Raw genomic sequence first — 223,652 nt, forward strand, 5'->3', positions numbered from 1 at the left:
AACTCCTGGACTCAAGTGATCCTCTCACCTCAGCCTCCTGAATAACCGGCGTCTTGATGACTTAGAGAGCTCAGCTAGGTGGGAGGAGATGTAGTCTTAGTTACAGGCTTGATTTGGACTTGGCAGTTCATGATGATTGGAGAGAAAAAATAATTTCATGCCAGGAGAACAGGAAACCATTGTGATTACAAGAGCAAGCCAGCATGACCTGCTAACTTTTTTAACTTTTTGCAAAGACTAGGTCTCACTATGTTGCCGAGGCTGGTCTCAAACCCCTGGCCTCAAGCAATCCTCCTGTCTCAGTTTCCCAAAACTCTAGGATTATAGGTGAGCCACGGTACCTGGCCTCATTTTTTTTTTTTTAATGTGCCAGAAACTTTTCCCCAACCTATCTTCCTCCCTCATCACCAGCAGGGGTCTGCAAAATCTGGTCCCCAGACACTACCGCAGAGGTGAGAATCAAAGAAGAAAGCTAAGAGAGATGAGAAAGCACATTAATTTTCAGGTTATATACGAAGAGTTTAGAAACCGCCTGAATATTTATAAACTGAAAGTGCATTAATTTTCAAGGGTATACAGCAAGACTTTGGGAACTGACTGAATGTTTATAAAGTATATTGCTAACATGAACTTTAGGCTAATTTATATTTTTAAATCTTGCATGAATAATATATAAAACACAGAGTGTCCTAGTCACTTTGGATTCCTGGTGTCTAGAAACTATGAAAACCCTTTCCCAATGGCAGGATGTTATAAATGTGTTTATCTTTGAGACAAGTGTCAGAAGCCTGATTGATGTGTCCTATAACTAAATTATGCAGTACTAAATATGTTGCAAGAAGTCTCAGAGTTTGTTCCCTTGCTTAGTGATAAGGTCGATTCTAATTGGGGATAGCTAAAGATTTTATCTTCAGTCTTTCCACTCCCCTTCCTGCCTCGCCCACCATCCCTACCCTCTACCCTCCTTTCAGTGCCTCTTCCATGCTAGCTCCAATACCCTCATCATGAGTCAGGAATTTCTTCTCTGAGGAATAACTGGCAAGTTTTTCTCATTTTTAAAACTACACCTATTAAACCAGCTAAATCTTCATCAGAAAAATCTCAGATAATAGATAGAAGTCAATCATGCTAAGAGTTTGCTGTTAAGATCAGTTTTCTGTTAAGAACAGGCCTCCAAATTTCCACTTTATAACTCTCAGATCATATAGAATTCCAAGGTTGTTTTTTTTTGTTTGTTTGTTTTTTGAAATGGAGTCTCACTCTGCCGTCCAGGCTGGAGTGCAGTGGTGCAATGTCAGCTCACTGCAACCTCTCCCTCCTGGGTTCAAGTGATTCTCATGCCTCAGCCTCCCAAGTAGCTGGGATTACAGGGATGCACCACCATGCTTGGCTAATTTTGTATTTTTAGTATAGACGGGGTTTCACTATGTTGGCCAGGCAGGTCTCGAACTCCTGACCTAAAGTGATCCAGCCGCCTAGGCCTCCCAAAGTGCTGGGATTACAGGCATGAGCCACCGTACCCAGCCAGAATTCCAAGGTTTTCACAGCGATTCTCAGGGCTTCAAATTCAGAGACTTAAGAGTGTGGATGAGAAGAAGCACCTGAACAATTTCAAACACCAAATGTCCCTTCGTTAAAGACTGTCTAAGCAGTCTTTTTCTCTCTCCCCTAGAAGGGTGGGCTTCTATTTTGAGTTTGATATTATATTGAATTCATTTTAATGAGGTTCAAACAGCCTTCATTAATACAGAGCCCAATGTGTTTTTCCATTTAATTCTATATTTCTCTCCTGATTGATTTCCTGCCTTGCAGCCATGGCTATCTGTGACAAAGGGACTCTGACTCTTTGAGCTTAGTATCTGATAATTGTGATTACATAATGCACTAAAGAGTAGCTAACCGTAGCATTTAAGCCAATAATAAAATATACTGTTGTCCTTCTAAAGATTTTGCTTTCCAAGATTGCAAAATACAAATACTTGATTAATGTTTCTGTTGTAAAAGATGATCAGAAAATAGGGATTTGGAAGCGTCTTCCTTTGTGAGCTCTCCACATGTGGGACATTTGGAACTTTATACCAGCAGATGCCCTGAGAGGGCTTTTCTCTAAAAATAAATGTCTCTTGAATTCAAGTCTACTGATTTATTTGATTTCAACTTACCTTCTCCAAAAAAAAGACCCTACATTTATTCACATGGCTCTTTCTAGAAAATATTTCATTCAGCTGGCACAGTGGCTCACACCTGCAATCCTAGCACTTTGGGAGACTGAGGTGGGTGGATCACTTGAGGTCAGAAGTTAGAGACCAGCCTGGCCAACACGGCAAAACCCCTTCTCCACTAAAAATACAAAATTTAGCCTGGCGTCGTGGCGCATGCCTGTAGTCCCAGCTACTTGGGAGGTTGAGGCAGGAGAATCGCTTGAACCCTGGAGGCGGAGGTTGCAGTGAGCCCATAGCACCACTGCACTCCAGCCTGGGCTTGAGCAACTTTGTCTCTAAACAAACAACAAAAATTATGATTGACTTCATGCTTAAATGCTAAAATATACTTTCCTAAGTCCATCGAGATACTTTAAAAATTGTGTCTCAGATATATTTTATTTTGGAAAAGCAATTTTTTTAAAATTTTGTCAATAAAGGAGACTATGAAAAATGAATTATTTACCCTAGGAAAATAAGCAACTTAAATTCATATCCTAGGTGATATTGGCAGGGTAATAAAAGTGGTAGGTAGAGTACCATATCAAAATTTTTTAACTTACTTCGGCAAATCATTTACTTAAGGGGTCTCCTCTGTCGCCCAGGCTGGAGTGCAGTGGCGCCATCTAGGCGCACTTGCAACCTCCACCTCCCGGGTGCAAGTGATTCTCCTGCCTCAGCCTCCGGAGAGCTGGGATTACAGGCACGCGCCACCACGCCCGTCTAAATTTTTTTTGTATTTTTAGTAAAGACGGGGTTTCACCGTGTTGGCCAGCGTGGTCCCCATCTTCTGACCTTGTGATCCACCCATCTCGGCCTCCCTAAGTGCTAGGATTACAGGCGTGAGCCACCGCGCCCAGCCACAAATCATTTAAAAAATATTTCTGAGAAAAAAAATTAAAGCTGTAGATAGTGTTTTTTAAAAATGCTGTAACCATTTATATTTACCCTTTGGCTACTGTTTTTTTGTTTGTTTTGTTTGTTTTTTGAGATGGAGTCTCGATCTGTTGCCCAGAGCCTCCAGGGTTCACGCCATTCTCCTGCCTCAGCCTCCCGTGTAGCTGGGACTACAGACGCCCGCCACCATGCCCGGCTAATTTTTTGTATTTTTAGTAGAGAAGGGGTTTCACCGTGTTAGCCAGGATGGTCTCCATCTCCTGACCTCGTGATCCGCCCGCCTGGGCCTCCGAAAGTGCTGGGATTACAGGCGTGAGCCACCACGCCCGACCCCTTTTGGCTACTTTTAAATCTAATTTCTAATCCCATAATTGAGTTCACAGTGGTTTAAACAGATATCAAACATATTTTAGGTATTAGAACTCATGATATTGTCCTGAGAAAGTAATGGAGGCCAACTTAAATTCCCTTGGGATTAATTAAAGGAGTCAGAAATGATTAAGACTGCCATGGGGATATTTGCCGTATTTTTAAAAATCAAATACATGTAGCTAGTAGGCCCTGCAAAACATGTAGAGGCTTAGAGAAATGAAAGGCAACCAAGGCCCCAGTGTAGGGATCTCAAGGGTAAATAGGTGGACTTTCCTGTCTCAATGCTATGTAATATCACCTAAGCACCTGCTGGGTCCAAGCATTCCAGTTTCACTGGGCTGGTGTGGTGCAGAAAAGAGACCCCTCCCATTGAATGCAAGACACAGATAGTTATAGGAAAATTCTTCTTTAGCGTTCACTTGTGTCTCTCATTTCAGAGCAAAAACGGGGAGTTATTTCTACAATTTGCAGAAATCTCTCCCTTTTACTGTATAATCATGCAAATACCATGAGGACAGTTAGGCTGTAGTAAAGTAATAGAGACTTTTGATGATGGTTTTACCCCCTTAAAATTTTTATAAACAGGAATTAGAGGGTTTAATAAAGGACACATTCATTAGTGAGATAAACTGTGAAAGTAGGAGTTCAATTTCAGGCTCGGCTTCTTGCCAGATGTTTGACCTTAAGTAAAGCATTTAATATTTCTAAACCTCAGTTCTCTTGTCTGTAAAATACAGATCCTATTAAGACCTTCCTTATTGGAGTATTGTGAATGTTAATGAAATTAGCTGGGGTAAATACATTAAAAAGTCTCATTCACAGTGACAGTTCCAAAATTGTTAGCTATTATTATTTTTATTATGGTAAAAATTTGGAAGAAGAAACACTTATTTTGGGGGGATATGCCTGGGAATAAAGAGTCAAGAACAACAAACAATATCTTTATAATCCATTAAAAGCTATGCCAATGTTTGCAAGGTTTCCTTCAGCAGGAGAAAATTAATACACTTAAAAAATAAAATCCAAAAAGTTCTTTTAGAGAATAGATGATTTAGATTAATTCTGTTTGTTTTCAAAATAAATAAGAACCATGGTAATGAACCTCAAAGGTGTATTGTCTTAGAGTTTCTGGCTTTAATATTGTAACTGATGACATTAAAGGCAATTAATCCATTAATTAAAAATCTGCATTTATGCAAAGGAGAGGGGAAATAAACTACTTCAACTTTAGCTTCTGACATGTTTACACTTGAAATCAAAGCTTTTGTTAAGTTAAACTAGAAAGAGCTGTTTAACATAAGAAAGAGTTAACACTCGCTTAGGGGTGCCCTTTTTTTTAAGTTTGTTGGAAAATACTTGACAAATCTGTCTGTAAAAGCAACTGCAAAAATATTGTCACTGCCCTTTTGACAGTCTGAAAAAATCATGGTTGTCAAAATAATGAGCAAACTACGTTTTATAACTATCAAGAGAAAAATATCAGTTTTCTACTTTATAAAGTTGTTTTTTAGCATATCCTAGTGTGTGATGACTGACTTACCATACAGATAGGTTAATAATGTCAATACGTAGGATATCTTCCTAAAAGAATCTAACACAATCCCACCTTCCATTTAGCTTGCAGAAATACATCGGCCTACTGAGTAAGCAACCAGACATTGCGACTGACTTAAAGAACATCTTTATATCCATGGAAATGAACATTTTTTAAACATCTGTAAGCCCTGGTTTCTTGGTAAAGACAGTAATAGTAGTAAGTTTGAGTGGCCAGCTGTTTTCCATATGTTACTCAGAAACTTTTACACAAGTACTTACTTCCTGGTAGTGTTGAGTGAGTGCTAGACCTACATTACCTTCCTTAAAATGAGAAAGGAAAGTATGTCAAGGGACTGTATTCTGCTGCTGAAGAGCTATGTACTTAGCAAGTAGTTTACTCAGAAGTAAGAGCCTACAGCAAACTGATTTCAAAAGTTACTTAATCTTTTTAGACAGGCTGAACATGTCGTTCCAGAAGCAGCACGTGTAAATTCTCCCAAGACAAGCAACCCACTAACACTGGAAACTTTTGTTGAAGACCTATCATTTAAATGCATTATGCTAAATTCTAGAGAGAAGGGAAGCAAAGATGATAAGATACAGTTTCTGCTCCCAAAGAGTTTTAAGGTTTTAAAGTAAATTGCCTTTGAGGCCTAAAAGAAAGAAACTTCCCTCTCCTCTTTTTCTTGCACTAACAGTTTTTCGTTTGTGTTTTTTAACAGTATTTCTTTTGCCCTTTGTATCCATCTTTCTATTATCTTCTGCTGTGTTGGTTCAATGATTATGATTTTGCTGCTAAAGTTTTTATTTCTTCAACTCGTCTGAGACTTAGCTTTACATTAAAAAATTTCAAATAAATGTCAGAAAAGCAGTGTTACTTTTTAAAACTCAATCCTGGTTGAGGAGCAATGTGCCATTGTTAATTTCCCAAACATTAGGTAAATAAGGGAGGCGTGTTCCTGCCCTATATTCTAATTGTCTGGCAAGAAAAATTTTCAGTTCAGGATGAGATGTTTGTCTCTTCCAAAATCTATATAGCATTAATCTCATTGAGATACCCCAAAATCTCAAATCTGAAATATTGAAAAAAATACATAAAAGTAAAAAAGGGAAGGGATGTATCCCCTGGGATCTACTCTACTTTTTACAATAAGATGTGGCTATAAGAAAAAAAAAATCACATTATCTAATAATTATTAAGTAAAGCTCAGTTGTGTTTATTATTACATCTGCCTAACAATTCTCATGCCTTTTAAGCACTCTGATGGCTTAAAGAAGAAATACTACATAAAGACATAAAAAAGAAGAAATACTGCGTATCTATAGGTATTTTGTGCATCTAAATTCACACTGACTTCTCAAATTATATAGCGCCAAGAAAACAGAACTACTCCAGTTTAAGAGAGTCTTTGCCATTCTGAATATTGTTTCTAATAAAAGTACATGCTATTATTGAGAGAAAGCTATAAGAGCTAATGGATTAAATCTTGGGGTATATTCCCAATTCCACCAATGACTGAGATCTTACCCTTATGCCTTCCTGGGCTTCACTTTGCTCCTCTCTAAAATAAAGGAATTTAATTTTGTCTATTATTCCTTCCAAAAGCAGAATTCTACTGCATTTCTGAGACATGTGTGATACTTATGGCTGCATTCAGTTTTCCACTTTCATTCATACTACTCACCTTAATCAGGGAATGTATTAATTACAAATTAAAGATAATTATTTGACTCATTTGGTTTAGGGTATATACATGTCAAATACCCTCAACCCTCCCTCCAGGTATATCAAACAAAACCTCGAGCTCCTACTGCTGAAATTCACATTTTCCTCTTACTTGATATCAACATGTTCTATTTTTATGTCTCATAAATTTAATTATCTGCTAAAATGAAGACTGAAGCCCAATGCCCCAAACACTAATTTCCACAAATATGGATTCAGAATAGGTTTCTAAAAATTTCAGTATCCTATTTGTCACAATACTATTGAATCTATTATCTTTCATTAAATTATTCCGTGTGTGGGTCACTGTTTTGTCCTAAGTGATTTACCACCCAAACTTGCCCTCCTAAAATTATTTACAGTGCAGCTACACAACCCTTTTCAGCATGCTTTAGGCTTGTACTTCCTGGAGGGAACTTCACTTCAGTGACAAAACTATTCATCTGCGATGAACACTACCACTAGCTCCAGTGCCACCTCCCATGTAGCTATGCAGTCACTGCAAACATGAGCAAGCCTAATGCTGCGGCATCGCATGTGAATTCATTTAACAAGCAGTAATTTCCCTTTTCTCTCTGAGAATGACTTGGTTCAATGTAAATAAAGGCCGTAAAGTTTAGTTGGAAGAGAATAAGAGAATATTGGAAGTTGTGTAGCCTGGAGTAATTGAGATATGTAGGATGTTCCAAGTTACAAGATTTATTGTGTATCTACAGACACTTTATGATACAAATGGCAATGAGCTAATAGTTATACGTGCTTCTGGTGTCATAGAACTTTAGATGTCATTTGTCATTTATTTAAAGGACAAAACTGAAGGAAGTTAGGTTAGGTTTAGGAATCATCAAAAGAAAAGAAAGTGTCAGTATAAGGATCATCACAGGTTCCTATATCCTATAAGTTATAATATACATTGGAGATCAGAACTTTTTCTTTTCTATTTCTAATATTTAGATTACAGATGAGCTCAGAAGCTAACCTCAGAAACTATTTTAAGAATAAAACATTCCATCATTGCAATTGCGGGAATCTTATTTGCAATCATTATTTGCATGTTGGAAAAATGGTGGTAGCAGAGGTGATACAAAAAGGAGAAATCTAATGCTACCATTTTGACTTACTTTTACCAAGATTAAACATGGCCATCACAAAAGATTGGCTTCCTAAACTGTGGACATCTTCCCAGTTCTTATAAGTAAGGGATGGTTTACCTCAAAATAACACTGAATTAAAAGTGACTTGTGTCCAAAGAGCTAAAGTCAGCACAAATTATAACAGCCCATGGCTTGCTGAGTTCTCACAATTTCAAGCATTTGCCTAAGGCCTTCCCCACTCACTTCTTCTGTACACACACTAGCTGACTTCGGGGGAATCCAGCAGTATTGCCGGCCCCCACTGGCACAGTGGCACAGAGCAGCCTGCGACCACGAAGATGCCGGCAGATCCCCGTCACCTCCCTCCCCACCAAGTGTGTGGAGGGGCCAGCTCTCTCCGCCTCCCTGATCATTTGTTTACTGTGCTCAAGTTGGGATTCTTGGCCAATAGGCAGCTCAAGGGGGAAAGAAACACGGTGTCTTAAGTGCATTAAATCTTCATATTAGCCCCCTGGCTTGGTAAACCTTTATGTTGGCTTTGTTCTCTTTTTTTCAAGCATGACAAACAAGTGGTTTTTCTTTTTCACTTTAATGATTCTTTAAACAAAAAGGGGTAGTTTAGGGCTTTCTCCGAGGCTGATAGGTGTTTCTGTTTAATGAGGTTTTTATTATACTGTATTGGCTTCCCTGAAAAGAAATTACGAGCAGCAAACAGCTGATAATAGAAAAAGGCTGGAAGAAACAATAACCAAGAGGGGGGAAAAATTAGTGTGGCAGCAGATGCACGCGTTGTAGCTGGGGGATTAAATGCCACTTCCATTCTCCCTTGGCCACCATTGTGCAAGTAATAAAGTGAATGTGGACACTTATGTGCCAGTTATGTGTGTGCAAAAGATATGGGTATAGATATAGATTCAGCTAAACTGCCATCTGTGGAGGAAGAAGGCTGGTGAGCTCAGTCTAGACAAAGATGAGTGAAGCTCAGAGTGCGGGGTTTACAAGGGCTGGTCGGTTACCATGGAAACTAATTGGAGCTAATAAGTAAAGGGACATTTTAACTGTGGGAACAGAATAGGAGGGGCTATTTTTCAATATCACCGTTACCTACAATTAATCTTTCATTTTAGGAGTGTCTTTACTTAATTCTTATGATGAAGCGCTTCACTCTGTGCACAACCTCGCCCTGCTCAATGTACTTGAAAATTCGGCATATCATCTTTTAGAATGTGCTGTATTTTAGGTTTAGATCTTTCAAGACAGAATCAATTTCACTTTTTTTTTCTTAAAAAATAAACTGTTTGCAGATGGCAAGGAGAAAGGAAGGGAGGTAATGGAAAATTCTTAACTTCTAAACTGACACTCCGCTGAGCACTAAAGCAGGCTACAGAGAGAAGGGGAGCTGGGACCTTATCCTGCAGCACCAGCTTCAGGTTTTTGTTTGAGTTGATTTTCCCTAACAAAAGCATTTCAGAGCAACAACGAAAAATGTGCCTTTGTGGACTCACTCTTACAATACTTTCCAAAGGTAGCGTTTACAGCTACTGCAGAAGCAAGTATTAAGATCATAGCAAACAACCACATCTATTGCATCCTTGTATTTTTTATTTTAAAGCAAGTATTAAATCGTGTAAATAGCTGAAGTTATCAATAAAAGAGAAGCAGTGACTGAGTTTTAATGAAAAGATCTACAATTAATAATAGAATAAAATGTCCGTGTTAAAAAGCACTTTAAACAATAATGTAGGTCAGAACCAGGCCCATTTGGGAATGCCTTATAGACAGTGTGTTACAAGCACAGGGTTGATAAAGCTTCTTGATTCCACATCTGTACAGTTTCTTAGGTTTTACTTTTGTAACTCAATTTACAGTTTAAGAGAATGTGAACTACCTTAATAATGTCTCTGGGGTCTTCAAAATCTATGCAGTTGAGGTAATCCAGATTTCCAGACATAGGTCTGGTTGGATTAAACCCCCTCCTGCCAAAATAGGAAAAAAAAATACCTTCCAATAATTGGCACTATTAAAAATTTTATGATGCCCAAGGGAAGTTAGAGCCCTGTTGTGCCACTTGCCATTGTTGAAAATGTTTGTGTTGATTATGTATCTGGACTTAGCTGATCAGGAGTAGTTTAGTGAATACACAATATATTGTGAAACAGACACCTCATAATCACTTCTGAGAAGCAATTGAGCAAATGAATCAGGACTCCAACTTCTGATTCTTTTTCTTCCCTCCTTCTTCTTTATAACTCAATTATAAGAAAAAAATGCACTGCAGAAAAATTAGTTTTCTAATTTTGTACTTCAGAAAATTGCACCCGGAATAATTTTTAAGTATCTTAATATAATACCACACACAAAAATTCTGGAAAAACACAAGCTAGTCAAATCCATGTTGCTAGAAACTGAAATAATTCTCCTTGTGATACTAGCATGCCCATATTAGATAACTATTTATAGTCTAAATTTTAAGGCATTAGGCAAGTTTAAGAGTTTTTTTGTTTTTTTTAAAACAATCCCCCTCCCATTTCAAAGAAATACAAAAGGTGCAATACTTAAAATGTTGGCTTCCCACAGACACTGTCAGGAAGTTGGTAGTATTTAAAATTCCTATTTTCTCTTTCAGTTTATCAAAATTCCTTAGATATCTGATGGAAGTTTTGAAATTGTGAGATTTGTGGCAATTAATTGATTTCCAGATATCTTCTTAAAGTACTGTGACAAGTATAGCCATTTTCTGGTTCAGACTGCTGTCAAAGTACTTAGTTTCATTAAACAGTTCAGAAAACCAAAAAAAAAAAAAAAAAAATGCACCTAAGAAGAAGGTATTGAAATGACCAAAAATTGAAAACATTTCAAAGCAAAATTGTTAATGAGCTGTTTGAGCTATATGGACATTATAAGTGCAATTAACTAGAAGCCAATAAAAATAATCAATGACAGAGTGCAGCCCTCTGGTACCAAAGTGCTTTTACAAAGAGATGTCTATGAAAGCAGCAAGTGATTTAAAAAGCCACCTTTATCTATGGGAGCGCGTGCTATTTTACATGAGTAGAAACGAAAATGATTTTCATTGACTATTTCTGAAGTTCAGCCTGTGGCAAACAGTGAAGAGCTGTGTGTGGGAATAGAGAAGTTTCTGCTCTTAGCTGCGCCCCCACCCCCTCCTTGCCAGGAATGTTGGAGGCAGCCACGATCTAATCAAAGGAAGGTAGGAGTTTAGATTTCAAAATGTAGATGTCACATTTCAGTGCCAACTACTCCTACATTAACCCTTTATCAGCAAGTCAAGATGAACCTTTTATCTCCTATGGAAGGGAAAACGTCTTGCTGAGATGGCCCTTCCATAGACCGGCAGTAAAAATGTTTAGGGTTTCTGTGCATCCCACTGAGGGTCCCCATCATCCCAGGGGGAGCACGAGGAGTTGTGAAAAGTAACGCACAACTGGTCATCAGAATAATTCATTCCCTCCACCTTCTCTGTAGCACCTCCCACTTCTCCTCTTTTTATAGCAGTCCTTTCTCTCTGAAAATCTCAGGTTACTTGACTGGGAGTTCTCAGACCTCCAGTTTCAGCCCTGCCCTCAGCCTCCAATCCGTAAGAGACACCCAGCCCCAGCAATTGGATTGGGCAGCCCGTCTTGACACACCACTGTGCTGAGTGCTTGAGGACGTGTTTCAACAGATGGTTGGGGTTAGTGTGTGTCATCACATTCGAGTGGGGATTAAGAGAAGGAAGGCTGCCTTGCTGGAGCTGTGTGGTCTTCTCCAAGTGAGAGTCGCAGGCAATAGAACTACTTTGCTTTTGGAGGAAAAGGAGGAATTCATTTTCAGCAGACACAAGAAAAGCAGGTTTTTTTTTCAGGTAAAGTAAAAGACATTGAATGCTTCTCTCCTCCTCTCTCTTTTAGCATAGTTTTGAATGGAATGCTAGCACGGCACACTTGTCAAAGCCAGTTGTTGCTGTCCTATCAATGCTGCTATTGTACGGCTGACAGATGACAGTGAGCATAGCTTGATGCTTGGCTGTCTTTGTAGAACTAACACTCCTCATGCCTTGCTTTTGAAGGTGTAGCTAAGAAAATATCTTTGGGAGCCGCGTTTGTACCTTTTCATATCCCCCTTGTATACTCAAAACAGGAGCTATAACTTGCTTGTAGAGGATAGATAAGGCTGAGAAAGGATTTGTTTTAGCTTTCAAAATTAAAATTCACTTTCAAACTGTTGCATTTGACTGCTCAATTTATAAAGATTCTTTGAAGGGTCTATTACTGAGTTGCTGGCAGAGGTGGAAGTGCTTTCTTCACCGATTTGTGCAAGGTAGATTATGTCTGATTTATGACAGAGCAAAGGGTGTTTTAAAATATTTTTGGAGATTGACTCTAAAGTTTGGAAACTCCTGAAGAGAAGGGGCTACCCTCTGAACAGCCGCTAGGTCGGCTTTAAAACAAAAATGCTTAGAGCTGGAAGAAAAGCAGAGAAGGAAGAAGGAGGAAAATGCTCTTTAACATAGCCCTCTTGCAGCTGCAGGGAAAGCAGATGGAGGTAATTGATTTGCAGATCTGTTTGTGAAAGTTTTACAAGTCATGGAAAACTAAAGTAGCATCTCTGTAATGGATCATTAAGAGTCACTACATTTATAGGTTTTAGACCGGCTAAGTGAAGTGTTAATTAAACGTAAATAGATTTTCAGGTTTGGTTATAAACAGACAGAAAGGATTTAATTATAAACTAGTCATTGGAAATTAATAGTCATCTGGTGCCTGAGCAACATAAAATGAGTTGTCATCATATATGTGAGTAGCCGTGACGGCTCTACCAAAAGCACCCACCAAAATTGAATTGAACTATTTATAAATATAAGAAGGGGGTTTATATGCTATGTTTAATTCGTAGTATAAAAAAAAGGCCTTTCAATTCAGGCTCTATTTTCATAGGGATCAAAACATAAAATTTTTTATTTTCCAAATTTTCTAGCAAGATAGGTGAGCCAATGAGACTTCTGCTACCCTAATATACTTGCCCTCCGATAGCAACATTCATATACCTGTGGTATACAGAGATTCTGGCTCCTACTGGACTTTCACATTTGGCAGAGAAACCCAGCATTATCCTCACCCTTTGCAGGTGAGAGATTCTATGAATAATATTGTATATAAGCTGTTCTGAAATAAGAGCTGTTTGGTAGGTTGAATAACAGGATTTATGGCTAGTGCTTTGTGATTTTAATATTTGATTGCATAAAGATGCCTGTAAAATTATGTTTCAAGTTGCATTATACATATTTTTGCAACCATGCGGTTAATTTTTTTAAAATCCTTTTTTAAAAAAAGTTAACATTAAAACAATATTTTAATATGGTCTTTAATTTTTATTCAAAATGTTCTCCAGTTATACTCTCAAACTTCTTCTTCAATGAGAAATTATCCTCATAAATACCCAGGCAGTTATTCTGACTGAGTATTATCTGATTCCCAATATTACATAACCAAAATAGATCCAAGTTCATAAGCTGAAGTCTTTTGGAATTCCAGTCATTCCATTTTGGCTTTACAATGGAAATGAGGTTTTAAAAAATAAAGGCAGAAAGGCAAGCTAATATCTCGTGTTGTATCAGGATTAGAACTACATGGACAGCATATAGCATGCATGGTGCTAACTACCAATACCATTTTTCACTACTGCAGAAATATTTCACAAGAAAGTCAAGTGCCTCCTCACAGATCGGATTTTCCTCCCTGAGATGTGGCATGATGGCATCTAACAGAGGCAAGGTGCTATTTAGCAACAGGTGCCCCACCAGCATACATCCCTGATGTTGCAGATCGATCACAGGGCTGCCTGGACAGGACTTTGACAATATGGGACAATTCCCCTGAAAAAACAATTGTACACAGGATTAGGCAGGATGGAAACAAGAAAGGAAGTGTGGAGAGATAATAAATTCACACCTTGAAACGGCAGCCGTGTTTTTGTCCCCCTAACAGGGTAATGTGAAGTTACTTTGTGAACTGAAAGGGCTTGCTTGAAACACAGTGTCCACAGGGCAATCCCAGCTTCTTGTCAAAATCAAAATCTACTGTCCCAGGTGGTAAACATGCAGAGACATATTTATGGCGACCTCTACATACCTCAGTTTGACATTTGGTTTCTTCCTGACAGCACTTGTGCTGGTAATACACATGAAGTTCCCATCAGCATTCTACCAGCTGTGAAAGTGTTTGAGCACACAGGATATCCCTTCCAGAGAAGCGAAAAATAATGGAGGTTGAGGAGATCTGAAATGTGCCCTCGGTATGCACTAAGGTGACAGATCTTAGAGGTGAAAAGTGATCTGAAAGCTTGATTTGTGAAAGTGACAAAATTCATTTTTATGGTGGTGTGCAATACCAAAATACATTAGTCCAGGTATTCACTGAATCCATGGTAGGTTATGAGTAGGAATCTCCATCAGGAAACTAGAAGGGTTCTACTCTGTTTTCCTTCTAAGAAAATGTAAGTGACTTCATGCAGATTGTTGTAGCCATTTCCATCATAATAGTAGAGACAAGTGGCAAATGGGACATTTCCTATTTCCTTCCCTAATTATGTATCCATATTGGAAGGGTTAGAGGTTTGTTTCTTCTGTGTTTTATATTGAAAATGGGTTTATTCTTTAAAAATCCTAGGACCGGGCACAGTGGCTCACGCCTGTAATCCCAACATTTTGGGAGGCCGAGGCGGGTGGATCACCTGAGATCAGGAGTTCAAGTCCAGCCTGGCCAACATGGTAAAACCCCATCTCTACTAAAAATACAAAAATTAGCCAGGCACGGTGGTGGACACCTGTAATCCCAGCTACTTGGGAGCCTGAGGCAGGAGAATTGTTTGAACCCGAAAGGCGGAGGTTGCAGTGAGCCGAGATCGCATCATTGCACTCCAGCCTGGGCGACAAGAGTGAAACTCCGTCTAAAAAACAAAAAAAAACCATAAAGCAAGATTTCTGATACTAAGTTATATATAGTATTGAGATTTCCCCAACCATCGCCACATAGATGAGGCCAACCAAAGGGTCAGCTCAGGACATCTGGTTTTTTTTTCCCCTGTGCAATATTTTTGTGTGGAGAACATGAAGTAAATTTAAGGGGATTAAAAATTTTAAAACCAGACTCTAAATAGATGGTCGCTTTTATCATTATTGACTTTGGGGAGAAGGAGGCTCGTGTATGAAACTAAGTCTATGATCATGTGGTAAATTCACCTTTTATTTAGGTTAGAACCATGAAAATTTTTGAAAGGAGATATCTTATTGAAAAAATTTGTCCTGAAATATGTTTCCTATTTAAATTCTTTTTAATCTATCTTAATATCCTGAGGAGGTGGGGAATTCGCCTGTTAGCCTTTTTTTTCCTCTCTCATATTTCCCTCTCCCCTATAGCCAGTCTGTCATCAAATTCTGTGAGTCCTTCCTTTAAAATGTCTCCCACATGTGGCCCATAGCTACCATCCCAGTGCAATGATCATCTCACGTGTGGGCCATTGCAACAGCCTCCTAAATGGTCCACTTGCCTCCATTTCCCTCTTCTGTCTACTACTGCAGACTCAGCTTCCTAAAATGTCACTTTCATCAAAGCTCTTCTAGTCTGAAAGTTACCACATAAACCGTTACTACCCATAAAATGAATTTCAGTCCTATTCTAATGTGCTGGCCTTCTGTTATTTGGCCCGAACTTTCCAACCATTTCTCCCCGCCACATCCCCACAACCTCAGAAGTCTACCCTTCCTTCCAGCTAAAGTGGGCAGCACAGCATCTCCACTTTCTAGCCTTTTCTTTCAGCCCTAACCACTCTAGTTTTCTATCTTGTCTTTAAAATGAGTTTGTCATCATGTGCACGGTTCCTTCTAAGTCTACATTCATAAGCCTGTGTGTAAAATGCCCCACTCAGTTCATCCTTATCACCTCTATATATTCATCCTTCAAAGTTTCAGCTTAAGTTCCACCTCCTTTGAGAAGCCTCTCTGACCGCTACCTCTTCCAGCAATGCTTTTCTTCCCTTCATGTTGACCACTGGTTATCTATGGATTGCACTTAAAACAATTGCTTTATTTTTTATTCTGCTCTATAGTTTGCTTGTTTATTCCTTGACTTCTCAGGTGGAGTGACAGGGACTGGCCTGGTCCACTTTAATGACCCACAGAAGACCCTAATAAGTGTGCTTACTAAACTCACCAGGACATTCGAACACTCAAGACAATTTCCTCTCTAGAGTTACCCCAATTTAGAGCCATTCACCGGCTCCAGTAGCTTCCTCCCCACCCAGGACAGGAAACGAAAAAAAAAAAAAATGAAACTCAGTGGGTTTTATTTGGGGGAAACTTAAGGAAAATGCCCCTAAGGCAGAAAGTGAAATAATTGCCCCAGATTAAGCTTAAGTATTATACGAAAAATCCCTATGAAGTTCAGCTTTAACTGTAGTAGAAATTACATGTATTGGCTGCTGCTCTATCATAAAATCCCAAATATGGCTTTGGAGCAGGAGAGTACAGGCTCTGGGTTCAAACAGACCTGTGTTCTAATCCAGGGACCACCTCTCTAGCTGTGTGGCCTTGGACAGCGAACTGACCCATTCTGAGATTCAGCTCCTTCCTCTGTAAAATACAGATAGGAGTACTTATCTTGGGAACATTGTAAAGAAAACACATAAATCACCTAGCTCAGTGCATATCCAGTATTGTATGTTCAATAAATGGAAGTGAGAGAGGGTTGATTGGTGCATATGTAGATCCAGACCTAGGATGCAGGAATGACAATCATTCAGCTATGTCAGACATTAATCCTATGTATTTATGATGTGCCTTCCTTTAGCATTTTCTTCTGCCACCAAAGGCAGGGGAATAAGGAAAGGAGGGAGAGAGCAAGGGAGAGAAAGTGAGAGAGAGAAGGATGGAGGTGCTCTTGGCATTTAGGGATTTGGAGCAACTGAGCTAATGGCTCTGTAGGGACAGTAGTGACAGTTAAATACACGTTGAGGGAGAAATGAAGCATGAAGCCCTGGGTCCTGCACCAAGGATAATAAAGAGCAGGTCCTGGGCCACCGTGCTGTGCTGTTGGGGAACAAAGGACCCCATCCCTGTACCCTAGCAGGGATTTGGATTCACTAAGGGTCATGTGCTTCCCTTCTTTCCTCCTGGCTCACCATCTAGAAAGAAATATTAATAAAAACTTGGCAAAACATTGTAGAGAGTCAGATCGAGCTTCCAGAAGTAATTGATAAAGCAAGATACCATTTAGACTTCACCTTCAAACCAAATTTAACAAAAAAGCTGAAAGCAATCAGCTTGAACCCCTTACCATTCCCAAACTCTGCACCCATCATCAAACATTGAACCTTCTATTTCTGCCTTTTCCCTGGAAGGGCAGCTGACTGTGAAATTCTCTAACAAGGCACTGAATGCCACTTAGCAAATATGTCCTTAGACATTGGATATTCAGTTCTAGCTTTCTGATCATCTGGTCTGCACCTGCCCTCAGCCAGGGAGAGGAAAGAAACTGGAACTGCCTGGGATGATGGGTAAGGCAGTATTTCTGGATATCCCTCCCTCTCCCTAGCAAACATATCTATCAAATTTTCAAAGAGAGGCATTAACAATCACATTTGACACCATCATCACCTGTAGCCGCTAAGCTAGTCTTCGTTGCCCTCTAAATATGTGGTCCATGTACTCCTGCACAGCAGTGTATTAAACTTTTTAAATTTTAATTTAATTTAATTTTTTGAGACAATGTCTCACTCTCTCATCCAGGCTGGAGGGCAATTGCAAGATCATAGCTTACAGCAGCCTCCATCTTCTGGGCTCAAGTGATCCTCTTGCCTCAGTCTCATGAGTAGCTAGGACTGCCAGCATGCACCACCATATCCAGCTATTTTTTATTTTTAATTTTTTAGAGACTGGGTCTCACTATGGTGCCCAGGCTGGTCTCAAACTCCTAGCCTCAAGTGGTCCCCCCAGTTCAGCCTCCCAAAGTGCTGGTATTACAGGTGTGAGCAACCACACCAGCCCTAAGCCACTTTTAATTAAAAAAAAAAATGTAGCTCTTCGCTTTACCTTCAAAGGTTAAATTTTTCTTGTGCTGTTTTATTTTTGTTTTTGTTTACTACACAGGTACAAACCTGTAGGAAACTATGTCTACATTTTCTAAAATATGAATCTAAGGGACTTGGACATGCTACTGTTTAACTGCTGTGGGTGAGATTAATACTAAATCTCTGTGCAGAATAAATGAACAGACACATTGTGTTTCTCAATCAAAAGTTTTAATTGTAAAAGGTAGACTCTCTCAAAATAAATCTATAAATTTTGGGTCATACTAATCAAATTCTAAAATAAAGTTAGAAGGCTTGTGATGGGAGTGGAGTTTGGGAACTGGCAAGAGTCCACATGGCTCTTGTTGAATATAAACTAAAAAACATTCTAAAGCTGGATGGACAATCAATTCATGAGCAAGCCTAGACATTTTCATAAAACAGTATCCTTGTAAGATGGGGATTTGTCTTATTACATATCCAATCACATTATACCATAACAATTGAATTGTCTGTTCTTAAGCAATGGACTCTGATGTAGATTTCATCTACTGTCATGTAGTTTTCCTCTCGCTCTTCTTTGTTTTGCTCTATTCTTTTGTTGGCATTGACCAAATCTTCAGCTGAGCAACAAACTGCTGTAGCCAGATGCTAGTTCTGTTGCTAGAATTAATGGAAACTCTGAACTATTTTTTTTATTTTGTCCTGTGATCTTTCCAATCAGTAAATAGGGTTACTAATACATGCAACTTTTTCCACTTCATAGTATGCAAATAATTTCTGAGACAGGTTTGTTTCAAGAACTCAGGAAAATCTCCTTGTATTCCTTTGATGACAGAGGCTCAAAGATTATTCAGTCTAAGTGTCTTCCCATTTTCCTGAACAACACTGGCACATTCAGCCCATTCTTAAAAACCAAAATGGAAATCTGAAATACAAAGAGTTCTGTTTATTGTCCAGTTTTTTTGGTATGATGTTACAGGCATAATCTGCTATATTAATTTAAAGTAAAACTAAAGGTTACACAATTAAAAGATATTAGCTATACCAGAATTATGGTGGGAAAAGACTAATTGCATTCCAATGTACATTTATTGATCAGTTACTTTAGAAGTGTGCACCTCTAGATATTATCTTCAAACTCCTATCACAAATATGCCTTTGCTTCCCAATCACCTTTCTGTCATATAACATGTGTTCTGAATAGACTTCTTGCCAATTTAAAGTTTCACCCTTAACCTTCACCTGCCAATAATTAATCTTCTCCTGAACAGAATGTCCCTGTAAACAGATGTGCTTTACCGTGCATCCAGAAATTCTTGAAACCAGCTTTTAACTTTCATCTTATAAAAAGTGCATCCCACAAAAGACAGGCCCCCTACAAATCATATTCTCTTTTTTTCTTCTAAGAACTTTATGCTGGTAAAAGAAAAGAAAGTTTTCTGAATATAACAGATAAATGAAAGCACAGGACATGTAATATTTTTTACTTGGGATGCCTAGAGGCTTTACATGTGTTATCACATTCTTTTTCATATGTGATATTTAGATTTAGTAAAGGAGATTTATGATATGGACCCAGTATCAAACAGATTAAATCTTTTTATTTTACTTTGACTCAGTTTCCTTCTCTGTAAAATGGAGTTAAGTTTATCACAAAAGGTTGTTATAAAGATTAAATGAGATAATAAAATAAGATGCTTAACACAGAATATAGAACAGAGAAACTGCACAAACACAAAACACAAAAGCTACATTTTTGTTCCAAGATGGCAAAAGAAATGGCTTGAGCTGAGGCTTGGTGATAAAGTATGTCCTTTTCAAATAAAAATAGCTGTTTTTAATCTAATGATCTGTATGACACAATTTGGAAATATAATGAAGGTGGCCACTTGGCAAAGAAGAGAAAGAGGAAGAGAGAGGGAAAGAGGATAGAGGCAAAGAAGAGAAAAAAAGGAATGGAAGAGGAGGGGAAACATTGTGATCCTCTCTTGCCTCTGCTCTGTGCCTTGCTATAATAAGCATTTCATGTCGTAGCTAAGTCAGGCCAGATTCTAGAGAGTCCTAACACATCAGGTAGAGAGGCTGGACTTGATAGCTAAACAGATGCCGTAGGAAGTTCAAGCAGTAGGTTTTTAAGAATGAGGAGAGATTAAGGAAAAATGAGAGTGACAGTGAGTGAGCAGAGACAGAGAGAAAGAGAGAAGGGAATAACAAGACAATTGATCCCCAGAGTTCAAATAAATTAAAAAAAAAATGTTGTCTATTCCCATCGACGCAGTGGGAATAAGGAAAGGATGGGTGTAAGAAACATGGTGAAGAAATAAATAACAATAATACAACTTGGTGATTAGTCAAATAGAGGACAAAAGAGAGAAAAATACTGAGGTATCAAGCCCAGGACACAGGGAAATGGTGGCTCAATCTAAAGCTACTGAAAATGGAATTTCATTCGGCAACACAATACATTCCCAAAGTGACAATGGTCATTACGGAACAAATGTTTGTCTGTTATCTGTGAACAGACTACACTCAATAGAACTTTATAATGCAAACATATGTAAATATATGTGTATATCAATGTTTAATAATATATGTGCTGCTGAAGCAAGCACTCAATGTTTAATAATATAATTTAAATAGATACAATCTAATTTTCTGATCATTGGTGGGCATTAGACAGAATATACAACTGTGATTTTCATAAGGCATATGCTGCCTTAGATTAAAAAAAAAAAATTTCTCAGATTAAGAAAATGGTTGGCCAAGTAACAATCTAGCATTTCTATAACTTTGGGGAAGTTACAGATATTCGAGTCAAAATACTCAACTACATCTGCATAACACCTATAATTCTCTTCTTTTGACTAAGAGACTGTTAGTGGAGAGGAACATGAAATTTAAAAAGTCTAGAGGCAAGAAGAGATGAAATATCTAAGTTGCCTATGCTCACAAACCTTCATATTCTACCTTGGAGGAGGCTGATTGACATCCTTTCACAGAATGTACCAATGACTTATTCACAAATGAAATACACATTCCCTTCTTCACTACAAAGACAAATCATCCTTAATTTTATGATTTGGGAATGGTTTCCCCATTCCCCTGCTTTTCTTTCTATCCCCTTTTGTCCTTTTTTGTTTTATTTGTTTCAACCATTTCCTCTTCAAAATAAGAGGGCCATTCTCTAGTCAAGTCTTCCTACTAAATCAATGGGCAGTTTTCAGGACTAAGTATAGATTTCTTAGAAGTAGAAGGTTGTGTTTGCCTTTTCAAACTCGTGCATTATATGTTGGAGGCAGCATGACTGAAAGAATACAGAGCTTGAGTCAGCAAAATCTGGAACTGAAATGTAGCCCTGTTACTGAAAATTTGTGGGAATAGCATCGACCATGGAGACTTGACAGCATTTTCGTTCCTCAAAAGAGACTTGGGTCCCATTCAAGTTTTTAATGAAGACTTTGGCCTGTTCTATGTTACCCAACTGGGTTTTCTGAACCATATTCCCTAGTTCCCGTGGAAGAAACGCCAGCCTAAGTATCAGCACCTGTAATCTATTTCTCACTCAGGGTTGCCAGACATGAGGGATTAATTGACATGAGCCGGTTTATATTTGGAAGCCATTAATGGCTAGCAACTGAATTGTTGAGACATCCAGTGCAACGAATCAGAGAGAAAAGAATAATACACAAGTGCCATAGTTAGATCAATAAACATCATCTTCAGCAAGCACAAACGTTGGGTTTAGCTGCCAAACTTAAAACTAGTTCTCTTCATCTAGTACCCACTTAGGTCAATGGGCCAGGGTCCTGGTATAGAGATTAGGGACTGAAACATGAGTTGATATTTCCAAACTTCTTAATTTTGGATTGTCTAAGTTCAGATTTCAATTCAAGATTCTACTCCTACATGTTATGCTTTTAGATCTGTCTTGGAGGTACAAAGACTTCTGGAATTAGAGAAGTTTGGTCCTTCTAAGAAGAGAAAAATGAATAAGTAGAGAAGTCAGAAAAAAGAATACAATGCAGTCAAAACATGTTCTGTCATACAGAGTCACTTTACCTTTTTGATGTAAAAACCAGGACAGAAAACAGAGGGAAAAATAAGCTATATGAAAAACTTCATGTATAGCAATTGTTATTCTCATTAGCCATTCTTCTACAAAAATAGCTGTCTATTCATCTAACATTCTGGTGAACTACTACAGTAGTCTCAGAAGTGAAATTAAAAGTGTTCCTACAATTGCTTCTACCACTGTCATAACCCCTTTGGAAGCTTAGAATACTCCACTTAACTTCCTCATCTGCTTCAGGCAAATCATATTTCTTGTTGGGCAAATAAAATTAAAATGTATATTTTATTATTTCCCTGGTAACTTTTCAAGTCTGAAAAAACAATTAAGCACACTATTAGCAATGAAATAAAATTTGCTGAATAATGACAGCAGTGTTGGAGCCAGGAAAAAGAGGCAGGGTGGTACAGTGGAAAGATATTAGAAATCTGGATTCTAGAACTTGGCTACTATTAATAGTGTGATTTTGAGCAAATTAGTTAACCTTTCAGGAGCATGCCATCATCTCTTTGCCTGCATTCTGCCATTCCCTTCACCTAGATGGCATTATTCTCCTTCTTTACTGGCAAACTCTGCTCTTCCTTTAAGACAAGCTTAAATAAATAAAGCATTCTCCTTTGTTTTTTTTTTTGAGAAGGTGTCTCGCTCTGTCACTCAGGCAGGGTGCAGTGGTGTGATCATGGCTCATTGCAGTGTTGACCTCCTGGGCTTAATTGATCCTCCCACCTCAGCCTCCCAAGTAGCTGGGACCTCCAGCACACACCAGCCTGGCTAAATTTTTCCTATTTTCTATAGAGATGGGGTCTCCCTATGTTGCCCAACTGGTCTCAAACCCCTGGGCTAAAGCAATCCCCTGCCTCAGCATTCCAAAGTGCTAGGATTACAGGTGCAAGCCACTGTACCCAGCCTAAGCATTCTCCTTGAAACTAAAAAGAATGGTTGGAGGAAAGAGGAAGGACTTCAATCCAGTTCTGCATCACCTCGTGCATCTGAAATAAGCTCTGTACCTTATCTCTTTCTTATCTCCACTCATCTTACCTACTGCCATTAAACTCATCTTATTTCTACACTGTTTCATCGTATCACTCCACTACTCTAAAACACCTGTCTCCCAATTTTCTGCAGCATCCAGTCTAAATAAATGACCAGCAATTAAGAACCTCCATGATCTTTTCCACTATGACCATCCCACTCCCCCTATACACTTTCTGCTCTTTCCTAAAGTGGTTCAACATGTCCTGAATTTACATCTTTACTTCTGCTACAAGGCACGTGCTCACACTGTTTTCTGGGCTAGGACTGCCTCCCATCATGGTTCTGCATGTCCAAATTCCACCCATCCTTGAAAAGAAGACTCAAGCCTCATTACCTCCATGGAACTTTCTTTTCCTAACTCTTCCAACCATCAATAATCTCTCTCTCATCTGTGCTCTTTTTCCACTTAAAATCTTGTCATATAATTTTAGCTCTTAATTATGTACAATTTTGCATTTATTCTTATTCTCATCATTTTTTTAAATTGCCTTCTCTCTCTTATATTTTGAGAAACAGTAAGACAAGTTGAGTTTTGAGCCTCTGCATCTATCAAGCATAGCTTCAAGGTGGTAGAGCCAGTACATCCTAAAGGCCTTCATTACACATTCACAGTTAGAATGATCAAGGACTACTGGGATAGAACATTATATTTTAGTCATTGAGAATTTTAGGAAACTAATCAGCAGCACATTCACAACTACCCCGGGCATTCTTTTGACGATGTGGAAGGCACTATCTCATGCACTGATTCTCTGGCTCAGATTTTTTGTTTCCATCTTCTGCCCACATCACTCTCCAGGGCTGCATTTGCGCCAGCTGGATTCCATCCAGAAACAGATTCAAATAGACAATAGGCCAACTAGAATTCCCATCTTCCTTGATTAGATGTGAAATTGTATGGCTGGGTGTCACTCACATGCCAGCCACTCAGGATTCTATGTTATCAATTAATTTCTCTTGAGAGCTGAACTGAGGAGATTGTGACAATTCTGTTTTCAAGGACCTGTAAAATAACAGCTAGACCAGATTTTTATGGATAGTGCTAGATATATAGGCCTGTCCACTATCTGCCGCATAGCATAAATTAAAACACCCTGTTAATTTCATAGTAAATCGTATTGGGTGTTTTTTTTTTTCTGCAGTATGAATGGATTGTAAAAATTTTGTCTAGGAATGGCATTCTCATTTGTAGGACAATTAGCAACTGAGGTAAAAGGTTTAAATTACTTAGAAGAAAGAAGAACTTATTGCACACTGTCAAAACTACTGAATCTTATTTGTTGTTGTTGCTTCAATAACTTAGAATTTGCAGTGGATTTTCCAGGAAAGGATATCATAGAAACACAGAATGTTGGAGGCGTACCTCCAACAATCTAAGCTAAATCTAAGCAGAATGTTGGAGGCATACCTTAGAGATCATCTAAGCAGAATCTCTCAGTTTACATCTGAGGAAACACAGGACTGGGTTTGTTGGGAGACCTGCCTAAAATCACAAAACTCATTCTTACAAGGCAGAGTTCTAAACCCAGGCTTTATCTTTTTAAAAAGTACGAGTCGGTAAATTCTACCGGGACGAAAATGAGTTCATGAGTCTACTTTACATTGGGACCCAACAAGGAAAAGAGATGAGTCCAGCTCCCTTTTCGACCATGGACTTTCTTGCTGAGGGCTACCGTGAGTAATCAGGCAGTGTAAATGATGATTGGGACTGGAACAAATACAAGAAAAAGCTTTTTTTTTTTTTCAGATGTACTCCTTATGGAAAATCTGTTCTAATTGAGATCACCAAGCACCGTTGCTATGGATGATCTGTGCAAACATGCAGCTTTATCATAGAGAAACTTCTTTGTAAAAGCATTTTTTAACATACACTTAAAGAACACACTATCCACTGTTGATGATGACAATATTAACCATCACGACTTCAAAACAATTTTCACTTGCACTAAACCACTGGAACTTGTAATATTTGAGTAAGGAAAGCAGCGTGTCATTTCTGTACACCAGAAAACTGAAGCTGAGGGACAGCATGCCATTTGCCTGCGTCTAAACACCTGAGTGAGGTAATTAGTGTTAGAACTCATGTCTTCTGGATCCCACTTCACTGCCTAATACTTCAAATGATTTCAAATATACCATATTTGGTCAATATTAGGGATACCTATTGCATTACAACAGTTGAACTGTCCCCTTAGTAATGTCACCTTACTGGGAAATAAACATTTGAATAGTTCCTCAAGTACTGGAACTTTCCCAAGAGAAGTATATGAGCAATATTCTTCATAGCTTAATAAATTACATGATTGTATATACAATTATGCATCTATATAATTTGCATTTGAAGCTGATTTATTTGTAAAAGAAGTAGCAGTATTCATTATTAGATTATAAATGTATTTCCTAGTCATAACTTCCATTTGTTATTTTGTACTATAAGGAATAACAATTTAATAACTCAAAATAAAAAGATTAATTTAGAATATCCTAAGTATGATTCTGACTTTTTAAAAAAGTTTTGTTTTTCACTGCATGTTCTCACTCATAGGTGGGAATTGAACAATGAGAACACATGGACACAGGAAGGGGAACATCACACTCTGGGGACTGTTGTGGGATGGGGGAGGGGGGAGGGATAGCATTGGGAGATATACCTAATGCTAAATGACGAGTTAATGGGTGCAGCACACCAGCATGGCACACGTATACATATGTAACTAACCTGCACATTGTGCACATGTACCCTAAAACTTAAAGTATAATAATAATAAAATAAAAATAAAAATAAAAGTTTTGTTTTTAAGACATGTTCTAGATTTCCTTTTTGGTGTCGTAAGTATCTCAAGAAAGCCATTATGATTTCCAGAGCAATGAAAGAAATACGTCATAGGAAAAAGAGCATTTTCGTTCATATTTTTAGGTTATTGGTCACATTTCAATCCACTGGAAAATGTGATTGCAAATCTGGTTAGACTTATAAAAATATCAGGCTTACCAGTATTACAACTTCTTATGAAAGTGTGAATTCTGTTGAGAATGTGAAGATAAAGTGGCAGAATAATTATCTTTTTTTATATCTAAACTTTATAATAGTGAATGCTGTTGAAAAAGGGATTCTATGAAAGTTATTTTTTGATCCATAAGAATACTTTGTTCATACTATTTTCCTTTTCTTAAATTTCCAATTTTTATTTTAAGTTTAGGGATACATGAGCAGGTTGTGCAGGTTTGTTCCATAGGTAAACGTGTGCCATGGTGGTTTGCTGCACAGATCACCCCATCACCCAGGTATTAAGCCAAGCTTCCATTAGCTATTCTTCCTGATGCTTTTCCTCCTCCCAACCACTCACCCTATGACAGGCCCCAGTGTGTGTTGCTCCCCGCCATTGTGTCCATGTGTTCTCATCATTCAGCTCCCACTTATAAGTGAGAACATGCGGTATTTGGTTTTCTCTTCCTGAGTTAGTTTGCTAAGGATAATGGCCTCCAGCTCCATCCACGTCCCTGCGAAGGACATGATCTCTTTCTTTTTTATATTCATACTATTTTCAGCTAAGCCTATACATTAGACACTTCTATAAAACAGTGCTTCCCTATTTCCTATTTATATCTCAGTTGTTGTTTTTAATGAAAATAAAGTATGCCATTTTCACTACTCAAAGAAAAGACCAGAAGAAATAAAGCTGAGCTCTTACTAAACTCTTAACGGCTGTATTCTTGATCTTCCATTGAGTAGCAACTGCTCTTTACTTTCTGTCACCTTGCCTCAAACATGCTCATAACCTCCACCAAAAAGACCACATAAAATAGCAAACTGTTGAAATGAGAAAGAGCACCAAGAAAAGATGTAAGTCCTTGCAGGAGGAATGCAACTCAAAAAGGATGACACAGAGGGTGAGGGCATCAGACTCTTTTGCTCTCACCACTGAGAAAAATTTGGCACTATAACCGGCTAGATAATGGGCTCTCTTCATTTGCACTCTACTACCATTTGTAAATCCTCTGAAGTTTTAAGTAATTTGATTTTCCCCATAGTTTATGAAATATACAACCTTTAGTTTTATATAACAATTTATACTTTTCAACATGCCTTTAAACATTTCATTTGGTTTTGACAACCTTATGGATCATGCCACATAACTAAGTACTTGTGCCCATTTTAAAGAAATAGAAACAGAGGCACATCTTTGGTGACACATACTGAAATATTAATGTATAGTGGTATAAGATCATGATGTGTGCAGTTTACTGTCAATAGTTCAAGGGAGGAATATATATATATATAATTTTATAAAATCTCTGTATATATATAGAGGGGCAGGGGGAGGGAATGAAATTGATAAGGCAAGACATTGGGGCAAGTTGTTAACCATAAATGAATATGGGTAACTGGTATGTAAGTGTTCTTTCTACTATTCTTCCAACTTTTCCATAAGTTTGAAATTATTTTCAAACACAAATTTTTAAAAATTAATTAAGGAAAATTAAGTAATTTGTATAAATAAACAGCTGATTAGAGGCAAAGTGAACAACTAGGATCCAGGTCTTCTAACTATAATCTATTTCTGTAAACTGAAAGTAATTTCCACTTAAATTATAGTTAGCCCTTCATATCCACAGTTCCACATCAGTGGATTAAACCAACCTTGGATAGAAAAACTATTCAGGGGAAAAAAATACAACAATAAAAAAATACAAATTTTAGAATACAGTATATTATATTTACATAGCACTTACACTGGGTATTATAAGTAATCTAGAGAGGATTCAAAGTATATCGGAAGATGTGTGTAGATTATATGCAAATATTATGTCATTATATATCAGGGACTTGAGCATCCCTGATTTTGGTATCTACAGTGGGGCTCTGGAATCAATTCTCCAAGGAGACCAAGGGAGCGAGGGAGACTGTATTTATAATCACAATCATACGTTTTGCCAGTCAGTCATCAATAATCAGTACCATAGCTCACGAGAAACTCATAATGATTTATTAATAACCTTTATTTATATATCATACTACTTATTGCAAACTGTTTTCACTGACCTTATTTTATTTGGTCTTCATAATGCTTCCAATGAAGTGGATTGGACAGGCATTGTGGGACCCATTTTACAGACTAAGAAACAGGCTGTGAAGGTTACTTATACCATTAATGTTCACAGCTACTAAATGGCAGAATTTAGAAGGATGCCAAGAGAGAATACTGGAAAGAGCACTGGTTCTGGAATTTAGGATTTAAATTCCAATATGCCTTCTTAGCATTCTAGTGCCTTTTTATACTCCTACTGACCATACCTAAAACTTCTAGGGCTCATATTATGTTTTGCAATAGAAAAGCAACGTTCTTGCCGGCACAGTGGCTCACGCCTCACCTGTAGTCCCAGTTAATCGAGAGGCTGAGGCAGGAGGATCACGTGAACCTTAGAGTTCCAGGCTGCAATGAGCTATGATTGTGTCCACTGCAACCCAGCCTGGGCAGCAGAGCAAGACCCTGTCCCTAACAAAGCAGAAAACAAAAGCATTCTCTTAAAGAACGAAACAAAATGACTGAGAAAGATGTCTGTTTTACTTACTAATGTTACATGTAATGGTAACAGCTAAGATTTATTAAATACATGCTTACCATGTACAAGTAAGTGCTATACATACGTTATCTAATTTAATTTATGCAACATCTCTATGACATAGAATTATCTTGGTCCCAGTCTTACAAGCAAGGAAATAGGCTCTGAGAGTTTGACTGACTTGGCCAAGTTTACAGACTTGCAGGGGCCAAGGTTGGATATGGACACAGAAATCTGACTCCATACCCGCTACCATTAACTAGTCCTCATTCCACATTTTCCTTTTTTTCCTTTAAGCTCAGTTGACTTTTTAACGAATGTCTTTTCCTCATATTTAGTAATTTTTAAATTCTGAAATTAAGATAATCCTTTCTAGAAACATAGTTTATATGGAAAAATATTTGCATGAAAAAATAGACCCTCCTTCTTATTTGCAACCTCTTGAAAGCAGGCACCACATCTTATCTGCATCAACAGCAGCTCCTGGCACACATGGAACGTTCAATAAATGTTTGTTAAATGAATGAATAATGTTCAGAGTTCTCTATTAAAAAGTTCTTACATGATCTAAATGCTTAAAGACAAGACCTAAAAATTAAGTTGGCTCAATTCACCAAATCTCAACTTTATAGTAAAGCATACAGTTTTGGTCCCAGAAAAACAAATAAATGAAAGCAGAAAACAAATTTCACTTTTAAGAAATTTTTAATTCTGCCCTTGGAAAGTTGAACTGCTCTGTGGATGTTTGAACAAATGTGGCCTTTAACTATCTGGATAATCTTTTTTAGATTATAATCTATAGTCTGCATGACAAAAAGTGATGCCCAGGCTCACTAATGTCTGCATTTCATGATTTTCCTTTTGCTATAACCAGATAGGATTAAAAAAAGGAGAAACAGTCAAGCAAGGACCATGGTCTCAGGAAAGGAGGAGAACCACCTCCAGGATATACAGCTTGCTTTCTTCTTCTTCTTCTTCTTCTTCTTCTTCTTCTTCTTCTTCTTCTTCTTCTTCTTCTTCCTCTTCCTCTTCTTCTTCTTCTTTTCTTCCTCCTCCTCCTCCTCGATCTGGAACTCCTGAGCTCAAGCTACTGTCCTGCCTCAGCCTCCTGAGTATCTGGGACTACAGGTGCATGTCACAGCACCCGGCTACAGCCAGCTTTCCAAGGTGCCCATCACAGCTGCCCTCTGAGCAATGACTCAGGAAGGGACCAGTTGGAGGGAAGATGGGAGCTCAGGAAAAGTGTCAGGATACACCTTGCAACCTCCTTCTTCTAACCCGTGCTTTCAGCCCTTCCTTTTGTGGTTTCTTCCCACTCCAAAATTTCCCGTAATATTTATTTGCATAAATTTTCCCCAAAATAAGAATGACTAGGCATACTGAGAGGACCACATTTACCTACCGCCCTTCCCACTTTAGTAATGGCATCATTGTTCTACCCTGTGCATTCCAGTATAGCACACAGATATCTTAAGTGCAGAACTTAACTTTATTGCAACATAAGGGAATTTCGGGGTAAAAACTGCATTCGTGAAATCAATCACACATGGGGCTCAGGTTACTCAGCCTGGCATGGTTCAAAGCCTTATAGCAATTCCTCGTAGGCGCTGCCTGTTATCACTCCCTTGGCTGTCTGTCACCCTTGCCTCAGGCTCCAGCCTTAGCCTCAGCTTCTTCTTCCTAATGCACCTGCCAGCCCCAGACATGGGTACTTTCCAGATTCTGCAGAATGAGGCTTTTTCCTGTCTAAGTCTCAGCACATTCTTATCAGCATCTCACACAGACTGCAACCTCTGCAGTCGGCTTGTGTCCAGGGTCCTAGTCCCCATCACTGCTTCCTCTTTATACTCTCCGCCCGATGCCTGCTCCTGTGCGTTCCCACACTCCTGCCCTCTGGCATGTACAGTTTCACATTTGTAATCCATGCCTGTACGTACTTACAAGAAGAGGAGGTGAAAAACTGGATTTGGCACATATTGAATTTCTTGGACCGTGTTCATTTTTTTCTGTGTCTGGAATCCACTGTTTTCTAGCAAAAACTTTCTTAAGATTTCAAACACCAACCCTAACACTCTGAGTTTACCTGCTTGAATGACTGCCTGTCCCTCGGGCTGAAGTCACAACATTCAGGTTATTATTAATGATTGTCAATCACCATCTTTTTGGGTCCCTGTTGTTTTGCCTTCATATAATTTAATACTTCTATTTAAACACAGAAACTTGGGCAACTCTCAGAGTCACTCCTCAGCTAATGCTCCCTGGAAAGGGCATATGCTTTTTGCTCACTCAAGGCAGACAATACTGAACAAGTGCTTAAGAACGTTCATGCCATAAAAGACTCTCAGAAAAGGAAGGAGAAACTGAACGATACCGAGTCCTTACACATGCAGGACACGGCTATTTCCTTTCAGATTTTGTAATTCCTATACTGGTCATTCTAGTTCTAAGTAAAGAAACCAGGCTTTTTTTTAAAAAAAAAATCACAAACCTGTAGAGCTAGGATTTGGACCCAAGTCAGTTTGTCTCCAAAAATTCATGCGTTTTCTCAAAAGAAAGTTCTATATAAATGCTAAGCAGAAAAACCCAGTCATTAATTACATGGAGGCAGTTTACATTTTCCTGCAATTTACACCTTTTTTTTTTCCAGACTAATTAAATTTCCTACGCTGGTAAAGTGCTTCTTCCCACAGTTTACTAGAGTTTTTGGTAAAGAGCTAAAAGAAGGTTTGCTGTGAAGCTGGCGAGGAAGAGAAGACTGAGATTCCAATAAAAACTTGTTAACTGGCGTGCAACACCGTGCTTATTGAGAGTAGAACAACTCTCCTACAGAATACACAGCCGAGTCTATACATTGCTTGTTAAGTACTGGCCCAAGTGCTCATGTCTCAGACTTGTCCCTTGGACTCATGCCCAAACCAGCCCTGAGAGGGTTGGAATAACTCCCCCGCCTCTGCAGAAAACACGACTGGTTATTTAGAATCTAGGGCATCACAATGAACATGCCTCAGTATTTTCATAAGGTATTACTACTGTTGTTCTGAAAAAGCAAGGCATGCGCGCACTTACTTAATATGTTCTTTGTTGATTTACACGTCCTTGATTTTTAAATCACTTCCAGAAATTCTTAGTAAATGGGAAAAGAATTTCTCAAATAAATATGTTATCTTTTCCTCCAACAGAATGCCAGATCACTTCTTGAAAGATCGTTTCCAGATTCTTCTTCAGTTCAAACTGATTTTCACAAACTTGAATCTGCACGCCATAATTAGGAAGCTACTGTAGGTCAATTTATTCGGTTAATTTGCATCAGTCTAAATAATTTTTCCTGACAGATTACTTCTGTTCTAAGTACCAAGTACTTTTTAATCCTAGTCAGGTTATTGCTAAGGATAAATGATTTCACATTTCTCATAAAGATGCCTGTCATTAAGAATATTAACACAAATTCCTTCCCCTTGAATAGAAATGAGCTGTCATTTTAGCAATGTTGCTGTGTCAGCCTTTCTATTGTCAAACACAACAAATGATGGGAAAATCAATTTACTCTTTAGAATTAGTCAAGTGAGGAATCCTTTGAAGTGGGGGTGCAGAGTTTTGCCTGAATTCTATAATCACGTAACAGCGAGTACTGTATGTATGTTGGTAAAATGTTGTGAAATTTAATGAGGACTATTTGTTGCCATAAGACCTTCCAGACAGAATCTATCTCTGAAAAAGAATTCCCCACTCCTAAAATAGAGGTCTGATGAGCAACAGATGTGGTTTAAATGAACCCTTGTTCAACTGAACCAAGAATATATTGTGATCTGTATGAGGCACAATTCAGAAGAGAGGGGAGGTGGCTACAGCACAGCCTCAGTGTTGAGTTTGGTTGTGGGGTTTAAACATATTTATTTATTGCATAAAGTTTCTCTCATAAGGCACAATGCAAATGAGCTTTTAATTAATACAATCTAATGTTCAGAGGATGGTCTTCATGCTGTTTATAAAACAATTTACATTTTTATTTTGTAGTCTAAGAACGTGTGTCGAAAAGCATGTCAGTGAGTAGCCATAACCTTCAGAGTGATCTATGTCCTGGCAATGATTTGTAAGTTCCACAACTCAGTTTCTCCACCCATAAAGAGAAGATTAGATCGTTGTTCAAGAATGACAACTATTTAATATTTGGAAATGATTAAATAATGAAGTGCCTGGATTCTATAGAAATGCCGAGGAGAAAAGAAGATTAATTTCAAACCGAAGTCTAGTGCAAACATGACCTTCCTATTGTAAATCTCATGAATAGGAAAAGAAATAACATCTAAAGCTTTGTTTCTAGGGCTGAGACTCTGGAAATATATTAATTTTAGGTTGTTTCTGATGGCAAAAAAAAAAAAGATCTGTTTATTACAATCTCTTGCCTGTGGAGATGAGAAAAAATTCTTCCTGCTACCTTTTACTGAAATAATGCAGTTAGCAAAGATTTAAATGACAAGAGTAGAAGGGTCATCTTTTTGTCCCTTTGCCTCTAGGCAGGACTACAGTTAAGCCATCTCAGGAAAGAGAAGAGTGCTATTGCTCCCAAAACTCTCCAGGTGAGAATGATAAAAATTAAAAACAGCAAGTGAGAAAACTCAGGGGCCCTGAAATTAATAAAGGTCAGTTCCAGCTCACATCGTTTCAGTTAAAATTTATTTCTATTTGGAAATAGCCTAACAGCAAAACTCCAACGGATGGGCTGTTTGGCACTAGTTCTCGGTGAAAATTCCATTTAGTATTACTACTACTGTCTGATCTTTTTCTATTCAGCCTCCTCTTCACCCTGTTGGTGAGGGAGGGAGGCCATCCTAGGGATCTGGGGATGGCCAAATACACAGCACCCAACAGTGGACAGATGAAAGCCACAGCAGCTTAAAAGTCACATAAACTCACAGCCCAGGGAAGGAGGATCAGGAAAGGAGGATAACACATACCATGCAGGGCACACAGGGGTTGCACCGGGAACAGAGCGGACAAGCAGAGGCTGCAGGAGGCAGTAGTAACAAGAGAATGTGGTGCCCTGAGGCTCCCCGGGGAAGGTGTAATTGGCTTGTTTGAATAATTGTGTGGGCTGGTAAGGAAGCAAAACCCATAAGGTTGAAGACCTGGTGGAGTGAGGCTGGCCCAGCTGACAGAGTAATAAGCCAGGTGGGCATCCTTTCTTGCTGGAGGGGACATATCTATGAAAGCAGGGGAGCTCACAGTTAGGCCTTGGGGGGTCCTGATGAGGCTCAAAGATAATAAATACCAAGGTAACACGTGAGATTTTAGGCGTTACAAGCCGATCCATACAAACTATACCGACTTATATGAGACTCATGTTCCCTTGACCATGCCTGATCTCTCTAAGGTCTTTTCCACACCTATTTTGTCTCACAGGAAAAGAGTCACTTTTGACTAGATTGATAAAATGGGAGTTTAAGCAATTTTTCTAGCAGGAGGACTCTCAGGCCAAGACCATGTAATTAGCTAAATGACTCATGCAGAAGTATCCTACACTCCTCCCTTTGGTTTGAATGAAAAGAGTAGGAGAGCCCTAAATCATCCAGACAAATTACATCTTTAACTCTTTACTTAATTTTAGTCTGTCACAAGGTAAATGTTGACAAACTTTAGACTTATAGCCAGAGGGCTAAAAAAACAAAATAAGTCTAGCTTGCCATTGTGGCTGTTTTCTGCCTTCCATTTTTCTTTCTTTCTCTTTTTTTTTTTTTTTTTTTTGAGATGGAGTCTTGCTCTGTCGCCCAGGCTGGAGTGCAGAGGGGCGATCTTGGCTCACTGCAAGCTCCACCTCCCGGGTTCAGGCCATTCTCCTACCTCAGCCTCCCAAGTAGCTGGGACTACAGGTGCCTGCCACCATGCCCAGCTAATTTTTTGTATTTTCAGTAGAGACCGGGTTTCACCGTGTTAGCCAGGATGGTCTCCATTTCCTGACCTTGTGATCAGGAGCATGAGCCACTGCGCCCGGCCCCCGCCTTCCGTTTTTCAAGAATACTGTCGGGACACACACACAGGTCAGGGAAATGTAGATTCTCTCATTTCCCCTGTTTTTTAACAAATGTCCTTTATATAGACAAAACTTGAGATGTTCAGGCTCTGTCTGAAACTACTGGCCTCTTGCATCCTTTAGATAAAGGACATTTGAAGTTAATGCTGGGCCTATCGTCCTTAGTTATACCACGTTGGACAAGGCATTTTATCTTCTGGATCCCAAGTTCCATACTTTTCTTTTCTTCTTTTTTGTTGAGATGGGGTCTCACTGTGTTGCCCAGGCTGGAATGCAGTGGCACAATCTGGGCTCACTGCAACCTCTGCCTCCTGGGCTCAAGTGATCCTCCCACCTCAGCCTCCCAAGTAGCTGGGACTACAGGTATGCGCCACCACACTTGGCTAATTTTTTTATTTTTTGCAGAGACGGGGTTTCATCATGTTGCCCATGCTAGTCTCGAACTTCTGGCTCAAGCAATCCACCCGCCTTGGCCTCCAAAGCACTGGCATTATAGGCGTGAGCCACCATGCATGGCTATACTCTTTAATGAGGAAGTTAAACAAGAGTTTAAAAAAATTTTTTTTAGCAACAAAACCATTGTCTCAAAGTCTAAAGTCACTCTATAAAACAGATGGAGATAATATTTCTCCATTTGAATCCAACTGAGTAAAGTCCAAGCCAGATTGCCTGGCTTCCCTCACATTCGTCCACTTCCCACACACTGCCAAGGTTCCTGAAGTACCCCTTGAAAGCCTAAAGCTTGTTGGAACCCAGTTTGAAAACCACCAGATGAGATAATATCTCAGGTTTCCTCCAGCTTTCAGTAGAATAGAAAAATCATTGACTACGGAGTCAGACCTAGATTCAAATCCTAGTTCTGTCACTTTCTAAGCTGCATGACCAGACTCAATTTACCCATCTGTAAAGCGAAAACAAAAATAGTTCTGCTAGGTTAAAAAGACATGTAAAGCATCTAGGCCAGTTCCTGAAACCCAGGAGGGATTCGTAAATAGTAGCTATAATAAAGGTTACGGTCCTCACCTGAGCATAACAAAATGAGAGATGATCCTACACTTGAACTACAAATTTGCAGTAAGATCGCTGTCATTCCTGAAGCCGAATCCTCAGGAACTTGAGGCCAAAATTCTTTAAAACCTGAATTGGTTTTGATTGTTCCAAATTAGTAGAGGGGGGAAAATTCTTCTAATTCACTGAACAATCTGTATGCATGGAGAGCATGTACTGCATAGACACACCCCAAGTCTCTTAAATGACACCACGGTCGATCCAACTAGCACAGGTGGAATTTGAAGCATGTTACTTTTACCAAAAAATAACAGGGGAAATGTCATTGAGAACACTTTAATACAAAGCCACAAGAAATTCAGTATCTGACAGCTCATGTTCTATATTTCACCCCATATCATAAAACAATTCACCAGAGAGCAGTTGTTCATTTGCTGAGCTGCTGTTGTGATAGCACATATTATTTCAATAATGGAGGAGTTCCTCCATAAAATCAGTCCCAGAAGCCAGTGATGTCTGAAAAATCTCACCTTTGGAGAATTTTCCTGGCATTCTGTAAAGGAAGTTCCACTTACAGGTCCTCTAATGTGCAGCAGCAAAGGATCAACAGATGCCAACATTCTTGTTTGCCTCGTGAACTTAAGCCCTAAAGTAAGCTGACTTGAGTGAAGTTTAGAGGCTCCCCTTCAAGTTTCAGAAAAGCTTTCTTTTTTAACTTATGCAAATTTACACACCCTCATGAACCTATTGCATATATCCGACAACCGTCCATATTTTAGTACCATGTGGTGGCTCTCACCTATGCCCATATAGCTGGCGACAATGCAGGTAAGATCTGGTCAGCTGTCAGTTTCATTCAGTGAATACTCACTGAGCACCTGCTTTATGCAGGGCCCTGTCCTGGGCCACCAGGGAGAACAACGCAAGGTTCCAAACCTAAGGAGACAGACAACGCATGCGGAATGACAACAGAGAAACAGAGTCACACGGAGAAAAGAGGGGAAATTTGGGAAGGCTTTTGTGGGGGAGGCGGGATTTGAACTGAGCCTTGAAGGAAGTGGGTGTGAGGATGGGGGTATGAGTAAAGATGGGAAACGGAGAATTGAAAGGCCGTCTTTAGAGAATGATTCACATTATAATGTGCTGGGGAGTAGGTGAGGCGGGAGGGCGGGATGGGAAGTGGGAAATTAGTGTGGAGACAGAAATTGTGGGCTTTGAGTGCCAGGATGAGGAATTTCTTTGCGTGTTGGGAAGCAGTGGCAGGCGCAGGACAGGATAATAATAATTTAAAGAAAATATGAGTAGCAAGTTGTGGGAGCGGGGAGGGAAGCTTGGTGCTCAGAATAATCAGAACTTTCTCAGTGGACCCAGGCTCAGTGGAAAGAGCGCTCTGGTTCCGTTTATTGCTCCCACAGAGAAGAGAGGAGAGACCCAGAGAGGTTTAAAATTAGAGGGGTCGACAGGGCACAGGGAACTCCTGGCCAACCATCCTTAGGAAAACAAGAGACCAGGAATAAAGAGAACCAGCAGAAGCACCTGGTCTGAGTCTAAGAAACATCAGTGTTTACTAAGCACTTGGTCTCTGGAACGCCTGGCTTTCCAAATACCACATCTTCCCATCCACTCCATCCTGCCACAGGCAGCTACTGTGTCGGGTGCTCAGGGAGCCGGAACCACATGCCTGGAAACCCTGAGCCCCTGCCCGCCGCCGTCCAAGCCGGCCGGCTGCAGCGCAGTTTGTTTGCCGAGGTTTGCATGCACATATTCAGTTGCCCTTTTTTTTTCCCCCAGTCCTTTCAGCCGTGTCCCGAAATTCACCCCTAGTGTAACTTCTGCCTCTGCTCCTCCTCTTCTTGGAACTGCCTTTTGTTTGTCTGGCAGCGTTGGTTCTATGGGGGTGTGTGATGATAATAATACGCGGGCTTATATAACCGTCTTCATCTTGCGAGCACTTCGCAGACCGTCGCTAATGAATCTTGGGGCCGGTGTCGGGCCGGGGCGGCTTGATCGGCAACTAGGAAACCCCAGGCGCAGAGGCCAGGAGCGAGGGCAGCGAGGATCAGAGGCCAGGCCTTCCCGGCTGCCGGCGCTCCTCGGAGGTCAGGGCAGATGAGGAACATGACTCTCCCCCTTCTGAGGAGGAAGGAAGTCCCGCTGCCACCTTATCTCTGCTCCTCTGCCTCCTCCCTGTTCCCAGAGCTTTTTCTCTAGAGAAGATTTTGAAGGCGGCTTTTGTAAGTATCGTGCTCTGCTTTTACTTTAAAAAGAAAGAAGACAAACTTTCCTTCCTGTCCCTGTCCTTTTAGTATTATTTATTCATTATTCATCATATTATTATTCATTATATTCTCAGATGATGGAAAGTATGTTTCTGGCCAAAGTCTTCCACCCAAATTTGGTCCCTTGTAATGATAATAAGAGGGGAAAGAGGTTTCTGTTGATAATTAATTCACTTAACAAAATAGTACCCAGGCGAGGTGCTGAAATTGGCCACTTTCACAGCATTCTGGTGATGTCTGGCTGTTGATACACACCACACACACACAACACTACACACACACACACACACACACACACACACCCCTTTTTGCCCTTAAGCGGAGCCCTAGTCACCTGGCTTGTTAGACAAGGAGAAATGATGCCACTTTGGTCTTCAGTTTCTCTGCCTTGAGTACTCACAATTTCAATCAGTTGTAATTGTTGAAAGTTTCTTTTCACACTACGAAATAAATCCCATCTTTCAGTGCAGGCTTGAAACTTGCACTGGCTTGGGTAAACTGTAGAAAACACTGTAGCTATAGTGGACATGTGAATTTTTATTAAATTTTTCACTGCATAACCGAAGGTTCTAATATTAAAGAAACATGGACACTAACTTTTTAAGCACAGGCAAAACTCAAAGCCCTGTTATCAAACTGTGTGTCTTAAAGAGTGCTGAATTAACAGAGTACTCTTCTCAGAGATTATGCTCACTGCTTTGAGAAACTGCTTTTCAACAAGAGGTGAATTTAAAACTCTAGAATAACATGAAGAAAGATACAACTTCTGAATACTTAGCAACTCTGACTTGCTATTTGAACAAGCCAAAAAACAAAGGGTCTATTTTGGGCAATTGTACAATTTGCATTTATAAAACCATGATTATAACTTGGTATGCTATGAGATACAGATATTTATTGTTTTAATAAGATTTCAGGTAAGGAAACTAAGAACTATAAATTGGTAATAATGTAGAAAAGCAAGGCCTCTCACTTTTAATGCTGTAAGTGCGGTGATTCATTCATAAGGCTTTATCATCTTTACCTCTAGATGAATAGATGTGAAAACCATGTATAGTATGTATGTATATGTTAGTGTGTATATGTGTATTTATCTTAAATTCTTACATTTGTTGTATCTATCTAGTGCTCAGTATGTTATATGATAGTATAACATCCAAAATGGATCAAGTGGAGAAATTTATTTCACATCAACTTTCAGATTGCAATATTTATTCAGTATTTATTAACACACATGGGAAATATTATAAAATTATGTCTTTTTTTAGATTCTCTTTAAATGATATTTTCCCTTAGAATTCTCTGTGGCTCCCATGAAATTCTAAGGTATAATTAAAGTCAAAAATAAGATTGGATTCTAGTTGCTTTTACCCCTAAATTTAAAAGTGATATTTCAACACTAAATTCTATACTTTACCTAATTTGATTACAAAGATGAACCACATAATCTCAGCATTAGCCTCAAAGGCAAACTCAATCATAATAGAAAGAACACAAGCTTTGATGAGATCTGGATTTGAGGCTTAGTTTGGTCAAACTGAATTAACTGAGCATTGTGACACACACCTGTAGTCTTAGCTACTCCGGGGACTGAGGCAAGAGGATCGCTTGAGCCTAGAAGGTGGAGGCTAGAGTGAGTTGCGTTTGTGCCACTGAACCTCAGCCTGGGTGACAAAGTGAGATCCTATCTCAAAGGAAAAAAAAAAAAAGAGAGAGAGACTATTGTAGTGTTCCAGTGAGAACTGCTGGGGGCACTGAGCAGTGTAGGTGGACAATAGGGCGCAGATTCCAGAAATATTTAGAAGGTAGAACATTCTTGACTCAGGGCTGGATGAAGGGAATGGAGGAAAAGGAAACTTTTATAATATTAGTTTTGGGCCTGGGCTACTGGGTAGTTGTAATAGAATACCATAGAACAAGACGAGGTACTGGTTTATAGAAGAAAATTGAGTTAGTTGGAGTAATATCAGGTTGAGATATCACTAAGAGGTTAGACTGCAAAGCTGAGTAAAATTAAAAAGCAATTTTTTTAAGTATAAAATTATCATCTGGATGTGGTGGCATGTGTCTGTAGTCCCAGCTACTCAGGAGGCTGAAGCAGGAGGATCTCATGAGCCCAGAGGTTCAAGGCTATGGTGCACTATAATCGAGCTTGTGAATAGATACTGCACTCCAGCCTGGGCAACATAGTGAGACCCTGGCTCTTTAAAAAAAAAATGCTAGATTTTTGTCTTTGAAATTTTGAGGAGATACATAAAGACTGAGCTCTCCCTACTATGTTCTAATGCCCCCCAAGAAATGGTCACTATCTGGACTCAATGAAATCAGAGCTTTAATCTTGTGTCCCTGCTGCCAAATGAATTTTTTTCTCATTAACTTTTCAATAGGAAGCCCATGTCTAGGGCAGTCTTGCCTGTAGCTATGTGTACCCTCAAAGAGAGTAATTTTTTCTTCTTCAGAGACTTCAGAAATGAGCAGAGACTAAAGATCTATGAGCTAGTAGAATACTTATTCATAAAAAGCACATATGCATGAAGAAGTAATACTTATCAAAAACAAACCCTTTCCTTAACAGGGATTTTTCACTTCTCTTGAACAAGGAACTCACTCAGAGACTAACACAAAGGAAGTAATTTCTTCCTGGTCATTATTTAGTCTACAATAAGTTCATCCTTCTTCAGTGTGACCAGTAAATTCTTCCCATACTCTTGAAGAGAGCATAATTGGAATGGAGAGGTGGGTAACATTTGCAAATTTTTTAAAGATGACAACTGGAAGAATTTTAACATTTTGAATGAACAGAAATCAATCTGATTAGCAGGCAGGAAGCTGTGACTTTTTAAATCTTGAGGTCTGATTACTTGATAACCCTGGTTTTCTTATACCCTTTCACCCTTTCTGTGCTCAGCACTTAATCTTCTAGGCAAAGCCTCTATCGGATTTCCTGGATTTCAGAGCTGTTACCCTACCTGAGCACTTCAGAGCAAATGCCATTTCTTATAAAAGGGGCTTAGCCCCAGACTTTATGGCTAGTCTTGCAAAGTGGTATAATATTTCTTTCTGGTACGTGAACTGTATCAACACATTTAAAAACAGATTTAAAAAGCTATTTCCACCTCTAAATATAAAGAGCCTTACCACTTATTAGAAAGATAGCATTTGATAACAATCTGAATTTCTTCCACTTCTGATGGCTCACTTAATTCACCAAACTTTGGAAATCATCTTTGACTTTTGAAATGGTGAAAAACATTTCTATTTTTGCTAAAATGCTTTTGCCATAAAAAAAGAAGTGTCCCAAAAAGGAACCGTTAACATCTCAGCTATGCAAAATAATCACCAAATATATACTTTTGAATAAGATGACTGCATCATGGGAAAGTTCATTATTTAAGGAAGGAACAAGATATATTTGGGGAAATTCCCATTAGCACAATTGAAGTATGAAGAATATACTGAGCTTCCATATATGGTGCTGGTCATTCCACATTTAGGTTACTCAAGCCATTTAAACTTGGCTTCATAAGCAAGTGCTACACCCTCACAATCTTTTTAGGTTAGCCGACATAATGATTTACTCCCAACTGGGTGCTGCCTGAGCCACTGTGCTTTGCCTCTGCAGTGTTTGAAGAGTGGATAGTTCGCAGCTGTGAAGTTCCCCAGACACCTGAGTCCAAACTGTTGCTGGATTTTGCTTCTTTCTGTGCTCCATGGAAAGCTGGAAGCTCCTCAACTTTCTCTTGGGTTTGGCTTCCTGTTCACATGTTTTCTGGCCCCATGTCAATTGTGTATGAAGTAATAGTCCCACATGCGTGCACCATCCACGATGGCAAGATTTGTGTGGTTCAGCATGAGTTTTCTAATGAGCACACTTTGGACCTTCCAACAACCCTTTAGGAAAAGCAGTTTGGAACCAGTTATTACTTTCCAAGGTGACAGAAGCTAAAACAGAATGTTCTTTTCTCTTTTTTTTTTTTTTTTTTTTTTGAGACAGAGTCTTGATCTGTCACCCAGGCTGGAGTGCCGTGGTACAATCTCAGCTCATTGCAACCTCTGTCTCCTGGATTCAAGCAATTCTCCTGCCTCAGCCTCCTGAGTAGCTGGGATTACAGGCACCTGCCACCACGCCTGGCTAATTTTTGTATTTTTAGTAGAGACGGGGTTTCACCATGTTGGTCAGGCTGATCTCAAACTCCTGATCTCATGATCCACCCACCTCACCCTCCCAAAGTGCTGGGATTACAGGCATGAGCCACCAGGCCCGGCCCAGAATGTTCTTAAGCAACAAGACTAAAGCCACTTTTAAGAGACAATTAAAGGACAACTGCATAGGAAAAATGAACATTTACCTTACACATCTGTCTAAATGTGTGTATGTGTAAAGTATATAAAAATGCCTCCAATTCACAGTTTAAAAATATCAGTTACTGTTTCAGCATTTTGCTACTGATGAATGGTGCTAGTGTTTTCCACTAAGGACTGTTATTTTAATGACATTTCTCTGCAGCAAAATTTGATGAGTTTACAAAGTTTCAGAGCCAGGAAATGCAGCTTGATTTCTGAACAACGGAGACAACCAAGAGAGTTAAGTTCAATCATCTAGTTGCTTTATAGCATGGATTCCTAAGTGCTAACTGCAGTAACACACTGACACAGAGAGCAAAGCCAAACCAAACTCTTAAAGTACAGCTGTTAAACTATCAAGCTTAACTTCCCGATATATTCTCAACAGGTGAAATTCTGGCACACACCCACACTTATTTGAAGATGGTAATGTCAAATTAATCACCATACGTCCAACATTTTATAGAATTTTAGAGTAAGAAGAGATATTGGAGGTCTTCCAGTTTTACCTTATCCTTTCATTATAGGAAGGAACAGAAAAACTGAGACTCATGAGTGCTCTCTCTGTCTGTCTCTCTCTCTCTACACACACACACACACACACACACACACACACACACACACACATCAGAGTTGTACTGAGTCATGACTTACAGAAAACATCCTAAGTCTGACTTAAGCAAAAGAAAGGGACGCAATGATCCACAGCTAGGCCACTGGTTTCCTGGTCCTTTCAAGTTTGTGTGGCCAGCTTCAGCACTGTGGGCTGACAATTTGTTATTGCTTGAGAAAACATTCAGAGTCTTGGAGTCTATATTTTTAACCAAAACTTGAATAAACCCTAAAACAAACCAAGGATCCATCGGTGACTCAGATCCTGACTGTCCTTTACAGTGAGGCTCAGCCACCTTCCAATAATTACTGGGGCCACACTGTGATCCCATAAGATGGAGACAAAGCCCAAGACACAACCCTCACTCTGAGGGATCCTGAAACCTGACCAGAGAGATGAGACCATCCTGCATGCAGGCCATAGAGACGGTAGTCGAGACTGTATAACTAAGTGCCACACAATGTGGCACAGGTTTTAAACGTTATGAGTTCTAGTGACAGGGATTAATGAAAATCGAGGCTGTCAGAAAATGAGATTTTAGCTGATCCCAGAGGGGAGATTAGAGTTTTAATATCTGGAGGAGAGAAAAGTGGACTTTTCCAGATAAAGAACAGGAGTGAAAGCAGAGAGAGGACTGTTTATGGGTGGGACCCCAAAGAAGCTGGCCTCAGGAAACATTTCTCCACCCACGCAATGGACCATGGAGCTCCAGTACAGACTTAAAATTATTTATTTTGAGACAGAGTCTTACTTTATTACCCAGTTTGGAGTGCAGTGGCACAATCTTGGCTCACTGCAGCCTTGACTTCCTGGGCTGAAGCCATCCTCCCACCTAAGCCTCCCTAGGAGCTGGGATCACAGGCATGTGCAACCATGCCCAGCTAATTTTTTTATTTTTAGTAGAGACAGGGTTTCACAATGTTGCCCAGGCTGGTCTCGAACTCCTGACCTCAAGCAATCTGCCTGCCTCGGCCTCCCAAACTGCTGGGATTACAGGCATGAGCCACTGCAACGGGTCCCAGACTTACATTATTATCTATTAAAATGTTACTGAAATATGTACCCAAAAAGCTATGTATAAGTTGCTTTATGTTTGTATAGCTATAAATACACATTAGCATAATTCTATTTATACTATTAAAATTTCAAAATAAGTCTCTAAGGATAAACGAAACCCATACACCAATAATACTCTAATTCATATTAATCCTCTTTGCCAGATGATGCTGTTTTGCTGAAACTAAAGAATAAATTCGTTTTAACTAAGTATTCATTAATGAAACTGGAAAAAATTTTAACAAAAGGAATTTCTATTGCATATTAAGAATTACACCTGTTTATAAGGAACTGTTACAAGATGGCACCTATAGAGAAGAAAGGATCCAGGCAATCAGTCCTCTGGGATGGAGATTTTGGAGCTGAGAACTGTGAGGGCCAAGTCATCCTATCGCCCTTCTCTATTCTGGGGAACAAATAAACCTTCATACAACACAGCAGGAAGTATTTGACTCTGACGTGCATACACATATCAGCAGGAACTTAGGCTGCCTCTGTTCTTTCTTCAATAGCCCATAACAATTAAATTATCACATGATTATACCACACATTATTATTATTTATTTTTTTAAAGACAGATTCTAGCTCTGTTTCCTAGACTGGAGAGCAGTGGTGTGATCATAGTTCACTGCAGCCTCAGACACCTGGGCTCAAGTAATCCTACCGCCTCAGCCTCCCAAGTAGCTGGTATTACAGGTGCACACCACCACACCCAGCTAGTTTTTGAATTTTTTGGTTGAGATGAGGGTCCCACTGTGTTGCCCAGGCTGGTCTTGAACTCCTGGCCTCAAGCAATCCTCCCATCTCAGCCTCCCAAAGTGCTGGGATTACAGGCATGAGCCACCTCACCTGGCCTACACATTATCATTTTAATGATGAGAAATCAAAGTCTACATTTATAAAATTTAAGAAAATTCTGGTCTCATTTCATGAAAATGTCTTTTGATTGCAAATATGCAAAGAAGGCTGTATCTTTATTACTGGTCTAAAAAAAATCAATCCAAGTAATAATGATTGCCGATGTTTATTGAACCCTTATTTTGTGCTAGGTAGTCTTGCAAGTTTTTCACATGAATGTTTTCATGTAATCCTCACATCAACCCTATGGGGTAGATACCATTTTAAATTCCCATTTGTCAGAGGAGAATACTGAGGCATAGAGAAATTAAGTAATGTGCTCAAGGCCACATAGCCAGTGAATGCCATAGCCTGGTATTCCAGCATCTCATTCCAGACTCAGCTGCCCGGTAGCATATTCAGAACAGTCTCAGAAAAGGTATTCTTTGACATCAGACTGTGCCAGCCTAACCACAGCCAGATACTTTCGACATCACATTCAGATGTAAACTTTCACTGTAGGAGATCATGAGGTGCACATACAATTATAAGCACAAACATGTATATGTCCTCTCAGAACATATTTTACAAGTGGGCATCTGCCTGATGCTTCTAATAATTTGTGATATCAGCACCATGGAGACAGGATGGAAAAGTTCTTCCAGAACTCCCCAACCCCCAGGAGGAGAAGCACAGTGAAGCGAGTGATCTAGAGGCCTAATGGGTGAGGTGGGCCACATTGCAGAGGGTGGCATAAAACTAGCGGCGGCGGAGTTTCACTGCTGTTTGGAGTGGAAAGGGGGGTGATGAGAGTCGTGTGGGAGGGAAGTGAATCCTGCAGCACCAGGCCAGCTCCAAGGAGGCACTGCTGCAGCAATCTTGTGGTAGGAGTGATCCATCCAGAGCAAAGCAAAGGACCTGGGGCTTAACCTGACTCGCCAAGGCCAGCTCAGGATAAAAAGAGATTCCAGGCCTATGGAGGGAAAAAATCTGCACCCATTACCTCTGAGATCCCCCCATATGTATACCAAGGTACAACTGTAGTCACCAGTGGAAAAGTATGAAGACTTTAAATGAAATGCTTTATTAAACATTAAAATATTTACATGGGCATGATCAATATTTTTTAAATGTAAAGGAAATTCTGAGTTGTTAAATAAGAGGTCTCATTTCCTTATTCTATCTTATATTATGTTCTCTTTTATATCATATGCACATTTACATACAGTGTGTATATGTCAGAATGTTCATGGCAGCAAGATTGCTTCATTTGATACTTAAAACATTAAAATGGGTATTTCCTCATATTCAAAGTGTTCAAATTTATTTTAATCACTTATATTTTTCAGCTGTCAAAAATGTGGAATATAAACAAATTTTACCACTTGGAAACGCTTACTTTGCTACTCATCAAATAATAGCTTGCTGCAACTTTAAAAGATTCCATGATTCAGCGCGTTTTCCTTTAAAATAGGTCTCCCAACCTGAAATTAGACAGCACTCAACCTTTAAACTTGGAGCACTTTGTAAACTTTTAAAAGGAAACTCTTCTTTAATGGTTCTATGAAATCCAGTCAAAGAATGATATGAAATGAATCTAATGGAAAGTCTTTTCCTTGTTGGAGAAGCAGTCAAAATAGAAACTTCTACAAAAGGACCGAATCACCCACAATGCTTCAAAGACTCTTGCGAGTGATTGTAAGAAAATCGGTCTGGATGAAATTTAGAGAATATTGTTCCTAATGATCACCCCCTTTGAGGCTGTGAAAGGGCAACATCTGAAAGATGAGAGGAATTGCTGATAAAATGTAACTGATGGCAATTTTGCTCTTTTCCATCGTAGGTGCTGACGGCCACCCACCATCATCTAAAGAAGATAAACTTGGCAAATGACATGCAGGTTCTTCAAGGCAGAATAATTGCAGAAAATCTTCAAAGGTATTCATCAAATTTTTATCTGTAGCTTAAACCAAGGACCACCTGGGCACTCTATGTCACTTGAAGAGGGGAACATTTCACGGTTGGGGAATTGTTAAGAACTGGCAGAAACTGAAAAGTCAATGGTCCTCTACCTTCCCATCACATTCTCATTCTTGTTGACTGAGAGAGCTAAAAGGGGCCTTCCACGTGGTAGAGCCATGTCACGAAATCAGTCCTAAGAAATGTCAGAAGAACCATCTGAAAAATGGGAATCTAAACAATCATATGACTATTGACATATTATGAGCTGCTCAGGAAGGAAGCTCAGGGGAATTAGGGGGCAGTGTGGTAGGCCCGCCATGCACAGCCATCCACAACATACTCCACAGTGTCAGGAGTGAAAGCTGTACAGATATCTGATTTATTCACAGCTCATCTTCACAGTTTCTTTCCTTGGCCAGATAAACATTAGTGCCAAGAGCTTTCATGGAGCCAGGGAGAGTTGTGGCAACCCATCTCAGCAATTTCACCTTGGTGGCAAAAACATTTCTAGGGTTTGGATTCATATGAGGGTACAACCCCATGAGGCTTTTTCAAATGTCAACTTTGAGAGTTGCTCCCCTTCACCCCTAAAAACTAATGCAATGAAAATGTTCAGTTCCTCTCTATTTCATTAGTCACTCTTCAGAATCATTGCTATTTGCTTGATTTTTTTTTTCTTTTCTTTTTCTTTTTTTTTTTTTGAGAGGAAGTCTCGCTCTGTTACGCAGGCTGGAGTGCAGTGGTGTGATCTTGGCTCACTGCAACCTCTGCCTCCTGGGTTCAAGCAATTCTCCTGCCTCAGCCTCCCAATTAGCTGGGATTACAGGCGCCTGCCACCACGCCCAGCTAATTTTTGTATTTTAGCAGAGATGGGGTTTCACCATGTTGGCCAGGCTGGTCTTGAACTCCTGACCTCAAGTGATCCGCCTACCTCAGCCTCCTAAATGGCCGGGATTATAGGCGTGAGCCACCACGACCAGCCTGCTTGATTTTTATTCTAAGCCTTCCGTTGGCCCAAGGTGGCTTGGAATAAGTCCTGTAATCACCAAAACTTTCATGAACCTCACCTAAAAAGCAACGTCTTCAAGTCTGGCCCGAATTTCAGGTTTGCCTTTTGAGGGTTGTTTTATCCAGCTTCTCTTTCTAATACTTATGGAATTAAACATTTTTGCCTTCATTCTACAAGTATTACGTGAAGAAAGTGAATGGTTCAAAGTGTATAAAACAGGTTAGTTCTTTGACATAAAGTTATAAGCATCAGCAGTTTTTCTAGAATTCTTGGAGCTTTGTCTGAAGATGGCATGGGGTATTAACCCCCATGGCTGATTACAGCACTGTATCAGATGCTTGTCATAAACGAGCTGAATCCACAGTAAGAGAAGATAAGTTGAAAGTTAGGTCTCCTTACTTCAAAGCTCTAACGTAAGAAGGAAATATTCTAAAACAGTAACTTCAAAAGATAAATGTTTAATAATTCAATGAACAAGTTCATTGAATAACTAATAAGTTCAGTGAACAGAACTGGAACTTCTCAAGAGTTATTTATCTCTTGAATCAGCTTGTGAACAATTTTCTTTGTGAAACTCTAGCCTGATGCATCAATTTTTATGTTGGAAAAAACAAGGTTGGCCTTCAGTGCCATACCATTCAAAATTAACCGTAGAAGAGACTGGAAAACCCCTGATACTACAAGAGCACGCTTCATCTTCTGAACAGGTCCCTGAGGACCTGATTTCTCAAAGTATCTTTCTTAGTTTCTCTTATGCTATGAAGAAGCCACTTTTCTTTCTTTCCTTTTTTTTTTATTTTCAAAACGAACAGAGTCTTCCTTTGTTGCCAGGCTGGAATGCAGTGGCACGATCTTAGCTCACTGCAACCTCCGACCCCTGAGTTCAAGCAATTCTCCTGCCTCAACCTCCCAAGTAGCTGGAACTACAGACACGTGCCACCACGCCTGGTTAATTTTTGTATTTTTAGTAGAGACAGGGATTCACCATGTTGGCCAGGATGGTCTCGATCTCTTGACCTCGTGATCTGCCAGCCTCAGCCTCCCAAAGTGCTGGGATTACAGGCGTGAGCCACTGCGCCCATGAAAAGGCCACTTTTCTACAATGCCATGTTGTTTGTTATCTAGCTGGTAATCTTTCATGTTGCACTTTTCTCCCCCTAATGTGTGATTTCACCACTGTGTTATGTCTTTTTCACTTCTCAGCACATCTTTATTATGGGAAAATACAAGTAAGTGTCTATGCTGGGCACAGTGGCTCACGCCTATAGTCCCAGCACTTTGGGAGGCCGAGGTGGGTGAATCAGCTGAGGTCAATGGATCACCTGAGGTCAGGAGTTTGAGACCAGCCTGGCCAATATGGTGAAACCCCATCTCTACTAAAAATACAAAAAATTAGCCGGGCGTGGTGGTGCGCGCCTGTAATCCCAGCTTATCAAGAGGCTAAGGCAGGAGAATTGTTTGAACCTGGGAGGCAGAGGTTGCAGTGAGCCAAGATTGTGCCATTGTACTCCAGCCTGGGCAACAGAGCAAGACTCTGTCTCTGAATAAATAAATAAATAAAATAAGTGTCTAATGTTGGATCATTTAGATTCACTTGCTCAAATTTAACATACAGAACATTTTTCTTGAAAATCTATGGATTCTGTATGAGACCTGGCTTCGATCTACTTTTTTTTAATCTTGGGGCTGGAAAATACAAATTTAATGTTTGGCTTCAGAGATCTCTGCCCCTTTTCAACCAACTCCAGGATTTGAGCTGAATTAGATAAGCAGACGAGTCACCTCCCACCACTACCTCTGTATTTATATATCCACAATCCTCCTTCTAGTCAATTTTATGGAAAGAAATGGATGTTTTTGGGTATGTGCTTGGACAATCATGTTTATAAAATAGGGACCACTTTACTGGACCTTAGAGTTTCAAAATGCTGCCCTGTGCATTTTTGATTGCCTCTCTGCTCATATCATTTGGGTATAAAGTTCTTTCATTTAATATTCAGAACTGCTTACCTGTAGCTCATTGAACTTGGCATCACCTCTAAATTACATAGCCCAAGAGAAAGTTCAAGGAGATACTATAAGCAAATCTCAGAAGCTGCCCAAGCATTTCCTGTCTTTCAGATTGCCAGATTGTCCCTTGTTCCAAGGAGAGATAGGTTGGATTCACATATGAGAAGACACCAAAAGGACAATTAAATTTCACAGCTTGGGGGAGATTTTGAGGGTTCTCATCAAAAATGTTTACACCTATGGAACAGATTGCTTTTGTGTATGTGTGTGAAGCCTGGTTTTCAGCTTAAAATACACCTGCCAAAATATGAACGGCCTTTATTGTACCTTCTGGACACTAATATTGCACTGTTGGACAAGGTTTGGTGCGCACAGATGGGATAACTTAGAACAGCAACTATGTTGTTTTTGAGAAAATTAAGATTTTTCCTAGCCTTGTTAATACCTATTTGAGATGGAAAATTTTATAATAAGGATGGCTTAGCTGTGCCTGGCACTTTATTTTTAATATTATTTTAATTATTAAGTTAAATTTAGTATATTAATCTAAATGTAGGTGGTCTTTAAAATTGCCTGTAGACTGTAACAGTAAACTAAACCTTTTCAAGGAATCAATATCAGATGTGGACCCTAAAACTTATCCTTGTCTTGCTTTAAGTGCATATTGGATACCAAGACAATGATAATTTGTCTTGCTGCAGAATATAGAGACCTATATTTGGGGGTGCTAAAAAGTAGACTCTTTTCCTTTGTGATTACCCTTACATATTTTGAAACATTTCTCATTGAAGAGGACAATTTATTACACAGAATATCAACTCATTTAAAATTAGGTATTTGTTGTAAAAACCATATAACAGTCGCTTAAGAGTTTTTTTTTTTTTTTAAATCACACACTTAACCCAAATCAGTTGGTCTTTTCTGTATAAGTACATACTAAGTAGAATCATAGAAAATTGCTTCTATTTAACTATTGTTGGCCTACAAAAGCAGTGATTTCATAGGGTATTATCTAATATTTTATAAAATTGGAAACATGGAGAATGTACAATGTTTATTGTTTTGTTTTCACCTACCTTTGTGTCAAAACGGTTCATACAATTTCTGCATTGTCTTTTTAGTTATTTTAAATTTGTGCATTGTGTTCCATTACATGGATGTAGGACATATAAGTTGCTCATGCTTTTTCTCTATAAGAGAGATAACACTAAACATACACACACACACACACACACACACACACGCAATCAATACCTCCCTTCACGTAGCCATTCTGTTTAGTTGCATTTTAATGATGGTTTTTAAATTGTCTTCTCCTGCACCGTCCTCTTATCCGTTTGAGACTAATCATTTTCACATGTGAGACTTCAATACAAATCTAAGTGATAAGCAAATGTTAGTATGTACAAGCACACAGATTTGCACCCATATATGTACATAGCTAAATGGATCTGCTTAGACCACAGTCCTCAAAGCCAGTGAGCTTATGTTTAAAGAAAATGCCAAACTCCAATTGGATGAGAAACATTGTGCCCATCAGGCTGTGCCATCTTTTGCAGGCTCCTCTCTCCTCCCATCTGACTGAGACCTGTCCCAGCAGATGGCTCTGTCAGTATGCTTCGGCTACCAGTAAAATTATGCTTTGCCTGATAATGGTGAGGAAGCAAACTCCAGAGATGTTGACCAACCCAAGGAAAACTCTTTGCTCTTGCCATAATGATACATTCAGGCAGGAAGTTAAGAGAAAAATAGCTCTTCCCCTGGCAAGGAAAGGAGTTTAATTATGATGAGGGTGGGGACTGGGGGACATTCACAAGTGGATATTAAGGAAAAAGAATGGGATGATGTCATTCTTTACTGAGGCAGTCACTGAAATGAAATCAGGTCACACAACAATGGTCTTGTTCTATGCTCAAAAGCGCAAGTTGGTATGAGACATTACTTTGCGGTGATGCTCTCAGGAAGGGCCTAAGGGGCTGTGCTCACATGAAACTATTTCCCCAAACACCTTGAAGACAGGTCAAGAAGTGCAGAATCATTCCATCCAGTGCTGAAATGGCCCACACTGGACCAACATTTGTTTCAGATCACCATGCCACAGTTTAGGATAGAAAAAGTGTCTGGATTCTTACAACACCATGAATTCAAAGAGGCAGAATATAGCGGTTCAATCTGGTATCAGGCCAGATGTTTTAAATTGGTTCCTTTTTTGCAGGATAATTTTAAATGGCATACTGAAATTAACATGGAACATATTCCTCAGTGGAAGGTTTCAGGAAGTCACTTCCCAAGAAGAAATACTGCCTTGTATCATGGTAGAGAATTTGTAGGGCTGATTAATTCCACTTACAGAGGAAGCATTTGATCTATGTTGATCTTGAGTCCTTAGTTCCAATGGCAAATATTCAATTTTAGGTTCCTTTTCTCAATGGTGTCCTAATTTGACCGCATTTATCTGCTTAGATTTCACAAGAGTGCATCATAATTATAAATGAAGATTAGACTTTCTAAGAAGCCATTCCTGGAATAATTAGGTGGTGGGGTCAAATCCTGTTATTAAGATTCTGTCATTATTGCATTAAATAGGGCTTAAAACAAATAAGCCATTGGCTGAGGCCTTTTTTGAGGATATTTTTACTGCAGGAATATTTATAATACGAGAATTGAAATACTATAGGCTTTTTACATTGGTATCTGCAGTTTAGAGAATTTGCAAAAAAAAAAATTTTTAGTAAGCCACTGGTCTTCAGGTGTACGAACATATTGAGATATGAGGTCCTTCTCTCTCTTGCAGATTACATGAAAATGTAAAAAAAAATGGATTACAGTGGAAATTCGTATTTGTTTTATGATTTTGCTCTCAAATTATTTAAGAACCTTGTGTCATAATCTGGCATGTAGGGGAAGCTGAGATGTGTATGGGACAAATATATTTGAAGACTGCTTTGGATCGTGGCCATCAGAATGAAAAGAGGCACATTTTGAAGGAGTCCTTTTTTGGCAGACACTAAAGTAAACCTCAGGGATTCCTGCTACCCTTATTTTTAAAAAGAAGGTAATTCAGCTGTGGGGTTTTTGAGAGAAGATAATTATTTTTTTTTAATTTTTTTTTGAGACGGAGTTTTGCTCTTGTTGCCCAGGCTGAAGTGCAATGGCACGATGTCAGCTCACATCAACCTCTGCCTCCTGGGTTCAAGCGATTCTCCTGCCTCAGCCTCCCGAATAGCTGGGATTATAGGCATGCGCCACCACGCCCAGCTAATTTTGTATTTTTAGTAGAGACGGGGTTTCTCCATGTTTATCAAGCTGGTCTCGAACTCCCAACCTCAGGTGATCCACCCACCTTGGCCTTCCAAAATGCTAAGGTTACAGGCATGAGCCACCAGGCCCGGCCAGGTAATTATTTAAAAATAAAAAGTAACTAAAATATTTCCAAACAAATTGTCAGCACCATCAGAAGTTCTCAAGTTTCCAAGAAAGTGCTTAATATTCTTTTCTGTTTGTTTATTAGTAGCCTTTAAAGAAATCTAAGTTCATTATCTGCAGTCAGTTGACACTAGCACTGAAAATACAGATGGAATTTTAAGCAAATTCATTATTTACAAAGCAAATAAGTGAGTCCTGGTATCTGACAATGGGATTCACCATAAAATTAATTTTAAAATTACTAGGTTTTAAATTTTCACCCAAAAATGATTTGATGCATTTTTGCATTAAAAACTGTATTTATTACACGAAGTATAAATACCCCAGGAGATTAAATCCATCCTGCCATATTCATGGGAGCCTGATCTAGCCCGAGGTATGATGCCCAGCAGGACACAGTGGCCATAGGAGAAAGGTTAGCAGCCATTCAGAGCAGTCGGTGCCATGCTGGAGGCGTTATAGGTATTGTGAGTATCTCTCTTCATGGTAAGTAGCCATAATATAATGACTCATAGGATTCTTCTCTCCAAAGAACACTGTGCTGAGAGTCAAGATATCGGCTCTGGTTTTAGTCATCTAATTTACTCTATAATTTCCTACAAAATTAGAATGTACTTGTCCCATTTCCCTCACTAGGATGTGGTAAAGACCAAGAACATAAAAGCACTTGTAGGGGGAGTAGACATATGAAGCCACTCAAACACAACCGATTGTTATTGTTGTAATATTTAAAGGATAAGGCATTACATGGTGATCATTAGTTCCCATCATAACTGTGCTATTCCCATCACCTTATTTCTCTCTCATTATCCTTTTAGTTTTATGTCTCTGTCTGCCAGTAAACTAATCCCAATGTGTATTTTTTAATGGTTGGCAAAAATTCAAAAATGTTCTTGAAAAGAAGGAAGGCCATAGAATTGCCAGGATTATAACTATGTATTCAGTGCATTAAAAATAAAAAATAAAATAACAAAACAAAATAGAATGAAAAATCTTTACTGGCTTAAGCCTTCAAAATAAAAGTGAAAAATATAGCACATACTGTATTAGATACTTGTTGTTGGAATTCAGCTAAGGGTTGACTTCAAATCATCTTTAGGATTAGAAAAAATTTCTATAATTAACTCACCTGGGACATGTGCTGCTGCTTTTAATATTTGTTGATAGGCTCCTGTTGGGCACTAAAGTGACTGAAAAATTGTCATCATCTGGATTCCCCAAACAGCAGCCAGAGACAAAAAATGACATCCCTCTGCTCACTGTCCATACGTGTCATGAGGCTGCCCTTCTCACAGGGAAATATTCAATTTTCTTTTTGCCTTTTCTACCCCCAAGCATTGACTTATGGAGGATTTTTTTCAAATGTCATATACAGTATCAGCTTAGTAGTTTGTAAGTGCTGAAATGTCCCTCCTGGGTAAAAGGGGAGGAATGTAGTTTACATTTCTCATTTGAAAGTCCATTTAGGTTAAAGAGCTTTCTGGTTGTGAAAATATTAAGACAGAGTTTGTATGACATGACTTGTGCATACATGTTTGAACGACTGTTCTAGTGATAGCCAACCTCTAAATGTGACAGACAATAATTCTGACTATAAAAACATTGATTTTTTTTCTCTGTAACTCATGTAGACAGTAATACCATGTATGCACCTAGTTATAACTAGCTGAGCCATTGGCTTTTGTGGATATCTGAAAATATATGCAGTGATATATGTCAGGGTAATGCAAGAAAGAGCCCTTCCTACCTTAGGAAGCCTTTGGGAGGCGTTCAAGAGTTATCACCCACAAAAGTGAACTTGTCTTCTCAAAATGGGAAGCACTTTCTTGTTGTCCTAATTTAGAAAGACCCATGAGAGAAGTATGGTATAATGGTTAGGAGCACAGATTTGGGAGCCGGACTGCCAGGGTTTGAATTTCCACTCTGCCATTTGCTAACTGTAACTTAATTTCTTTATGCTTCAGTATCCTTATTGGAAAAATAGGGGCCATTAATGCCATCAACTTCATTATGCTGTTCTGAAGATTAGATGATTTCAAATGTATAAAGGGCCTATACAATGCTTAACAATTAGTAAAGTGCTTTATGCACAGTAACTATTTTTATTTATAGAAATTCAAAAATCCAGTAATTCACAAAGTAGAAAATAATGTTTTTGTGTTGGGTTTTTTGGTGGGTTTTTTTTTTGTTTTTGTTTGTTTTTGTTTTTTTTTTTTGAGACAAAGTCTCACTCTGTCACCCAGGCTGCAGTGCAGTCGTGTGATCTTGGCTCACTGCAACCTCCGCCTCCTGGGTTCAAGTGATTCTCCTGCCTCAGCCTCCCAAGTAGCTGGGATTACAGGTGGGCACCACCATGCCTGGCTAATTTTTATATTTTTAGTAGAGATGGGGTTTTGCCATATTGGCCAGGCTGGTCTCGAACTCCTGACCTCAAGTGATCCACCCACCTCAGACTCCCAAAGTGCTGGGATTACAGGCGTGAACCACCATGCCCAGCCTGATAATAATGTTAGTCCATATCATCATTATACACACACACACACACACACACACACACATATTGTCAATGTATCAGGTATTCTGTAGAAACCTGTCTCAGGACTCTGCACCCACCCTCTGGAAACCAGTACTAGACAGGAGCAGGACCTATGCATGTGCCTCACACATAATAGTAATAACAATACCTTAATCTTACATGTTTAAAATGTACATTTGCACACTTGTGACACTTATTGAGAAAACCAAATTAAGCAATGAATGGGAAACTACTTTGGGAATATATTATCAGCATCTGTACAGATGGAAAACCTTTTTTAAACCAGTTTTTAATTTTCTAATTTTTGATTTCTCTTTGGATTTGTTTACCCTTTGGTTCAGATTTTTTTTCTCCCATTCAATCATGATTTGACAAATACTAATAAATAACAACTAATAATCACGAAAATCCAATAAAAAGATCCTCCTGATGGAGACTTTTAAGATTCAATGGGCCCAGATTCTGAGCCCCAACCGGCTGGATATTTTTACTCTGGTCTAGCATCTCCCCTAGTACAACATCACAGAGCTGCATGCTGAGCTCCACGAAAGAGTAAAATAGATCTGCCTCATCAAAACATCTGTTGAGACTTAATTTTTTAGAGCCATTTTTGGTTCACAGTAAGATTGAGAAGAAAGTACGGAGATTTCCCATATACCCCTGTCCTCACACATGCACGGCCCCTCCATTCTCAACATCCACCACTAGGGTGGTGCATTTGTTACAATTGAGGAACCTACACTGACACATCATTGTCACCCAGAGTCCACAATTTACATTAGCGTTCACTCTTAGTGTTGTTTTTTCTATGGGTTTGGACAAATTTATAATAACATATATTATCAGAACATTTTTTACTCTGGTTTGCAAGTTATATACATTCGATGACTTTTTTACAGCTACAACTATAATTACCCACGCTATTTAAATGATCTAATTTTAAAGCTCCAGGTTAAACACTGTACAGAATAGCATCCTGCCCTTCTATTTTGCCATTATTAAGATTCCCTCATTGAAAGATGAAAATAAAATTCCTAGAGAATGATGACAAAAGCATCACGAAGAGAAGTTTCCTAAGTATTACGGAGATGTTTCACACAGCATAGAGCACTAATTCTGCTTGTGTTTTATATTTTTGAAAACGACACTTTATATTTAAAATTCAAAATTCAAGTCACATATCAAATGTTGCCATAGGATCTCAAAGTAACAAACATAGTGTTCGGTTTCCCTACTTCTCTTTCTTTGTCATTAAGTATGTGACAGTGCCAAGGGCTGGCAAGTCCCTGCTCCACCAAAGGGAGAGTAGAAAAAGTGCCTCATGAGCGAGTATTGTAGACCCCATCAGCCCACCAACATCTACCAAGTGAAAGTTAAAGGTGATCATCAGCATGGCCTGAAATGAACAACAGGGCCATGGCTTCTTATATGTACAGAATCCAGTTCAAATCTTTTCAAAGCCAGCCAAGGACCATCGGTATGAGGAAAGAAATATGGTATTGTAAAAAGACAATGGAGAGACTCCACCACTTACCAGCTTGTGAATCTGGGCAAGCCGCATGTTCTTTTGGGTCCCAGATTGCCTTTCAGTAAAATGTGGATAACAGCATTTACCTCATAATATCGTTGTGAGGGACTCAAAGAGAAGCTGTGTGCAGAACGTCAAGCCTAGAGCTGGTTGGAGAGCGTATAACCGAGAAGCATTCATTTTTCTCCTCACCTTGTCTTAGCACGAGTGTTCTTTCCTCCTTCACCTCCCCACTCTTAACATGGCCCTAACATGTCTCATCTTGGCTAGGATCCCCAGGTTCCCTACACAACACCCCAGACTGCTCTTGCTTCCTCAGACATACCCTTCATGGGCAGAGCCTTGCAACTGACATAGGCCAGAATACCCTTGTGCCACACTTATGAAAAGCTAAAATGTGATAACCTTTGTAAAATATTCCTTGATTTCCTTAACTTATTATTATTAACATCCAGAATTTATTTCTCCTTTTGACCTCTTATGGACTTTATACCTTAATTATGATTCATATTTGGTACCCTACTGTCATTTATATATCTGCGTTTCACATTAGATTCTGTGTGTTTTGAGACTGTCTATTTATTATTAGATCTGTATAATAAATAGATCTGTCTATTTATTATTAGATTAAGCACAGTACTTGCAGGTAGTTAAGTACACAATAAATGTTCATTGTTAATTTAAAAAACAAAGTTGCAACTTAAATTTTAAAACACTGAGCTTTGTGAACTGCCAAAAAGAGGCATCCATGCTTTGACTTGGGCCAGTCCCCTTGTGGTAAATTTTTAAGATCACCTACATAATTTTTCTTCTATTTGCTTATGTGTTTGAATATCTAAAAGACTCCTGTGGAAATAGAGCCAGAAATAAATATTGAGAAGAGCCTCTGGGCTGGCATCTGTCTTAGAGAGTTTAGTGAGAAATACAGCTACATAAAGAGCTGTTGTGAAAGGCAAGAACTCCGTGGAATAATGAATGAATAATCCCCAAAGCTCTTTGCCATACACCAATGTCTCTTAAAAGTAGCATGTTACAAAGTATTACTGTGAAAGACCATCAACCTTTGGTCATAGGAACACTACATAGATAACTTTAAGCCTAATGGTACAATCATTCATGGCTAGGAAATAATAAGATATAGGCATCAGAGAAGCCACATTTGTGATCAGGTGCCTGAAATGAGGTGATTTAATTTGAACAAAGCCCTTGTGAATCCCAGGGGGTGAAAAGGCCGCAGCCACCACCTGTTGTTTCATCAGCTGAACTGGATTGAAGGACAGCCTGCCCATGCCCTTGGTGTGGCCAGGGTTTCCAATTGGACTTCCATCGTTTCAGCCATATTACAGAAAAGGAAAGAAAAGATTCCAACAGATGCTAATAGTTGAGAGACAAATAGTAACACACACTCTTAATAAGTTTTCTGTGAAAAGGCTCTAAAATGTATTTTTGTTGTTGTCTAAAAAGATAATGAAAAGGTAACAGTATAAGGGAAAGTTTCAGGAGGCCTGAGCTTTGTCCCAGCTGCATAACTGACTGGTTGTGTAACCTTGGTCAAGTCACTTAATCTTTCTGGGCCTCCATTTCTCATCTGTAACATGGAGGTGCTCACTTTCAGCACTGAGATTGCTGACTGAACTCTAAGATTATGCTTTTACTGTATTCTACCCCAGATTGTATCACCTTGTATTAGTCCATTCTCACATTGCTATAAAGAACTACCTGAGACTGGGTAATTTATAAAGAAAAGAGGTTTAATTGACTGACAGTTCTGCAGACTATACAGGAAGCATGGATGGGGAAGGGCTCAGGAAACTTACAATCATGGCAGAAGGTGAAGGGAAAGCTGTCCTACATGGCTGGAGCAGGAGAAAGGGAGAGAGAAGGGGGAAGTGCTACACACTTTTACACAACCAGATCTCATGGGAACTCACTCATGGAACAGCAAGGGGGAAATTCACCCCCGTGATTTAATCACCTCCCACCAGGTTACACCTCCAACACTCAGGATCACAATTCAATATGAGATTTGGGTGGGAGTACAGAGTCAAGCCACATCATTCTTCCTCTGGCCACTCTCAAATCTCATGTCCTTGTCACATTTTAAAATATAATCATTCCTTCCCAATAGCCCCCCAAAGTGGGGGAGTGGGAGGAGGCTGTTCCAGCATTAACCAAAAGTCTAAGTCCAAAGTCTCATCTGAGACAAGGCAAGTCCCTTCTGCCTATGATCCTGTAAAATCAAAAACAAGTTAGTTACTTCCAAGATACAGCCAGGGTACAGGTATTGGGTAAATGCTTATGTTCCAAAAGGGAGAAATCAGCCACAACAAAAGGGTTACAAGCCCTATGCAAGTCTGAAACCCAGGAGTGCAGTCACTAAATCTCAAAGGTCCAAAATAATCTCCTTTGATTTTATATCTCATATCCAGGCCACACGGCTGCAAGCAGTGGGCTCCCAAGGCTTTGGGAAGTTCTGCCTCTGTGGTTCTGCAGGGTACAACCTCCTGGGCTGCTTTCACAGGCTAGCATTGAGTGCCTGTGGCTTTTGTAGGTGCAGAGTGCATGTGTTGGTGGATCTACCATTCTGGGGTCTGGAGGACAGTAGCCATCTTCTCACAGCTCCACTAGGCAATGCCCCTGTGGAAACTCTGTGTGGGGACTCCAATCCCACATTTCCCCTCCATACTTCCGTAGCAGAGGCTCTCCACAGGGCTCCACTCCTGCAGCAGACTTCTGCCTGGACATCCAGGCATGTCCATTCATCCTCTGTAATCTAGGTGGAAGCTCCCATACCTCAACCCTTGTCTTCTGCACACCTGAAGGCCCAACACCATGTGGAAGCCACCAAGGCTTGGGTCTTGCATCCTCTGAAGCAATGGTCCAAGCTTTATCTTGGCCCCTGTTAGCCATGGCTGGAGTTGGAGCAGCTAGGATGTGGGGTGCCATGTCCCAGGGCTGCATAGAACAGTGGGGCCCTGGGTCTGGCCCACAAAAGCATTTTTTCCTCCTAGGCCTCCAGGCCTGTGATTGGAGGGGCTGCCACAAAGGTCTCTGAAATGCCCTGGAGGCATTTTCCCCATCGTCTTGGCTATTAACATTCAGCTCCTCCTTACTTATTCTGCAGTCTTGAATTCCTCCCCAGAAAATGGGTTTTTCTTTTCTACCACATGGTCATACTGCAAATTTTCCAAACTTTTGTGCTGTGCTTCCCTTTTAAATATAAGTTCTAGTTTTGGGTTATTTCTTCATTTATGCAAATGAATATATGCTTTTAGAAGCAGTCAGGCCATATCTTGAACACTTTGCTGCTTAGAAATTTATTCTGCCAGATATCCTAAATCATCTCTCTCAAGTTCAAAGTTTCACAGATTTCTAGAGCAAGGGTGCAATGCCACCAGTCTCTTTGCTAAAGCATAGCAAGAGTGGCCTTTACTCCAGTTCTGAATAAGTTCCTCATCTCCATTTGAGACCATCTCAGCCTGGATTTAACTATCCATATCACTATCAGCATTTTGGTCACAACCATTCAACAAGTCTCCAGGAAGTTCCAAACTTTCACTAATTTTCCTGTCTTCTTCTGATCCCTCCAAAACTATCTTAACCTCTGCCCATTACCCAGTTCCAAAGTCATTTCCACATGTTCAGGTATCTTTAAAGCCATGCCCCACTTCTCTGATACCAATTTTCTTTATTAGTTCATTCTCACATTGCTATAAAGAACTACCTGAGACTGAGTAGTTTATAAATAAAAGAGATTTAATTGGCTCACAACTCTGCAGGCTGTACAGGAAGCATGGTTGGGGGAGGCCTCAGGAGACTTACAATCATGGCAGAATGGCAGAAGGTGAAGGGGAAGCTGGCATGTCCTACACTGCTGAAGCAGGAGGAAGGGAGAGTAAAGGGAGAAGTGCTACACACTTAAAAAAAAAAAAAAAAAACAGACCTTGTGGGAACTTACTCACTATTATGAGAACAACAAGAGGGAAATCCACCCCCATGATCAAATTACCTCCTACCAGGCCCCACCTCTAACATTCAGGATCACAATTCAACATAAGATTTGGGTGGGGTCAAAGAGTCAAACCATATCATACCTCTTGGATGAGAATTGTACCTTTCATTTAAGTTTTGTCAGGAAAATGATGCAATGAGAATAAAAAATGAAACCACAAATAATTTTTACTTTATGTTTTCTTATTCAAGCTGACCCTAGATTTATTTCTCAACAACTGAGATAGAATCTTTGTTGATACAGGTGTTTCTAAATAGAGGCAAATCCTTTGTTACAAATAGGCAATGTTAAAGATGATAATTTGTAAATAAACTACCAGAGGTTCTATATTATAATATTACCTAGTAATATTATCATTGATATTATATGTTTTACAGATACATTAAAAAACAAATACCTTAACAAGCTTCCTAAAAACCTAAGCATAAAGTTTAAAGTTTTGGTGGGAAAAGACATTTCTTGTGATAGTCTACAATACCAAAAACATCTTCTCACCTGTGCTTATCTCTCCTTTACCCTGCTGTCTTAGTCCATTTTCTGCTTCCATAATAGGATACCATAGATTAAGTAATTTATAAATAAAAAGGGTTTACTTGACTCATGATTCTGGAGGCTGGGAAGTCCAAGAGCATGGTGCCAGCATCTGGTGAAGGTCTTGTGCTGCATCATCCCATGGCAGAAGGGTGGAAGGGCAAGCAAGTGTGCAAGACATAGAAAGAATGGGGCAAAACTTCTTGCTTTAATAGGAGCCCACTCTCATGATAGCCAACACATTCCCACAATAATGGCAATTATCTGTTCATGAGGGCAGAACTCTCATGACCTAATCACCTCTTAAAGGTCCCACTTTGTAATACCATCACAATGGCAACTAAATTTCAATGTGAGCTTTGAATTTAAGCCATAGCACCTGCTTTCTCAGCTTTTGTAAGAAGAATAAAGAGTCCTTCTTTCCTTTTAAGCTAATTCTGATGACATATTCCTGCTTGAAATTCTAATAAGACATAAATTTAGGAACCAGGAAGTAAGGGTTTTAGGGGAGATTAAAAGACTTGAGGTAGGGAAAAGATATAAGGTTTTATCATTTAAAAGGCAGGTAAATGGGTGGGGGCAAAATGAACATTAATAGCATTGATGGAAGAGGCCCAGTAAGAGTTGAGGTTATCAGGTCCTGGGGACTTCAAACAGTAACTATGGGGTGAGTTAATTTTAAGATATGAATAGAAAATAAGAGAAAAAGTATCTAGTAAAAAAGAAATCACTAGACAGCAAAGAGGAAATAGAAAACAGTTTCTCTATATTTTCATTTTTGTTTTCCTTGCGCATTTCTGCATCTTCCCTTTTCATTACCACAGACCACAATCATGCTAACACTGATGAAAGAGGAAGGTGGGAAACTGATAAATCCTCCAAGTGATTGGCAGAAGGAAGAAAAATAATAAATGCACAAATAAAGAAAGTTATATATTTTACGTTTATCATAGGCATATGGTTTGTATATTTTTGTTATAGAATTAATCACATTGCATTTATTAGGCTTTCAGTTAGTTGAACTTTTTGGATCTGTGAATTTATATTTTTTAACATATCTGCAAACTTTTAAGTCATTATTTCTTGAAATATTTTTCCATTACCACCGCCATCTTCTAGTACTCAAGTTACACTGTATGTCAGACTAGTTGATATTGAAATTGTTCCACTGAGACAGAATTCACTTTTTTATTAGCCTTTCATTTCCAATATTGTACTTTTCAGCTCTAGAAATTGTATTTGGTTCTTCTGAATAGTTTCCATTTATCTCTTCATTATGTTCACCTTTTCGTTAATATGCTCGAGCATATTTGTAATAGCAACTTCAATGTTCTCATCTGCCAATTCCATCATCTCTGAGCCTTTTTCTCTTGACTAATTTTTCTCCTGGTTAGGCATCACATTTTCTGGCATTTTCACATGTCTAGTAATACTTGATTGGCTGCTGGAAATTGCAAATATTACATTGTTGAATGCCTAGATTTTGTTTTCTTATTTTAAAGAATATTGGGTTTTGTTCTGGCAGGCAGTTAATTCACATGAGGATTAGTTGGGCCAGATCTTTTAAAACTTGTTTTTAAGTTGTGCTAGGTCAGATCTAGAATGACCTACCTCTCAGACTCATTGAGTCCTACTCTTAAGGCTTGACCTTTCTAAGGTTTCTGCTTATGTGTGTTCACATAAATGCCTCATGTGTGATCAATGAGTTCTTCCCACTATAGTTAGTCAGAACTTGAGGGCCGACTGGCTGTGTGAAATGTAAGTGATTCAAGGTACAGCCCCCAGTAATTGTTCTTTGGCCATCTTTGTAGTCTTACTCTACATATCTGTAGCTTAAATATTCAGCAAAGGACTTGAGGGGACCCCATACAGATTTCTGGAACTCTTTCTCTTTATGTCTCTCTTCTCTCAAGCTCTGCCCCACAAATTTCACCTCACTTCCCCAAACACACTCTATCCTCATCTCTGCTTAGATTCTCCTCTCTGTGCCATAGTCTAGAAAGTGTCTCTAGTGGAGCATACATTACTTGTGTCCCTTCTCTTGGGGATCACAGCCTGTTCAGTGTCTGAGAGTTGCTTCATATGTCATTTGTCCAGTTTTCTGGCTGTTTATGGCAGGAGGACCAGTCTGGTACCAGTTATACTATCATAACTGGAAAAATAAGTCCCACCACATTTGTATTCAAACTTTGTTTCTATTTCTTTTCTCCTCGCAAGGCAGTGAGACCCTTCAAGGCAGTGACAGGGCCTCATTCATCTCTGCATTCTCAGTATCTAACATATGAAGCATAGCATATATCAGGCATAATAAATATTGTTGAATAAAAGAATAATTGACCATTGTTAAACCAATCCATAATACTTATGGTATCTATATTTAAGTAATTTACATGAATATCTAAGTGCTTCTGTAACATGTGGGGTTTTTTTAAGCAACTGAGGATACTCTATTAAATTACTGAATATATGTAAGCTAGAGACCAATGCTAGAGTCAGGTTAGTTCTATGCTAACCTTACGTAACATTCCTTGTAGCTGTAAGATGCCAGTGTCCAGAAGCAAACATCATATGTGTTCAGGTATCTCTAGGACAATAATGACACGTTATTCTAGAATAAAAAGTAGCAGGGCTGTTTTCAGCATTCAGTCTATGAAGTTGACAAATAGAGTGTCTACCTTCAGAGATTTCTGCCTCTATGCAAGCAAAAGGGTTAAAAACTTTCAGACTATAGTTTCATTTATGTTAGTCTTCTAAAGGACTACGGTGGCTTTTAATTTAAATAGCAAGATGCATTGAGTTGGTCTTTTAAAAGTCTATGCAGCTATCTTCTAATAATTAAAAAGTAGACTCACAAAATAAGAATTACAGTCAGACTGCTATAAACTACAGAAATTGGGAAGGAAAGAAGTCTTGCATTTTCACATTAAAGGTTTCTTTCTGAAATCTTAATACAACATCTGTACAAGAGGTTTCGTATAAGAAATATCTGCATCTGGAAGAATGAAGTCTTAAAAATCTATGACGCTTAAAATCTGCGGATATGGGCACATCTATAATTAGAATACCTGCACTTCACTGTTTAAAGAGTCCCTAAAATTCCAGTTACACACACACACACACACACACATCACTGTGTCTATTTCATAGGTCAACACAGGGTTCACACAATATTGTTATTATCAATCACACAGTCTTTTAATACTTAATCTCATTTGATCCACAGGATTCTTAAAATTCCCTTTTGTTCCTTTTTGACTATATTTCTGTTTTTTTTTTTCCAATGAAAAGAAGACTTTTTTAGGTTAAGAACTCAGCTATGAATGAGATGTCAACTCTGTTGGTTCATTCTTCTAGTTACCTTCAGCAAGTCACCTTTTCATCTTTGTTCTTTGATTACACAACCTACCAGGTAGAAATAATAATTTGATCTCCACATGAGAGTTAAGAACTCCTGAAATTTTAATATAGGATAACAAAAAACTGGTGCATTATGAAGAGAAATTTTTCAAAGTAATGTTTGTACTTGTTTAAAACTAAGCAAAATGACATTTAAAGAATAATGATTTAAGTTCATGGTCCCAAAACGATTGAAAACTAAAGGTTTTATTTCACTGTGTTTTTTTCCAACATTTCCCCCTTTGGTTTACATTTGCCAGTTAAGAATTTAAAGTGAGGCTTTGCCAAAGCCTTAGGTTCCACCTGGTTTGGGGTTGAAACCACATGAAGCCACTGAATTTTGCATAGTTTCCATTTGAAATGATTTATCAGCTTGGGTTCTCTTTCAGTGAGAGCCAGGTTTACATGAAACTTGGCCAAGCATTAAATGAACCTGCTCTGAGTTTTGGTTTTATATCAGACCCTAAAATGAGGCCACTCAACCTAATTCTGTCTTTCAAAAAGCTCTCCTTATAATGTCCCCAGAGTATACATAGTAGTTACTAGAGACCAAGGCACAGCAACACTTTCTTTCAGTATAAAATGGGGGAAAATTTCTCAGCTGCTTGGAACCTATTCTAATTTGAAAACCAGACAGATTTAATAGAGGCTCTAGTGTCAAGCATAACACTTTAGGGAAAAATTTCCTTAGAAGTCTCAACAAAAGGGTTTTCAGGTAAATAGCTCAGAAAGACCAGGTTAATTCATTTTTTTCCTTTATTTTTTCCTTTACTTATGCATTCATTAATTTAATAAATATTTGTTGGGCACCTACTACATGCAATGCCAAGCCCTGTTCTAGGCATGGGATACATTACTGCACAAAATAATTAAAGATCCCAACTTTTGTAGGTCTTCCATTCTAATAGCAGGAGACAGACAATAAGACTAACCACAATATACGTAGTATATTAGAAAGCAGTAAGTACTATGAAACAAAAGTGGAGCGAAATTAGAGATCAGGGTGGGTTGCAGTGTTAAAGAGGATTTACAAGGAAAGACTCATTGAGGTGGTAAGATTTGAACAAAGACTTGAAGGAGTGAGGAAGTAGCAACCAGATCTTGACGAAGAACGTTCTAGACAGAGAGAACAGCTAGAGCAAAAGCCCCAAGAGGAAAGTGTACCTATATATTACAGGAACCACAAGGGACTATTATGTCAGAAATGGAACGAGCAAATGGGAGAGTGGTAGGAAATGAAGTCAGGCAAGTCACAATAGGCTAACACATTACCTGGAGGCCATGGGAAGGATTTTGGCTATTTCTCCAGATGAAAAGGAAGCCACGGCAGGATTTTGTACAAAGGAAACATACATTCCAACTTACAAGAATGTATAAGTTCAAAAGGCTCTATCTATCATGTTGTGGGTAGATGATAGATGGGCCAAGGTAAAAAAAAAAAAAAAAAAAAGAAACAGTAAGAGGCCATTGAAAAAGATGAGTGCTTTAGATTTGGTGATAGCAATAGAAGTAGCAAAAGTAGTCAGATGCTAGCTATTTTTTTGAAGATAGAGCCAACAGTATTGCCTAATCAATTGGATATTAAAAAGAGAGAAAGAAAGGAAGACAGAGAGAGAGACAGGGAGAGAGAGAGATGGATCATGGACGATTTTTTTTTTTTTGAGACAGCATCTTGCTCTGTTGCCCAGGCTGGAGTGCAGTGGAATGATCTCAGCTCACTGCAACCTCCACCTCCTGGGTTCAAACAATTCTCCTGCCTCAGCCTCCTGAGTAGCTGGGACTACAGGTGCCCACCACCACACCCGGCTACTTTTTGTATTTTTAGTAGAGACGGGGTTTCACCATGTTGACCAGGCTGAACTCCTGACCTCAAGTGATCCACCCGCCTCAGCCTCCCAAAGTACTGGAATTACAGGCATGAGCCACCGTGCTCAGCCAAAGACGAATTCAAGATGCTGGCCCAAGCAACTGAAAGGACAGAGCTGCCATCAACAGAGATTAGAAAGGCTGCAGTTGAAAGAGTTTCGGGGAGATAGATAAAGAGTTCAGTTTCGGAAGTTGAGTTTGAGATGTCTGTTAGACCTTCCAGTGGAAATATCATTAATTAGGCAGTTAGCTTGATGAGAGCCTGTATTTGGAAATAAAGTTTTGCATTTGTAAGTCATTAGCATAATGTCAACAAGTATGTGAGTATAGACAGGGAAAAGCACTAAAGTCTAACCGCCGAAGTACTCCAGCATTCAAAAGTCAAAGAGAAGAGGAGAGAAGAGCTCCAGCAAAGTAGGATGAAGACAAACGGGTGGAGGAGTTTTGGGTGCCTTGGAAGCCGAATGAAGACAGTGTTTCAAGGAGGAGAATGTTATCAACTGCATGTGGCAGTATGATGCGGATTGAAAACCGATCATTGGATTTATCTACTGGAGGTCATCGGTGACATGTATAAAAGCAACAATGGTGAAGTAGAGAGAGAGAAAGCCTGATTATTTAGGCAAAGATAAAGTGGAGGAAGAAAAAAACAAGAAATATGACAACTCTTTCAGGGAGTTTGCTGCAAATGGAGCAGAGAGAAGGACAGTAGCTGATAAGAGAAGCACAGTAAAATATGTGTTTAAATAATGGAAGACATAACCGCCTGTTTATATGGTAACACGAGTGATATAATTTTGAGGAGAAGCATGATCATCTGGGTAAAAAAGAAGAGTATTGCTGGAGCTGTGGTTTTGAATAGATGAGAAGAGGTAGAATCTGGCCCACGGGTAGAAGAATCAGCTTCAGACAGAGAGAATATGCAGAACCTATCTACTCCAATAGAAGAACATACGTGTAGTGGAGTAGATGCTGGCGGGTGAACAGGTTGAGGAGTTGGGGAGACCTGTGGAAGTTCTCCTCCAGTTGCTTCTATTTCCCCAGTGAAGTATAAACCAAGGTTATGAGTGAAGGTCAGGGAAGAGTGTGAGGAGGGATGAGGTGGTGTGAAACAGACATTTGAGAGAATGGAAGAGTCGTGGGATTAGGGTAATAAAGTATGATTGCGAGGCAGTATTAGGGCCTCTTTGAAGTTCATGGCACTGAACATAACATAAGACGATTCAGGGGACTTCTATGTTCTTCTCCAGGCACGTAGAGTTGCACAGGTGCAGATACCGAGCAGCCAGAGAGCTGGATTTAACTCAAGTTTGGGGAAACCAAGCAAGGATGGCGAAGTGAGAGAGGGGGAAGGAGGTTGAGAATGTTTACAAAGGACTGATGATAATGACTGTCGGTGGAATTATAATTCACTACCCTCCCCCGATAAGGAGGGGAATTAAGACATCAAGGGCCGGTGAAGGAGTGGGAGGATCAAGGATTGAAGAGCCCTGCCATGTCAAAGGATTGTTAGGGTTGGCATACTAAGAGCAATGATCAGAGAGTGGGATGCATGGAACCAAGATGATGGAGCGGGCAGTTACCAGTACTCATAAGGGCTAGGGTTGATTAGATTGGCCAGGGAGTGGCTTGGGGAGAGGAGGGGTGATCCAGAAAGGAAGAGGCAATTGTGCTCATGAGCTCACATCCAAGAGCTTTGAAATCTTCAAAAATTCAGACACGAAGAAATGACAGTGAAGCAGGAACTAAAATCATTTAGAAATTAGGAACAATGTCCTAGGGTCAGTCAATAACTAGGGAAGTAGTAGGCTATGTAATATGATAAGATTAGAGATAAGAAAGCTAAGAGATTTGAGGTGGACAATAGAGAGGATGGAGGGAGGGAGAAAGGGACAGAGAAAGAAAAGCAGGCTGGCAGTCTTTAAGAAAGATTTTGGCATGACACTGATGCAACGGTACGTTCATCCATTCTTGCCTTGCTATAAAGAAATACCTGAGGCTGGGTAAGTAAAGAGGTTCAATTGGCTTACATTTCCTCAAGCTGTACAGGAAGCATGGTGCTGGCATATACTTCTGGTGAGGCTTACAGTCATGGCGGAAAGCAAAGAGGGAGCAAGCAGTTCACATGGTGAGAGAGGAAGCAAGAGAGTGAGCGGTGAGGTGCCATGCTCTTTTCAATGACCAGATCTTGCATGAACTCAAAGCAAGAACTCACTCATTCCCATGAGGATGGCACCAAGTATTCATGAGGGATCTGCCCCCATGATCTAATCCCCTCCACCACGCCCCACCTCCAACACAGAATCACATTTCAACATGAGACTTGGAGGGAGCAAAAATCCAAACAACATCAAATGGATACACTCACATTTGCATTGAATCTCCTAGAGTTATGTTATTCAAGGATAGTATAGTTATAGACAAACCTGAATAAATCATTGCATTTTGCATAAAGTTACAGTTTGCCAAAATGAGATTCTTCCTCCATCAGAAACTATCAAGGGGCCAATAACATGCTGCTTCTTTTTTTTTATAGTGAAATAAACAAGAAAATCCTTAGAAAGGTGCCAAATGATACTGCAGAAAAAGGAATCCAATTTACACGTAGATGGTCTAGGCTTACTTTATGACAATAATAAAGCAAGTATTTTCTCTAGGAAAGAGAGCTTAAATCTCTGAAGGGCAGTGGATAGCTTTATAACGTGTAATACTGGCTTTATTACCCTTCTATGGTTTTGCATCTTCTCTTTACTTTGACAAAAGATCATTCAGAAGTGAACTTACTTCAATGATACCTACACAGACTTTATGCCCACAAAAGTAATTCATAGTATTTATCCTGGTGACAGGTCAGAGGAGATGATCAAATTTTTTTATTTTCCCTAGTTAAGCTATATTTCATTCTTGATGCCAGAGAAGTTTTTTTTTAATTTCCTGGGAATCAGGAATGGCACTTTTGGCAGGTTCTGCACCAATCTGAGCTCACAGATGCCCAGAAATTGCTCAATGGTACTAAGTCTCGTAAGTAATTCCAATTTTGTAGTGAAATAAATTCTATTTTCTTTTGGAATAAAATAGAGAAACAGGGCCAGGTAGAATTTCCCTGGAGTAAGTTTCCTTTTCGTGTTTATGAATTATGTCTTTGCCCATGGTGAGCAGTGGCAAGGATGACAGCAGGTGGCTCATTTTACAAATCAGTAAACCAGAGGAAACCTTGGTTTGCAAGGAAGTTGAGTGGGGAGAAAGAATATTCAAAAGGAAAAGAATATTAAGTAGAGGATTTCAAGGAATTAAGTTCTTGCTCGTTCTTTACTACAAATAGCAATATAATAAAAATTGCAATAAACCTCCCAGGCACCTAACTCTATGCAGAGTGGATTTCGTGGACTTCATCTGAAATGACAAATCTCAATAATTAATTCAACAAATTTCAATGCATGCCTTACATGTGCAGGATATTGTCTAGGCACTGAGACTTTAATGGTGGGATGTGGCCGACAGGTTCCACTCTCAGGGAGCTTACATTCTCAGATGACCACAATCTGCCCCCGTGTGAGCCGAAGTTGTGACTGCAAGTGACAGGCACTGAAATTCCTGTTGTGATCATCGGAGACTGCATCTTTAGAGGTTGTTGGAGGAGGGATGAAGCGTCTTTAGCACTTGGAACAAATTTCTTGAAGCTCTTTGGTGTAGTAACACCCTAGCTCTATTCTTTGGATAGGTTTTACACAAATTTGAGAATATAATATATTCTCTGAAAATGATTAGAAGTTAATAATGAAAATGTGCAGGATCCTAAGCAGAATTGTAAAGTTTGGAAATATAAATTGCTCATAACCAAATACCTGGCTTCTGCAAGACCGTGCCAGCTTAAGGACATTTTGTACCATAGAAGTATATCTCAGGAACCTTCTCACTGACCAGCATCTTGAGTTCAACGAAATCCCTCTCCTATCCAGTCACAGAGCTCTTCTTCAGTTTCCTGTAAAGATAAAGGACTTCTCCCAAGGCCGTTAGCTGTGTTTTGATGCAAAAGAGAATTTAAATTTAAATTCTTTTTATTTAAATAAAGATCAGTCTATTCTTAAATTTTCTTTTATTAGTCTATCTGTTCAAATGACTGACTTTTTATTTTATTAGTCAATTTTTAAAAAATCTTCCATTTCAAAATATTTGTCTCCTAAAGCTTATAGAAAAAGGCAGGCCAGGCATAGTAGCTCATGCCTATAATCCCAGCACTTTGGGAGCCCAAGGTAGGAGGATTGCTTAAGCCCAAGAATTCGAGACCAGCCTAGGCAACATAGTGAGACAGTATCGCTACCAAAAAAAAAAAAGAAGAAAGAAAGAAAGAAAAGAAAAATTAGTCAGGCATAGTGGCATGTGCCTGTAGTCCCAGCTACTTGGGAGGCTGAGATGGGAGGATCGCTTGAGCCCAGGAGGTTGAGGCTGCAAAGAGCTTTGTTTACACTATTGTACTCTGGCATGGAAGACAGAGTGAGACCCTGTGTCAAGAAAGGAAGGAAGGAAGGAAGGAAGGAAGGAAGGAAGGAAGGAAGGAAGGAAGGAAAGAAAGAAGGAGGAAGGGAAGGGAAGGGAAGAAAGGAAGGAAGAGGCTACTTGAGTTTCACTCGGGTTACAGGATTGGCTTCAAGAGAAAGATAGCAAAAATAATAATAGACTCTTGTGTCTGAAAGAGAGAATTAATCCAAAAGTACTTTAAACACTCTAGAAATGCAAATAATAAAATGTCGGTGTGAACAGTTCTTGTTTGGCTTTGGCTGGTATCTTTTTCTTAAGCACTCCCTTCCGGTTTGCTGATAGCTCTCTATCTGCTTTGCCTAGGATAACATCCAAGGCAGGCAGAGTATACAAGGACTCTTCAGGACAGATAATTGCATGTGCAAAAGTAGCTTGGATTCAGAGCTTCATTTTAACGGTTCATAACCATATTATCAATCTGTAAACCGCATACAAACAAAAAATGTCAAGAGAAAATAACAGGAAAAAAATAATACTAGCAGACAGATTCTTCCCTACAAAGTCTTGTAGTAGAAACCAAAATAATACAAAAACCTGACAATAGCCATGTCATTGGGGGCAAGCGGAAAGACAAGGTAAATGACCAGTAGAGCCAGAGGAAAGAACTAGAGGTCAGGAAGCACAAAGGGCTCTGCAGAGAGGACGAAAGACTTCATTCCAGATGCTCAAAGACAGAGGATGGTGGTGTCAGTGGGGGATTCCTGGGCAGCTTAGGGACTAATCAAGCACAGGGCTTTGGTTTACTTAAAATACCAGTTATGCAAAAAACAGAATTGCAGGTGTCTCCACAGGATGTATTTCTACACAGGTTCCTAAGTAAATATAGAGGACAGATAGATAGAGTGAACAAAAAATAAACAACCCTTATCCATACAGACTTAAAGGCTTAAAAATGAATGAGATTTTCATTGTGTGGTTTCTACCCATTTAGTGTGGGCAAGTGTGTATGTGTGTGTGTGTTTCTTTTTCTTTAGAATTGCAGGGAAAATGCATGATGAAAAATGATGTTTAAATAACCAAATTCCTATGTGTTTCACTGGCTGAGAGCAGAGAGACAAGGATGGAGGAAATGAGAAGGAGGGAATCTGTGAAGAGTTTGATTAAAAATTGTCCTCTTCCCTCCTCCAATATAATGCATCAAACTAAAAGACCAGTTTGGACAGGATAAAGTTCAGGTTAAAAATGTGCTATATGCAGCCCATTTCTTTCTTTCCCAGGAACTCTTTTATGTCCAACTGCACAGTCTCTATCTTCCTCTAATCCTTTTCAGTCTCCTTGCCCTTTGCCCCCACAGGACCTTTGGCACATTGCCTCTTGACCTCAAAAAATGAGGAGTTCAGAGTTTCAGGGAGATTTTGATGAAACCACCTGCTGTTCTTCTCTACCATTTTCCCCACCACTGAATTCAAATAGAACGGTAGAGGGTATAAGTATGCTAATATTCTGAACCACACCAAATCCCCAACTCAGCAATTCCTGTGAGATAGGACAGTTGTAGGGATGGGTTTGAGTTAATAATTCTCCCACGACTACCCAAATAGGAATGGGAATGGAAGAGCTTGTAGACAGACGTGGATTCCAATCTCTCTCATATGGAAAAAGTGCAAAAATCCAAATTCTCAAAAGATTAGTTGATTTAGTATTGTGCTTTGTAGTCGAGACACCTCTTGATTTTCTCTTACAAAACTTGGTTTTCTTTAATTATGTACTGGTAAACTCTGACCAGAAAACTGGAATATTTGGTTATCTAAAATTTCGCTTTTATAAATCCAACTTTTGGACATACAACTCTTAGAAGAAAGGGTCATACCAGTGTGTCCTGAGATAGGGCATCATTTAGCTTGGGGAATGAAATAAGACAAGCACAGCATGGCATTTAAGCCATCAGTCCTGATGAGACATATTCACAGTTGGTCAAAGCAGGGAAGAAAGCAGGCAAGATGGCTGAGGAACCACAGTGGGTTTGTTGTTGTTGTTGTTTTTTCAGGTAGTAGTTCCCTGTCTGTTTTAGGTTTCAAATTTAATTTGGAAAATGTTTTAGTTGACTAAATAAAAGACACATGAATTCACAGATCACAGAAAAAGAAGGAACTATAGCAGAGTTAAAATGTTTGGGTTGTGAAAATAAATTAGTAATGAAAAAGGAAATTCTTATTAGGAACTTTCTATGTACCAGCTCTTCTCCTAAGTGTATGAATATACAAAATTATTTAAACCTCAAAAAGTCTGTGAGGTTGATACTCTTACTCCAGCTTTACTAATAAAGAAACTGAGATCCAGAAAGTTTAACCTGTGCCAGGTGTCACAGCTAGCAAAGGGGCAGAGCTCCCATCAGACCCCAAAGCCTGTGTTTATTGTAAAACCATTATGCTAGGTGCCAAAACAATGCTTGGATATATGAAAGGGAAAAGAGGTGAGGTTCTTCTAAAAAAGCCATTAGGAAATTCCTTTGAACTATCACTGATGTAGCTCCTAAATTTCAGAACCCCTCTACTCTCTATTCTCATGAATCATCAACGGTTAGCACTATGCCTCTAACTACGAAACTGAATCGCACCTTCAATTGTTTATGAAATTGCTCTTTTTTAGAAACTTATTGTATTAATTATCTATTGTTGCATTTTAAGAAAACAAAATGTAAGAGACTTAATAATAAACATCAATGCTCTTACACAGTTTCTGTGAATCAGGAATGTGGGAGCGGCTTGGCTGGATGGTTCCAGTTCAAAATCTTTTATGAGGTTGCAGCCTAAGATACACAGCAGGCCCTACATTCTTCTAAGGGACTCACTAGAGTAGGAGGATCCTCTCCCAAGATGGCTCACTCACAAGGCTGGCAGGTTGGTGCTGGCTGCTAATTGGAGGCCTCAATTCCTTGCCATGTGGACCTCTCCATGGGGCTGCTTGAGTGTCCTCACCGCATGCATGGAAACTGAGAGCAGGTGATCTGAGAGAACAAGGCAGAAGCTGCAAAGTTTATTAGGATCTAGCCTCAGAAATCACATTCTGTCATTCTGTAATCCCATTGGTTACCCAGGTCAGCCATATTCAGTGTGGGAGGGAGCTGCACAAAGGTTTGGGTACCAGGAGGCGAGAATCACTGGAGACTGTGTTGGAGGCTGACTACCACACTTACTGTCAGTTTATTAATGATCCTATTTGGTGACTCGGTCTCATTTTTCTGCTTTAGGGCAAGACCAACAGAGAGATGAAATAAATGCAGTAAATGCATTCAGTTATAATTGCAGTGGACAATCTGCCCTTGCATCTTCCCAGGAGAGCTAGAGCTTGAGGAGTCTTGCTGGACTCTCAACTCCGGTCATTCTATTGCCCTACTGCTTGCATCAAATGTAGGATTTGTCACTAAACATCAGGCTCACCAGGATAGTCAAACATCAGGCTCTTTGAGCAAAAAGAAAAAGTAATGTTTAGGGCTACCCTACATATTCATTCAGTTATCTGAAAAATATTTTTTAGATGCCTACTGATGGATAGAGCCATTGTCTATGTGGAATCTTAGGCGTAGTGTACCATTAGGAGGGCTCAGTCTGCTATTTGTAGAGATTCTTTGCTGAAATGAACTTTAGAGATAGTTAAATATAGTCACCACTCCTTATTACAAATAAAAACATTGAAGTCCTCAGAAAACTAAAACTTGCTTTTGTTACTTGGTTATGCCTGTTCTGCTTTGACTTCTCTCATCGATGAAATCACCATCAAAACCACTGCCTAAAACGGGTTTTAGAGGTTCTCTCTGGATTTCATTGCTTTTCCTCTACCGTAGTAACCAGATGAACTATTTGAATGAATTGTACCTCTTTCCAGAGTTCAGTCCAAGAGTCATAAGTTGTTTATGGACATCACTCTGGTCCTTCTGTCTTAGAAAGAGGAAAATCTAACTAAACCTCAATGCTAGCGTTGACCTATAACTAAGTAACCACTTTCTATCTGGTTAGCCAACATGTCAAGTTAGACAACTGTCCTTTCCAGAGGGATTGAAGCTGTTGGTGTCCTGCACAAGTAGATGCTGAGAAGGGGTAGAATGGAACAAGGTAAACAGGTACTTATTGAGGACCTACTGTGCTCCAGACAGAATGCTAGCACTTTCACACCCGGGCCAACCCTTTAATTTCCAAAACGATGGCATGAGGTAGGAAGCATGATGATTATCCCATTTTACAACAGAGAAAGCTGAGAAGGTAATTTGTCCAAGAATGGTCGGGGATCAAGAGACATATTTGGGATGTAAATCCAGATCTGCCTGAGCCTGTATTCTGACCCACTAAGCTGCCCAAACACCACTCTGAACTGACTTCTCAATGAACACGCCTAGCTCATGCCTGTGCTCTGTCTCCTCTCATTGTCCCTTGTTGCTTTGGAACACTGAGGTTTAAAAACTCTTTTAGCTTTATGTTTGCATATATGTGTATATGTGTAAATGAACAGTTTTCAAGTACATTGTTATCTCCTTAATAACAGTATCCCTTTTAAATTTCCCCTTCCCCACCCATAGGGTGGAGTACTATGCTCTGCCCACAATGAGCTCTGAAGATAGTTTTTGTTCTTGTGACAGATTTTCAACCAAGCCACCACCCACCTCAACTCACTAAGTGTTCTCTTCTGCTGGTGGAGAAAAAATAAATCATTTCGAATTTTTTAATATCATGTTATTTCCCTCCAAACATGTATATATTGTGCTTCTGCAAAAAGTCTTTCTTAACCAGTCAATACATTTGTCTGCTTTAGAGTTGTGATTACAGTAATTAATGTGGAAGCTGAAAAGTCAGATTTATTATGACTGAGAGAAGTCTCTGTGGATAACCTGTGTCTTCACTTAATTTCACCATAGAAGTATTTTTTATTCTGGAAATATTTTTTAAATGTAAGCACATTATAATCGATGCTGCTTCTTTGTCTTTCTCCGGAATTTCCAAGACGGCCTTTTCCTCTTTGTTTCTGCTTGTAGTGGCTCCACAGCTCAGTATCAACACGGGAAAGAGAGGCGGCTCTAAGCTGATTACATACGCGGCCACCCCTCTAAGGGCGAAACTGCATTGCTGTCAGTCTTAGGAATTCACAACCTTAACAGCAGCCATGGCTCTTCAGCAGAAGCCCTGAGGCTCAGTTGCCAGCTGATGACCTTTGATGGGATAATTTCTAGCTTTGCTAAGACTGCAAGAGGAACAAGTGAGGGGTTAGGAAGCAAGAGTTATTCATGAAGCCACTGTGTCTTTATTCAAGAACGTTGAGAAACAAACCTTCATGGCTATTCTTCGTTAAATAAAGTAGCATACCCATTTAAATTTCAAAATTGTTCAAGTCACTCATAAATCCTCAAACTTTATCTTTTTCATTTAAAAATCCTTTTTTGCCTGACGGTCTTGTAAGGAAACAAGTCATTCTATGTCTTAAAATGATTGTTTCAAGCCAAAATAGGCACATGAGAACATTTTAAACTTCATTGAACCTCGAAAGAATTTTCAATATTTGAGGAGAGAACCCTTCAATTCTTTTTTTTTTAAAGGAACTGGACAACAATATGAATGTAATAGATCCATTAGCATTGTGAGAAACAGGTCACTAACCCCCCTTTTTATTCCCACAACACCACCAAATACTTTGCTGGTTTTAATAACTGTTAGAAAGGTCTGCTCAAACACAGAAAGGAGCTAGTGTTTTCACAAGGCTCTGAAAGAAGAGGATGCATTGCAAGATCTTTAAATTCATTGTACAGCAAGAGAATGAAAAAAGAATGTAAGAGGAAAGTGGACAACTACCTGTTTGACCTATACATATAATAGATTTGTTACTAATTAGAATCAATTTGTTTTTTGTTGTTGTTTTTACCATCTTGAACTTTATTAAGTTTATGATTGCGCAATAGATCTCTAGAACTCTTTTATCTTGCAAAACTGGAACTCCACATTCATTGAACAGCAACTCCGCCCTTTCCCTCCCATCCTTCTCTTCCTCCTGGAGTCCCTGGCAACCACCAATTTTACTTTCTTTCCTATGAATTTGACTATTCTAGATATCTCATATAAGTGAAATCATACAGTAAAATTATTAGAACCAATTTGGATACAAATAAGATTTAGATGTACAAATTGACTAATCTGGATGTACTAATATCAAGACAAACAAATGAAAACCAAGTATGGCCACATGATCAAGAACACTTGCTTGGCTCTTATTGCCTCTAATAGTTTTCTGTATGCTCACTTTTGTGCAAAAGCTGTTTAAAATCCAGCTTACCGATACCTGTTATCCCAGCAAGGACAGGGTTGTGTTGGGCAGTGGAAAATGGTAAAACCTAACTCTGAAGGCCCTTGGACCATTTGTTCCAAAAGCAAACAAGTTGGAAAGAATGTGGGTTTTTTATATTTTATTTTAACTTCCAGGGTACATGTGCAGGACGTGCAGGTTTGTTACACAGGTACACATGTGCCATGGTGGTTTACTGCACCTATCCTCAATAACTTAGGTATTAAGCCCTGCAATGCATTAACTATTTATCCTGATGTTCTCCCTCCCCCTGTCCCCCTCCCCCAGTGGGCCCTGGTGTGTGTTGTTCCCCTTCCTGTGTCCACGTGTTCTCATTGTTCAGCTCCCACTTATAAGTGAGAACATGTGGTATTTGGTTTTCTGTTCCTGCATTAGTTTGCTGAGGATAATGGCTTCCAGCTCCATCCGTGTCCCTGCAAAGGACATGATCTCATTCCGTTTTATGGCTGCATAGTATTCCATGGTGTATATGTACCATATTTTCTTTATCCAGTCTATCATTGATGGGCATTTGGGTCGATTCCATGTTTTTGCTATTGTAAATAGTGCTGCAATAAACATACTCGTGTATGTATCTATTGTAGATAGAATGATTTATATTCCTTTGGGTATATACCCCATAATGGGATTGTTGGATCAAATGGTATTTCTGGTTCTAGAACTCTGAGGAATCAAAATTTGGTTATTTTTTTACCTCCCATCTGTCTTTATTGTAATATTAAAATCAAAGACTTGTAGAGAATAGCCTAAAATCCCTTAAACAAAGTTAAAAGGCAAATAATAGTCTAGAAAAAAAATTTGCAATGTTCAGTGCTAAAGTCAACTATTTTTCCTGGCTTAAGGGAGTTTTATTCTTAGCAGTTATGATAATGACAAAAAACATGATATGGAATGGGAATGAGAAGGAAGCTGTCAATGGTTTGGGAAAATATTTTGCTAATGACTTCATTGAGAGTAACATAATGGAAGTCCATCCTGGGGGCTGAGTACTGTACATTCTGCATTACTGAACCCTGAAGTTTGCTTACCGAAAATACTTGCAGGAAGTAGCTACTAATTAAATAGGCATTCTCCAAGAATTGGATGCAAATTGAAAAATTCAGAAAGCATTTACAAATAATTTGTTTAAATGTCTTTAATATAATACATCTTTATAGTCAAATAGTTCTTTAAGAAATTCTTTAATTAAGATCACTACATTGTGCATGGTGGATATTTTTCTGGGTGAGTTAGTATTAACTCCGTCTTTAAGAGAATTATTTATATATCATAAGAAACAAGAATCTTATAGTGCACTTGAAGAGGCCAACTCTGAAGAATTAGGCTACATTTTTAGAAACATCACCAATCACTGAAGTTTTAGAATATATAAGAACAAGTATTCCTTCCAGGAAGGTAGGAATATTACATTTCTTCTACTTACATGTTTTATTACCAATTCATACTTAACATTGGTGAAGTAAGCATGATCTTTCATGTATCACAGACTTCATTTCCTTGACAAATGAATTAATTATAATACTTTATTCCACCACTTTTTTTGAGACAAGATAGCAGTATTTGAAGGCAATTTGAGAAGTTGGCAAGCTTACAAATTTATGAGCTTATGAAATTTATGTGTTACATTGATACAATTGACGTCATACATATTTTATAAGAACTGCCCTGAACATAGACGTCATCATTCATAATGAATTAATACTTAAAGGAAATTTAAAAAAATAATTCAGCTAAGAGAGTACTGTTTTGATATGAAATAATATAAGACTTTATAAGGATTGTTGTTTAAAAACAAGCAAGTTGTTTTTAAAATTAGAATTTTGAATGATATATCAATTAGAATGCTTTGGGTTGAAATAGAAACTTCAGCCTAAACTGTCCTAGGCAAGCAACAAGACAATGTCTGGGCTCACAAATGATAATTCCAGAGAATAAGGAAAGCATGCTGCAGTTGGGGCTGTACTGGAGCTCCATTAAGGTCACCTGTTCTGTTTCCTTCCCTATCTCGCTTGGCTTTGCCTGCTGTGGAGAGCTCCATATTTAGGCATGTTTAGGCCCTTGTGTTTACAATGTGGCTGCTCCAGCTCCAGCTTCACATCTTCACAGCCTGAAGTCAATAGACAACAGAGCACTGACTTCCTCCACTGCTCAAACAACAAAACCTCTGAAGTGAGTCTCACTGGCCCTGAGTGACCTGGCGTTGGGCATTGATCAGCCTTTAAAACAATCACTCTTGCTGAAGGGAAGAGAAGAGAGATGCACTCCAGACAGTGTGCGCTATGGGAGAGAGGAGGAGATGCAACTATTCCTGGAAGTACAAGGGATAGCAAAGAGGAAAAAATTATTTCCTCAAAACAAAATCAGGGACAGTTACAAGAATAGGGTGCAGCTCCCGGAAAGGAAAAAGGCAAATAGGGCCTCTAGCGTTAGGATGTAAGGAGTAAAGCTCTAACCTTTTTTCTGGATTAATATAAAATCTTAGATAAGATGAGGGTGCCAACTAAGGAGAGCCAGTGGGGAGCAGGTATTAGAAAATGTATGCCACCTACCAAGGAACAACACAACCACCCTCATCCAAAGCAAAGCCATAAGAGGCCGGGTGAGATGGCTCACGCCTGTAATCCCAGCACTTTGGGAAGCCGAGGCGGGCAGATCACCAGGTCAGGAGTTTGAGACCAGCCTGTCCAACATAGCGAAATCCCATCTCTACTAAAAATACAAAAAAATTAGCCGGGCCTGTAATCCCAGCTACTCAGGAGACTGAGGCAGGAGAATTGTTTGAACCCAGGAGGCAGAGGTTGCAGTGAGCCAAGATTGTACCATTGCACTCCAGCCCCGGCAAAAATACGAGACTCCGACTAAAAAAAAAAAAAGCCATAAAATCCCTGCAAGCAATCACCAGCACCTCACTCTTTTTCATGGTGAATGTCACTTAGATAGTAGAAACTTCGATCAATTTAATTTGATCATGTACTCTTTATAGTATTTATGCTCAGGTGTTTTGCGCAGATCATTTCACTAGTCTTCATGGTATTGCTGATTAACAATACCACCCATTGTCTGTTTGGTGTCAGTGAAGGCTTGTGTACCTGCTTACATGTGTAAATTCACCTGGCAGCTCCTAAGAAGGGCTTGTCTAGTTCTTATTCAAACAATGTGTAAAGGATCAGAAAGTAAATGTTGTTCCCTTTCATCAAACATGCCACAGAAATTAATTTTGTTTATATTTTGTGTAAACTCCATGATCCTGAGTATCATTAGCAAGTTAAATTAAAAATAGCTGATGTCTTACCACTACTACTATATATCAGAAGACATTTGGGCTTTCTTTGCAGCCTGTTGTTTGTGTTTATTAACATCTTTGATTGGCAAGACATTCTGCTTCTAGGTACATTTGGTTGGAGGGATGGTCAGAGTATAATCTATTAGCCACATTTCCCAGGCTAAAGTGGGCTGCATTTTAAAATAATCACTTAACAAACATAAAATTACTAAGGATGGAGCCCCGAAGCACAGACACCTAAGAATATTTTCCTTTTTCTAGGAATCCTTGGTATGTTGATTCACTAATTTCTACTCACTTAGAGCAATGTGGTAGACATAGCTGCTATTTTTTAGGCCAGTGTGTCGAACTCACACTCTCATAAGCAAGACATGGAGTGGTAACTGCCAGGAAGTCTGGTGAGATCATCGAAAGCCATGTTCCTGCTCTTTATGGCCCTCCCAGGGAGGAAGGGTGGTGTCCTGCAGAAGGACCCAGGCGCTCGACTACCTGAGTTAAATGCCAGTCCCCTACCTACTAGTTGTAACCTTGGAAAAGCTATTCAACCTCTGTACTATGATGACTTCAGCTAAAATGGGGGAATGAGTCCTACTTCCTCCGTTTTGTAGGCAGTTAATGCATGGTTCCTGGCTTATACTCTGTGCCCAGCAAACGTAAGCTTCTATCATTAGCACCTCTGACTCACTGCACAGCATTAGGAGCCTCTGTGCCCTGGGGAGAGAGTGAAACCCTCCAGCTGGGCTTTCAGAACACTCTATTTGTCTCTGCTGGTGGAAGGAGATTAGCTAGCAAAGGGATTTCTGGGCATCCCTGACAGCATCTGGTACACAGTAGGGCCTCTTAGAGGTTTGTTGAATGAATGCCAGGACCCTGGCTGAAAGGTGCTTCTCATCCCCAAGGTATCAGGCACTTTAAGAATAGTTTCATACATTTCTTTTTAATAACCTCAACCCTGTCTTCTATGAAACAGAGTTCGATTGCCAGAAACTGTCATTAAATATGCATGACTCTGTTAAGAGATTTTTTTTGAACAGCTTTTGGTTTCCAAGAGTATACCATATTAAATAGATATAAAAATTCTTAATTCTACCCTCAGCATGAGTGTGGGCATCTTAGGGGTACCCCAAGAATGTGAATCATTCAAGGGGATTCGTCCTCATGACTAAGCCATCTTCTGACACTAAAGTTCAGGTGTTTACCATTTTTACCACAAAGGGGGAAACAGCCTGCAGAAACAGTTACTATCCTGCCATACGTCAGGGGACACTGAGGCTAATGTCTGAACGTTTGGAATGAGAGTGTGTGACATGCAGTGCTTTGCACAATACAGGATGACGGCAACTTTTGACTTTCAACTTCGCGCTTTCTTCACTCATTTTCAAATTCCTCAGAGACTGTCTTTTCAGGGCCCTTTTAACTGTGTGTTTGGAACTGAAACAGAAGAAAAAGAGAAAACAGAAAAAGAAAAATAGAATAGAAAATTGAGAAAAAAGTAATTTTCTCAAGTTGTATAACATTTCAAATACTTTTTTTTGTTTGTTTGTTTGGTTGGTTTTGTTTTGTTTTTTTAGACGGAGTCTCGCTCTTTCACCCAGGCTGGAGTGCAGTGGCGCTATCTTGGCTCACTGCAGGCTCCGACCCCCGGGGTTCACGCCATTCCCCTGCCTCAGCCTCCCGCGTAGCTGGGACTACAGGCACCAGCCACCTCGCCCTACTAATTTTTTGTATTTTTAGTAGAGACGGGGTTTCACTGTGTTAGCCAGGCTGTCAAATACTTTTATACTTTTTTCTATGTATACTTTTTTTTTCAAGGAAAAAGCTACTCAGCCTGCTTTTTGTTTTGTTTGCTTATTGGTTTTTACATTTCTGTTGCCTTTTTTTTTTTTTTTTTTTTTGTGAGCCATTAAGGTCTTGCTCAGACACATGCTTCTCATCCCGTCCTTCTATGCAATGCCATGAACATTAAATCCTTCAGCAGCCGCGTTCATTTGCCTGCAGTCAGTGACTATCAATTTGGCTTGAGATTTCTAGGTTAAGTGCAGTAATGCACTAAGGCCGGGCCCCTTTCTGGAGATATCAGCCTTCAGGAGTCTGCCCCAGGTAGTCCAGAAGGTGAGCAGTAATGCACTAAGGCCGGGCCCCTTTCTGGAGATATTAGCCTTCAGGAGTCTGCCCCAGGTAGTCCAGAAGTTGAGTTGGTCTGAAAGCACCTGTCTGGAAGGCGAGGGGGAGTACTTGCTAATGGTATGGAGAGGTGCTTGGAAACAAAGTGCGGGGCAAAAATTAGACCATGAGAGAAAGTAGAAAGTCCTGTCATGTCAAACCTTCCAACACTAGTCTTTTTTCTTTTTGCAAAGTTTAGCTTATTTTCTTTTTTCTTTTTTTGAGACGGAGTCTCCCTCTGTCACCCAGGCTGAAGTGCAATGGTGCAATCTTGGCTCACTACAACCTCCGCCTCCCAGGTTCAAGCAATTCTCCTACCTCAGCCTCCCGAGTAGCTGGGATTACAGGTGCCTGCCACCATGCCTGGCTAATTTTTGTATTTTTACTGGAGATGGGGTTTCACCATGTTGGCCAAGCTGGTCTCGAACTGCTGACCTTGTGATCTGCCCGCCTCGGCCTCCCAAAGTGCTGGGATTGCAGGCGTAAGCTACCGTGCCCAGCCTAACTCATTTTCAAAACAAAGTGATATATGCCAGGATTGAACCCTGTAGCTGGATCCCTTCTAGTGTCCAGGGCTGTCTTTGAAAGGACAGCAGAGGTCCATCTGCCAGTGAATTCTTCCCACTGCTCAGACACTCGCCCTTGTCATTCGACCTGCTGATAGGCTAAGGGGGCTGCCTTTGAGTGGAAATACCTTAGCCATTGTTCTTGGAAAGAACAACTTAAAAGCTGAGAAATGGCTTTTAGACTGATTGGGAATAAAGTTGGACTTCCACAACTTTTTACTTTTTTTTAGTCTACCAAATAAAAATGATCTTTTTGAGAAACCAGGGCTCTGTGAAAAAGGAAAGTCTTTTAAAGATGAAAGATCTCATGTTATTTGAAAAAGGCATTTAGATGTCCTAATATTTCTCAGATTATACTATGATGTGCAAATATGAAAAGATCTTGTGCTTGGCAATTGCTAACTAGATATGTAGATATGACTGCAAACACCAAGGGATGAGGTAGCCAGTTCATTTTATTAAATATTTTACATTTGAGTTGAAGAAATACCCATAGAAGAGAACATTACCATCTAGACATCCATTCTTCTATTCCAAAGTCAATGACTAAGCCCCTATGATGTACCAAATTCCAGGTGGCCTCTAGAGGGAAAATAACTGTCCGATATGCGCAGGGCATTCCTAGAGTCTCGGGGAGGGACAGGGAATTTCTACGGAAGAGAAGTAAGTGTGTTCATGGCAGTGGGAGTTGAAGGGAGGCTTCACTGAGGTCTGAACTTTCTTAGGGTATAAAAATGGTGTAACCATTTTGGTGGAAGTGGAGTTGGTTGGGCAGACAGCTGCAGGTTCATGAGCCCACAGGTGTTTTTAATAACAGGGCTGTTGTGGGGAACAGGGAAAAGACATGGTTAGGCCAGCATCTAAGAAGATTGGTCTGGTACCTGGGTGAATTTAAGGGTAATTTCAGGATTAACAGACAGAAGGCAAAAAGACCATGAGAAGCCATTACTGTGATCTGGAAAAGTAATTATAAAGGCATGAACTGTGGTAGTGATGAAAGCAATGGAGAAAAGGAGACAGAATCGAGAAGTATTTTGATGATAAAATCAGCAGGATAGGGGATTAATCAGATCTCATGAGTGGAGAAAGTACTGGGATAAATGGAAAGAGAGGATACATATGGCCACCAGATTCATCTCTCTATTCATAAAACGATGGTTGTGCCACTGAATGAGATAAAGACACTAATAAGACCCTAAGTCACTTTTCCTTCTAACACAATGACACGGATTATTTTCTACAAATAGAGAACAAAATACTAGAGTATCTAATATTTGTAAGGCACTTTTGCATTTATAAAATGTTTCACTCATTGTAAGTCATTTGGTATAATTACAATGCTGAAAGACAGGCAGAGCTATTATATTTTATGGACGAGAAATTATGTTTCACAGAGGACATCTACTTCTCAAAGTCACACAGCTAGTACGTGGGAGAGCAGAAACTCAGATTCAGAACTCCCTTCCAAATCCATCCCTCCTTCCCTGTAGCAAGGCCAGTTCTCTTGGTGAGGAGCCATCTCCCTCCCAGGACAGAGACAAGCTGTTTCTGCCTTGGTGACAGCGTTTCCTGCCTTCTTGCCCGGGTTTCTGTAACTAGCACTGTGCATTGGTGACCATGGTCAGGAGTGGATGTTCTTGCTGTAGGATCATATTTTAGGGCTCCACTTGAGATACATATGTGTTATACCTTCTTTTTCCTCTTGCCACATAAAATCCACAAATGGAAGGCCGATGAAAAGTCCCTGGAGCAAATGTACTCTTTGTAATTTTCACAAGACCTGTCAAATTCTAGATGACTGCAGGCATTTCATTAAATGAAGTCAGTAGGGACTTACTAATGCCTCTGTTAACTTCACTCTAAACTAACCCAAATTAACCTGGATCTCAAAAATCTGGGGTTTCAATAAGAATTTCTAATCTTGAAAGCTTATAGCCTTTCCTATATGGCACAGCTGAAAGATTCCTGAAAACAGAAATTTAGGAAAAGGGAAAGAAACAAGCAGAACATAAGTGTGGGTTTGGGAGAAGCATGATGGAGAATGGTGGAGCAGGAAGGTGGTGGGATTTACAGGGAAGAAAGGATAATGTCTCCAGGCCTATATATTAATTTCCCACTAAATTCAATCAGATGTCACAGATGGCATCCACATTACACAGAAATATGAGGGTAAAGCAAATTGATATGGAATGGCCCTGCTTGTGAGACTGGAGGACACCCCAACTAGTCTTAACCTAGGCAAAGGCAACATGGCACTTCCCCTGAGAAGTATGATGGCAGGTAAGCCTGCCAGTGTCGCTGAAGGAACATGAAAGAGCATCTAACTCCATCTGTGGCACAGCTAAAAGATTCAGAAAAACCGAGGCAGTGGAAATAGTGAAATGCATTCTCACATTTCATCCCATTGGGTTTACCCTAGCGTATGATTTGAGGATGAGGGACTGTAACAAATGCATCGTATGTGAAAGAGAAGGAAGAGAAAGTAGAAACGAAAGGCGTCTGCTTCTAACAGTGACATTTCTAAAGCAAGCACAGTAATCTCTGAACGTGTATTTGAAAGTACAGATGTCTTGTTCAAATAGGGTACCACAGAAACACAGAACCCTAAAATGCTCACAGGTAGAAGAGCTCAGGAAGAATGTCTTTGTTTTCAAATATTTGTTAGGGACAGGAAGCCATTAAATAAGATATGTGGGTATTGTGAGTGTATGACATGTGGGTAAATAATGATGTTTGTTTTCTAGAGTGGTTACTACAAAACTTAACTTCTTAATTGAAAAAAGGAATAAAGATGGAAATGGTTTAAGCTCAGAACTGTGAAGGCACCAATTTGTAGATCACTGAAAATATCTGATCTTCCATTCTTTCTCAACACTTCATCCAAGCCATTGATGGGAAGGAACTGGAGAGGGAGTGGAAGAGGAATATGAGGAAGGTGTGTCCTTACTTAAACTTGAGGCTTACTGACCTGGAATTATACATTTTCTTTACAGCGCTGTCATTCATTTAAAGGTCTGGAGGATAGGCATGTCCCCTAACACCTTCTTCCCAGAGAGCTGGTGACATACAGTTATATTCCATTCTTCTTCCCATACCTTCCTCATTGACATAACTTCTGGAGGTCACTACTGTAAGACCTTGAGAGTTCTGCATACGCTGAAGAATATTGGGGAGGGCTTCACAGTGTTTAAATATGTGGTTATGATGGGAGCAGAAGACGTTTCTTCACAACATATGCAACTTACTCATCTGAGAAAATTCCTTAACCCAAGACAGAACTGGCTTCAGTGAAAATATTCACAGAACATGAAGGAAACTGCTTTGCATGAAGTGCAATGTGTGTCCCCAGTGTGGTCATGATGGAGTATTCTGTGGTGTAGCAGAAAGGTACGAGATATGGCTTCCTTCTCCACTTTGAGAAACAGTGATTTGGGCTTAGCCATTTCACCTCTCCGAATCTGTTTTGACCCTCGAGAAATGGGGATACCAACAGTGCTGCGGAGAGTTACTGGAGGATCCAAATTAGAACAAGTATGTGAAACCTTTGTACAGTGTAAGTTTGATACAAATGATATTATCAATTACTTGAGGCCTCAGCATGCTCAATTTTAAAATAAGTTGAATACGATGACTTCTGAAGTCCATTCGCGATTCCTGAAAACAGAAATTTAGGAAAAGGGAAAGAAATGAGCAGAATGTAAGTGTGGGTTTGGGAGAAGCATGATAGAAAATGACGGAGCAGGAGTGAAGAGGAAGGTGGTGAAATTAACAGGGAAGAGAGGATAATGTCTGCAGGTCTATATATTAATTTCCCATGAAATTCAATCAAATGTCATAGATGGCATCCACATTACACAGAAAAATGGGGGTAAAGCAAATTAATATGAAATGGCCCCGCTTATGAGACCAGAGGACACCCCAACTAGTCTTAACCTAGGCAAAAACAACATGGGACTTACTATGACACGCATGACAAACTTCTATGAGTCTGTGGTTCTGTGAGATAGAGATTTAGCAACCATCCAATTAATGCTTCTTATTGATCAAATCAGACTATTTGTTTTTTTAATTACTCTAAAAACACCACTGGATACATTCCATACTTGCAAATGTATAAATTAAGCCCCTGGTTTTGTTTTTGTTGTTGTTGTTGTTGTTGTTTATTTCTTTTAAATTCCAGGGTACACGTGCAAGATATGCAGGTTTGTTACATAGGTAAACCTGTGCCATGGTGGTTTGCTGCACCTATCATCCATCACCGAGGCATTAAACCCAGCATGCATTGGCTATTTTCCCTAATGCTCTCCCCAACCCCCACCCTCCCCTCACAGACCTTAGTGTGTGCTGTTTCCCTCCCTGTATCCATGTGTTCTCATTGCTCAGCTCCCACTTATAAGTGAGAACATGCAGTGTTTTGTTTTCCGTTCCTGCATTAGTTTGCTGAGGATAATGGTTTCCAGCTTCATCCATGTCCCTGCAAAGGACATGATCTTGTTCTTTTTTATGGCTGCATAGTATTCCACAATGTATATGTACCACATTTCCTTTATCCAGTCTATCATTGATGGGCATTTGGGTTGATTCCATGTCTTTAGAAGCCCCTGATTTTTTTAATCATCTGTGTTCAATACCTTTACATCTTTTTTTTGACAAATAGCTACATCATTTAGGAATCCTTATAGCCCAATTGATTCTCTAGACTGTAGCATCCTAGCATCACTCTGTGTTGGCAGTGGGCCACAAATGGATGACAGATGTGTCAAGATGTGAACTACAGGTGTACCAAGATATCTACCTGCTCAGCCTCAGGATGGCTGGGCAGTCCTGGGATGGCCAGAGCCCCTTGGACTGTGAGTGGCCTCATCTGCTTATCCCAGTGTGCTGTATATAATCAATGTTAGTATTTTCCATGACAGGAAACACTCTGAGGATCATAGTCTAAACTAATCAAGTTTATCAAATTATATTCATTTCATGGTAGTTATGCATAAATCAAATTGGCTAAGGTATTTCGATTACACATTCATGTTTCTCTTTCTAAACTTTGCTAGTTTATTAATAACTTTAGAGTTTAGTAATTACTATAAAATCAGTTTCACAAGTCTAAGAATAGTGTGTTGTAATGTATTAATTTGAGTTTTTGGAATCCTAATTTGAGGTATAACTGAGACATTTATACAAAACAAATGTTTTTTTTGGTTTTTTTTGGTTTTTTTTTTTGAGATGGAGTCTTGTTCTGTCACCCAGGTTGGAGTACAGTGCCACGATCTCGGCTCACTACAACCTCCACCTCCCGGGTTCAGGCGATTCTCCTACCTCAGCCTCCTGAGTAGCTGGGATTACAGGCATGCGCCACCACACCGGCTAATTTTTGTATTTTTAGTAGAGATGGAGTTTCACCATGTTGGTCAGGCTGGTCTCAAACTCCTGATCTCCTGATCCTCCTGCCTCAGCCTCCAAAAGTGCTGGGATTATAGGGGTGAGCCACCACACCTGGCCCAACAAATCACTTTTTAAAATTCCTTTAAAGCATAGAAACCTTGTTTCTTTAAAAAAATCCTTGCTATTCAGTGAAGGCAGAATTCCTATTTTCAACTGAAAATAAAAGTCCTATTTGCATGAGTGAGAAAGGAAATGGGGAAAATGCCTGCAGATGAAGACAGATAATCAAGTTTTTCTTATGAATAGACATGTGCCAACATTCCTGTGGAGTTGTTTTTAGTATCATCTTTGTATCCAACTTACAATTTTACATTTAGGTAAGAAAATATAGAATATTTTTAGCAATATTTTCTGAAAATACTGAAATTCTTCTTTTGGATATAAAATATGAAAATCCATCATTTGGGGGTTGCCACTTAACCTCTTTCAGGAAAACTCAGGTAGAGTCCAGGTAGATTGCATGTGTGAAGATTCTAGGCTTTTCATTGTTGTTGTTTTTTAAAGAAGCTAAAGAGCAATTCATGGCATAATAAAATATACTTGAATCCTAAAAAATTATAAAAAGATAAAGGAATTCTTTTTTTTTTTTCATTTCTATGGCTCATGAGAGATTCCTAATATTCTTTATTTGACCCAGAAACCTTAAACTGCCTAAAATATTAGTTAAGTAAAGTTTGGAGTATAATGTCTGTTAAGAGAATTTCTTGTTCCCACTTACCTCTATCAATTTCATAGCACTTACCATATTGTTATTGTTTGTCCTATTTCAAATATAAAGCAAACTCTTCTGGTCTGACGTTAAAGGCCGTGTTGTCCTAACATTTTAAATCTAGAATGGTTGTAGAATGAGAAAAAACAGTAGGGTTAGTTAGGAGATATAATTGGGTATTTGACTACACATAGCAAAAACCAAAATAGGGCCTTATTGACTAAAGGTTTTATTCTCTCAAGTAAGGAAAATTCAGAGTCAGGGCATGAAGACTGGGACATTAGCCACTAGGGACCTGAGCTTCTTTTCTCTCTTTACTACATGATGGAGCATTCCATCTGTGAGAACTTCTCATGGTCCAAGATGGCTGCAGAAACGCCAGTCATGACATGTGACAAATGGACACTCACACTCTTTTATTTCTTTTGTCTTTGGTTTTTTGGGTTTTTTTGTTTTGTTTTGTTTTTTGGTTTGTTTGTTTTTGTTTTTTCTTTGAGACAGAGTTTCGCTCTTTTCGCCCAGGCTGGAGTGCAATGGCACAATCTTGGCTCACTGCAACCTCCACCTTCCAGGTTCAAGCAATTCTCCTGCCGCAGTCCACGCCCAGTTGATGTTTTCTTTTGTTTTGTTTTGTTATGTTTTGTTTGGTCTTTTTAGTAGAGACAGGGTTTCATCATGTTGGCCAGGCTGGTCTCCAACTCCTGACCTCAGGTGATCCGCCCACCTCGGCCTCCCAAAGTGCTGAGATTACAGGCGTGAGCCACCATGTCCAGCCTCCACACTGTTTTATAGAACTGTCCCACACAATCCTTTCATTACATGTCACTGGAAAGAAATCAACCTTGTGGGCACATAGAGTTGCTAGGGCAACTAAGAAATATCACCTATAGTTGGCCACTGCAAATAAAATTGGGATCTTGTTGTAAATAAAGAAGACAATGAATGATGAGGTAGGCAATTAGCAATTTGCATCACATCATTTAGGACTCTACAACAGCAAAAAAATGAAAATGTAATTGTTTTCAAGAAATGGTAACAGAAATGAGATGAGTTCACAGTATGGAGAAAATAGACTGTTGCTATCAGACAAAATAAAGTTGTGCCTTATCATTATTGTATGGAAAACTATTTTGTCCTCTACATTTATCCCCGTGGTCAGGCAAAGCTATGATTCAAGCTGGGGTGAATTTCCAGGAATGCAGCACATTCTGCTGCCCTCTCCCCGTGAGTCCTACCTAGAAAATTACAAGCTTTCCAGCTGCTGTCCACAGGAAAGATGCTAAATTCCCATAAAGCAGTCCTTTTCTATTTAAAATTTTGTGTTTCATGTCAAGCACAAATGCATTTTCAGTAGTATAATCAATCTAACTTCCTAATCTGTTTTTGTAAAAAGACTTTAAAATGTTAAAATCAACGTATCTTCAAGGCTTTCCTTAAATTATTAATCCTTGAGTGATTTAATCTGAGCTATTTTGTAGACATATTTTTACCAAAATCTTGTTCTTCACATACTCTTTTAAAACATAAGAGTCTATTAAGAGTACTCTGAGCAACATCATAATGTTGCTAAAATTATTAGGAAGCAGCATTAACACTTTAACTCACTATATTCTCATTACTCGGGAAGTCATTACCTCTTTGTATTTTTATTGGTTGGTGGGTTTGTGCAGAAAGAATAAGTAAACCTGAAACCAATATTCTAGTTGTGTGAGTTTTGTGAAAAGTAGCAATGAAAAGGTTTGAAACCAGTGCAAACACAGCTTTTCTTTGCTTGTCTGTACATTATATTAGCTTATATATTTTTGCCATCTATATCCATGAATGATCAAGTTGACAATTATAAAACAACAAGATAAAAATGGAAAATAATTGATTTATCATGGAAAATAGCTACCAGCCTTGGAGTCAGAAGACCTGAGTATAATTTCAGGTTATGCTTTCTCAAGCTACTGTGGCAGGAGGAGGTGGGGTGGGGTGGGGGAGGAATAATAACACCTGCTCTAATTTCCCATATAAGTTGTTGTGAAAAGCAAATTTGATGATTTATACCAAAATATTTTCCTGAACTGTGATTCCTTGTGAACACAGAAGGAATTATTTTATCCATGAAAGAGCAAATATCTTCCCCTGGGATTTGAGATATAAGAAACCACCAAAGCATAGGAAAAATCTGGTTCATAGTTCAATTATTATCAATGTAAGGTCAGGCTTTCAGAAGATAACTAAATATATGTTAGAGGAAAATGCTAGCTAGGAAATAGTTGTGCACTAACCAAGTTGGAAACGTTTGACTTTCATCTACCTTGACTGGCGAATATGGCTCTGTGGGGTTTGTTTTCATTTGAAAAACATGAGCGCTGCAAACCACTGTGTTGTTCAGGGTAATATCAACTCACAGAGAGTATCACACACACCCCGGGAAGCCCTGGGGCCTTTCAAAGTATGCCGTCTGCTCTAGCTTTAGAGTGAAGGGAGTTGCCAACACATTTTGAAAGTGTATTGTACGTAGCATAGCATATGACTTTCCATTCAAAGGCAGGACTCTTTTCTCATTATTTCAGTAGTGCCTGATGAAGTGCCTTATACAGGTGCTCAACAAAGGGTTGCTGAATCAAAATGTTTCTCGAAGTTAGAATAAATGGAATTGAACAAATTGCAGGTAGTGTTAATGCTTAGTCAAATATCTGGAAAAAAATCTGTTAAATATGGAAAATGGCAAAGCAGGAGTGCTTGGAACTTAATCCAGCTCAATCTTCTCTAAGTTCATTTATCTAACACCCTCAACCAGCCAGCAAAAACAGGGAAACACAAGCAAAAGCAAGCGGAATTCTAATAAACCGATGATGCCCCCCTACACAAGCATTTGCTACCATGCCCATACACAAAGGACTTGAGAGAGACCCTCACGTCTTCATTCTTATTTTAAACATGGATCTAATGAGGTCTAACAAGCCACCTCCTGGTGTCTCCCTCACGTATTATTATGGAAGGGAGAAGGTGGGAGAATACTCTCCCTAGCACGTTAGAAGACAAGTGTAAACATGCCAATGATAACTAGAAATGATCATTGATAGCAAAGGAGGTAAAAACAATACTATGAAAAGCATCCATAAGGAATTTCAAACAGTGTTGGTCTGGTGTCATTTATGTATTGGGCAAACTGCTTTCCACATCCCAGTATCACTTAGAAAAAGTCAAAATCATAGCCTAGAGCACTTTGCATATTAACTTTTTTTTTTTTTTTTGACGGAGTCTCACTCTGTTGCTCAAGCTAGAGTGTGCAGTGGCATGATCTCGGCTCACTGCATCCTCTGCCTCCCAGGTTCAAGCAATCCTCCCACCTCAGCCTCCCGAGTAGCTAGGATTACAGGCATGCACCACCATGCCTCGCTGATTTTTTTTTTTTTTTTTTTTTTTTTTTTTTGTATTTTTAGTAGAGACAGGGTTCACCATGTTGGCCAGGCTGGTCTCAAACTCCTGACCTCAAGTTATCCACCCACCTCGGCCTCCCAAAGTGCTGGGATTACAGGCATGAGCCACCGTGCCCAGACTTGGATGTTAATATTGAGGACCCAGAGCCAAAACAAAACAAAACAGTGACATCATCTGCAGTACTCTTTAAAGACCAGGAAATGTATAATTAATTTTTGAAAGTGCATATGTTAGATTTTGTCACAATCCCCAATGATTGTCACCACCTCCCCACACACATACACACACACAAACCAGAGAAGTGAAGGGAACCAACATCCCCACCCAGGGCTCCCAGGAGAGCGGAACTTATACCCACCCCACCCTGGGTTCAACCCTATGGCTTGCTTTAGCCAATGGCAGGTCAGCAGGTGTGCCAGATGCCCTGTGTAAGCAGATGTTTTGAACAGCACTCGCAGTTTCCATCAGCAATCCTGCTCCTGCCATGACAATGCCATGCCTCAGCCCAAGTCCTGGAGTGAGAAGAGCCACAGCTTGGAGCAGCATGGAGCCACTGCCCCCTCCATGAAACAGCAGGAAATAACCCTTTTTTTTGTTGTGAGCTTTAAAGATTTCCTTGTGCAAATTCCATGTGCTTTAAAATATTTTATTTTTATTTGCTTGTTTTAAGTTGGAACTTTTAAATAGTTCAAGTAAGGCAGCATGGAAATTCATGTATCTAGAGACCCTCTTTTCCCCTACTGTGATAGATAATTGAGGTGTTACTGTGAATAGCCTCAGTTAAAATTGCACTTGAGATGGTGAGAAAACAGCCACAAGCAGCCAAATGCAGTGTGTTAACTAGATTGTGCCTCCTGCACCCCACAAGCCAGGATGCCTGGCCTCGTCTCCTTGAAGTTAGGGAGACAAGTCCTGCTGGGGATGGGTTGGGAGGGGGATCTCAGAGGATGGAATTTTCATGGACTGGGGATATTGAAGATGATGTCACTCATTAAGGTGTGGGTTAAGGACAGCTTTCTGTTTCTGGAAAAGCAAGCACCCCAGTACTAACTCGGAGCCTGAGAATGACTGACTGCATGACTACGCACAAATTATTTCACCTTCTGCCTTGTCACCAAGGATTAATTAATCATTGCAAGTTGTCTCGCGACTCCACAATGCTAAATACAAATAGAGGAGACCCTCGAATTCATGGAGCTGTGACTCGTGGTCTTGAATATTCATTTTTAACCATGCCAGTGCACTCTCTCACCCAGCAACAACTCTTTGTTTTACTGAGTTCTGAGGGTTCCCCTTCTGTTTGGAAGGTGAAAGTGGGGCTGTACATGGTGTGTGGCTGCAATACTGATGGCCTGTTTTGTTCTCCTGGGGAGATACTGTAAGGCACAGTGGCAGATTCACCTGAAGCTCATTTTTGCCCCCCAAAATTTCTCCCCAATAATTTTGCCAGTTTGAAATTCTCTAGGCATACAAGATCTTTTAGAGTGTAAATGCACTTCAAGAGAAAATACAAAAACAGAACACTTATGAAGGAAGACTTTGGTGTGGGGTCGTCCCCATTGTGCCCTTATTGTGTAATCTTGAACAGATCCCTGAACTTCCCTGAATCTCAGTTTTCTCATTTAAAAAAAAAAAAAATGAGTGAAAATAGTTCCTACTTCATTGGTGTGTGGCTATGATAAAGTGAACTAATGACTATGAAATGTTTAATATTGGCACATGATCAATGGATATTAGCAAAAATTCTTGCTTCTTGATTAAGAGTTGAGTGTCATCCACGTCTTGGAAATTGTGGGAATTTGGAAACTCAGGAGAACAAAAAGAAAAAGGTGGAATGGTGAGGGACTTTTGGCAGTCAGGGGGCAGAATGGGGCTGTAGGATCTGAGGAATGAAGGAGGAGCTGGCGATAAAATGAGGGGGCGAGGGGAAAAGGGAACAAAAAGAGAGAACGAAAGAAGACCAGACATGAACCCTTTCGGTTGTGCCCAGATCCCGGCACTAGTCCATGTGGTGCTGGAAGTTACTCCCTGAAGTCAGGCAACTGGAAAACTAGGGCTCCAAAACTGTTTTCCCTTCTCAACTGGGTATCAGACCACGTGTCCCAATTTGGGGTTGCTGCGATAAGAATTGAGGTAGATAAAGTCATTTGGAAAGTTGCAAACATGACCTTGGCCCATTTTCAGCCCACTGCAACTGGTCCCCGTGATTCCTGCCCCACTTTTCCAGCTCACTTTGTGTGGCCTCATCCCTTTCGCTACTCTTCCACAGTGTGGGACGAAGGATTCAGCTCAGCATTCCCAGAGGCACCTAATGTCATGGTGTCTTTACTATCATGGTGGTTTGATACATTTTTTGGATCATATTGTTTAATCGATTCGAAGTTTGTTTCCTACTGCAACTATATTCACCTGCCACTGTCTCAAAGAGGAGGCTATAGGTGATGAAAGGCCCACAGGGGGCGATTGGCAGATACGGCTGAACAGAATTGGTAAACTGAGTCAGGGCTTTATGAAAACAAAAGCCAAGTAACTCACTCTGCCTCCTTAATCTCTGGTGATAATTTACCTTAAGATGGAAATTTCAGCCTGGGAGTGTTGAACCTATCTTTAAGCTTAGCAGTTGTTTAATGAATGTAACAAACTCCAGCATTGCTCTGGCCCCTGTCAGAGTCCGTTACTTCACATATGTCAAGAATTTGAGCAACCTTATTCCTTCAGACATGGAAAGAGAGTACGTAGAAGGAGATGTTAGCTGGTCATTTGAAAGCCACTCAAAATAACACTTCTGGATACTTGTTGAAGGAGGTGAAGGCTCTCCCATGGAAAACTCCTTCAGTTGTCGATGCCTAGGATAGACTGTATGTTGGCATGTTTGCCTTCTTGGCAACTCTGGGAAGGGTGATCGTAAACAGTCCTGTCAGCTACAAAATAATTGGCGATTATTTTGTAGATAGGAAATAATCCTATCTTGTAAATGCTTAGCTGTTTCAGCCCATGTGAAGGTCTGAGGAGTCAGCCTTCATGGAAGAGACTTGCAACACCTGCTTGTCTGGGCTTCACTTTTCCTTTCGTTAGTGCTAGTGGGTTGATCGCTGTACTCTAGACCAGTACTGTCAGCATCAGCATCACCTAGGAACTTGCTAGAAATGCAATTTTAAGGCCGGGTGCGGTGGCTCATGCCTGTAATCCCAGCACTTTGAGAGGCCAAGGCGGGTGGATCACCTGAGGCCAGGAGTTCGAGACCAGCCTGGCCAACATGCTGAAACCTCGTCTCTCCTAAAAATACAAAAATTAACTGGACATGGTGGTGCGCACCTGTAATCCCAGCTACTCAGGAGGCTGAGGCAGGAGAATCACTTGAACCCAAAAGGTGGAGGTTGCAGTGAGCTGAGATCACCGCCACTGCACTCCAGCCTGGGCAACAAGAGTGAAACTATGTCTCAAAAAAAAAAGCAATTTTATAGGTCTCATCCCAGAATCAAAAATGCTGGAGTAATTAACAAGACCTCTAGATGATTCTGATGAACCCCTACTCCACGTGATGAATTAAGTACTTGAGCCTAGGGCCTTTATTTAAGGGTTGTCCTTCTCTGGCGTAGCTCTTTTAAAGTGTCCAGTATTCTGAAGTTAGGAGCCAAGTGTGGTAAAGATGTTTCTTTTGGGAAGAAAAGCTTCCTCAAAATCTAATTGCTAGAAGGAAGTCAGTAAGTTGTCAAGGAATTTTTTTAAAATCAGTACTTAGATTATGACTCTAGCCTGGATCTTCATCTTTCTTGCCTGGCTTTTTTCTCCAATAAAACTAATTAGCAATTTAACTATGCAAATTTTGGAAGATTTCTGATTTGGATTTAGTCCAAATATGAAAGTAGTGGTACATAAGGACATTTTTCTTAGTGAATTTGGAAACCATTGATTTACAGTAGTCCAGTAGTCAAAATCCCTTTGAGCCAGATGGGCATTAAATATGCTGGCTTGCTATTTGTGTAACTACAGTTTTATAGGATTTATTGATCCAATACTTAACCAACCAATGGCCACATTAAAAACAATCCCTTCCAACTCTCTCCCATAATTACCAGTAAACCACCACATAGGTATGTTTTGTAAGAGATGATTTAGGAGTTAGATAGAAACAATCTTGAATTATTTAAATCATTTGTTATGTAAAAAAATGTAGAATTATTTTGTGGGGCTCAGAAGAATAGAGCATGACTAAGCATCTAGAAGAGAGGGGAAGGCAGATTTTTGTTCAGTAAAAGGGAGAATTTCCTAATCTTAAATCTCACCCTAAACTAAACAGGTGGCCTAGTGAGTCCCTTGTTACCTACACAGGGACACTATTCACTGAAGAGTGAGAGGTTTTATTCATTAAAGGTTGATGGAGGTGAACTTTTAAGATCCCTTTCAGACTCAGAGATTCCACAAGGTGTTTTCCAGAATACCCCCTTCACATTAGCTCTCCAAAGTCAGGCTTGCTAACCTCCTTTCTCATATATGATCTCTTCCCTGAAGCCATATTCCAAGGAGAAAAAGCAGAAAGCAGATGGCCTGCATGCCAGAGCATCATTTTTGATGATTTCACAAAAACAGTTTATGATCATTTACATTTTTCCTTTCGTGTGTACTTCAAGGATATGCTGTATGCAAGAGATCTTGATATGGAGGACCAGACGCATGTCAAATCCAAGCCTTTGTGTTTTCAACCCTGATTGAAACTAAATACAATTATGAAACAGAAACAAAGATCAGAGAGAACCAGCAAATTAACAAAACATCTAGAAGTCCACCAGGACTGGAGGCCTCAGTAAACTTTAGGAGCCCTGGTAAACTTTGCAGGCAGCCAGACTTAGTAGACTTCTATTAATGATGGCAACTACTAATATTTTGAAATTGACAAATGTTGTTCTATGACACATTTCATATTTCACCATAGCGAGCCAAGGGAATGTTAGGCTTCAGATTCACAACTTTATAAAGCATTTTCCAAATAAACCAAGCTCCTCACTATTGTTGGAAATAGTTGCTGTGTTTGGCTAATCTACCCATCATTGAAAACTGTTTTAGTTTCCCCTCAATTTTTATGCAAATTTTATATATACCCTAATCAAGAGAACATGAGTGCAGTCTTTATTTTTGTTTTTCCTTAATTAATAAACATCATCTATCTTCCTTTCTATGCAGGATGTTTTAGTAAGCTTGCAAATATTATTAAAGATTGCTTTTCTTTTTGAAGACTGAGATATTAAAATCAGCCCAACCCTGTTGCACTGTAATCTCTAATATCACATCAGGTTTTAATAAACCTCCTTTTTGCAGCACACATGTGCTTGAGACTTCATGGAAACCAAGTCAGTAGAGAGAAGGGATTACTTTAGATGACTTTAAAATATGCATTGTTTGAAATGGCCTCTGGTGACCAGCTTTCAGGAATGGCTGGCTTTACTTGTGGGGCCCATCATCCAGTTTAATTATATCAGCTCCTTTGTGTGACAAGTGCTGTTCTTGCGTATGCTGAGAAATGAAGGTTTAAAATAAAGTAGAGTAATGAGTGAGAAAATAAATTCTGGAAGTGGAACACCGCTGGGTGTTTGTACGGAAGAATTCTAAGGACTGGTCCACCTATAAACATCTATTTATAGAGATACTCCACAGTGACAGTAAGTGTAAATTTGCCTTAAATGTCCCTGGACCTAGATCATAGTATGTGCCTTTTCAGGAAGATTTATTTTACATATAAGATAAGTAACAGTTTAGGATGCTAATGTGGCTCTTAAAATTTTCATTCTATAAATTCTTATGCATAAAACTTCATAAAGGTTACTTTTTTGTAACATTAGAATAAAATGCTAAGTTTTCATTAAAGTATTTCCCAACTTCTGTCCAGCCAGTAAACTAACACAGATGTCATAGAGTTTCAAGACACTACAGATTCATTATTTGAATCTATAAATGTTAGGAAAATTATGGTTTTAGAAATCTCCTGTTGTATCTCTTGAGTTGTTAGTCTTTCTAAAAAAAAAAAAAAGAAAAGAAAGAAAGAAAGAAATTGGTGAGTCGCGGTGGCTCACACCTGTAATCCTAGCACTTTGGGAGGCCGAGGCAGGAGGATCATGAGGTCAGTAGATCGAGACCATCCTGGCTAACATGGTGAAACCCTGTCTTTACTGAAAATACAGAAAATTAGCCAGGTGTGGTGGCGGGCGCCTGTGGTCCCAGCTACTAGGGAGGCTGAGGTAGGAGAATGGCGTGAACCTGGGAGGTGGAGCTTGCGGTAAGCCGAGACTGCGCCACTGCACTCCAGCCTGGGCGACAGGGCGAGATTCCGTCTCAAAAAAAAAAAAAAAAAAAAAACCACAAAACTTCATACATAAACTAATCTGCATTTTAAAGTTTCCTTGAAAATGTCTCCAAGCAAAGGCATTGGCTTTAATAGGATATTTGATTTTTTTAATGTTCTCCTGTAAGTAATACATTTTGAAAAAAAATACAGCTAATCTCCATAATTTGCCTTGAGCTAGGAACTAGAATTGTCTTTTGAAATGCGAATGCCTCCTTCACACTGTTTCCCAGAGCTTTCTTTCCTGGTCCTCTCTCTGCCTCTGCAGGAGGCCAAGGGATGGAGGAAGGAACTTGTTTCCCCACTCTGCTGTGTTTATACCTGCAAAGAAGTTAGAGAACATTATATTGGCAGTGAACTTGATGGCATAGGAAGTAGGCCAGTGGGCTGGGCGTGGTGGCTCACGCCTGTAATCCCAGCACTATGGGAGGCCAGAACAGGCAGATCACTTGAGGTCAGGAGTTCGAGACCAGCCTGCCAATATGGTGAAAGCCCGTCTCTACTAAAAATATAAAAATTAGCCGGGTGTGGTGGTGCATACCTGTAATCCCAGCTACTTGGGAGGTTGAGAAAAGAGAATCACTTGAACCTGGGAGGCAGAAGTTGCAGTGAGCCAAGATCTTGCCACTGCATTCCAGCCTAGGCAACAGGCAAGACTCCATCTCAAAAAAAAAAAGTATGCCAATGGGGTTCTCTTGACTGCAGCTTCATTTATATAGTAAAGTCAGGTGTTCCTCTTCCTACATACGACTGCAAGATAGTATTTCGAGAAATGATTTTCAGATGGTATATTTATGTTTCGAAACCATTTCTCGTAGTACAAGATAGTGTTTCCAGAAATGCCTTCAAAACATAAATATACCATCTAATTGTCTTTTTAAAAATATTTACTTCAACTTAAATGTATCTCAAGAATTGTGGAACTTTAAAAATTTTTGCATTGCGCCAGATTATGTACATCAGGAAAACAGACTAAAACGAAACATGTATAAAAAATCCCCGAATCTGTCGAAAGTATATTTTTAGTATCTAAGAATGATTGAACTTTATACTGTGAGAAAGATTATGTTTCTTCGTTACTTGAGATATGTGTCTGTGTGTGGGTACATATATTTATACACATATCTTAAGTATGTGTGTGGGCATATGCACGTGTATGTGTGTGTGTGTGTGTGTGGTATGTGCGTGTAGAGAAAGAGAAAGACATGGGGTACTAGTGAAATGTAATGTTTGTGGCATAGACATTAGTGCTCAGCAAACACTTTGGTCCACTAAATTTTCCAGTGCCCTTGCCGTTGAGTGGGGCCACATGACTAGTCTCATCCAATGAAATGTTAGAAGTGAACTGGGTCACTTCCAGGTTGAAGCCCTGAAAAGCTCCTGCACAATTCTTGAGTTTATTCTTCCCTTGCTTCTTGGTCTAGTTATTGCAGCAACAGGACAACACTGCCCCCATCAGTGTGCATCCATGCATGGCTGGGCAGAGCAGAGTTCTCTGCCATTCTATATGTGACTTGCAGTATGAGTGACAAATATGCTTTTATCATATTTGGAATTTCTTTGTTATTGCAACAAACTACTTCTGCTGACTAATGCAATATCTCAAGGTACTTCAGTACAAATAAGCCATAGATATATAAAACCAAAGGCAAATTTAATGAAATTTAATGTAATAAACCATATATTTTAAGACCTAGCTAAGATGCCCAAGACCACATTTTAGTTCTTTTTAACAATATTGCTGCCCTTCCCCCAAACCCACTTTATGTTTTTTCATCAACTTTTATTTTAAGTCCAGGGGTACATGTGCAGGATGTGTAGGTTTGTTACACAGGTAAACGTGTGTCATGGTGGCTTGCTGCACATGTCATCCCATTATCTAGGTATTAAGCCCAGCATCCATTAGCTATTCTTCCTGATGCTCTCCCTCCCCCAACCCTAAAGACCCCCCAACAGGCCCCAGCGTGTGCTGTTCCCCCACATGGGTCCATGTGTTCTCATCATTCACCTCCCACTTATAAGTGAGAACATGTGCTGTTTGGTTTTCTGTTCCTCCATTAGTTTGCTGAGGATAATGGCTTCCAAGTTCATCCATGTCCCTGCAAAGGACATGATCTTGTTCCTTTTTATCGCTGCATAGTATTTCATGCAAATCCACTTTACCTGAAGTTTCCAATGCCTCTTCTTTTGGAAATCCAGTTGTCTCTTTGTTCTCATTCTCTTGGATCTCACTGCCACCATTGAAACCATTGATCATTTGGACCACAATTGGTCACCAATGACCATTATTAGTCCCTTTAGACACTTTGTAACATATGCTTCAGGAATACTGAGTTCTTCTGGTGGTTTTCATAATATCTAGATCACTTTGTTTTCCTTTGTCTTGTTAATTTCATCTGAAAGAAGCTGGACAAATTTTAATTTGGACTTTATGCATTCTCTAAAATGCCCTTCGGAAGCGTGTTTTTATATGGTTTTAGTACCTGCTTTTATGAGGCAGAGTCTCAAAGGCACATTTCTCACTTCATCCTTCTCACTCTTCAACTCTCACTTCATCCTTCCCACTCTTCAACTCCATCTATTTTCTTCCTCCCTGAGAAGACAGAGAGAAAACCTAGAAAACTTAAGTTTATTTATTTCTATGTTTTGTAATGCAATAGATTATTGAAAAAATTCAATATATATATGAATTAAGCCAAAAAGTAAAATCTGTCCCTCTCCCTCACCATACACCAGGGATAACCAACACTCACCACTGTGTGAATAGATGAGCTTTGAAGATTCCTTCCAATTTCAAGATTCACAGTGTTGTGTGGCAGGAGGAGAGGAGAAAGGAAGATCTCATCATTTAGCCAAATATTTCCCCACAGGTGTTCCAGGTCATAGGCATACACTTTTCAGCTGTCATTGTTTGTTGGAAGAGGATTTATTATTGGAGGAGAATAAAAGTGTTACTACACCAGGAGGGGATGATTGTCTATCTTCTTTGCTTGGAGTTGTAATAAATTAGACCAGGAAACAGGCTTTCTGGAGATTAACAGTAGGTGAACTTGCCAGCTGTGGGGTTGTTAAAAGAAGAAATTAGCTTCTTCGTGGATTCATGTATCTTATAAAGAAGATAGCACATCCTGAAGGCTTACTCTAAAGAAAAGAAGTAATCTCTGGGAGACTCAAAAGCCAAAATTAAGGGGAAAGGGCCATGTTAACTGATCCTAAGAAATGTATGTAGACAGCAATGTAGGATGGGAAGATGAGATGTGGGTACCAGCTTCTTGCTGGTGTAATTCTACTTCGCTTGCCTCTGACAATAATCTAAGTGTGTTCTGGCTAAATTCAGCTTCGCATAACTGCATAATCTCCCCTGCCCCTGCTGTTTCAACTGGTTATGGTGTCCCTTTTTTCTCTGGCCTAACTATAAAGTGCCATTGCTTTGTACTAGAAATAATTCTTTTGCCCCATCCAAGAGAGGTTTATTTCTGTGGCGAGTGGGTTGTTCTGACCCTGTCCCTTGCATACTTCAGATGCGTGGGCATTCATTTGTAAAATTTTGTGTTATCCTTGGGTAATAAAAAACACAGAATTTTATCACTCATCAACAACTTTTATCTGAGACCAGGCATTTAGAACTGAGGACAGTTTCAAGGCTTTAAGGAAAAAAAGTAAATGAGAAGCTTGTGACTAGGGCCAGACCTACAGCCTTAAATGTGAGAGTCTGGGCTTAACTATAGAACAAGGCACACTATAAGCCAGCAATTCTCAAACCCTTTGGTTGTCTCAGTATCCCTTTATATAATTAAACTTTATTGAAGACCCTTGCCCCAACAGTTTTTATGTGGATTATAATTATTAATACTTAGAAGTGAAAACTGAGAAAATTTTCAAATATTTGATTCTTTTGAAAATAATAAATCTATTATATGTTAACCTAAATGATATATTTTATTAAAAAAAACTATACTTTCCAAACAAAAAAATTGTGAATAAATTATGAATTCATTTTACATTTTTGCAAATCTCTTTATCTGAAAAGAAGGAAGTCGAATTCTTATTTCTGCTTCTACATTCAATCTGTTGAAATACACTGTTCTGGCTGAAGTACAGTAATAAAATCCAGAATCACATGAATAAGTAGTTGGAAAGTAGAAGCATTTTAATAGCTTTTTCAGATACTTATAGATATTTTCTGATACTACAACAAAACTTGGCAAGTGATAATTCATTAAAGGTTAGTCGTATTAAGAAATCTGAAGCCATATCAATGAACTTTTCATTCTGTTACAATAGAATCCATTGGTCATCTTGTACTTCAAATGAATTTTTTATTCATGTAAGATTTTGTAGCACTGTGATTATTTGGGAATTTGGTTCACTGAACTATGCGAATATTCTAAATATTGACTCATTTCATTTTACAATATCAAAAAATAACATTTGTTAACATCACTACCATTGTCATCAGAAAAAGTTTTACTTATTGGGAGTCTGCCAAGTGTAGTATACAAGTTTTCCAGAATTCTAATTTTAACTTGAAAGGTAGATTTCTATCATTGGTAACAAACACTGTCAATTGTTTCCCTTGAAATGATAGGCTTATTTCATTCATTATTTGAGAAAATGTCTGCCAAATATCCAAGTCTAAAAAATTCTTTTAAGTAAAAGTAGTGTTTCATTTTTTTTTGTTTTGTTTTGTTTAAAGCCACTTTAGCTTGCAGCTCAGCCACCTTCATGCTTTTCCTCAAGACAGCCATCATACTCCCCCAGCCACCAAGGGACTTTGTGTGAACCTCTTATCTCAGAAAACACAACAGTGAAAAGAAAAGATGTGTACTCAAGGTCAAGGTTTAATAAAATTAGTGGTTTTACTGCTTCATCTTAAGTGAAGCTGGTTTTTTTGTTGTTGTTTTTGTTTGTTTGTTTTTACTATATGTGAAGCTTTTATCATTCATGCTAAGACAAAAGCGGAAAGCAGTTCTACCTACTATTGCTCTTATGCCATCTGTAGAAATGTCAGCACAGTGAAGAAAGCAAATAATGTGTCAGTATTCTTATCAAAATAGTTCTGACCTCATGAACCTCCCAAAAGGGTCACAGGGTCCTCCAAACGTCGCAAACTATACTTTGGACATTGCTGCTGTGGACAAAAGCAAGGTGCTTTTGATATATTGGCCACCATCCCCTCTAGAGACCTAGCACCAAGCTGCCCAGCCAAAGGGGGGATTGGGGAAGACAGAGGTCCCCTTAAACCTTTGGGAGCAACAGGGCTTCAGTTTAGATTGGGGTATTGTGGAACAAACATATGTGACCTAAACTTCCTATCCAGTTGGCTGGACATCTTTCCAGTCTTTTTTTTTTTTTTTCTTTTACATGTGACTTGAAACATTTAATGCCACTTTTATAGTTTGGCTTGACCGCCCTAAGCCACCCTAAACAAAGTCTTGTAAACTTTCCACACCAATTGACCATAACTACAACTGCTGTTTTCATTTTATGGCTTGGAGTAAAAGCAACTTATATCCTGGTCTTGACTGGTGAAGAATAGAACACTGTTCTTCAAACTCACTCTGTATGTGTGAGAAAAACCTTTCTACATTTCTTTCATTTTCTACTCTTTCTCAAGACAAATTGTTAGTCTCTAAGGACTCTTGTTGTCCCCCACAAAGTATCCAATTCAAACATTGCATCCTTGTCTCTTCTGTCAAGCTCCGCATTTTGTCTGTCAGGACTTTTTTCCCTTCTTTACTTCTTTTCCTTCTAGAGCTGGAAACCAGGCAGTTAAGAGGATGACAGGCTTTAAAAGGTCATTTTTGAATAAAGAATTGTCTGTGTGCAGTGTTTCTAGAGTGGCATGTTTTGTGTGTTTTAGTGAAGGAAGGTGAGATAGAGAGAGGACTCGTGCTGGCCAGACTAGTCAAAAAATTCAATTTTCTTGACCACTTAATGTATATCCTTGTGGGTATGAATTCCCTGAATTGAATGTTGGTGGTGGTAGGAAGAAGCTGACCAAAAGTTCCAAAGTTCTAGTGAGACAGGAGGAATAAACTTTAAAGATCTGTTGCCCAGCAAGGTGACCACAGTTAATAACAATGAATTAATTGTATGTTTCAAAAATGCTAACAGAATAGATTCTTAAATGTTATCACTACAAAAAAAATGATAAGCATGTGAGGAGATAGACATGTTAATTAGCTTGATATAATCATTCCACAATGTACACATATATCAAAACATCAAATTGAACCCTGTAAATATATACAATTATCATTTGTCAATAAAAATAAAAATTTTAATTAAAAAAATAAGATAAACTGTGGCAGAAAAAAATGTAGATCTTTTCTGCACCTTTCATTCACCAGAAAGGAAGTTCACTTCATAGGAAAAAACCACTCTCTCTTTTCCATATTAGGAAATGATTTTTGATGTAGTTTATACAAAGGTATCATTAAAGCTAATTTGCTTTTTCCTAAAGGAAGAAGTAAAGTAAATAAGATAAAGAAAAGAATAACCAGCAATGTTGATTGGGTTCCAGCAAAGGTTATCAGCATCTGAATTGTCAAGAACTTTCAGCTTCTTGTATTGCTGATTATTTAAACTCAAATGCCACTGTTTGTCTAACGCAGTGAGCCTGTAACTGTTCCTACCTGGTTGCTACCATCAGCAGGGGTTCATTTACGGTATAGTGGATGCACAAAGGCCCTCTTCACAAACTCTCCCTTCACATACCTCTGCAGGCCTTGAGAGGTGAGCAAAGTTTTTGCTACTTAAGGAACCAACCTCTAAGAAATTTCTGTATTTAACTATTTAGCCTGACCCATGCTTTGTGAGAACAAGCCATTGTTCATCATTTTATTACTTTAGTTTTCCTGTCCCTTCATGCCTGTATCAGGTTTCTCACGATTTAAAACAAATGCACAGAAACCAAACAGTCAGTGCAGAATAATTGCAGGCTTTCAGTGTTCAGCATGCACAGCAATCACTGTGGAATCACCCTGAGTTATTAAGAAGAAAGCACCAAATCTTACATTAGTGACTTCTACAGGGCTGCGTTATCAATTGGAGCTGTCTTGTTTGTTGCAGATAATGTAGTCAGGACTGCCTGGCTGCAGACACTAGAGTTTTGTTTAAAAACCGATTTCTTCTTGTCTCTTTCTCTCTCTTGCAGTATAATTACAGGCTGCGGAGTGAAAAGCATTAGAACTGTTTACAAAACAGCTCATAAAGTTTAAAATAATGGGGATACGTGTGTGTGTTTGTGTAAAACAAAATAATGTGTATGGTAGGGGTAAACAATATCCAGTCTTTCTTCTTTCACTACCCCCTGTCACCCTCCAGAATTAAGGGCATGAAGTTGAGAGATGGAGCCCTTTCCTCCTGCTATGCGATGCTTACACTTAATTAGTTATGCCTACTTATCCAATGCCAGTTTATTGTTGCAGATCAAAATACAGATTCTCAGGTGTATGGGGACTGAGTGGCTGATGAAACAGACTGCTATCTAATTAATTTTAGGGCAGTCTAAATTCCCATAAAGATGTTCCCTCATGACATATGAGAGAAAGATTTTATTTTTTTAATGAGCCCTTTGCTATCTTTCCAAGAGAAAAGCTTTCAGCAGGTTAGTGTTCCAAAGTGAGAGGGGCATTTTTCCAACCCTTTCAAAAGCCTCCTTCTGTGCAGCTTCGCAAAGATTTTGCAGCTCGCCCTTCTGGATTTTATTTATTTATTTTTTAATGCGGAAGGGTAGCCGCTGACCCCAGCCTCGGGGCCAATCAATCATTTTGCTTTGCAGGTTTAAGATCTGTGACAAAGCGAAACCCCTGTGCTATCTGTGCCTTACCAGTCTCACCAACAATAAGCCTGGTGACTGACAATCGAGAGGGGGCTCTGTCCACATAGGTGCCGGCACAAGCTGAGGACATGAGTGGGACAGAGGAACCAGCCTTGCACGGAGGAAGCACCTTTTCCTTCTGGTGATTGATTGATGGGGGACAGTGAGGAGGTTTTCAGAGGCTGGAAAAAATTGTCCCAGTCACTTACTATGAAGTCTTTGTCAGCAGAAAAGACTCTCCGGGGTAGAGAATGATATAATGCAGATGACAAATGACAGGTGTGTGTTTCGTTCTGCTTGCTAGGTACTCAGTATCACACGCAGGTGAGTCAGCGCTCCCCAACACGCCCCTTGCGCCATCTGCTCCCCACATGCAAACACTCGTTCCCAATGCTCTGTGGTTTCCCTGGCACTGCTGGCTCTTCCTAATCGATCGTCAGCTCCGTTGGGGATGTGTAAAGTACTGTCAGAGTGTGAGCAGGGTGATACCTTACCACCCTTTTATGGAGCTGATTATGAAATGAAGATAGCATTTGAATCATTTGTTAGCAGTTCTGAAAGTTGTTTCCTTCTGTTCCTCCCTTTTGGAGCACAGAAGAAAAAATATATGTAATATATACACATATAATATGCTGTTGCAAGAGACTACTTCAGATCGAAAATCTGTTTTTAAAATCATTGACTGATATTTCCTTTGTATTTTTTTCTCCCCCTTCCAGGACCCTATCTGCAGATGTTCTGAATACCTCTGAGAATAGAGATTGATTATTCAACCAGGATACCTAATTCAAGGTATTAGCTCTCGTCAGAAAGCTTTTACATTTGAGCTCTGTGTTGGAAATTCTATTTTGGCAATGAATTGAAATAGGAAAAGTTGGAATGAGAATAAAGGACAAAAGTGAATTTGCAAAATAATCAAGTGCTTAAAAAACTACCCAGCACTTGTGAGGGTTTGCTATTTCTGACTCATGTGCAACCCTGTCTCTGCCAGCTTATGTGCCAATACTGACTTATTTGTAGCCCTTTCTCTGCAACTGTGCTTGGAGTTTGGATTTCATTTTAGTCTCACCATCTCCGTTTTTCTCTGACTGCCCAGAACTCCAGAAATCAGGAGACGGAGACATTTTGTCAGTTTTGCAACATTGGACCAAATACAATGAAGTATTCTTGCTGTGCTCTGGTTTTGGCTGTCCTGGGCACAGAATTGCTGGGAAGCCTCTGTTCGACTGTCAGATCCCCGAGGTTCAGAGGACGGATACAGCAGGAACGAAAAAACATCCGACCCAACATTATTCTTGTGCTTACCGATGATCAAGATGTGGAGCTGGGTGAGACACTGGACTCTTCACTTGTTAGTCTCTTTTGTTCAGATGATTTATTGAGTCTCAGGATTATCAGTAGACATTCTGAGGCTTTGCACTTAATTATTGCACATTAACCAACACCCTAGTTTATGCAATGAACTTGTATTGATCATAAGGCATTTGGTTTGTGTTTCAGCATTACTTTTCTGATGTTATGCTTTTGAAATGGTCAGGGAAGGGGCCTGGGGGAGTAGGACAATGGAGAAAGAGGGTCAGCACTGAAGACTGTAGAAGGAAAGGATTGAAAGCCTTCAGTTAAGACATTGTAAAAATATTTGGGCAAAGTTGTTTCAAAGAGTATGAGGATGTGACTGTAATTTTATGCAATGGATATGAATATAGACTGATACTAAAGGAACTTTCAGTGGTTATTAGTATTAGAGTGGATTACTTATTCACAGTTTGTTATAGTAATTCTTAGGTAATTCAAAGTTGCAGTGTTCTATATGTCTTTTGGTGGAGAATCCACTTACTACTACCTTAGATATGATGCTTTTTTATTTAGCTTGCCTAGGCTAAGTGTAGAGCACCCAGAAAGCCTGCCAAAATCTAGTGATTCTAACTTACCTTCTATATCATCTGATTGGGTTTCTTACCTTCTCGCCGTCTTCAATGGCCCAGCCCTAGGGTCTTGTTCATAAGCCAAGGGCCAATTCTTCTAGTCCACCTAGTGCAAGGCAGATAGAAAGCTTGCCCCTAGAAGTTGTCACTACCACTCCTCATTTCCTTTCCTGAACCCAAATTCCTTGCTCTCAGGCATCACCCAGCTGTGCTTAGCCATCACATTCAACCTGACTGGTAGTTGAATCTTCTAGCAGAGCATGCTGGGCTTCTTTACCGAGCTCCTGCGGCTCAGGTTCTTGAGGATAAAACTCTTCACGCTGGCACTTGGTCTCCATGGAAGGGGACTTCGGTTTCCCACTTGAAACCAGACGGTGGGATCCCAGTAAAGTTAATTCCTTGGGTTCAGCTGGAAGCAAATGCGCTAAAAAGCCAGCAGATGTCATTATTGCTGACGTTGGTTTGAGGAGTCAACCCAACTTTTTTTTTTTTTTAACAAGGGTATTGATTTTCAGGCGACAGGCCAAAATGAAAGGTGTCACACGTACATGAGTGTGTATTTAGCACATATGATGTTAGTATGTATGTAAGTGGTGGTTTAAATGTTTTCATTCACTTACAGAGCAAGTAATTTTAGCTTTTTTAGAGCCTTGTGGGTCCATTTCAAGTTAGTTTAGTGCCTAAACTAATAGCACAGTTAATAGCACAGTCTCTGCATGAGGATTGCAATGTTAAACATATCCTTTCCCTCTGCTTGACCTCACACCTGAACTCACCTTCCTTAACATCTCACCCATCCATCGCTTTTGCTACAGCTGAGATCTCTGGATCCTCTCATCTTTCCCAGTTTTTCCCTCATCGGTTTGTCACCTGGCCTGCCTGCCTCCTCTAGTCTTGGCCTCTCTTGCCCACCCTTCACTTAATTGCCAGAGTTATCTTTCAAATATCTCTCTGATCAGATCACTTTTCTGCTTAAGTCCCTTCTGTGGTTTCCCTTTGCCATGAGATTATGCCCTTCTCCTCTGTGGGCAAATGAGTTCTGAGCCTTGCGGCCCCTGCCTGTCCCCAAGGCTGTTTCCCTTTCCTCCACTTTCACTCTGTGCTTCATAAACACAATTGCCATCTCCCCAAAGGTGTCTGGTGGCTTCACCCCCCTCGCCTCTATCCATGCCTTTGCACATCTCGTCCCCTCTGCCTTTTCCTCTTTCTCCACCTGGAGAAACCCTACCTGTTCTTCATAACCCAGTTCATGTCATGTGCTTGGTGTTCCCAAACCAAAACCACCCTCCCCTCCAGCAGCATTGATGGAACTTTCCTTTGCACCCCGAGAACACGACTCCAGCATGGTGCTCATTCTACCATAGCCTTCCATGCCTGTCCCTTCCACTTGACCAAGATCAACCAGAGAGCAAGGGTGTGTTTTATGTTGCACTCCTCATGCACTCCTAGTGCCTGGGAATATAGTGGGCACTAAACTAACTTGAAACAGACCCATAAGGCTCTAAACAAGCTAAAATTCCCAGAAATAAATATAAATATCCATCATCATCTACCTCTTCAATATACAGCACTGTCTTTAAAATATATTAAGAAATTGCTCATAACTTTCTTTTTTAACAGAATTCAAATTTTCAGCCTTGTCTTATAGTTCATTTATTCATCCAGTAAATATTTTCTGAGCAGTTACCAAGTATTGCCTTCTGTTGGAGGCATGTGAATATCATGGTGAAGGGTTATAGACCAGGCTCAGCCAACCCAGATATTTCCTACATATTTGCCTTTAACTCCTTCCTTGATTTTCTAGCCAGATAACATGCTAAGAACTAGCTCATTGGCTGGGTGTGGTCATTCTCGCCTATAATCCCAGCACTTCGGGAGGCTGAGGCAGGCGGATCACCTGAGGTCAGGAGTTCAAGACCAGCCTGGCCAACATAGTGAAACCCCGTCTGTACTAACAGTACAAAAATTAGCCAGGCATGGTGGCGGGCACCTGTAATCCCAGCTACTCCGGAGGCTGAGGCAGGAGAATTGCTTGACCCGTGAGGCAGAGGTTGCAGTGAGCCGAGATCACACCATTGCACTCCAGCCTGGGCTACAGAGCGAGACTCCATTTCAAAACAAAAAAAGAACTGGCTTGTTTAACTCTCACAGTAACTCTAGGAAGTAGTTAATATTCTCTCTTTAATTTAGGTATGAGAAAAATGAGGCTCAGAGAAGTCATGTAGCTTGTGGTGAGCAAGTAAATTGTGAAACCCAGACCTGTATTAGATCTGAGTCTCCACAGCTACGTATTTAACCACTATCCCTTCCATTAATCAGCCATCTACAAATAATTATTAAGCACCTCCTAAAAACAATCGGCAAATGCATAATATTTTAGGTTCTGGGAGAGAGGGAACAGAAGCAAAAGATAGGCCACTGGCAAAAACCAAATGACTAGGAACTACAGTGAACTGTGGGTTGGAGGTCCAGAAAAGACCTCCTTTCTTGGCAGAAAAGTCATGCTCTTGGTAGTGGTTCCCGCTTGATGGAGACTTTTCCTCATTTTTCTGTAATGTGCTCATAATCCTTCTAGAACATTATTGCTCTAGATTTTGGGTGTTGGTTGTTTTGTTTTTGTTTTTTTACCATCTTAACCATTTTTAAGTGTACAATTCAGTACTGTTAAGTACATTTACATTGGTGTGTAACCCATCTCCAGAACTCTTTTCATCTTTCAAAAGTAAAACCCTATACCCATTAAACAGCAACTCCCGTTTCTCTCTCCCTCAATCCTGGCAACTATCATTCTACTTTCTGTCTCTGTGGATTTGACTACTCTAGGTATCTTATATGGGTGAAATCATACAGCATTTATCTTTTTATGACTGGCTTATTTTACTTACCCTCATGTCCTCAAGGCTCATCCATGTTGTAACATGTGTCAGAGTGTCCTTCCTTTTTAATGCTGAATAACTTTTCATTGCATATACGTACCACATTTTTTTAACCCATTCATCCACTGTTGGAAATTTGACCTCCTTTTCCCTATTGTGGATAATGCTGCTGTGAACATGGGTGTACAAGACCTTGCTTTTAGTTATTTTGGAGCTATACCCAGAAGTGGAATTGCTGGATCATATGATACTTTTATTTTTATTATTTTGAGGAACCACCTTACTGTTCTCCATAGCAACTCACCATGTTATGTTCCCTCCAACTGAGCACAACTGTCATAATTTTTCCACATCCATGCCCACACTTGTTATTTTCTGGTTTTGTTTTTAATAGTAGCCATCCTAATGGGCATGAAGTGGTATCTCATTGTCACTTTGATATGGTTAGGTTTTGTTTTGTTTTTTACTCCAGTGCAATTTTCTTTGCCAAGTGCTTTAATAAATCTTCACCTAATGCAAACCTTTTTGCACCTGTAATGCTGTAGGCAATTTTGGCTACTGTGCCTCCAAAAAGAAAGTAACAGACTTAGTAAAGACTTAGAAAAACAATTATGAAAATTCTAATAGGATACTTTTCTCACTGGGAAAGCATAAAACAATCCTATCTGTTTATCTAGAAAGATGAAGGCTGAGAAGGGCTATAATCAAAGTTTATAAAATCGAGCCAGGGAGGAAAGTACTAGTTCATAATGAGCAGGAGCCCTTCCCTTCACTTTCAGGACAAATAAACTATTACTCTGTAAAGGGAGTAAGACACATAAGGAATTCATTAATAAAAGTACTAGAACCTTGCATATGGATAACACTTTATCTTTTTCCAAAGAACGTTTTGTTCACATTATTGTGAATGAATATTGCCATCTCACATGAGTTGGGTGGGTAGGACAAAGATCATCATCCCAGGAGGAAACAGCCTGTGGAAAGATGAAATGGCTTAACTATGGTCCCCTTACTTCTGAATTTGCTTTTCCCACAACTTAAGAAGTTGTTCACGTTGTGCCTATACCCGTAAGTACTTCAGAGTTTTAGGCTAGAATAATGAGTGGAAGATTTACAATTTTTTAAGCTAAGTAAACACGCAAGGAAGTGATCAACATAAAGTTCAGGATAATGGCTACCACTGGGGAAAAAGTGATGACCGAGAGCATCAGTACATTCACATTCTATTTCAAAATTGAAAAAATATATATCTGAAAGAATATAATCATGTTAAGTTTTGTTAAAGCTAGGAGATGCGTTATTTATTCTGTTACACCCTACACTTGAAATATTTTATAAATCAGAAGGAAGAAAATAAAAAATGTTTGAGGGACTCCTAACTTTCTGAGCCTAGCATCAAAGAAATTGGGCTCTAAATCTTTCCCAAATGGCCTTTGGTGCTACTCTGAGAAACAAAATACTGAGCAGATTAGACCATTGATCTGACTTAACATGGCATTTCTTACATTCCTAGGAAATTGACCTGACAGGAACATCTCAGTAACATTGACCCGATGTTTCTCTTAGATCATATGTATAGGGAAGCTATGAGTACATGGAGATATTTTGTTTCTTTAAAGCAAAAGCCAGAACACAAGATATTCAGACCAGAGCCAGCCCACAGATGTATGTTGTTTGATGAGCATACTTTTCAGAATTAAGGCAATATTTTAAAATCATATTTTAAAATATATATAACATACAAAAAAATCAGATTCTGACATTTCTTGAAAATTCAAAAAATGAAGGCTTGTATTCCCATGAAGCAGTCATCACTTGGATGTTTGAAGGGGAGCTGCAGCTGCTCTCGGACATTGGGATCCCCCACTACTGTGTTGTCCCTCAATACTTATGCCAAGGTGCAGGTGCCATTTATCATTGACCATACTGCTGTTTTTCTTATAGTCAGGAAAAGCTCTATAAACCATGTCTCTATCAAAGGTAAAACAATAAAAAGACACAAAAACCCTCTGACTTTTCTTATACCTGGCTGCCTTCACTTGCCTACCTTATCTGTGTAGCCCTGTAGGCATGTTAACTTCCATTCCTGTAAGTAGCTTTTAATGGCCTTGTGCTCTTTTGGAGGGGCCAGGAGGAAATAATGAGTCTTAGTGATCTGGAAACATTCCAGACTAATTTATTATCTTCTCTTTTTTCCCTTCTTCTCCCAACTACCTTTTCCCCCTTTGGTTTTAGGTAAAAAACATCTTTTTTTTTTCTTGCCAATTCCATAGTTTGGGTAGAAAAAAAAAATACCATTTAATTTTGTTATTTTTTATATGCTTATGCTTTTAGAATTAGAATATTCAATAGATCATACAGGCATTTTAATAAAGGAAATGTCACTGTTTCATGTTTCATACTTTACTTTGAAAATAACTGTTGGCATGTGAAAATGGCAGGGAAGTACCTAATACAAACGACTTAAATATTTAAAGCATTAGCCTTACTTCATCATAAAAGAATGACATCGACAAACACCCCTCCACAATCAGTAAGAGCTGGGTTTGCTTGTTGTTGTCAATCTTCAAACCATGAATGCTCTAATCCACATGGAAGTGTCTCTCTAGGAAGCCAGGTGTATATGAATCCCACATGTCTGGGATTTCCATAAGTGATAATGACAATATTTACTGTTGAATTTCTGGTTCTGCAAGTTTTTCTGGACATGACAAACAGGTTTGATGAAATTTTTAATGTTTAGTAATACAAAATACTGTATACTCAAATGCTAAGATATATGTTTCGGGAAAGGTAAAGCTTTGTTTTGAAGTTTAAACATGTCAATGAAGTAATTCAGGATCTCCATGTGATTTTAGCAAAGTCATCCAAATTAGGGGGACATTTTCTCCGATCCTTTTTCATACAAATGATTTTTGTATGAAATCATTCTGTATGAAATGATTTTGGGAATCAAGTAGTTGGAGTATATAAAGTGATTTAAATTCCTCACTATGGTTCTGTCTAGCCACAACCTATCACATACTCCATCCAAAGCACTATTCCTGGAGCTTGATTTTTAACTGTGCCAAAATTGCCAACATGGTGGATCTTGATGGATTCCTGAAGGGTGGCACTTCTCCCACTCCCAGCCACCGCTGACCTCTTCAGCATCCTGGTCCACAGCCGATGTCTGTCACAGCATCCGCCTGCAGGAGCAATGGAAGATGTTCTCAGTCCCAGCCTGGAACTGGGGCACTGGGACAGTGTGTCTTGGCAGTCCTGTGGCCTGGACCTTCCCTCTCATCAAGCCAGCCCAGTCAGCAGTGCATGCACACCAGCTACACAGACATAATCACGGTTGCTTCAGAGCATTTGTGTCTGGCTCCCACTTCATGGGACAACTTAAAATAACAATGAAGTTGGGCTTTTTGCTTGGGGTGAGGAGTCAGTGTGTGTAGAAAAGGGAAGAATTGATATTTGTATTTGAAAACCAATATCAACATTTTAAGTCTTACAGCATAGAAAAGGTAGTTGACCTCTGTTCTCTCCTCCAGCTTTTGGACTTCAGATGTAGATTACAGAGAAGAAGATGGAGGAGGCAGGAGAAAATTTAATGTGATGGGGTTGAGGTGAGCACCTAGGGCAACCACAGCCACGTCGGCACACTCCTTGCAGGAAGTACTTGATGGCATCCTGCCGTTTGCTCAGCAACAACCTTGTAAACTAGTCGGAGTGGGGAGCGCTATTAGAAGCTCCATTTTACAGATGAGAAACGCAAACCAAAAAAGGATAAATGACTTGCTCAGGCTAAGCTGTGGCAAAATCCAAATGTTTTCCCACATGTTCAAGTCTAGGGCTCTTTCCCTTCTCATCTTTATCATCCTCACCCCTGCCTTGTGAATCTGATTATGAGGGTTCAGCTTTACAATTCATATCATTCCTATGAAATAATTGTTGTAATAACTGAGAATCAGCACCGTTTGCATTTCAGGCACCCAAGGCCTGAAACCTACAGAAGTGAAGAGCTTCAGCTTAAAACAAAACTGAGCCCTTCCACTTATCGGACAGACATTGTCCTGTCCACTGCTCTCAACAGCTGTGAATAAATAACTATGAGTTTTATTACAGAATCATTTTTAGTAAGGTTTGCCAATAAAAAAATCAATGGCACAATCACAGTGGGAATATATACAGGGTAAGGCAGTGTTATTGACTGACATTAATCATTGCACAGCCATTAAAAGGTGCTCGATGCTTTCCTTACTGGTACACACTAACACAGTGGAGTGAAGAGATTCAGATTCCTGCACACCGTCATCTGTCTCTACCCAGAGAATCCATAGAGATCAGAGGCAACAATTAACGCCACCATGGCAGTCAGCAGCTAAAGACAGACAGATCCACAGCCCACTCATGCCTCATCTGTGCCTGAGCCACTGAGACCATTTCAGCCTTGAGGGGAGGGTAGGAGACAGGTGTTAATGTCAGTCAGTATCTCTTCTAAGAGGCGAGAAGAATCAAAAGATGAGACTGCAGAAAGAGAGACCTATCGCGACTGCAAGCAGACGTCAATTCTGTTTCTCATCTTGAAAATGTCAATGTCACAGCCAGCATTCAGCCTAGATAGAGCTCAAGAGCATGGTCTCTGGGAAGACTGCCTGCATTTACTTCTGGGTTCTGCTACTGAGGGTCTGTGTGGCCCTAGGCACAGCATGATTTAGCCTTCTGCACCTCCATTTCATTATCTGTGATATAGGAATAATAGCCACTAGCACCCACCACAAAGGATTATTGTCTGGATCAAATTAATTGCTCATGTGAAGCACTTAGAAGAGAACCTGGCTGAGAGTAAGTAGAAAATCAATGTTTCTTTTTCCTGTCTACAATATACCTTATAGTCTTGGCAGTGATCTAAGCCACCTAGATCACTCAAAATGAGGCACCCACTACAGTCTCTTCCAGCTCTAGGCTTCCCTGATTCTGTGTCCAACCTAGAATACTTCTCCAGGTGAGATTCACTGAGAGGCAGCTTCAGCTTCACCCAGGTTTCGTTAGAAACACAAATTCTCAGGCCCCATCCTGGACTTACTAAGCCAGTATCTTGGGGTGGGTACAGGATTCTAGGGCTTATTATGCCCTTCAGGTGATTTTTTAAAGTTGGACAAGCATTGTCTCAGAATCTCTTTACTGAGAACCTTCAAGCCAGATTCCCACTTTTTGTTTTGTTTTTATGAGACAGAGTCTCGCTTTGTCCCCCAGGCTGAAGTGCAGTGGCGCGATCTTGGCTCACTGCAACCTCTGCCTCCTGGGTTCAAGCAATTCTCCTGCCTCAGCTTCCCAAGTAGCTGGGTCTACAGGCACATGCCATCATGCTGGCTAATTTTTGTATTTTCAGTAGGGACAGGGTTTTACCATGTCGGCCAGACTGGTCTTGAATTCCACGCCTCAGGTGATTTGCCCACCTTGGCCTCCCAAAGTGCCGGGATTACAGGCGTGAGCCACTGAGCCCGGCCCGAGATTCCCACTTTCAAGGACCCCAGTGGTGGAGCTGTACTCTTAACAGTGCCTATGGGGATCCAGTGTTGTCTTGGTTCCTTTTGACGTGTGGACTGGTGGGAGCCAGGGCATCTGGAGGGATTGCTTGGGAGCCCTACACAATCAGCTCAGTTAGTTAAGAAAAGGATGATACTGAGAATGAGAGGAGAATCCTAGCTGGGGCACTTCTAGCAGTGATGAATTGGGATAAGTTTTAGCCCCTGTTTTTATATTATTTTGACTTTAAATCAGATTTCTACCTCTGTCCCATATTTGTAGTCTAAATGAGTCTGTAAACTAGAGATTACAGTGCTGTGATTCAGAACCTTGGATGATGGCCTCAGCTGCATTTTTCTTTTATTTGAATTCTGCTAAGGCTCATAAAGGAAACTGGGAGCTTGTTCTTTGAAATAGACTACTGGACAATGAAAAGCCATCAACGGGGTTTGCTGTTTTCCCCAAATTCAAGATACTCAGTAACTAACTACTGCAGAGATCTAAAGAGGAGCAATGAGACATGGTAGACATCTTCAGTGTCACCTTTCACCCTCTTTCCACTTCTACATCTCCGTTCATCCACTTATCTACAGGATATTCCCCCTGTGTGATCAACCAACACAAATATAAAATGCAACATTTCTAAAATGGGGTTTTAAAATCTCCCATAAGACATATTCCTTTTTAGTTACTTCTTCACCATCAGTGAAACTATTGGTTTCCAGTTTTCTTCTCATGGTGAAAACTTCAAGGTGTTAGCCAACTCCCAGCCTTCTCATGCATCACCACATCACTTGGGTCTGCTTCTTAGGGTCGCTCTGTGTCAGAGGCATAGTCGTCCGAGTTCTTCTTTCCTCAGGGCTAGACGGCTTCAGCGACCTCATCTGTACCCTTCGTGGACCAGCAGCGGCGTGCCCTCCTCAATCCACATACCACCATTGCAACAGCAACGCCTCTCGAGGGGATTGCAATCCACTGCAGCAGCAACACCTTACAAAGACTTTTTTCTTAACATGCCGTTCGTGTCTTTGACACAGAACATAACTCTACCTTTGTTTTTTTTATTCTATCACATCCAGTATCTCTGCCCAGCCTTCAAGCTATTTGCTAAATCTGCTTTCCACATTTCATGAAGAGAATTCTCCATATTTCTCTTCATGCCAGGAAATCAATGTGTTGTTCTCATCACTCTACTTGTTTCTTCCCACCTCCAGAGCATCACACATGTCACTCGCCGCAATCCCCCAATGATATACTTCACCCATCCGACATTTACTTCCTCCTTTTTTTCCATCTGTCCTCATCTCTCATTTCAGAACTCTTATTAAGCCATCAATCCAAGTTCCCTCTATTTTTATATGCCCTGCTACTGCTGTATTCACATTGTTACGTGTGCATTGCTTTGCAAATATCCCCAAGTGATTTTTCTATGTAGGTTCTCGTCTAGAGAATTTATTACTGAAGACCAGAGGCAGAAAATTTCCCATTTCTTTTGTTTATGCTACACTTGGGAGATCAGCCCGGAATGCTGAGGTTGATAGAATGTTTTGCATGAAGTAGGCACTCAAGACATGTTATTCACTGACTACAAAAGGTTGCTTGATGCCCTGAAGACAACCAGAAGAGAAAGAGCAGTTAGGATTGCTCCTAGCCGAGGCATATTTTAGGGAGCTCTAATGAGACCCAATTAGAAACCCTCCTCCTGTTCTCATATGCGTCATGTGAACGGTAAAAGCTAGTATATGAAGACACGGGGCTAACTGTGGCTTTTTGGACTGTTGCATGCTTCTCTTCTGCCCTGAATGCTTGCCTGGTTTGCATTACGATTTCCTTCCTTGCTGGAAAACATAGACTTTCTTCCTTTCTTTGGAAGAAGTGGGACCTGTTGGAAATCTGAGGCTCCAAGATTCAAATGCAATGGGCTTGGCTGTAGTGCTCTGTAGTACACTTCTTGACAAGTCCTGAAAAGACTATTGAATTCTGGCCTGTGCTTTTCTGCAGTGTTTGGATGTGTTTCAGCTGCAGTGTTTGGCTGGACAGAGTAATCGAAATAGTCTTTTTTTTTTTTTTTTTCCTTCCTCAGCAATCTTACGTTACCAGTTCATCCTTAAAGTTAAAATGGAATATTTTACAACCATGCAAATACTTTCGAGTGCAATCGAATTATAGCTCTTTCACAAGCAAACAGCCTATCTTTAAAAATTGTGCATAAATAGGTCAAAATATAAATTGATGTTGTTATCCTAATAGAAAAACTGGCAAACATTTGGTGAGCTTGCTAGAGGGTACCAACTTGCATTGAAGATCTTTTTTAATTATTATTAAACAAACACAGGCATTTTGATGGGACTTAGTATGGAAGAAACTTTTTTCTCTTTTCTTTCATACGATTAAAATGCTATGGTAGTAATCTACACTAGTAATCTAGTAGCAATGTCACTAGTAGATTGCATTTGTGCTGGGCTGGGGGTTTTGATGCTGTGTTTCAGGCTATTGTTCTCTGGTAATCTTCAAAGGGCTGCTGGCCTTTGAATCTGCTCCATATCTAAAATTCTAGCTTTAATTATCAGATTAGCCTGCATTTCTTTTTCTTTGTGATTACAGGGGGGAGAAGTATGTTTATTATTCTGCAAAATACTTGAGATGGTAGGATCTCAAATGCTTAATTTTGTTGTAGAAATGAGAGCTGATCAAATTATAGACTCCTTTAAGCTAAGGAAAGGAAATGAATAAGTCAGGGAAACAGAGGCACTGAGGGGCACAATCGAAATAGGCATTCATGTGCTGCACTTTGCTAAACAATGCTGGCACTGTGCCTTTCAGGGTCCCTGCAAGTCATGAACAAAACGAGAAAGATTATGGAACATGGGGGGGCCACCTTCATCAATGCCTTTGTGACTACACCCATGTGCTGCCCGTCACGGTCCTCCATGCTCACCGGGAAGTATGTGCACAATCACAATGTCTACACCAACAACGAGAACTGCTCTTCCCCCTCGTGGCAGGCCATGCATGAGCCTCGGACTTTTGCTGTATATCTTAACAACACTGGCTACAGAACAGGTAAGGGATGACGTTTCTAGCCCATGAACGTCTTGTAATATGTCTTAGACTCAGGAAGAAGTGTCGTGTAATGAAATGCATGAAGTTCCAACAAATACCTAAAAAAGGATCAAGTGTTTTTAAACTGCTTGACATCTACCCCAGGGTCTGGGACACAGTAAATGATCAAAATTATTTATTATTTATTAATTAATGAAAAACTGATGGGTAAATCAATCATGTGTACCTTGTTGATTCATGTATTTGTTCATTCATAATTAATAGGATTTGGAAAGTTTCTTTAGCTTGTGGTTGTTTTTAGGTCTCAAATGTTCACTTCTACCTTCCAGGAAAGGAAGGCATCCTAACTGCTACACCTCCTATTATTGTTTAACCTACACAGGGCAAGAAGAGGTTTTTGATTAATTGGTTTTTTGAAAATTGGGGACTTCTTTCAAGAGGGATAGTGAACATCATGCCAATCTTTCTGAGAAAAAAGCAAGGTTCCTTCTGGTAATATTAGCCCCAAGGCCCTATCCTCCCAGCATGTAGATGATGTCCTTGGGTTTTTTGTAGCATTTCTTCATAAAAGGACACAACGTTGTTCGTAGAAGGGCTACAGTGCAGACATGGGTTGTTGCTTGTTTTTATTTTTCCAGAATCACCTAGGCTTATTCATAAGAATCAAATATGTTATGATTAAAGCTTGTTCAAATGATTTTCAGGCCTACAATTTCTCTATTTTGAAGATTTAAAAGTAAAGGAGTTCAGATAAATATTCTCCTGCATCTCTTTTAAAAGTGAAATTAATCTTTCCCACTGGACTCAGGAAATATATGGCCATTTGCTTCTTTGCAGAGCGCCCTATGGGCACTTAATACTTGTTATTTATGGATGAAAATATTGATTGTGCATATGATAGCACTGTCACTCGCAGACAGCTCAGTCTCGACTCGAAGCAGCTCCTCCCGTGCATCTCAAGGGTGTTTTCTTATGCGTAGGAAAGAAACTAGGTTACATAGAGGTTACAGAGAGTGCCTTATCTGAGTGTGTTTTCTCACATTAGTGATTTAAATTTATAGCACCTTTCATTTGAGGACTCTAAAGCAATTTGCAAATCCATCAAACATCCCTGTAGAGTTCATAGACGGCAAATGTACTTGGCTCTGTTTTATAACTGAGGTGGGGATTTCAAATATTGTGTGACCAGCTCAGAAACAGAATCAGAGGCGGTTCCCTAATACCCGGTTCCTGATTTTAACCATCAAATTGTGTTTTGCTTATGGGAAGTGTTGTATGAAATCAGTGCCTTTCACCTCCCAGGTTCCCTGTAATGTAATCCCTAGTAGCAAACATGGAACTGGAACGACTGGGACTCTCACATATCCAGAGTGAAATGGATGACATTTGTCATAAGAAATAGAGATTGAGGGTGAGACAGGGCCCTGCCAGGACTTAGAGCAGTCAACTAGGGTTTGCTAATTTGTTTCAGGGCTAAATTAGGAAGGGCAAGAAAGAAGGGAATTCCATTTTGCCATTATCTCACCTAATTCCTAGGGCAATCTTGAAAGAAAGGAATTTCCCATGTTACTAATGAAAAAACCGAGACTCAGAAAGGCTAATTGTCTATGGTCATGAGCTAGTCAGTGATGGAATGAACCCAGCACATCTGACTCCAAAGCCTTTCCTCTGTTCATTGTCTTATTTATTTATGTAGTGATTCTCTTCTGCCTCATTCCAAAACGCCTTCCAGAGATACAGACTTTAGAAGCTACAGACCCATGAGGACCCTGGCAAACAGAAACAAAGAGTAGAACTAGCTAAAGTCAAGGCAAAGATTGCTGTACAAACTGCTTGCTGTGGAGTTGTAGGGAAAGGTGGAATATTTAGAACTAAGCATCCAGATGGTAAGAGCAAAAATGGAAACACCATCCATTGTAAAGTTCACCCAGTCACCGGGATAAGAACAATTCAGTTGCCTCTAAGCATGTTTCCTGGTACTTGCTTCAGTTATACTGTGCTATATCCACCTTAAGAGGGATTGAGAGAGTTTAACTAAAACTCAAAGATGATTTAGTTCCATTTCCTTATTTTTAGAGGAGCAAATTTACACCCATAAGAATAAAGTGACTGAAGTGACAGATCTGACTGACGTTTTTTATTTATTTATTTATTTTATTATTATTATACTTTAAGTTTTAGGGTACATGTGCACAATGTGCAGGTTAGTTACATATGTATATATGTGCCATGCTGGTGTGCTGCACCCATTAACTCGTCATTTAGCATTAGGTATATCTCCTAATGCTATCCCTCCCCCCTCCCCCCACCCCACAACTGACTGACGTTCTAATGGGAAGAGCCGGCACCCGGACCTTAGTCTTCAGGGCTCTCTCCAGTGTGCTAATCAAACCTTAAGAATTGGGTCTGGGATGAAACTGTGTACACACCGGAAGGCTTACCTGTTACCTCAATGGACTGTCACTTTTTTGTGCAGCCCGAGAAATTTGTTTCAGTCGATGTCTTCTCCAGGGAGAGTAGATTTGCTCCTGGAAACTAAATCTGATTCTAAACCTTTTCCCCAGGGTTTAGACACTTAGGTAATAATACAATTTATAGTGAGTCATCCTCCAAAATAAAAGGAATTCTTTAAGGGAAATAAAGACTTTTCCAAAAACTTAGTTAACAGTAGGAAAAGGGGCTGGGTGCGGTGGCTCACGCCTGTAATCCCAGCACTTTAGGAGGACAAGGCTGGCGGATCACGAGGTCAGGAGATCGAGACCATCCTGGCTATCACGGTGAAACCGTCTCTACTAAAAATAGAAAAAATTAGCCAGGCGTGGTGGTGGACGCCTGTAGTCCCAGCTACTTGGGAGGCTGAGGCAGGAGAATGGCGTGAACCTGGGAGGCAGAGCTTGCAGTGAGCCAAGATCGTGCCACTGCACTCCAGTCTGGGTGACAAAGCGAGACTCTGTCTCAAAAAAAAAAAAAAAAAGAAAGAAAGAAAAACCAGTAGGAAAAGGATAATATGGGCTCAGGAAAACAAATCTAGATTTGCCTATTAGTAAATCAGAAAAAATAAAAATTGGGGCTGGGTGCAGTGGCTCACACCTGTAATCCCAGCACTTTGGGAGGCTGAGATGGGCGTATCACCTGAGGTCAGGAGTTCGAGCCTGGCCAAAATAGCAAAACCCCATCTCTACTGAAAATACAGAAATTAGCCAGGTGTGTTGGTGCATGCTTGTAATCCCAGCTACTCAGGAGGCTGAGGCAGGAGAATCACTTGAACCAAGGAGGCAGAGGTTGCAGTGAGTCGAGATCGCACCATTGCACTCCAGCCTGGGCAACAAAGCAAGACTCTGTCACACACACACACACACACAAAATGGGAAGACTGAAATGGCAGTGATAGAGATCTCTATAATTTAAATTTATCCTTGATGGGAAAACATTACAGTATCTCAGACAATTAGGAAGTAAAAATGTCTTCATGACAATAGTTATTGATCCAACCATGGACAACAACCCATTTGAAAATACACAAATAAGTACACACAAGTGGCAGGAATCTTAGAAAATTAAGAGAATTGGTAGGTAGATATTAAACCAATGTAATTATGAGACACTAAACTAGTAGGGAGAAAGTCAATGTGTAAAGATTCTATTGCTTTCCTAATAATGAATTTATTATTTGGAACATTTAGCTACAAACCTAAGAAAAATGACAGAAACTGAAATATGTACTATACATACATAAATATCCATCTAGAGAGTAAGTTTTATGTAGAATAACTCAGAGAAAACAAATTACTAAAGGGCTTATTTTGGGAGGCGTCCAGAATCCATGGATTTAAATGAGTTGAATTAATCCAATATTATATTTACCATTGTATGGCATGAGTTTTCTCTTTCAGAACTGAGGCATATTTTTGGACTGGCTATAGCCTAAATTTTTCTAACTTTACTCATGGAAAATATGAGTCTATGAGAGCTTGAATGTTCAAGAAGGGGAAAATGCAGTAACATGTCGACTGCACTTCATATTCTGACAAGTGAAATAGGAATGAGATTGGATTATATATCATAAAAATGATTATCCTGCCTGAAATCAGCTCCAAAAAAATTAACTTAAATTTATTATGAGGATATCAACATTAATATAAAACCTGGCTTAGGTTTTAAGGTAAAAATAATTATCCATGGTTGAGTGATAGCATTAAGTATTTAACAACAACAAAAAAAAACTGAAGCAAGATTGAAAACATCGTGGAATCACATTCTACCTTGATTTGTTTTGAGGACTTGGACTGGCCAGTTTTCCAATCTGTATGATGCAGAGATTGGCCTAGAATGATTCCTAAGTTTTCTTTCTTGTCCAAAGTTACAGTGTGTTATAACTTTATTATACTCATGGTAATTATAATATTGATTCATTTAACAATTGTGGTATTTGAATTATAATCCTAACACATGGTACATAAAATCACATATGAGTTAAATCTTAATCACATGAGTTCTACCTCACATCACTGAGGTAGGAGGGACAATATTTAATAGACAGCTGCAATAAATATTTTTGTGAAGAATTCTTTTGTCATAAATCAAAATCATAGACCTTAGTTCTGAAAAAGAAAAATTATTTCAAATAATGGTAAATACAATATTGGATCAAAAATTTTTTTGTCTTTTTACGTTACAAAATTTATGTTACTTATAGCAAGTATATTTATTCTCTAATATGAGATTTTTTAAATGTAGAGTTCACTTAAAGTAAGACAAACTAATATTCTTAATTTTATTATGATGTAGATTCTTGATACATGCATAAACATGAGAAATGTCATACATTTATTAAACCACAGTGTGCTTGGAACACACTAGACATTGGGATGAAGACATTTAAAGGAAGATTCCTGTCTTCACTAGACTTACAATCTAGTTGGGGAAACCAGACTGCTGTATACAAACTGACATTAATCATAATTTTAACTTGGTTCAAAATTATTTATATTTATAGTTACTAGCATGAAATCCATCACCCTAAGTCTATCAATTACATGGATTAAAATCTCAATATATCTTTTGATACATTAAATAAGATTTGACTTTTCTGCGGCATCAGATCTTTGGGTTAGTTACTATTGCTGGCTTTAAAATAAATTCCTTGGCTTCAGGTAGTTCCTGGAAATTTTTCTAAGCATTATGGAACAGGTTGTCCTAGACAGAAGTAGCATGGCCTAAAGCCAACAATAATTACAATCAGGTCTTCTGATCTTTCTCCCTGCCTCCCAACCCCCACCACCTTCTTAAACAGCTGTGAAGGGAAGTGCTTAATGGTATCCAAAACAAAGAGGATGGGTAAATGGCACATTAGTGATGTATTCAGATAGTAGGAGTTGAATTGAATTGCCAATGCCGAAGGATAGAAAAATATTGAACTATACGTAACCTACATGTAGACATAATGGCAGTAAGGGCAAGAAAGCTAAATTCACCTTAGGAAGGGAAAAAGAGATTTAATACATCTGGAGGAAAATAATTAGAAGGCCAGATAATCAATTGCAGAGCGCCGCCAGGAAACATCATGTTGAAAGAGGCCAGGGGTGATTACAAACGAGTCTCAATGTCATGAGGCAACAAAAAGGCCAGAGCAACTGGAGGCCAACAGTGCTGCACCCTGACACCCAAGGCCCCCATCAGCCTTGGAATGAGTGTGATGGGTGAGCGCACATCTGGAATACTGAGTACATTTCTTACGCTCCGTTAACACAGAGACACCAAAAACCTGGAGGGAGTTCTGAAGCAAATAACAAGGACTATTAAAAGACTTGAAGGAATAGTTTATAAGGGAAGGATTAAGTCAAAGGGGAATGCCATGGCAATGGGTAGAAAACAGTACAAAATATCCTACAAAGTAAAACAATGAGGAAAGGGCAGGAATGACTTGGGGAGAGGAAACAAAAAAACCCCAACAATGAAGTAACTTAAAGTGCAGAAAAAAAAATTAAAACTAATTAAGCAGAAAAATGTAAGCCAAATGGAGGAGTTTGTTGCCACAAAATAAGTAGTAGTGGGGAAGAAAATATGTAACCTCCAAAGAGATATTTTCAAGTGCACAAGTGCAGAACTCTAGTGCGAGATTTCCTTACACTGCAGGATGGAAAATCATTTACAATAAGACAGGGCCAAAAGAATACTGCTAATGGTGATGCTAATAACAATATTAGTTGTAGGAGCACTTAACAAGCCCTTGTTTTGTGCCAGGCACTGTTTTCAGTGCTTTACATATGTGTTGATGCATTTAATCCTCAAAACAATCCTGCCACCATTATTATTATCACCATAGTGGCTTTGCAGAAGGGGAGTTGGGGGAGGGAGAAGTGAAGTAACTTGCATGTAGATGGATACCCTAGCAAGTAGCAGAGCCAGAATTTGAACCCAAGCAGGCTGGCTCTAGGGTTTATATTCTCAATCACTACGCTTTTTGCCTTCTTGGGAAAAAAAAAAAAAAGGAAAGAAAAGTGGGATAAACCCGTAGGGATGAGGAGGCCAAGGAAAGCACGGGGCCTGAGGCTGTTAAGTGCAAGCTTTTTGGAAACAATCCCTTTTGAACGTTAGTGGGGTGTGGCCTTGGTCTGCTGCCTGTGGCTCCAAGTCATACTGCATTTTGTTGGAAAAGGAAAATCATCTTGTGGTTCTATGTGAAAAGGTCAGTTCGTCTCTAAGACAGGAATTCCTCATTAAAAGAATTCCAACTACACATAGTCAGCACAGAAGGAAATCCTGAGTCACCTGATGTGAGACCCTTTGACACTTTGCCCTACACTGATCAACGTGCTCAGTGCCCCTGGCAGAATGCTTAAGCAGCGGGCACTTGGCTGACTGTAGACCTAATTGGTTCACTCATTCATAGAGCCAACAAATAAACATTCATTCAACAAACAAACATTGCCATGTTTCTCAGACTGGAGTCTAGATTCTTTTAAAAATAATGTAATAAGAAATAACAATTTTAGAAACTCTAAAGCTCTATTCTATGAAAATGTTTTGAAGGCCAAATAAGCTTTAAAAAATATGATGATTTGACTGGGCGCAGCGCCTCATGCCTGTAATCCCAGCACTTTGGGAGGCCTAGGCAGATGGATCGATCACCTGAGGTCAGAAGTTCGAGACCAACCTGACCAATATGGTGAAACCCCATCTCTACTTAAAAAAAAAAAAAAAATTAGCCAGGTGTAGTGGCGTGCGCCTGTAGTCCCAGCTACTTGGGAGTCTGAGACAGGAGAATCGCTTGAACCCAAGAGGCAGAGGTTGCAGTGAGCCGAGATCACACCACTGTACTCTAGCCTGGGCAACAGGGTAAGACTCCATCTCAAAAAAATAAAAAAGATAATTCAAGCAAAATCACAAAATTTTTAAAGTCTAGACCTCGTAAAGTCCCCAGAATACACTGGATTCATGAACCCAAATTCAAGAAACAAAAAGGATGGAGCCCTGAACTGTGTGCAAGGATGGAGAGTGCCTCAGAGATAAGGCAGAGGCAATGTTTGCCCTCAAAAAGCTTACAGTCTAGCAGGTGTTCAGCTTCTATATGAACATGACTATACCACAATGGAGAAAGGGAAGATGACATTACAACCACAAAGACAGTGTTGTGGAATTAAGACAGAGACTGTGAGTGAAATGGCATCTGCTCTGGCCTTGATATATAAAGAGGCAAATAAAGAGAATTGCACAAGCAAAAATAGAGAGGTGGGAACCAGAGAGCAAATAGAGGAAACATTAGCTGGAGAGAGGGACGATTAACAGAGAAATAGGAGATGGGGTTGGAAAGGGAAGGATTTTGTCCAAACTCAAGGTAGGCCTCTGAGGGCAAGCTAGCAGAGTACACTTGATTCTGCAGGCAATGAGGGTAATCTGAGATTGCGAGAAGAGGGTGAAGTAACCAGAGCAGGTCCTTGGGAAGATTAACCAGTGGCAATCGGAGTGGAAAGACCCTCCAGCCTGTCTGGGAAAGTCAGTGAGACCATGAGCATCTGTGAGGGGTGGCAAGTTACCAGGGATGGCAGGAGGGATTTGAGCACTATTTCCAAGGCAGACCTGATAGGGGGTGGCAACTGCCCAGCAAGGGGAGTGCAGGAGCAGGCGAAAGCAGAGGGGGCTCTGGAGGGCCAAGCATGGTTCATGGAGGGTGATTATGCCATTCAGAGGAATGGAGTAAAGCTGAAAGGGAAAACTGGTAATTCCATTTTAGGCAACGGCATTAGGAAGCAAGTAAAACATTCAGATGGAGGAATTCTACAGGTACAGGTGCTCCTTGACTTACGATGGGGTGACATCCCAATAAACCCATCATAAGTTGAAAATAAGGTAAGTCAAAAATGCATTTAATATACTGAACCTACCGAACACCAGAGCTTAGCTTAGCCCAGTCTAACTTAAATGTGCTCAGAACACTTATATTAGCCTACAGTTGGGCAAAATCATCGAACACAAAGCCAATAGGCTTGTAATAAAGTACTGAATAGCTCATAGGATTGATTGAGTACTGTACTGAATGCATACCAATTTTACACCACTGTAAATGTGAAAATCTTCAATTGAACCATTGTAGGTCAGGGACCATCTGTAGTCGTATATCAAAGATAAAAGCAAGCTAAATACCTATCCCATAGAGACATCAAAATTATGTACATTAAGTTTAAAATATGTACATTAAGTTTAAAATTCAGAATGTGTGTTTTAAGACCAATGTCAATAAAGTGCTGCAATTCTAGAATTCGTTTCTATTATCCCAAGCCAGTCTTCCAGGAACTACTTTTTTACCATGGATATAAGCGAGGGCACCTATAAAATCTCTTTAATGAAGCCAGGAATTGGCTTTGACATGGAAGGCATCTGGCAACAGCTTTATAACATCAGAAAAACTAAAACTTGCCTACATATGTATATGTATGTATAGGGGTGTGTATGTGTGTGTGTGTACACACACATATATACATACACGCACACATGCTTATACCTATACAGACATATATAAAATAAAGTTTTCCCTAGCCCTTTCTACTTGAAGGGAAAGCTATGTGTGTGGCTAGAGTGACCAAACATTTAGGTTTACCCAGAATCGTGCTTGTTTATTTTCTGTCATTACAGCAATTACAAATAACATCCTCTTTCTCTCTCAAAAGTATTCCAGTACATTTATGACTACCATTCTGCTAGGTTGTAATGTCTTTTTCACTTCAGGAATGAACCCATATTGTTCCTGGAATCCCAGCTTCTTCTTTTCTTCCTGTACCCCTCTCCTGTCATCATCTTTTGCAGAAGACCAAATTTCTAGTCACCCTCTCAGAGAGACCGAGTCAGCCCTGTGACACAGTGGTCTTTCTTGGAAGTGACATGCCAAAGTTATAAATGTGAAGGCCTTCCAGTGGCTTTTTTAGTGAACTGTGGTGTCTTTGTGACACATACACTTCTACTATACTATAATTGTATGAAAATTAGTAATCTATGTAGTAACTCTATGTTGACAGAATTTTTATTATCGATAATAGATGTATACATTCATAAAATACACATAACATAAACACCCATTACATACTGTACATGTGATATAAACCCTGACCATATCCCATAAAAATGGAGTTTACCATGGTTCCCTGGTTTGGAAACTTGTACTCTCTGGATATGTAAAAACGAAAACAAGCTTTTCAATAGTGTTTTTATAATTCACAATTCTCAAATAGTAAGTTAGAAAACTTATCACAAGGACTGAACTTTCAGTTCTCCAACACCTGACCAGTGGTTGCATTCCAAATCTCACGCTACTTCTCTGATCGTTCCATCAACTTAACAAAAGAGCATAGCCTGGTTTTACTCCAGTAGGACCATAAGAAATGAATGCACCCAGAGTGCTGTGATCATTATGATGGTTTCATCGAGCTGTAATCCGTGTACTTGGATACTACTTCTATTTATTTTTTAAAAATGTGTTTGTGTCACTTTGCCAAAGGATTGGAGTATTACACTAATGTCGTTTTGGCATTCACTATTACCTAGGGCAACTTTTGTTTTACCATCTGTTTTTCAAGTCATAATTTTATACTTATCCATTTATTTATGATTAATCATTTTATGTGAAAAAAATAACTCTTTTTTCCCACTGCAGGCTTTTTTGGAAAATACCTCAATGAATATAATGGCAGCTACATCCCCCCTGGGTGGCGAGAATGGCTTGGATTAATCAAGAATTCTCGCTTCTATAATTACACTGTTTGTCGCAATGGCATCAAAGAAAAGCATGGATTTGATTATGCAAAGGTAATTTTCAGGCACTTTTACACTGCATCAATTTACTTTGTGCATAATGGGGAAAGCCATTTTCAGTGAGTTAAACTATCCACAAGATTGGCTTTCTATGTTCTCACAATGTTAGCATGAGAAATGTTAAGGTAATTTTAAACTCTAGGCAAGGAAAAGACTCTCAAGGAACGCTGCCTTTGTGTAGTGATTTCCCTCATTAGGATGAAAGGCAATCAGGCTTTGATGAAAGTATCATCAAGAAAATCAGAATTCTCTGCTCTGTCTTATGATAATTTTTGTCCTCCCAGTTCCCCCAGACCCAACCAAGGACTTGTCCACATAATCAAATGTTCATCTTGTACTGTTTTACTTTTCACTGGGACAAAAGTATATTTTGTCTGTGGCTTCAGATTTAGGCACAAGCATAAGAGCAAATAAATATGATAATTAAAGGTTGAAAAACCACATTCCTTGCTTTTACTCCTGTCTGACCAAGCTTAGTATACGTGACAAGGACACCTTCCCTATCACGGCAAGCGTCCACAAAAGTCTCTAATGCTATCAATTCTAGGATTTTCAAATCAGTTCAGAGAAACCGAAATCAACATGTCCCATAGTTCTTTGACCAGTGGGTTCTAGTTTTGACTTAAAAATTCACAAAGATTTTGCGATAGCTGACTTAAGTTTAAATTTTTTTCAAATCATAAGAATGAAGGGGAAAATATCTTCGAATTTAGCATGCTTATTTGCCAAAATATCCCCTTCCCTTCCAGCCATACCCATCTCTTCTTCATTTATCTAAAAGAAGCCGAGAATCTGCTCTATCTAGCAACCTCTCCCAACAGGCTAGATCACTTGGTAGAAATCGGAAGGAGAGAACTTGATTTAATGTTGGCATATTGCTGTCTTTATGCTTGGCCTGATTTGAGCACAAGGGACTTGGTGGGAGATAAGATTAAGTCCAGCTCCTTTATACCCTTCAGAAAACAATGAATGCAAATGAATTCATAAACATTGCTAATAGGCTTCCAAACTCATGAAAGTTAAAAGTTAGCAGAGACCTTGGAGGCAAATTTGAGCAATGTCCTCATTTGCAAAGATGAGAAAAAAGCATTCTAGAGTGGCTCAACCACTCATCCTAGGTCATATCCCCGGCTGTGGATACAATCATTGCAAGCAAATGGTGCAGACCACGTGCACTAATTGTCACTGCTCTCCTTTGCTGTCTGTAGGGATGCTTTTTCATGCTCCTTGTTCAAGTTATTAACCTTTCTTTCCCTGCTGTCCTAAAGAGAGCAAAGTAATCAAGATTCTCTCCAAATACTAAATCAGCGTAACTTGTTCATTATCACAGCTGATTAAGTGTCAAAGACAACTGTGTCTGAAAAGAATATATATCTTTTTTTAGTGAGGAAAAGAATGAAACAGACACCCCCTTGGAAGAGGAAGGGGATAGCCTGTAGACTTGCCCTAACAATGACATGCGACACACACCATCCCTCTGATACTGCTTTTGCAGCTGTTCTGGTCCTTAAATCCACAACATGTGATTAGCCCTGCCTGGAAGCCTTCAACATTTGCAAATATTGCCTAAACACTTTCTGAATAAAGTTTATACTGGAGCTCCAAGCCAATGACACACACTTAAAAGAAGCAGGTGGTTTAAGTTTTCATCTTTTCTTTCCTTTTCATTCCATTTCCTCCCTCCCTCTTACAGACCTGCATCAGCCCCCCTGACTGTGGGTTAAGTCATTTTATTAGCAAGTCAGGCTCTAATCCCAGCAGCTGTATTGCTTTAGTTGTGCAATTAACACAGTATAATCTGCAGGAAATCAACTGCTCCCTATTCAAGTGTTTCAAGTAAATTAACTGATCAAATGTTAAAGCTTTTCCCTGTGCTCCTGGATTTTGGCCATGGCTTTGATTACTGATTATTGTAATTCCCACAGGTGGATTTTTCGTTTGAAGAAAATATATTTTCTTGTGTTTATGTATTCATGGGCGTGTGTGTGTGCGCGTGTGTGTATGTATGTGTGTGTGTTCTGCAACTGTAAATTTGAAGTGGGCGTGGGTGTTTCCTGCCCTTAAAGTAATTAAATTTTTTGCCAAGGAATTACATCAATGAAACCTGAGACTGAAATATGTATCCGGTGTTTCATGTGTTCTAGTACTTTTATCGCCAGATTAATCATTATCTTGGGCAAACACGACTTGACTTTTTTTTTCCCCATTGCTAAGTTGTGTATTACTTAAAATCCATTTTTTGTATGTTACCAAGCTAGCAACCCTAGAAAACAACTGGCAGCTGATTTTCTCTATTATCGAAAATGTTCGGCTGCCTTGGGAGGTGCAGCCTTCCTTCCTGCTGTAGACCTTGCCACTTCGTGCAGTGAATTGCTTCTGAGGAAAGCAGTTATTCAAATGTGATCTGATGAATGTCACCTTTTGTAATTTTTGTTTTGTGTCAAATATATGTTTCAGGACTACTTCACAGACTTAATCACTAACGAGAGCATTAATTACTTCAAAATGTCTAAGAGAATGTATCCCCATAGGCCCGTTATGATGGTGATCAGCCACGCTGCGCCCCACGGCCCCGAGGACTCAGCCCCACAGTTTTCTAAACTGTACCCCAATGCTTCCCAACACATGTAAGTAAAAAACTCAACTCTGCGACCTGCCGAACGTGCCTTTCCCTTTTCTCCTCATCCCACTCCTCTCCTTTACCCCGTTTCCTTCCACCCTGCGTATCCACAAGGCTTTCTTCATGAAAGGATAACTTAAGAGCAGACCACGGAACAGGCAGAGCCGCTGAGCCTGAAAGAAAGCGCCTTATCTGGGTGGTTTGAGGAGGAATCAAATTTCCAGCATTTACAAGTAGCGAAATAGAAAGGAAGAGATGCACATAGAGTGAATGGGGGCAAGTTTTACAAGAGTTTCCTTTCGTTGTCTTAAATAATATTCGTGTGTCTGATCTAATAATAATGATGATCAAATAGTATGCTTTTCATAGCTGCACAGTGGGGACCTCTGGTCTGGTTATAGAAACATGGATTTATTTTCCAGGCGAATACCGTAGCAGCTTTGCTGCAGACGTGCAATTAGAATTCCTGCAGAAGGCAGCTTGGGTGGCTTGCCCAAGAGGGCTTCTCAGGTCACAGCTTTAAAATAACCTGATTTTTTTTTTAAAGAGGCAGGAGTCTTGGAGATGGGAGGTGGGAAGGCACAAGGGAGAGGGCTGATGGCGTGGAGGGATGAGACAGAACAAAGAGCTGTCGTGTGCCCACAATTCTCACCAGCCAAAGGTGGAAAAATCTGGATGCTTTGGCAGCAAAGAACATGATTTTGTTGTTCACTCAGTTGACACCATTTCTTCCTAAGTTTTGCCGTCAATATCCAGTCTTCCACACAGAGCAGTGGAGTTGGCTCTGTGTCTGCTGAAAGCCTGACCATTAGGGAGACAGGGAACAGAAAATTGGTATCTGTTTCCTATATTGTGAAACCTCCAAAATTGGTTCTTAATCTATTTGTACTTAAATATCATCTCTTTTCATCCACACTGGTTATTAGCCAAGATTCCAGGCAGAAAGAACCTTATGAAAATAGGTAAGTAACCGTGCAGGCTCTCTAGTTGCCGGTCACTATACATCCCTAGAGAAGTTTTTATAAAATGTTCTCTTTTTTTTGAGACAGAGTCTTGCTCTGTAACCCAGGCTGGAGTGCAGTGGTGCAATCTTGGCTCACTGCAACCTCCGCCTCCTGGGTTCAAACAATTCTCCCACCTCAGGCTTCTGAGGAGCTGGGACTACAGGCACACGCCACCACACCTGGCTAATTTTTTGTATTTTTAGTAGAGACGCAGTTCCACCATGTTGGCCAGGCTGGTCTCAAACTCCCCTGACCTCAAGTGATCCACCCACCTTGGCCTCCCAAAGTGCTGGGATTACAGGCATGAGCCACCGCACCCAGCCTTATAAAATATTTTTATTTGTACCTTAATGTAACTAATTGACTTATGACTCCTGGTCAGTGGTACACAGATCATCTCTATGTTATCATGTGACTTAGACCAGAAAGAAGGAGGCCAGAGCTGACTCAGGACAAGAACTAACAATATGAAGCCAGGGTGGGTTACCTACTGAGCATGCCCAGGAACTCAGAGGATGGAAGTGTTTTAATGCACAAAATATCATCAATAAATCATGAAGGTTGCCCCAGCACCTGGGAATATAGCTGGGATAAGCCATTATGTTTTGGAGTCAACTCCATGGGTGGATATTTAAGCTTCTGAAGATCTTCCGCTATATACAACTCTGCGAGTAAATTCATGAATGAAGCCCATGTGTGACAAGTGGCTCTCCATTATAGCTCACTTACAAATTTAGTAGCCAACTGATTCAATGAAAGGAAAAAGTCCTGCGGGCTTTTTCAATACCGCTTAACCCCCCTGTTCCCATTTCTGTTGAATCAGAAATCACTTTACCTATCTTTGTTGCATTAGCAGAAACCCAGCCTAAGGTGACTTCCTATAACTGTCAACTTTACAGATGTTCCCTCAAGCTGGAGGAGAAGGGGTTGACAAAACAGAGTGTTTTATGGCTCCTTAAAAGTCAGCCTGCCTTTGAAGCTTTGAGGCAAGGTCCTAAGCCTGCAGGAAAATCAGCCTCAGGTCAAGAGTTTATAAGAGCTCAGTTGCATGGATTCAATACTGCATGAGGGGAGGAGCCTGCAGAGTTCTCAGGGTCTCAGCAATAGCTTTTTGAAAAACATCTCTGTGCTGGCCAGGCGCGGTGGCTCACGCCTATAATCTCAGCACTTTGGGAGGCCGAGGCAGGCGGATCACGAGGTCAAGAGATCAAGACCATCTTGGCTAACACTGTGAAACACTGTCTCTACTAAAAATACAAAAAAAAAAATAAAAATTAGCCAGGCGTGGTGGTGGGCGCCTGTAGTCCCAGCTACTCAGGAGGCTGAGGCAGGAGAATGGCATGAACCCGGGAGGCGGAGCTTGCAGTGAGCCGAGATCGCACCACTGCACTCCAGCCTCGGTGACAGAGCAAGACTCTGTCTTAAAAAAAAAAAACAAAGAAAAGAAAAGAAAAACGTCTCTGATTCCAGTAATTAAAAATTCTATTTCATTCCACGATTATTTATCAGTGCCACATGTGACACTATGCAGCCCAGCAGGGATATAGATAAGCATGAGGAAGACACAGTTGCTAACATTTAAGGACTGATCAACTAAGACAGGGGTTGGCACACTGGTACCCACAGTCCAAACCTAGCTTGCCACCAGTTTTTGTTAACAAAATGTTATTGACACACAGCCATGCTCATTCATTTATGTATTGTCTGTGGCTGCTTTCACAATACAACAGCCAAGTCGAGTAGTTGTGTCAGATACCATACAGCCTGGAAATACTATCTCATCCTCGATAAAGTAACTTTGCCCCAACCTCTGCTCTAGGGGCAGGATGGGCAAATGTCCCAATGGCAATATCACCAATAGGGCCAGAAGTGACAAGCACAGAGCAGACGTTCGCAGGGCTGTGGAGCGGGGAGGGAGAAGCCTTCATATCTTTGAAGGAAACCAGGAAAACTTCATGGACCAAGGCTTCAAAGTGGGCCTCAAAAGATGGGTAAAATTTCTGCAGATAATTGTTTAGAGATTGGGTTTCAGGAAGAGAATATGGCAAGGACACGTGGTCACTGTATAAGGGAGGCAATCTAAGATGTGTCCTAGAAACTGGAGAATGGGCTACAAAGAAAGCAGCACTAAGGAACAATGCTGCAGAGGGAAACTGTTGCAGAATATTGAGGGTGTCAGTGAGTTTGTATGTAACTGCAAGCAGAGAGTCACTGGAGGTTGGGTAGTAACAAAATAGGAGGTGGCTAAGACATTTCCACATGCAAATAGATTCAGTAGTTCCTTTTTAGTTCAAATGAACCTTCTATTGCCCTGATTAGTGATTCTATAAAGTAAAATCTACACAGTGCAGAGGGTGGCCTTAGAGGCTAACGAGCCTGGTTTCCTGCCTCAGCTGCCCTCACTAAGTGTAGGGGTGCTTTCTTTAATCTCTGGAAACCTCCACTGTCTCATCTGTAAAATGGAGCTAATACTAACACCTTGATGTGATGTCATGAAGAGAAATTAAGAGAGGCAGTGTAGGTAAAGTCCCCACATAGAGCCTGGGACATACAAGCCACTTCATAAGTGTCAATTCTTATTGATCCTTTTTATTAAGAAACTACCAATATTCTATCATTCTGGACCTACAAAAGGGCAATTTCATATGGCTCAACTTAAGGTTTAGGGGAAGCAGTGAGAGAAATGACAACTTGATGCTTGTCCATTGTGACATGACAGACCTCTTGACAAGCTAAGACTCCCATTGTGATGAGCCTGTCACACCTGGCCATTCCAATGGAACAGACAGGGTAAGGACCAATCTGGACTGTGTTATCTTTTCCAGGTGCAAGTATATGCTATGGGTAAGTGCCAGTTTGGAGAACTCCCTTAGCCACAGGAAATGAAAATTCATGTGGTTGGTTGAAGGATTCAGCTTCTCTTTGCTGCTAATCCTTGGGTTTTGTGCACCTAGAATGTGGTCTCCTGCAGGCCCTGAAAGCCTTGAATTCCTGGCATCTTTGCTGTGAAGGTCTCCCTGGCTGCTGCTGGAGGAAGGGGCTGGAAGGAGTGAGTGTGTGCACAGGTTCAGAGTTCAGTCTTCAGACAAAAGGAGTGAGATAAATTGAAGACAAGCTGCCGATGGTAGTGCATGGAACTGCTCAATGACCAGCTTCCTTAGCGAAAACATTAGCAACACATTCAGGCAAAGGGATGCGAGAAGTTAAGTACTTTGCAGAAATATTTGGCAGGCCCTGCAAACACTGAGCGAGAAACCATAGGTTCTCCCCAATTGCAGGGATGCAAGTAACGTGAACACTTTCCTTTCGGTCTTCTTCCTTGGTGGTCAGGCATCATCCGGATCACTTTCATCTGGCATCAGGTTATAACTACCTGACCCTCTCAGACTGAGGTGGATGTATCATCTTTCCAAGGTGTTTGCCGTTCCCAACAAAGAGAGGAAGCCAGTTCGCTATTGGCCCGTTAGCTTTACAAACGGATGGTAGAGCTTATGCTTACCAAGGAAGAGTGAAAGGGGATTATCGACCACTTGTTGACAGGGAAAATAGTTTAATCAAACTGTAACTCAGCTACTCATGGCCACTGAGAAATCTGAGAAAGCCTCTGTCATAATAACACACATAATAATCCTAGTATTAGAAAGCCCTGCGCTCTGGCTAAGACTCTACTATACTTTTCAGTAACTTATTTCCCCAGAATCTCCATAGGGATGCAATTCCTTCACCCCTGCTTTAAGGTACTTCTCTCTCCTCGCCTCAGTGATGGCATCATATACACCTGTGGACAAAAGCCGTGACAGGGAAGGAGATGCCATTTACGTCCCTGGTGATTCTATAGGAAACTAAGGGACCTCCTTATCACCCTTCTATGAACTATGCCCCTGTCAGCTTTAAAAATTTGTTGTTGTTATTCCAATTTTTTTTTTTTTTTTGAGATGGAGTTTCACTCTTGTTGCCCAGGCTGGAGTGCAATGGCACAATCTTGGCTCACCACAACCTCTGCCTCCCAGGTTCAAACCATTCTCCTGCCTCAGCCTCCTGAGTAGCTGGAATTACAGGCATGCGCCACCACGCTCGGCTAATTTTGTATTTTTAGTGGAAACGGGTTTTCTCCATGTTGGTCAGGCTGGTCTTGAACTCCTGACCTCAGGTGATCTGCCCGCCTCAGGCTCCCAAAGTGCTGGGATTACAGGCGTGAGCCAGCACACCTGGCCTGTTATTCCAATTTAACAGTTCTTTCTTCCCATACCTGTAAATGTGTGTGACTGTGTGTGTGTGCATGTACACTCACACACACACAAATACACAAGTTCAAGTGAAATCTAAATGCTTGGTAAAACAGTCCATATGCACTAATTTGCAAGAGTTGTTGTGAAGGTAGAGCTTTTGAAAAAACATAGGCTGTCAAAGGAAAAACTCCCTCTGTGTAAGCCACAGGACAAAGGTTTTGAAACACCTTTGTTATCTAAAGCTGGAAAGAAATGTCTTGCCTTAAAAGAATTTGCACATTCGTACCTCTTTCCACAAATACGTGAAAGGACGTGCTTTTGAAGATAAGAAAAGTTTAAATTCTACAAAAAAAAAAAAAAATCTGATTTGGGCAGAACTCATTGCTCCCTTTTCTCTGTTTCTACCTTGTTCTTCTCTGGGTGGATCATTTACTACTTATACTGTCAGCGTTGGTGTTGCTTGTTTACTTAGATCCCTGAAGTCGAGTTGCACAACTCCAGGGTGCATTCAAATAAAATATCATGTGAATGATGCCCTGGAGTTTTGCAGGTAGCTTTGTCCTGAAGACAGGGACAAAAATGTTTCATCTCTTTACCTCCCAGTGCCTGGTGGACATGACTTTGGACAAAGTAGTTGCACAATTCATTGTTGCTTAGCAAATGAACAAATATGTTCACCTCACTAAATAGTTGACATGAAAACATTTTAAAAATAGTATCAAGATATTTAAACAGTCGATTTTATGAATTTAAAAGACACCTAGAGATACTACAATTCCATAGTTTTTTAGATTAAAAAACAAAGACCCAAAGTCTATATTTTTTAAAGGAAGGCCCAGATGGTTTTGTGAAGGTCATGTGAGTATTTAGGGACAAAACTAGAGCTGAAACTCAATTCTCTTGGCCCCAGGTGATCTTCTCACTCCACCAGACTTACTCAGTTCACATCACAGTCACAATTCAGATTAGAGCTATAAACAATTCTATCCATTTGCACAATTCTAACTGGTGTTTCTAACTTCATTAAAAGACTCTGAATTATTTTTCTTATATACCTCTAATCAAGATCATTTGGTATTATCCTGCATATGTTCAAATGTTACCTATCTACAGATATTTGAACTTAGGTGGGGAATATCTCCACAAAGTCCATTAAGTAAGTTCAGTTTTAGTGAAAACTGAGATGGTGCAGCTTGGGAGATTAAGTGTAGAATTTCCAGTGTAATGCTTTGAATGTGTACCTTAAATCTGTATCACTGGCTTATTCTGGGAATTGAAGTCTTATTTCATTTCTCAGAGAATGATGGTTCTGCTACCAGTAATCTTTAAGGGTTAGATCATTAGGGTTTTTTGTTTGTTTGAGACTAAATAAATGAAGAAAACACATGTTAGATACAAAACAGTAGAAATATATTAATTTTCACTGGAGCGACACCAAAGGCCATCGACATTAAAAATGAACTCCTAAGTTCTTTGCAATTCCCCAGGTACAGATTTAATATACAACACATGCATCTCTTGAAACTCTTTCTTTGCTAGTAAGAATTATTCTCCTGAAATACCCACCTGTCAAAAAGAAAGGTAACCTTATTGATTTTTAGAATTCTTATTTCTGTCGTGTCAGTAAGCAATACCGGAAAGAAAATCAAACACTCAGGAGAATTGGCATGATGGTGAAGGTTGAGCTTAAAAGTACAGTGGACTCAAGTATCCATGATCCAGCGTACTGAGCAATAAATCCAAATGAGCAGTGACCACAGGAAAACAATATGCAGGGAGGCCTCGCTGGGAAAAGCTAAACTTTTATATATGGGAATAGTCTATGGAGGATTACAGGGATGTTTTCTTGGGGGTATAAGGTCTGGAGTGTGCAGTACTGGGTGAAGCCCTTATCTAACACGCAACAGAAAGGTCTTCCCAGGTTAGGCACACGTGACTCTACCTCCAACACAGAATTTTTTTTTTAAGAAAGCAACAGAAATTTGCAAATGATAGTCTGGTCTTTTGTCCTCTCAATTTTAAAGCAAATAACCAGTATTGTGTTATCTACCTTTTCATGGATGCATCCAGTGTGCCTAGAAGGGCCAGACTTTATTCTGTATTTGCAACAAAAGTAGACCCAGCAACTGATGGGAAGATACCTGATTGGGAAGCAGAAGCAGCTGGTATTTTAAATCAGGATGAAAGCTAAGATTTTAGGACTCACTTTTGATAGGAAGAAAGGGTATATCAATTTTCCTTTTAATGAGTGGGATTTTTGAGGTACTTTGTGGGGCCTCTGGTTCAAGACTGTGGCCAGTGTGGTGTTGTAGGAGGGGCACTGATGGAGAGCTATCCCGGTGCATTATTTCTGAGCCACCTCTGTGCACTTTACTTCCTCATTTGTAACATGGGACTAATGTGCCCTGCTGAGTCCTCAGAGTTGCTGCAACAATCAAATGAGCTATTAAGGGATAAGCTCTTTTCCAGCTACCTATGAGAATGGGTATGATATGGTCCCAGAATTTGCTCTCTAGAGCCACAGAAATCTCTTAACCCCTACAAGAACTCTTTAAAGTTGTTATCCCCATTATATAGATGAGGAAACTGAGACTTAGACAAAAAGTTGTCCAAGATCACATAATATTAAGGAACAGAGCTGGGATGAATATTTGAGTCTAATTCCAAAACATTCTGGAATAACTCAATATGTGGTTTTCCATTTCTCCCAAAAACAGGTACCTGCTTTTTTCAGTGGCTTGTGTTCCAGCTGACAGCTCCAGGGCCTGTTTGAATAATTCGAAGGCAATCCTTCGTCAGGAAAGCAAGCTTTAATTATCACTGGGGAACAGAAGGCCGCATCTTCGAGGAATTTGGCAGAACTCAGCAGGGGGCAACCACAGGCCTTTGGCAAAAGATCACTTTTCAACAACATTGTCAATTCCAGTGACCCCAGACCTTCCACCTGCAGGTCCCTGAACAGCTGCTGTTCTGTGGGAAGCAGTGGCAGTCTGTCTTCCTTTAAAAGGCACATGCACACTCTGTCCCTGCTGCCTGCTGAGATCCCACCTGGGACCTCATCCCCAGAGCTGGGGGTCATCTCCCATATCAAGAAATTAAGAAAAATAAGGGGGGGCAGGAGAGGACAGCTTTGACAACAGTCCCTGAACTTTCCCTTTTAATATAAGCCAGATTTAACATATGTCATTCTGTAAATCCGGGAGTCCAATTTGAGGCTTGTAATTTGCTGCAAGCTTCCCTGTTCCTCCAAGTGGGGTGGAGCTATGCCAAGCACATCAAGGTAACTGGTGGAAGATATAATTTCCCCACTGTGAGCCTGCATTTCAGTTCCCTATTGTAATTTTTATTTGTGTTGAGGTTTTGTGGTTTTAAAAAAGTCAACCAGATTTATTTTTAAATTAACCCAGCCCAACATCAAAGGCAATAAGTAGAGGATGTTTAGGTATTATAAAGAAACCCTGTGTAATCTGTTATAGCTGTATTCTTTTTCAGGGCATGTAATGGTAAATGGTTAGGGGCCTTTCACAACCAACTTTCTATATTTCTCTGACCTCGGACTACCCTCATGGGCAAAAAACCCTTTTTGAGGGGATTTAGTAGCCCCTCTCTCCTCCTCCTCAACCTCTTAATCTAATCCTGTTTGTAACGCAACATGCTGCATGAAGAATACGAAACATGGGCTTAAGTCCCTCCCCACTTCCCTTATGACTGTGGTTTACTTTTAGATATGAAGAACTCTTTCAGGCCAAAAAAAAAAAAGGTGGGGGACCATTTGGTTAACGAACCATTTTCTTTGGTAGGCAGGAGAAAGTTTATATTGAAAGTTTATCTTAAGGATGACAGGTCATACCTGAAGGGTTTGTTTTGGAATACTATGGATTTTTTCTAACCCAAATAATTACAAGAGAGTTCCTTGTTTATTGGCTCATGGAGGAAATTCAAGTGCCTCTGTTCTAGGCATTTTAAGTGCTCTGTATATGTGGTGGTTGTTCCTCAAAACAGCTTTGGGTTTGTTTTTTGTTGTTTGTTGTTAGTGGTGGTTTTTTGAGATAGAGTCTCGCTCTGTTACCCAGGCTGGAGTGCAGTGGCACAATCTCGGCTCACTGCACCCTCCACCTCTCTGGTTCAAAAGATTCTCCTGCCTCAGCCTCCTGAGTAGCTGGGATTACAGGCGCCCGCCGCCATGCCCAGCTAATTTTTGTATTTTTAGTAGAGACGGGATTTCACCATGTTGGCCAGGCTGGTCTCGAACTCCTGACCTCAGGTGATTCACCCGCCTGGGCCTTCCAAAATGCTGGGATTACAGGCGTGAGCCACCATGGCTGGCCCAAAACAGCTTTTTAAGAAAAGTGCTATTAACCCCATTTACAGATGAGCACATTTGAGCCACACCCTCTTTTCCACGCTCTAAATCTTGTCTCTTTCTTTAAACATGAGTTACTTATACTTCTGAGCATAACTGAGACACTTTTAGAGACAATGTCTTCTAAGCTCAATGTTATATTATTTGTGCTGCTGTGCTTCTACTGGGTAACCAGCACCCATCCTGGTCACCAGGGTAACTTTGTCAACCAAGAAGGCCAAGGATCCCAAACCAGCATTTTCTACTATCAAAAGAGAGGTTCTGCAAATCCACTGGCAGGAGAGAATATATAATAGCAGGTGGCATTTATATGACCCAGTGTGCATGGCAGTGTCCCAGCGTATCACCGTGAATCTCAGAAACTCCAGGCTTTCCCCATGGGAAATCCACACCACCACAGAACCAGTGGAGGACTCGGTCAAGACTCCTGAAATCAAAGAACTCACAGTGACTGATTCTTTCCCTAGTTTTATAATATAAATAATGGCATGGGGTCACATTCAGCCGTCATTATCCACAACATTTCACTGATGGGATCCTCCTCAGACAGAGATTGGGAATCAGATTTCTCGGTCACATAAACTGTTGCTCATTCTGTGAGGCTGCCTATTTGTAAAGTTGTGGTTCTTATTAAAAGCAATCTCAGACGTAGGAAGCACCCCTCACTTCCCTTCTCATTCATTTTGTTAAAGCAAATGGGCTTTGGAATTCAGGCCTGTTTCTACCACTTACTAATGTTGTTAATTTGGAGGAGTTCCTCAACTTTGCCAAGGCTTGATTTTCTCTGCTGTAAAGAGGGAATAATAAACCTACTTTACAGAGCAGCTGAGACAATTAGGTGAGTTAATATATATAAAATGGTTTGCACAATACCCAACACATATTAAACTCTCACTCAGTTTTTAATATTAACCTCTATGTGCTTAATAACATTGAAGAAGAAGATTCAAGTAGATTATAGTCTGTTAAAGAGTTCAAATATAAATAAATAATTCCCAGGGTGAGAATTGCCATAGCATAGATATGTTACGTACCCATGGCAGAGCATGAGGTGGCAGCATCTAATGGTTGAGGGAGTTGGGTGAGACATCAAGAGAAGGTGACATATTTTTTTGAGTACCCAGTGGAAGGCATGGGATACCATGTGGATCTCTGCAGTAGATTAAATATAGACTTGAACTAACCTATCCTGGAACAATAGGACAATTTCCTTGTGGCTTACAGAAATTATTCCCTGCACCTATATTGATTTGTTTATTAAATGAATAGCTTTATTGGTAAACATGTATATTGCGGAAGTAGATTTGGTTATCATTCCCACAAGTCCAATTAAAGTAATGGCATCTATATAAAAAACTCATAAAAACTAGATATGTAAGTAATCAATAAAATACTCTTCTCAAGTATTCAGGAGAAAAAAATGTGTTGAAATGATGATTCATCATTCCACATAACATATTTGTGACTACATTTAATAGCCTCATTAGCAATAAAATTTTTATGAGTTAACATCATATGAGAATATTCCCTTGTACCTTACCGAGACTTTATCTGTAGATTTGTAACATAACCATAATCATCTTGGTATGTTTCTTACACATTTTATTCAGTGAACCCAAATGAACTTCTAATTACATGTTCAGCTGCCAGTCATGGTTTTATATGTTTGAATATATATACCTTCAGAGGATATTTGCTGTTTGGGGTGGTAAAGACTTCATCTTCTTATAAATGCAAACAGAAGATAGTTGGAAGAGGAAAATGTTTTAGCAGTGTCTCAATTATCTCTCCTTAATGATTATTTCACAACCTCGAGATATTTTCCTAAAAGACTAAGTAAGAAATATATAGTAAGATTCCTTTCTGGATATTTTCAGAACTCCTAGTTATAACTATGCACCAAATATGGATAAACACTGGATTATGCAGTACACAGGACCAATGCTGCCCATCCACATGGAATTTACAAACATTCTACAGCGCAAAAGGCTCCAGACTTTGATGTCAGTGGATGATTCTGTGGAGAGGGTAAGCACATGAACCTACCTCAGTGATAGTTTTTGGCCCAGCTTCCTTTGTGTAGACTTATTCTTGCCAATCCTGTTTGGTTTTTTCCCCTTCATTTTCCAGCATCATTTTGAGAGAGAAAGAAAGAGAGAGAGTATGTGTTTAGTGGCTTAATCATCCCTCCCTTATCTTGTCCTCATTCCATCTACCTCTCCAGGGTTGGTTTCTTATGGAGCCAGTAAAAAAGAGGAGAGAAAAATCAAATCAGCGTAGATCAGGGGCCACATCCTCAAAGGCAATAAAGAATGATGGAGCTTGTGCTGAACTTGAACTTTAAGTTAAGGGCCCCATCTAAAGAACAGCAATTACTCAGCTCCAGCTAAATTTTGCCATGTAGAAATGTGGATCAAGTATCAGCAGGTCTTCTGACTTTTTTAAAGAAGCCAGAAACACAAAAAATTTTATTTGAAATTTTCTGAACTTTGAAACATAGTATAAGCCAAACAAGACGTGCCTCAGGCTGGATTTAACTGGATCAGGCTCAGAAGCAGCCTGTTTTTAACCCTTGGTAATTAGATATGTGATGATAATTTTAACAATGGATTTTCAAAGTACAACCTATAAAGTTTGATGGTAGAGGTTGTTGTGTGGGGTGTTTTTTTGTTCTACCAAACAAGCAAACAAAAAGCCTAAAAGTAGAATGTGCTAGATCCCAAAAAGTTACGTTTCAACTTTACCATTGGACCTTTCCCTCTCAGACTGTAAGCAAATAGAAAATGTGGATAATGTTATTAAAGCAACTCTTGCCTTTTAAAAATAACAGGAAAAAGATTTGGGGGCAATTGTGGCAACACTATTGAGCATCATCTTATACCAGCACAATTGATTCTGACTTGTTCCTTTGCTGTATTTCAGCTGTATAACATGCTCGTGGAGACGGGGGAGCTGGAGAATACTTACATCATTTACACCGCCGACCATGGTTACCATATTGGGCAGTTTGGACTGGTCAAGGGGAAATCCATGCCATATGACTTTGATATTCGTGTGCCTTTTTTTATTCGTGGTCCAAGTGTAGAACCAGGATCAATGTACGTATTTCTCTGTTTGCAACATTCAACTGTCATACCTCATGTGTGTCTAAGATAATTCAATTACCAGTCTCAGTATCTGGTTTCCTTTCATCCAAAACAAAAAAGGATGTGTGTAGGTTGGTTAATTTTGAAGATGAAAACCTTTTCCTCCCTGCCACATCTTAACTTAGCTCAAGTATACTACTTAAAGAGAAAGGAAAAATAAGTGTATCAATGACTAATTCTCTCAAATTGACTGGAATCCATGTCTTTTTGGTCTGTGTGCACAGACAGGATGTGATCTTCTGGGATATCACCCTTCTTCGAATCAGAGATACGCTGTCATTTAAAAAAAAAACTGACACCATCCTTTTAGTGTTTAACTTTTAAAAATTATTCCGAAAGAAATGTTTTTAAAAGATAAATTTTTAAAAGCTGGCTTTTCTGTTAAAGGAAAAAGAGCTAAAGGACTAGGCTGCTATTTCTGTCACTGTAGGCAGGTCACTGCTTCTCTTTGCATCTCTATTTTCCCATCATGAAATGGCCTTGCCTATTTTCCCATCATAAAATGGCCTTGTCAATCATCTCAGGATGTTTTGAATAAAATGGGATTGCATCCATGAAAGAATTATGGAAAGACTAAAAGAAAAAGTGGAAGTAGAATCCAGAAGCTGGAATGGCCCTTGAAAAGCATCTAGCCTGGACCCCTGATGTAACAGTGAAGCTAGGCAGACAGCGTCAGTGCCCCTCTCAGATCCCTGATTCTGGAAGTGGTGGCAGTGGGGCCCAGAGCCCAGATGTTCTGAATCTCCCCCGTGTACCTCATGTGCTGCTGCATCATACTACATCCTGGAGAGAGGGCAATTGAAGTAAGAAAGGTTTCTTTGAAGAATGTTATTGTGCTTCCTAAGATTATTAGAAACACCCTGGGAATTGTCAGATCTATATCTAGAAGGCTTTATGTTTTAAGGACTAGATAGCATAGATTGAATTCAACTGTAAAAATTGTACATCCTTTTTTAAAATATTGATTTTAAAGCTCTTGTTCAACGGAAAAGTTATGGACTATTGGGTTTTAAGCAAAAGTATGCTTGCTGCAAAAACCATGTATCAGGCTGCATCTTGCCTGGTGATGTGGTCAGAACACAGGGGTGCAGGCATCTCTCCAGCCTGACCCTGGCAAGATTCAGTTAATCTTGCTCAGTGCCATTGCTGTGATCACACACCCACCCTTGCCACACAACTACCCATGCCTAGGAGACCAGATGAGAGGGTGAGAAGAGTTGAAGGCCAATGAGTCACTGCTGTAGAAAAAGCAGCCCTAAGTGCCACCTTCCCCTGGCATTGGATCTCAGCCATCACCGTGTGCCCCTTTACAGAGTCCCACAGATCGTTCTCAACATTGACTTGGCCCCCACGATCCTGGATATTGCTGGGCTCGACACACCTCCTGATGTGGACGGCAAGTCTGTCCTCAAACTTCTGGACCCAGAAAAGCCAGGTAACAGGTGCGTCACTGTTCCTCCTCTCAGCCAGCCCCAAACACACTGAGCTCCAGCTGGTGCCCAGAGCCAGCCAGCAGCTGAAGACATGGAGGCAGAATATGCCTTGCCCACAAGGATCACCCCAAGCTGAGCATTTCTCAGCTGCTTGTGAATAGCATATTGATGGAGATGCACTCATGGTCTGTGGGAAGTGAGAGGTGTTTCTTTAAATAAGCTGTTAGCACAGATCCGTTTGGAAAAACGTCCAGATGCCAACAGTAAATATTATCATTTTGCTTTCAGGTTTCGAACAAACAAGAAGGCCAAAATTTGGCGTGATACATTCCTAGTGGAAAGAGGGTAATTATTGGTTCCTGGGGTGCTTCTGGGAACCAGTCCTAGTGGGCAGCTTTCCCTGCTGAGTATTTTTTTTCTCCTTATTTTTGTTTACTAAGCATGCAGATTTCGTAAACCTAGTCACAAGATTGAATGGTTTGCTGCTTATTCTGTAGTGGTCAATAGAGTAATAATTGCTGGATCAGAATTGTAAAGAATAACCCTCAAGTTGGTTAATTGGTACAAAAACACAGTTAGATAGAAGTTATAGAATTTGATAGTATAGTTGGGACATTATCATTAACAATAATTTATGTATATTTTAAAATAGCTAGAAGTGAAGAATTGCAATATTCCCAACACAAGGAAAAGATAAATGAGATGATGAATATCCCAATTATCTTGATTTGATCATTACACATTGTAGACTGGTATACATATATCACACGTACCCCCAAAATATGTACAATTGTGATATATCAATTTTTAAAATACAAAAAAAGCAAGAGAATGATGACTCCACATCCCCCGAAAAGAATAAATTCTCATAAGCTTGGACCAAAGCCTTTATCATGGGCATAGGTTTACTGTTGCATTTCTCAGTGCTGGTTTCTAATCAGACCAGTGGATTGAGTTTCTCTACCATCCTCCCCACGTTCTTCTCTAAGCTGCCTCCAAGCCTCACCCGGCACACTTCTTCCTTCTTCCTACTTCCTACTTCTTTTCCTTGTGTGCCTTTCCTAGTTTTAAATAGATACATGTATGCCATTGTAATTATTTCCATTGTCACTTCTGGGTTTCCCCTTTTGGTTCATTAATGCCCATAGCCTTGTTTTTCTCTGTACATAAATTAGGAGAGAGAAAATATTTATATAATTTTTTTAGCAAAAGGAACTTTGAGCGTGTAAAATGAAACACGTATGCCCAAATTTTGAAATTAGTGCTTTTGGGAAGAACGAATCTTTTCCTGACCTCTCATCTTCATCCTACCCAGTTTGTCATTTTCATAAAGGACCCATCAAATGTTGAACTCCTGTAGACAGAGCTTTAACATCTATTTCTTGCTGTTTAAAGAATGTGGAGTCATGTGACAGGGTAAAAAAAAAAAAGGGGGCAGGACTCAGGGACCGTAATTCAGATCACTTCTCACGTACGAAGCTTTTCCCTTTTTGTCGAAGCAAATTTCTACGTAAGAAGGAAGAATCCAGCAAGAATATCCAACAGTCAAATCACTTGCCCAAATACGAACGGGTCAAAGAACTGTGCCAGCAGGCCAGGTACCAGACAGCCTGTGAACAACCGGGGCAGGTGAGTGATGCAGGCTTTCTTTACCACCACTCATGTGCTTCTCCATCTCTAATTTAGAAAATTATCCACATATAAAAGAATGTACATTTGTGTATAAATAAGCTTTTCCTAGGGGCCTTGAGGGCAAGCTCATTGAGACACCTCTCCGCGCGGACAGAATTACATAACTGGTTCAGGCTGGGCCTCCCCATTACTACTTGGGCTCCCTCCAGTTAAAAAAGATGATGATCTCAGAGAAAGTTCTATGCCAAAAGACACTGGTTTCCTCTGAGGAGAAGATTCCTGTTATAGTCCCTGTTAACTAGTCACTGAAGAGTTGCCAAAAGGCTACTTAGTCAAAGCACAGGTACGTGCTGAGCCTTTTGGCAGTGAACCACCCCAAGAGACATGATGGGGCCTTCACCCTAGGCTAAAGTCGGATGTCATCTTACCCCCAGTAGAGGACAGAGCCTGTGACCAGGCTCTTGAGGAATGAGAAGAGAAACCATACTCTGTTTGTTTATTGTTCCTACTTCTGCTCACAAAGATCCTGGCATGAAATATTTCATTAGAATAGATCCTCTTCGTTAGTAGAAATATTACTATAGACCCCAGAGCTACCCAGAATATCAGTTATTATCAGTAAGAATAAAAGAAATACTGTGTGATGAATCAACATTGCTTTTAAAGAAAGTGAGTACGTATGAATTTAAACCAGTTTAAAACCATTGATTTTAAATGCCCTTGATTGAAATGTATGCTAGCTAAAAGAAAATGCTGTGTCATGACAAGAGGAACTGAACTTTGGCCCAAATCATTGCAGCTGAGAACAAAATCAGAGGAAAGTGAAAAATACTAACACATAGTGAGCATTTGTCTTACGTCAAGCACGGTACGCAGGATTTTGTAGCATTTACTCAATTTAATCCTCACATCTGTAGAGTGAGGTGGGCATTGGCATCTCCATTTTACAAATGGGCAGCTGGGATTCAAACAGGAGTTGTCTGATTCAAAAACTCAGGCCACTTGCTGCCTTCCAAGGTAAGTTACAATAACCAGGTGAAGAGAAGTTCAAATCTGTGAGTCTTTTTTAACTTAACTGACCTCTAGATATCCACACAATTCACCAACACCAGTTCAAGATGTCAGGCTCATGGAATGAGTAGGTAACAAAGTTATTATTAAAATGGCCTCACTCATTATACGCTTATTATATGGTATCTAGCTTGTTGAATAGACATTCATAATAAATAACTTGATCCTTATACCCTGCATTTCCTCATGCTTTCTTGTACACAGGATCCCTTTGAAATAGAAGAGGATAGGGAGGGAGAGCTGTTGAAGGAAGGGCTAAAACTAAGCCTTCACTACATTCTAGTACATCTTAATTTTCAAGTGTTTAGTGGAGAAAAGCTGAGACCTATTCATTATATTTTAATTTGAAGTCTTCAAATCTTTCTTATGAAAGCTCCAAATACTATTATGAATAAAACCTCAGAATTGTTTTGTAGCTCTAAGATGATTTTTATGAGCTAGCCTCAATAGACTAATTTACTTTTATTCAGGAGTTGCAAAAGTTACAAACTTAATTTTGCTTTTTCATATTTTTTGAACTTGTTTTGGCCACATGAAATGCTTTCATATCTGGAATTTTCTTCCACTGTTTCATTTCTCTGTGAATCAGTCTGAATTTAGATCCATTATGTGGATATATGAGAACGTCAGCAATGGTCTCTTTTAGAAAGGCCTGAATTCGTGGAACAAAGAATTAGGCTATGCCCTGATGGTGATTTCTTTCTATAGAATTTCTTTACATTGGGCCTGAGTGAGCTTTAGAAGTGAAGACCTGGAGAGTATTTCTGATTGTCTCTAGCTTCAGTGTATCCACAGCACTAGTGAATTGTTACTCTAATCCCGAACCAGCAGGATCAGCATCCCTGAGAGTTTGTCAGAAATGCAAATTCTCTGGCTATTGCAGACCTTCTGAATCAGAACCCCTAGGGGTGAAGCCCAGCAATCTGTGTGTTAACAAGTCCTCCAGGTGACTCTGATGCTCCCTAAAGTTTGAGAAGCACTATTCTAACCCACGATTATGTTTACTGGTGGCCCTCAAACCATAGCTTAGGAATCTAAGAACTTCAAGAAAATTTTGAGCCTTAATCTTTAAAGCAGTTATTGAATCTGTGGGTCAAACCTGATAGCTGTGTTGTGTGTTGTTGTTTTGTTTTGTTTGGGACAGGGTTTTACTCTGTCACCCAGGCGGGAGTGCAGTGGCGTGATCATGGCCCACTGCAGCCTCGCCCTCCTGGGCTCAGGTGATCCTCCTACCTCAGCCTCCTGAGTAGCTAGGACTACAGGCACACACCACCATGCTCGACTAATTTTTGTGCTTTTTTAGAGATGGGGTTTTGCCATGGTGCCCAGGCTGATCTGGAACTCCAGGACTCAAGTGATCCACCCACCTTGACCTCCCAAAGTGCTGGGATTACAGGAGCGAGCCTCCATGCCCAGGCAGCTCTGTTGTGTTCTATCGACTTTTTATATCTTGGCCTTTTGCTCTTTCTTTCTGGCTACTTTGAAGATTATCTGTTTTTGGCGACAGTATCCCTGCCTTTAAAAAAGGAAAAAGAAAATTCAGAATAATGACACTGAATTGTTCAGGTTTGAGGTGGCAGCGGAGGCTAGAACTGACCTGCTGGGAATCTGCTCTCTCTCGATGTCCCTCCTGGCATGCACCCTGCTTCTTTTCCTCTTAACAAGGTGAATGGCCTTCATTCCAAGGCAACACAGTCAGGTTTTGACCCTCCATGGGGAACGAAGGGAAAATCAGCATGACTAGCCCCATTCTCTTCACTCTTAATCCCAGAGATAGTGAATGCCCCCCTCCTACCACATCTTTGTGCCGGGTCACCTAAAGGTTGTTTGGTGGAGTCAATTTGGGTGCATGAGGTAAGTCAACAGAGAAAAGAGATCCAAAGGTTGGGGTTAGAATATTGGCCACCACCACTTTCTAGTTGTGTCTTCTCAAATAGGTCACTTACTTTCTCCTGAGTCTCAGGTTTTCTATCTCTAAAATGGAGAAAATTAACCTCACCCTTGTGAGGATTAAGTGATATTATACATGTAATGTACTAAAGTGAGACTGAGATTAATTTTCTCTAGTGTGCGAATATTGGGTGTTATTATTATTCCAAGCCATCTTACCTGCTGTTTTCATTCCTATGAAGCCAATAAGAATTAAAATGGGCTGAGGCCGGGCACGGTGGCTGATGCCTATAATCCCAACACTTTGGGAGCCCGAGGCGGGCAGATCATCTGAGGTCAGGAGTTTCAGACCAGCCTGGCCGACATAGTCATAGTGAAACCCCATCTCTACTAAAAATACAAAATTAGCCAGGCGTGGTGGCGGGCACCTGTAATTCCAGCTACTTGGGAGACTGAGACAGGGGAATCACTTGAACCCAGGAGGCAGAGGTTGCAGTGAGTCAAGATTGTACCGTTGCACTCCAGCCTGGGCAAAAATGGCGAAACTCCATCTCAAAATAAATAAATAAATATAAAAAGAATAAAAATGGGCTGGAATCCCAGAGACTTGGCATCACTTCTTGACTATGTGAACACAACAACCAGCGGGGACTAATTAAGACAACATGGACATATGTGTTTGCATTACTTCCACGTTCCTGAATTAATATGAGACGGAGTGTGAATTCCCACCACTCTCTCAGCTGGGCGTTACACCCCCAGGCACGTTTATGTACAGACACTCCCCATCCCCCTACACCATCACACACATGCACATGTGCATACTGAGGGGCAAATCTCGACCTCTTTCTTAAAGCATGTTTGTTCCACAGAGAACAAAGAGCAGTGATGCTCAATGCTGGCAGCACATTAAACTCACCTGGGGCCGAGCACGGCAGCTTATGGCTTACTCCCATAATCCCAGCACTTTGGGAGGCTGAGGCAGGAGTTCTAAATCCCCTAAGCCCAGGAGTTCTAGACCAGTCTAGGCAACCTAGGGAGACGCCGTCTTCACACACAAACAAAATAGCCAGGCGTGGTGGTGTGTGCCTGCAGTACCAGCTACTCAGGAGGCTGAGGTGAGAGAATCGCTTGAGCCTGGGAAGTCGAGGCTGCAGTGAGCCATGATCGTGCCACTGCAACCCAGCCTGGGCGACTGAGTGAGACCCTGTCTCAGAAAAACAAAACTAAAATAACAGAAAATAAAAAATAAACTCACCTGGGTGGCATTTGAAAAATGCTGATGCACACCCCAGACCAACCAGGTTAAAAATGTCTGGAAGTGAGGCCAAGGAATCTGTATTTTTTAACGAGGTTAAGAATCACAGGCCTAGAACCAGAGAATATCAAAGTTTGAAGGAATCTTAGAAATCTTCTAAGTTGAATGGTATCATTTTTCTGATAAGGAAATTTAGGTCCGGAAAAGTTAAGCTACAAACCCAAAGCCAAAACCTGCATCTCTTCACTTCACGTTGAGTACTTTCTTCCCTGTAACATGCTGCCACTGCAAAATTGCAAGACAGATTTTCCCTTTGAAACTATGAATGGCAGTTGCCACTCACGGTGGTTCTCAACCCTGACTGCACATTAGAATCATATGGGCAGCTTTAGAAATGCTTATGTTTAAGTCCCAGCCCAGGCAAGTTAAATCAGAACCTCTGGGTATGAGACCCAGGTACCAGTGTTTTTTCCAAGCTCCCCTGATGATTCCTATGTGCAGACAAGCTTGAGATCCACAAATGTCAAGTGAGCATTAATGGGTTGGTTTTTCTTCTTCTTCTAGGCATAGGTATTGACGTCTTAAATAGGAGCTACATAAAAGAGAAATTCCCTGGGCATCCAATTTTGAAATACAGTTTACATATTATCTGGCATTTAAGTGGAAAAAAGCAGCCTGCTTTGTTTTGATAGGGCAAATATCACGTCCTTTTGATGAGTTGTTGAATTCCAGCATCTTTACAATTTAGTTTGCCTTTCTACTATTGGATCAATATAAAATCAAACATTTGTTTAAAAAATCTGTGAGGACCCTTGCATCAAGCAAGCTGATGCTATTATAACGGAAATAGAATGTAGTTTGTTGAGTGGAAACTGGTTTAGCTCCAGGATGGATCTTTGTTCCTATACAAAACTTATCTCTCTGGCCGTATATCCTTCTGACCCTTTGTGACCATCAGCAGAGCATGAATAATAAGACATTTACCATCTAGATCCTCCTAGAATTGTTAGTTTTCCAGAAGCAGACAAACCTGTTTCCCAAAACTCACTGAACTCTGGTCAAAATGGCAGCATGGCTCATAGACATCTTCCCCTGGCTAACCTGATTCCAGAGGGCACATCCAGAAGGATTGAGCTCCCAGTGCCATCCTCTTACTGAATTCTCCTCTGTGCATGGGTCCATTGTGGACCACTCAGCCTTTAAACCTTGCTTCCTTCCCTCTTCAACCCATGCTGAAGCTCATGTATGAACAGTTGTGCATCTAATTAAATCTTTGGCTTCTGTGCATTTGTTCTAAACAAGTCAAAAAAAGACAAACATGAGAATAGGCATTTTACTCATAAACTGTATAATACAGCCCCATTCTGCTTAATTTGTACTGTGTCTTCTTTTCCACCATTTCCTAACAGCCCATCCTAATCAGGTCCTCCCCTATGTTTCTTAAATGTTACATGTGAATCCCACTTTCTCACTTGCATGGATGTTGTTACTTCTCTCTTCTCACCTAAGGCTCACCTGAAGACTCATACTGCCTTCATACCATTCTCCTTTTCATCAGTATCCTGATCAAGGTGCTTTGGGATTACATCCTGGATATACCGCTTTCTTGGTATTTGCCTATGTGCAAGTTTCTTAACCTAATTCTGCCTCAGTTTCTTCATCTGTAAAATGGGCATCATAATAGTTCTTGCCTCATAGGCTGTTGTAAATATTATATGAATTAAATGTATCAAGCATCTGGGACAATGTCTAGGCCATAGAAAGCACTCAACAAATGCTGGTTGTCAATCATTGGCCAAGATCAGTTTACCAATTTCATTTTCTAGGAATTACAATAATCATACATCTTCCAACATTCCAGTGTTGACTTTTACAAGTTATTATCTAGATTAAAATCTATAATAGGTAACATTTCTCTCTCTTCTGCTTCTCCTTTTCTGTTTTCCGTCCCCCTCTCTTTCCCATCTCACACCATCTCAAAGAAAACAGGCCAGGAGATAAATCCTCCTGGCACAAGTAACACTATTTCATATTTGTGAGAGAAAATGTGACAATGACTTGAGCTAAGTAGCAGTTTGGACAAAGATGTGAATATGGTCTTTGTATATTCCCCAGTGTTAAGATAAATATTTTAAACACATGTCCACATGCAGGTAACTTTTTTATGATGTTCATGTTGGCATGAATAATAATCAGTTTATCACAAAATTACTATACAGTTGTGACATTTCAGAGAACATGATTTGACCTGCATTATGGCCAAATCCATGTCATAAGACATATGGTAACCAAGAACTAGTGTGTGTTTATGTATAAAATTAAGCTTTCACTGCAGTGCACCTTTGAAAAAGTTGTAGCCAATTTTTTTAATTTTTCTTTTTATTTCAATAGTTTTCGGGATACAAGTGGTTTTTGGTTACATGGATAAATTCTTTAGTTAGATTTCTGAGATTTTAGTGCACCCATCACCCAAGCAGTGTATACTGTACCCAGTTTGTAGTCTTTTATCCCTCACCTTCTTCCCAACCTTCCCCTCCAAGTCCCCAAAGTTTATTATATCATTCTTATGCCTTTGCGTCCTCATAGCTTAGCTCCCACTTGTAAGTGAGAAAATAAAATATTTGGTTTTCCATTCCTGAGTTACTTCACTTAGAATAATGGTCTCCAGCTCCATCCAAGTTGCTGCAAAATACATTATTTTGTTCCTTTTTATGCCTCAGTAGTGTTCCATGGTGTATATATACCACATTTTCTTTATGCACTTGTTGGTTGACGGGCATTTAGGCTGGGTTCCATATTTTTGTAATTGCTAATTGTGCTGCTATAAACATGCCTATGCATGTGTCCTTCTCATATAATGACTTCTTTTCCTTTGGGTAGATACCCAGTAGTAGGATTGCTGGATTGAATGGCGGTTCCATTCTTAGTTCTTTAAGGAATCTCCATATTGTTTTCTGTAATGGTTGCACTAATTTACATTCTCACCAGCAGTGCAAAAGTGTTCCTTTTTGCCACATTCACACCAACATCTATTGTTTTGTTTTGTTTTGTTTTGTTTTGACTTTTTATTATAGCCATGCTTGCAGGAATAAGGTGGTATCTCATTGTGGTTTTAATTTGCATTTCCTTGATGACTAGTGATGTTGAGTATTTTTTCATGCTTGTTGGCTGTTTGTGTATCTTCTTTTGAGAATTGTCTATTCATTTCTTTACCCTACATTTTGATAGAATTATTGGCTTTTTTCTTGCTGATTTGTTTGAGTTCCTTTGTAGATTCTGGATATTAGTTCTTTGTTGGATGCATAGTTTGCAAATATTTTCTCCCACTCTGTGGGTTGTCTGTTTACTCTGCTGATTATTTCTTTTGCTGCACGGAAGCTTTTTAGTTTAATTAGGTCTCATTCATTTATTTTTGGGTTTTTTATATTTGCTTTTGGGGTCTTAGTCATGAGTTCTTTGCCTAAGCCAATGTCTAGAAGAGTTTTTCCAATGTTATCTTCTCAAATTTTTATAGTTTTGGGTCTTAGACTTAAGTCTTTGATCCATCTTGAGTTGATTTTTGTGTAACGTGAGAGATAGGAATCCAGTTTCATTCTTCTACATGTGGCTTGCCAGTTTTCCCAGCACCATTTATTGAATAGGGTGTCCTTACCCCAATTTATGTTTTTGTTAGCTTTGTCCAAGATCAGTTGGTGGTAAGTATTTGGCTTTATTTCTGGGTTCTCTATTCTGTTCCATTCTATGTGCCTGTTTTTATGCCAGTACCATGCTGTTTTGGTAATTACAGGCTTGTAGTATAATTAGAAGTCAGGTAATGTGATGCCTACAGATTTGGTTTTTGTTTTTTTTTTTGCTTAATATTGTTTTGGTGTAGCCAATTTTTGGGTTTTTTTTTTTTTGTTTCTTACTCATGAAAATGGACACAAGTAGGCATAAGTAAGAACAGAGAACAACATCCTTAACCAATCTGAGAAATATTTGCAATTCAAAATGCAGAAATTATAATGATTATTTAGCGGATACTTCAGGAAGGAAAAGCAACCAGAGGTCATCTAATATTGCACTAAGTATTTTACATGGAAAACTGTTCTATGAGATACATATTATGCCCATTTTAGATATGAAGAGACTGAAGCTCAGATGGGAAAATAACTTGACCAAAGTCACACAGCTAGAAGAATGACAAACCTGAGTTCAAACCAAGATCTGGGTGACTCAAAGCTTCTGTCTCTCTCACTAAATAATAATTATTTTGTACAGTTTACCACCAGAAAACATTAGCTTGCCCAGGATTGGATAAACTTTTTAAAGGCCAATTATAGTACTGCTCTAGGTTCATATAGTACATCTTTTCCTTAGAACTTCAAAACACTCAAACAATCTATTCTCATGACTATCCATGAAGCCAGGAGGAGCAAGTATTATTTTATCGGATGTGGAATCCAGAAGAACGAAGAGATTCTGCAATTTGCTCAAAGCCATAGAGTTAGCAGCAAAAAAAAAAAAATTAAAATTAAGGTCTTTGAATCCCAACCCAATACTCATCTCCATTAAAAATGGCTACCTCTTATCAAATACACATTAGATCACATTCTTTAAGTAATAAACCATGTGTGGGTGTATGTATGTAATAATAATAATAATAATAGCAGCTGCTTTTGTTGAGTGCCTGCCACGTGCTGAGTTCTTCCCGTGTGTTATCGCTAATGCTCATAACTCTGCAAAGGCTAATGTGGCATAGCTTACTTGCTCAGGGCCACATAGCCATGTGATAGAGCTGGTGTTCAAATCCAGGCTTTTTGAGCTTGCAAATCCAGACTTTTTCCTTTAAGCCACACCGATGAGTAAAAAACACCATTCCAAGTCCAAGACAGAATATAGGTAATATTCACTACTACGAAATCCTATTTCAGTAAATGACTTGTGACAGCACTCTGGGTTGTAGTGAGGATTAAATGAAAAATTCATAAAGAGTGCTCTAGAGCAGTACCTGCTATCAAGCAAGAGTTAAATAAATGATCATAATCATGGTAGTCAAGATGATGATGAATGAAATTGTTTGAAATGCATTTGACATATTTCTCATTAGATTTGATTCCACCAAACTAGCTGCACACCATTTGTATCCTCATACCAAAATTGCCAGCCTTCTCTTCTTCATCAGGTGTTATTTATATACAGGCAGATATAATCAATCAAAAACACTAACACATAATTACCTAACCAAGTGATTCTGTGCTGAGATAACTTCTGGGAATGACTCAGGAATATGAGACATGGCCCTTGCCCTTAATTCCAACTTCCACCATAGTTGGAAAGGCTAAAAGAAAATTATAACAACTTAAGAAATTATTTAAATAGTTTTATCTAGCACCTCACCCATAGTTGCTGTGCAGAAATATTTGTGGAATGACTGTGTGCTAAATTATTGGCACAGACTGATAAATCAGACAGAAGGAGAATGGAAATAATGTAGTTGCAGAAAACAGGAAGAGAATTTGCAGAAGGAATGAACCATCAGTGAAGATGGAGACAATCAGATTTGGCAATTAACTGATTTACTGATAAACTTCAAGAGCATAGATAATAGCAAGACAGTGTGACAGCTGTGTTTCTGTAAGGGCACTTGTTGAACAAAGCTCATTTCTGAGGCTGACTCCACACATCCCATTAGCAGGTGCCTCACCTGAGCTCAGGCTTTCATCTGATTCCTGAAACTCTCCTGCAATGCAAAAAACATCTCTTCTCATTATTTTGACTATTTAAATGGCTTGCTTCATGAGTTTCAGAGCAATTCTTTTAAAAATTCTCTTTTTCTGCTTCCCTCTATAAACTCTCTAAGATCACCACTTTAGTTGCAGCTATTTCAAGGTTTTATTGTGCAGTCATAAAAATTGTCATGATATCGAGTTCTAAAATGGCTGTGGCAATGTGTGATAATTACATTTCATTAAAATTCCTAGTATGCTTGCCAGTAGGAAGATTTTCAAAGCCTCTAGTTAATTACTTTATCTAACAGGGTCTATGACTTTTTCAAAGGGTCCATGGTAGAAAAAATAATTGACATTTTTGTTCATGGCTCTTGCTTCATCCAAGTATGTGTGTAGATATATGTATATATGTAGTATGCATGGATAATATGTTTGTATGCATGTGTGTAGACATATATGCATATATGTATGTATATTTGATTTCGTATGATACATCATCATAGCCAAGGACAGTGCCAGACATCCAGCGTGGTGAAATTCAACTCTTCAGGAAGGAAACACCTTTTCTCTTCATCTCTATCCCATAGGAAACCAACAAAGAATTTGGCTAATGGGAAATTCAACTAGGATTCCAAATAGCCTAAGTCACTAAAACTTCTGCCTACACCTTTGTGTTCTACAGGAATCTACTTGTACCCTCAGCTCCTCCAGGGCAAAAACAAACAAAATAGGCAGAATTCTTTGAATGCATTGTGATTATAAAAACCACAGGTTTTCACTATAGTCATGTGCTTTAAAAATTAGTATTTGTACTAAAGTTGATATAAATTGGATCCACAAAAAGACTTTAGACCATTATTTTTCAATAATATATATATATACACACACATATATATGTGTGTATATATATACACATATATGTGTGTATATATACACATATATGTGTGTATATATAACGTGTATATATACACATATATGTGTGTATATATAACGTGTATATATACACACATATATGTGTGTGTATATGTGTATATATATACACATTATATATGTGTGTATATATACATATATATGTGTATATATATTTATATACATAAATATATATACACATATATATGTGTGTGTATATATATATATATTTTTTTTTTGAGATGGAGTCTTGTTCTGTCACCCAGGCTGGAGTGCAGTGGCTCAATCTCGGGTCACTGCAACCTCTGCCTCTCAGGTTCAAGCCATTCTCCTGCCTCAGCCTCCCAAATAGCTGGGACTATAGGCATGCGCCGCCACCTGGCTAATTTTTGTTTCTTTGTTTTTTGTTTGTTTGTTTTTGGAAACAGAATCTTGCTCTGTCACCCAGCCCGGAATGCAGTGGCATGATCTCAGCTCACGGCAACCTCCGCCTCCCAGGTTCAAGTGATTCTCCTGCCTCAGCCTCCCAAGTAGCTGGGACTATAGGCGTGTGCCACCATGCCCAGCTAATTTTTGTATTTTTAGTAGAGACGGGGTTTCACCATGTTGTCCAGGCTGGTCTTGAACTCCTGTCCTCAGGCAATTCACCTGCCTCGGCCTCCCAAAGTGCTGAAATTACAGGCTTGAGCTACTGTGCCCGGCCGTTTTGTTTTTTTTTTTCTGTATTTTTAGTAGAGAGAGGGTTTTGCCACACTGGCCAGGCTGGTCTTGAACCCCTGACCTCAGACAATCCAGCCTCCTTGGCCTCCCAAAGTGCTGGGATTACAGGCGTGAGCCACCACACCCGGCCTCAAGAATAAAATTAGCCATATTTTCCTGTCTGATAGAAGATGGAGCACCTCTTATGCTTCCACTTGGCTGTGGATTGTGAATTCACTAGCCGATTATTTTGCTTCTCTAGGCATTAAGCAGTCAACTCTTCATTTTTAAATGCTAGAGGCAGAGATCATCCAGGTAGATGGATAAGCCTTAAACCATTTGGATTTAAGACAGATATACATACAGACAGACACTCAAATGCTACTGATTCCCAAACTTTGCGAAGTTACGAAAAGTTATTTATTTTGGCAACACTTTCCCCAGCAATAATTCTATATAGCATATAGTTATATGTTAATGGAGTTGTCTGTCAGTTTCTGAGCCCAGGCTGTAGTGCAGTAGCATGATGGCATGATCTCAGCTCACTGCAGCCCCGACCTCCTGGGCTCAAGTGATCTTCCCACCTCAGCCTCCCTCCAAGTAGCTGGGACCACAGGCATGTGCCAGCATGCTTAGATGTATATACCACAGGCATGTGCCAGCATGATTAGCCATATATATATATATATATATATATATACACACATATATATATATATATATATATTTTTTTTTTGGAGAGACAAGGTTTCACCATGTTGCCCAGACTGTTCTTGAACTCCTGGGCTCAAGCAATCCACCTGCCTTGGCCTCCTAAATTACTGGGATTGTAGGTGTGATCCACCACACCCAGCTCTGAGAACTTTTTTGATCATTTCTTGGCACATCCTAAAGCTAATTGGATAGCCATGAATGCTATAATTGGGTCTGTGAGTGCCACAAACCCAGGCCTGGAAACCACTGATCTCCACATTAAATGGCAGAATCATGAACAGGCCGCATGCAGTTTTCAGCTAAGTCAAAATTCTGTCACTTATCAACTAACTGTGGAGACAGCACAAGGATAACTGGTTTCACTTAAACAACGCACATAGTCCTGAAAGCATAGGTGCACTGATAGTATTCATCCATCCAACTGGAGTCATTTTCTGACCTGCTTACATCAGTACATTTCTAGACACAGCTTCCTTTGCACATGCCACCCCCACCAATTACACGCATCCCTCTCAAAGACCCATGCATATGAGCTACTTAGACTTAAATATATCCCTCCTGCCTTCCCCATGGAATCCAGCTGCAAAACTGTCCAGTAAGCAGTTGCTAATGTAAAGCAGTGGCCTGAACTCCAACTGCACATTAGAATCATCTGGGGAGCTTCTGAAAGTCCCTCTGTCCAGCCAAATTTGAGAACCACTCATCTGACCTAACTTCCTGTGTTTAATTAAGTTGACTTCACAATTTTTAAGTTAAATCATCTCTAACTTAGTCCTTAGGCTGTTCTTGTTTGTGTTGCCTTTTTGCGGCTTTGTAAGTAAAATCCACCCTCTGTATCCGTGGGTTCTACATCTGTGGGTTCAACCAACTGCAGATTGAAAGAATTGAAAAAGAAAAGATGATTTCGTCTGTGTTGAACCTGCATAAACTTTTTTTCCTGTGATTATTCCCTGAACAATACAGAATAACTACTAATTACATAGCATTTACATTATATTAGGTATTACAAGTAATGTAGAGATAAAGTATACAAGAGTATGTATGTAGGCTAAATGGAAATACTACATTTTATATCAGAGACTTGAGCATTTGTGGATTTGGGTATCTGCAGGGCATCCTGGACCCAATTCTCAGTGGATGCTGAGGGATGACTCGTTAGTCACCTGTCTGTCCCTTGAGCTCCTGCTTCTCTGGATGAAGATGTTAAACGTTCAAGACATCCTAGCCAATCCACAAAAAAAGGCTGTACCCTGATATGGCTTGAAACAACCAAATTCAGTAGTACCAAGAGTATAGGGGGCTAAAGCAAAATCATAGAAGAAGTCCTGTATCTCTAGGATTTGGGGATTATATAGTAGAAGCCAAAAAGCAGCTCTGATAATTCAACATACATTGAAGACATACAACTCCCTTAAGAGAAAGCAAACCATGGCTCTGCATCTTGGTTCATCATGAATAATTGCATATCATTTTGTACACGAGTGTCAGTTATCAGCAAAGCCATCTGGGACCTTTGGCCAAACTTTACTTTGCAGTAGGACACTTTGCAACCAAGATATCACCCCAAATATGTACTGGTATAAGAGGGAGGTATGAGATCCTTTTAAATGATGCATGAAAGAACATCTTTTATTTAATAATTATTTATTTATTTGAATATATTTGAAAATATACGTGGCACAAAAAAACATAATTTTACAGTGCAGATAGTATTGTTCTGTCCATAGTTTAGAAATGCACCCATTTAAAGAAGAGTTTCTCACTCTTTAACTAGATATGAACAAAAACAATAAAGGATAAAGAAAAGTTTCAGTAGATAATGGTACACAACTGATAGACCTATATGGAAAGGAAAAAAGACAAAAGTGTGATAACACTATATTTTAACTCTGTGACAACTGTGGCCAACTTAAAATTAAATATTCTTCCTGCCTCCCAAATTAATTTTGTAGGGAGAAGGGGGAAAATAAAATGTAAAAGAAGTTATTCAGTCTTTAAGTAAGATGTGGAGGATCCCAGGAAATGACCCCCAGGGTGAAAAGCTATTATTTCAGCCAGGTTGAGATTCAGTAAGTGCAAGGACACTTAGTCCGGAGGCAATGTCATATTTACTTGGATGTAAGCCTGCAGCATCTGTGGCAGGCATGTTAGAAGGCTCAGTCTAGAAAAGTCAGTGCAAGCTCCCCGTATGTGTCTGTTGGGAAGTGAACTCTGTCTCACATAGCAGCATGCCCACTCTCTGCCGAGTGTGCAGTTGAAACTGCAGAGTTCCCTGATCCCCTTCACAGGATGTGCAACAGGGGTGTGGCATGCCTGCTTGGTCACCACCACTGCTCAAACCCCTGATGAGAGGGGGAGCACGCAGATAGGCAGGTACAGGAACCAGGGCGAGTCTTTTGGGCTCCAGCCCTGCGGTAGTATCTAGGGGCAGGTGCCGACGGCCCCAGTGTTACAATGCTCTTTTAGCCTTGCCGTCTGCAGACAGCTTGTTAACCAGTTCAATGGACCCTCTGCCTTTTGACAAGGGTAGAGGGCCAATATGACAGCTTTCCGTATTCCAAGCTCTTGCCTAGCTCTTGGAAGAATCAGGTCACACACGGGCTTGAAGGATGAATGCAGGGTTTTACTGAGTGTTGGAGGTGGCTCTCAGTGGGACGGATGGGGAGCCAGAAGCAGGGATGGAGTGGGAAGATGATCTTCCCCAGTTTGGCCGCTGGATGGCCACACTCCTCTCTGACCACCCCTAGCCAAGCTCCTCTCAGTGTTCAGACGTTCCTCTTCTTCTGTCTTTCTCTGCCACCTTGTTCCACCATTCGTCTGCTTGTCTCCTCATCTCCTTGTCTGCTTCCGGAGCCTGGGTTTCAGGGTTTATATGGGCACAGGATAGGTGGCATGGCAGGCCAAAAACAACTTTTGGGGTGCAAAAACAGGAATCCCTGTCCCCATTTAGGGCTGTAGGTTCCCGGGCTTGAGGGTGAGGCCTTTGCCAGGAAACTACCTTCTTCTACCCAGGGTTTCCCTGTCTTCTGTCCATATCACAATGTTCTTAGAAGGATAAGAAAAGACACAAAAGAAAGCCTGACAAGTTTGCTAATGTCTGGGGTATATGAGAGTTGGCTCGCCCCATGATGGGCTCCAATTAAATTCATCTCTGTCTTCCTCATGTGCCATTCTTCCCTGGCTCACATTAGAAATTCAGGAGCGGAGAACAAAGCAGCCAAGTTTGTTTTTCCAGAGCAAGAGGGGTCTGGTGAAAGCAGTCCTGACAGCTGCACCGTGTGTCTTGGTGAACTAACGGCTTTTACATGTTTCATTCAAGACTGTTTAGTCTGCGTGCTAAGGATTCATATATCAGTTTTTGGCTCTAGTGTCATTGAGGTAGTTTGATTTCCAATGATTTCGTTGTCATCTGTATTTGCCTACAGTGAAAGAAATAACTGAGAGTCGAGTTATTGCAGGGTCACTTAAAAGCTTGCCTTTCTCCATTCACTCTCCTTAATGATATTGCCAGTGCTTCTAAAAAAAAGAAAAAAGAAAAAAACTAAGGCAGCAGCTCTTAATAAATAACACCTGGAGCAGAATCGGTAAACTGCTTTCACGTTGGCTTTTGCAGAAGTGGCAATGCATTGAGGATACATCTGGCAAGCTTCGAATTCACAAGTGTAAAGGACCCAGTGACCTGCTCACAGTCCGGCAGAGCACGCGGAACCTCTACGCTCGCGGCTTCCATGACAAAGACAAAGAGTGCAGTTGTAGGGAGTCTGGTTACCGTGCCAGCAGAAGCCAAAGAAAGAGTCAACGGCAATTCTTGAGAAACCAGGGGACTCCAAGTAAGCCACGCTTTTGTGACCATCTCAGTGGTGGCCTAGGCCTGTGGGAATAAACAATAGAGAGACGAAAGGGTTGCTCCTTCTACATTTTAGATATTATCAATGCATCATTTTCAGGCTAAAAGCACATCATTGCTCTATTTAAAATAAGAAAGCTAAGATTAATGTGACATTTTGCTTTGTAAACATTTTCACTTAAGCATAGAATGAAAATATAGTTCATAAAAGCACCAGATGCAAAACATATGCACACATAAAAGAGTTTATAAAATGGTTATTCCAAAAGGTAAAGGATATGGTTTAAGTCCATTTTATTTTATCGTAATGCCAACATCTCCTGACTTGTCTGCCTGAAGTTGCTTTTAAAAAATAGTAAATACAAGGTTTCAGTGTGTATGCATTTAATTTTAAGAGGAAAAGCATAAACACTTTTTTAAGGCATATATTTTAATCTCTGTTTTAGGACAATATATATATGTTTTAATTCTGTCAAATCATTGGATCTCGTTGATTGGCAGGAACAAACTAGTTGCATTCAGTATGAAAAATACTTCCTAGAATTTTCTTAATAGCTATAAGAAACCTACGATTATATAAATGTGAAAATCCACGGGCTGACACCCTCCACGAAAGAATGAATCTAGTACCACCTAGTGGAGTAACATGGAAAATGACTCAATTTTATGGTGATTTCTTTCTATACTGGTTTGGAAAGAAGCAATTTAAGTAAATTAAATTCTATGTCAAAGATTTGGAAATCAAATCATACACTAGAACAATGGAAGCCCTGAGAACAGGTATTTTTATTGTAGACTCCACAATATGGGTTTTAGGGCCATGCCCTGATATTTCATCCAAAATTGTTGTGTTTTCCATGTGTATATGGACATTTGTTTCCATGTCAACAATTTTTAACAAATTTTAAAGGAATCTGTAAGCCAAAATACTAAGAATCTTTGATTTGGGAGACTTTTTTTCTTCCCTAAGAGAAAAATTCCAGGTCTAATAACTCACACAAAGATATCAAATTTCTGAAAATCAATAAGGCCAGGCGCGGTGACTCACATCTGTAATTCCATCACTTTGGGAGGCTGAGGCAGGCAGATCATTTGAGGTCAGGGGTTCCAGACCAGCCTGACCAAGCTGGTGAAACCCCATCTCTACTAAAATTACAAAAAAATTAGGTAGGCATGGTGGCACACGCCTGTAATCCCAGCTACTTCTCGGAAAGCTGAGGCAGGAGAATTGCTTGAACCTGAGATGCAGAGGTGGCAGTGAGCCGAGATCGCACCACTGCACTCCAGCCTGGATGACAGAGCAAGACTCCATCTCAAAAAAAAAAAAAAAAAATTAATAAGGGACGAGGACCCCAGCATGCTCTTTTTTCAGAAGCTGATTCGCAACATTCAGTTTAGAAGTAGGAGTGCCCTCTTCTCTTCCAGAAAGTTCGACCTTGTTTCCCAGGCACTGGGCATAAGGCACATTGATTTTTCAGTATTAGGCACAAACACAAGTCTAGGGCAGCTCTCTCAAACTGTATGGAATCTTGTGTATTTGAGAGCAGGAGTCGGTTTTCACCCTTTCTGCAAGGATGGAACTCGTAAGCACTCTTATTGACACCCCTACTGTCACGGAGGTTGCTCCCTGATCTGGAAACTGCAGGATTCAGCTGAGAGGTGTCTCAGAAGCATGACAATTCTGATTCCACAGCCAATATGCCCCACTTCTTTCTATGTTAGCAGCAGGCTAGAGCGATAAGGCCAGACGAATATGCCTCTACAGAGCTAAGAGCATCTAGTGTTTGCACATTAAAGTTCTTATCTGGTACACATGAGTTCTTGAAAAGGTTCCATAGTCACCAGAAAGCATGCCGCCCTCTCCCCATCCCTGCCCGCCCACCCCTTGCCTTAACCCTCCTCTGCTAGGTATAAAAGTGAGTTGGCTGATGAAAGCATTAACAAAATTTAATTCTTCTTAGAGTAATCCTCTACTATTTGTACAAATAGAAGTTGTCTAGAGCATTTGCCTCTTTGAAAAAGCAGCCCAACGTAGTGGTAAGACTTCATAGTCTGAGAAGATTATAGTCCTAGCTCCATAACCTTGCAAAATGTATGTGACATTCAAAACTTCAGTTTTCTCATCCATAAAATAAGGATGAACCTGTATTGACAATCTGATGTTTTTGTATGTAAGGGTTTTCATAATCATACCTGTCTTTCAAGACTCCAGATTAGAGATAAATATGAAGTATATAATACATAGCAAAAGCTCAATAAAGGATAGTCATTATTATTAACACCATAATTGGGAATATGGTTTTATCCAAAAAAATAGCCTGAGCAGTTCACATTGAAAACCAAAGGTAGAAGTTCACAGCCTGCCATGAATAAAAAGGATCCTAGAAATCATCTGGACTAACCCCCTCACTTGACGGATGAAGGGCTGGAGGCCCAGAGAAGTGTGTCATCCATCACACTGCCAGGCAATGGCACTGCCAGGCAATGGCACTGCCAGGACAACCTCTGCTACCGTGAATTGCAGGCACCACGATGCCACTCAGCAATGCAGCATGGACTGCTTTCTCCACTCCAGGATCCCTTCTGGACCAGGTGATCACTTTCATCCCTTGTAAGCTACATCAGGACATCCATAGTAATGTATCTTCCCTTACTTCTAGAGTACAAGCCCAGATTTGTCCATACTCGGCAGACACGTTCCTTGTCCGTCGAATTTGAAGGTGAAATATATGACATAAATCTGGAAGAAGAAGAATTGCAAGTGTTGCAACCAAGAAACATTGCTAAGCGTCATGATGAAGGCCACAAGGGGCCAAGAGATCTCCAGGCTTCCAGTGGTGGCAACAGGGGCGGGATGCTGGCAGATAGCAGCAACGCCGTGGGCCCACCTACCACTGTCCGAGTGACACACAAGTAAGAAGGCTTTATTTGTTCACTAGGGTTGAGTTCAGAATTACCACCACAACACACCATATTATCACCATTTTGCACTTGGCAAAAAAGCAGTATCACTTGGCAATACAATGCCTGAGGGCTGGCCTACGTAGCAACTGGGGGTTAAAGAAACAATGAGTCCACGCAATCATAGGCTTGGACACATGCTTTGGGTTTGATTTCACATTAAGACTGATCAGCTAGGAATCCAGCCAGAGTAATTCACATTAAGGCTGATCAGCTAGGAATCCAGCCAGAGTAATTCCGTCACATCTTGACTTAGCAGGCATGGAGTTCATGAGCCTAAGCAGTTACCTTCGCAGGCATCTAGAAAACAGATGGAAACAATTTCAGAGGCTGGAAGTTCTTCCATGTTACACGATCACTGTCACTTGGAGCAGTTGTGTAGTCACAGCCTCAGAAACGAAACACAGTCCAAGGGAGGACAGTGAGTCCCAGAGACGCTTCCAGAGAGATGATGTAGGTTACAAATGGATGTAAGACGTACGAACATCTAACCAGTCCCGGATCACAGAGAGGGCCCTGGAAGTCAAGGAGACAGGGAAGGCAGATGATTCCCTCATAAGTTTAATGAACTCACTTTGTTCTTTGGCTCCATCCAAAGTCTACTTACTCTCTTGATTAGGAAATGTTTTCTTTCTGAATTTATTAGCAAGATCTTTGTTTTCTCTCCCTAATTGTATCACTTTGAGGAGATGGGACACTGTATGCTCTGCCAGGATTTTTATCTCTGAGGCTCTGGTCTCCTGGTGCCTGAAGTTGATGCAGTTATATACTAAGGGGTTTAGACCAGAATGCATTTCTCTTACATTATTAACCCCACATCCCACCTACTGTCTATCCCTGGGGCTGTTTGTTTACTTCCAAACTCAGTGGGGTACTTAAGGCCCTCTCTTTTTAACAAAATGAGAGGAATGAATTCCCCTTCCGAATCTGCTTTTCTTCAAGCCATTTGCATTATGATGTGAAAGGTCCCTTTTGTTCTATGTCTATTTGAACTTGAGTTTTTTGGTGGTATCCTGTTCATGGGGGTGTGAGTATTAAGAACTGCCTTGAAAAGTGGTTGTAGGGATGATCTTAGTCACAGAGCTGTGACACCATCCCCCCATGTGACATTTTGTCCTCACTGGTGGCTAGAACATATTGTGTCCGGAATTGGTGGGTTCTTGGTCTCACTGACTTCAAGAATGAAGCCGCGGACCCTCGTGGTGAGTGTTACAGCTCTTAAGGTGGCGCGTCTGGAGTCTGTCCCTTCTGATGTTCAGATGTGTTCGGAGTTTCTTCCTTCTGGTGGGTTCGTGGTCTCGCTGGCTCAGCAGTGAAGCTGCAGACCTTCGCGGTGAGTGTTACAGCTCTTAAGGCAGCGCGTCTGGAGTTGTTCGTTCCTCCCGGTGGGCTCGTGGGCTCGCTGGGCTCAGGAGTGAAGCTGCAGATCTTCGCGGTGAGTGTTACAGCTCATAAAAGCAGCGTGGACCCAGAGTGAGCAGTAGCAAGATTCATTGCAAAGAAGGAAAGAACGAACCTTCCACAGTGTGGAAGGGGACCCAAGCAGATTGCCACTGGTGGATCGGGCAGCCTGCTTTTATTCTCTTATCTGGCCCCACCCACATCCTGCTGATTGGTAGAGCGGAGTGGCCTGTTTTGACAGGGCGCTGATTGGTGCGTTTACAATCCCTGAGCTAGATACAAAGGTTCTCCCCTTCCCCATCAGATTAGTTAGTTACAGAGTTTTGACACACAGGTTCTCCAAGGCCCCACTGGAGCAGCTAGTTACAGAGTGTCCATTGGTGCATTCGCAAACCTTGAGCTAAACACAGGGTGCTGATTGGTGTGTTTACAATCCCTGAGCTAGACATAAAGACTCCACGTCCCCACCAGACTCAGGAGCCCAGCTGGCTTCACTTAGTGGATCCCGCACAGGGGCTGCAGGTGGAGCCGTCTGCCAGTCCCGCACCATGCACTTGCACTCCTCAGCCCTTGGGTGGTCGATGGGACTGGGAGCCATAGAGCAGGGGGTGGTGCTTGTCGGGGAGGCTTGGGCCGCATTGGAGCCCATGGAGTGGGTGGGAGGCTCAGGCATGGCGGGCTGCAGTCCCGAGGCCTGCCCTGCGGGAAGGCAGCTAAGGCCCGGTGAGAAATCTAGCGCAGCGCTGGTGGGCTGGTACTGCTGGGGGACCCAGTACACCCTCCGCAGCCGCTGGCCCGGATGCTAAGCCCCTCACTGCCCGGGGCCAGCAGGGCCGGCCGGCCTCTGCGAGTGTGGGGCCAGCCAAGCCCACGCCCATCCGGAACTCCAGCTGGCCCGCAAGCACCGCACGCAGCCCCGGTTCCCATTCGCGCCTCTGCCTCCACACCTCCCTGCAAGCTGAGGGAACCGGCTCTGGCCTTGGCCAGCTCAGAAAGGGGCTCCCACAGTGCAGCAGCGGGCCGAAGGGCTCCTCAAGTGCCGCCAAAGTGGGAGCCCACGCAGAGGAGGCGCGGAGAGCGAGCGAGGGCTGTGAGGACTGCCAGCACGCTGTCACCTCTCAATATTCCCATTGATGCTGGTCTTGGATCAGCTCAATGGTTACTGCATGTATCGACATTAAGGATATTGAGGATTAAAAGTTCTCTTTGTTATCTTTAGTGTTTTCTGCTATTAGAATATAAACCTATTTCACATGGTTTTGGTTTGTTTTGCAGGTGTTTTATTCTTCCCAATGACTCTATCCATTGTGAGAGAGAACTGTACCAATCGGCCAGAGCGTGGAAGGACCATAAGGCATACATTGACAAAGAGGTTAGCCATGGCTATGTGACTGTCAGATATATTCCAAACTCAAACTCGGCCTGCCAGCCCTGCTGTGTCTGGTGGGACATACCACAGATACACATCATCTATAATTATGTGAAAAAATACAAAAAAAAAGTTATTTGTCTTTCTCCAGTGATTTAATGATAGTCCTACTGAAAACAATATAGAGTATGAGAAGAGACTGGGAACTGACTCAATGGTCTTTTGAAATCTCTGTGAGAAAATGATTCAGTTATAAAAGAGGAATCTGCTAATGTTTATCTATAACACATGGGTTGGAATATAGAGTCTATTTACACATATTCTATGCCCAGTTTGTTTCTATGTTAAGTATCATCTCAGATGAATAGCTATTATTACAGAACAGAGAAAACAAGGTGAAAAGAAAAGTACTTCGTAAAGAAAATCCTGATCTTAATACGTAAGTGCTTGAAAACATGTTTTCCAGATTGAAGCTCTGCAAGATAAAATTAAGAATTTAAGAGAAGTGAGAGGACATCTGAAGAGAAGGAAGCCTGAGGAATGTAGCTGCAGTAAACAAAGGTGAGCTTGTTTCCATCCATGCTCCACTTTCCAAATTCATTTCCACACAAGCCAGAGGCATTAGCACTGGGCTCATTTTTCTCTCTTACCTGTAGAATGTATTGTCATAGAGTATGATAACCTAAGCTATTTAAGTAAAACTAAATATGCTTAAACTTAAGCAGAAAGTAAAAAGTCCCATTCAGCTAAAATACTTGCAACATCACTGCCTTCCTTCTTTCTATTTTGCTTTCTTTTTATAAAATGAACACTTTGATCCAATGCAAGGCTATGAAGGCTCACTTTTTAATCTTCTCACCTGCAGCTATTACAATAAAGAGAAAGGTGTAAAAAAGCAAGAGAAATTAAAGAGCCATCTTCACCCATTCAAGTAAGTAACTCTCTGTTTTCCACATTTGCTGGGAGTCAATGACTGTCCACCTGGCCCTTCGAAGAGGCTGGAGGGACCCCTGTGTTTCCTGCAGTGCCGCTTCAGAAGAAGTAGATCCATCTAGGAGGGCACCTAGCTCATGAAGTTGAAAGCAAAGCCCCACCTCACCAAGGGACCGTGGCAATGCTCTTGGCATCCTTTGTTGGGGAGCCTTGCTGAACTCCACTGTCATTCTGTGGGTGCTCCCTACCTGGCAGATGGGACCAGTAACTAGATTTTACTCCATGCACTGCTTTCAGTGGAGAGTACTTGAGGGTTACAGACTCTCTCGATGCAGTTGGTGTTCTACAGAGCAGCCTGGAATAGTGCTGAATTCTGAAAGTGGGAAGAAATATAAATTTTTTTAAATAATAGCAAAATTTGCATGTGAAGGAGATTTAGTATTTAAACTTCAACAAAATTTAAGCCTTTTATATATAAAAAACAAAATAATAAAAAATAATTCTAAAAAATAAAGGCTATCTAAACTTGTTTAGTAGAATTTGTCAAAGAATTTTTTAAACTTTTTAATCCAAGCCATCTGATTCAACTAACCTTTAACTCGATGGCTGATTGGTACTCGGCTGCCAAAAAAATAAGCCATTTGTCCAAAGAGTGTGGCTAGCAGGATCCTGTCATTCACATTAACATTTATTTCCATCGATGTTTCCATGCACATGAGGAGGAAAATGTTGGTCCTCTTAGGTTCAATAAGGTCCCAAGAAAGCTGTCACTGAATGCATTTGCGTTCAGTGTTCCTTTTTTGTTGTTTTTTCGAGACAGAGTCTCACTCTTTTGCCCAGGCTTTAGTGCGGTGGTGCAATCTTGGCTAACTACAACCTCCACCTCCTGGGTTCAAGAGATTCTTGTGCCTCATCCTCCCTAGTAGCTGGGACTACAGGTGTGCGCCACCACATCCGGCTAATTTTTATATTTTTAGCAGAGACAGGGTTTCACCGTGTTGGCCAAGCTGATCTCAAACTCGTGACCTCAAGTGATCCGCCCACCTTAGCCTCCCAAAGTGCTGGGATTACAGGTGCAAGTCACTGTGCCCAGCCTGCCTTCACTATTCCTGATTCTATTTTAAGTCCCTCTATACAAAATGAAGGTCGTCCATTATCTCTTATCAAGGCATCTAAATATTTGTGCAAGACTCACAGCAACAAGCCTATTTGTAATTGAGAAAGTGCCTTCTGAACACTCAAAATAATCCCTTCTCCTGGAACAGGGAGGCTGCTCAGGAAGTAGATAGCAAACTGCAACTTTTCAAGGAGAACCGTAGGAGGAAGAAGGAGAGGAAGGAGAAGAGACGGCAGAGGAAGGGGGAAGAGTGCAGCCTGCCTGGCCTCACTTGCTTCACGCATGACAACAACCACTGGCAGACAGCCCCGTTCTGGAACCGTAAGTTGCTTGTTCCAAATGCCACTTCCTGCCGCCATGCAGAGACAGCGACTCATAACTTAGATCAGAAATTCAGCATAAAACGAGGAATCTACAAAGATTCAAGAGAAAGGCATCATATTCTACTCTATACTGGAAACTCAAATGATTTTGCCATGTATTACTGTTTTCTTTAAATTTTTTCTGGCCTTTTGTTTGGTAATGCCAAGCTTCTCCCTGGCTTTTTCCTCCTGATGATGTTGTTTCACATAATACCCAGCACCTGGCACAGTTTTTACCCAGTAGAACTGTTCTATAGCTAAATAACGCAAGGGATGAACATCCCGTAAATGGATGAACAATTTTGCCCCAAATAGATTTTGTTTCTGCTTTATTTCAAGTACATAAGTGTAATAAAAGGAAGAAAAAGAATGGTAAAAGCCTCTTAAATGCAGGGCCCATATTCTACTTATTCTCAGTCCACTTCAGTACCAGCACTAGACTTGTAGAATAATAGACACTCTACAAAATTATTTGGTTTTACATTGAATTGCTAAGGATATGGCATAATAACATTTGTGCACTTTTAAAATAGTGCTTATATTTTCTTTAGTGGCCTGTGCACATTATTCACTGAGGCCATATAGAAGTAATACCCTACATTCTTATAGTACATCCTCTGATCGAAGCTTACCAGCCTATAGAGTAGATGAAACACAAAATCTTCTAACTGAGAAGCTCCCTGGAGACCACCCGGGCTACTGTTTCTCAAACTGGGATTTGGAGACTCCAAAGAATTGATAGACCATTCTTGGGGGGATCTAGGGCTTGTCCTAGGAGACTTTATGTTTTCCCTTTCCATTTTGATGTTTCTTGATTTCAGGGTCCATGTTTGCATTTCTGTTTAAAATCACATCAAGGCCGAATGAACTCTTAAAGTCACAGCATTTAACTTTTAATATAGTTTCTGAAACTGTGGTGTGGGAATCCCTGAGGGTTATTCAGATCGCTGGGGACAGTAACTGGGGACACAACATCTAGCAAGACACTTTATTTTCTGTGCTCATATTTTAATGGGGTACAGGTAGAAAAAAAAGAAAGTAAATGAAACAAAATAATTATGAGTTGTAGTAATGCTATGAATGAAACAGTGATCAACATTTTTTTTATTATTATTATACTTTAAGTTTTAGGGCACATGTGCACAACGTGCAGGTTTGTTACATATGTATACATGTGCCATGTTGGTGTGCTGCACCCATTAACTCGTCATTTAGCATTAGGTATATCTCCTAATGCTATCCCTCCCCCTCCCCCCACCCCGCAACAGTCCCCGGTGTGTGATGTTCCTCTTCCTGTGTCAGCATTTTTAAATGGGACTCTTTCGGAGAGGGTGGGGAAGACGGGTCTTTGAGGTGAAATTTAGGCTGAAACCTAAAGGATAGAGAGAAGCGATCCCTGTGGGAGGGAGCGTGTTCCAGGCAGAGGGAACAGTGCAAGCAGAGGTCCTGAGGGAGCCTCACCTTTGGTGTATCCAGGAGTGGAAGCTCCTTGAAAGCTGAAGCATTGCAAAACACAGGGTTATAGTTGCTTATGGCAGAAGGAGGCCCTTCATACCTCTATCTGCTTTTTATCATCTGAGTTGAGGCCATCCTGCTCAAGCCACCACCATTTCTTACCTCGGCCACTGCCAGACCTCCTCTGTGGCCTCCCAGGCTCCCCTCTGGTCCTCACCAGTCCATCCTGCTCAGAGGAGCTAGGGTGATCTTTTAAGGACACCTGCTTTTCTTAAGCTAAAGAGCAGAATCCCTTCACCTGACCCCAGAAGGCTGAGGCTGCAGTGAGCTGTGATCGTGCCATCACACTCCAGCCTGGGCAATAGAGTGTGACGCTGTCTCAAAAATAAAATAAAATATAGCAAAATCCTTAACATATCCAACAAAACCCCATATGCTCCTATCCAATCTTACACTGGGACCATTGCCTCCTGTTCTTGCCTGCTTCAGCCACTCAACTTCTCTTTATTCCACAAGCATCTCAAGCTCCCTCTCGCCATGGGGCCTTTGCACTTGTTTCCCCTCCCTGGAAGGCTCTTGCCCACAGCCCCGTGCCCAGAAAACACTACTCACCCTTCAGACCTCAATTGCAGTGTCACTGCTCATGGACACCCTCTCTGTGCCTCAGACTAGGGTCCGCCCATTTGATACGCTCTATCAGCAAGCTCTGTTTTTCCCCCATGGGACGTATCACATTTGTAATCGTAGTTTTTTTGACTACTGTTTTTGCTTAACTGTTGTCCTTTCCACTAGACTGTGAGTTTCTCAAGATAAAAAACCATGTCTGTATGATACTGTATTCCTGACCCAAAGGAATTGCTTAGTCAATTTTAGGTGAATAAATAAACAAACAAGCAAGCCACCCTGTCCAGATCAAATCAACTCATGTCAATTTAACAAAGCTTTGAGTGCCTGCCACTGGGTGTCACTGTGCTGGTGAGTGAGGAACGTGCCTGCCATCACTCTGCTCTTGTACACAGGAGCGAATTAGGAACTGATACCATTCAATACCAAATTTGATGCTCCTTCTGATACACAATGTATTCTTGGTGCTCTGGTATTCTAGGACAGTGGCTTCCAGAATTTTTTCCCAAAAAGCCACAGTAAAAAAATGCACCTTATATCAGGATCCTGTACACATATGTGCACATACACAAGTATATATGTGTATCTGTGTGTATATGTAATATATATACTAAAGTAAAAATTTCAAAAAAGTAATACTATGTGTGCTATGCTTAAATATTTTTATCCATTTTCTATTACATATTTTAATAATATTATTGCTATATTTCTCATATTTGCTATGTCAACTTAAGCCCTTGGCACAGTAAGACTCAATAACATGAAAAAAAGAAGAAGAAAAGAAAAGTCAAATCCACCCAGGCACAAGATCCTCCAATGCAATGGTCTCTAAACATTTTTTTATTATGTACCCATATCAATTTTTAAAATAAACACACCGTCTATATTTCATTACACTACTATACAAACATGCCTGTGTATTATGAAAATATACAAAATAAAAAGGCCAAGAACAGCAATTCATGCCGGTAAACCCAGCACTTTGGGAGGCCAAGGTCAGAGGATCAGTTGAGCCCAGGAGTTCAAGACCAGCCTGAGCAACATGGTGAAACCCTGTCTCTACAAAAAAATACAAAAATTAGCCGGGCTTGGTGGTGCCCGCCTGTAGTCCCAGCTACTCGGGAGGCTGAGGTGGGAGAATCACTTGAGCATGGGAGGTGAAGGCTGCAGTGAGCCATGATTGTACTCCAGCCTGGGTGACAGAGTGAGACCGCATGTCAGAAGAAAAAAAAAAAGAAAAGAAAGAAAAAGAAAACACACAAAATAGAAATGTAAAGTTTGAGATAAAGGTTTAAAAAAGAGTTTTTAAAAATAGTTTTCATATTCTTTGGAGGTCCAAAACATTTTGTTCTCACTTATTAAAGAATGCTTAAGGAAAACAAATCTCAGTGTCCCACTTAACAATGCAGTGAGACATTCAGTTTATGTTTGATGTGTGATCTTAATTGCTTTCATATGAAACATGACTCAGAAAGATTTTCTGATTCCACAGATGTGCTTCACAGCATGCTGAGTCAATCAGGACACTCTTTTTTTTTTTTTTTTTTTGAGATGGAGTTTCGCTCTTGTTGCCCAGGCTGGAGTGCAATGGTGCGTTCTCAGCTCACTGCAACCTCCACCTCTTGGGTTCAAGTGATTCTCTTGCCTCAGCCTCCCAAGTAGCTGGGATTACAGGCGGCCGCCACCACACCTAGCTAATTTTTTTGTATTTTTAGTAGAGACAGGGTTTCCCCATGTTGGCCAGGCTGACCTCACCTGAGATCACCTGACCTCAGGTGATCCACCCGCCTCGGCCTCCCAAAGTGCTGGGATTACAGATGTGAGCCACTGCACCCGGCCAGGACATTCATTTATTTATTTATTGTATTATTTTTATTTTTTTTTTATTTTAAGTTCTGTGGTGCATGTGCAGAACGTGCAGTTTTGTTACATAGGAATACACGTGCCATGGTGGTTTGCTGCACCCATCGACCCATCATCTACGTTAGGTATTTTTTAATGCCACCATTAACTAGGCAGTCATCTCTATTGAAATTACACTTTTAAATGTCTGTCCTCCCAGAGATTGATCAATTATTCTTGCAAATACAAAGGTATTGTATTTGTATATTTCATGAAACAAGTTTAAAACCCACTTAAACTGTTAATTTGGAAGATTTCTACACAGATTAGAAAATTTGGGTTCCGTGGTTTTTAATGTATGTAGATGTGAGATAAATGTTCACATATAAATAATATGTTATAAATAACATATTTAGAGATCTTTTAATGAAAAGTCGTATAATGATGAAAGCATTTTCAATCATCCATTTTTAAGATATTATCTTTTCTTCACCTGTATTTGATCTAATCTGGTTCATTCAATTCAATTTAGGATTTTTTCCCCACAGCTACCCCTTCAGATCGTTTCCTATAAGCTTTAGGTCTTTCTTTGAAATAAGCATATGTAGTTTGTTATCTGATTTGTTAATATCAAATCTCAAGTATTAAGGCTTTTTAATGTTTTGATATAATTTAGAAGTTCTTTAGAATAGATGGTTTTCATTAGGTGACATTCCTAGAATTATTGTCATAAGTTATTATAAATGTGGTAACATATTTTACTTAAAAGGTGCACATCTATTACAAAGACTGTTTGCATTAAATAAAAGGTCAGAAAGGATATGAAAAGTTTAAGAGTGTAAAACTTGGCTGGGCACAGTGACTCACACCTGTAATCCCAGCACTTTGGGAAGCCGAGGCAGGTGGATCGCTTGAGCCCAGCAGTTCAAGACCAGCCTGGGCAACGTGGTGAAACCCTAGCTCTACAAAAAAAATATGAAAATTATCCGGGCTTGCCTGTAGTCCCAGCTACTTGGGAGGCTGAGGTGGGAGAGTCACTTGAGCCCCAGTGGAGGAGGCTGCAGATCACGCCACTGGGCGACAGAGTGAGACCCTGTCTCAAAGAAAAAAAAAGAGAGAGAGACGGAGAGAATACAAGTTTTAAGTTGGAGAACATAATGTGTAAAAAAAAATTTTTTCTTTTTGAGATGGAGTTTCACTCTTGACCCCCAGGCTGGAGTGCAATGGTGCGATCTTGGCTCACTGCAACCTCCGCCTCCCGGGTTCAAGCGATTCTCCTGCCTCAGCTGGGATTACAGGCGCCCGCCACCATGCCTGGTTAATTTTTATATTTTTAGTAGAGACAGGGTTTCGCCATGTTGGCCAGGATGGTCTCAAACTCCTGACCTCAGGTGATCTGCCCACTGCAGCATCTCAAAGTGCTGGGATTATAGGCATGAGCCACCGCACCCGACTGTGTAAAAATACTTAAATTAGCTAATCAACTAAAAACAAATCATTCCTGGAGGGAGAGAGGGTTGAATAGGCAGAACACAGGATTTTTAGAGCAGTGAAACTACTCTATGTGATACAACAATGGCAGATAAATGTCATCATGCATTGTCCAAACCCACAGGATGTGCAACACCAAGAGTGAACGCGAATGTAAACTATGAACTTTGAGTAACAATGATGTGTCAATATAGGCTCATTGATTGTAACAAATGTGCCATCCTGGTGAGGGATGTCTATGGTGAGAGAGGTTATGTATCTGTGGGGACTGGGGTTATAAATGAGAATGCTCTGTATTTTTCACTCAAAACCGCTCTAAAAAACAGTCTATTAAAATAATTTTTTAAAATCATTTCTCATTCATTGTTTAAAACATCTCTTTTAGCCTAAGGGGACAGATTTAATGTGTCTGATACTACATAGGATAGCAGACTCTAGTAATTAAGAGTAAACTCTTGGCCGGGCGTGGTGGCTCACGCCTGTAAGCCCAACACTTTGAGAGACCGAGGCAGGCAGATCGCTTGAGTGTCGGAGTTCGAGACCAGCCTAGGCAACATGCCAAGACCCATCTCTACAAAAAATAAAATATTAGCCAGGTGTGATGGTGCATACCTGTAGTCCCAGCAACACAGGTGGCTGAACTGACAGGATCACTTGAGCCTAGGAGGTCAAAGCTGCAGTGAGCCTTAATCATGCCACTGCACTCGAGCTTGGGCAACAGAGCAAGACACTGTCTCAAAAAAAAAAAAAAGTAAACTCTGTAGCCAGATCCCAGTGCTACCAATTGTCAGCCGGGTGACCTTGGACAAATTACTTAACATCTCCGTGCCTCAGGTTTTTCCATCTGTTAACATGAGGATGATAATAATAACCTCTGTCTCAAGAAGTAGCTTTGAGGATTAAATAAGTTAAAGTACATAGTGCACAAGGAATGCTCATTACGTGTACCTATCCTATTAGGTTGGTGCAAAAGCAATTGCAGTTTCAGACCGTGAATTTTAAATCATTATAACTGGGCTCAAACACATCTTTCTCAATCAAAATAGGAACCATTACACCCAGCACATTTTCACTACGAGAAATAAGTTTGTTTATTCCTGTAGCATAAAAATTCATGTTTCAGACCGGGCACGGTGGCTCACGCCTGTTATCCCAACACTTTGGGAGGCCGAGGTGGGCAGATCACGAGGTCAGGAGATCGAGACCATCCTGGCTAACATGGTGAAACCCCGTCTCTACTAAAAATACAAAAAAATTAGCTGGGGGTGGTGACAGGCGCCTGTAGTCCCAGCTACTTGGGAGGCTGAGGCAGGAGAATGGTGTGAACCGGGGAGGCAGAGCTTGCAGTGAGCCAAGATCGCTCCACTGCACTCCAGCCTGGGCGACAGAGCGAGACTCCATCCCAAGGGAAAAAAAAAAAAAAAAATTCGTGCTTCAGGATTCAATGAACTCTTGGAAAGCATTTTCTATGTTCTGCTGGTTGTGGAAGTGTTTTCCCTACAGAAAGTTGTCGAGATGCTTGAAGAAGTGGTAGTCAATTGGCGAGAGGTCAGGTGAATACAGCAGATGAGGCAAAACTTCGTAGCCCAATTTGTTCAACTTTTGAAGCGTTGGTTGTGTGACATTCAGTCAGGCACTGTCGTGGAGAAGAATTGGGCCCTTTCTGTTGACCAATGCCGGCTGCAGACGTTGCAGTTTTTGATGCATCTCATTGATTTGCTGAACATACTTCTCAGATGTATTGGTTTGGCCAGGATTCAGAAAGCTGTAGTGGATCAAACCAGCAGCAGACCACCAAAGAGTGACCGTGACCTTTTTTGGTGTGAATTTGGCTTTGGGAAGTGCTTTGGAGCTTCTTCTTGTTCCAGCCACTGAGCTGTTCATCGCACGTCACAATCTGATTAAGAAATGGTTCGTTGTTGTTGCATAGAATAAGAGAAGACAACACTTCAAAACGACGATATTTTTTATTTTCCTCTCAGCTCATAAGGCACCCACTTATCGAGCTTTTTCACCTTTCTGATTTGCTTCAAATGCCAAATGACCATAGAAGGGTCGACGTTGAGTTCTTCCACAAATTCTCATGTAGCTGTAAGAGGATCAGCTTCGATGATTGCTCTCAAGGTCATTGTCAACTTCCAATGGTCCACCACTACACTCCTCATCTTCAGGGCTTTCATCTCCTTTGCAAAACTTGTTGAACCACCACTCCACTGTATGTTCGTTAGCAGTTCCTGGGCCAAATGCTTTGTTAATGTTGCGAGTTGTCTCCGCTGCTTTACGATCCATTTTGAACTCAAATAAGAAAATCACTCGAATTTAGTTTTTGTCTAACACCATTTCCATAGTCTAAAATAAACATGAAGAGCAAGTAATACATTATCAGCAAAAAAATCAAGCAAGAAATGCCCATTAAAATGATGATTAATATAACCACATTTATTTAAGAATGTATTCCAATATCAAACAGCAAATTTCAACAATGCAAAAACCGTAATTACATTTGCACCAACCTAATAGTTGTTTTTAAAAAAATTTTGCTGGGCCAGGCACAGTGGTGCATGCCTGTAGTCCCAGCTACTTGGGAAGCTGAGGATCACCTGAGCCTAGGAGTTCTAGTCCAGCCTGGGTAACATAGAGAGACCCCATCTCTTAAAAAATACTCGTTAGGCAGCACATTTCTGAAATTCAAGAAAGGTCAGCAAATTTGGAACAGGTGCCCTTTTGTAAACAGAAGAGTAGATGAGTTGATTATAAATGGGACATCCCTTCTGCACACATTCTTCAAGTTAACCAGAGGGCTATGTGGTATAGAAGATGTTTGTGGTCACAGCCTAGCTCAGGCTAGAGTGTTGCGGAGACCATCCCAAATCCTCCAGGCTGGGCTCAGGGCTTCTCTAAACCCTTCTTTGTTGCAAAATCCCATCTTTTCATGCTTCATTGGTGACATGTGGCCATCTGCCACATAGAACAAGTGAGAGTACTAGTTCCATATCTTTATTAAATAACCATTTTTCTTTTGTACAAAGAATAAATAGAAATTCTGATATTTTTCTTCTCATACTTCCCTCACTCACCCCTCTTTGGAAACCACTGCATAACAGAGCTAAGGGGAGGATAAACTGATGTGCCTGAAATTTCACTTTAGTCTTCAGCCTATAAGAGATCACTATCTTTTTTCCCATTTTCACCTAGTTTCACAGCAAATTTACCTACGGGGGGAAAGGTATTATTATTCTTAACATGAAACCACAATATTTATAAGAAAGAAATTGTGAACTTTAAAGTGTAAAGATTAGGGAACACTGGAATGGCAAGCCTGCCTAAGGTTTTTCACTCTTTTTGTTTTGTTGTGTTTTTCTTTTTTACCCAACAGTGGGATCTTTCTGTGCTTGCACGAGTTCTAACAATAACACCTACTGGTGTTTGCGTACAGTTAATGAGACGCATAATTTTCTTTTCTGTGAGTTTGCTACTGGCTTTTTGGAGTATTTTGATATGAATACAGATCCTTATCAGGTAAGACAATATATGTTCATTTTATGAAGGTTGTTGAAAATAGGATAACCAGACATAAGCTTAAATAGATTGTCCTGTCTGCATTCACAGCTCACAAATACAGTGCACACGGTAGAACGAGGCATTTTGAATCAGCTACACGTACAACTAATGGAGCTCAGAAGCTGTCAAGGATATAAGCAGTGCAACCCAAGACCTAAGAATCTTGATGTTGGTAAGGAAAAAAATACTATTTTTTCTATTTTACCTGGAAAATTCTTTGTGTTACTGAGCTTTCTGCCTTGGAAACATTTAATTGCACAGAAACATATAATTCAAGATACTTAGAGGAGACACTTTCCAGGCAATTCTAAATACAGTTTGATCTCTAAGTTTAGCTCTGGTGTACTAATGAAAAGCTTAATCCACCAAAAGATTTGGTGAGCATTTCCTTCCAATATCTCCCACAGGTCTATTCTATTAGTAAACCTTGATTCCTGATAGAAGCATCTGTTGGAAGATGACACGAAAGCATTAGGTATTTGTTTGTTATTGCTGTCAACAGTCTGAAGATATACTCTGAGTAAACCAGGATATTCTCTTTTTTTAAGAGAACTTTGATGGAAAGACACAATGCTCTATTTCTGCTGTCCCAGTTTGGAGTTCCCCCAGTTGGATCCCTGCCTATGACACTGAATTAGATTTCTTTTGCCAGTATTTTTCGTCTGAAACTAGAGATACTGGAGCAGTTCATTAACTTGGGATCTAAAAATATAAGAGGATCTGAATGGAATCAGCCAGATGTTCCTTCCCAGCTATGTGTGTTAAACTGGCTTATTTCTCCTTTGTTTCATGGAGATGCAGTTCTTTTCAGTGTCCGCCCCAGCTCTTTCCTGGTTAATGAAAATACTCATTTCCTCCTCATGATGTCTGCAGAAATGTAAATACCAGCTGTCCATACAAGGAAGGAGGAAGAACTAAAGCTGGCAAGGGCATGGACCTTGGCATGGCATGCCAACTCCAGAAGGGTGAAGAGCTGGACTCACAGGCACTTGGGTGCAGTTTGCAGGAGCTTTTTGTGGTGCCGCTGGGTTTTCTCTGTGAGTCTGGTGCAGAGCCAGTGTCATCAACAGTAAAAGTGGGCAGCTTTCTGGGTCACATGCCTTGAAAGGGGTAGGGATTCCCATCCCAGAATGATCAATATCACCACCTGTCATCTCCACCACTGTAGGGTCACAAAGGCTTTTGAGTTCTGGGAGTCCCCTAAGAAAATATAAATCCTCAGTTCTCAATCAACACCTCTCAATTAACACTTAGTGGAATCAGTTGTCAGTCAAGAGCAGACTGTACTTGCAAAATAGGTCTTTTGGTCACTGACCCCACTCAGCTCAAATCTTTTCAAATATCCTGCTTATCTGTTGACCTTTTCCTCAAATCTTACAAAAAAAAAGAGAGAGAGAGGGAGGGAGGGAGGGAGGGAGAGAGAGAGGAAGGAAGAAGGAAGGAAGGAAAGAAAGAAAGAAAAGAAAGAAAGAGAAAGAAAGAAAGAAAAAAGAGAAAGAAAGAAAGAGAGAGAGAGAGAGAGAGAGCCTGCAAAGACTTGGAATCTCAACCAACCATTAGAGGCACTAGAAATATTATACCCAGATATTTCTCCCCAAAAGAACATAGGACTTTTATTAGTGGTGACATAACAACTCTACTTAGTGAAATCTGATCGAGTCCCTTAATGGTGAAATGACACACTGGGTGGAGCCAATTATGCTGTTTCACTTCAAGCCGTCCTCTCCACCTTCCAGACTATTTCTATGGGAGATGATTATTAGCCCGTTTTTTTCCCAATGTTTTGTCTAAAAATAACCAAAATTTAACTTTTCCTGAGAATTAATTGGACTTCTGGAAGTACTTTTCCCACTGCTTTTAAGTGGGCTCTCCTCCCTTTAACACCGACCCATTTTTTTCATATGAACTCTTATTTTTTTTTATCTTAAACCTTTTCATTCATAGCTTTCAATCTGCATTTTGAACCTAATAGGAAATCTCTGTTGGGCTTCAGCACTGTCTGTATTTAACACCATGTGTTTCTTTCTAGGATTTAGATGTTGTGCATGAAAAACTATATAGTGAATGGTTTTATAAGTTCTAAAGCTAACAGAAATTACTCTTGTATTTTCCTATATCAGGAAATAAAGATGGAGGAAGCTATGACCTACACAGGTATTCACACTTTTTTATTCTTCTCAGCAGCTTCTTCCCCAATAATTGCATGATCCAGTGGTTTCAACTAATTTCTGTTTCTTACTGTGTTGCACAGAGCAAAGCTGGGGGTGCATGCTTGTTCTAACAGCATTCTCCACTATGTTTTGTCATTGATCACAGAACTGTCATTTTGCTTTTAAATCAGCTCACTGTCCCATCAAGATGTTCCAGAGCATTTACTCACTCCCATGCTTGTTTGCTTGTTGGATGATGCTTTTAAGCATGGAATGATGTGAAGGAAAAAAAACAGAATGGCCTTTGGGAGCCCTGGGAAAGGGTGGGAGATTTATTTTCTTTGTGGTACTTACACATTGATTTGGTGGGGGAGCTTCATGAAAATGGGTTGGAGATTTTTATTAAATATAGCATCAAAGGCACAAAATGACTAATGAGAATTTTAAGAGCACTGTAAGGCCGAAGTTGAAGGAGACAAGGAATTTCCTTGTTGATGTTCATTCATTAACTTTGGTGGTGAAAAGCAGCAGCCGTAAGATTCTGAAAGCTCTGCAGAGAGGTGGTGAATAACGAGAAGGTGCTGGGAGTTGGGGACAGAGTACCGGGAGTCAAGACACTAGTAAAGGGCCACACACAGTGGCTCACACCTGTAATCGTAGCACTATGGGAGCCCAAGCGGGAGGATTGCTTGAGTCCAGGAGTTTGAGACTAGCTTGGGCAACAAAGTGAGATAAAAAAAAATTTTTAACTAGCCAGGTGTGGTGATGCACACCTGTAGTCCCAGCTACTCAGCTACTCAAGAAGCTGAGGCAGGAGGATCGCTTGAGCCCAGAGGTTGAGGCTGCAGTGAGCTATGATAGTGACACTGACCTCCAGCCTGAGGGACAGAGAGAGACCCTGTCTCTAAAAATAAATAAATAAATAAAGACACTCAATAGTGTCAACACAGCACCAAGACAACACACAAACATTCCATAAACAACCCTCAGCCCTGTCATTTTATGCCCCTCCAACCCTCATCCATCCCTCACTGTGCTCTGGAGGGGGGACGCATGCTCCTGATGGCCGTGTCACTTGGTCACCTGGCAATATTCGCCATTGCTAATTTTCTACTCTGAGCACAGACCTCAGGCAGGTCTGCCACCCGAAGCAGCTGGGCACTGTCCTTACCGCCTCTGCTGAGGCAAAACTGAGGCACAGACGTTACCAGTACCCTAGTTAATGTATCCACTTGGGAGAAAAACATCCGTCAAAGAAATGTGAACTTAATTGGTGCCATCTATGTTAGTATCTTCTTTATCTATGTTAATATCTTCTTTATCTGTATTAATATCTTTAAAATTAACATCCCAAAGAATGTTGCTGTTCCCGGTACCCCGTTCGGCCCCTCTAACCTCCAGAGCTATGGTCTCAGATGCTTCCTTTTAGAGAGAAGGTCATTAGTCCACCAAGAAGCCAAATGACAACAGGAAAGGTGATGGGAAGATGAAAACAAAGGAAGGTGGACTTTTGGGTATATGTTACAGCCATGTATGTATGTCTTCTTTTTTCTATTTTCTCTTGTTCTTCATCTTAACTGTCCTCAATCTGCCCCACACCAACCCTGTGTCACTCCCAGCACACATAAGACAGAGCAGAAGACCCCACCCTTGAGCTGGTCTCCCCTGGGTATGGGCTGAGGTAACATCCCACACACCAGGATGATCTTGCCTGCCTCCCATCGGTCACATTAAGACATTTTCAAAGTGTAATATTATAAATGGACCTACCTCTAAATATTGACTTTACAGTTATTTTATGAGGCACTCAATTTATAGCTAAGAGATTTTCAGTCTAGTGTCATGAAAGAGATAAAAGGGTGTTCACAGATTATTTAAGACATAAGGCTGGTCAGGGATGAGTCAGAGAGTCATTCTCCGTGAAGTCACCCCTGGCCAACTTTGAAAGGAAGAAGGTTTAACTGCACTTTGGGTGTAAATGACAAGCATCTGGGACCCTCCCCTTCCCTGGTCCCTGCCACCACCACTCAATCGGCCAGATAATCAATTGTTTCTGAGGTCACTTTCACATAATCTTGGCAACTTTAGTTGTTGAAAGCATGCATGCAGGGGCAACATGGTGTTTGTTACCTGTTGCTTTTTTTTTTTTTTTCCTTCTAAGCTCCTTACCAGAGAGCAGATCTAAGGATACTGTGTAACTCAAAATAACCGGCATTTTCAGACTTTGCCATTTCATAGTCCATAGGGCAAGCCATCTTTCAGTGGATATCCACATGGCGGGCAGGAAATCTTGACATTAGTTTCTCAGAAAATATCTGCCTAGTCACACCTGGGAATTCACTAAACACCCAAATGCAGTGTTTGATGTGGCCTTACCTGCTCCTTGTATCTTATTGGATTGAATGAGAACAGATGCAAAACAAGTATGTACAGAAATGCCAGGAAAACTACTGTCTTCCAATGGGGTTCAACAGTTCAAAGCCCTCCATTGATGGAGCCACTTAGGAGGTTTCAGTGTCTTAATTCTTTTAGATTTTGACAGTTTTAGAAAACTAAAAAAAAAAATAAGTTTTTATCATGAAATTTGATTACAAAAGACTTTGAGAGAAATGATAAGAACCAGATCTGAAGAATTTGAAATTTGAAAATTCAGCAGAGCATTTCTTTAAATGTATCTTGTACAAGAAGAACTAAATAAATGTTTTTAAACTGACTTCTTTTTGGTGGATTTCAAAAGTTAATCTTCAGACTTATTTAGAGGGTTTTCATAAAGCAAGTTTTTTTCTGTTGCTGCTCAATTTCTTTCTTTTCTTTTCTATCTTTTCTTTTCTCTTCCTTTTGCTGTTCCCTGTGTGTGAAGCAGGAGGGGCAGCTGAAATGCTTTGCATGCTCGCCCTGGTCATTTTCCAGTTAGGACAAGCTCAAAGGGAGAGCACAGCTCAGAAGCTGGCACTCATGACTCAGGAAATAATTTGTGGCTCATTTGAAAGCAGCATCTTCTAAGTGTGTTGCAAAATAGAGAAAAATCAACAGGTTGTTGGGGTGTTTATTTTCCCCACTGCGTATGAAAGCTGATGCTGCTGCCCTTTGATGGCCAAGAGGAGCTCCTGGCAGCCGTGGCCATGTGTCCCGGGGGTGTGTGGGGCAGGCGGTCAGTTCTTGGCGGCCTTCCTCTGGCAGGGCTGCTTCCTGATCCTTTGCTTCAAGCCCTCTGGGCTGTTAGACCACACAGAGCTCCACCCTCAGCAGCCACGCTCTGACCACATTGCTTTCACTGATTTTGACTCATCTCCCCCATAGTGACAGTGTGTGCCAAAGGTGGCTGTGGGTGACACAGCCGTGTGTTAGTGCTGTACAGCACTGTGGTCATGGGGGTGGACGCTGGAGCTCCTGATTAGTTTGAGTTCAAATCCCAGCCTCGCTGGTGGGCATGCTTAGAAGAGACCCTGGCAGGGGCCAAGCCCCAGTAAGTGGTGGAGTCATTGGTAAAGGATAATGCTGAATGCAGGACATTTATATGGATGAAAGAGTCTGGGAAAGGGAATTTCAGTGATATGAATTCCAAAGCGTGTTAGTATATTTTATAAGAAACACAAAAAGGTATTCATCAGCACCACCAAACTCCATCATCAGTCACAGGCAACCAAGAATTGAGCACTCTCCCAGAACTTTGGGAGGCCGAGGCAGGCAGATCACGAGGTGAGAAGATCGAGACCATCCTGGCTAACACGGCGAAACCCCGTCTCTACTAAAAATACAAAAAAAAAAAAAGAAAAATTAGCCGGGCGTGGTGGCGGGAGGCTGAGGCAGGAGAATGGCGTGAACCCGGGAGGCGGAGCTTGCAGTGAGCCGAGATCACGCCACTGGACTCCTGCCTGAGTGACAGAGGGAGACGCCGTCTCAAAAAAAAAAAAAAAAAAAAAAGAATTGAGCACTCACGTCCGTCTTCTGAACTGCCTGAACCTCTTGAGATGAGAAGAACAAAACAAACCTTCGCTGTCCTGCTGTAGGTTACCCTAATGGAGCTTCCTGGGTTCTCCTCTCCCTGTCACGTCTCAGGGACTCCACCTTATTTTAAATCTGTCTTACTAGCACTGTTGGACTTTTCTGTTTCAGATGCTCAAACAAGAGATGGAGCAGGGGCAGGGTTTGGGGTTAAATGGGCTGGAGGTGAGATTGGCCCCCTAAGGTGTTGAGGACACTTGGGGTGAAAGTCGTTAGGGTGTATTTAGGTCAGAGCCAGGGCCGCTGCGTGCACAGAGGTGTGTCATGGAGCGGCCAGTAGGCACCAAAATCCAGCCAAAGCTCGGCCATGAGAGCTGGGTAGTGGCAGGGGTGACAACAGTGGCCACCCTGGTAAGGTTAAGGTCAGACTTGGGTTAGTCTAAGCTGTCAGAGGGTGTTCATCATTTTTCTTACCTTTCCAATAGTGACCCTATTCCAAAGGCCTTGTTTCTTGTGCCAGAGAAGAAACTAAAGTATAGCACGTGCAGAACTCCTTAAGATCCTCCCCAGACTGCGGAATGAAATGTATCTTTAATCAGTTTCAATATTTAGGGGGAAAATGTGCCCTCATTCATCCGTGCAACAAATAAAGACAGAAAGAATCGAAACGACCACCTCTGTGCCAAACGCCGCCTTCACAGGGAGTGCAGTCTGGTGTTAGAATGCACGATGCAAAGTGCTTTGACCAGAAATATATGGCATCATAAGAGCCAGGAGAGGGCCCCAACCCAACCCCGAGAAATCAAAGGAAGCTTTCCAAAGAGTTGGCATTTATGCCGCATCCTGAAGGCAACAGTGCAGTGATCCAGACACAGGATGGAAAAGGAAGTCAGTCCAACCAGAAGGCGAGACTCGTGTGGGGACTTATGCTTACGATCAGTTCCGTGACAGTGCAAGGGAAGGAGAAGAGAAGGATGAGCTGAAAAGGTAACCAGGGCCTATTTTATGGAGTGTGTTATATGGAGAATGATGATATGATATATCTTCCAAACAGGGATGTTTTGACCATGGGGGAGGAGTACTAAAAATAGTTAATTATTTATATTAATTATTATTTATATTAATTCTATATAAATATTGTTATGTATTTGTTTACCAATGAACTAGTCAGTAGATCTATAAAACAGTTGTATTTAAAACTATTTTCTAAGCTAAAATATCAAAAATTCTGGACAAATGCCAAAATGAACAGGGTACCAGTACAGCAGATACAAACTGGGACCATCCCAGGCAAATGAAAAATGTGGTCACCCTAGTTACATGCTACATCAAAGGATGTAATCCCTGTCCAAAAGCAGTAGGCAGACATTCAAGAGCATTAAACTGGGAGAAATAATATGAGAGGATTTGGGCTGATCAGATTAGGTAGCATAAATAGTTATGAGAATAGTTTTGTGAGTCACATTGGTTTGTGGGTCAGTTCTGGCTCCATCACTTCCCAATTTGAGGACCAGTTGCTAACAGTATTACAACACTTACTATGGTCCAGCGCTCTTCTGAATGCTTTCGTATATTAATGTATTTAACCCTCTCCATAACTTTGTGAGGTCAGTACTATTATTATCCTCATTTTTTTTTTTTTTTTTAAGACGGAGTCTCACACTGTCGCCTGGGCTGGAGGGCCGTGGCACCATCTTGGCTCACTGCAACCTCCATCTCCCAGGTTCAAGCAATTCTCCTTGCCTCAGCCTCCCAGGTAGCTGGGATTACAGGTGCCTGCCACCACACCCAGCTTATTATCCCCATTTTACAGATGAGGAAATTAAGCCACAGAGTGACTAAATAACTTTCCCAAGATTACACAGCTGATAAATGGTGAAATTCAAACCCAGCGAGTCTGGTTCTAGCTGTGCTGTTCATCTCTACACTATACTGATTCTCTTGGACAATTTATTTAACTTCTTTTATTATGGCTGAATTTTCTCATCTTTAAAAAGGTGATAATATTCGGGCTGCGGCTGCGGCTGCGGCTGCGGCTGCTACTGCTACGCTTCTAGCTTGAGGGAAAGAGGCCGAGGCCTGGGCCAAGCCCGGAGCCGCCGCTCGCCGGAGCCTCCTGGAGCCTCCGCGCCGGCTCAGCCTGGGGGCGGGCTCCGGTCCGGCCCGCCGCCGCACCCAGGACGGAGGCTGCATGCCCGAGGACCAGGCCGGCGCAGCCATGGCTGGAGTGCAATGGCGCAATCTCGGCTGACTGCAACCTCCGCCTCCCGGGTTCAAGCGATTCTCCTGCCTCAGCCTCCCAAGTAGCTGGGGTTACAGGCATGCGCCACCACACCTGGGAGGAGGCGTCTCCCTATTCCTTACTTGATATCTGCTTGAATTTCTTGACTACTCACCTTGAGAAGTTCTGTTCAGCCAGACAAGATGGAACATTGTGTCTGCAGGAACCTGGAGTATTCCCACAGGAGGTGGCTGATCGACTGCTTCGGACCATGGCTTTTCATGGTCTATTGAATGATGGAACTGTGGGTATTTTTAGGGGCAACCAGATGCGCTTAAAGCGAGCCTGCATTCGCAAAGCAAAGATCTCTGCTGTTGCTTTCCGGAAAGCTTTCTGCCACCACAAGTTAGTGGAACTTGATGCCACAGGTGTGAATGCTGATATCACGATTACAGACATTATCAGTGGGCTTGGCAGTAACAAATGGATCCAGCAGAATCTCCAGTGCCTGGTGCTGAATTCATTAACTCTCTCCCTCGAGGATCCTTACGAGCGCTGCTTCAGCCGGCTTTCTGGCCTTCGAGCTTTAAGCATCACGAATGTTCTCTTTTACAATGAAGACCTGGCTGAAGTTGCCTCATTGCCAAGATTAGAGAGCTTGGATATTTCTAACACCTCAATCACAGACATCACTGCTCTACTGGCCTGCAAAGACCGACTCAAGTCTCTAACCATGCACCACTTGAAATGTTTAAAAATGACAACTACCCAGATACTGGATGTAGTTCGGGAACTCAAACATCTGAATCATCTTGATATCTCAGATGATAAACAGTTTACATCAGACATAGCTCTTCGCTTACTAGAACAAAAAGACATCCTACCTAACCTTGTTTCTCTGGATGTTTCTGGGAGAAAGCACGTGACAGATAAAGCCGTTGAAGCCTTTATACAACAACGTCCAAGCATGCAATTTGTAGGTTTGCTGGCTACTGATGCTGGTTACTCTGAATTCCTCACAGGCGAAGGACATTTGAAGGTGTCTGGGGAAGCCAATGAAACTCAGATTGCAGAAGCACTGAAGCGTTACAGTGAACGGGCATTCTTTGTTCGGGAAGCTCTATTTCATCTTTTTAGTCTGACTCATGTGATGGAAAAAACAAAGCCAGAAATTTTAAAGCTTGTGGTTACTGGGATGAGAAACCACCCTATGAATTTGCCAGTGCAACTGGCTGCAAGCGCCTGTGTATTTAACTTAACCAAGCAGGATCTTGCTGCAGGAATGCCTGTCCGACTCCTGGCTGATGTGACCCATTCGCTGCTCAAAGCCATGGAACATTTTCCGAATCACCAGCAGCTACAGAAGAATTGCCTCCTTTCACTTTGCAGTGACCGGATCCTTCAAGATGTTCCATTTAACAGGTTTGAAGCAGCCAAGCTTGTCATGCAGTGGCTCTGCAACCATGAGGATCAAAACATGCAAAGGATGGCAGTTGCTATCATTTCCATCCTGGCTGCCAAGCTTTCTACAGAACAAACTGCACAGCTTGGTACTGAGCTCTTCATTGTCAGGCAACTTCTTCAAATAGTGAAGCAGAAAACCAATCAAAATTCAGTGGACACTACATTGAAATTTACTTTGAGTGCACTTTGGAACCTCACAGATGAATCTCCAACCACTTGTAGACACTTTATTGAAAACCAAGGGTTAGAACTCTTCATGAGGGTTCTAGAGTCTTTCCCAACTGAGTCATCCATTCAGCAGAAAGTTCTAGGACTTTTGAACAATATAGCTGAAGTACAAGAATTACATTCTGAATTAATGTGGAAAGATTTTATAGACCACATCAGTAGTCTCCTACACAGTGTGGAAGTGGAAGTCAGTTACTTTGCAGCTGGAATTATTGCCCATTTAATATCCAGAGGTGAACAAGCTTGGACATTGAGTCGTAGCCAGAGGAATTCTCTGCTGGATGATTTGCATTCAGCTATTTTGAAATGGCCAACTCCAGAGTGTGAGATGGTAGCATACAGGTCCTTTAATCCATTTTTCCCATTACTTGGCTGTTTCACAACACCAGGAGTCCAGCTATGGGCAGTTTGGGCCATGCAACATGTCTGCAGCAAGAATCCTTCAAGGTAGTGCAGCATGCTGATTGAAGAAGGAGGATTGCAGCATTTATACAACATCAAAGATCATGAACATACTGATCCCCATGTCCAACAGATTGCTGTGGCCATTCTGGATAGCTTAGAAAAACACATTGTGCGCCATGGGAGGCCACCTCCCTGTAAAAAACAGCCCCAAGCCAGACTAAATTGATAGCCATAAGTATTGGATAGTTGAATCACAGGAATCCTTTTTGTGATTGGTCCATTTGGAATATCTTACCCTCCCTGATGTTTTGGGGGTTTCTATGACAAGAGTCATAAAATCAGTTTGGGATTGATAATGTGTAGTACTGCCCATGTGAACAGTCTCTAATTTGTCTTGTGATTTTTAACTTATGAGTCAAGAAGGGTCTCTTCCTTTATCATTGCCTTTTAGGAAATTTTCCACATCTTTCAGTGTTTGAACTTACTTGTGCTTGAGATTCTACAGTTTTATGGTAAAGTTTGCACGAACCCTTAGGCCAGACTTTTCTGATCTCAGAGTCCCTTCCAATCAATTTGCAGCTTCACATAAGCTGTTGACCTGATTTCTGACACTGCTTCAGTTGTAAATTTTATACTGCTTCTGTATAAAATGCCTTTCTTCTCTATCTGTGTATCTTTTATAAGATGTCCTTCTTAGTGTGAAAGAAGGGAAATGTGGATCATCTTGTGGAAGCTAATCACTGGCAGGAGCCTGGATGGCTGGCGGAAAGATATATGAGAAAGAAAAATTATGAAGGGAGAACAGAGTGTAGGAACTGGGAATTGCTTTCATGATATAGGTTTTAAAATGAGACAGGCTACCCTTCGGGAGCCCACCTCTCTTGAGGCGGTGAGCAGAAGCTTGTCCTCCATATTTATACCTAGCTGGTTCCTGCACAGACTGCTGGTTATTCACTAGGAATATTTCCCCAAGCACCACAGTATAAAATACTACAGCACTCTGTGTTAAAGACTAACTGTCTACATCTCCATATGTTGTAGTGTTGTGAAAATGTGATTTTAAAAAATTATCGCCAGTTAAAACTGGCTATTCTTTTCCTCTATTTCAAAGTCATTTTTGTTCAGTGGAATAGAGACAACAACATGGTGTTAACCTCTCAATTAAAATACAATTGACACCAGTAAATTTTGCCATAAAAAGTTAAAATCTCTTGTTCAAAATATGTGTATCTTCTTAATGTGTTCATGTTAGAGAAAGTGTCCCCATCTCACTGCCAAAAATGAAAGAAAATAATTAAACTCTTTAAATGATTAAATGTAATGATTCTACTCGCAGTGCATAACAGCACATATTTTTGACAGATTATTTTTTAGGCAATTACCTTTCCTTAAGGTATCTGATACAGTATAGTAAAGAATCACTTATATCAGTAATAGCACTTGAGAGATAGCAAGTCACCAAGAAACTTAATTTTCATTTAAAATTTTATTTTGTGAATAAGGTCAATCTACAATCCCAGATAACTACATTTTTTTCATAGATGGCCAGTGTTTTCAACAGAGATTTAAAATGGAATATTAAAATTATAGTGATTATTCAGAAGCATTTTAATTTAGAAAGGAGCTGGTTTGTTAGTTCACTGATGACATTTTTTGACAAACATTTTATACCATTACCACAATAATCAGACTTTAATTTTTTTGGAGTTCCTTCATGTGAATGAAAACTGAGTTAAAAGAAAGTAGGCATTTAGGTCTGGATGCAGTGGCTCGTGCTTATAATCCCAGTACTTTGGGAAGCTGAAGCAGGAGGATTGCTTGAGCCCAGAAGTTCGAGACTAGCCTGGGCAACATAGTGAGACTCAGTCTCTACCAAAAAAAAAATTTTTTTTTTTAAATTAGCTGAGTGTGGTGGCACCTGGGAAACAGAGCGAGACACTGACTCAAATAAATATCTAAATAGATATTTAGAATCACTGAAAACCATATTAAATGCTGGGTTAATGCTGACTTAATTGGCTTAAGGAATTTTTATAGGCATAAGATAAATTTTCACAGACTAAGTTTATTTCAGACAAAATAGAGAATTCTTTTAAAAGTTTTTTTTTTTTTTTCCTTTTCTGAATGTTAATGTCTAAGGCAAAGTTCAGAAAAGGAGATGGCCTGTGGTAGTTTGGAAATTGCTAGATATGTTGACCGTTTCCAGGTCTTTTATCTAGTGTAGTTAAGGGAAAGCCTATTTAAGAAGTTTGGCTTCAAGTTTCTGTTTTATAAGACAAAAGTGCATATTTCTTTAAAGGCTAATGCTAGGTTTTTGTCTTTACAAATTATTTTCAGAAATGGCTAAAAGTATACAGAAAACAGTAAATCCCTTCTTTACTCAGAATAACTTCTTAATAGGTGAAGCATCCAAAATATTTAAAAGCAAGGGTGGGCGTAGTGGCTCTTGCCTGTAATCCCAGCATTTTGGGAGGCCGAGGCGGGCAGATCACTTGAGATCAGGAGTTCGAGACCAGCCTGGCCAACGTGGTGAAACCCCGTCTCTACTAAAAATACCAAAACTAGCTGGGCATGGTGGCTTTTTTGCGCGCCTATAGTCCCAGCTATTCAGGAGGCTGAGGCACGAGAATCACTTGAACCCAGGAAGTGGAGGTTGCAGTGAGCTAAGATCGTGCCACTGCACTCCAGCCTGGACAACGGAGTGAGACTGGGGAAAAAAAAAAATTAAATTTCCTACTTTTTTTCTTTTTGTAGAGACAGTTTCACTCTGTCGCCCAAGCTGGAGTGCAGTGGCACAATCATACCTCACTGCAGCCTCTTGGGCTTATGTGATCTTACCCCCTCAGCCTCTGGAGTAGCTGGAACTACAGGCTAAATTTCCTACTTTGTAAACATCAGTAGTGGCCAGATACTTCTGAGTCTTAAAAGCATAATAGGCCGGGCGCGGTGGCTCACGCCTGTAATCCCAGCACTTTGGGAGGCCGAGGTGGGTGGATCACAAGGTCAGGAGTTCAAGACCAGCCTGGCCCAAATGGTGAAACCCTGTCTCTACTAAATATACAAAAATTAGCTGGGTGTGGTGGCGGTCGCCTGTAATCCCAGCTACTCAGGAGGCTGAGGCAGGAGAATCGCTTGAACCTGGGAGGTGGAGGTTGTGGTGAGCCAATATCATGCCACTGCACTCCAGCCTGGGTGACAGAGTAAGACTCCGTCTCAAAAAAAAAAAAAAAAAAAAGCATTATAATTTATTACATCCCGAATATATAAAAATTTGAGTGCCTTCGCAGTTGGGATGGTTCCTAAAATTGCGTATAGAATTAAGGCACAGAATTGTGTGTAAGGTCCTGAATCTGGCTAAAATACAGTGGATGTATATATTGGAATTATGAGGCATAAGTGGCCAGTATCTATAGTTAGAATCTACAAGGCCTCCCTTTTGCACCTGTAGACTAGAATGTAACTGTTATTGGTGCCTTTGAGTGTTATCTGTCAGTGGCTAGAGGTGCTGTTTCAAGCACAATTTAGACTAGGGTTGAACCACTCATTGTTCAAATCATTGGTGGGCTCCAATGTAAAATATCACTACATCAGTCCACAAGCAACATTAAGGAAATCTAAAGGAAATGGAATTTGACTTTTTAGAGTATAATGATGTTCTAGGGCATAATGAAGAAAATTTTTAAAAAATAGATTATAATGATACATATTGGTATCATTGAGTAAGACAACAGATTTGAGCAAATACAATTAAGGCGTCTTATTTTTTGCATCAAGTAATTATTGCCGTGGTCTTTCTACTCCACAAAATAATTTTTTCTTTTTGCAGTTGAAAATTAACTGCATTATTAACTAATTAATAAATCAAGTGGTATAAGGGATTAGTTTACCCTCAAGCCGATGACTCCATGGCTACTGATCTTAGTTAGTTTGGGATTTTTAAAAAGCATATCAGACCCCCAGTTTCAGGAATTGAGTATAAATATTGCTTCTTGTCACCCCGGGACAGTAATGCCTTATAGTGGCACTAGTCACCTTAAGTAGATTACACATGGTTGAGGTGAATAAAGCTGCATGGGAATTTGCTTTCATGATATATTTCATTTGCAAACTTCTACATAATCAAGTTTTATGTTTAAAACCATCGGTTCTATATATCTAGCTTTAGGAAGTTGCCCTTACAGGTGGGACTTTTTGTGTTAATCTGTTTTCTCCCCAGTCATCTTATTTGGCTATGTTAAAAAAAAAAAAAAAGCGAGAGAGAGAGATGGTGTCTCACTGTGTTGCCCGGGCTGGTCTCGAACTCCTGGCCTCAAGTGACTTTCCCATCTCAGCTTCCCAAAGTGCTGGAATCACAGGCATGAGCCACAGTGCCTGGTCTTAGCTGTGTTTTTAATTATGCCATGCATCAACATAACACCGGGCCATCTTCCTATCCCTTCCTATCCCATATGTTTAATGAAAACATATTTTATGTGCTAAATTAGGTTAATTTACCAGAGATTTAGCTTAGTGTTTTTAAACGCATTACCCCTATAGAACAATGTACAGCTGCACCCAAGGTTAAAAAGAGGTAGCAGGGAAAGCAAACTTAAACTCTTTGTATATGGTGAAACCCATCCCTCTCCTGCCCTCTAATGGTATGTTTACATTATTTCATTATTATACAATGTTTGTAGTGGTATAAACAGTATTATTAAACTGAAGGCATAAGTTAAAGGAAGTATGTTACTTTGAGCTGATGTAGGCTCTTCCACTTTTATCTGTATTTTACTTATTTGGGGACTTTGTATTGCTAGGGCTTCAGAATACTAACTTTGACACAGCTCCCAGAGAGGTTTGCAAACTTTTGGTTTCCCTCTCAAATCCATGGTAGTAGTTTCAAATGAGTTTGTGGATAATGGATGTTTAGTCCTTATCATTTGCTGTGTTTTGAGAGTTTTTAATTTGCAGTATTCACTCACAAACTGTTTTATTTTAGGAATAATGCAAAACCAACCTTCGTCCGGTGATGAGAATAGCCGTATGATAAGAGAATTTGCTCATCGTGCTTTAAATGAGTAACTGTTTTACCTTATTTAGTATTTCATAGACTTTGCATGATATGGTACACTCCTAATTATGCATTCTTTGGTTTCCAAATCTTAACCTAAGATACTTTGTTAACTGACTGGTAGCCTAAGAAAGAGACTTTTCTTCCTGTTTTTCTCTCTCCCCATTTTTTGGGGTACGTTTTGCAAAGATCAGTGCTGCTTCTCATGACTCTAAAGTAAAGCTCTTTTGGATAGCACAGCCTAACTTTACAGCTAGACAGAATGGCCATTAAGAATATTTCCAGAATCCAAGTTTATCAAAATTATTTTGTGGGAAATCATAAATCTACTTTATTAATATTATGTGTTTAATTTTGGGGTTATTTTGGGAAAAACTGTTCAAATTGGGTCCTTTTAAGCTTATTTTAAGCAGCCCAGAAGGAAGAAGCTACTTAGCTAATGAAAGCTGAGACACTTTAATAAAAGCAGGATCTTAAGAGCATTGTTTTTCCTTAAAAACTTTATACTCTCAGATAATCTGCAACAACAAAAATTAAGAAATCCCTGACTTTTGTAGAATTCCCACTGTCAAATTCTCACTGACTTATGAGTGTGAGAAAAGTTATCTTTTGTTTGAATTCTGGTAGAACAGTTTAACTCCTTTCTAAGGATATAAAAAATTCATCGGAAAGTGTGTATATTTCAAAGACTCTCAATTATCTGGACTGAAGGCACTGTTCTCACTATGGCCAGATGAATGGGAGTATTCTGTACATGAATCATGCTATATTTTAAATCAGGACATCACTTAAGTATTAATGTTGTGTGTACAGATTTTTGTTTTGGGATTTTTTTTGCCTAAATAAATGTTATAAATTTAAAAAAAAAAAAAAAGGTGATAATACATACACATAATAATACACAAGGATTTCATGAGATATTACCTGAAAAGTAAGCCCTGAATTCATATTATTGTATGACTGATGTTTGATAATAAATTTGATTAGTGAAAGACAAATTGTATCAAAGAGCCCTGGAATTTTTTTTTTTTTTTTTTTGAGGTGGAGTCTTGCTCTGTCACCCAGGCTGGAGTGCAGTGACACAATCTTGGCTCACTGCAACCTCCACCTCCCGGGTTCAAGCAATTCCCCTGCCTCAGCCTCCCTAGTAGCTGGGACTACAGGCACAGACCACTATGCCTGGCTAATTTTTGTATTTTTAGTAGAGATGGGGTTTCACCATGTTCGTCATGCTGGTCTCGAACTCCTGCTCAAGTGATCCTCCCACCTCAGCCTCCCAAAGTGCTGAGATTACAGGTATGAGCCACCGCGCCTGGCTGAGCCCTGGAATTTTGAAGGACATTTATCTTCACATTAATGGATGACAAAATTGCAGTTTTTAATGTCAACGCTATATTAATAAAGAGGAAAAGTTATGTGCATTTACCAATAAGTAGATATAATCAGCCATTAACCACACACAAGGTAGTCACCTATAAATGACATATATATTTATTTCTATTTTTAGACTATCTTTAGGGTTGAACATTAATTGGCTTTCATTTGTAAAATAAATAGCTATTCCTACAATTCATCCATAAAATTATGTAGGTTAGAAATTTATGGTCTTCTGGTTGCTCTGCCTGTGGAGTAGCCATTTTTTATTCCTTTGCTTTCTTAATAAACTTCCTTTCACCTTACAAAAAAAATAAAAACAGCTAGGCACAGTGGCTCACACCTGTAATCGCAGCACTTTGGGAGGCCAAGGTGGGCAGATCACCTCGTTCGAGACCAGCCTGACCAACATGGAGAAACCCCGTCTCTACTAAAAATACAAAATTACCCGGATGTGGTGGTGCATGCCTGTAATCCCAGCTACTCGGGAGGCTGAGACAGGAGAATGGCTTGAACCCAGGAGGCGGAGGTTGCAATGAGCCAAGATCGCACCATTGCACTCCAGCCTGGGCAACAAGAGTGATACTCTGTCTCAAAAAAGAAAGAAATTTATGGTATTTTTACTATGGCCAATTCTGATTTTGGCGTCCTGCTAGTATCAAAAAGCCAATTTACAATTTGCTTTTGGATACTAGCAGGACGCCAAAATCAGAACCTCTGAAATTTCAAAGCCTAAATCAAATTCCATTTCAAGCTAAAACATATTATGTTTCAAGTAGCATGAAAATCACCCAAGATGAATACCAGTTTGGTCCAAATATTGGAAACCCTGTGCCTTCAGAAAAAAAAAAACAAAGAGCTCAGCAAAACATGTAAGGGCTTAGGAGAAAGGAGCAGATGTATTAACGCAGATAGTCTGTTCGGGCTCTTCCCATTGTGAAGTTTAAATTAGTACCATTAGAAATGAGACTTGGAAGAGAATAGCTATATTAATTAAAATATCCTGCCAGATAGCAACAAGCAACAAACTACATATAATGCTTTATGATTTTCTGATCGACCCATTGCTTGCTTCTTGAAACTGTAGACACCTGGCCCGGTGAAATTCAATTTGCTACTGAGCACAGGTACCCAGAATCAGGTATAGATGATGCCATAATGGAGGGGTTCACACAACCCAGGGGAACGGCTAGAGAGGCTCTGTGGAGGGGATGAGAGCTCCTCTTGAAGGCTGAGAGCTGACTGGGCTAATGAGGCAGGGAAGTACATTCTAGAAATAAATACAAACACTGAGGAAGGAGAGAGCCTGGTACTTTCAGGACATTGCACTTGTTCCTGTGGCTGGTACAGAGGTGATGTGCCAAAGGGGAAGAGAAGAGGCCAGAGAAGCTGCAGAAGTCAGCCTGTGTCTGCAGAAACAATCCCTTCTGCTTCTTATGACACCATCAGCACCTGTTAATTATAACACTGCTCCAGGTAGAGTTAAAATTCCATGCATGCATGATCTCTTAAATTACCCGTCTGTGGAATATAGCATGATGTAATTCTGTGGTTAAGTTTTTAAAAGTAAGTAAGTGTCATCCAGAAAGAAATGTGACTTGGCTTGCGACCTGGGTATGTTCTTGAATTTGTCTTAGTGGATTCACGGCTTTTCTGTTTCCGGGATTGGGGAATAATTATCTGTAACGTGAAATCATCTACATTTATTCTGAAAATTCACCTGTCAGAACAAGCCTATCTATACCTTTTCTCTCTGAATAAACAGCTTCCAAATGACCAAAGAAAAAGGTTTCCTTTTTTGAGCTGAAGACAGGCAGAAACCAGGAGACACATGGAAAATTTAAGTTCTAATGTCGAATAGATTTAACTTTCTATTTTGATATAACTTTACATTTACAGAAAGGTCGCAAGAATAATTTCAAGAACTGTTACCCCATTTGCTTTATTGTTTTTTCTTGTTCTTTCACTCACTTTCTCCACACACCTTTTTTTTCTGAATCATTTGCAAGTAATTTGCAAACATCATTCCCCTTTATATATAAATACTTTAGGAGGTATTTCCTAAGAACAAAAATATTCTCTTACATAACTGTTATGCATTTATCAAAATCAAGCAATTTAACATTGTTACAAAGCAATTGTCAAATCTACATTTCATGTTCAAATGTTAACAATTGTCCCAATAATGCCATATTCATCATTTTTTGCTTTTCTGGCCTGGGATCCAATCCAGAATCACACATTGCAGGAAACTCACCTCTTTTTAGAGTATTCTTTTATCTGGAACAGTTCCTCAACTTCTCATTATCAGTCATGATATTTTAAAGAGTGCATGCCAGTTATTTTGTAAAATGTCCCTCTGTTGGGGTTTGTCTGATGTTTCATCAGGATTGAATTGAAGCTGTGGATTTTTGTCAGGAATACCACATATTGTGCTCTCGGGATATCTTATCAGGAGCTGCATAACATCTTGGTGGTATTACCTTTGATTACTTGGCAAAGGTGGAGTTTGCTAGGTGAAGCCACTATAATTTTTTTTCTTTTTTAATTAATAAGTAATTCATCTACTAGCTTTTAAGGCATTCACGATTCATTTCTGCCTGAATCATTTGTTGTTACCATGATGGCTGCAAATGATGGTTTCTCCCACTCTGTAATTCCTCCTGCTTGCTTTTTTTTTTTTTTTTTTTTTGTCAGAGACACGGTCTTGCTCTGTCACCCAGGCTGGAGTACAGTGTTGCAATCTTGGCTTACTGCAGGCTTGACCCCCCAGGCTCAAGGGATCCTGCCACCTCAGCCTCCCAAGTAGCTGGGATTACAGGCGCATGCCACCACACTCAGCTAATTTTTAAAAATTTATTTTGTAGAGACAAGGTCTCACTATATTGCCCAGGCTAGTCTCAAACTCCTGGGCTCAAGCGATTCTCCCATCTCTCAACCTCCCGAATTGCTGGGATTACAGTCATGAGCCACCGTGCCTGGCTCCTCCTGCATTTCTTAGGTAGTATTGTACTGTAAAGAAGAGATTTCCCGGCCAGATATGGAGGCTCACACCTGTAATCCCAGCACTTTGGAAGGCTGAGGTGGGAGGAATACGTGCTTGAGCTCAGAAGTTCAAGACCGGCCTGAGCAGCATAGCAAGACCTTATCTCTACTAAAAATACAACATTCAAAAAATTAGCTGGGCTTATTCCCAGCACCTGTTGTCCCAGTTACTCAGAGGCAGAGCTTGCAGTGAGCTGAGATAGCACCACTACATTCCAACCTGGATGACAGAGCCAGACCCTGTTTCAAAAATATGAAAGAAGAGATTTTCCTCCTCTCCTGTGTATTTATTTCTATCAGTATGGACTTAGATTCTCAGTTTATTCCATGGATATTCTCTTGCTATCATTATTTATTTTGATGATTAAAGTGTCTTAGATTGGCCACTGGTGTCCCTGCACCTGGATTCCGTGTACTTTTGAAGCATCCTCATCATTTTTTGACCACCTCGTTGCTTTCTGGCCTAAAAGCATGTTCCAGGTTCATATGGCATTTTTGCCACTCCACATTTGGAAACAGCCATTTCTCCAAAGGGCCCCAGTTCCTTTTAAAGGGGAATGGCATTTGAACACCAAGGTCTGGGTCTGAGGTGTATAAAATTGCTGCTGAGGTGTCTCGGCATATAGATCCTTTTGATGGATAGAGCTAAGAGACACACTGGCATCTATCAACATCTGTTCTTTTTTTTCTTTTCTTTTTTTTTTTTTTTTTTTTTTTGAGACAGAGTTTTGCTCTGTCTCCCAAGCTGGAGTGCAGTGGCATGATCTTGGCTCACTGTAACCTCCACCTTCTGGGTTCAAGCGATTCTTCTGCCTCCCCTCCCGAGTAGCTGGGATTGCAGGCACCTGCCACCATGCCCAGCTAATTTTTGTATTTTTAGTAGAGACAGGGTTTCACCATGTTGGCCAGGCTCGTCTTGAACTCCTGACCTCAGGTGATCCGCCCACCTCGGCCTTCCAGAGTGCTAGGATTACAGGCATGAGTCACCGCGCCCAGCCTCGACATCTATTGTTGTACCTACAGATATGTAGAGATATGTCTCATTGAGTGACCTAATGCTTCCAATATAATGTTACCCTGCTCCTGATTTCAATTAAAATGCTTTTAGAGTTTCTCTATTAAATAAGAGGCAAGCTTTAGGAGTGAGTTATATATATTTTTATCATGTTAAGGAAATAGCCATCAGTTCTTTTTTTAGTGCTTTTATCTTTAATGAATGTTGAATTTGTCAAAAAGCTTTTTTTAGCATCTATGAAGATGCTCAGATAATTATTCTCTTTAGATCTATTAAATTATTATTGTGTATTATATTAATAGATTTGGTAAGAATGAATCCTTTCATTCCTGAAATAAATTCCACTGGGTCATTGTGTGTTGCTTTCGTAATATTGAATTCTGTTCACTAATATTTTATTTAAGATTTTTGTATCATATTTTTAAATGATACCAATCTGTGATTTCCTTTTTGTTTTTACCAGCGTTATCTCTTAGATATTATATTAGTTTCTTATTACTGCTGTAATAAATTACCACTGTGCCTTTAAAACAACACAAATTTATTCTCTCGTGTTTCTAGGGGTCAGAAATTCGAAATGAATCTTACTGGGCTGAAATCTTCTGGGGACTCGAGGCAAGAATGTCCTTGCTTTTCCAGTTTCTAGAGGCTGCCTGCACTCCTCATTCATGGTCTCTTCTGCCATCTTCAAATACAAAAATGTAGCCAATCTTCAAATCAGTCTCTCCCCCAACCCCCACCTTCCTCTGTTTTCTGGGGTCACATCTCCTTCTCTACCCCTCCTTCCTACCACCTCCCTTTCCCTTTATAAGGACTCTTGAGATCCCACTGGCCCCACCTGGATGCTCCAGGATACTCCCCCACCCCAATCTCAGGATCCATGACTTAGTCACATTTGCAGAGTCCCTTTGGCCAGGTAAAGGAACTTGTCCATAGTTTCCAGGAATTTGGATGTGGACATCTTTGCCGGGTGGAGTCCACTATTCTGCCTATCACAGCTATCAATGTTATCCTTGCTTCATGAAAAGAGTTTGGAAGTTTTCTTGAGTTATCTGCTCTAGAACAGTCTATTAGGATTCTCTTTTCATTGAAGATTTGGTAAACTTCTCCTGTGAAAGTCCACAGACCTGATGCATCTTTGCACAGTGGCTCTTTGGGCTTGCTTTTTCTTCTATGGAAACTGTTCTATTTAAGCTTTCTATCTATATTGGGTTGTTAAATCAAGTTTAGCCTAAATCTGCCTCCTCACATATTTTAAGTTCAGCCTAAAGGTTTCTCTGTATATCGTGAACTATAACCTAAATAGAGTTGTATACAGACTGTAGCCTACTCTTGTGCCCATCACTGAGTTTTGGCCCTTCAAAGGTGGCCAACTGCTCAAACTCTGTTCAAATAAGGCAAACACTGAGCTGTAACCAATCTGGCTGCTTCTGTACTTCACTTTTGTTTTCTGTCCGTCGCTTTTCTTTTTCTGTCCATACATCTTCTTCCACCACGCAGCTGCGTTGGAGTCTCTCAGTCTACTCTGGCTTGGGAGGCTGCCAGATTTGCAAATCGTTCTTTGCTCAATTAAACTCTGTTAAACTTAATTCAGCTGAGGTTTTTCTTTTAACAGCATCAATTTCGGCAGACTATTTTCCTGAGCAACTATGTTTCATCCAGGTTTTCAAATTTGTTCTCACTGAGGTCTGCAAAGTAGTCTCTTGTTTTTTTTTTTTTTTTAAGATGGGGTTTCCATCTGTCACCCAGGCTGGAGTATAGTAGCAATCATGGCTCACTGCAACCTCAGCCTCCTGGGTTCCAGTGATCCTCCCACCTCAGCCTTCTGAGTAGCTGGGATTACAGGCGTGTGCCACCACACTCAGCTAATTTTTAAATTTTTATTAGAGGTGAGTTCTTGCTATGGTGCCCAGGCTGCTGTTAAACTCCTGGGCTCACGCAATCCTCCCATCTCAGCCTCCCAGAGTGCTGGGATTACAGGCATGAGCCACATCTCTTGTGTTTTTAATTTTGTATATTTCAACGATTTTTAAAATATTTACCAGTTTATTATAAAGGATATTATAAGAAATGCAAATAAATAGCCATACAAAGAGGTACATAGGCTAAGGTCCAGATGGGTCCCAAACGCAGAAGCTTCTGTCCTTGAGTTCGAAGTGTGCTACCTTCACGGCATGTGGTTGCATTCACCAGCTGGAAATTTCTCTGAACCCTGTTATCGTTTAAGGTTTTTAATGAGGTTCCATTACATAAGCATGATTGATTGCATCATTGGCCATTGGTAGTTAACTCAATCTCCAGGCCCCTGTCCACTCCACAGAGGTCTGAGAGTCCCAGCTCTCTAATCATGTGGAGGTCTTTCTGATGATCAGCCCAGCTCCCAACCTAGAGCTGTCTAGGGTACCCTAGCCATCTCCTCAGCATATAAAAGACACTCTTATCTCCCTGGAGATTGCAAGGGCGTTAGGATCTCTGTGAACTGGGGGTAGACCAAATACATTTTTCTTATGATGCCCTGGTCCCCTGGCCATGAACCCCTTAGTGAGAAGATTATAAAAGTCAAAAGATATTGGCACATTCCTAGAATTGCATTCAGCCATCAATAATTAGTCCAGTCCATCATTCTGTCATATGAAAATACCTCCTAGGGCAAGGCCACTCAGGTTTGCCAGCTTCTGTTGGATCTTGCCAGGAGTGGCTTAGCAATATATGACCTCACCCTTTTAGGAGTCTGGTATAATGGAGCTAAGAGACAATGTCATCTCCTGTTCTGAGCCTTTTTCAAGCTGTTAATGTAATATTGGATTTCTCTCATGACTCATGACATAACCCACTTATTCATTCCTTCAGCCTCAGTTACTATTCCTCCATCTCTCCATTTATGACCAAAGTTTTCCACCTTTGGAAGAGACATTAGATTCAGCCATTGTGCTGCTCTAGGCTTCAGGCAGCAATACTAGTCTAGTATTATCACTAGACTACCAATAATAGGCTAGCAAGTACCTCTTGCTCAGTGTGCTCCCATTCAAATAGAGTAAGTTTATATAGGTGCAGAACTAATGAACTGTTTTTAACCACCAGGCAATATACCTGCATTCACTGTTAACCCCAGTTTTGCCAGATGGGGTGAAGGCACAACCTGCCCTATCAGGCCCTTAGGAATTCTGACATCGTTTTAAAGTATAATTAGGGTTTTTTGCTTAGGAAACATCCCTGCTTCCAACACCAGCAGTTGCATCTCTGCATCACGTATAAAAAAGAAAGTTGAAGTGCTGTGCAGAAGACTTGCATCATCACACCAGCATCCTCTCCTGCCCCCTCTCCTCTTATCCTCCTGCAAAGCAGAGAAATCTGTCCAGTGGGGGACATTCCCTTAGCCCCCTTATGTTGAGTGTGAAGGTATGTAAGCCAGCCTTCAGTGCTTTTGTCTCCCCACATTTTAGACAGCAAATGTTTTAACTGCCCATTCCTTCCTGTTCTTATGGAACTGTTACTCTAAGGATAATGTGCACCATTATACGTCCATTTGATGTGAGCTATCTTTGCTCACTTTTGGACATTATGGGCTATAAAATGTGTCCTTTCATCTGAAGAAATGTAACTTGGTGGTCCAAATTAGTACAGTATTTTCTGTTCCTATCCTGTAATAATATTTTAAGCATTTGCATTGCATTTAAGTAGATGCAGTGCTTAAAATGGGTCTACAAAGCCCAGCCTGGGGTAAGTGTCTATTTCTGTTAAGACCCTGATCTATCCCGTCAGGGCTACTGGCATTGGTTGCTCCCATGAAATCCACTTACCAGCTATGCATGGGGTGCCTACCCCAGGGGAATCTGCCCCATAGCCATCTGCAGTCTCTGACTCTCTTTTTGGCATTATATGTCTGACGGTGCAAGAGGAATAGGTCCAGACTTAGCCCATCTCTGCATGGCTGCAGCACCACCCCCCATACCCACTCATTTTATGAGCCCCAGTGGCTACCACAAGGGAGCACACCAAAAGGTCCACTTGATGGTGCCCCTAAGACTCCAATACATATTCTTATTTACTCTTGCTCCCTTCTACTGATAACACCTATTGTGTTTCTATATATTTCTCATTGCATCTTCTATAATTTCTTCTTTATCAAGATAGTTGCTCTTTTGGTAATTGTCTTTGTACTTACACATTTTTAATGCCCTTAATCCCTGTTTTGTGTTTTTTCTTTTTTGGTGTTTTTAATAGAGACAGGGTTTCACCATGCTGGTCAGGCTGGTCTTAAACTCCTGACCTCAAGTGATTCACCCGCCTCATCCTCCCCAAACTACTGGGATTAGAGGCATGAGGCACCATGCCCGGTCTAAATCCCTGTTATCTTATTTAACCTTTCATTATCTCATTAGACAGTTTTTAATGGCTTCTCTCACTCCCAACTATTACCTGAATCATACTGAATGAGATTATTCTCTTTGGTCTGTGCTCCCTCTCACATTTTTAGTTGCATTATTTCTAGCATGTCCTACAAAATGCATATATTATTTTTTCACACTTCTTCTACCTTTATTTTTATCCTAGATCTGATAAATCTATTAAATGTGCACCCTCAATATTTTTGCTTCCATTTCCCCAGTGATTTCTTGGACAAACGAGTCACAGCCTCTGGAAGATTGCTGAAGAAGAGCTGATGTGCACAGTATCCCCTGCATTCTTATGTGTTTCAAACTGTTCCTTTATAGCCTTGATACTTGAAGGAGATCTGGACTGCATATGAGATGCTAGGTTCATATTTGAATTTCTGATTTCAGATAGCTTTTCCATCCTCATATGCTTGATTGAGAACATTTAATTCACACAGCACTGGTGTGTTGTGGTTTTCTGCACTTTATAGTTTATTTCGCCAGGAGCATTTTCTTAAGATGGTTTTTTAAATTCTTGTTTTCCACTTTATTTTTGTTGTTGTTGTTGTTTATTTTATTTTTTTAAGTTCTGGGATACATGTGCAGGATGTGCAGGTTTGTTACATAGGTAAATGTGTACTATGGTGGTTTGCTGCACCTATCAACCCATCACCTAGGTATTAAGCCCAGCATGCATTAGCTATTTTCCCCGATGCTCTCTTTCTCCCAACAACCCCACAACAAGCCCCAGTGTTAGATAGTTCCCCTTCCTGTGTCCATGTGTTCTCAATGTTCGGCTCCCACTTGTAAGTGAGAACATGCAGTGTTTGGTTTTCTGTTCCTGTGTTAATTTGCTGACGATAATGGCTTCCAGCTTCATCCATGTTCCTGAAAAGGAAATGATCTCATTCCTTTTTATGGCTGCATAGTATTCCACGGTATATATGTACCACATTTTCTTTATCCAGTCTATCATTGATGAGCATTTGGGTTGATTCCATGTCTCTGCTATTGTGAATAGTGCTGCAGTGAACATACGTGTGCATATGTCTTTATAATAGAATGATTTATATTCCTTTGAGTACATATCCAGTAATGGGATTGCTGGGTCAAATGGTATTTCTGGTTCTAAATCTTTGAGGAATCACCACACTGTCTTCCACAATGGTTGAACTAATTTATACTCCCACCAACAGTGTGAAAGCATTCCTACTTCTCTGCAACCTTACCAGCATCTGTTGTTTCTTGACATTTTAATAATCACCATTCTGACTGGCATGAGATGGTATCTCATTGTTCTACTTTCTTTTATGGTAATATGATATAGATTTAGGTTCTTTTATTTCATGCATTTATACTATTTACAAGCCTCCTACTTTTACAGAATTCTTTTCTGTGAGTGTGTAACTAAGTATACTTCCTCTTTACCTTTTTATTTTATTATTATTTGGGAGTGAAAGTGAGAGAGGTTGTGTGTCTTCCAACTTTTCATATCTCTTTTTTCCTGCAGGATCTGAAATTTCCCATCTTTTGCTTCCTCCTTGTTTTACCACCCAGTTTCCAATGGCTGTTTCTCCCTTCTCTCTTCCTTTGTGTCCTTTTCTGCCCTAAGCAATGCCTCCCAGACTGCTGCCTTCAATCGTGCACAGGCACAAGGCTGGGACTTAGGGGTCCCATCCTCATTGTCAGTGCTGTGGCTCACCAGGAATCTCTACAGTATTTTATGCAAAAGATTGATGTTCTTTCCACCAACAGCCTCCAATCAATCTTTGACTCCACTGACACTTCCCTCTTCTCTCTTCCATACTGTTTTCCCAGAGCTTGTGGCCACAGTGTGACATTCAGCTCTGCTGGGATTTGATGTCAACTTTTTTTATCTACACGTGATCTGAAGATTGTAGGATTCTCTATCTTCTAGCTACACCGAGGTTGTGGGTTTGGTATAGTTTTGCTTATTCTTCTTGCTGGTCTGTATGGCTTTATGGGTGGTCATTGCACTTATCTAGGCCACCTCTTTCCAAATGGTACTTAGGCACAACTAGAGAACAAGTGTTATTTTCTGCAGGGCTACAGTCATCCTGGAGATGTAGAAAGATCTGAGAGAAAGAAAGCTGGTGCCTTCTTTGCATATGAGAAAGTCATTCAGTTATCTAAGGCACACATTTATCTAGGACATAGAACTTTCAGGGCAAAAACAACAATCAAAGAAATAAATCCAGGCATTTGATTTGAAGAGCTTAATTGCATTCAGATTTGCTTTTATACTGAGTGTTAGGGGATATAAAATAAAAATATCATACTAAGCATTGCCTATTACATTCAAATACTTTCAAATTTGTCATTCACCCAGCAACCTTGTAAGTAGTAATGATTTTATCATACAACTATTTCTACACTTGACAAATGAGGGAGCAAGACTCAGAGGGACTCACTCACATGCTCTTCTGGTTGCAAAGTTGATTTGAGTGGGGCCAGGAGTGAAACCCAAATCCCCTGGCTGAAAGGACCGTGCCATTTTCAGCACTAACCATGCTTAGTCATAGATGTTTTCATGAATGTGATCTTTTTTTTCCCCAATTTTCTGTTGTTTAATCACCTGTAACCTAAGGCCAGTCTGTGATAACAAATGACTAGGGGAAAATGCTTTTGAGTGTCATACTTCTCATTGATTAACTCTGTAAAAACAATGTAAGTTGCTTGTCCAGGTAAGTAGAAAGCCTTTTCTCCACTAATGATTCACCTTCTTCTCTCTTTTCACAGAGGACAGTTATGGGATGGATGGGAAGGTTAATCAGCCCCGTCTCACTGCAGACATCAACTGGCAAGGCCTAGAGGAGCTACACAGTGTGAATGAAAACATCTATGAGTACAGACAAAACTACAGACTTAGTCTGGTGGACTGGACTAATTACTTGAAGGATGTAGATAGAGTATTTGCACTGCTGAAGAGTCACTATGAGCAAAATAAAACAAATAAGACTCAAACTGCTCAAAGTGACGGGTTCCTGGTTGTCTCTGCTGAGCGCGCTGTGTCAATGGAGATGGCCTCTGCTGACTCAGATGAAGACCCAAGGCATAAGGTTGGGAAAACACCTCATTTGACCTTGCCAGCCGACCTTCGAACCCTGCATTTGAACCGACCAACATTAAGTCCAGAGAGTAAACTTGAATGGAATAACGACATTCCAGAAGTTAATCGTTTGAATTCTGAACACTGGAGAAAAACTGAAAAATGGACGGGGCATGAAGGGACCAATCATCTGGAAACCGATTTCAGTGGCGATGGCATGACAGAGCTAGAGCTCAGGCCCAGCCCCAGGCTGCAGCCCATTCGCAGGCACCCGAAAGAACTTCCCCAGTATGGTGGTCCTGGAAAGGACATTTTTGAAGATCAACTATATCTTCCTGTGCATTCCGATGGAATTTCAGTTCATCAGATGTTCACCATGGCCACCGCAGAACACCGAAGTAATTCCAGCATAGCGGGGAAGATGTTGACCAAGGTGGAGAAGAATCACGAAAAGGAGAAGTCACAGCACCTAGAAGGCAGCGCCTCCTCTTCACTCTCCTCTGATTAGATGAAATTGTTACCTTACCCTAAACACAGTATTTCTTTTTAACTTTTTTATTTGTAAACTAATAAAGGTAATCACAGCCACCAACATTCCAAGCTACCCTGGGTACCTTTGTGCAGTAGAAGCTAGTGAGCATGTGAGCAAGCAGTGTGCACACGGAGACTCATCGTTATAATTTACTATCTGCCAAGAGTAGAAAGAAAGGCTGGGGATATTTGGGTTGGCTTGGTTTTGATTTTTTGCTTGTTTGTTTGTTTTGTACTAAAACAGTATTATCTTTTGAATATTGTAGGGACATAAGTATATACATGTTATCCAATCAAGATGGCTAGAATGGTGCCTTTCTGAGTGTCTAAAACTTGACACCCCTGGTAAATCTTTCAACACACTTCCACTGCCTGCGTAATGAAGTTTTGATTCATTTTTAACCACTGGAATTTTTCAATGCCGTCATTTTCAGTTAGATGATTTTGCACTTTGAGATTAAAATGCCATGTCTATTTGATTAGTCTTATTTTTTTATTTTTACAGGCTTATCAGTCTCACTGTTGGCTGTCATTGTGACAAAGTCAAATAAACCCCCAAGGACGACACACAGTATGGATCACATATTGTTTGACATTAAGCTTTTGCCAGAAAATGTTGCATGTGTTTTACCTCGACTTGCTAAAATCGATTAGCAGAAAGGCATGGTTAATAATGTTGGTGGTGAAAATAAATAAATAAGTAAACAAAATGAAGATTGCCTGCTCTCTCTGTGCCTAGCCTCAAAGCGTTCATCATACATCATACCTTTAAGATTGCTATATTTTGGGTTATTTTCTTGACAGGAGAAAAAGATCTAAAGATCTTTTATTTTCATCTTTATTTGGTTTTCTTGGCATGGCTAAGAAGCTTAAATGTTGACAAAATATGACTAGTTTTGAATCTGCACCAAGAACTTCTCAATAAAAGAAAATCATGAATGTTCCACAATTTCAACCTACCACAAGAGAAGTTAATTTCTTAACATTGTGTTCTATGATTATTTGTAAGACCTTCACCAAGTTCTGATATCTTTTAAAGACATAGTTCAAAATTGCTTTTGAAAATTTGTATTCTTGAAAATATTCTTGTTGTGTATTAGGTTTTTAAATACCAGCTAAAGGATTACCTCACTGAGTCATCAGTACCCTCCTATTCAGCTTCCCAAGATGATGTGTTTTTGCTTACCCTAAGAGAGGTTTTCTTCTTATTTTTAGATAATTCAAGTGCTTAGATAAATTATGTTTTCTTTAAGTGTTTATGGTAAACTCTTTTAAAGAAAATTTAATATGTTATAGCTGAATCTTTTTGGTAACTTTAAATCTTTATCATAGACTCTGTACATATGTTCAAATTAGCTGCTTACCTGATGTGTGTATCATCGGTGGGATGACAGAACAAACATATTTATGATGATGAATAATGTGCTTTGTAAAAAGATTTCAAGTTATTAGGAAGCATACTCTGTTTTTTAATCATGTATAATATTCCATGATACTTTTATAGAACAATTCTGGCTTCAGGAAAGTCTAGAAGCAATATTTCTTCAAATAAAAGGTGTTTAAACTTTTTTCTGTTTCAGAGAAATGAACTTAACCAAGTTTTTGTGGTACACCCATTTCTTGCAAGTAAAATTGAGTCATGATCTCTATTTACATGATTGAATACTAACCAAACTTATAAAATGGAGCTGAAGTCAATGTGTTATAGAACATTCTCAGATTAACGACTTCACCACGGATTTACCTCATTGCTGTCTTGAGGGAGGCAGCAGAGGCAGCGCCAAGGTAGCTTTCCCGGCAGGCAACCTAGATGGTCACAAAGGGCCAGCACTTGGTTTAATGCTCTGATGTCACCGCCTTGAAATCCTTAATAATTTTTTAACAAGGGGCCCCACATTTTCATTTTCCACGGGGGCCCTGCAAATTAGGTCTGGGCAGAACCAAAAATGGTTCTGCGCAGTAAAATGGAATTTTTCAAAACCAAGAGAACAGACCCACTGAAGGCAGTGTGGGTTCTTCGGGAACCAGGAACTTGGGTGGAAACCTAAACACCCTTCAAGATCTCAAGTTTTTTGATACACAAATTCCATATGCTTCCTTCTGTCTGTTCCAAATCTCCTGAAGAAATTTAGCCTTCAGGTTGAGGGGCTAAAAATCTGTGAAATGTCCAGAGACCAGAAGATTAAAAATAAATAAGAAGAAGAAAAAAAGAAAGCAAAGGGTCAGGGGACCTACCAATCCAACCCTTGGATAATTGAGGAAACCAAGTTTTCAAGAGAACATAGTCTAAGATAATAGCATTGTTGTCCAAAGGCGCATCTTGGTGCCTTGCTCCTTGTTCCTTTCTGTAAAATGTGCCTGAGTCAAATATTGCCATCCTGGAGAAAAATGCATCTTAGTTCCATTCAATAGCTGCATATGGAGTACCTACTATGTGGCAAGGACATGAGAGAGATTGCATGTCTCCCAGAGCTGTTTATCGGATCTTGAAAGGCCCTTAGAGATTGGCTGCCCAGCTAGCCTCATTTGATCTGCGAGGAAGCTGAGGCTCAGAAGAGCTGAGCGACTTCCCTAGACGTAAAAGAGGAAGAGATCTCTCAGAGGCCAGGCCTCTCCACTTTCTCCATTTAAATTCGTATGCGCATACACAAGTGTGTGGGGGGGGCATACAAGCACGCACCCCCCCACACACACTCACACTTACCAGAACGGGGAAGAGAGGGCATCGGGGGCCACATCTGCAAGGACTAGTGGAAAGAACTATGAACATGAAACTCAACAAGACCCAAGTTAACTTCAGACACTACTTTTTACTATTGCTGTGAGTTTGGAAAAGTCACACAAACCTCTCTAAAACAGCTTCCTCGACTGTAAAATAAGAGATTTGGGTCAAGGATGGTAAATACATAGCATATGTGACTTCTTTTCCCAAAATATCCCCAGGGAAGACGTTGCTAATTCAATGGGATGCTTGTCCATTAAGCTAGAGCATTTGTGGCCTTACAGGCCTTCTCAACACAGCCAACTACTTCTCCAGCCAGCTCTGCTGTTGAATAAGCATTGGTGTGCGAGACAAAAACCAACTGTCCCTACCCAAATGAGATTATTTCTGAGACCCTCCTGGCCTTTTAAAAATAACCAAACAAACGTATGATTGTCAGCATGTGCAGTTTTGGTACAGAGAGAAGGAATGAATATACTCCGTCTCTTTGCCAAATATATCTCAAAATGTTGGCTTTTTTTTTTAAAGTGTTTTAAATACTTGTTTTTCAGAGCTCATTTAAAACCCTCCATTCCCCAAATTAGTCCAATTCTGCCTGATATTTCTGAAATGTATTTAACAGAAAACAAAGACCTTCAGTTGATAATTAAATTAGGTATTCATTAGGCAATTAATACCTGACTATGCCCTAACACCTGGGGCTTTTAGGCCCCCAGGATTCATAGAAGGGGCTGTGAAAGCTGCGATAGTCCCCAAGCCCCTTTCCCACCTCCTCCCTTTCCCAACTCCCAGCACATCCCACACTCACTGCCTGGGGAGTCTTCCACCACCTTGGCTCAGATCTCAGTCTCCTGCTCAGAGGCCTTCAGTGCTTCCTGATGCCCTCCGTGTTCTGGACTCTAAGCCACAAGAAGCCCCAGCCTCCCACCCGGCTCCTGCTCCCGCCCTGCCTCACCTGTCTCTCAGCTGCTCCTGGGTTAGCGCCGCCTTCCCAGGCCGGAACTTTCACTTCTCTTTCCCCTCCTGTTTATAATATCTACCCCCAGCCCCACCTCAACCTGGAGAAATCTTGTCCATCCTTTAATTCCCATATCAGTTCAAAATTTACCTTTTCCTTTTGTGTTCACTTTCCTGGACTCATCGACCCCTGAAACTACTATCTCCCCTATTTGACACTCTCCTCCCGGTAAGCAAATGCTGATGTTGTACCAAGTCTGCGGCCAATGGAAGAACAATCACTGGCCACACGTATCACCTCACCCTTCCCCACTGCTGACCAAGAAACTGACCCTCATGTGACCATCATTGGTTGTGGTCTAGTTAACTCACCTTTCTCTCAGTGGTGTTGTTGACACTGAGCACGTTGCCAGCACAGTACCTTGGGCCTTGTAGTGACCCCTCTGCTGTTTGAAGTAAGTAGAGAGAATGACTTTTAAGAATCAAATTTTCTCTGTTGAGACCACAGAATCCCTGAGCCCTCATGTTGGGGGAAGCACTACAGAAAGATAGGGGACAAAGGAATCCGCACTACCTCACTCTTCAGCTGGCGAAGGTATTGCTTTCTGTCTGAATTTCCTGGTCCTCATATCAGTGGGCCTCCTTCTGGCACTCAGGTCCGGAATCTGCATCCACCACCGGGCTCCCCATTCCTTCTCTGACGTTTCCCCACTTTCCAGCCCCAACAGGGCGGATGACTCAGAGCTAGAGCGGAACCAACCCAACCTCTAGTAAGTTTCAGCAGGAGAGGGGTCATGGACCGACCCTGCCACCCTAATCTGTTTCCGCATCACTAAGAGCATCACCCCATCAAGCCCAAGAACCAGAAGACACGAGATTAGCATGTATTTTCCAAAATGACCACTAGGTGGCAGTCTAGTTCAACTAAAGACATCTTTGCTTGGCTCCAGGACCTACCCCTGCAAAGCAGCTACTTTGATTTCTAAAGTAGCAGCGCACCTCTCGGTGTTACCATTTTGACAAGAATACAGCTAGAACAGCTTGATCCATGGCAGACTTGCCCTTTCTTCAGTGCTTAGGATCTTAGCCATTCCAGCAGGCGAAAGAACAGTTTTTGCTTCTGATTTATGTTGGTATTTTAAATTGGAACTGCATCAAACTTTGACGTTTCAATTCAAAAGTGAGCACTGAATATCGATCTCCCTGCTTTCCAAAGTCTTTGTGCAATTAAAAATGTTTTTTAGCTCCCATACACTGAAGCAGCAGAGGTCATCTCTGCCTAGCTGGCAATTTTGCAAAGAGCGGAACTAGATGCTTTTTAACAGCTCTTAAAACACTGAGGTTGTACCAAGTCTGGTGCTAAAGCAACGACGACAAGTGACCATGTTCATAACCTTTCCCCTCCTCATTTCTTAAAAAGAAACGTTTTCTAATGTGCCTATTTAAAAAGCCCAATACCCAAGGACGTCATGTCTAAAACACCAAAAACAATGGCTACAAAAGCCAAAATTGACAAATGGGATCTAATTGAACTAAAGAGCTTCTGCACAGCAAAAGAAACTACCATCAGAGTGAACAGACAACCTACAAAATGGGAGAAAATTTTTGCAATCTACTCATCTGACAAAGGGCTAATATCCAGAATCTATAATGAACTCAAACAAATTTACAAGAAAAAAACAAACAACCCCGTCAAAAAGTGGGTGAAGGATATGAACAGACACTTCTCAAAAGAAGACATTTATGCAGCCAAAAGACACATGAAAAAATGCTCATCATCACTGGCCATCAGAGAAATGCAAATCAAAACCACAATGAGACACCATCTCACACCAGTTAGAATGGCAATCATTAAAAAGTCAGGAAACAACAGGTGCTGGAGAGGATGTGGAGAAATAGGAACACTTTTACACTGTTGGTGGGACTGTAAACTAGTTCAACCATGGTGGAAGACAGTGTGGCAATTCCTCAGGGATCTAGAACTAGAAATACCATTTGACCCAGCCATCTCATCACTGGGTATATACCCAAAGGATTATAAATCATGCTGCTATAAAGACACATGCACACTTATGTTTATTGCGGCACTATTCACAATAGCAAAGACTTGGAACCAACCCAAATGTCCAACAATGATAGACTGGATTAAGAAAATGTGGCACATATACACCATGGAATACTATGCAGCCATAAAAAATGATGAGTTCATGTCCTTTGTAGGGACATGGATGAAGCTGGAAACCATCATTCTCAGCAAACTATCCCAAGGACAAAAAACCAAACACCGCATGTTCTCACTCATAGGTGGGAATTGAACAATGAGAACACATGGACACAGGAAGGGGAACGTCAGACACGGGGGCCTGTTGTGGGGTGGGGGGAGGGGGGAGGGATAGCATTAGAAGATATACCTAATGTTAAATGATGAGTTAATGGGTGCAGCACACCAACATGGCACATGTATACATATGTAACAAACCTGCACATTGTGCACATGTACTCTAAAACTTAAAGTATAATAAAAAATAAATAAATAAATAAAAATAAAATGTTAAGAGAGAGAGAAAATAAATAAATAAAAATAAAAAGCCCAATACCGAACACAGATCTACCTATATGCTGAAAGTGTGGGAAATTTAAGAAATTTAACAGAGATCCTTTTGCCTAACTTATGCACACATAATTGAGCAGAAGATGGTAGATTCAGGCAGGGGTTACTACTTGCTCTTTGCATAAACGGCTGCCTTGATGAATGTAGAAAGCGATGGGGGGAAGTCAACACTGACACCTATACTCCCCCTCCCGCAATAACTCATGTAGCTTAGGCCACTGCGACCCTTTAGGTGAGCAGTGGGATGAGGGAATGAAAAGTGGAAATCAGTTATGCTGCTTCCCACCTACAGAGTGCTCAAGGCAGGATTCTAAATATACTCACGTTGTGCTTCAGTCCGTGAGTGATGACTCCCTTACCTCCTTCCACCTCTCACTCCAAAGTTTTAGATGCCAGTGTGTTTAGAAAACTCTGCTGCTAGTCAGGAGAGACCTCCAGATCCAGGGTTTTTTTTCTCCCTAAGTGGATCTGAGCTCAAGTTCTTCTTCTTTCTAACTTAACTTTTAAGTTCAGGAGTACGTGTGCAAGTTTCTTACTCTTGTCTCAGAGCACTGGCTTCTGGGCCACTTTAACAATGAATGATTAGTTTGCTATTCAGTAGCATACTAGGAGACAGGAGGAAGGGAGCTTTTCAGTGCTTTGTTGACCAAGTTTTGATATTCATGCCTTTAGAAATTATTCCAGTTTTTGGAATAATGAGTTGGACTTCTTTGGAAATTATTCTTAACCTATCAAAGTCAACCATGTGGCAAAGAATTATACCCAGTGAATTCTTACCATTTACTCCTCTATATTTTCAGGACCTCAGGCTCTTAGGCAGAGCCATGAGACTACTTAGGGCCAATGAAATGGGAGAATAGACACATGGCACTTCCAGGCTGAGAAAGAGAAAAGCTCTTTTGCCATTCTCTGGGCATTTCCTTTCTTTGCCCCAGCAACCAATATTAACGATGAAAGTTCCAGGTGGTGCCACTTCAAGATGGTGGAGCCTCTGTCAGCCTGGATCCCTGAAAGACTATGTGGAACAGAGCCATAATAGATATGTAAGTGAATGAGAAACAGACCTGTGTGTTATGAAGCCATTGAGATTTCAGGGTTAATATGTTATTTAAGTATAACTTAACAAATCACATTCAAGGTACATAGCTCTGTGTTCTGAAAGTCTGTTTTGAATTTCAATAGGTAAGTGATGAATTACTTAAAATTATTCTCTTTGGAGACTCAATAAAAAAAAACATGCTATGGCTCTTTAAACTATACTCCTAAAACTTTACACATAGAACATTCTGCTTCAATGTAGAGTTAACAGTTAGGTAAGGAGTTAATGATGTAGGAGGGGTGGACAATCGCATTGGTCTCATTGCTTCATCCCTTCAAACAACAAAGTTCTAGAAACAATTTCATTTCAGTCCAACACACTTTATTCATTTTTAACTTTTTTCTTAATTTTCAATAATCAAGTATTCAAGATGCTGTAAACCAAGATTAGTACATCGACAACAGATTTCATTAAACACACAGAAATTATACATCTTTTAAATTACCTTAAAAAGTCTCCAAATAAATATCATTTTAAAAATCACAAAATCAAACTTCTTTATGCAACAGTGCAAAACCTTTCATCACAAACATACCTCTACACAAAACACACACACACACACACACACACACACACAGAACACACACTCCACTAAGAACCTAATGCCAGTTTAGTTGACACAGTATTACATTTCCTTAAACAAAAGAGTCAGAGCCTGACCTGCCTGTTTCATGATTCTAAATTAACATTTGGGGTTTGGGGTAGAGGTATGTATTTTAAGAAAAATGCCCACTATTTGGTACTACTCTTACCAATTATCAATTACCAATTGCCAATAATTGGTACTAGTCTTACCAATGATTCTTATTTTTCATTTCTAGATACAAACTTTAAACCTCTTTTGTTCACCCCTTTGGTTTAATGTGTCCCTGCAATTACTTTAGTTTCAATAATGTTTTCTCCTTCAATTTTAACATGTAGTGATAGGATACCAGAAAAGATAACACCTTCAAAACCCCAATGTTAAAAATACCTTACATGGGTGTAATCTTTTTGGAGAAGAAATAAGAAAAGGTTATCTGAAATATTTTTTCTACCTTTCTCTGAAATTATTTTTGGCATCTGATTATTCTTGCTAAAATAAATATCAAAAGCACTAAGTATTCCATAGAAAAGTATCCCCCCTTTCACGCTTCATTTTTGCAGCATAGATGGAGTAACTGTTGAAATGAGAGTAATGGATGCTTGTTTTCTGGAAAATTCTTCAGATTTCCAAACACAAAGTACATGCAGCCCCTTAGCAGTGAAATACTGTGAATTCAGTGGCGCTTTTTAGTGGTGAACATGCATCATTAAATACTTTTTAGCACCAAGGCATTTTTTTAATGTTGCAAAAGCAAACACCTAGGGAGGGTTTTTTGTTTTCTGTTTTTTTTTGTTGTTGTTGTTGTTGTATTTGACCCTTCCTAGAGCTGAGTAAAACTGAAGTCTTTAAAATAAAACCTCCTCAAACATACACAGATCTGATTCTAATGCAACAAGAAGTTTGGGACAGATACAGCCAGCAGCATCCCAAAAGATGAAGAAGAGAAAAAGACAAAAAGATAAAGTGCATGAGGCAACTACCTTTGCCTGCCAGCCGCAGCACTCTCTTATTATGGAAGAGAAAACACAAATGTGTGGAAAGGCTACCTACTGGTCTGTATAACAGAGAACTAGCAAACCTGCAGTTTAGGCAATTCTGGGATTATACAGTATTTTGGTATCTATCTGCTACTTAGAATACTCAGTATGCACCTACATATCAATAGTTATATTCATGTGCTGTGTCATCTCTGATGTTTTAAGTACATACACGATCACAAAATATAATTGGCTACCACCCGAGGCTTGGGCTTGCCTCCTGCTCCTGGGTGCACTAGGGAATTCCCATCAATGCTTCAGCTCCATCCAAACTCTAAAGTTTCTCTTTGGTACATGCACGGTTTCTACAAAACAGGGCCAAAAAGACACTTTCTGGCTCCAAGTCCACCAAAGAGCGCAAGTTGGAATTGTGGACTGAAGAAGAATTTTCTTGGTGGTTGGTGAACATGGAGGACCACCATGACATCCATGAGGCCTTACTCCATGTAACTCCCCCTTCTCTGAAGGCTGACATTTCCAAGTGCATGCCACTAAAGGTAACAATGTCACAGCGACTAAAGGGAACAATCGGGATCAGTGGTTTGATATGTATTTTATGTGTGTTCATTTAAAACCCTTATTAGGAATCTTAAAACGCATATTCATCAAAAAACTAATAGAGATGTTAATATTCTGAAAGAGGAAAATAAAAAAAAATACACTTGAAATCCCTAAAGCTCAGATTCAACAAATCTGAACTGCCTTTCTTCATAATGTTTCATTTCAGAAACTCTGCCAAGACCCGATGTTAACACAAAGACTGGATTTGTTCTGTATTAAATATGAACTATAAATAAATATTTGAGGTATGTTATGACAAATAACTTTAATATAACACTTAGCTAAATAAATGTAAATTTACCTTGAAAATCTAGTTAAACATTAAATCTTGATATTTCCTACAGATGTTTCCTATAGTTTTTTTTATTTACACAAAAAAACCTCTCTACTCTTCATAAACAGTAATATATCAAAAAATTGAAATGCTTTAACCTCACGATTTTATAGTCACACCTTGCCTTTGTTAACCAAAAGCTATTGTATACATTGCGTAGTGTAAAAAATGAATAATGGAGTGAGAGAAATCTATGTCTGAATCCTGACTTTACCATTCTGTACAATCCTAAATGAGTTATTTTACCTCTCTGAGTCTTGGTTTCATATGTTTTTTAAAAAAATAATAAAATCAGCCGGGCATGGTGGCTCATGCCTATAATCCCAGCACTTTGAGAGGCCAAGGCAGGTGGATCACTTGAGGTCAGGAGTTCAAGACCAGCCTGGCCAACATGGTGAAACCCTCTCTCTACTAAAAATAGAAAAAAAATAGCTGGGTGTGGTGGCACACACCTTAATCCCAGTTCCTCAGGAGACTGAAACAGGAGAATCACTTGAACCCAGGAAGCAGAGGTTGCAGTGAGCCGAGATTAAGCCACTGCACTCCAGCCTGGGTGACAGAGCAAGACTCTGTCTCAAAAAAAAAAAAAAAAGAATCAAATCTTTGCAAGGTAATTAAGAGGATCAAAATGAATGATGATGTATATTAAGTGCTTGTCAAAATGCTCTACAAATCGTCAACACTCAACAAATGCTAAATTTTTTCCTCTCTGTTCCTCCTTTCTCTCCATCCTCAACACCTTGATTCTGAATTACTTTTGAATATTTTCAAGAATTAAATCCACCTATAAAGAATAAGGACTTAATGCTAATGAAAATAACCAAAGAATGCGCTCCAACCACCCATCTTACCTCCTGGGAGTTTCTAAATTAATAGGATGAACTCAAGGATATTGTATTTGCATATTAAAGCTAAATAATATATGAATTTACAGTTTATAAAGGACAAGATGACCTTTTCCAAAACAAGTAATTTGAAGCCTAAGCTCATGGAGAGTCTTCATTAAAACTTCTAATAGGAGCTGTGACTATAAAGTAATGGGATCAATTTATTAAGAAACATATAAGACCCTATATATACAATTAAATGGTATCATCTACAAAACACTCACTTCAGTTAGCTATGTAATATTCCAGTGATGCTACCATAGCCCCAAGTATTTTGTGAACCACTCTTAATTGGTACATATTCCAAAGCTTTATTTTCTCATGATTTTTACTACTTACTCTACATTCACCAACAACACATTAATGAAATACCTGCTATTTATAAGGAGCAGATACTTGAGGAAGTACAATATTAACACTGTGGTGCACATTTCAGGCCCATTTCTTTGAGTTCTGGCCCAATCATCCCAAAGGATTTTATGGAGTGGCAGATGGTAATCAGGTAATATGACACCTGAAGATACCTGGCACCTGATCAGTGATCGCCAAACTGGATGACTGTTCAAGGCAGCAAAGGGAGTAAGGGGGCTCTCTAACTACTCCGTGCTGAGTCCAGCAATCTTAGCTACCAGAAAAAGTGCCAATCCCACCAAAATTCTCTCAATGCAGTATCTTAATGATCAGAAGAAAATTAAGAAAACACCACACCTCTCCAACCTACATATCTTTAACTCCCACACCAAAGGAAAATTTCTCCTTTAAAGGATCAAAGCTCTCCCATAGAGGGTAAAGGGGAACCCTGAGGCCCCAAAGGAGACACTAGTTCAATCAGCAAGGTTTTCTTAATCAGCAAGATTTTTTGAATACTTCCAATATATGCCACATTGGCCAGAGTCTGACAATTACCAGTGCAATTACAGTCTTAACCAAGCAAGAATCCTCACCTCCCCGAGAGCCAAGCCCAGGAACCAGAGGGAAGTCCTTAGACCCTGAGACCACTAGCTCCACCCCTTGTAGACATTGTTCAGTCTAACAGTGTTAACACAAACTGTATGCAACCATGAGAACTGTTTG

At 40.2% G+C, this 223,652-nt stretch overlaps 2 protein-coding genes across 11 annotated transcripts; both read left to right on the top strand.

Moving 5' to 3' along the window:
* Window positions 1–11,398: 11,398 nt before the first annotated feature.
* On the top strand, window positions 11,399–213,352 carry SULF1 (sulfatase 1). 10 transcript variants are annotated; one of them, XM_063606811.1, is made up of 23 exons: window positions 11,402–11,691; window positions 40,454–40,614; window positions 46,572–46,666; window positions 108,305–108,377; window positions 108,682–108,913; window positions 120,724–120,963; window positions 131,111–131,262; window positions 133,726–133,895; window positions 145,362–145,512; window positions 146,407–146,582; window positions 147,944–148,072; window positions 148,352–148,408; window positions 149,563–149,692; window positions 165,561–165,777; window positions 168,455–168,707; window positions 171,432–171,528; window positions 171,992–172,086; window positions 172,391–172,456; window positions 173,724–173,896; window positions 182,726–182,868; window positions 182,959–183,082; window positions 185,031–185,064; window positions 210,944–213,352. In XM_063606811.1, exons 5-23 carry the CDS (start codon window positions 108,742–108,744, stop codon window positions 210,972–210,974), a joined length of 2,610 nt encoding a protein of 869 aa, XP_063462881.1. In that variant the 5' UTR covers window positions 11,402–11,691; window positions 40,454–40,614; window positions 46,572–46,666; window positions 108,305–108,377; window positions 108,682–108,741; the 3' UTR covers window positions 210,975–213,352. The 10 variants fall into 10 exon arrangements, with proteins under 10 accessions (XP_063462877.1, XP_063462876.1, XP_063462881.1 ...); XM_063606809.1 differs by lacking the exon at window positions 11,402–11,691 and adding an exon at window positions 33,751–37,833; XM_063606807.1 differs by lacking the exon at window positions 210,944–213,352 and having other exon boundaries at window positions 11,399–11,691; window positions 185,031–185,191.
* Window positions 190,385–193,691, top strand: LOC100980854 (protein zyg-11 homolog B-like). The gene is given in 1 exon segment (XM_055116642.2): window positions 190,385–193,691. A coding segment is annotated over 1 exon segment (2,223 nt). The 5' UTR covers window positions 190,385–191,326; the 3' UTR covers window positions 193,550–193,691.
* Window positions 213,353–223,652: the final 10,300 nt, after the last annotated feature.

Source organism: Pan paniscus, chromosome 7 (genome assembly GCF_029289425.2).
Source record: "Pan paniscus chromosome 7, NHGRI_mPanPan1-v2.0_pri, whole genome shotgun sequence".
NCBI classification, from domain to species: domain Eukaryota; kingdom Metazoa; phylum Chordata; class Mammalia; order Primates; family Hominidae; genus Pan; species Pan paniscus.

Excerpts from the sequence above, each read along its gene's own strand:
- SULF1 (XM_063606813.1), top strand. The coding sequence starts at position 108,742 with ATGAAGTATTCTTGCTGTGCTCTGGTTTTGGCTGTCCTGGGCACAGAA. Across the intron at positions 108,914-120,723 it reads TGATCAAGATGTGGAGCTGG|GGTCCCTGCAAGTCATGAAC; the intron begins GTGAGACACTGG and ends TGTGCCTTTCAG. Across the intron at positions 172,457-173,723 it reads AGCCATCTTCACCCATTCAA|GGAGGCTGCTCAGGAAGTAG; the intron begins GTAAGTAACTCT and ends CTCCTGGAACAG.